Raw genomic sequence first — 237,584 nt, forward strand, 5'->3', positions numbered from 1 at the left:
TCAAATCAAGCAGACCAAATTCAATTTGTCAAAGCCATCAAATGGCAGGCTAATGTGTGCTTGTGAAATCAGTCATTTAAAACTTTTTTCTCCTCTTTTCTGCACACTACCCGAATGACAACTTGCATGCTATTTTGAAAAACAAATATCCCGATGCTTCCGGTTATAGTCTGATCAGCTTTGCAGATCCGCTGCAGAAGGACGCATTTACTCGTCCTGAGGATGATAAACACTGGAGCGTGTGACAGATTAGATCGGATCAAATCCGATGATGTAACCCGTCATTTCCAGAAAGTTATACAGTCGGGGATTAAAATAAGTACTTTAATCTGGAAGTTACTGGTCGCGTCTTTAAAAAGCACCATTGCCTTATGCATTAAGGAGAAACTTGGCTACTTTTGATCCTTCCAAGTCCACTTTTATTTTCCCACTTCCACATAAAGTGAATTTTCTAAAGGTGAGCTTGCAGGCCTGAGGCATCAACCTGGCAGCTCAGCAGCAGTAACACTGGTTTCTCAGAGTGACAGGACAATCCACACTTTCCTATGAAGAAGCCCAAATTTAGAAAAACTGGCCTTTATTTAGTCTTTTTACATATGGCTTAAGCTTTTCTTTTGTTACAAACAGGTTTTACAAAAGGTTCTGAAGACTTCGGAATCACTCACTGGTGGAAAATCATGAGGAGGTTGATGACACTGCCATGACACGTGTACGATCAGAGTCTCCCACGCGGCTGCGCTCCTAAGAGCAGTCACAGACAGTAAACATGGCAAGGAAACAGTTGTCTCGACACACTGCAGTACAACAACAGACAGGGGACAGACCAGATGGAGAGTGTGTCCATGAAGTGTTCAAAATCACATGGAAAAAAAATTAAGTAAAATAAAAATACAGTGCGGCTCATGAGTCCCTTTTCCATGGTCTCACAATGCTCACAGCTCATTTCATGTCACAAATGTTTACGTGCCGTCGAGCCCAAACCGCTGACACAAACATTTGATCTTCCTGCTCTTTTCACCGGTGCCATACCAACACAGCTTACAAACATCAGAGCAATTTAAGAAAAGAGAAAAAAAAAGAAAAAGGACAGCAAAGCGAAGGCCTAGTGTCGTGTAACCTGATGCAACCGTTTGCATTCTCTACACAGTAATTCTGCGTTCGATAGCCACCACGATAACACACTTCTAAACATGATCAGTATTTTCTACACGTCTAATTACTACAATACAGCTCCTTCAGTTATTGGATTCAGTGGAATTAGAAGACACAATCAGTATCAAATGCATACTTAAAAATCATCAACACCGCATTACATTAGATTGCACTGCATCTAGTTTCAGTTTTCAACGATGCGCCTGCTGACACGTGGATGTGTATAAAAGTTGTTTCGGTTTCCACACGTTTTCAAGGTAGAGTCCATCGAGAAGATCTTTGTTCAGAGTTCCTGCCACCAAAGGTGTTGCATAAACAGAGTATCAAGTCTCTTGCATACAGAGGCCTGCAGAGTGGACTCTGTCTCATGTCTCTCTCCTCGCCTTCTTCTTCTTTGCTGGTTTGGGCGCTTGGCTCTCCTCAGGTTTTTCTGTGGAAACACACAAAGGTAGGAACACCTTTAAACATCTCTTTCAATGAGGATAACCCCACATCTGTTTGATTCACTGGTGAGAAAAAGAGTTTGACTTCCACTGACAAAATTTTAACCCATCATTCCCAGAAAAAGATGGCGTGGGTAATAGAAATGAGCTGAGCACAGATTTAAAGAGCTTGATCAATGCATACAGTATCAAGAGCAAATGATCAAAATTGTTGCAGATTAATTTTCCTAAGATTATTAACAAGCTTAACCTTGAAACACACACTTCAGCATTGTCACATGAACTTGAGTAACAAGTTTATAGAAAATGTGATTGTACTCATTTTTCAATGTTATAATTACTGGAGACACTGGACACCAATAGTTGTCCCAACTTCAGCAACTGATCTACTTGTTTTTGTTTTTATTAAAAAAAAAAACAAAAAAAAAAAAAAAGGTTTAGACAAAAGTACAGGAGAAAAGCTTTAAGACCCACATCTGGATTTGGATACAGATTTGTTAGTGAAGGAGATTCAGTTTGCTTTACATTAATAGCACGCTGCCAAACTGCTCAGAACCTGAAACTGTAAATGCTTCAAAATATGCAGCTTATGTGCATCTGATACTCCAATACAAGTAAATCAGAGTTAACAACTAGACAACTGGGAAAGTCATATTTAGCTGCACCAAATGCCTCAGTACCAGCATGCACAAGGTTCTGGTGTCACATCTGACAGTGTTTAGCGCTTACTTTGTTGTGTCGGAGCAGGAAGGTTGTTCTGCTTGGCAGTTGGTTCTCCTTCATTTGGCTTCAGTGGCACTTGTGTGACAGGGGATTTCTGGGATATGTTGTCTTTCACTGGACGCTCTGTTCTCACCTGTTAGGAAAGGGAAAACAGCAAGTTAAGAGTGAAAAAGAAACAGCTGCAAGGCTACGGGTCAGAGAGCAGAATAGCTGCGTTTTTCAAGATCATCTTTGATTCCCTCTTGCCCGTCAGCCCACTGACCTCGACAGCTGCTTTGACAGGCTGGACGGCAGCAGCGTTCTCCTGAACAGGTGTCTGCTTCTTCACTGAGGCTGCAGGTGCCGTTTCCTTCTCCGGCTCCTGAGCCAACAAACAAACAAGTGGAATTGAGACAAAAAATATCCAGGAGAATGAACATCTCACCACTCTTTGTTTTACACCTTTTAAGGTTACTACACTCAGCGCTGCATTTGCTCACAAGCTGTTACCTGACCAGCTGTTCCTCCCTCCTCAGCAGCCTTCTTCTTTTTCTTTTTCTTCTTTTTAGTTTTAGCCGCTCCATCAGCAGTGGTCACTCCCTTATCCTTCTCATCGTCACCATCCTCCTGTGAACCCATGAGGATAAAACATGACTTAAAAACGCAGGAACAGACACTATATTAGAAATTCTAGAGCAAATGGGAATGCTTTGGTAATTCCTTACTTTTCCACTGTCTGTGGACAGTAGCACATGACAACATGTCATCGCATCAACATTTAAGTAAACTGCTATTCAACGCAACATTTATTACACCTGTGTTTGTCATACTGTAGAAAAATGTCCGCTATGAGAAAAGCCTTTGAAGTCTATATGATCTGTACACATCCACATACTGGTTTCAAACAGCCGCCATAATATGATAAACTATGTTGTCTATTCAGTCTACTGTGTTGAGCCACTGAGCTGCAGGGTCACAGTCAAAAGAAAGAACGAGGACAGCTCATTGAGTCTAAGCCCTGATGACTCATTAGTTAATGGGTTGTTATTTTTAAAACTTCTATAATGCTTATTTTTGTCCAGAGCTTGGCCACACTTACTGCCACTCCGATCAACAGATTAACCTTGGCTGGCTCAGGGAGGGGCTGCTCCTGTGCTGGAGGAGGCTCGAGGGTGGGCTCTTCATAGTTGCCCCATGCTTCAGAGGGGGCGTTCCAGTCAGAACTGGTGTCCACAGAACCACCGTCTGAGAGACAAAAAGGGCGTCACGAGACATAAACACGAAGGAATACTACAACAGAGATGACATCAAGCAACATCAAAATTAAACAGTGCGGTGAAAGAAAACCAGTAAATGGCACTTACTGAGTCCAGACCACTCATCATCTAGTCTGGGCTGACTGATCCACGGCAGGTCGTTCACAGGCTTGGGCTCTACAGAGACAACAATTACCATGTTAATACAACCAAATCTGCGCAAGACAAACAGTGCCATCTAGTGGCAGGACTCAGTTTTGCTGCAGTGTATACTTACCAGCAGTACCAATTCCCAGACTCGGTAAAGACATCAGATTTACCTGGGTTGTTGGCATTCCCCTTTTATTCACAGTCCACGCCTCTGAAAGACACATTTCACAGAAGTTGTGTCATCACTGTTCAAAACATTGACCTTGGGGATTCTAAATCAGCGGTTCTTAACCTTGTTGGCGGTACCAAACCCCACCAGTTTCATATGCGCATTCACTGAACCCCTCTTTAGTGAAAAATAAAATGTGATTTTTTTCAAGGTCAAGACATAGATATGTTTTTTATTGGTGCACAAAATGAGCCGTGCATGTCACGGTGGAGGCTCTGCCGAACCCCTGAGACCGATTCACCGAACCCCTAGGGTTCGATCGAACCCAGGTTAAGAACCACTGTTCTAAATTGTTTGAATGGGGCCTTTTTTTTTTTATTAGCTGTATATTTAAAGTAATAAAAAAAATAATTCAAGAGAGTTTTACTGTCAAACTTTTGACAAAAACCTATCAAAAACAGATGTAACGCTGTCTGTGCGTAAATTTTTAAAAACATGTATAGCACTATCTTCTGTTAGTACAGAACGTGATGTCATGTTGTTGGCTGGTTGTTGCCAATAGACCTACATTAGCTTATGTTGGCTAACTAGTGACAAAATGGATAACTCAGGGGAAAATAAGGACTGGGTTCAATTTTGTGCTTTCCCTGGCAGCAACTAGGGATGGGTACCGGTATCCGGATCTGACATAAACGGTAGTAACCAGACCGAAAAGCAGCGCACATTTCGGTGCTTTTTTTTCCCTGAGATGTGATACACTTTGAATTCTAGCCAATCATTTTACGTTTCCGAGGATAGTAGGTGGGTCCAGGTACGTACGTTCTTTTAGAGCAGAGCTACAGATTAAAAATGCCCAAGGCGAAGCGGTCAAAAGTCTGGCTGTACTTCACAGCAAAATATGCAAACTCAGCAGCCTGCAACAAGTGCTTTAAGCTGATACTGTGATACTGTCAAAGGAGGTAACACCTCAAATCCGATGAAACACCTGGCGACGCATAGCGTTTTTTATTTAAAGCTGAAAAATGATAGCTTGCTGCGAGACCTCACACCGAGCGCATCTACTGCGGGTGTGGTGCCTGTTATCGGACCCGGAGTTAGCAACATCCATCAAAAACCCGAAGAGGACAGTCCTGGCCCCTAGCCCTGCCAGTGTAGCAGAAATGATGACGGATGATGATGGCAGCAGCAGCCGTTCTTCTCTGCGTGAGTAGCTTAATGTTGTTCGTGTATAATTTACGTTGAGTAGGCTAACCACGTTATTACATTAATGCACATAAGGTGAACTAGCAAACATCATCATAGCTACAGGCGGCTGTCTTCTTGTTTGATGGCAGATACTCCCTTCACCCTGGCCAAAAAGGCTAAAATGACCAAAGAAAAAGTGGAAAACAGTAAAACATGAGGTTTTTGGACAAAGTTTGTGTTTTTTCCATTGTTTAAGCACTGCTTCCAGCCAAGAGTGATACCATATATGCCCTATAGCTGCAGAAAAGGCTAACATTGTTATCTTTTTACAAAAAAAAAAAAACAACAGCTGAACATGAGAGATTTTTGGACCAATTTTGTGTTCTCCATTCTTTAAGCACCGGTTTGAGCACCGTTTAAGCACCGGCACCGTTTCAAAAGTACCGGTTTGGCACCGGTATCGGATAAAACCTAAACGATACCCATCCCTAGCAGCAACAATGAGTTTTATGTTATGAAACCAAGGATATATTGTCCACTTTCACTCTGTCTCTTTAGCAGTAAGTGGCTCTGTGTTGTTTGACCAGCTACACTCAAATGGGAAAAATCCACCTGGTAGCTGTAATGTTCTGATTTGTAAAGCACTTTATGAATGAGGACTAATGTGCCCTAACAGACTAGTTGGTACCGTTGGTACTGATGGTGAGTGATTCAGTAAGCCATTTTTAATATGAAGCTCTATTACACTTATAGGTTTTTTTTCTCCCAAACAACAAATCTAAAGATGTGTTCAGGACAATAATGAAGAATTAATTGTTTTTTGGAAAACCCAATATAGCAGGAGCCAAAAGGGGAAAGAGTAGACTGGAATCAGGTTCAAACACCATCTTCAGAACTTACAAGAAGTTTTACAAATTCCCAGCCTTTTCTCTAAGCCCTACACTTTCATTATTCTGTCTCAAACTCAACGATTTATAGATCGTTTGCTAAAGATGAAATGTTTTCACACTTGTCTTTGCATCTGCTTTGTATGCACCTGCACCATGTGAAAACTTTGCTTTGTTTTTGATCTGAATACACCATGAGGGACATTTTGTAGATGTGTGATTTTTTAAACGAGCCAGTTAATTGTAATAATTATTTTAAAGCACTATGCTTAACAGAAGTCAAGATCAACAATGAAGAGTTTAGAAGTACCATCAATCCCCGTCTTCCACAGTGGTGGTTCCCTGCTGGTGGTACAGGAGGCAGTCTTGGGAGCAACAGTTTGAGCAGGAATCTTTACCGGCACATCAGGTACAGCAGAGGACACCTCCACCGCATTGTTGCTGTTAACTAATACCAAGAGAGAAACATTTGATTCCACCTGACAGGCTAGCGGCACATCAACCCAGACTTTGCTGTAATTTACTTCTAATACGTACTAATATCAATGTGTGTTGTCTTTCTCAATTTCATACTGATAATTACCTTTAGAGACAACAGCCTCCACCTTCTCAGGCTTCACTTTTGTGGATTCTCCTGAGAATAAAGAGCAAGGTCAAGAAAAAACACTGCAAAAACAATTCTGAGAAAGCTCACTCGAGACTCAAATTCCCATAATGCCTGTATTCATAGACTGTTTTGGCCACGAGAGACCAACGAAAGGCAACAACAATGTATACAGAAACAACATTTGTGCAACTGTCTACAGGATCTTGGGTGAAGTTCTTTAAAAAGAACTCTTCAAATGCAGAAAGGACACTTAAAAAACCACCTTTTTTCTTCTTCTGGTTGGTAGGTGCAGGGGCTGTGGAGGCCTTGGGCTGCTCTGTGGGAACACTCACAGGTGTTCCCCCTCCACCGGGGCTGGCTGAGCCATCGCTGGAACTCTTATCCTTCTTGCGCTGCTCCCGTTTCTCCTTGTTGCTGACCTTGGTTTCCCATGTGCCTGAAAAGTAGCACTAAGTTCAGTGTAGAATTTGTCACAAAATACTGCAGGAGTTCATTACAGGATTAGTGAGGGGGAAAAAAATGGTACAGATTAAGCAGGGCGAAGGACTGGATGTAGACTTGAGGCTAAGTGAATTTTACTAAGGCACCAATTGCATGTAACTAAACCCACGCTGTTAATTATTCCCTTTGTGGTTCAATTGGTCAGGTCACTGGGTATGTCTTCCTTATGAGGTAAGCTAAACAAACTAAAAACAGCCACAGTTAAATACCACAGATAACAGCTAAATGATGACAGGACTCAGAACATTTTACCTTCTTCTGGTTCTTTGCCATCTGTAATCACTGTCTTGGTCTCCTTCACAGCCTGTTTGGCCTTTTTCTTTGACTTCTTCGCCTGGAAAACAAAGAGCGGACATAAAGTTGCAAACAAAAGCCAGTATATTTGACAAAGACAAACACACAAGGTTATATGACAGTTTACAGAATCAGAAAGGTGTAGATAGTATGCAGAACATATGATTTATTAAGGAGGGGGAACACGACCACATGCTGAATGAACCATGCTGCACAGCAGGCTCAGGCCTCATCTATTTATAAGTGAAACTACATCCACTGTACCTAAATCTTCTACATGTACTTTTCGTGAGCACTATATCTCCTGCGTGATTCCACGTCTGACTGCAGAACCTTCCGGGTCACCAATACTCTTATATTGTGGTCTTTAGAAGATGACACTATGTGCTGTGATAAGCGGACATCTCTGCATTTGTGCTGCATATGACAGCTGAAGACTGTAACCCAACACCAGTGGCCGGTTGCGTCATTGAAGAGTGAAAGGGCGAAAATGTTCTTTTTTTTTTTCCTTCCTTGACTACATTCAGTGAAGACGTCAAAGTAGTAACGTGAATGATAGGAAATACTACAAAAGACAAGCATTATCGTAGATAGATTAAAATAGAAAAATTAATTGGTTTCAGTCCTAACAAAGTGTGATTCTGGCACGATTTTAAATTACCTCAGCAACCTTCTCCGGCTTGACTTCTGGTGGGGGCGGTTGGTGATGTGGCACTATCTCTTCCGACGCTACGGCTTCTTCCTGTGGCTCAGCGATAGCTCTCCCGTTTGGCTGAGATTTCTGGAAAGGTCATTCAAAATTGATGAGTGTCATTACAAGTTATACCGTTGTTACTTATGCATAAAACGCCAACCATTAACGGCATAGCCGGACAGAACACTAGCCTGAAGCTTGTTTTAGCCATGACATGAGATTTAGTTGTCACCGTGGCGTTAGCCTGACAGCTAGCCCTGCTAGCGGTATAGGGAAAAGCTGGAAATAAAACAGACTTCATTTTACGTGCCTTTTCCGCCTTCTTCTTCTTTTTCTTCGGTTCCTCAGATTTGACGGGTTTACCGACAGTTCGCTTCAGTTCAATTCCGTCGTCCGCATGGCTCATAACAGGGCGCTTCTTGAAAAGACCCCGACAGACTGAGGCCCACAGAGCGACCATCAGCAGCAGCCCAGTACCTGCCAGCAAAAGGATCATCCATGGCGGAATGAGCTCCGGCTTCAGCCCCAAATCCACGCCGAGTTCGGAGCGCAGTACCTCCAGACCTCTGGACAACAGTTCATTCACACGATCAGTAAGCAGGCTGACCTGCCGAGAGGCCGCGTCCTGCCACTGCTCCATTCCTCCGGTTTCTAATAGACCGATTAGTCACGCTTTGCTTACCACTATTAGCTGCGCTAGCATGCAGTGCTAGCTAAAAATAACGGAACGATTTCGACATTATGAAAAACAACGAATTCATCCGCCAGCAACATCAGCCAAGCCGATCAGCCAAGCAAGCTAGCGAACTGTTGTAAGCGCTGCGGTGGCTAAACAAATTCAGCTAACTGATATCATCATAAGATAATTTGCTACCGTTAGCTGACCACCACAATGAGTCCAGTGTGAGCGCGAGTAAAGCAGGTTCACCTCATATGGCTCCGTTCTGACTGGAAGAGAGACACGCTGCCTTCACGACAGTCGTAAACCTGAGTTTCCGGGTTGTGAATTACAGCTACGTGTTATAAATGTCTTAGATTATTTATCAAAAAATACATTTTGAACTTGAATTGTTTTGATAGTTTTTTTTTTATTATTTCAAGTACAGATTTGCACACACGTACTGTGCGCATGGTGTATTATTTCCATACACTTTTGTATCATATTTTCGTTGCCTTGGTCCTACAAATGACAGATCCTGATGTTGATACCTAAAAGTCTCTGGTCAAATTAACAGCTCACGAGTTTGTTTGTTTGTTTTTTTTTCCGCACATAAAATCATTGGAAGAAATAAAAAGCCGGGTTATTGCTGGTCAGTTGAAATAGGCAGGGCTACAACTTTCTCCATGCTGATTGGTCAAAATTCTTGATTCAAAAATGTTTCCAGTACGCCTTTAACACAGACCTGCCCCACCCCCCTGCACAAAGGTTATCAAAAGGACAAACATTTTAATGAAAAAACAACAACAACAAAGTAATAGAGAAAAAATGTTAAACCAAAAAAGTTAACGTTTGTTTAAAATCTTTATCTTTGAACAGAGGGGGGTGCCTTAGGTAGCACATCAACTGCCTGCCACCTACAATGCAGTTTTGAGGTCCGTTCCCAGGCGCCTCAACCCCCACTCACATCTTGCATCAGGTGATCTCAATAAGTCACATGATAAGGCGACGCAAGGTCGCCTTGTCATGATAATGACCCGCACATTTTTTTCACATGAGCCAAGTGACTCCACTATTTGGTTTCAGAACTGAAGCTTTTCGGATGACAGGTGAGATGTCTTCAAGAAAATTAAAGAAGTCCAGCCCCTTAGACTACCATGACCTGGATAACTGAGAACCTATATAAACATATTGCATCAAATGTAAAACTTGCTGGAATGATGATGAATTATATGTATATATAACTGGTATGTATTACAGGTATTAACGCACCATTCTGCAGCTCTGTGCAGCTGGACAAATACATAGTGGTTGAGATTGAGAGCTCCACTGCTGGCTCCAACAAATGAGTTCACAGAGGCCAAGAGCAGATTCATCCACCTGATGGTAAAGAGGCCAAGTAAAACCAGTGACTGAGGAAGTGTTTTTGGTTTTTGTCCCACAGGAGCTGACTGGAGGGTAAGTAGTTGGATTAGCTGCACCTGAACCTGAAGTCGCTCACATTCAGACTTACTGCCTGGTTGAACTGGAGTATGTTATTGAGTTGTAGATAATAATGACATTTTTGCAAGTGAATATATCCTTTATCCCTCCTGTTGTCATACATGTCTTACAAGCTTGTCTTCCAAGCACTTTCTGGATGGATGCAAACTGCATTTCGTTGCCTTGAACTTGTGACATGTGCAATGAAAATAAAGTTGAATTCTATTCTATTCATTCCTGCCTTCACAGTCTTTGAGCTGGACAGGAACGTATTCTAAGAAAAAGGAAGAACACTACAAGGATTTTGTAAGATTTTTCTGTATATATTTTTGAATCCACGGGTGGGGAATTCCAGGCCTCAAGGGCAGGTGTCCTGCAGGTTTTAGATATCACCCTGGGTCAACACATCCGAATCAAACGATTAGTTCATTACCAGGCCTCTGGAGAACTTTGAGACATGTTGAGGAGGTAATTTAGCCCGTTATACAGCTGTGTTGGATCCAGGACACGTCTATAACCTACAGGACAGCAGCCTTTGAGGCCTGCAGTTGGACACTTCTGGAATATGCACTTTTTTAAACTTTGACACTTTGTGTTTGCTCTTCTCAGGTCAAAGCCCTGAGAAGAGCATGCTAAGTTCAATAATTCAACATTATAACGCATGCGGTAAATTTTCTTGTGTTTTTACAACACTGCATTATACATTCTTTTTTGGGAGAGGTTTACTGGCATGTGGATTAGTATGGAAGTATCATTACTGGAACATTAGATTTTTTTTGCTGGTGTTATTTACTCTTTATATTCCTATACTTATTGTGTACGCCCCTTGGTTTGTAAGATTATCAATCTATTAACTACTACTAATAAAATGTATTACCTGGTAGTCTATTGAAATAAGTAGTAGCATAACTAGAGACCACACACAAACAATGACAATGTATTTGCATCCAAGTTTATTTTGAAATTCCCTACTCCCCCTGTACAAGAAAAAATGACTTTCCACAAAGGCAGCAGTGAACTGTCAGTGATAGTACGTTTCTAGGGAAGGAAAAGAACAAAACAAAACAAAAAAACTTATAGTCACAGTGTGTCTTAAATATTTCTACTGCTGTCATCTTTGGCTGGGTTTTCGGCAGACAGCTTTTCTGTCAAGCCAAATTCCTGGGAAGCAAAGGTTTAAGCCAATAGAGCAGAGCTGTGGGCTTTACATTTTACAGTGCCAATGCAGGAATGTTCTGGACCGTATACCTCTTCTTCATTAACAGAAAAGAAAAATAAACAATAAAAACTGAAATAAAAATAACAAGCTGTTTGTGTTCACAACACAAACATATTACCGCCCGGGGAGATGGCGACAGTATGTCGAATTTCATAAAATTGTTTAGACAAAAAATAAATCTACAAAAATGGAGCTAGGTAAATATTACACAACAGTAAACATGTTTTTCTTCTTTTCCTTTTTTAAACTCTTCTTTGTTGAACTTCTACACAAAACCAAAATTCTTGGTCTTAATGGCTAGCAGGAGTTTCTGTTTGAGTATCTGTTTTGAAGAGTAGAGTGGCACGTAGAGACGGGAGATGCAGGTGTTGGCTGTGGGGAGGTGCTGGTCGTCTGGAGGCCGGATCGTGATGGAAGGCATCGGCTGGAAGCCCTCCTCGCTGGCTGGCAAAGATGGGCTGGAGGTCCAGAAGTACACCTGAGGAGTACGCAAACGACTTTTTTAATCCCGTGTCTGATATACAGGAAACCAAGTACTTGTACACCGAGGCTTTTTAATTTAATAAGACTGGTGTCTGATCAGTACCCTGTATCAGCAGATACCCACAGCCAAGGTATGGAAAAAGAAAGTTAGTTATGATGGGAGCAGACTTACCAGATCTTGTCTCTCAGTCATGCTCATCTTCTCCACTATGGACCAAAACCAGCGTTTAAACTGGAGAAGTTTGTCTGCGTTTTCCCCTGTTGAATGAAGAAGTCTTGAGTCAGTATATGACAGTCAAATGTACAATAGTAAATCCTTTACTGATTAAGATGGACATAAAGCGATGTAGACAGATCAACATACCAGACTCATCGTTGAAGGAGGTGAAGCTAATAAGCATCTGGACATTGACCTCTCCACAGCCGTTGACTAGCAGCCTGAAGTCTTCAGCTGTCAAGTCCTCTAAGGCGTTCTTGGGCAGTACATCGAGCAAGCCCTTCCTCATTGCCTATGAAAGACAGCCGGTGTGAATACACATTTTGATAAATGACAAAGCATTGATCTGCATTCACACAATTTAAGGTTCAGTAAAATTGCCGTTTATACTTACATGAAGCGGCTGCTCAGCAACCACCAGCATTCTGTGCTCTGCGTACCTCCTCACATATTCGTAAACATTGAGGGGAGTTACTGGCATGTTGACCCCTCCAGACAGGAGCTCAACCTGAACAAGGCAGAATGAGATATAAGCTTCACTTAAGTCACCACCTGTACATTAGTTAATTTAACCTGAAGAGAATTTTCAGATGTGTTGCCGCATTTTTCACCTTGCATCACATACACATTTGCCAGCGCTATTTTTCCATCTTAACAGGACAAGTGACATCTGATACTGCTCAAGTTTGACACTTAGACAGCCAAGTCCATTACCTGTCCAGCTCCTTCCTCTTTGCAGAGATCAATGGCGAAAGCCAAATCCATGGCAGCAAACACTGCTTCGGCTTCACCAGCCTGTGAATGGCGGATTAGCTGCCGCAGGCTCTCATACATAACCGGGTCAAAGAACGCAAAGTCATGCCAGTTCACCTGCAGTAAAAGAATGATTAGCAATTGAATTGTTTAAGAACCAAGCATTATGCAGCAGGTGCATTTTTTTTTTTTAAAGGCATATTTTCTACTTACCTTCCTACCAAGCAGCACCTTGATGACATGTCTGTTCAGTGTGATTGGACAGAGTTCATTCTGCAGCAGACATAAGCCCAGTATTCTGCAGAGAAACACATTGTTTCATACTCTGCTAAGGACACAGCTGATTTCACAAAACATTTTCCTTCTTGAATTTAATTTTTATCCAACCAAACATCATGTAAATCTTTGATTTTTTATTATTACCTTCCAATATTACGGAAGCAGTTGAGTCTGGCCTCTGTATTTTTGCCGGGTCTAGGGGAGTAGAAGCCTCGTTTGCCAGGCTGGTAGAAGAGAGGAGCGTTGTCGTCACCGTCATCTGGGTCGTCCAGCTCCATGTCAACCACACTGCGTGTTGAACCGTGACGTTTGCGGTTCTCCTGCTGCTAAAAATGATTGAACAGAGGAGGGGGGCAGTGTTTATAACAACTTCGTATTAGGATGATCTGTGTTGTGCAAGTGTTTCTGTTAAGTGTCAAAGTCATTTTAGTGTGTCGTGGTTTAGCACACTTTGCTAAAATATGGCTAAAACATTTTTAGAAAACAAGAAACTAGTTAGCAAATAATGGAAACAGGTTATATATTTTGTTCACTTGTGATTTCTCTGGAGCCTCTGGGAGACCGAGGTCCAGAATACTGTCAGCTCCATTTTCCCTGGGAAAGATAAACAGAATATAGTTAGTTTGCTAAATGGCACTGAGTATGAATATGAAAAAAATACTGTTCTTAATAGATGTATATTCATTAACAGGTACTTTTTTTGTCAGCTAAATGAGCACTTTATTGCCAGAGGCACCCGTGGTGTTGGTGATTTGTCTTACCTTCCATGTGCAATGAGTAGCTCCATGGCCTCTTCTACTCTGGCTCTCAAAGAATCCTCGCTAGCTAGCAGCAGCAACAGCTGGGCAGGAGACAGCTCCAGCAACATGCCGGTGATTTTACTGGCGAAAGCCTAAAGACACAAACACAACTCCCCTCAGTATGATCAAGGAAAAATTATAAATGCAGACAAGGAAGCAAAACATTATGGATCACTCAAGTTCAACACAACAACTATTGTACCTAAAAAGAATTTAAACACTAAACACTGAAGTGATGGAGGAAGTGTGGTTGTCTAAAATGTGTGGGATTCCATCTCTTGGTGTGTAAACTTGTAAACAGAACCTCAAAACTGATCATTAGTTATCAGAAATGTTACCCTGTCTTAATGAAAGAAAACAAACAGATATGCTGATGGTTTATTACCGGCTGCATTGCATGGACTCGTGGATAGAGCCTTTCGCCCAGGGCTTGTCTGTGTGCAGGCAGAGGGTCAGGCTCATCACTGGGGTTTCCTTCTGATGACGGCCTGAAAGGCCTGGTGTCTATGGACAGCTGCCTCCTAGAGTCTCTGTTAACATACAAACAGGTTAGCAGACATTTTCGCTAAATATAAAGAAAGGTCATATAGGCTACCAAATAGAGTTTACCTGTCTCGGTCTCTCCGAGATCCTGCTCGAAGCCCACCACTTCTCCTCTCCCTCTCCCGGTCTCTGTTCCTGAGACGCTGCATTAGATCTGCACAAACAAATCGACCAGGGCAAGTTCATTTGTCAAGTATCTTACGTTGTTGCTACTTTAATGATTTCTTCCATCATCACAAAAACAAAAAGCAAACATTTATTGTAATAATGAACACAAATGTCATAATATGCAGTATGCAGTAGTTTCTATGTATTGTCATACTTGAATTGTAATCGTGATGACACGTACTGCTGGCCTGCATGCCCTTGCTGACGCTCTGAACACAGTCCAGGTTGGGCAGCTTTTCATTGGAAAGGAGGGCCAGAGCGATGGCCGTGTAGAAGCTGCGGGCCACGCCACTGCCCTCTCCAGGCTCATCTTTGAAAGTCACTTTCACCCGGTGTACCGCCATGGGTGTGGTTGTACAACGCCTGCCAAAGTGTGTGTTTAGCTGACGCATAGTCTGTTGTATTAGCTGGTCTCGATCACGGTCCACTTCCAGCGCCAGGTCACGGGACTGCAGGTTCCTCAACTTCTCCATCTCTCGACGGAACTTGGATTCCTTCACCTCAAAGCCGCCAAGCTCTGTGAGGATCTGGTTCAAAACAACGAGGGAACGGCAACACGGTCAGTTAAAGCTACATTAAGTTTCACATGCTATAGTAGCAGAGGAGTGTTTTAATTTCAACATCTGTATGATTCATTCTGGCTACTCATGGCTCATTGCCTCAAACAAGCTGATTTTACTCTGAGCAGCATTTCATTTAAGAAGCCATCAAGTACAAAAACGTACAGGGAAGCGCTCCATTTAAGTATATGTTGAAGGCATGTTGAAAAAATAAAATATTTTTTTACCGATCCAGGCTCAGCTCCAACATCCTCCATGAAGACACGACCAAAAAGCTCCAGTGAGAGGCGCCAGCGGCCCAGCAGCATGTCGTGGGAGATCATCATCCCCATAAAACTGCAGTGAGGTCTGGACAGAGGACACAATAAACACTATTTTAAACTTTTATCCTCATCTTCATAAACTCTTTATCTATAATTACATTTTCTGTGTTTGAGAGCAACAGACAGTTTTCACAGCAACCATTCTGACTGGGAAACAGGAAGGTGTTACATGTGCTAATAATGAAGGTCCTAATTAATGCAAGTACAGAGGCTTAATTAATGGGACGACAAACATCTATAGGTGACACCATTTCATGTCAAGCTGCTGAGATCAAGGTCAGTTCTCTCTGCAAAAATCAGCCCCACTAAATGCAATGGCTGGTTACCTGAACGATGGGAGAGGAGGGCCATCACTCTCAGTGAGGCCAATCTCAGCAAGCAGGCTGCTCTTTAGCTGGGCAGCAAGGTCGTGGGGTGATGGGCCAGGTTTGGAAGCCTCCAGCTCCTGCTCTGCCAGCGACTGGTTCTCGGTGCTCCGCTGGCCTGTCTCCATGCTCATCACATTCTTCAGGTTAGCTGAGTAAGACATCTTAGTGGGCAGGATCTGTTTGAGCAGGAGTCAGAAGTGTCGTTTAGTAATGTGAACAAGTGAACTTCTAAAGATGATGGCAGTGTGGCCACAACAGAATGGAAATGGGACACAGAATACAAACTGTGCTCCAATATCCACACTCGTATGAACACAAGAACACGACCCAACCTACCTGTCCTTTCATAAATCAAATAGCACGAAGAGATAATGAATCCTTAATAGTCAAGTTATTTTAACTGGGAAAATGCTGCAGTACTTTATTATTTCAGGGAGATTTGTTATGCATGGATATTAGAACACAACTACCAGCGTGATAGCACGGTGTAGAGGAGTGGTATACCTGAGAGGGGGAGGGTAGAGAGGAGCCCATGTTTACCTCCAGGCAGTTCCTGTCCATGGTTGCCTCAGCCAGGCCTTTGGTTGCCATGTAAGAGGAAGAGTACAGGCCCTGAGATGGACGACCAAACAGATCTTCCTTTCTGGCATTGGGCTGTTGAAGAAGAAGCAAAATGTAGTTAAAATCACAAAGGCTGAGTTTCCATTCTATAATGTAAACAGTTCAAGTGTTTTACATTCTCTAAATAGTGCTGTCATTTTCTTTGCTGCCAAATATCTCTGGCATGTGGTGATACATGAAGGAGTTCGCACAGAAAACAAGATAAATAAAAATGCAATGCCACAAAGCTGAGATGACTCATAAAAAATACTTAGAATGACACGTAAGGAGGTTGGGGAATGTTGAACATCAGCAGCAAATCTGACCTGCAGGAGGTGGGGCTGGTCTGCCAGAGGGATGGCCTCAGCCAGAGGAACATCGAAGGGATTTGGTGGGATGCACCCGAGGAAAGTCATTGAGTCAGAGCGACGGAAGAAGGGGTGGTTCTGACCCGTCTCAGCTGGAACTGGGTCCTCATCCTTGTCCTGCAGTGTTGAACCTGAAGTGAAAAAGAAACACAGCAGATCTTAAAACAACTATGTAGTTCTTGATATTTATTATGGACTGACTATAGTTTAGTTGTCATTTAGTCGTTTTATTTTTTTGCCTTACTCTGATTGGTGTCCTCATCATTCTCATGCTCAGAATCTTCATTGTCCAACCCAAGCTCCAAAATCTCTCGATTCCTACAAGTGAAAGTTACGGAGGATAAACATCGTGTTAGACTCACATTTATTCTGAAGGCCCATAAAACAAATCTAATTACCACCCTGTTGTTTGAATGAACTGTATTTTTTGCTCCTAAGAGCAGTTGCTTTAGATAAGCTTTCACATAAGGATGTGGCACGCATGCGCTGTGCTCTAGAAAACTTTGATTTCTATTGCTTGCGTGCAATGGTTTCTTGCTGCGCTGAGCAATCGTGCGACCAGTAGAAACAAAGCCTACAGCTGCACTAAGTTCAACCGCACGATGAGCGAAAACATTCCATGCGTGTCCAAGTTCGGTGAACTTTTTGACACAAGCTTACATGCAGATACAGGGACCTCCAGAGCCCTTAAGCCATTCAACGGTTCTGTGGACCTCAGGAGGAACGCAATGTTGTGGAAACAACACAATCTTCACTAATCGGGATAATTAAAAGCTTTCTTCTTTATGAATGTGCGATACATTTTTTTTATTAAACATTTTAACATTATACAACACAAACTCTCAGAGGGGATACAAAGTCCCGTGCATGTTTTTAAATGACAGGGAGCAGGTGCATCTAATACACGTAGAGTGGGTGCAAAAAAATTACGTATAAACAGAGCGGAGCAGCCAGTGTAACACAAAATGTGGGCCCTTCGCTCTAGTTAGTGGTCAGTGCAGCACATGCTGTGTCCATAACCTAGCTAGCTTAGGTTTATTTCAGCTGATTTTGCTACAAGTTACTGAAAGTCAGTCACACTGCAGCTAGTCTCTTTTAGTGTGGATCCTGTGAACTGTTTAATTAAATATTAAAACATTTACTGTCTTATGATTTAATAAACAAAACTGACAAGTATGCAGCCTCTGTGTAAATCCTGAATTGGCATTTTCTACTATTTTTCATCATTTACCTCTTTCTATCCATCTGTGGCGTGTCCAGGGTGGTCTGCTGATTCATGGCTTTAATCCAGTAGATGAGAGCCTGGAAAACGTAAGCCACATGCTTCAGCGAGCACACGTCCAGCACTGGAAGCACATCAGAGTGCTCATCATTGTGGGAGCGCATCAGTGACAGGGCGTAGTTCAGGAAGTCACCACGTGCAGACATCATGCCTTGACGAGCCGTTAGCAGTGTGGCTGCCCTCCTAAAACAAATACTAAATTAAGTGTGGGACGCAATCATTTGTTTGCATCATGTAATAGTAAGTTAAATTAATTCATTGACCACTTTAAGTAAAAATGTTTACCTGCGTCCTTCCAGAGTGCGGAGGCTGGCCTCCTCTCGAGCAGTCATGCGCTCCCTACGAGCTGAGTGCTGGGAGGCATGGAGCGGGTGACTGGGGTGACCGGGATCTCCAGCAGATGACAGGGCTGAGCCGTATCGCAGCTGAGCCTCAGTGGAATCCATGATGGACACCATCCAGTTCCAGGTGGGAATTAACTTTTCTTCTACATAGTTCTGGTTCACACAACAAACATTTCACTCTTTGCTCACATAATCGGCTTGATTCCAAATTTTGTTTTGCATTTCTTTTAAAAAGCACTAAATAGCATTTGTGGTAGGGTTGAATATTCTATAGTTCTGCGTTATGTAAACTATTGCTCTTAGCATTGCACTGTTAATAGTGGAGACTAATCAACATGAACTCCTTCTGCTGAAAACACATAATGCAGATCTTAAAAGACTCCAAGACATTATACCTGCAGGTTGACAGCATCCTGGTAGGTGAGCTTGACAGCAGCAGGATACTGGGAGTAGACAAGATGATTATATTTGGGAATCAGACTCATGAGGTCTGAGATCTGCCTGATGACAATGCTGTAGGCGCGGGCGAGACTGCTGGCAGACGTCAGGTAGCTGCTGGAGTTGCTGGCCTCCAAAGCTGCCGCCGCTGCAGCGGCACTAGAGCTGATTGCACTTGAGCGCCGCAGGTTAGTGGGGTCAATATATATCAGGCCTGTGGAGCTTGCTGTGGAGGAGGGGGGAGGGGGATGTTAGTTCTGAGACATTTTAAATTTTCAATTAAAACTGCAGAAGCAGGTGGACATTTGCTGACCGGCTGGTGTTGAGGTGCTGGAGGGAGCGCTTCCCGGTGCCCTTTGGCTGGGGGTGTTTCTCACAGCCCACTGCATGGAGCGAGGAGCCTGAGCTGCACTGTTAGCATGTGATGCATTAGTTGTCCTTTCCAGAGGCTCATCCAGCAGAAACGTCTCCTGGTCAACATCGTCACTTTGGCTGCTGCTGCTGTCTGAGTCACTGGAGTCATTGGACTGAGAGTCATCCTCTGAAAAGAAGGCGGGGACACTGCTGGCACCTTTAAAGTAGGGATGAAGAAAAATATAAAGAAGACCAGTTTAATGTTCTCGTATTCAATTTGACCTACCAGTCTTTCGCTTTCACATCAGACTTATCCAAGCAGGAGTGCGGGTTAGTGAATCACACCACTACAAGGCAAAACACCACCAATACGAAACTGGACATACTGAAACACCGAGTGAGAACAAAACTGGACACTCTGGTGTTCAGCTTGTGCTAAATCATATATGGTTTCATTTTCTAAATATTTTCAAGTTTTAAAAAAAACTATTCAAAGAGAAAGAACATCAATCTCTAACTTGACAAAATAATCTACAAGAAAGTTTAACATCATCGTTAGTAGCAAATACACTCTTTAGATGACCAAGCAGGAAAAAACCCACACCATTTGGAAAAGCTACAAGTTGATTAGTGTGTTATTTGGATAAAAGACCAACAAAGCTACACTTGTGATGAGGCATTAGTTAAAAATGGCAGACAACAACAGAGAAATGTGAGAAGGGGACGGACTGAAGGAACTCTCAGCAGGAAACTGTGTATGCACTTTGCAAATTCACTCTTGCCCTGATATCTGTATATGCATTAAAGTAAAGAGGAGCTCATACCAAAAATAGGAAATGCCAAGGACACCCTACTGCCTGCAAATGAAATACATTTGGTATTCAGCCAGGGACCACTTTTCCTTCTCTGCTGTATCATTATCTCTCCAAATATAAAATCCCCACAATCCACAATGCTGACTGTCGAGCATTGTGACTCTGACTGATTTACAAACAAAATTTATTTTTGCAAGCGATTAGACCAAATTAGACCGATTCAACACAAAAATGGTTACGATTTCAGTCAAAGGGAGTGACAGTTTAAAAAAAAAAGGGGGGGGGGGGGTGTCATAAAACATTGAGATTTTCAGGGTTTTTCTGAACGCAATAAAGGTATTAGGTAAAAGGTGATGGTTTACATAAAAGCAGTTGACTAACCTGCTTCAGAACCAGCAGTAGCTGCTGTAACAACGCTCCTGCGACCGCTGGCGTTGTCCTGATTGCTGTGGTTGCTTTCGCTGTCGCTCTCCGTTTCAGCTGCTGCCAACAGGTCCAACTCCATGTCACTTCCTAAAAAACAGACATGACCCCATCCTAAACTCATCTGACTTTGATTCATAAAGATGAACAACTCCAACTATATCTTACCATCCTCGTCGTGCTCATCGTGCTGGCCTTCTGCTTCAGCATTTTCCTCTCCCTGCTCTTCCTGGTCGTCGTGATGGTCTTCCTCCCCAGCTACACCCTCTACAACTTCAACCTGTTAGACACACAACAGATTGTCCAATAAAAAAAACTTTGTGGCGAGACATACCTGAAATTCTACAGTAACAGGAGGACAGAAAAAAAAATACAAATATGAATAGGGTAAGATTGTGGGCTTTAGCCTCAGAAACAGTAACCAACATGCAGTGCACACATGCACATCCAGAATTCATTATGGCTCTAATGATTTAATAATGAGGCTCCCCACCTCTTCCACATCTGCTGATACAATGTCATCCTGCTCCTCATCTCTTCCTCTGACAGGCTGAGACTGGCTGCTGCGCCGGGGCTGAGGGTTCCTGATGATATAAGAGGCAGCTGTCTGGCTGGAGCTGGAAATGTTAAACACAAGCTCATTAAATTAAATAAATAAGAAAAAAAAAGGAGAGTGGATTCTAATTATCCATAATTTAAGTACATTTTACAAACTACTTTATCACTCCACTTGCAATGAGACAAAGTCAAGAAAACCAACTAACCTGCTGGACTGGTCAGGTGAGGGTCGTGGTGGCAGCGGTTCAACAGAGAAAAGCTCCTCGCTGCCCTGAACAGCATCAATGCTGGTGCTGGCCAAAGTGAAAGGAGCGGTCGGTCTTGCAATACCCATTCGCACTGGGACAATTAGTGACTCTGCTACATTACACAGCTCCTCCACAGCATAGGGCAGCAGAGCCTGGAAAACACGCCGACATTTCCCAATGGGCTGAGGGATGAAATTGCTGTGTGAGGAGAAATAGAGAAGAATTGAGAAATGGTTGTATTACATAAGAAAATCTTGTCTAACTGGTATCAAGTATGTCAGCAAATTATAAACAAGCTTTAGCCTTGAGCTGTTCTTTTCATTTGTTCTGGTATAACCTTAAGTGGGATTTATGCTTCTGTGTTAAGTCTTCGCTGTAGTTAAGTCTCACGTGGAAACTATTTAGAAACCCTACACCATAATTTGTGCTGAAACCTGATGTGCACCTCTCTAGAAATGTAACTAGAGGTTGCATCGACGCAGCCCGCAACATCTGTGATTGGCTTGTTCGGTCATCTCAAAGGGAGAAAGTCCACTTACAAGAGATGTGTTGGCCATGACAATGCAGAGCAATTGGCACAACTATAAATGCTGGCAATATCATTGGCTACTTGTATAGGCCATTGGTGGCTCTACATAAATTTAACACAGACATTCACATTAGTCTAAAAACAGTTCTCAAAACCCTTAAAGTCGATTATCCAGTTCTTGACCACTAGGTCAATGATGACACTAAAACTAAAGCAGGGATTTTTTTAAATGCAACTTCATCCCCAGCTTTTTACAGTAGATTACTTCAATGTTAAATCCACGACAGAAAACCGTTCTGAAACCCTAAAGCGTAACCCAAAGTGCTGCTACCTGCAAAATCAAACCGCATAGGTATAAATGCTGGTAACAGCTGCTTGATGGTCATGGATTCAAAGCAGAATTGTAAATTAAACAGACTAATGTAGACAACAGAATTCTTTAAAAAGAAAAAAAAAGAAAAGCGTTCTTCAAATTGTGTTCTTACTTTTTCTTTTTTGATGACGCCATCTCCACACTGAGGATGACAAAAACTCGGGCCACAGAGCGCAAGAACCTTCTGGTGACATTGATAGCCTCCTCTCTTCGACCGGGTGTGTACTTGTTCTGCAGCTCCTTTACCAGAGTACCCAGTAAAGTATCTATGAACTAATACAGCAGGGAGATAAAACACCCGATGAGGATTGTCATGCATGAATACAAGTCAGTAAGTTACAGAGTGACCAATCCCAAATAAAATATGTTACCAGGGTTACTTATTTACACTGAATGTGAATTTTACACTGTGTGCACTGGAAACGGAAGACTAACTGCACTTACAGTGATGTCAGGAGCACACTTGACAATGAGGCAGTGAGTAAAACAGTCAAGGCGAATGGTGCCACTCTGCTGATTCAAGTAGACCTGCTCTTCAGGTAGGAGGTGAGCAATTCTGCTGCTGGCACTAAGTCTGGGAAACACAAAATACAGGATTGAGATACAAGCTACACAAATTACTACATCACAGCTATAGTTGATTGAATATTTGATTTGGATTATAACACACCATTTAAAATCGGGTCTCAATAGTGCAATTAGTGGATCAGGATAAACTGGTGGATCAGACTTGTTCAGGGAAAAATAATGCATTCTCAAACTCCAATGCTTCTGATACTTACGGGTCTTTATTCTCCTGAGAACCAAACATGATCATTGACTTTAGGGCATTCCAATCCTGCAGGACTCTCTCCAGAGCCAGCTGAGCAAAGCGGGGAGGTTCTAGATCGTGGTCTGGCATGTCAGAGTCTGAAACAAGAACAACAGCTTTCTCTCAGGATCTGTGTTCTGCTTTCAAATGAACTCTTGTGAAATCTTTAATTAGCATGGACCTAAAGTTAAAAAGGAGGGTAAATGACACAAAGTTCTTGAACCAACCTTCTGCATTAGCAGCCTTGCGGTTCCTATCTTCTCTGATGCGCGGTGGTCTGTACTGACAGTGCTCAACACTCTGCCTGGCAACAGTCTGCACCAGGAACAGTAATATATGCTCTCCCCTGCAGATAGAAACAAGTCAGACAGACCTACCACCTCTGCTCACTTACATAACACAATGGATCTTTAGCAGAGTAGCAAGTTAAATTCTCAATTCATTTGCTAACTATAAAGAACAAGAAGCACTTCTATATGAACCAGACAAATTAAAGCCTGGGGCAGAGTTCACAGAAGCCTCACCTGCTGTTTGGTGTTGTAACCAGGTTTGTGGTGGTGAGTAGCCTGTACAACAGATCCAGGCGAGCTGCTTTCTGACCAGCTATGAGCGTTTTACACTTGCATTTCTCCCAACAGTCACAGTACGCTGTAGGTGAAGTCCTTTTCAACCTGGGAAAGAGGATATACAAAGTCTAGTGCCTTAGTTCCAAGAGCTGGTAACAATGGTAAGAGAGACGAGCATTAGCAAGGAGTGAAAAAGGCCACACTGAAAACTAGGACTTACTTGCAGTCATGTCCTTTGTGACACACCCTTGCACATTCAGTGCAACAGCAGAGGGACTCCAGCAAGCCACATGTTCGACACTCAAAGATATCCTAAATACAACGCAAGTGTCATGAAAAATGTCAACATCTATAGAAATATATTCGCAAAAGAGTTTGGCCATTCTAAAAAACGCTTACTTTCCAGACACACAACACTTCTTCTAGCAAGTACATTTTAGTGTAATGGGATTGTCACAGGCTGACCTGGTTAATGTGCTCAGCTCCAGTCCATGTAAAACTGCAGGTGTCATTGCAGCAGAGAACATACAGGGGAGAATCATCTGGGTTTGTACCCGAGGGGCAAATCATTTCCATGAACACCGAATCAGCATCCTCCTTCTCTGTGATACCCAGGTCACCAACTGTGTTCAAGACATTTGGGGAACAATGAAAAAGCATGGAAACACGGGAATGGCACTTATAACACTTCAGTTAGCTGCTGGAAGCAGGGCACCAAAATAGGTCAGGATTCACATAACTCATGGATAACCTCCAATGTTCCAGCTATTACCTAATCACTTAAAATGATATCAGATGTACTAAAAAGTCTGCTGCTTTCCCAGAAACTGTTCAGAGATGGCAGCTGGTTGGTAACATAATATTAGTGCAAATGTCTCCATGCCTGCTCCGTTCGCTTTGTGTGAAGATGTTAATGCAATACATGTTCTTGAATTTAGACACTTTAACACAAAGGTTTCCAGCGAACCTGTTCTCAGCCAGCTTGTTAACTCACCCTTGGCCATTTTCTGTGCAGCCTCAAGCACGGTGATAGCTGCTGGGTAAGCTCTTCCACTGACAGCTAGCATGAACGGGGTCATTCCTCGGGCATCCCTGTCAAACAAAGGCAACAATATGCATGAGCAGTTCCAGGAGAGCACCTGAGCAAACGATAGCAGGGGAGAAATAAGCAGATTTTCAGTCAATTTTAATGCAGTAATAAAGACTCTTACTTTGCAGAGAGCAGCTCCCGTAAGTGTGGCCTCAGAACAACGCTGTCACACATCAGCTTAAGGATAAGGTGGGCATTGGCCTTCCTGTCTTTAGACTCAACCACAGAAGGCTCAGTGGACGGCCCTGCTCATATGGAAAACACATACAGTTAGTCAGTAGGCGTTACAAGATTTAAGCATAGAGCTGGCAATTCATTTATATGATTTATTTATACTTATAGTTCTCATTGATACAATCGTTCTACTGGTTTGAATTAGGCGGATGCTACTCTTGTGCCGTCCTTTTTTATTAGGTGGTCACAATGTGACTTTATCTACGTTCCTCCAAACACCCTGACACAGCATGTTATAGGTTTCTACGTTTCTAAGTTACCAAAGTGTTGGCTCCACTGCTACACCAGAATTTCCGGCAAAGACTTGGTTGTCCAAGTGTCAAAAGGTTTTCTTTTTAAATTTACCAAATTGCTTTAATGGAAAAGAGGCACGTGATAAAGAAGGTATGCACCTGGTATTGTGGAGGTGCTCGGTCCCTGGCTGCTACCAGTGGAAGCAGTGGTGAGTGAACCCACAGCTGGTGCTAAAATGAAGTCGATGTCTCCATCTTTTCATGAAAAACAAACACAGTTTGTATTTTTAATAAAATCAGGATTATGAAAATCAAAAGACAGTTGTTATTGTAATTCTATAAAAGGAAGGGAGGGCACTTAAATTTTAAGGCTCCACTTTCCAGTAAGGTGGTGCAAAACTACCTCACTGATTAACAACTATGGTAAAACAAAAAAAGACACTGCACTGGTCTGGGTGGATTTCTACAAGTACAAGTGAAAAGACAATCAAGAACTCAATAGTTGCTAAAATAATAAAAAACGCCCACACAATGAGTCAGAAATCTATTTATTTGGAAATCTCAAAAGTGATGACTGTAAATTAAACAGCAAAATAACTTCTGCAATATTCTACAAATGGCTGCCACTGTGTGTTTTACATTACATTAAAAAAAAAAAAAATCAAATTCGATGTGTTGTTGGAGAATGGTTGTGTCAGAAATAAAGATGCATTTAATTTCTTTTTCTTTGTTCACTTTAAACAGCACATAAAAATAACTCTACCATTTTTTTCAGATGCACTCACCAGGGTCCATGGGTGGAGGGTCAGGAACCCAACTTGGTGGAGCAATGGGCGGGGACACAGGATCCTGATGGTCACTGGATGACGGGCCAGATTCATGTCGACCAAGACCTGCTGCTCTTAAAGACCTCCGCATCATCTCCCTAAGACGAAGGCTAGTGACAATCCCCCGAAAGACAAATGAGTCAATAACTTAGATCCTGTTTCAGTAGTACTGCCAAAATGGACAGCCAAAACATTTCTTTGCTGTAGGGCATTTTTTTGTTATACATTCTGTGGAGCTCATTTACCCTCTGCTGCTGGAGGAGCCGGTCCTATTTCCAGAGCTATTGCTTGAGACCACAGAGATGGCATTGGCAATCGCCTCCACAGCAGACAGACGCTCTGCAAAGGTGTTCCTCTCTGACCTTTCAGCTTCTGAAATGAAATAACATGGTCACTGAGCGTGGAAAGGAATTAGCTGAAAGCAGCAATTAAGGTGAGACGATTGTGAGCTGAGCTAAAATGGTGTGGAAACAAACTACCATCAAAATCGCACCATTTTTAAATATATAAACATGTGACCGACAAAGGCAACTCAGAGGAAAGCTTCAACTAGAACTTGCAAATTATGACAAGGAAGCAACATTTTGCCATTACTGGAATACTACGGCAGTGTTCAAACGCCAAATACAAATCTGATTTTCACAGATTGCATCATCATTAGCAGCATTAACGTATCCTCCTAGATGACTGGTTCAGTCTTGATGACACTTTGAACATTCATAACATCTATATGTTGATGGATTAAAATACTTGCTTCATTAAAGAATTACTGTTCCTTACTCTGTGTATTTGTATATAGAAACTGAATGATTGATGATCGTTCATGAACGTACAGCATGTTTTTTAATGCATGGAAACTGCATGCAGTTGCATGTTGGATTACATGTTACATATCGTTTTAAGAGTCACCACAGGGGTTCAAGTCTTTACATCTGGCAAGTTTTTAATTTCCTATCAGCCTCACTTTTCCCATTCTACTACATTAACTGAGGTTGAAAGATGGGCACAGCAGATGGCAGAGGAATCTTTCTGGACATTTGCAGGCTACTTCCAAAGAACATAAAAGGCTCCAAAGTAAATCACTGCAAATGGCAGGTGTGGCCATTCATTCTTTTGAGGTAAAGTATTGCCATGACTTTTTGGGCATTTCCAACTCCATTTCTATTTTTACTATTTAATAGTTCCTATTATTGATATTAATATGAGCGTTCAAGTGAAAAGTCACCTTGCTATTGTATTTCTAACAGTTCCAAATTGGCAGGGGAGAATCTGATCGATCCTAAAAGACTTTTTTGTCCACACAGTCCACAACCACACACACCCGCTTACCTTCCTCTTCTTTGGTCTCTTTGTTACTAACGGGGAAGCAGACTGAGACGGCAGCATGGAGGATGTTGCGGTTTCCATCACATCGATGACCCAAAAGTGCTCCGAGGGCTTGGCTGCCCTGATCTAACAGGAAGGCCTGCTCAAGGTTGACCAGGTACTGCCGACACGCCTCATAGTCGCAGCGCAGCACATGCTGCATTAGCGTCTGCTTCTGAAAGTGAAATACCTTGTGTGAGTACTCGTTATAATCTACATAGCATTCTGGTCTTCTATAAAGGAGGAGAGCATGGGCACAGAGCAACACTGATCACATTGACTTGTTCTACTTGGTCAAGTACATGTTAATGTAAAGTTTATTCAGGCTTTTTGAGGGGTTTAACATACTCAAAAACTCATGACATTTTGCACACAAGTCAGGTTTGGTGAAAATCTGAGTATTTTAAAACAAAATTTGGTAAACACGTGTAAAATGCCAAAATGGAGAAAAAAAAGGTAAATGGGACCCCATGACCCAAACCCAACAGGAAGTCCACCATTTTGAATTTAAAATGGCAATTTTGCAATTTTCAAGGCGTTGTAATTTTGCAAACTCCTCCCAGGGATTTTATCAGATCAACTTTATATTGTGTCCATCTAAACTACAGAACTGGGCCATATTAAATCGCAGCACTTTTGAGCTTTGGTTGCAAGTGGCGTCTGTGATTCGACCATTCGTCATGAAAATTTGATTTCCTCTCATTCACACATAATGAATGACATACATCAGAGTGACAATTGGAAACGTTCAGCAAAGCTTGACCGCAGCATGCTCTGACGTACGCCAGGGTCCGATGGGCATCTCATCGTTGCTTGAAGCTTTAATTTTTTTGTTTTCTATGAATGAATTAATAAAGGTTGCGTTTACCTCGATAGCCATAATAATAATAGCAGCTTTCTTTTTAATGGTGGAGTTTGAAGGGAGATTGGCCAGAGAGTGCACCCCCATTCCCAGGCTGTTTATAGGTGGCAGGTCCAACCAATCAGGATCTCGAATTCCACCCATGCAGTCTTTGGCCATAGGGTAGATTGTGCCATTTCCATCTCGGAGGATGATGGGAGACTCCTTAATAAAAATTAAATATTAAACATTTAAAGTGGAGCATTGAGTAAATATTTGTACAACGTGTAGTGAAAACCTGAGAAAACATGCTGGTCCTCAATAGCCTGTCTCACCTGTCCTGCAGTAAAGATAGCCACATTGCGCTCATTCTGCCCGAGGAAGGCCAGGTTACTAGTAGGGAAGTTATTCTCCTGCTCAGCTTTGCCTGTGGCCAGGTCAAAGATACAGTACCTTACCCAGTTACCAGTTTTCAGCACTGCGTGGACTCCTAGAAGATGACGAGATGATTAAGGTCAGGAGATATTGCAGATAAAGAACTCTATAGAAGGCTGACCTTCAGAAAAAACTCACCTTTGGAGTCAACATTTACAGCCAGAATCTCAGCCTTTTCTGGGATACAGAGCTTTTTAGGTGTTCGCTGAAAACAGTCTGGAACTTTTGGAGTGCCACCAGTTTTAACCACCTGTCAAGCAGATGGAGATGACAAAGTCAGTGAACCAAAATATCTGTAGATCATCAGTCAGATACATAACTCCGTGACTGAAATTAAGTTTCATTTACTGGAAGGAAAACAAGCTGTGTTGAATCAGTTAATACCTGTAGCTCATCTATTCTGAGGAGCCTACAGTCCTGCAACAGCGATGACGGGTCTGAATCAGGAGGAGCGGCAGTGCTCTGGTTGCTCATGCTGCTTGATGTCCCAGGAAACTTGACAGCAACATACGCGCCATCAACTTTAAGCACCTACGGCATAAATAAAAGTAATAAATTGTTAAACTGAGATGCAGTTAAGAAAAAGCAAAGTCAAAAAAAAAAATCAAAGTTTGACCTTCTCTGTATTCAAATATTTGCTTCAGATGCACTTACCTTTCCCACAGGAACATTTTTAACATCTTCCACAAAGACTACCTCTCTAAGAGGCCACTGCTCCTCATTGACCTTTTCTTCCTCTTTGGGAGCTGGTGTAGAGCGTCTTCGCTCTACAAGCAGGACAGCACATTTAATTTTAGTCGTTTTATCATTGTATATCATTTACATTAAGGTACTATAAACAGCTCAGAAAAATACTTCAAAATAGGACTGCACATTACAAAAGAAAAGAAAAACAAACAAACAAAAAGGTGAAGCTTTAGTGTGTACTTGTGAAAAGTAATTAAAACTGACAGTTTGCCACATGGTTCATGTGATAAGCGGTTGTAAGAAGGCAACCAGATATGCCACAGTATATAGTGCGAGTTGGCCACATTTCCTTCACAGGAAAACAGGCGGGGGGAAAAAAAAGTTGCTGATAAAACTGTGTGCACCATCTGTTTCAAAGTCAAAGGGACTAATGAGTGCACAGAGAGAGGAAGAAATTGGTTCTGTGCCTGGGAGATAGGAAAGTCAAGCCTTGGATGTTGTTGATACAGCAAATAGTTAAAGAGAGAGATGGTATGAGACAAGATTACATACTGTAGGGCAGAGAGGCACTGCTAGCAATGGAAGAGGTATCACTGCAAGTAGATGCTGGGGAGGGAGGAGGACCCATTTCAGTCTTCACCAGCTCTGGCTTGCTTTCAGTCCTATGAGAGGAGACCAAGACAAATGGATTCATTTTCCTGCTGTTTTTCTGAGCATACTACTCTCTGCAACAACATGTGTATTTCACTTATTTCTATTGACACAGAATGAAAATCTTACGATCAAGATAGAATCCATCTTGCCAGGCTTCAAGCTACACACCTGTGGCTGGCAGTTAATTCAGGTATATTACTATCCTGACAAACTACTGGCTAACAAAGCTGCACCAAGAGCATACTTTCAGGTGCAACAGTACATAAGATATAATTCATCCAATCACCTACCAAGTCCTTTTCCCCCAATTTGACTTCATTTTAATAGCAAATTTTGCTTAGAAAGATGCCAAAAATTGTCTAATGATGAGCTTCCTGCACAGCTACCGTGACTACCTGCTTGGTAACTTTCAAAACTAGCATATGGTAGACCCATCATTGCTTACTGAACTAAGCATGAGTCCTTTTCCAGGCAGTTACCAACGACGTCTTCACAGATACATAACAAACCATCTGCTGAAACACTATTCAGATCCAAACATGTAAAAGCTTTCTGCTAAATAAAAATGAAACTGACTTGATTTCCTGGGTCTTAGTGGTCTTCTCCATGTTCTTCAGGCTCTCTGGTGAGCGCAGCTGGAACCTGCAGCTGTCGTTCATGTTCCAGACAGACTCCAAGAGGACACCCACTTTGGGAATTCCAGCACTGACAGAAAAGGCCACTGCACCGGCATGGTAAAGGGGATTGTTTCTCAAACACACCTAAGAAAAAAGAAACTCGTGAATTGATCGGTGCCCAGTGTTTATTACATACTTTAATTCGACAAGCTACCCAAGTATATTTCGTTACTCATTTTAGCATTTTTTAAATATTCTTATTTGGTAAGGTAATTCCAGAGCTAAAGCTAGAGTAAACTTTGAGATGGCAAATTAACTGAGGATGAACTTGGTCCCCATTTTCCAAAAAAGTAATAATAATAATATTAATAAAGAAATAAAATCTCCTCAAAACAAAAAAGCTAAAAAAAAACAACAACCAAAAAAAAAAATCCCAACAACATACAAACAAAAAATAAAACAAGTTTCTTCCTACCTGTGTTCCCACAGTGATGTTGGGTATTGAGGAGATGCCAGCACTGGATTTTGGCTTTTTGTTCTTGGCTCTGGCCTTTTCAAGCATCTTCTTCCTTTGACTGAAAGGCACAACACCCCTGCAGAGAGATGGAAGCAGTAAACTTAAAACAAAAAACAAACAAAAACAAAAAGCAAAACACTTCACTGACATCTACACTTTTCCTATGATACAATATACAATGCTCTCATGCCGACTGTAACATCACTTGGTAATCTTTGCATTGTACCAAAGATTACCAAGATTACCAAACTGTATGACTTCTTTAGAAGGAGTCACATAGTTTGTCTCCATTGTGTGTTTTGCCATAAGACAGAGGTTACTGCAGTTGATTTACAAATTTTCAGGATCTTTTGACATTTTAAAAATATCTCTTTAGCTTTTTCTTTTTTTGTGGGGTGGGGGGTTAGCACAGAAAAATTCATTTCAATCAAACTTTATGAACAGGGAACACAAGGTGTACAATTTTACAATTCAGACACAAAAGCTGGAAAAAATAATAGTACATGCATCACTGGTAGCACTTAGTAATGTTATGGGACGTAGACAGTAAGTGCTACAACTAACTCGGGCAATTCTTAACTTAACCTATTGTTCTGCTCGTAATGAACAGTCCTGGCTCGTAAGACAAACTGAGTGGTACGACAATGTTATGGGGACACTTTCAAGCCAATGTTGCCATTTCCCGTAAACAACTAGAAATCAATATAACTTCACAGAAAAACAACATTTTCTTCTCACCACCAGTAGAGGCTATTCTCCAGCTGTGCACATGTGTAGAGTGCACAGCAATGCAGCGACACCATGCGTTCCCCCTGCAGCTCAGGGAAAGCCTGTGCACTGTGCTCCAGCTTTGAGGCTACGGTGCTCAGTGTTTCGTCCACCCAGGTTGCCACCTGCATGACATCCATACAAACATCAGCTAATAAACAGATGATTAAATAAATGTCAATTGTTAGACTAGTTCGTGAACCATTAAAAAAAAAAAAAAAAAAACCCCAGCAATAATCGTCTCAAGGCTGCACAAACAACCTTGTTCTAATGTAAAGAAGAGCAATTAAAAACCTACCTTGTTGGTCTCTGTAGCTACAGTGGCCCTGATGCTATTGGCAGACAGTAAGGTAATCTTCTCATTAGCCAGCCCCAGGAAGGATATACGTGGGTGATGAATAGCAGGATTCTGATGTGACAAATACCAGGAAGTTAGTGATATAAGCTGTTGCTACAAAAAAAGATACATATACATCTTATTTCACTAGATTTTAGTTTTTCTTTCAGTAACACGGGTTGAATTCATCACCTGTGGATTCCTGTAGGGTTCGGATTCACTCCACTTCCACTGATACAGCTCTCCTTTGGAGCTCACAGCTACCAGCTCTGAGAACATTGCTCCAATGCTCACAAACTTCACACCATCCTAGAAAGGAAATTGAAGATCTCAGCAAATGTAGGATCAAGAAAAACTTCAATCCAACTCAACTCCAATCATGATGCACAGACACCAGACGAACAAAGGAAACAGGTGAACTCTCCACTTGCCTTGCAATAATGACGCAACTTCCTTTTTGTTTGTTTGTTTTAAAAAGACAATCTCTGAACCGTCTTCTGTACTTTTCTTACCTTGTCAGGCCACCACTGGAGCTCCTCTCCCAGGGAAACGGGGCTCTGCACAGGGATACTCTTCTTGTCAAGGCTTGGTTCACCCTCACGGCTGGTGGAACCGCGCTCCGTGTCAAAAGAGGCCCCGTCGAGCCACCGACGCTCACGTAACCTCAATACAGACTCACGTTCACGCAACAGCTCTGAGTCACGCTCTAAGGGAAGAAGGAGAACTGGTATGCAATAAGGTCACACCAGTGGGATAGAAGTAAGCCACTCTCTGGGAAAGACCCGTCAACATCGTTTTAAGAATAGAGAGAGAAAGATAGATTCTTTAGAATCACTATAATGAAAAATCAATCAATTTAAATACTTGAGATTGAGTGGGAATCTAAATTATACTGTGGTGAGTCACATTGCACGCTCATTAAAATGCGAGACAGAAGAGGAAGTGGATAGACAGAAAGAAAGCATGCATATGGGCTAAAAGTGGGCTAGGGAGGGTTTTAAATAGACCCTTGAAGGGTCCTTGTTAGGACAGGTGGGCCTAGCGGGCCTTTCTCAGAGAGCTCACAGTATGTACTACAGCCATGCAGCATAAAACACCAAACATTCATAATATAAACTCAGCTAAACAAACTAAAGGGAAATGTACACAGTAGACCACGAGAACCATTTCAATTTCAGAAACACCTGAGCAGTGGTTAACTGTAAGTGCAGTATTTGGCATTACACCCACAGTCGCCTTGATTTCCAGCTTTTCAGTAGTATTCCCTTATAAAGCCATCCCCAGATGAACAAAAGCCATCACCAGTGCTGCCACCAAAGCCTTTAGAACACCCTGCCTTCCCATCACTAGTCAGAAGAGAGTTGTTGAGTTACCTCTGGAGGATCCCAGGCGAGACAGTGACGAGCGTCTAAAAGAGGGATAGCCAAAGTAGCTAATGTCCTCAGAGAACATGGCATCAGCATCAATGATGACGCTGGGATGGGCTGAATGGATATCTGCATCCAACAGGGACATCAGATCCTCTGTACAAGGGAAGCACACATAAAATTTCAAATTTTAAGACAGAATCATAAAACCCCTCAAATCTTTTTTTATGATTATGGTAAAACAATTTCAATTTACAATGATCAGAATTTAAAACAGCAAACATCATTATATATGAGCCATTTGCTATTTGTGTGACAAACCTCCAGGGAGGTAAGACTCGCTGGCAGTGTCATCGCCATCATCTCCATCTTCATCATCCCGGCTCAGCAGGTTATTTACGGCGAGGTTGACATCTAGGTTGGTTCTCTGGAGCTCCCTAATGATCACACTCCTGGATTTCCCTTGAAGAACTACCTGGGCCTGGGGAATGTACAAGGACACAAAAGTAAAAAACATTTCTCATGATTATCACTGTTAATTACTGTAAAGACAGGATTAAAAGAGGCTACAAAAACATTCTTAAGAGGAAGGGTCTGTGTAAAGGCTGAGCGTGCTGTACCTGAGTAATGAGTTCTTCGGGGATGACAGAAGCAGGTATGACAGGCTGAGGCTGGCTACTCAGAAGTCCTGAGCCTCTGTCTCTTCCTGTACGGATGACCCTGGTCTGTCGACGGGAGTCGCGAGCTGCTGTTGACGACCTACCCGATGTGCCTCCGCCTCCTCCGCCTCCTCCTCCACTGCTTCCACCTCCTGCTCCACCTCCTCCTGCTCCTCCTCCACTTCCACCTCCACCACTGCCTCCATTTACACCAGAGCTCCAGCGACTCCTGTTACATACAGTTTAAAGCCACAATCAGACACAACTGCCAAAAACACACCACCTGACTATAAACACGTACGCATCTGATTACAAAGGAATTTGGTCTTTGTGACAGCAGAGACGGGCTAGTCCACACTGAGATGGAATCAGCAAGACTTAAACCCCCCCCACACACAAAATTCTGATTAAACTGGTGCCTCTTTTCCTCATTTAATCAGGCAAAGTGAAAGAAAAAAATTTCATTGTAGAATAATAGCATATACACAGATTAATTTACTCCAAGAGGAAGTAATAGATTTGTTTATTTGGGATGTTCGAACCATTTTTCCTAGGCATTGAATTGTATTAAGGTCTTACAACAACAATATTTTGTAGTAGCAAGTGGTTCTCCAGTGGTCACCAATATGAAAAGCAGTAAGAAAACCACAAGGATAAAAAAGCTGATGCTTTTTGATGCGTCCGCTGGGGATACATTTATTTAAATTTTACAACACCCTAAAAAGTTCTCACCAGAATGTGTGGCAGTGAAAAAAAAAAGCAAGGAAAACACCACTAACTCACTGCTGAGCCACTGTTAAGCTCTATACACTGAGCTTTCACAGGACCATTCGACTCTGTCAGCCCTGCCAGAACTTACCCAAGGGTGTTGCCTGCCAGTCTGCCCAGTGTGTCAGAACCAGACAGGAACCAGGGTGGATCACTGGTCCTGCCTGGCCTGGAGCTCCTTCCTGTCCCTGAACCACTGCTCAACTTTGAACTGGAAACAAAAGATGGGAGATCAGTTACAAACCTACAGATGTCCCAAAAGGACTAAAAAACAAACAAACCAAAAAAAATCCTCTCGCTTTTTTAAATTTATTTATTTTTTAACCTTTATAACCTGGGTTAACAAAGTAAATTTACCCCAGGTATTAGTTAATTTACACCCCTTGGTTCAGGATTCATTTTATTATTAAACTATGAAACAGGAGGGGGTATTTTGGAGACTAGCATGGCAACACCCTTGGGAATCAGAATTGGCTGCAACTCATTCCTCCATCAAGACTTTCCATTTTTAAAAGTTCTTGGGTTTTGGGGCTGCGAGTGCTTTCTCCTAATAATTGAATAATGTAATGTTGTATGAGTCTAAACAAAAGTAGTTTGCTGCAATATTCCTAAGTGATGTGTTGTACATTTGTATAATTTTTCTTTTGAATGAAAAAAAAAACTTTTAACAAAATAACATAATCAGGTATTACTATACTGTTACAGAAGGAAATGCAATACAGAAAAGGAAAGTCAAATGATTCAGATATAATAAAAGCAAACAACAAATTCAATCCACCAGTCAACAAACTGACACAATCCATTACAATTCAAAACCACACAAATGTGTTTGTTGAGTATGCTGACAAACTTCCCAAAGACAACTTGTCAAGGCTCTTTTCGTCAGGCTTCCCAACAACCCACAATAGTGCCAAATGAATAGCTAAGCCATGTCCTGTTGTTCTGCGAGTCTGTGGCAGGGAACGAAACATATGCTCTACAGCAAAATCTGGAGCAGAGGGCTCCTTAGTCTCTTACAGCCCAACTCACATGCATATTGAACAGCTAGTATATGAAATCACTGTTGGATGTTGTTCTGCTGGCAGGACATCAACAACTATCAATGAGACACTCACCAAAACACATGTTCATAGCCAACGAGAAACAAAGCAGCTAGTGAAAAGGTATTTTTATAGAAACATACAAACAAAAAAAGAGTTGTGGCAAATGGCACACACTTGCTCAGCCAAAAAGGGAACTGGCTTTCAGAACCTTACAAAACAATTTTAGGGCTGCTATGTTTTTGGTCTACTGGTGTCAAGTTTTATACTGGTTTTATATTCGAGGTACAAAAAAAAATTCCTAAGACAGAGCTATAGTGAGAAGATTTGATTTGAATTGAATTAAACTAAAACAAGAGCATATGATATTCAAACAGCAGTTTATGTAAGATAATATATAGAAATACATGTTTACAGCTATAGATTTAAGACTTTGGAGCTAATCTTTGTTGAAACAGACAATACCACAGTAATATGCTAGAAATGAAACCATGTCCAAATGTGTTATACTTGCCAAAAAGGGCATAAGTATTGACTAGAATTCACATTACAGCAACCAAGATCCATGAGCCTGAGCATATTCGCTGCATCTTGAATGAGACGTCTCCACAAGCAATCTGTTTTCCAATTCAGTGCCAAAGCTAAAAGCTAAAAAGGTTTCCTGGGACAGATCCCATCATAAACAAGACTCTCACCCATCGCTGCCATCCGGCTTGTTGAGCTCCAGGCGATCCGGCTGGACAGCAAAGCTGATTCTGCATACACGTCCATCCTGAAAGAGTCGCAACAGTGACTTTTAATGTATTACATTAATCAAAAAGGGAAAACAAATACATTTACATTAATTTATTACATTAGGAAATGAAAACAAAACTGAGTAAAATACAGTCTTTTCTTTAAACTATTTTTCTAAGATAGTTAATTAGCATGTTAACTACACCATACCAACTGATTTATCACCATGGTGCTGTACAGTGCAATCTATAATTCAACATCATCATAATGTGGCATCAGCTTGACATGAATAAACACACTCAACACTTCAGCTGAGCATCTTTCACCCACTTGCAATATACAAACTGAGGTCAACTAACTAATGACTCTTCACTGCACTGTTCAAACTGAGCTGCACCAACTGCAGAATTATGATGAATATTAACAACATATTTTTAAAAAAAAAAAAAACTAGTCCATATCTACATCTATTGAAGCATATTATCTCATGTTGTACAGCAAAGTCAGAGGGCATCTGATAACTGTGACCTGGCAGCAGATCAGCAGCTGTTTGATTTGATGACTTATAGCATTACCTCAAGGAGAAATCCGGCATGGTTTGGACCGACAACACACTGTTTTAGGGTGGCCTGCTCCAGCAGACTAAGGTGTGGATGACTGCATTAAAGGAAAAAGAAAAAAGTGACCCAACACAGGACAGAAAAAATAATGTTTGCAATAAGTGATCACACTGAATAAAACCATCTAAAAATACAACGCAGATACACACTCACCTGTTATAACTATACTTGTTGAGCTTCTCTGAGACTTCACGGAGTCTGAGAAAAGAACAAAACAAAAACAAACTACATTAACATATCACCCAGACCAATTTAAGACCTCAATACAGGTTCCTGTGTGAGAGTCAAAAAAGCATACTGAGGGAAATGCTGTAACATGAGTTACTGTTTATGTACAAGCCCTTTTAACTTGCATACAAATTACTGTAAAACATTTTTAAAAGCGCAAAGAATATAGGTGTATTTCAGAAGGCTTTAACATATATGCATCTTTTCAGTTTATCTGAATGATCATAATGATCTCACGACAACTTGTTAATTCAATTCAATTCAATTAGGAACTAGGAAAACAAAACCTCTTTTCTACCTTATCGCAAGACAAGAAAGAAGCCAAAGATAAAAGATGACAATGTTAAACACTTGATAATGTTTTGCTTTTAAAAACAACGACATACAATAGGTTGCTAGTAACACACACAAAAAACAAATGTTCTTGATCAGCACTGACGAAACATCTGTGGGAACTTGTATGTGATGATGTTTGTGCAGCAAGCATTATGAGCCTGTTGGAGTGTGTAGAGTCAATGCAATGACTCAGTGTTACCTTTTAAATTTCTCACTATTTGAGAATAAAATGTATATTATACTTAAATTAATGAATGGTTACAAACTGGTAAAAAACTCTCTCTTATAGTTCTGTTGATTTTTGTTTAACTGTAGCTAAATGGCTCTTTGTTAGGCTCCAAAGTTTCCTCTAAGAAGGACGATCCATAGGAAGATATCAGTCAGAGGCACAAGCCAGGGTTGTAGTATGCATTTGAAATACCTTTCAGCAAGTTCCCAGACATGGTTTAAATCTAGTCCCAGGCTAAAAGAAAATTCAATAACCTTCATTAAAAAATACGTTTATGGTCTGGGACTAAGCTTAATCCACGCCTGGAAAACTGAGCCTCAGTCAGTTTTTAATGTACTATATAGTTCAAAGGTTATGAGTCCGCAACCCACCATTACTGGCAATGTGGAAAAAATTACACTTCATTGATTTTCACTGCTTCATGCCTTTTATCAAATAGACACAAAGCAGTTTAAAGAAAATATAAAATAAATTATAACAGCTCTTTCAAGCTTTGCTATGAGTTGCCCCCAAGTGTAAAGTAAACTATTTTTGGTCCCTTTTCCACTTGACAATCCTGACAAATGTGCTGTAAGATTGCCTATATTGACATTTAAGATGAGTCATGACCACCATCCAGCTGTCTGCAGGCAACTGAATCTTCTATCTGCAACTCTAGTAAGAACAACGTGAGGATGGTATGAAAGTATCACGTGCTTAGCCCTACATGGTGTCAACGAGAAACTGAAATGGTCCAAATAGAAAACAGATACTGATTTTTTTTTCCCCAGAACCACCTGACAATAAAAAATAAAATAAAAATCTTCCACTGACACAATGAAAAGCAGTTGTCTGTCTTGCCAGTCCAAAATAATCATTTTAATTGGTAAAAAAAAATTCAAGGATTGCTGTAAACTTTTAATACTCTGTTTTATAACTTTCTGAAATAGGCGGCCTAACTGTGATTTTGCAGTCCACTAAAAATCAGCACAGAAAAAGAAAGAAAGAAATTAGACATCAACTTCCATTCTTAATTTAGACTATCAGTCTCTTTCATGAAGAAGTGTCCCATGTCATGAAACCCATTTGCACCTCACACACGCAAGGAAATGCAGTTATCCAATCATGCTTCAGCACACACGAGGTCTGGATTGCACAGTTTCCTGAACTCTTAAGTGCAAAAGATCACTGGTGATGTGATAAGTGACCTAACTCAAGATGCAAACTCCAAGATGTGAGAAAAACAAAAAGCATCACAATGTACATGTTACTGTCAAGGCCAAACATACAAAATCACATAAATCTCACTACTTAGACATACAAAAAAAGAATTGTATACTAAAATAGATGCACAGCCTATGCAGAATGTCAGAAAATGCCAGTAAATATGCAATCTAATTCCCCCTTTTAGAAAGCAATCAAATGCAAGGTAGAATGTAAACAGGAAATATTTTTAAATTACATTCAATGCCTCTAAACCACTGGGACATAACAACAGAACAGGCAGAATTCTCGTCACACACAGAACATATTAAAAGCTCATGCCTCACTCCTAACACTGCAAAAAAGTAAGAGAAAATGACTCACAAAGCATCCAGGTCAGCCATTCACTACCCTTCCCATCAAACAAATGGTAGTACCCTAGCACAGACAAGTCTATTCCCTTCAATGAGCCATTTAAAACTGTTTCACCGCAGCAGAAAAAAAAACACATAAAATATCCATCTCACTACAGGGGAATGCCATTTGCCATTTCACTGTCCTAAATGAATGTGTGCAAGCAAACCTCAGGTCAAACAAAGAAATCTGACCAGATATTCATGCTAGGCGAGCTGGACTAAGCCTTTTTATGTCAGATAGAAGCACTTATCTGCTTTGACAACTGCAAGTTCATGGAGAAGAGAGAGAGAGAGAGAGAGTGAGTGAGCAAGGGGGGGGTGGGGGGGGTGGGGGGGCATAGCACCACATGGTGACAGCAGCATGCAATGGCATGCATGCCTGGGGATCGAAAAAGCCTGACCTCTTTTAAGGAAGGAATAGTCCATACAATCAAGATGTTTCAGCGGTGCCTCTGACCATCAAGAGCAAACTGCGCTTTCCTGTCAATCAGACCAAAGCTGATCCCCGCAGATTTGGACCGTACATCAACCAACAGAGGGTGTTTAAATCCTCCCGTGCCCATAACCAGTATTTAATCTCAAGGTCATTCTAAAAACACTTTGACTTCTTGACCTCTTTGTCTTTAAGTAGAGCAGCTCATTAATCGGTTAAGTCTCAATGGGTGTTATAAATAGTTTTATCATAAATCGCATGTTCTGCCAAAAAAGGGTCGTAAACAATCTCCTGGACACCCTCGCTAAACCCACCGATAAGCGACCGCTTCAGTCTAGAACTAAAAATCCATAAAGTCAGAGTGATGCATAACAGCACTTTGTTCCAAGCAACAATGTAGTATGTGGCCAAATACACTGTGCAGTGCCACATTGTATTAAGGCAACAGTGAAAAGACTTAAAATGTCGCGTGTGAGCACTCAGGACAATTTAGAATCCAGCACAGACCGTGAACTTTAAAAGCCTTGGTTTGCCACCTTATTAAAGTCAATAACAGGATTAATTTGAATGCGATGGTGCTAACAGTACTTCGCTGCATATTTTAGATATTTATCTCAGTGCGCAATGCTAAAAGCAGACAAGCGGTGACAAAATTTCAAATGATGTTAGTAATTAAATGCTTAATGAAGTGTCAAGAAAAAGAAGAGCCTTCCACAAACGCCCTGAAATGCAAATATTTGGCTTTCTTAAGAGCGTGGTAGCGAATTAACTAGCTTGCTAGCATTAGCAGCTAGCTATCGGTAAGCTGACGTTAGCCGCTGCATAGATCACGGTAAATCAACAAGACGCTTGCAAAGCAAACAATGACACTTGTCAAAGAGCGTATATGGTAACTGTACACGAAAAAGATTAAAATTTTTTACTAAGCTGTGTTTTACAACCTTTAATACCCTCTCTTTACCCCATCCCCCAACCGCGCAACTTTGACTAAGAGCCAATCCATCCAGAGAACCAAGGAAACCGACAGCTAGCGTTAGCTATTCGACTGAAAGCCAGTTAACAGGTTAGCATGTTAGCAAATGACTCTGTTTAGGTAGCAGCAAGCTAACAAGGATCCCTCAAAATGCCGGGCCTCGTTTTACCCCCCGGGTGGGGGGGTCATTTAAATAATTTAAACCCGAACATATTCACATGACAATGTCAACATCGAGCACAAATACTACCTCGAATACTAAGCAATGCTACCCGCACATAAATATTGATTTCAAGTCTTCTTTTTCCACGGGCCGCAACAAAATACCTGTCATTGAGCTGATCCTCGGTCCCGGGCAACGGGTGAACCACGAAGTGTATAGATGTCATTGGGCTAATCCAAAATCACACCGAGACGTGTGGAAATGGGTACTCTTTCGATTACTGTATATATGAGGATTCATAGGAATCTTTTAAGGGCGAAAAAGCTCGAGTTAGATCCCAGCCTCCTCACCCACATGCCGCCATCTTAACTCTAACCAGCTTCTTCTGTGTGTGTTGATTAGTGCACATGCACTCGCTCCGCTGGTTGGACCTCTAGCACAAACAGGAAATAAAAAAATTGGATGGGGCTGGCCTCGAGAAGAAAGACATCTGTAACAAAAAGCCAAGCGTTGTACTCCCACACTCCGAAGGCTTTGTTCTAATCCAGTTCACCTATTGCATCTTAGTATGTTTTGTCTGTTAGGCGGTCGAGGTGTTCATATGTTCACTAAAGCACTATGAAGGTCAAAGAAAGGGTTAAATTTTGCGAGGTTACCTCTTTAAAAGCTGGAACAATAGAATAGAAAAAGATGAGACAATTGGTTTTAAAATAGAGTATCAATGAAAAACAAGCAGCACAAATTTGTGCCTTTTGTGCAGTTACAAGCGGTATAGTTTTTTCTATTAAAAATTGCGTCATTATAATCTAGCTTTATTGTCTGCTTCCAAGTCAAAATGTTTAATCATAGATAAAATATTCTTTCTAAAGCCATTCAGTTAAAAAAGGTATGTGTAATGCATAACACGGTAACTAATCAGTGGTAAGAAATGTATTAATGTCAGCCTAAAATGCTAACACGATGGACTGGACTGCTGTTGTTATAATAATGTTTCACAGCTAGCACTATTAGCTTTAGCGTTTAAGCTACCCAACTTGAATTCTTTGCTACCGTTCACTCTACTGTGGCTATTTTCTCCCTGTAAACACGTGTGGTTATGCAGGCCTCTGTGCGTGTCTGTAACTAGTAACTGCATTGAATTCTTTGCTTGTATGTTGTTTGCGATTTACTTTGATCGCCTCTTTGTAAAACAATATTTATGAATAATAAAATATTAATAAAGAAATGAATGACAAGTATACTTTGCCCCTACTTGCAAAATTTCATCCTTGTGTTAAATCAAATGAAAATATGATGAAAAAACAACAAAATAATAATAATAATATCAGATGTCATTCTGCTAGACAGATAAACTGTATTATATAGAGTGATACCATGAGGTATTTCCTGTTTCTGTAATAGGTGTGTATCTGAATCAGCTCCTTGAAGCCCCTCTGCTTCCTGTCTAGTTAAGTGCTGCAGTCGAGGATTACCTAAGACTGATAATAGTTTATTCAGTGATCTCCTCACCACCACAGTTTCAAAAGAGCCAGCCTCTCTAATCATTTTATTCAGTCTGCATTTTATTCAGTGATGATGCTACCATCAGAGGTAGTATCACCACCTCTGATGCTACTCCTTCAGCCGACCACACTAAAGTACACTGCACTTGTCAGTACAGACTAATATCTTGAACAATTTGCTGTGGACACTGAAAGAAAACAGAGCCTCAACATCCCCTTTTGTATATGGCCTCTTTATTGGTCTTCCAATTCAGTCTGTTGTTTATGTGGATCCCCAGATATTTGCACCCTGGCACCACATCAACGTCTTGTCCCAGGATTGGGTTGTGTGGCTGTCCTCTTCCTTCTAAACTCGATCACCATCTCTCGGAAGCAGACGATTCCTCCCAGACCACTCCACAAAACCGTCCACTACTGCTCTGTACTCCCAATACATCCAACCACCTTACAGTTGTCAGAGTAATTTTGCAGACTGCTGATGTTTCTGAAAAATGTTTAAAATTGTGATTTGTCCAGTTAATTTAGCGTCAGCTGGTAAACCAAATATTATTTGTTGCAGATAAAGCAAGAGCAACATCAAAATCTGAAAATAAAATTATAATTTTTTATATAAGTAATTATTTATTACTCAAAAGTACTTGCAATATGGCCACATGGGGATTCTTGTTGGGTTATTTGGGGCCTCTTAAAAAGATTACGCATTTTGATTTATAGTAGCAAAGTATAAATCTGTTATGACTAAAGTAAAATTATGACTAAATTAAAAATAAGAATAATTATTGAGATGCAAAACTACATTTTAAGACCTTCATAAATTCTGCTCAGGGATAAAAACAAAATCCGATTATACTCTCAATCCATTTGGAAATAGGTATATTTAATCCTGTGTTTGGTTTTTCAGTTTTTTTGCTATATAACACCTAAATATCCAAAACAACAACAACAAAAAAACAACAAACAATTACTATTAATCCATTATTTTGGCATATAATGAACATTATTTGTAATAAAAGATCAGATGTACTTTATTCATCCCTAATTCTGGGCAAGATCATAAAACAAGACAGCTCCTAAATTAAAAAAAGAAAGAACTCAATTAAAAATAAACATGAAGAGCTCATTAACTGACAAATGTAAGTAAATAAGTTAATATGTATTTATTTAAGTAGTATCTAAGTAAAATTAATAAGAATACCCATCTCACTACAGGGGAATGTCTGTTATATATTAAAGTAAAAGTAAATATACATTAAAAATGTATCCATTAATAGCAATAATGTTGATTAAAATGCAACTGAAATATATAAAATCAAATGTTTATTTAAAAAAAAAATCTAATAATTAAGAAAAATACGCTCGGTATAAACTGAATGTACACCAATCAAGTAAATGTCATTGTACTATTATCATTTGTACATTGCTCTTATGTAACAAAATTTCTTGTAAGATTTACATTATATCAAATTAAAGTCAGCATTTTGGGCATATTTTATTTTTGAGTGTATAAAGCAGGAACTCCACTTTTCTTCTCCTCATGCCACAATACTCGTATCTGTCCTTGTGGCAGCAGAGATGAAACAGATGTTAAAAAAAAGTGAAACAAAAAATCATGACCCTCAGATCATTGCTGCTATTCTTACACTGGTTTATATTTCAAACTGAACCGCCTAAAACCTGAGCTCTATAAATGGAAGACCACTGGGAGTCTGTGCACAGCTGATCTCCCTCACATAGAAAACTGTGTTAGTGCGGTATTCCCAGTCTATTTAAGCTCTGTTGAGTTAAGGAAATAATTTTCTGTTGTTTGAAAGAAAGAAAAAGTAGAAGACTCTAATTTAAGCACAAGGTTACCATTATGTAACATTGTCAAAAGGAAACTCTAGTTTAAGCAGAGCTTAATTCTTGACCCATGCATGTCCTGGATGTGAGCAAAGGAGCTATAGTCAAGAGATGGCCATTTGGGAGAGGAGGGGTGAATGAACCTCTGCTCAGTGCATGGTGCAAATGATAAGATTAGAATTTTCCAATTTCCTGAAATATAGATTTTGTGTTTCCTGTCCCCTCCCAAAAATTGCATTGTTAAAAGACAAATAAATAAATGAAAACAGCCTATGCAAAACAATGATTTCCAACTCATATTTTGGTTATTTTGGTACAATCCCCCAAAAGCTGCAGTTTATCTCACCAGTAGGTGGCATGGTTTACCTTTGATAATAATGTGAGACAGTTGTAGTAATGACAGCTGTCCTTCCTGCGCTGCTCTTCTGATTATTTGCCAACACAAAAATGCTGCAGAGTTTTTTCAGGATATTTATGCATTCTGATAAGCTCATGGAGAGTCGCCCTTCAAAGCTGGAACTGAAAATAAGAGTTTGCACTTCTGCCCCAAGTCAGGTTCCTCTTTTATCTGCAAAGTACAGCACAAGTTTCCACTCAGCTCTAGCAAAGAGAAATGCAACCATTTGACTCAAAATGACCCACATGGATGTTGTCCTGCCCTGGCCTGCAGTCCACCTCATCTGCAGCTCGATCGAGCAAATGTTTCATAAAATGTCAGTTGTAACATAAAGAAAAAGACGCGAGTCACACAAGTCTTACACTGGCCTATGTGTTAGACGAGCGTCTGTGAAGAATGACTGTTGATTTTGCAAACATTTAAACCATGTTATTAAAATAAGGGGAAATAGTGCATATGTAAGTGAGCAAATTTTCACTAGATTATTCAATCATACGTTCTTCTTCAAGTTTGTATGCACCACATCAACCAACCAGATGAGAGAAGAGCGTAACTTTTATCTGTGTTTACTGAATTCAACACAGAGGTTATAGAAACCAAGGCCATTGCTCCAAAAAAACACCCTGTACCTTTTTTTAAGGGTGTAGACAAACAAACCAGAGCTATTTTTAGGTAGGAGGGTACTGGGTTATTAAATGACCCCTGGAGTTCTTAAAATGGGTACAAAGAGTCAGGGCCAGAAAACTGCATTATCATCAGAGAAAGGTTAGCAGGTTTGAGGATTTAGAAAGTGTGCACATTTTAGGCTGCAAATTTAACTCAATGAATAAAGTTTTATTGCACACAGAGACACCAGAGACAAGATATCCTACTCGGTATAATCAGAGGTTTTCCAGTTGTTACACCTTAAAACTAGACTGTTTTCATCAGTGAACCCAACAAGCTGCTGTCAGTCAGCCCACAATCACTTCAGCCCATGTTTTACTGACTGGGGTAACATGACCAATAGCTGAAGAGTATGAGTTTAAAATAACTTCTCTTAGTGCTGGCAGAAGCATATCTTTGCAGGACTAGGGAAGGACAGAATGTAGCTCTACCTCTTAACAGGCACTCGCCCGCACAAACCAAAAAAAATTATATAAAAAGAGAGAAAGAGCATTCAGCCAATCCTGAAATGTAATCTATGAGGAAAATTCCACACCAGCAGAGATAAGATGGTGCTTTATTTGGGGCGCAGTCTTCAAACTATTTTAAGCGGTTTTCACCTGATTTGACCGGCGACTATTAAAGTACTTTATAATGGTTCAGAATAACTGCCCATTGAAGATTTCAAGAAGGGTGCTGAGCGGTGAAGGACTTTGCACAAACTGTGTGCACAACCTACATCAAATCATAGATTTCTGCACAGCTTACAAGGATATGTATTGTATATGGCTGGTGAATAAAGAGATGTAGTGAGTAGTCTCTTTCTGGACATAGCAACACATCCATTTCTGAAACAGCTAAAGAGAACCCCAAGTCCTTGGTAATCTAGTCGAAGTGGAAATCACCCCTGCTAACAAGCTCCAGTTATCCATTTGTTACTTGCCATCTAGGGGTCAGGTCATAACATGAATGAAGCACTGGTCGTAACACATTGCACAACTGTATACACATGTATACACAAGAGCTATTCTATGATTGGTCAAATGCCACAGGATCCTCTTTTATGCCATAACCTCTCACTTAAGCTGAGCTGTTTTGCAAACCAAGGATGAGGTGGAATTAAACTGCATGCTCATGCAGCAGCTGCTTGTCAATCACAAAGTACACCCACCTAAGAGAGTACCACATTTATCATACATTTCTAATATAATGAAGACCCCTGTGTACAACAGGAGTCTTCATTATTTTTCCTCCTATCTTTCATCTTTAAATTGTTTGCAATAAACTCAACATGCAAACATGATTCATGTAGGTTTATGAGCTGTGGACTGGCCAGTTGCAATGCACTATAAGTTGGATTACTGATCAGAAAATACTTAATTCATATTTTTTATTAGTTCTGAGACACTGAATGCAAGTTTCAGGGAGCTTGATAAAGTTACAAATGAAATCTTTATGCATTGCATGGTCACACTTTTATTCTGTTCCAGCAAATATGCTTTTGAGGAACATCCCAACAATGCCAGACACAGTCAAATGGGCTGTGTGTCTGTGTGTGTATTTCCCCATTGTGTGTCTACAACCAGCCTTTTGTCCCGGTTCTCTGTGCTGTGCAGGAAGGTCTAGACAGCTGACACTTACCTAATCCAGAGGGGTGGCTGAACCCATCTCCTGTTGGCTGACCTCTTTCCACAAAAGACAAGGGTCTACTAATTTAAACACCAGTCACATTAATATATATCTATATTGGGGGAGAGTTTGAGAAGAAATAAAAAACAAAAAATTACTCAAGAGATGCAGCCTATTCACATCATTCACTGGTAGTATTTAGTATCTTTAAATATGTGAAATGTATTGTTGTTGCTTTAAGCACCAAATTATCTGAACCTTCTTCCTGTCAGGTGAAATGATTAAAACACAGCTGCCTTGCAACAAAGTGGGGGACGAGATTTACAAACAAAACATTGGCACTAACAAAATGTAGTCTGGTTGCAACTCTGAATGAGATTAATGGTAATGAATAATAGTAGAAATTATTTGGTGTTATTTCACTTTTGAAAAGTAAAGGAGGATTAGTTAATTGCAGTGAAGGGGGGGGGGGGGGGGGGGTATTATACAAAAAGGGGGTGGGGGGGTCTGAAGCACTTGTCCACATAATTTCCACTAATGGATGTATTAAGAAGATATAATATTAGGAAATATTTCCACCACAGGTTCCCCCTTTATCTATGGCCCTGCCTCTCTACTTTAATTAAACAGTAGCTTCATTTAGATAGATTTATCTGAAGATTGTTAAATAGTAACAAGTGCTATATTAATTACCTACCTGTTGCTCTCTCATAATGAGCATCTTTTCTCACTGTCTTCACTCCAAGTGTCATAGTGATGATTAGTCAAGACAGATGGTGAGCGTCTGCTCGTCAGGGCAAAGTTACTCATTAAAAACGCCAGTTATTTGCAAGGTGGGTGTGTGGGTTGGGGGATGGGGGGTTTTCTCACACTCCCTTGCTGTTGTGTACCACGCAGTCTCCACGGTGCCTTCAGCCCCTGATCACGCACGGTGCCCCCGCACCATTGGTCTACCCTAAAACACACCTTTGCGTCCCATTGGGCGCGGCCTCGGGCCACGCCCATCTGTTCCCCCACCGCATTTGAAACGATGAACGGAAACGAGGCTGTGGAGGAAATTAGGAAACATATTTGCCTGGTCTTAAGTTGTTCGCACGAGACTTGTGGACGCGCACCTAGGGATTAAACCTGTTTCCTGAACACTTCACGCACTCATACATATATGTAAGTAAATGTTAGCTTTGTCATATTTACGGTTTAGCATAGTGTTTTATTTTCTTCTTACGTGTTTAATGTTCGTGTAGAAACACGCTGATAAAATGGTTGTCAGCAGCTAATCGGTCAGACAGTCTGGTGGGCTTCATCAATAGTTATTGAGGAGTATGATTGTGGGTGCAGCTTGTGTGTGGTGATCCGGGCCTGGGCAGGGAGGAGTTCTTACAGTAGGTGTTGTGTTTCTGTTTTGTAGCCACCACACATGCTGCTTTTGTCCCCCAGCAAAGTAGGTGAAAGGGCAACCGCGCTGATGAGCAGCAGCTGATCATGCTTATCTCTCATGCTGTTTCACGTATTCTGTAAATGGCGACATATGGCAAAATCTTTAAGGCCCTGAGATAATGGTCATAGTGTAAATTTGATCGTAGGTGATGTATTCATTTATTTTTAGTGAAGGCTATCATTGTTGGATTACGTTGCGTGAAATGTTATGAATTTAAATGACAGTTAATTTGGTCTTTGCCAGAGTTGCACTATGAAGTCTGAGGAGCATCACTGTAACATCTCAGACGTCCAGGGTGAATCCCAGCCAACTGACATGGGTGCAGGTGATATGGAAGCTGTGCGGGCTCTGATGTCCATGACTAAGCACTGGAAGTCACGAAACTTCAGGGTGAGGCACTACAGACCTCTGTCTCCCTCCTCAGACTCCTCAGAGGACGACCAGGTCACCACCAGTTCTGCTGTGCTGCAGGACTCTCTGTTTGTAAGGGATCATTGTTTAGGATGAAATGGTTTCTATGTAACTGCGTGATTCTAGTAAATGTAGATGTATTAGGACAGAAGAGAAACTTTATTACGGACTTTGATAATGTGACTTTTCTTCTCAGTGCATGACACCACCATGCAGCCCGCCCCACTTTGTGACGGCCTGTCCAGGTCCAGCTCTGAAGCCTCACCGACCTACAGAAGCGACGTCTCTGCACAAACACGCTGCTCAGCAGAGCTTCCAGTGCACCAGTGTGATCCGTCACACTACAGATGGCCTCCACTGCTCCTCCAACCTTAATCGTTCCTCAAAGGAGGAAGAGGTTGTTCGGGTTCACATGCTGGACTCTAAAACTGATGTGAACTGTAAAGATGAGCCGAATAGCAGAGACTCTGAGGAGACTGTTACAACACAAGCTTACACTGAGACGTCCCCAAATGTTGTTCAGTCCAAAGAGAACCCAGGAAGCCTTTTAGGCTTAGATGAAAATAAAAATACACCTCAGTCTGTCCCAGCTGGAGATGCTCTGGTCTCGCCTGTGCCTGTCTACTGCCACATTGTTCCTGTCTCTTCTTTGGCCACCGTTGTGCAGAACGCTGTCACAAACTCGCACAGTCAGCAGCAACACCTACTGCCAGCAATCACCATGGTGCACACGTCACTGCAGCTGCAGCACAAACAAGAAGGACAAACGGCTTCTTCTGCTCAGGTCTTCCTTGTAGGGGGTCAGGTGGCAAGGGGTCCCGTCATGGTCCTTGTCCCTCAGCCGCCTGTTCCTCCTGTCTACATTCAACCAGCGCCGGTGACCAATGGTGGACCAAAGTTCGCTGCCATTGCCCCGGCGCCTCATCGCACCTTATCAGAGCAAAGACGTGTCCCACAGCAGCCAGAGGTGACCCGCGCACGCAATCATGTTTGCCCCCGTGAGAACTGCAACAAGACTTACTTCAAGAGCTCTCATCTCAAGGCCCACATGAGGACACACACAGGTAAGAGATAAATGAATTAAATGTTAATATAACGCATATGTATTTGAATGCTATGGCACAAGTGTGATCTTCTAGTCATGATAGCAAATGTTTTACCCGTTGGAGTATGTTTAGAAAAGTCCTTATTCTTGCCTCCACTATCCAACAGGTGAGAAACCTTATAAATGCAAGTGGGAGGGCTGCGAGAGGCGTTTTGCTCGCTCCGATGAGCTGTCCCGGCATCGCCGAACCCACACGGGAGAAAAAAAGTTTGCCTGCCCAATGTGCCTCAGCCGCTTCATGCGTAGCGACCACCTTGCCAAGCACGCCCGAAGGCATCTAGCAGCGATGAGGGGACGCTGCTGAACTCCCTGCATGCAGTATCTTCTTCAGCAACAATAACAAACAAACCCCACTGTGAAACCAAATGACATGCGTTACGCTGTTGAGACTGACTCGCACAACACTGTAGATGTTTTTTTTACGTCACCTTATGAAAGGGCTATTGTGCAACACTGTTAAACTTTGCTATACTGCTGTTCTGTAATCATTCTAATTGAATATAAACGAGGTAATGTAAGTGTTTACATTTAACTACTGCATTAGCATAAGCTGAGTAGTTACGTATTTAAATGTTACTAAGTTTACTTTTTTGTCAGTGATATTTGACCAAAAAATGTTAAATGTTGTTCTTTTGTGCCATGACAATCAGTTTAAAATATTTTTGCACTTTTTCTTGCACAAAACACAGAATTCCTTAATAAACCTAAACATATTTGTCTAGATTATTATTTTTTTTAAGAGTTGTAATATAAAATCTTTTCTGTGGTTCCCACATGCTTCTGATACCTGAAAATGTATCCCCCTTCAGCTCATCACATGATAACTGTATAAAATTATCAGGGTGTGAAACTAACAGAGGGGTACCAATTCTATCTATGCATACAGCCGGAGGAAGTTACAATTTACAACATTTGTGCATTTCTGATAAGACACACACTGGGATTTACAGTCCAGTCAGTGGGGTGTTTATTACTCTTCATTTAGACAAGCACAGCTACACGTTAAAAGCAGGCAAATGCCTGATAATTTATCATGCCTTAAAACAGATTTATGACAGTTTCACAGATATGATACACACAATGCAAGTATACTTGGTGTCAGGAAATACTGCAATATTCTATCAACACAGATGTTGGAAGAATATTTCAAACTATATGAGTAGAAATAGAACTTGCAGTAGTCTTTTAAATCATTTTTTGTAAAGAAACAATGTTATTTTCAGTGTAAGTCGATTCATTATCCACCAGCACTTCCTGTGTTCCATCTGCAGCACATGCTGTCTAATAAAACCTGCTTGGCTGTCAGGTAGCAGAGCACTCACCTGCCAGTCTTGGAAGCAAGACGCTCGGCACTTTGGAAAAGCACGCAAACACCACCTTATTTAAGGACACTGACCTTTTAGCTTTCAAATAATTTTCAGAAACTGACGCCACGGTGACGCCAAACATTTTGTATGTACAGCAAAGATATGCTGCAAGCTCTCAATTTAATATGAAGATGACACTTTTTAAATGTAATAATGGATTCTAGCCTTTGTGCACACACAAAAAAACTACACAACAAATTAAAATCAGAAATACAAATCTTTTGGCAAAACTTTCTATATAATCTCAGAAGTGTTTCTTTTTATAAATACACTGCTTCAATCAGGGATACACATAATATACAAGACTGACAACAGCAAAGGAGATATGAATAATAATATCTGTCAAATATAATCATTTAAAAGTATTATATGTCTACTGTAGGGGTGTAAACTGTAGTTCAAGAGGAGTCCCCAAACTGTCTTTTCTGGACTCATCCATTTTGTTGCATACTAATTAACACCTACTTAGGGTTTCCAGGGCTGACCACATAGAAGTGCTGTGCACTGGGGTCTGTGAGATGAATATGGTCTGGTCCAGGCAATTTCAAGCACTACTGGGAGAGTTGACCCCAGGGGAATGTGAACCAAAGGAAGCTAGCAGCAGAAACAAGTGAGAAAAGTGAAAAGACTTCTGGTCCCAGTCAGATGTTTCCTAAGCTGGGACCGACAGTGCAGCCTCTGTTTGGCAGGAATTGAGGAAGTACGGGACCAGGGAGAAGTTCTTAAGCGTAGCCTCGTTAGTAACACCAGTGTCCTGCATCTCAAACCTGGTTAATGAAAATAAACAGGAATCAAGGACCATAACCTCCACATTCTTGCACAGGAAAGATTTTCTCCATCACTGCCAAACTTACCAGTCTCTAGAGGAGATGACGTAGTACACAGGGGGTGGTGGTGAGTCAGTGGAGGAGCACAGTGGTTGACCCAGACTGTAGGAGCCAGCATGTGTGAACATGAGCCAATCTCCAATGTTGAGCTCAGGTAAAAGACAGTGCTCCAGTACCTGGTCCAGATCATCTCCAGAGGGACCCCACAAGCTGCTGCTGAACACCGGTACATCCAGGGAAGTGTTCTGCTAATAAGGCAATAAAGGTGATTATTTTAGTCATTTTACAGTGTGTATATGTGTGGGCAGTAGCTGATTAAGTTGTTGTTCCTAATTTAATAATAAAGTGCGTATAAACATTGAGAAGTATGGAGAACGTATTCTGTGTTGTGGTTACACATTCAACTGGCCCTTTGTTAGGTAAAGGTCCTTTGTTGGCTGGATGGATGCGTCCGTCTCGCTATCCATCCATCCAACAGAGGACCTTTGTGGTGGAACAAATTTGCATTATGAATTTGCAGCCAACAGATCTACAGAAACTGCTTGCTGCGATCTTGTCAGTATGGCCCAAAAAGTCAAGCACCTTGTTAAATCTATGCAACAGTTTTGTAGATAAAAGTAGTCCAACCTGGTACTGCCAAAGTGTACCTATTAAAGTGTCCAGTAAGTGTATACTGACTCATTGAGAATCTTTGAGACTCACCTTGTGAACAGATGGGGCAGATATCAGTCTTTCAGAGAGTTTGCTGGCAAACGATCCATACACTCCTTCGTTCATAGTGTAATGGAACGCTGGCTCTTCATTGGGAGACAGATCTGTTCAGAAGAGGGCAGAAAAGTTTCTGAATTTCATTTTACTGTTTGATTCATAGCTGCACTGCTAATTCCCAGTATAATAATACATTTCATGCTGTACAACACTGGTTTCTGCATGAAAATGCATTGTGTACTGCTCGAGTTACTGCTGGAATGCAGTTTTTACAGAGTATGTCCTTAACAATCATTAGCGTTCCTAAGTGAGTATCTTGCCACTAACCATGATCCTGGTCCTGGGGATCACGTGCCACCACCTCCTTGGAGATGACATTGACAGCCAGTGTGAAAGCAGAGGACACAAAGAAGTTACCAGGCTCAGCAATGATGGAAACTCCTGAAGATGGAGGGAAGTATAGGTCCACCATAGACATGACTGCACTATTAATCTGCAAAAGAGATGACAGAAGCCGTTAAAATTAACATTAAGATATTCCTTCCTTTTCCCCCACATGCCTCTGAAAAGTAGTTTAAATCCAGCTTTACAGTGAGCAGCTAAAGCATGAATCTATATTAGAATATTCTCAACATTTAAGACAGACACTTTTATCTTACTGTTCAGCTAGTGCTTACTACAGCTACAATGTACAAAGCTTGTCTTTAACAGTATCAGATAGAAATGCACTGACCAGTTCCAGTTGGGCCTCAGAGCCGCTGAATCCGCCTCCAATGTCCAAGATTTTCATGCTGAAGCCAATTTCCTCCTGAAGCAGACAGAAAATTGTTAATAACTTGGGTCTATACAAAGTACCTTGTGTTTATGGAGCATCCAAAACATAAAATTGTATTCAACAGAAATGCAAATAACAGTCATAGAGCTGACTGCAAATAAAATGCATCATTTAACACCACATACCCCCATATCAAAGACACAACGGGCATCGGAGATGGCATGAACATACACTTGGTCATCGTCACAGGAGCTGGAAATGTGAGACCTGAGGAGTAAAAGAGGTAGTCGGTGATCAAACTGGTAACTTAACGTTTAAATTTCATTTGCAGACAAACTGACTAAATAATTTGTTCAGGAGAACTGTGCCATCCTTGCAGTGGTCTAAGTACAAAACCTGGATTTGCATTTCTCTTTATTTCCTTCCTGTAGTCCTTACCTGACCCCAGCTACCTGCACACCCAGCTCCTTAGCACTCTCCAGCAGATGTCTGCAGTCCTTGAGTGAGCAGCCAAATGTCATGCTCATGTCATCGTCCGGGTTTGACGCTTCCGTTGACACCTGTAGCAGCAGCCTAAATTATCACAGAGGAAATAGATAACTTGGTTACTGTTTTGGGGAAACAATCGATCCAGATTAATCTATAATATAAAACCAGAGCAGTAAACTACACAGAACCAAACAGTTTTGCAGGTTGATTTCTTATCAGAATGACGGTAGATAGTGTAACCAACAGATAATTACTATGGACTGATAACATGGTCAGTTGTTTAACATATTCACTGGCACTTGGACTGATGCTTATCAAAAACTTACTTGGCATTGGGGTGGCAGCGAGAAATCTTGCGCAGCTCTGCTTCATTATCACACACCAGGAGGTCAATGCCATTTTTAGCAGCATATTTAATCTGGGAAACTTGTTTGCAAACACCACTGTAGATGATATCTTCGGAGGGAATACCATGGCTCTGCACCAATTCCAGTTCAGACTGAATTACAAAGATACACAGACAAAGCAATATTCCATTAAAGGGAACCTATTATGCTTTTTTGTCATCTTTTGCTTATATTACACTTAGTTTGAAACGTTCAGTGTATGTACAAAGAACTGTGAGCTAGAAGGTCAGTCTCTAAGCAGTTGTTTTCTACTCTTCATAGGATATCCTTTAAATTATCATCTCAGGATCAATGCTCTGTAAGCATAGAAATCTAATCCACCTGCTGTCCCAACCTTCCATTTGTAAAGGGTAGGGAGCCAATCCTTTGTCAATCCATTGCCAGACGGCGGCTTAACAGAGGGGCCGCACCAAAGCCAAATATAAGATAAATAAGGATTATTTTCAACTTTGAATCAGCCAAAGCTGCTCTAGGAGAAAGAAAATAGAATTTGAAATAAGTGTAACAGATCTCCTGTATCTATCTTGCCATGCCCATCAGGCAGATGCATTAGAGACAAATATTTATTAAATAATGTTTACAAGGTGGGCATTGACATGTGGTGACCACTTGGTGGTGCTTTTAAAAATATTTAAAGATCTTGGAAAGACACACAGTAAATAGCCTTGGGGTGAATTCGTACCAGGGCCTCAGGGCCTTATGAAACACGGGTCAGCTTGATGATCAACACTAGTGCTAAATGTGCTTTTATATTTAGCAGGGAAAAGCCCTAATGACAAAAACACACACTGTATACTCAAAGAGTACCTTGTTGGTGCATATGAACCCAGTGCCAAGGGCAGCAAGGACTTCAATCACAGCTGGGCTGCTATTGCACCTGACAGCATAGTATGGTCTGATCTGGGACATGTGGGTCCGCCAGCGAACATGCTGCCTCATTATGACTCCCAGATCTGCTACAAAGAATGCATTTTTCTCAGACTGGAGAAGAGGGAAACAAACAGGCGTGGAAGAGTCAGAAAACACATTAAGATTGTATATCCATTAATCTACAATACAAGCATAAACAAAAGTGTGCCTGTATGTCAATTAACAACCTTTAGTTAATAATGCATTATAATACAATTGTTGGTTTTGAGACAATATTAAAACATTAAGAAATAGTACATGTTATTAAAGATGAAGCCCATACCAGTGTTTGCTCATAAATGTGATTGTCAATAACATCACAGAGGGCCATGCCTCCTTCCAGCAGGCCAACAGAATACTGCGGTTCATCAGCGATTCCTTTCATCCTCTCAACCGTTTTCTTCAAATCCAACAGGCATAAAGAATGTGGCTAGTGCGAAGTGGTCTTGCTCGCTCCCTCTCGAGCCCCTGGGGTCCTAGACTTATGCAACAAACTGTACAAGGAAAAGAGAAAACCCATCATAAAGCACCAAGTTCAGCACCAAAAATCACTTTTGGATAATGCATATTCCATGATGTTGTCTGCTGCTGAAACCTAAACGCCTCTTTTGAAATCCTGAACTGAAGTCATTTTCAACTCAACGGGCATCCAATCAGAGCAGAGAACAGGTTCTGCGTTATGGGATAGCTTTGTGGAAGAGGCCTATTCTTCCTAAAACCCGCTGTGAAAACACATAGTCTGGGGCACAGGGTTCATTTACTTTATCATCAATTACCCCTTACAATCGCCATTAATCCCTGAGCCGGTGACCCGAAAATGTTCCGTTTGATGGCATTAACAAAGGTACAATACTGGCGGCATCTGTGCCACAACTTTACTTTCAGTACTGTTGCACAGTACTTCAGCCAGTCATGGTAGTTTGGACCAGACCAGATGTAGAAAGGTTACATGGGGAGACTAGCAATATGCCAACAATGACTGATGTGGTGTACAATAAAAAATAAATACATTTAAAAAATTTAAATAGAATCACTGCTCAAACACTGGTTAAAAACACAATGGAACAAGGCTAAACACTAATATCTCTTTGAAAATAAACCAAGACCTTATGTAACTTAGAAAATGCTTAACTGGGTCACTTGTTCTATCTTCACAAAACATACAATATACAATGCAACCCAGCTTTAATCTCAAGGAAAATACATGCATATTAGTTGGGTTATAGCTCAGATTATTTCTCTCTGTTCCTGAAAACAAATCTAACAGCAAAGCCACTGCAGATAAAAGCAGTCCTGAACAGTGTCCTGTTATTTTAATACAAGTGCTGAAAATAGATCTGAAACAGTAGATCTAAAATAACTGAGTGATCTGGGACATGCTGAATGTTTACTCCTTTTGTCAGGACATGACAGTTACCGTAGAACTGCAATAATTCTTCACCATGCAAACACAAATACTCTACCACACATTCAACGTTTTTGCTATGAGATTTTTCTCAGCCCTCCAATTAAAGTGGATACATAAATTCCGCAGCTAGTTTACTCACATGGATGAGTCCTGGGATGAACTCCTCCACTATCAGCTAGGATCCCAAGGTGGCTCGGCGTTGAAGTCAAATGGCTCTCGGTATAGAGCTGCCCCTAGATCCTCTGGGTAGTTGTTGTACACCTGCAAAGGGGCAGATGAGGACGTGAGGCACAGTAGATTCAGTCAATGATCAGTCAATTGTTTCCCCTGCTAACACATGTTCCAGTGGTACTCCAAAGTACAATCAAATCTGTAAATCTGTAGAGGAAACTGGGGTTTTTCCTGGCTCCAAATGGATCTTTGGGTTATGACTACACACATTAGCACGATAATCCAGAATAGAAAGTCAATCCCTGATATCCATATTTTTCGCCATTTGACAAAGACGAATTGTAAACTCGAGTTAACGAATACCCGCATAAAGCACCGATACAGAAAACAAAAAACACATATGAAGTACTGCATGTAAATACTAAGGTGGTTTTTAATGTGTGAATTGTTAGTCTGAGTTACTCTGAACCAACCACCGGAACTGATGCAATGATGGCCAGATTAGCAGGTTTGAATAAATTGATTAGCAATGGCTACAACAACACTCTTGCCCCGTGTTATTTATCATGCTACCCCTTATAACCACGTTTAACTACAACTTAACATTCATTACCAATTACTTCAGAGTCAAATTCCTTGTTACTGTAACAGCTTGCTTTAAATTCATGGAACACATTAGCATTAGTGTCCCCGGTAGTTACACAGTAATATACGATGTATTCCTTATACAGTAATATACGATGTAGTCCTAGTACCAACATGTTTTATAAAAACATTTTTTTAAGAATGCTACTGACAACAGCGTTATAGCTAGTGTGTTTTATTTAGTATTTAGCTAGACAATGCCACGTTACTCAGAGCATTTGGCTAATAACATGCTAACACTCATAGGAAGCTAACAGCGCGGTTAGCTAACGTTACTTACGTCCGCTGAAAACCCAAAAGAGGGGACAGAACGCTTTTTCTTTTTAGGCGGAATTTTTAAAGAGTGGTGGGGAGACTAGAAGAGAAAACGATATTTGCCATGGAGTAGTTCAAGTTATTGTCGTTCGACGTTTTCTCGATGGCACCTATAGCGGACCATTTGTTACAACCGAGCAGACGACAGCAGCGGAGGGCGAACGGCAAGACCGACCCACAGACATGAGCGTCATATTAATGATGGCACATCCGGTTTAAAATGTCAAAATAAAACCTACATTAACCGACATATTCGTTTTAATTAAGCAAGAATTACAGCTTTTATTAACATTTTCCGGTTTGGCTCAACTGAAGTATGGTGAACTTGACAAACACTTGCTCGGAGCTGTCAAACCCTCACGCAACGCAATATTAGAGCTCGCATAGGAAGATGTGGAGCATTTATTAACATAATTTAAAAAATCATTACTGACCTGCAACAGCCACAATAATAACAGTTAAAAAAAGATTATTTTTTTTTCTATGCTGCAATATTTTGTGCACACAATTTGAAGACATTCTAACCAACTGGAAAAACAAAAACAAAACAATGAACCCCACAACTTTGTTGATCTTAGACTATATTTATAACAGAATAGCTATAAAACCTATGCTCCGTGGTAAATAGGTAATTTCCCAAAAATTACCTGTGTTATGTCTTCACTGGATCCCCCATGGTTCAGTGATAAGGACAAAATATTGTCCAACAAAGGTGGCACAGTCCTCCTTATTTTCTCTAGTCTCAGTCACCACTCGCAGACAGAAGCCCTAGACGCAATGGCTAGATGGAAACATGCATTTTGTCCTAAAGTTCAAGCTCAGACTATACTTTCCCTTCCTTTTGCCTTTGTTGTTGTGACTTTGTGAAGTTGTGCCTGACTCTGAAAACGCTTGTTATGAGGCAGTTTTTACCCCCTCCAGGAGATAAATTTGCATGTCTCCCTCCTCAGAGCTGAAGGGGGAGGGTGCAAAGAAAAGCTCGGCAACTGTTAGCTGAAGGGGAAATCTTTTTTCTGGGGCTGTTTGGACTCTGTCCTTACATTAAGCATAGGAGAAAATACCCCTTTATCATTAAAATATAAAGTGTTTTACTGCACAGTATCAGCATTTTAAGGCTTTGGGATTATGTTTGCCATTTCTAAAATAATACAAATAGGTTATAAAAATACAATTTATTTTAACTATGTTCAGAAAAAATAAAAACAAGTATAGGAAAATAATTTTCAAGTGCATTCCACTAATGTCTGTCTTCTACAGTAAAAGCCCATTTTCTGCAGCATCTCTTCAGTCTGTGACCCTCATAGTTTAATTTTCACTTCATTTTTACAGAGTGACATACAGACACAAGTTCTCCATACCTGCTGTGAAGTTTAGGATCCAGGAATTTGTGACCTAGGACTACTGTTCTTGTATAAAAACCCTGTTTACCAATTACAAAGCATTATCCCTTAAATCCCCAGCACTCTGACTGACCCACATCATATTTTTCTTATTTCCCAGCAGCTCATGATGTCTTGTTGTTGTTGGGATTTTTTTCTTCCACATATCTATAAAATTCCTCAGCGTGTTAGATGAGAGTTGAGTGCTCCTCGGGGAAAAAATAAACAATAGCAGTGCCTGTTTCACTAATAAACCTATTTCGTGGAGTCCATTGTAAAGGCTGCGGAGGCGATGTACTGCGACACAAAAAAGTTGTTCCGTGTTTTGTGCCTGTTCTCTCTAACACTACACGAGTTATGTATATATAAGGCTAATCACACATAGCATCTAAAGTGGCTTCCAGTAACACACAATGTTTGATTTCCATTGTTTGGATCATAATAGCCATCGCTGCCGTTGGGTATGCGACAGGGAGACATGTGTACCACCCACTGTGAGGGCAAATACTCCAGTGGCTGCATTGTGCAGCAGGAATTCTTATTTGCAAACATTGCAAACAGATTACATCAATGGACCGATATAGAAAGACCCTGAATCACCCCTGAGTGACCAAGGCAGGCAAAAAAAGGAATAAACAACATGTTCCAAGAATCAAAAGGTCAGACAATTACATACAGCCAACAATATTGATTCCCTTCATTTTTCAAACAGAAGAAGTTGTTATGGGTATTTGTTTAATGAATATTCACAAACAATTTGAATTTGTTAAGAGAATATACACATTATCTATTAATTTTCCATAACAGGCCATGTGCATTTTACAATATGTAAAATGACTAATGTAAAATACACTTTTCTAGTGCTCAGCTCCACACAATTACAACCCACATATATACATATATGTATATACACATAGCATATAAATAACTCATCTTCAGTGAGGCTGTGCAATATTAACTCCCAGTCTTATATAGCTGACAGCTTTTAAATACCTGTCAGTAAATGAGTTTAAATATTGCATTTATATTATGTCAGTACATTTATGGTATTTAAGCCTTTTCTTCTTCTTCTTTTGCACCATGTGAGTGAGTGTTGTCTGTTATGCTTGCATAATGACAATGAAAAGTCATAAATTTACCATTTTGGTGGACATGAATAGTTGTTTAAAAACACCATACTTTAGTCGTATGCAACAGGCACTTGTTAAGTCTCTCCCGAGTGGTTTCCCCTCTTTTTTTGCCAAAGAATGTTGCTAAGTAAAAAGAGAACTCCAAACAAACTTCTCCTCACACTGACCTGAATGTTAAGCAGGGAAATATAAAGCAGCTGACTGCAGGAATATAGCAAATATTCAACAGGTACATCTTTAGAAGACTTAAAGCAGCAATATCAGATTAATAAATACCCTGATACTCCTTTTTTCATAAACACCACAGCCTTAGGTCTCACATAGCACCAAGAGGACCCACGGTAGTCTTATAAAGACTAATAGATACTTGAGAAATGTTAATGCACCCAAAAATAAACTGGAAAAATGGCTCCGTATTTCTGTGATATGCCATGAAATGGGAATAGTCTTTATCACTGGGCTTTCCCAGGACATGTCATGTATAACAATAGTATCAAAGAGGTGGAGAGATACAGCGCGATACCATAACGGCTAAACAATAACAACGCCTAAAAAATGATGCACATTTCACCCTCATTTCCCTTCTTGCAAAGATAGATTGCACAAAAATTATTTAGCATTGTTACAGAACTCTAAAATGACTGGAATACTTTTGAAGTGCATTGTTTCTGGGGAAACCAAATCATCAGGTAGTTCCCATGAATGACACTAGAAAAGCTGCTTATGTAAATGCTCTGAGTTTGGTGTGTGCATGTTAAAAGGCTACATGGGTACAAGCACACCTGTAAGCATTAGTTACTTTGGACCAAGCCGAAACAGGTGATGTGGAATGTACAGTACACAAAGCATTTAGAGAGATACCTTCATCCTTCACGTGTGTAGTTCTACGACACACTTGTGTGGCCTTTCATTGTGTACTGTTAACATGGTTTTTATTATTAGCATTTTCTAAAGAAGCTGAACAAGGGCAAGGGGAGAGCAACACACTTGTTACAGTAGGAGTTTTATGCTTCTATACTTTATCACTTGTCTCTGTTTCTGAACCTCCAGAGATCATGCAGCTGAAACTAAGCAGTAGCTGGCCTTCTGCAGACTGGCTGATTGTGGTGTGTGTGTCCCCTGATAACATCCAGGGAGACTGGCCTCTAGCCAGCTATGGGCAAACTCAACCCTGTCGTTTGATGTTGAGGGTTGGCTCCAGGCAGACCAAGCATTGTGTCCCAAAACAATGAACCCCAGACCCACTGAACTATAAACATGTCCCTTTGGGGGGCGTTTTCCTCGGTATTCTGTACAGGAGACACCCAAAGTCAGGAAACCTGACCCAGCTTTCCTAAATTTAGTTACTCTAAAGGCTCAAATGCTGCTGACTTGGCATCCGATATTGTCTGCCTTCTTGTCTAATAGGGTAATAATGAGTTTGGAATGTTGACCCAGGATCAAGTCTGAGATTTGGGGCTTATAATTAAGAAAATTTGTTGAAAATCCATTAAAACAAGAATATATTTTCTCATCAAAATAAACTTACGTTGATTTTATTTGCTGTTACATAAGTGTCAAACAATATTGGTGTTTTGTTTCAGAATGTGGCCTAGCTAAACACACTCTCTTTTATCCGGATTATAGTCTAAACTATCCACATAACTCAAGCGTTTTTGAGCCCGAGTACCACCACCAGTCAGGGTTTTTGTGGGTTCAAGCTGAGCCAGGCTGCAGTACTCGGTCATCGCCAGCTGGGGTCGTTGGTGGGTCTCCGCAGCGTGTGTGAGAGGCCTTCCGGTTCCTCTTGCAGATCAGCTGACTGGTACTGCTGTCAGGAGCTCACGAACTGTACTGAATGGCAACTATGAACGCTGTCAAGCTATAGAAACACTATAAACACCTTTATTTTCACTAACAACTGTAACGTTTTAATACCCCGGTGAGTGAACGGCTAAAACGATACCAAAAAGTACCTGAGTTGTTACCGTTAATAGCAAAGCTAGCGAAATGGCTAACGATAGCTAATCCCAGCTGGATGCTGCTTGACCTTAACCATGTTTTTGTTTTGTCAGCTACGGTTTATGTAACATATTGCTTATTTTTTTTATTTACGGTATTGTAACGTTAGTTAGTAGTCAGGGAGTGAAGATATGGACTGTTGGTGAAAGAGAAACGTCAGCATGTAATTGTCTTGAATGAATTGAATGAATTGTTGCTAGTGTAGCATCACTTGCTTAGTGGGGAACGGTGTCCCTGTAAGCAAACAGTCTTTTACTTGTAATCAGACAGACAGTGTTGTTTAACTAAATGCAGAGGCTAATAATATTAGAGAAAGCACTAGTCTAAGTCTGGCTTTCCTTTCCAGCTTTCTCGAGCTGCACCAGTGCTGGAAACATGACAGAGTTTTGGTTGATCTCTGCACCGGGAGATAAGACCTGCCAGCAAACATGGGACAAAATGATGGCAGCCACCACGCGTACCAACAACCTCTCCACCAACCACAAGTTCAACATCCCAGACCTTAAGGTTAGTATGGGTTTATACACTTTTCAGGACAGTGTATAAACCCTGTGCTTGCCACACTGTCCTGCTGTTCCCTCTTGTGCTGCAGTGCAGAGCTGTTACACTGTAGTAATTCATAATGATTTACCCCATTCATTTCAAAAAGTCATTTACAATCGTTTAACAATCAAAATCACTCACCTTCTGCATCCACTGTCAAGAATAAACCGATTCTGTGTATCGGAAGCAGTCTGTACACAGATCTGTTGCCTTCATGTTGAAGCAGCGGGTAGGGGAGTGTTTCATCCACAGAGCAGCTCTGCTTTTCTGAATGGGTCACTCTCCGTGCTGAAGGTGAAGTAACCCCACTGACCTACGTGCTACGCGGGGTTCTAATGTCCCACTGCTGCTGTTAGCAATGCACGAACGCCTCTGGACAAAGAGGCGCCATCCAAAGCGCACAGGGGCCCCCTGGATGTCACTGTAGGCAGACTGAACCCCAGACGTCCCTGTTTAAACACAACCCTGCTGACACTGCTGAAAAAGACCCAAATCTCAGCACTGATAACTCAAAACATGTGTAATTTTTGTTTTTGTGTCCAAAAACAGGTTGGGACACTGGATGTCTTGGTCGGGCTGTCGGATGAACTGGCCAAATTAGATTCCTTTGTTGAAGGGTATGCAACCTGTTAATTTCTGATTTGAACCGAACATTATTCTTCTCATTAAAAGGTTATTTTCTGTTTATAATGGCTCTTACTATTGACCTATTAATGAGAGTTGAACACAAAACTTGCATTCCCAGTCCTCTGCCACTCTGTAATCTTTCCTCTACTTTGTAACAGTGAGGAATTTCACAGGGACCTGAGGCTAGTGGGCTCTGCAGTCTAAACTTGGCAATTTACAGTTGGGTGATACACCCACAGCTCCTTCTGTAGTCATATTTATAGCAGATGACTTCACTCTCATGAGTATGTTTGACTGTAATCTCTAGTCTTTTGGAAGCATTGACATCCAAAGCTCACACACAGCTCTGATATGCTTCCTCTGCTGACTGTGGGAAAGGCCAACCTTGCAACACGGTTTCACTTGTTTGCCTACAGCCTCTCTTTAATCCAGTTCCTTTTTGAAGTTTCTGCACGCCATATCTGAAAAAGAAACTGCTAAATTCTTAACTTCTTTCAGTTAAAACGTTAAATTGATTTTTGACACTTGATATTATAATAACATTGCAAAATAGATGGGTAAAAGTTGAACATTAGTGGCTGATGTACTTTCTTAGGAACTTTTAGCCATCAAATGTGACTTGGCTCTTGGTGTTTCCGTGGCTTCATGGCTGCTCTGATGAGCCATGGAACAGCGTGGTTAAAAATCTTGAGGACTGAAAGTCTGCTGTTTTATAAATGACCTTGTCAGGAGATTATCTTTACACGAATATGTGAAACCCTTTGATGTGTGCGTCAGTTTGTGTTAAATCTGGTTGGGGGGAATCAGTTCCTGGGGGTCATGTGATGCTTAGTGCATGCAGTTTGTGTTGAGATGGCATTTTTGCTCTCTCCTGGGTGTTTACAGTGTGGTGAAGAAGGTGGCTCAGTACATGGCTGATGTGTTGGAGGACAGCCGGGACAAAGTGCAGGAGAACCTACTGGCTAATGGAGGTACGCTGATGGTTACAACACTCTCTGTTCGGATTATGTAAAAAAAAAAAAAAGGAAAATATAACTGTATTTTTAATTGGGGTAATGCAAAGAATTGTTAGCTGCAGAATAATGATATTAACTTTAGGCTGCCGTGAGATAATAAGCAGGTAATAGTGTTGCTTTTACAGCTTTTGTTTTCTTTCCCTTTAGTTGATCTTGTCACCTACATTACAAGATTTCAATGGGATATGGCAAAATATCCTATAAAACAGTCCCTTAAAAACATCTCTGAAATCATCTCAAAGGTAGGTCTGTCATTTAGGTTAGAAACATAAAAAATAATATCCCTGAACATTTCTTGATGCATGCATTCATGCAGTCATCCAGGTAAGTAAATCTCCAAAAGTTGATTCTGTTCATCTGGACGTAGCGTTTTGTGGGAGAAACGTTTCGTCACTCATCCAAGTAACTTCTACAGTCTCAGCTGACTGCAGGTTTCCCCAACCTTATAAACAGTACATTTGCATAATGACTGAAACTAGCCCACCGAAGGAACAGTGGGCTGGGAGGACCTCCCAGCCCATTGTTCCTTCAGTGACTTCTTCAGTCAGCTGAGACCGAAGAAGTCAGTTGGATGAGTGATGAAACATTTCTCCCACTGAAAACGCTACGTCCAGATGAACAGAATCAACTTTTGGAGATTCCTGAACTTTCACTACCAGTCAAAAGTTTGAACACACCTTGTTTAATGTTTTCTCTTTATTTTCATGACTATTTATATTGTAGATTCTCACCGAAGGCATCAAATGTATAAATAATAACATATGGAATTATGTAGTAAACAAAAAAGTGTGAAATAACTCAAAATATGTTTTATATTTTAGATTCTTCAAAATAGCCACCCTTTGCTTTGATTATTGCTTTGGGCACTCTTGGCGTTCTCTCGATGAGCTTCATGAGGTAGTCACCTGAAATCGTTTTCCAACAGTCTTGAAGGAGTTCACAGAGATGCTGAGCGCTTGTTGGCCCCTTTGCCTTCACTCTGCGGTCCATCTCATCCCAAACCATCTTGATTGGGTTTAGGTCAGCTGACTCTGGAGGCCAGGCCATCTGGCGCAGCACTCCATCACTCTCCTTTTTGGTCAAACAGCCCTTGCACCGCCTGAAGATGTGTTTAGGGTCACATATCCCCCAACAGTGTCACCAGCAGAGCACCCCCTGACTATCACACTGTTGGTGGGAACCATGCATGTAGAGACCTTTTCTGCATCGTACAAAAATCACGGCAGGTGGAACCAAAGATCTGAAATTTGGACTCATCAGGCCAAAGCACATATATCCTCTGGTCTAATGTCCATTCCTTGTGTTTCTTGGCTCAAACAAATCCCTTCTGCTTATTGGTTTTCCTTAGTAGTCGTTTCTATTTGGCCATAAAGGCCTGATTCGTCTTCTCTGTACAGTTGATGTAGAGATGTGTCTGCTACTGGACCTCTGTGTGGCATTTATCTGGGCTCTAATATGAGGTGCTGTTAACTTGCGGTTTCTGAGGCTGGTGACTCGGATTAATTTATCCTTAGCAGCAGAGGTGACTCTTGGTCTTCCTTTGGTCTTCATATGAGCCAGTTATATCGTGCTTCTTGATGGTTTTGGCAACTGCACTTGGGGACACATTCAAAGTTTTTGCAATTTTCCAGACTGACTGACTTTCAGTTCTTAAAGTAATGATGGACTGTCATTTCTCTTTACTTAGCTGATTGGTTCTTGGCATAATATGAATTCCAGCAGTTGCCAAATAGGGCTGTCAGCTGTGTACCAACCTGACCTCTGCACAACACAAGTGTGTTACCCAATCCCATTAAGAAGACAAGAAATTCCACATATTAACCCTGACAAGGCACAACTGTGACGTGAAAACTATTTCAGGTGACTACATCATGAAGCTCACTGAGAGAAGGCCAAGGGTTTGCAGCGGCAAAGTGGCTGCTTTGAGGAATCTAAAATATAAAACTTATTTAGAGTTATTTATCAATTTTTCTTTGCTACATAATTCCACATATCTTGCTTGCATATATTTGATGTCTTCAGTGAGTATCTAAAATGTAAAAAGTAGTAAAAAATAAAGAAAAAAATAGTAAATGAGCAGGTATGTCCAAACTTCTGACTGGTAGTGTATATATTGTTTTATTTTTTTAAAATTTTATATACTCATGAGTAGCAGCAACGTTTAATAATATCTTCTTACTTATTTAATCCAGGTCCCTCACTGCAGTTATTCTATTCTGTGGTCTTTTGTTGTATTTTACTTTGTCTGTCATTAATATTTTTTGGCCATGTTTTTTTTACAGCAAGTAACTCAGATTGACAATGACTTGAAGACCAGAGCATCAGCGTATAATAACCTGAAGGGAAACTTGCAGAACTTAGAAAGGAAGAATGCGTAAGTTACTCACATGGACAAAAGTGCACCTGTAACATTACATGAAGGCTGCAGTGCCGACCTGGAACGTCCTTTAGGATGACCGTTCGCTTCCTTTATTTTCCTCCACCTCACTGTGTTTTACCTAGACCTTGTCTGTATACTCTGACTCCGAAAAGCTTTTATCAACAGCAGGACCCTCATATGAGTCTGTGTTGTTGTAATGCTATTGTGTGCCAACAGGGGGAGCCTGTTGACCAGGAGCCTGGCTGACATTGTCAAGAAGGATGATTTTGTACTTGATTCAGAGTACCTCATCACTTTGCTGGTTGTCGTACCAAAGTGAGTCAGCCCCAAGTAAACACAGCTATGTCCTGATTGATTTTGTATTGAATGAGAAGGAATATGAGCATTAATGAGTTCTGCGCTGTTTTGTTTGTTCAGGACGGGATACTCTGACTGGCAGAAAGCATATGAAACGCTTGCTGAGATGGTGGTCCCACGGTCTTCACAGTAAGTCATGTCATCCATGAAACAGATATTTTGTTAATGCCCTTATCAAGCATCTATTGTTTAGTTTGCTCTTTGTGACAATTTAATTTATTTTTGTTCTTATTTCTGACCACAAGTATTTAGAGACTTAGTATGCGATTAATTTACATTATGAACTTCCTATTATTATATCACTAAAATAGTACCTGACCTTTCTTCTAGTCTGCTATTTGAAGACAGTGACAGTGGGCTGTTCAGTGTCACTCTGTTCAGGAAAGCTATTGATGACTTCAAACACAAAGCTAGAGAGAACAAGTAAGTGATGGCATTGTGTTATTATAACCACCATTCTTCCCAGTGAATATAAACAGCTCTGTGTATATAAATTATATATGTGTCACATATCTAAGTGATTTTCTTACATATGTAGATGTGTCTTGCATTATGTTCTCACAACTGATCTTCAGACATTTAAATATGTGAAGGATATAAGCTGGTGTCTCTACACATAAAAATCACTTCCTGGTTAAATGAAACTGTTTTTTGTGTCCTCTTCATGATGTTCATAGGTTCACAGTAAGAGACTTTCAGTACAATGAAGAGGAGATGAAGGCAGATAAAGAAGAGATGACACGGCTCTCCACAGATAAGAAGAAGCAGTTTGTAAGTTCTATAGTTTTTTTCCCTCTAATGTCATGTATTTGTTCTATTTCGGGTTTGCTGTGCAAGTAATAGAAAAGTCAAAAGACCCTATTGGTTTGGGATGTTCTAGCCCATGATGTGCTGTTCACATATATGTAGTACTTATATGTTGAATTATTAGCCTACTGTGCTATTTTGTTTAATTTACTATCGTCCATGTGGTTAAGAAAAAGGTTTGGATGCTCTGTGTGTGTTAGACTGATAAGATTCTACCAAATATCACACTAATTTGTATTTGTATTGTTTATACTTGTTTTAGCTGGATTGATAAATATTATTTTATGCATATACAATTTTTTCTTTTTGTTAAGCCTGATAACTGTGTGGATTTCCCCCCACTGTGTTCTGTTGAAGAAAACTTGAGTGTGTGGTTGCATCACAAACAACCAATTAAAAGGCTGTCGTGGAAAATTTAACAATAACCTGCAACACACCCAGTGAGCTTGATTTGAAGTGGGTTTAATAAACACATTGCAATGTGGAGAGAGCATCCCAGTGAAACACCAGGACCGTCTCTGAATTGTGGCCACTGCCCTTACATCTTATATACAGACACACAGACAAAGAACATTCCACAAACTCTTACATGTTGGCCCCTCTCACGGGGGGCTATACCTTCTCCCTCACAGAGAGAATTATGACCTTGTTTTCTACTTGGCCGTCACCTAAAGATTTACATCCCTGATAAGCAGAAGGAGTCCCACTATCTGTTTAACGTCTCCCATTACAATGGCCTCACTGTGTTAACTTTCCACATGCATGTAAACTAGTGACAGGAGTGCTCTTACTATAGTAAAGTGAGAAAGTGATATTACTATAACTAATGTAATATGATTAAATATGTGATTAATATATGAGAAAAGAAATCTGCCACCACAAGGCTGAAGCAGAAATTCAGTTATTGTGCAGCCAGCAGGGGTCAGAAAGTGCTGAGTGCACACACACCCAAAGAAAGTTTGTCAGTGGCTATAGAACATACAGCTGTTTAGGACAGAAAGAGGATCTGTCAGCAGGACTTTTATAAAGCACTTTCATTAAAAAAAAACAGATATTTTGAAGCACTTACTGTGAATGAATTTAAGATTCATGACTCTGACACACAAATCTGATGGTTACTGTTGTTCATCTCTGTAGGGTCCACTTGTCCGGTGGCTGAAAGTGAACTTTAGTGAAGCCTTCATTGCATGGATTCACATTAAAGCACTACGAGTCTTTGTGGAATCTGTTTTAAGGTAGGGCTCTAGAATAAACATCGCAGTGCCAACAAAACCAACTATTACAAAGAGAAAAATAAAAGCTAAAACCTGACACTGCTTGTTTTTCCACTGATGACAGTACTTGTAGTTTAAACATTTTAAGTCTGAAAGTGGAGTTGAACATGTTCTGGTTTGCAGATATGGGTTGCCTGTGAATTTTCAAGCCATGCTCCTGCAGCCAACCAAGAAGACCATGAAGAAGCTGAGGGAGGTGCTCAATGACCTTTACAAACATCTGGACAGCAGTGCAGCAGCTATCATTGATGTGAGTGCTTCAATAATCCTCAACACTGAGTAGGTAGGGGAAGTAGATGCTGCAATCTCTGCATCCATCCTTGTGTCAGGTTATAACAGCTGCTCCCTCTCATGGCAGGAGCTGGTTACTGCAGATGGGATATAGGTTAAGTTGTGCAGCATGGTTTCTGTTTGTGTAATGCATTTATAATGTTGACAGTTGAAAAGAAGAGAAAAAATAAAAAAATTCTTCTTAAATATTTCAAATCTAAAGTTTCATTTGGTCAAACCTCAGAACAGGTAAGTAGCACATTTGGTCTAGCTGTGTCGGTTCCATCCAAACAAGGGTGTATTTTTTTCCAAGGATTTGGATTGTGAGGGCAAATTGGATTTGGTGTAAAGTTTCATTATATGACACACACACACAGATATTGCATTGGCTGCTCACACCCACTAATATCCTGCTTCTTGTGTTTTCTCTCCAGTCTGCAATGGACATCCCAGGCCTGAACCTGAGCCAGCAGGAATATTATCCTTACGTCTACTACAAAATCGACTGCAACCTGCTGGATTTCAAAGTTTAACACTTTAACTGATCGTTTGTCTTTCTGAGTGTCTATTAAGTTATGTTTTTTCTTCATCGGTCAAACCTCCGCCTCCTCCCACTCTCTCTCTCTCTCCCCTCCCTCGTCAGCTGCTTGAATGACAGAGCTGCATGTTCATTCCTTGTGGTGAAAAGGCTTCAACCACTTTTACAACCAAGTCAAAAAAACAACAACTTTTGAAATGTTTTTGTTTACAGTTTTTCTTTTAAAGGCACGCTGATTATTAGCTTTTTCTCAACGTGAAATCAATTAAGAAAAATGTACTGGAGAGCTAAACGTATTTACTGTGTCATTCCATGTGTGCTGGTGTGAAGTGATCGCCATCTTCTGTAGCTGTGTTCAGAGATTTGTGTTTACATTTGGGTAATTTCATCATTGTAGCCATGGCCACCACATCTGGTATGTGTTTCTGAGATTCTGCACACGTTGTGAAACACAGATGTATGTTGTCGTCTCATGTTGTGTATTTACTGTAAAACAAAAGAAATCTATATCTGAGTATTGTGTAAGCCATTGATTGAATAAATGTGATGGAGACCACAGCATTTCAAGTGATAGAGACAGAAATTACAGGGATGGTCCAGGGATGGACAGACACACCAGATGACACTGGGATTGCGGTAAGGATTTATACCATGTTTTTGGAATCTCTCTCATTGACTTTATGATTGAGGTTTGAAGAATTCCAAGGAAAGTATCCCCTTCCAATTTCATACATTGGTGGGAATATGGAAGTTGGAATCTGAATTTCATTCTTACTCTACCAGAAAATCTTGTAGTGGGACAAGGTCACAATCCTCAGCCAATCACTGATTGTTACAACCCGTCTAGGAGCCAGGTCCTAGCATGAATGAGGCACTTGCTGCCCCCCAAGACCCAAACAGCCACAGAAAACATCGCTTGTCATTACACGCCGTTTATTTACAAAGTAGTGAGGAAAGCAACAAGACATGAGGGGTGAAAGGAAAAGTTGTCTACAAAACTGTATACGGTTGCACTCTGTGCCCATTCATCCTTAATACCATATTGTGTGAAAAGCACTGACTGTACGTACAGATGGATGGCACAACTCGACTTCATCACACTGTACAAAATATCAAGCGCAGCCACCATTTGCTTGTAACTGAATCCAGAGTCTGCACAGCAGTCGTCACGTAATGGAGCAAATCGTACTACTACATACTGGAGTATGATTACAATGAACCCAATAGAATTCTATTTGAACACTTCATCCCATTGTCTTGTCTTGTCTCATCTCCTAAACTGAAATTTAAGGCTCTAACATACAAAAACACTGGTAAACATGCTCCTTTATTCACAATATTGTCGCAATTACCAGCAGATTAGACACGTGGCACTTTTCCCTCCAATAACGGCTCAATATAAGCTTTACATTATGTCAACAGATGTTAGTCTTTAGTGTTTTTCCCCGTAATAAACAATTTGATTATATTCTCACATTGTATGAGTTTATTCACCAAGTTTCAATATTGACATCTAACAGCAGCTAAAACAGTGCTTTCAAAAAGTACATGGGGCAATCCAGATGTTTTAGTTTTGTTGTAGTCATTTAATCCATGTTAGTTACAAGTATAACATACCTGATACTGAGGAATAAACAGTCTTTCCACGTCTCTGAAAGACCACTGTCCACATCCTGCACTTCCTCTGCAAAGCAGTGACATAACAAAAAGCAAACTTCATAGTACAAGACATTTACTCTGAAACAAAGAAAACTGAGATCAATCTGGATTTGATCCAAGCTCATTCCATTGAAGTCTGACAAGCGGGCAGCCTTCTTCTAGAGCAATCAGCCCTTTTGCTGACTTTAGCCAAGTCAATAAAGCTGGTTCCTTTAGGGAACCTATAATACTGTCTGTGGACCCAGATATCATGGCCTAAAAAATTTGCAAGAATGTCCATCACATTATCTTTCAGGGTTAGGACTGTAGACAGTGTGGATACATGCCTTCTCAACTTGGTTGAGGACAGTGTCTCTCGATGCTTGGCTCCACATTCCCTTGTAATCTGTCTGGTGGCACCCGATCCTCTTAAGTGGGTCTCCCCTTCAGGTCTGGAGAAGAAAAAGGGATTTTCATTAGGCACACCACAGGCCTGCCAACGTGCAATCAAGGCTTCCATTGAGGAAAGCGTCCCAGGCATTAAAAGGATAGGACCTTTTCTATTCCTTTTTCCTCTTATATGAATGTGCTCAAAATGTTTTTGCTCAAACTGAAAATCTGTGCACAGAAAAAGGTGTCCAACTCCCCGCCAGCTGGTCTCCTCAGACCACTACCTGTTCCCTGGAAGCCCTGGTCACACATCGCACTGGATTTAATAACTGGACTGCCCCCATCTGTCACTCTCACCACTGTTGATCGCTTCTCAAATGCTGCCCATTTCATTGCTCTGCCCAAGCTGCCCACTACCTTGGAGACTGCGAAGCTGTTGACCAACCGCGTGTTCCGCCTACATGGCATCCCAAAGACATTGTGTGTGACAGGGGCCCACAGTTCTCGTTGCGGGTGTGGGAGGAGTTCTGCTCGGTATTGGGAGCCCAAGTGAGTCCTCCGGATTTCATCCTCATACAAACGGACAGACTGAAAGGACCAATCAGGAGCTGGAGGCGATGCTTTGTGTGTTGTCCTCAAATCAGTCCCAGTGGGTCTCTCAACTGGCGTGGGTGGAGTACGCACACAACTCAATGACATCCTCAGCCACGGGCCTATCATCCTCCTCTTCTTTCCATCTCTCACGAGGTTCCTTTCACCCAGCACCATGTCCGTCGCTGCTGGTGCATGTGGAGAGCCACCTGAGCAGCCATCCTCCAGACCAGGGAGCAAAACAAAACAATGGCCGACCGTTACAGGATTGCTGCTCCACCCTTCGCTCCAGCTCAGAAAGCCTGGTTATCCACTGCTAACACGGAGTCAAAGAAGCTGGCTCCTCGCTTCATTGGGCCGTTCTGCATTGACACTGTGATTAATTCTGTGACGGTTCGGTTGAAATTGCCTGCTAACATGAAGATTCCTAACGTGTTCCATATCTCCCAGCTGAAACCTGTCTGGTCGAGTCCTGCCGTGCCTGGGGCATAATCACACGCATCTGCAGCTGATCAGCCTCATCTTTGGGAGCTACTTATCAGAGTAACTGAGCTCCCATCGACGCCGCACCAAGCACTGCCACTTGTTTAATCAGCTCTTTTTAACCTCTACAGTTTTTTCTTTTTACTTTAGTAAACTCTTAAAATTCAACAGACAGCTGGTGCTTAGAATTTCTGGACAGGCTGGAGTCTTCATGATAAACCTGGGTGGTTCAGGCGCTGCTCCTCTTGGTGGAAATGCGCATTTCTCGTTCCCCCTTGTATAAAAAAGACTTTTTATGTTAGTTTTAATTAAAAATTCACAGTTAAAAAAAATCAATACAGCAGGGTTTGCTGATTCAGGAAACAATGAACATTCAACGGACAGAAATATAAACAATTTTAAACAACAAAATTGTCTATCAGCTAGGACTGAAATATACAACAAATCCAAAAAGTAAAAAGCTAAAACTCTAGGAACAAACTAAAGGACAAGGCCACTTTTATATATTAATACTGTCCCAAAACTTTGTGGAGCAGGCATGACTGGACGGAAATCTAAAAAAAAAAACCCACAGCTTTATCGCTTGATAGAAAAAATATAAAACTAAACAAGGAGAAACTCAACATTACACACACAGAGGAAACCACAGCCAAAAGGGTGATCAGGACAACAGGCGCTCTTGTTCTGGATGTTAGACGCTCCCAATATGTGTTGGTGGTGGGAGTCAAAGAGGAGGTACTGGTCCTTGTGTGTGGGCTTCCGGTAACTTCAATGTTGAGGTTTCGATTCCCTTCAACAGTCCAGCAATGGCAAACAGTTATCCTTTATGTCTTCCCTGGTGAACTTTATGTTTTTATCCACAGTGTTGATATAAGCAGTGAAGGATTCTACTTTATATTTTGCATGGTTGGATCTTAACAAGGTTACAAGTAGAGCTTCAACATTCAACAAGAAGAAATGGGAGTTAACAAAACATTATTTTGAGCACGGGGCTGCAGCCTGTTTCATTTCAAGCACTGTTTTCAATAAACTGCATGCTCAAAATAATGTTCTGTCTCACTCCCATTTCTTCTTGTTGCATGCTGAAGCTCAACCTGTAACCTTGTGAAAGTCCAACCATGCAAAATATGATCTTTTTGCCCTTTTTCAGGTGGTCTTAAACTTTTGATAGGGACTGTGCTTTCATTAACAACAGAAGCTATCTGCTCTGCATACAATTTTAAAACAATTAAAATAAAAAGATTTAAAGTTTTCAAAAAATGAAAAGATAAAAACATCAAAACAGAAAAAAAGTGATAGATGATGCATCTGTCGATGAACTGTGATTTATTATATACTTTTGTTTTTGGTAGCAATCAGTCAGACCTAGTAAAACTTTTCTTTTCTTTGTTTGATTTTATTTTATTTTATTGATTTGAGAAAACATCTAGTTTTCCACTCAGTGAAATAGAGTTACCCGTCCACTGCACAATCAATAGTAAAATTCATCTTCTCACCCAGCATCAGACAGCCACCATTACCGTGTATGGCACTGGCCACAAATAATTTCATATTGTAATCCTTATTTCGTTATTGAAGTGAAAACCTACTTTTATGGTTCCGTCAATAGAATGAAACAAAACTGACAACGGTACAGGTGCTTCTCCAAAGGTTACAATATTGTAGTCTATACTTCCTCTGCCATACTGTTCAGGTAAAAAAAAATATGTTTGACAGTAGTAAAAAATACTCTGTCATTTTTTTAGGATGAAATTTGGTTACTTTTCTCAACGTGACTCAAACACAGTGACTTAGGAGAGTATCTACACACTATGTCCCCCCCAGTCCCCAAAAATCCAGGCACCTGGCCATCTTTCAGAGATCATGGGAGAATCTGATACATGATGGATGATGATACATGGTGCACATGAAGAAGACAGTCAGAGGATGGTTTTAGAGTTGGTGCCTTAACACAAGCACTATCACTGTCACGGTGCTGAGTCTTTGACACAGTGTTTTGAGTTTTGTGTGGATTTATTATTATTCTTTCCTTTGAGTTAAGAAGATTATTTAACTGTACAAGGCTTGTCCAGTTTAGTTCTTTTGGTCTCTCTGACTTTCAAATAAAACTTAATACTTACCACACATATGAAACAACAAAATAGTTGACCTCAGAGTTTCACAACTTTGCAAAATTCTGACAGAGTCATACTGTTGCAATACAAACTATATACATATCCAAATTTAGTCATCTTCAGCCTGCAGAGAAATTCAACAGTCTCTTTTGTAATGATTTTGTAATGATACAGTGACAACAACAGTCAACCCCCCACCCCTCGCACAGAGTTATATTAACCTGTCAAATCTTTATTAGGTATTTTTCTACAATCAGTCCATCCAAAACCAACAAGGCAACTTTACTTAAGGTACGTAACCTTTGTTATTTTGCTGCAGGATCTGTTAGGCAAAAATGTTAACCACTAAACTCTGCAGATACAGATATATTTTGATTTAAATAATAAATGACGCTAATTAATTAACATTAAGTAACTTGACTTCGTGAAACTTCTTGCTTGTAATACAGTAAAATACTGTAAAATGTTGGAATTAGGTCTTTCTTTAAAGCACTTTGGAATGGAGGAAATATTTTTATTGAACAATACCGAAGAGTTGAAAACATTTAAAAAAGCATTTTACGTGATCCGAGCACATATTTATCATGGTCCAGTCAGTGCAAAGGAGCAAAATGACCAAGGGGCAAGTGTTTCATTTAAATATTAAACATCTAGTTGTAATTTATTAATATAAAAATGAAATATAAGTATAAAATGTATAAAAAATTAAAAATGACTTTTAATTACATTTATGTCGTAGGTCTCAAGACAATAATGGAGTCGACCACAAACTCCCTCAATCAAATCAATACAACTGCTGTACCTGATGGAAATGGCCATACATTTAAGTATCCCGGGTTGAAGCTGTCTCTCAACACCATGTCTATCATTGTTTATTCCCTGATCTTTCTCCTTGGTGTGGTCGGGAATGGAGTGGTTATCTGGGTCACCGGGTTCAAAATGAAGAAAACTGTTAACACAGTTTGGTACCTCCACCTTGCTGTGGCTGACTTTATCTTTGCAGCATATCTGCCTTTGAATGTGACATACAAGATTTTGGGGATGCACTGGCCGTTTGGTAAGATCATGTGCAGGCTGAACACCATGGTGCTCTTTCTGCACATGTTTGCCAGCGTCTACATTCTGGTGGTGATCAGTGTGGATAGATGCGTCTCTGTAGTCTGGCCCGTGTGGGCTCAGAATCATCGAAATATGCGTAAAGCGTCCTGTGTGAGTCTGTGTGTTTGGATACTGGCTTTTATTCTCAGCGCTCCATGCTTTTTCTTCAGGAACACTGAGAAAGTGTTTGAGAAAGGCAAAATCCTCTGCTTCAACAGCTATGCTATTTCTGATAACTATGAATTACCATCTGTTATTCAGATGCAAAAGTTTCGTCATCAGGCCATGATCATCACCCGTTTCTTCCTGCTTTTTGTTGTTCCCTTCACTGTCATTGTGTCCTGTTACGCTGTCATCATCAAGCATCTCAAACGAAACCGTGTCCTGGCCAACAAGTCAAGTCGCCCCCTCAAGATCATTGCTGCCATTGTCATCACTTTTTTTCTGTGCTGGGCTCCCTTTCACATCATGAGTCTCATTGAGCTGGTGAAATTCAGAGCTGCTGCTCCAAATGAAACGTTAGTCTATGTCATTGCTGTTGGGAATCCTCTTACTAGAAGTTTGGCATTTTTTACCAGCTGCCTGAATCCACTGCTGTATGTGTTCATGGGACAAGATTTCAAGAAAGAAATCCGCAAATCCATCCTGAATTGGCTCGAGACTGCCTTCCAGGATGTGGAGGCACACTTTCACACTTACTCAAAGACAGAGGACACCAGTCAGAGCAAAGATAATCAGATTTGAATATTGACATGTGAAGCTGTCACCATTGTGAATGAGTGGTTTTGGACTTAAAAAAAAAAACATTCACACATCAAACCTTTTGCATAATCTTACAGTTTAATTTTAATATTAATATATTTAATAATGTTCTTTTCACTTAAAATAAATTACCGTAGAATAACAGCAATTGATTTATCTAAAACCATAATGTTGAAAATTTACTGGGTAATTTGCATTATGATATGAGATTTGAAAACAAAAAAGATTGTACTTGGACTTAAAATTTGATGCTAAATAATAAAGAGTGCAAAAGATACTGACAGGAGTAACATCATAAGCTTGACTTTAAAACTGTGTATTATAATGTCTCCTTCAAGTAGAGAGAAATGAGTTATTGATGACTGCAGCAGCTATTGTGACTGCCTTAGAAACAGCAGCAAAACCGAAGGTTTGAATAACATAACATCTTGCACATTAACCTCACAAACTTGAGGGGTTATGTTTTTTGTTAGCAATAGCTAAATGTTCTGTATTCAAAAGAGTGACTAGGGTATACTCCCTTTGCATTTTAAAGGAGTGGCACTCCAGTTAAAAAATGTCATTTTAAGGATTATCTCTAGCTATTCAGACCTATTTAGATAAGAATTTGTTGGTTAAATTTCATAAAATCTTTTATCATCATCATCATTGTTGTTTATTCTAAGTGATATTTGATCATGTTAAATCTGTACTTACACAAATAAAACCTTAAATATTGTAAAACCTGTGTTTTTTTTAGGAAAAGCTCAAAGTTCATTCTCAAAAGGTTGATTCTGTTCATCTGGAAGTCGCGTTTTTTAGTGGAAGAAGCATTTCGTCACTCATCCAAGTGACTTCTCAACTTACTGCAGGCTTTTCCAACCTCATAAAGAGTAAATTGACACAATAACTGAAACTAGCCCACTGAATGAACAGTGGGCTGTGAAGTCAGCTGCTTGATTAAAAATATGCACATAGCAGCACTGACAAATCCAAAGATCTATAAAACAAAATGCACATTTCTTTGTTTCCATTAATACACATTTGGGAATTTTCCAATTATGGCCTTCAGAATCAGTTCGCTTCCACACTCACCGGTGATCTTGAGACAGCGCGAGAAGGCCTGCAGTAGGATATTTTCTCAAAATGCTACAATGACAAATTTTCAAACAAAAATAAAACAACATTAAGAAGTAAAAAAATATGTTTACAGCATTTTATAGATGAGAATTTAAATTTACTTCCATACAGATTGACAAATGTGCATTTGTTAAAAGAAAACAATAATGTTTCCATTAAAATATTAAAATGTAAAATAATCATCAATCTTGCACAAAATTCCAAATATCTATTTATGCAATTCCAGTTGCCTTTTTCACTTCTACACACAAACTTCAGAGGGCGCTGCTGTTCACTAAGCGGAGACAGCATCAACAAATACAGTCCCGATCAGAAGTTTCAATTCAAGCGCTGTTTTGTCTCACTCCCATTTCTTCTCTTTGGATGTTGAAGCTCTACTCAGAACCTTTTTAAGATATAATCGTGCAAAATATGATTTTTTTGCCATTTTTCATCGATTTCAATTATCGATGGGATCTTAACAGTTGTGGATTTTGCTTAGAAAAACTACAAATGACAGTATATGTATTGAATGTAGTTTGAGCCACTCTTTTAGACAGTTTTCTAGTCGAGGTTTGAGTTGTGACTTCTACAAAATGAATACTTTCATAGATGCTGTTATGTCAAAATCTTCATGTGTGTACATGCACAGACCACACGTGCATAATGTTGTGCACATAAACTCACCGATGTATATGACAACTTAAGTTTGTGGCATTAAATTTGTATTGTAATTTTAAAAAATGTAATACAAACATTTAATAAAGTTTTAATAGACACCTTTCAAAACACTCAAGTACTCCTTATAAGCAAATTAAATAATAAATTCAAAGTCTGGATATTAACAGCTGGAAGACACAAAAACTCAGAGGACGAAAAAGGCAAGAAGTAAGAAAGAGGAAAATATCCACAGGCAAATCCAGTGAACTGCACCTCAACAGTGTTTGTGGTCTTATAAGCTCTTCTGGTATTTTTAGTTTGCATACTTGGAGGATTCAAATGAATGATTCATATATTATGCAAAATATATACATATCTTTCTATTAAAGTCCCCCTCTACAGCCTGTTGTTTCTTAGATTCAACAATGAAACTGAGGCTACGTACATGGGTATTTTTGAAAACGGAGATTTTCCATTTTCGTAACAAAGAGAAAAAAAAAATCCCGTCCACACGTGCAGTTTTGAAAAAATATCTCCATCCACATGTCAACGCTAAAAATGAAATGTTGGCCAATCAGAAGCAGCCTGGGAGGGAAAGGCTAAACGAGGTTTTGTACACTCACAAAACCTTAAGTACTTCTAAAAAGTTTTTGTTTTCCTGGAATGGCAGATAATTTTGTGTTACTTTTCAAGTGCCTTCAACATTTCAAAAGTTAATAACTAAAGACAGTATTTTGGGTGGTGTAGACACACAACTTGGGAATAAACTAAATGCATACAGCATACATGAATTTATTTTTTAAAGAAAAGTAAATTTATTCAAAACTGATGGCGGGATTTCAGTTGTGACAGCAGCAGTGTTGAGTGTAGAAGCCACGTCCGAAGTTCACTCTGACGCCTCTGTCTTTGTAAATGGAGGGACAGTAACTGTGTGTGTATATGCAAGTGTGTAAAAACTGCAGATAGTCAGATTAACAGCAACAGTATTTTGTCTCTATCCATCATTGTGGAAATAATCTCATGTAAACAATAACGTGGCGCACAGCGTCACGTCAAATTAGGCGCACACCTTTGATGTTGCATGACTAAATCTCAGTTTTCCTTGTCCAAACTTAAACGCATAAACGAGGGAGGGCACCAAGATGGTGGCTTGAACAGTCGTGTTTTTTCAGGAGCTCCGAAAGACAGTAAAATTTGCTAAGTAACTTTGTTCTCCCTCCACTTGAATTACAACCATGGATGCCCAAAAGATTATTAAGCATGCAAAGCTGCAATTTGTGCCGTCAAACTCCAATGCTAAGACGTTTTCTAGTGATGGGCGATATATCGAGTTTTTAAAAAATATATTTTTATACAAGACATAAGATGTGACAATACCGTTTATATCGATATAGTCTATGTTGTGTTATAATTACACTTGTGGAACCGCTATTTTGGCTCTCTCGTCTGGGTTTGTCTGCCCCGCCTCTCTCCGTCACTGAACACAACAACCCCCCCTCCCATCGCTACACCTCCAGTTGGCGAAAAGAAGACACGGGAGCTAGCGAAGAGGAGCTCGTCGGAAAAAAGAAAACCAATGGCTCAATTATTTGGAGATGGTTCGGGTTCAAAGTGTCAGATGAGCAGCAGAATAATGTGGTAACGTTTGTCCTGTAAAGCATCCACGAGACACAGGTGTGGGGACAGCAATACTTTTATTAATACTGTGGTTTTAGGTTCACTGGGACACAGTCACTCCTGCTTTCTGCTGTCACGTCCGCTCTTCTGCCTCCGACTGTCACTGCGAACATATAAAGAGTGACAATCACCTTCACTTCTCAGCACACCTGTTCACCCCGCCCCTGCGCCGCCCCGGGAGCTCACTGCGTCACCCCTCCTCTGCAGCCGGCCAGAGACCACACCCACGCCACACAAATGTATTCTGTAGAGAATGTCGAAAAAGCGTTGCAACGAAAGGTTCGAGCACTATTAATCTTTTCCACCATTTACAACACCGCCATAAAGTGCAGTATGAAGAGTGTGGGAAACTGCGTGCTGTAGTCTTCCGAGTTTCCTGCTGTGAAACAGACCACCTTACAGCACTCATATACTTGTGCTGTGCCATATGATACAAAACGTGAGAAGTTGGGGGAAATTACTAAAGCAGTGGCCTATCGTTTCCAGAACCACTACAAACTGCTGTAATTAGCAGGACATGCGAGCCATATATGAGTGTGACTATGCATTTCATGGAAGACTGGGAACTGAAAACTGCCTGTCTCCAGACCAGCTACTTTCCTCAAGACCACACCGGAGAGCATATAGCTGAAGCCCTGCAGGATGTCCTCAAAACCTGGAAGCTCAACCCGGCGGGACTGGTTGCTATAACAACTGACAACGGGGCTAATATTGTCAAGGCAGTTCAACTGAACAAGTTGCCAAGGATCCAGTGTTTTGGTCACAGGCTTCATCTGGCTCTGTCAACAAGAAAACCAGACCTCTAGTCCCTACTTGGCAGGACATAGAGGTCCTGGAAGCAGTTCAGAAAGCTCTCAAACCCTGTCGTGACTTCACTGATGCACTTTCAGGAGAGAAGTATCTGACCCTGTCATATGTCAGACCTGTGCTACACCTGTTTAACACTAGTCTCCTGGCAACTGAAGAGGAGGATAGTGAGCTGTGTAAATCCATCAAGACCCGCATTGTGGATTACCTCAACAATAAATATGCAGATCCATCTACCAGTGACCTGTTGGACATTGCTTCTTTTGTGGATCCATGGTTCAGGGCGAAATACATCCCAAGTGAGAAGATTAATGCATTAAAATATAAACTCATCTTGGAGGCAGAGTCTCTGCTCAGCTATCAGGGTACGTGTTTGTCTGAGCTGCCTGATCCAGCCGCGCCTGAGTCTGCAGACCGAGAAGAACCAGCAGTAGGACACAAAAGAGATCAAAAGAGATCACTGGCAAGCTTCTTCCAGCACAGCACAGCCACCAACACTGGTTTCACAAAAAGGGAGGCAATCGAAAATGAATTTTCTAGCTACCTGTCGTCAGTTTGTGTAGAGAGTGATGCTGACCCTCTCAAATGGTGGAAGGAACATGAAGTTGCCTGTCCAGCACTGAGCCTCCCGGCCAAGAAATACCTTTGTGCGCCAGCTACCAGCTCCCCTTCTGAAAGGATTTTTAGTTGCAGTGGAAACATTGTAACCTGCCACAGGGCATCCTTGAAGCCTGATAATGTTGACAGATTCGTTTTCCTGGCACAAAATCTGTAAGCTGTACAGTTGTTGGCCTTGCCAATTGTTTGTGTTCTTTCTATATTGTTATTGTCATTGGAGATTTGCACAAAGACCCACCGACCAAAGAATGGAATTTTGTTAATTTCATTCAATCTGTTTACATGTTTTGTTTTTTGCACAAAGTACCAGATGATTGTTCAGGAAGACACACAAACAAGCACTTTAGAAAACTTTACTTCAGTGTAAGCACTTTTTAAAGAGCAAGTTGCCTTTGTTATTTTAGATCTGCATCTTTTTAGTTTACAATTTTTAGCTTTTTGTTATGTATGAAAAGAAGAAATGGAGCATTATTACTTAATAAATGCTGACAATTTATTTTTGACTATTTTTTCATGTACATCTACAGTTGTATCTTAATAAAAGTTCCATGTGTGACATCTGGGACAAGTACCTTTGACCAAGAACTCTCTTTTTGTTCTTACTTTATGGGATTAAAAAAATATTGAGATATATATCTTATATCGCCATCTAGCTAAAAAAATATCGAGATATGAATTTTGGTCCATATTGCCCAGCTCTAACGTCTTCGCATGCTAAAGTCAGTGAACATGGCTATGCTAGCATCGAAGCTGCTAATGTGGGCCTAGACAAATGAGAACACGGAGCAGACTCAGCACCGCCAATTCTATCACAACAACCACCAGAGAAAAAAAAAAGAACAAAATCTTCAGAGAAGGAAGATGATATCTCCAACAAAACTATTTTTGAAGCTATTCTGGGACTCGAGAAGAAATTTATAACAAAACTGGAAGATATCAAGGAACAAAACAGACAAAGTGCAGGTATGGTTCCCAGTAGGGCTGCCACAAACAATTATTTTGGTAGTCGACTAGTCACCGATTATTTTTGGGATTAGTCGACTAATCAGATCATGCGCCCATTGGACGTAAAACGTACAGCTTATTGCACCAGCATGCGTCTGCTCTTATATAACTATTATTAGCTTACAGCTTGATATGTTTAAGGTATGTGCTAACTAAAAATAAAGAACAGATGACAGTTTATTGAACTTTCAATGAAATTTGCAGATTGTCTCGGTGGAGTTTAAACTTGGTCGTCTGTTCTTTCTGTGTAAAATATAACAGGACACTGGAGTAAATTCTCTACCATTTCACACTTCTGTTTAATCAGTTCTCTGTTTGACATTTATTCAGCTATGTAAAAACTATGTAAAAAAAAAAAAAAAAAGCAGTGCTGCATGTCCAGCACTGTTTACATTTTTCTACAAGAGACTCATGCATCGGATAGCGATGCATGCTCATAGCCATGGCTCAATGAGGTCGGTGTGGGGGGGGGTGTAGCAATCTTATCTAATAATTTTCCTGGGAATCTTGTAGTGCAACAGACTGACTTGAATGGTCATTGGTTGATTGCTGTAATGAGAGTTTAAAGTTTGTTTTTCATTTTAGCCAACGTTTATGGATATAATAATGAAAGTCAGTATGAAAAAAAAAACAAAAAAACGCTTGGACTCTGCTAGCATAATTTACAGGCTTTTGACGGGGCTCCCACACCACCGCAAAGCAGGAGATTAAGCATCGCCAAATATGTTTCCAAACCAATTTCTTTCCGAGCCAAAGACTAGAAAATATGGTGAAGCATATGTTGCCTTTGGCTTCACCTGCACAAGTGCCAAAGTAGGCCTACCCTGCAGAATTGGGTTTCCCTGCGTCGGGAGCACGCGCTGGGGTCTCCAAATCACGGACAAACAGTATCCCACCTTCTTGATTTTTACTTCACAAACACTTCTTGTAATGACTAACTACTCCTGACATTTTGGAGATGTTAGCTCTTTATACAGTAAAGTTACAGTGGGATACAAATAATATCATGGTGATCCTGCCACAATTTGTTCCCCCGGTTCAAATCACAGACAAACAGCATCCCACAATTGTTTATGTTTTTGAACCCATTTTGCACAGAGAGGCATCTTTTGAAAAATAGCAATGTTGAATATTATTACACAGGAAAAAAAACACTCCATGTAAAATAATTACATCGTGATGCCTCCGCCTTTCTAAATGGAGAGACAGTAACTGCGTGTGTATATGTAAGCGTGTAAAACCTGAAGATAGTCAGATTAACAGTAACATTATTTTGTCTCTATCTGCCATTCTGCAGTTCATCTCATGTAAACAATAATGTGGCACACAGCGTGACGTGACGTGAAAAAAGGCACATACCTTTGACATTGCGTGACGAACTCTGTATTCCTCATCCACACCACACGTAAACGCTAAAAAGGAGTTTTTAAAAAATCTGTTTTCGGTGATTCCAAATGTCGTTTACGTGTGGACGAAAGGCCCAAACGCATAGAAACAGCTGCGTTTTCAAAAATATTAGTGTAGGTGTGGAGGTAGAGTAAAAGAGTTAGTAGTGTATTTTATTACTACCTGTAATTTATGGTATTCTACTTGTATTTGCTTAATTGTTTACTAAATATTTGAGGTGTGAAATAAACCGCAATGGAGTTTGAAAACAAAATATGGGTGTGTGTGGTTGGAGGATGTGTTTGTGGGGGTGGGGCGAACATTTTTCTTGTAAAACAAAGGGGGACCTAGCAAAAAATTTTTGGGAACCACTGGGCTAGGAAGTGACAACATTCTTAACCACACTGTAAAAGCTGTGATGTCTAATGCACCTCTTTCTGATCACTGCTTAATTGAACTATGCTTAGAATCCAAAATTAGACAATCAAATAAAAGAACTTATTGGAAGTTCAATGCCAAACTTTTACAAAATGAAGATTACTGCAATATGATTAAAAAAATTGTAAAAGATGTTATAGCTATCATTTAATTTGTATTTTCTGAATGTATTTATGTATGGTGCATTTTGTTTGTATGTTGATTTTGCTAAAAACAAAAAACAAACGTAAACGCATAAACAGAGTTTTTGAAAATCTCCACCCTGGCAGGAGTTTATAAAGCTACGTCCACACGTACACGGGTGTGTTTGAAAACTGAGATTTTCTGTTTTCGTTTTAAAAAAAAAATCCCATCCACACGTAAAAGCTAAAAATGAAGGAAAATGCTGCCAGGAACATGCCAAAGCAACAGGTGGCGATACAAATGCAAAAAAAAATCGTTTTTCAAAATCTCCACCCTGGCAGGAGTTTTTAAAAATCTCAGTTTTCACTGACCAAAAATGCCGTTTATGTATGGACGAAATGTGCAAACACATAGAAAAAAAATACCCGTGTACGTGATGACATTTTGTCGCCTAGGCAACCAACAAGATCTCACTGCCTGCAAACATTCAGTAACTCTCATTGGACAGTGTTAATAAATGTCTTTCACTAAACATGAAAGTTTTCTACATGTCCTAGTTTACATTATGAAAGAATGTCAAATACGTTTCTACTAAACAGTCGTCTTCTACTTTGGTTAGGATTTTTTTAACAGTATTTGTTTTAAACGTACATTTTGCTTTTGTTTGATTTTTTACTGCAATTCCTGTAGAGCAGTTTTAATAGTGTTAATTCAGCATATGCCACAAAATAAAAGCCTGCATTTGCACTAGGGTTTATTTTGAAATGTATCCAATCACCACACTTAAAAAGGCACAAAGCCTGTGACAGCATAGTGATGTCATGACATTTTGTCTTAGGGATCCATAAATAGGGGAGAAATTCAGCCAACTGCAGTGAATCTTCAATGGCAGAAACACAAAGCAACCTGGTTGTTAAAACAAAGATAAGGCAGACGCAGAGAAACGCAGACGCAAACGCTGAAGCATCTACAATGCCAGAAGCACAAAAGGAAATGTTCGTCACACCAAAAATAAGAATTTTGCAAAGACCAAAAAATGAGCGTGAAAATGCCGGAAGACCTAAAAAATCTCCTCTGCAGCGTGCACAATTGCACACTGCTGGCGCAGTCTCTGCGCACAGAAAATCTGCATTGCACACACAAAAAAAATCTAACCTGAACTGAAATGAAAATAAATACGTTAACAATTCATTCTGTTTTGTAGTGTCAGTCAGTAAGTGACCGGTGACTGGTATATGCGCAGCCAATCAACGTTGTTGACAGGCTATGACAGCGTCCTTATGTGCCGACACCTGTGTTTTAGCTAGCAAAGCCCCGTGGCTGATGTGGAGTGAAGCCACGTTAATGACAACGTGTACAACCATTGGAGATGTGAGGACAGACGGAACAATTGACGGAACAATTGACGGAAAATGTGTGGACTTTATACCAGTTTTTAAATTGTGTTGATAGGCCACGTAAAACCAGGGTTATGATAAAAAATATATGCAACATTTGTTTTTTTCCTGAATACTATCGTTGTTTATATTTACTGTGGGAAGAAATGGTAAAAAATGTGTTTTATAAGGAAAGCGCTCAAAAGCACTCTCCGTCTGTGAGCATAAACAAAACCAAAAAACTCCACCCTTTCCTATTGGTGGAAAAATGTACCATGTTGACCAATCAAAAAAAACTTATATGGCAACGCAGCATTTAATTGTTTAGGAAGGGGGGAAGTTTTAGGAGTGACGGCGGTGTTTTGAGATGTGAGAGATTTGTGACGTTTAGCATGTTTGGAGTCTAAAGTTAGTGTGTTGTCTTGTGTAGATAGTGTGTAGTGTAGTCAATAGTTTTGTTGTGTGCGTCAGAACAATGAGGCGACTGCTGAATGTTACGGGTGTTACAGGAGTGATACATCTCCTGTTGTCAGGCCTGCAGGTATCAGGCTGTTGTTCTCCTTCATCTCATAGTGGACAGAAATTATTTTTTGGAGTGGCACAAATAATTTGTGTGGCATCAAATTTGATGCAGAACACCTGATTGTTCTGTAAATAGTTTTAGATGTTTATTTAAAAAAATGCCATGGCTGCATTTTAGGTAAATTGCTCCAAAAAACTTTGTTTGCATAACTCAGTTACTTTTTTGAAGAAATAACTATAGAATTAACTGCCCAATATTGGTCATTATATACTGTATTTTGCAGGCAGAGTTACAGGACTCCCAGACCGCAGACTCATACTCATTGTGTTTTTAAAATTGGTGTTCAAGTTGTTTTTACTTCCAATAGTGTTAACATACTACACAGGTCATGAATTATATTTTATTTCATGTTATGTGGGCTAAAGCACTTAATTAAAAGTAGTCTAACATAAATGTAAATGCTATAATTTGATTATTTTAATAAAGCATGTAACTTGGATGGATTCGATGCTGGTGTGACCACAGAGCACATCTAATGTTGCTCACAGTGGTCCAAGGGACCGCTCAGGGAGTTTGTGTGTTTACTCAGATACATGAAAAATTAGAGGGAACATTGCACAGGAGCCAAAAGAACAGAATTCTACCACAGCAAATGAAATGCAAAAATCAGAGCCTATGGAAGCAAAAGACACTGGAGGACGGGAGAAGATAGAAAAAGAGGACTCGCAGCCATCAACTGCAATCTCTGTGCAGGAGCCTCTGAAAGGAAAAGACACTGAAGGACAGGAAAAGACAGAAAAAGAGGACTTGCCTGCATTGTCTGTACAGATTCCTGTGCTCTAATGATGGATGAAATGTACATCCACAAGATGACTGAGTTTGCAGGGGACCAGTTCCATGGCTATGTAGATATAGACACTGGTGAAATTGACAACACACTTGCCACCCAGGCCTTGGTCCTCATGGTTGTGGCTGTCAATGAGTCATGGAAATGACTACCGATGCCCCATGCAGGTATCTTCTGACCTACAAACTGAGTCAGGACCACTTAGAGCTCTTCTTCTCTGCCATAAGAGCAAGAGGTGGGCACAATGACAATCCTAATGCCAGACAGTTCAGGGGAGCCTACAAACATTTACTTGTTAGGCACCAAGTTAAAACGGGTACAGGCAATTGTTTACTTCGAGACAACACATACATTCTTGATTCAACATCTGCAGCTGTAAATGTTGCTCGCAGAATGGAAGTGCACTTTGTGGAAGTAAATGACCCTGAAGATCACTCGATTCCTGACCTCCCAGATGTATGCAACCTGTCTGAATACAAAGAGGCAGTGATCAGCTACATCGCAGGATTTGTAGTAAAGAAGATCAAAGAGAAAATCACCTGCTTGCCTTGTTCACAGGCCTTGACAACCAAAGCTTTTATTAAGCAGAAAGACAGAGGTGGTCTCCAAAAACCTTCACCAGACATGGTTACTGTGTGTATCACAACAGAAAAATGCATTCAGAGGGAAATCAAAACCAATGGAGGTCAGCTACCCAGTGGACGTGGAGTCACAGCAACCATTGTCACCCAGGTTCTGGAAGAATGTGTTGAAAAAAAACCTTTTTCCTCATCTTCAAAGCCATATGCTTGACACGTGTTGAAGTGAACCACATTCATGTACTTGTGAAAATGGCCTCCACATGGTACTGCAAAGTCAGATTTAGTCACTTAGCAAGAAGAGAAAATGAAATGGCAAAAACGGGCAAGTTGGTTCGCAGACAGATGACCAAACTGATCCATTTTTATGGAGAGTAATGGGCGATACCTGATGCCTTTTAGGGCTGAATAATTTATTGACATTATTTCAGATTGCTCGAACATATATTGTATTTTAGATTAGAATTGAAATATATATAATATATAACTAAACATATGGTCAAAGAATATAACTAAATTTTGATTTAAATTACAATAAATCACTAGTTGTTCAGTCCTAGCTGTCATTATCAGTTACTGCCAGTTATTCCTCTGCTGCCCATGGTTTACAGTCCGCATAACCAGGACTGAATCATCAGCAGAAGAAACAGAAAAAATGTCTCTTGCCACTGTTTGCTACTTTTGTAATTGCTGATATGAATTTGTGACAGGTCGGAGGTACGACACATGACCACGACTCACCATTCAGTGGTGTCAGGGGTTGCTGAGTGGATGAGAAGGACGACCCAAACGCTGGACTCACAGGTAGGTAGGTGAAGGTTGGTGTTTATTGCGATGGAGTGAACAAACAGAACAGAGGTAGGAAATGGCTGGCTGGATGACTGAATGAATGAAGGACTGACTGACTGACTGAATGGCTGGCTGACTGAATGAATGGCTGGCTGGCTGACTGAATGAATGGCTGGCTGACTGAACAAACGACAACGTAACAACAAGATGTAGGTAACACCAGACTGCAGATGAGCTGCATACAGGGCTGGACTGGGACAAAAAATCGGCCCGGGCATTTTGACTAGAGACTGGCCCACCATTATAGGAAAAATCATAAAGCCTTTGAATGAAAACAAACGCTGTTGTGACAGTGATGTACACTGTTTTGATGGTATATATGCATCAATCTATCAATCCTTTGTTGTAAGATTCAGATAATTATTTTTTAAAAGCTAGACATTTTAAATGAGAATAAGAAAGAAAAGTATTTCTTTGTGCCCACCTCTCCCTGTTAATGCCCTACCTGGCCCCCCTGGCAAAACTTTGCTAGATCCGCACCTGCACAGTTACCAGCTGTCAGCTACCTAAAAAAGGATCCTGTGGTTATCTGTCTCTCAGAAACAGTTAATAACTTCCCTTCAACTCATTCATGTCACCTAAAAGGTAAACCTGTTTCTCCATCACAGCTCTGATGATTCAGTAAGGACATCTCCTGGTTTCATCTTCATGTTTCCCTCTCACCAGATAACCAAACCGACATCATGACCAGCAGCTTTTTTGCAGCTGTGGCTCCAGCAAACATCAGCTGATACTAGAAATTAATATTAAATAAATTCTAACAACAGCTGATCAAGCTTAAACGTGCTGCTGTTGTTTAACGCGACATTGGCTGGTTTCCTGTTTCTGGCGCAAAGTGTGCGATAAACAAACAAGAGAGAAAAGCCGATCAGCTGATCATTGATCAGTTTTCATGATTGAAGTAGAAACGGGAGAGGGAGGGGGGAGAATGAAAGAAGAAGAGGCAGCTGTGCAGCAAAGAAGTTCAGTTCACACTTGGACCGGCGGCCGCCTCGGGTCTCTTTTCCTTCTGCGTCCCCTTTCCCTCACCCACCTGCTGGCCTCCACCACTTGCTAATGTTACTGAATCTGTGGAAGCTCCGCGATAGCCACCACACGAAGTAACGAGTAACGACCCTATCTAAATCCCAGTAACGACTAACGCGTTCCTGATTTTGGCATAATAACTAGTTACCGTGCTCGTTACCACAATAATAACGTAGTTACTGTAACGCGTTACTTAATAACGCGTTAGTCCCAACACTGTTTATTATTAACAATAATATAAAATTATGCACAAAAGGAATTACTAATGTAAAAAAAAAAGTGGTTTTATTTATATATGTTTATTTATAAATATATGCGGTGGCCCCTAGAGACAAAACACGTACAAACTCCAAAAAGCACATACAAACTCCAAAACACATTTCTAGCATGAACTGAACTTCCAAAACAGAGCTACCTAGATCACTTAAATTACACAATTGAAAGCATGAAAGCATATGTGTATTGTTTGTGTATTTATACATAAGCATTCATATTCATATATAGTCAAATAATTTTAAAAAAAATGTTAATTTACCTGTTACTACCACACACCAAATCTGGTCGTTGGTACTTCCTGGCTTGTGTAGCCACTAGGTAACAAAAGCTCAACACTGCCCCTAGCATCCTGGAGCACTTCTATTGTGTTTTGTACGTGTTTTGAGTTTTTATGTGCTTCGGAGTTTGTAGGTGTTTTTATGTGTTTTGGAGTTTTTACGTGTTTTGGAGTTTTTACGTGTTTTGGAGTTTGTACGTGTTTTGGAGTTTTTACGTGTTTTGGAGTTTGTACGTGTTTTGGAGTTTGTACGTGCTTCAGGGTTTGTACGTGCTTCAGGGTTCATACGTGATTTGAAGTTTGTATGTGCTTTGTCTCTAGGGGCCTGTAATAAATAAATCATATAATACAAAAATCAACTATTCACATTTCAACTTTTAACTATTTAAATTTTCAGCTTTTTCCTTTTACAAATTTAAAGTGAAACAACAGAAAACACTGCAAACCACAACACAATTAAATATAAATTATAATATGAAAACAAAAAGAACATGAATATTCTCTGTCATATGGACCTGCATGAATAAACTTTCTGAATCCTTTATCATCTGCAACTGAAAATAGTTGTGGATGATTACTATACCTTTCTAATGTGACGTTGTTGTCCCTGGCACCTCCCCCCTCTTCCCAGCATAAAGCACAAGGCTCGCATGCGGAGTGAAGCGGAAAAAAAGTGCGAGAGAGAGAGAGGGTGAGAGAAAGAGAAAAAAAAACACGGCTGGCGATAAGGATCTGGCTCGCGTCGTTCACGTCAAAGACCCGGCTCTAAGAGCCATTTCGTTCGCGACCGACCCATCACTAGTATGAAGTATATGTATATCTGTATCTTGTCCTGTCTTAGTTTGTCTTGTTTGCCAAGTATGTCTTGTCCTGTGTTCCCACTCATGGCCCGCACCTTGTTGTGGTGAGTGGGCTTTCAACTAAGATGGGCTGTCATTCTGTTGTCATATGTTGAAAAGAAAGCAAAATGCTCCTTTTTACTACTCAGATTAAATGTATTTATGTTTAAATACTGTGGATAATGTAATATAAAGAAGTAGTCAGGGAGTGGTCCTTCTCAAATTTCCTTCATCCAAGTTTTTGCGCTTGTCTGTCTGCCTCTGTTCTAGGTTCACTGGACATGCAGATGAGATGCTTCTCGGACGAGACATGAAACGTCTTCAAGACACTTAAAGAAGTCCACATGCTTTTCTTTCCAAGATCCTTAGACTACGATGACCTGGTGGACTGAGAAACTTCACAGACACACTAATTAATCCTTACCAATTATCAGCTTAGTAGAATTGTGTAACAAAATGTGCTAAATGTCATACAATTAACAGGAAAGCAGAGAAAATAAGGACTTATGGTTTGAAGAATAAACTTCATAGCAAACTGATTTTAATTATTCTCTCCTCTGTCTGTGATTTTTTTAGGAGCCGTCTTCAGATTGAGACCTCAGTGGCAGTTAATGACACGACGAACATGCCATCTATTTGAAATACTGACTTTTTAAAAAATATATATATATATTTGGCATGCAGACTGGGGGGAGCCAGGATCAAACCACCAACCTTCCAATCAGAAGATGACCAGCTGTACTTCCTGAGCTACAGCCACCCCAAATTAACAATATAAGTCTTTCTTTAGTAATTAATAGAATAACAATGAATTTCAAAAATACAAAGGCTAAAACACCACATTATGTTTCTTAAGAGAAACATGCAACTGCATGGAACAGTAATATGTTGAGGACAACAGTCACTGTCTCAATATACATATAATTGGCTTCTCTTAAAATTGTTATCCTGCTAATGATAGAACTTACATGCAGCTTTTACTGTTATTTCACTTTCCTAGCATAAAGTGCCATGTATTTAAGTTCTAACTTGTTAATCGTAGACTGCAGCTTCTCTTTTATTTTATGAAAGGTGTAGATGGAATTTTCTTGCATGTTGTCTTTAACAGCATTCAATAAAACAGTGTAATGAAAAGCAATGGTGTTTCTAAACAGTCTGAAAATTTGCTGAATGTAAAATCCAATATTAAATCGAAATCATGCATGTCAGAGATTATTTAAAAAATATTTATTACAAGAACATTCAGCAGTAACAAATTTAGAAGAGAATGACAGCAAAAGAAAGAACAGGGGGAATAATTGTGAAATCACTGAAAAGTGTGATGGCTCCTCTGGCATTTAAAGAAAAATTAACAAACAAGTTTAAAGGAAAAAAAAAACAGCATAAAGAATATAATTCCCGATTCAGATTTTGCTGCCAAAATGTTAGTGGAAAGTCCAAAGCCAGCATCACCCTACTGGATTTGGTCTTTCAGACACAAGGCAATATTATTTAAAAATACATCATTTCCCAAAGGGGTGAAATGAACTCCATCATGCAAAAACTGGTCAGGATTTCTATGCTTTATCTGTGGATGATGTACAATACAACCACAAACAGACAGAATAAAAGTAGTCATCACATTGTTTACAAAGCGTCGAGCCTTGTCCACCTTCTTTGGATTAACACACCTCCACTGGCATCGCTGGGTGATGGCAGAGAAAATAATTTTCATCTGCGGGAACTGCTGGTGGAGATCACGCAAGTCCTGCTTGATTGCTGCCACAAGCCTGACACTTTTGACATTGCCAAGGTCATTTCCACCACATTGGATCAACAGGACATCAGGTATCACTCTTCCTCGAAGGCATTGGAAGAGAAAAGGGATCAGGTTTTGCCAAACCATCCCACCACTGCCAAACCACTGGACCTGCGCATCCAGACCTAGGTTGGTCCCGATGGTCTCCCTCGCTCGTGCTTCCCCACGGTGGATGTAGCTGTCCCCAATGATGGAGATCATAGGTTCTGTTGATTGTGAAATTAATAAACAATTTTGTATAAAATTAGTTCCTGATTTTTTTTTACATTTCTTTTTGGTAAAAGTAATATTCACTGTTTTTGTAATTAACAAAGCTGTAGTGTCACTTTATAATAGATTTTTTTAATTTAAACATTTAAACACACTTAGATCTTTAAGAAGTTGAAATAACAAGCCATAATATTGCACTTACTCTTTGCTTGGGCAGAAGATGCTGACATTGAGGACTCCATTTTTGATTCCTGGTCTAACAGCAGAATAAAATAATTCAATATACATTTGCAAAAGCAGCGGTGTATTAATTGCCAATTGCTACCATGTTGAGACATGATGGTCCCACCCATAAAATATACTGATAATGTAGCTATGCACCATGTTTTAACAGGTATGTTGTTACTGATTTTTAAAACTTAAAACCTAAGCTGCACTGTCGAGCGCAGATCCACTGAGCGTAGGGCAAGCTAGCAAGACAGAAGCTAAGCTCGTGGCAACATGGCAAATTGAACCTCCCCCACCCTCATTCAGATCTGGTCTTTGGAACTATTTTGGTCTTCATGTGAATTATGACCCTGAAGGTAAGCGTGTCATGGACACAAGTAAAACAGTATGTCAGCTGTACCACGCAATGCTAAATTACATGGGTGGGAACTACTGTGTTAGCCCCACACACGGGGGAGATCCGCGGTAGCTTGTTAACAGAGATTTGCCGTGTTGTGGCGTTAACGTCATTTCAGATTAACGCTGACAGCACTAGTGGGAACAAAATGAATATGACTGCACATTTACACCGACATCATCCTAGTGCAAAGACAAGTGGAAGCAGACAAAAACAACAAGCACGCATGCTACAAACTTTACCCGAGTCATTTAGACAGCCGATAGCACATGATTCTCCTTATGGGGACCTGATATGTTTAATATGCTGCTGAGAATATAGCCCAGAAGAAGCGTATAGTATAGCTTTTATTTTGGAAAGAGCCATTTCTCTGTAATAAACTCTCTTTTCCAAAGATGAGTGATTTCTACATCAGATAGATTTATTTATTTTTTATCCCTTTGTTGTTTCAGCAACATTAAATTTAGTTAATTTAGTTAAAATATATATTTATAATTTTAATAAATGACAAATTAAAAAAGCATGAACATTTTTTTGTATCGAAAAAATATTGAACCGTGACACCAAAGTATCGAACCGAACCGTGAATTTTGTGTATCGTTGCACCCCTAGTAGTTACTACTGCGCATAATCTGGCTCCAAATTTGCAAGATGGCAGCCTCCACAAGCGGGATATTTTGGCTTCATTTTTGCACAATGGTAGGAGGCGGTGTCGCGTCGTCCATCTTTTCTACAGTCAATGGTCCTGACCCGCCACAATATGAAACAGGAAAATACCGCCGCATAATCAATTTATTTCAACTAAGTAACTGTATTCTAAATACCACCTTTTTAAACGGTAACTGTAACGGAATACAGTCACTCATATTTTGTATTTTAAATATGTAACGGCGGTACATGTATTCCGTTACTCCCCAACACTGTATATGTATATATACATTTTACTAAATCATTTAACCTATGTATTTTCTCAGACAACTGTACAAACAATAGCGATGTTATGTCATATCCATATCATAACAGACATCATATGCTCAAGTGATGAGTTTTCTTAGTTATATTTTGTAGGGTTTTAAACCTACACTGTGAAGTGCCTTGGCATTAATTTTGTTGGCACCATACAAATAAACTGAATTGAAATGAATAGAACATCAAGCCCCACACTTCTGCCTCTATATACACGTTGTCCAGACAAAGCAGGGTCCACAAGGACATGGATGAGCATGTGTGGTGTGAAGAAACTTGACTGACCTGCACTGAACTCTGACCTTGCTTTGTGGACTGAGTTCATTGAATTGTAGGGCGAGCCAATACATGTAACAATAAAAGTGTGAAATAACTTTTAACAAATGGGTAAAAGAAGGAAAAAAAGATGAAAACTCAAAAAATCCTATTGGACAGAGACAGCTTCTTGCAAGATGGTGAGAGAGCTTGTCTTCATTGTTGTTCACCTTGTGTAAATGTCCAGAAAGCATGGGCCATGGATCGTCTGTGGAGACACACAACAAAACATTGTTCACTTAAATTATAGAAGAAATTCACTATAAATGGCAACAACAGTTACCTAATTTGAAGTTTTCCACTCAAATTCAGTAAGCCGCTGGAGGAAAGTTGTGACATGAGGGTTAATGTGAACAACCTTTCACTTCACAGTGGTCCCAGTCCTTTTGCTTGTCCCAACCTTGGAGGTACATTTTGTTCCCTCTTCAGGGTTTATCCTTACAAAAAAAACTTAAAGCATGCCTCAATAAATAGTAACATACAGTAACATTGAGTTGTGATGTGAAAAAATGACCTACTTAGGGATAATTTCTTCATCATCTATCACAATTACCTAACTGTTCAAACATACCTCTGAATTAGTTCCAATGCTGCACACGCTGACTCCTGGTATTCCAGGTTCAATACATAGAATGAACCAAAGAAGACTGACATTGCATCAGCAAAGGTGTTCTCTTTGTCCAGTTCAACAATTACACGCCCTCTGCACTCACCATCCAGCAAGTGGCGGTCATTAAACTTTGTCCTTAAATGTATAGGGGCAACATTGTCATTATGCAACATAAAATAATTTCAATGCTTCACTTCTTCACACTGTCTAGATAAACAAAAAGCAAATAGCTATCTACAGTTAATTATTAATGGCCTTATGTAGTCCGTGTTAACATATCATAATTGTTCATAATTGGGAATTATTCTGCACATTAAACACACCTAACAAAGAGTCAGCCCAATTAAATTACCGGAGTTCCATCAACTGTATGGTTATTTTGTAGTTTGTAGTTTGTGCTGCTATAAATCAGTATTGACCAGTATTTCTGCTGTAAGTGTAGCTGGACTACCATGTTGATCAGTAATATGTAATGTGAAGTTTGATATTGTTACTTTGCTGGATTCACTGAGACACATGTCCAACAACCTTGGTTTATAAAGGAAATTACAGAAATGTGAGCTAAATAAACAGAGACTGGATACCTGTCTCCACGAAAAGCTCCTGTGCCAAACAGAAATTGTAAAATGGTCTAATCAGCTCTATTTCATAAATAACTTCTTACCAAGCATAATCAGCCTTGGGGTGATTGGCAGGTTGCTTTCTGCTTCAAAGGACATTCTGGTAGATGTTTCCTGCCAGATAAAGGACCAAGACATTTTATGTAGTGGAAAAAACAACAACAACAACAACAACAACAACAAAAAACAGAACAGCAAGCAACAGCATTAAACCTAGAGCTGTATGAAAAAAGCTTACATCTGCTAAGACAAAGAGGGAGTCTTCGCTTTCTTTGTAATACTTCATCATGAGAAGCATAGCTGCTGTGCCAACCTTGTTGTTGGTCAAAACTTCCTCACTTTCTATCTGCTGGAGAAGTGTACTTATACCAAGTTTCCATTTGAGCTTCTGGCTGGAGAAATAGTTAACAATCCTTCTGCCTTTGGTTTTGAGAGTCTGACTTAAGTGCTCACTGATATCAATACCTGTGAGTTTGTAAACAAGAATGGCCACTGGTCCTGAAAGTGAGGGACAACTGTTGATAAGCTGCCACTGAGAAATATATGTGAGGCACATGAAGTCATCCACATCAGGTCTCTCCACAGCTCCAGGTCCTTGTGAATTAAAAATTGTTAACAGGATGTCTTTTGTTTCCTCTAAAGCAGCGGTCTCCAACCTTTTTTGCGCCATGGACCGGTTTATGGTTTTTATCTGAGCAACCTCTTCACAAGATGCATGTTTAGGGTTTCTGCAGTGAAATTGCATGGCCTCCACAACAATTCTAACCATACTTCTCCTGTCCTCTGGATGAGCTCCGTCTCCTCTTGCGACAGTCGGAGTGGAAATCTTTCCCAAGGAATCTGTAAGAGCTGGAGTAATGGTTGTACATAGTGGTGGACGTGGAGGAGGAGGGGTAAGGTGGATGCCTCGATGTTTCAGCTGATGCAGCAGGGCAAAGCTCCGGAGTAATTGTGTCATTCAGGTGCTCTGGTCTGTTGCCATCTAAAAAAAAGAGAGAGAGATCATTGGAAAAGCTACTTTATATGGCTATTTCAACAAATATGTCCTCACTAAAAGATGAACCCTGTAATTAGGATAGAGTAGTAACAGAAAGGCAGTTTTTGTGGACCTTGTCTGAAGATCAAAATAATCAATTCCAGGACTGCAAAAGAACAACAAACTCAAGGTCTTGCATTGAAATGTTGAAAAATACATTGAAACATAAATTTGGCCCGCAGCCTAATTACATTTGGCCCGCGAAGCCATACCAAATTACTATTAGAGATGGCCTACTGGTATTATACAGCTAATATATATATTGTTTAGTATTAAGCTTTGCTTGTTCCATATTCAGTTTTTCAGCAAAACTTGTTTGAGTCCATAAGAAGAGATTCATTCTTAAAGCTGGAGGAAGATTTGTTTTTCAATAAATATTCATGTTAGCCCGCGACCTTGTTCCAGTTTTGAATTTTGACCCACTGTGTATTTGAGTTTGACACCCCTGTTTTAGAATAAGTTTAGAAATTAAAAATACTAATAACACACCAGAAAAAAGCCAACAGCACGAGTCCTGAAAGGCTTAAAGAAAAAATAAACGCACAAAGAATGAAACAAAAAGGCACAAAACCTCAAAACAAGAGTGAATTAAATCTGACCGACACACAAAGATGCTAAAAGCCCCAAACATGAACCTGTGAGGTCATTAATGTCTCTGTGTGTGTGTGTGTGTGTGTGTGTGTGTGTACATGTTTACATGTCTTTGTGGGGACCAAAATGCCCGTCCCCACAAGTTTGAAGACATTTTTGGGACTCAGTATGTGGTTTTAGTGTCAGGGACAGTCAGGTCAGGGTTAGGCATTCAGTCTTAATGGTTAGAGTAAAAGGCTGAGGAGAGCATGATGTCAAATAGATGTCCCCACAAGGATATGAAAACACAACCGTGTGTGTGTTACAGTGAATTTGTGAGAAAAGTGAAGATTTCAGAATCAGTGAGAAATGTTTCACTTCCTGTTGGTGAAGAAGAGCAGACTCCTCTACAGCCACAGAAATGATGAAGCTTTTATTTTGTCAGCCTGACAAACACGAGCTCAGCCACGAGCAGCGGCAACCCTGCAGAGGTGAAGGTCACAGTCAGAATCAGCGCTGGTGCCAGAGAACTGCACAAGGACGGCCTCATTGGTCACGGCTGAGTTCATTATGTGATGGTAACAAGCTGATTATTACAGAACAGGAAACACACGTCTGCTCATCAAACACCAGCTGCTGCTGCTTTTATCAGTCTGCCAACAAAACCTCACAAAAAAGAAGTTTTTGTGAGTTTGCAGCGTTCCTCTAAACTGAAAACTAAAACAGACTGAAAATGGGAGCATGCACCCACACTCGAGAGTCAGGCAGCTTAAATGTGTTTGTCTTCATCTGTAGTTACGTTTCATTGGCTGGAAATGTGCTAACTGGAATCATTCATGAGTCCAGATGAACAAAAACAAGTGTTTACTGCTCCACGCTGCACGAATCTGAGTCAAAATCACTCAGACGCGCCCACGTAGACATTCCACTGAAACCATGTGACCACCTCCACCTTTAAACCTGTCATGAATATAATTTTAGACTTTTCACTTTATTTTGAAAGAACACATTTGCAGGAAGTGCGGCTGCTGCAGAAACTCTTTACTTTTCACTGGCTTTAATCTTGAAGGTTTCTCCAGATGTGGAACATTCATGCTAAACATTCAACATCTGACGACCGTCTCCGTGTAAAACACTGACAAACTCAAACTTTATATGGTAACTGACAGATTTATTCCTCCATTTTCAGGCATTTTCACAATGAACTAGTTTGATGATTTTATTCACGTTGGGTGAATAAAACCAGCCAAGAGGCTGATTCCTGCAGAGGAGGAGGCAGAGTGGAGGAATCTGCAGGTTCTGTCTCTAACACACAACCAGAGCTTCAATCATAACGAGCACATAATAAAACCATGATCCCCCCGATCGACTCTTTTAGCCTGTTTCCTCTGGATCGAACAGGATCTAACAAACCCCAGCTTCTGCTGGGACACTGGTCATCATGGGAGGAAAAAGATGGCTGCCGTGTTGCTGTTTCCTGTCTTACACCAGGGTTATACTTCTTGTATCTGTTTTTAATCAGAGGATGAACCTAAAGCTTTCAGTCTGCTCTACAACCCACCACCTATCCACACGTCTTCTAAGTGACTGGAAAGCAGTAAAACTTCTGCCAGACTTTAGTAAATATTGCATTAAGATGAGCAGACAGATTTTAATCTCAGCATCGCAGATTTTTCAGGACACTGGAAGAGTTCCTGCCGTGGATTTAGATGTTAGTGTTGTGTGGATGATCCCATTCTGTGATCTTTGTGTTACTAACACTGATGCTTTTACACTTTAGGACCCTCGAGACCTCTGCTGCTCAGCCATCCTGTGAGCTGCCTCCATTTTAACCGGTGCCAGAGGCTGTAACCTCTGATCCTTTCACCTGAACCGACAGTAAAACTCTTCTCCAGAACCAAACGTGCCATAAACCCATCACAGCTTCATCATCAGCTCAGTCTCAGCAACATGCAGACGACCGAGCAGCAGAAACTCTGCAGGGAACGTCTGAAGTCTGTTCTTCAGTTTTCCCAGCTCACTGTTTATTGAACATGAGACAGAAAAATAACTTCACCTTTAATGTGAAACTTTTATCGCCTGTGACATGTTTGCAGGAAGTCTTCGTGCTGTGATTTAGTGTCACAGCTATAAATATCACACAAGGTAAAAACTACAAGTCCCAGCATCCTCTGTGTTTAGGGAGGAGCACTGAAAGTGAAAGTGTTGATCCTCCGTTCAGAGCAGCAGGAGGAGGAAGGTGGAGCTGAGGCAGGTGAGTGTTAACATGAATATGTTTCTTCTTATGACATAAAACAATTCCACGCTGTTAGTGTCTGTGGGTGAAACGTGAGGCCGGTCGGCTCCTCTGAGCGATGGTTTCCTGTAAATAGGGAGGAAGTGAGTTTAGCTGAGAGAGCAGGAGGAGAGTGAGAGCTGTGCTGAGGCAGGTAAGTGTTAACACCGCTCTGACATTACTGTGTCTCTGTGGCGGGAACAACAGGCTCCGTCAGTGGAGGCAAAAATAATCAGACTTTGTTTTTTCAAAGGAAACATCTTTATGTCGGGAGAAGCCGCGCGCTCATTGGATAACGACTTGTCAATCTCAAGTTATTAGCCAATGAACGCGCAGGTTCACAGTAAGACCCGCCTTTATCACGACATTTTTAAAAACTAAAATGGCGACAGAAACTCTGGGTGGAGTTCAGGCTGATTTTATGAAAGTGCGACGTTTGAGCCACTTCCTGTTCTCAGTCCCGGCGTCCTGATCACCGAGGTTTCTGTTGCTCTGATATGTGATATTGATTATATCGGTAAACAGGCTGTAGGCAGAAACAGCAGGTCTAATATGAAAATCCCTTCAGAAACAAACTTATGTCCGTGTGATGCCGCACGCTGATTGGATAATCACCTGTCAGTCTCAGGGTATTAGCCAATGAGCGTGCAGATTCACAGTAGGACCTTATCAAGTCATTCTTTTAAACTAACACATAGACAGTAAAACTGTAACGTGTCCTGTGATCTATAAACACTCTGTGATGAATAATCGGAAGGTTTTTTTTGAGCCTGACAGTAGTTTCCTGTCACAAAGCAGAAGCTGCAGGCAGTTTTTGGCACCTTTATATTTGATTTATTCCAAAATAAATCAATAAAGGTAGAAAAGAACTCTCAGTGACATTAAAAATCTATTTTTAAAGACAGATGTGACCAAGTGCAACAAATATAAGATGAGATGTTTATAGATATTTGAAGTATTGATCATATGTAGAACACAGAGCAGGTCCAATAACACAGAGTCATCCTGCTCGCAAACAGCACTTTGGTTTCATGAGCTCACTTCCTGCAGTGATCCTCAGCTTCTCTCCAAAGGAGCCGTAACATGTGGGCTCCTCACCACGATGATGATCCCAAACACACTGAGTTCCTTCATCCACCTGATCATGTACTTATTAAATAATGTGATGGTTTTGGTGTTTTTTAAAGACTTTGAGCCTCTAAAATAACTGGTTTGGACTTTAGGGCCAAAGCTCCAACATTAGAAACCCATCAGTGTGATGCTTCCAGTACAACAGCACCTTTGAGTGTGTGTGTTTACCTCTCAGACTAACTCCACCCTGACATCAAGAAGATGGAGGAAGAGGATGGAGCAGCATCTGCAGCATCCAGCTGTGTGTCTGTGAGGAGTGACGGGGTTACACAAACACCTCCACCTTACAGTCATGGACCTGCAGCAATAATGTAAGAACACTCCTAACTTTATTAGTCATTTCAACATAACCATGACAGAATCATTGATCTGTGATTGGTTCAAACTGTTTGATCTGAGTTTGATTTTTATTGACTTGTTTTCTTGCTAAGATCTGAACTCTGTAAATTTAAGTGAAGTCAGTGCAGCAGAATCAGAGAGAAGAGCTGAGAACAAACTGAGTTCATTCAGAGACAGAAAAACTGGCTGATGATTGGCTGACCTGTCAGCGTTATGAAGCAGACACAATATCACAGAGTGATCAGCTGATCATATGGCTGTCAGAGAGAACTGATCAGTTATTGATGTTTGTGTTTGCAGAGGTCAGAGGTCACAGTCTCCAGTATCCAGCTGTGTATCTGTGAGGAGTGACTGGTCCAGAGACATACCTCCAGACTTCAGTCATGAACCTGCAGCAACAAAGTTCTTCAATCATGGAGCTCAGCTGACCATGTAAGAGATCTGCTGACTCAGAGTTCAAAGGTTGTTTATATAAATGTGTTCTGCCAGTGACATCATAACTTAACCTAACACTGGTCTGTGTATGAAGTATAATTTAGTGGCAGTTGTTAAAGTTGTATAATGATGATGCTAGTTTGGGGTGTATTTTCCTGCTGATGCAAATGCATCTACTTTGCCCTTCATCTGTCGCTTTGGACAAAGACGTCCAATGGAACTATTAATACAAACTGTGTTGTATTAATAGTGACTTTGTTTCTTTGGACCAAATTATTTTGTTTTTCAGTTCATTTGCAACATTGACTAACACTAATGCAGGGGTCGGCAACCTGCGGCTCCGGAGCTGCATGCGGCTCTTTAGTCCTTATAGTGCGGCTCCGCGTGGTTTGAGAAAATAAATTAGAAGTATTGATGACAGCTTACAGTCCTGCGTAAAGATGAAAGGGACTTCGTACAGCCCCGATCTGCAGACGCTGTGCGCAGAGGTTCAGGAGCAGAAGTCCCATTGTGAACATATCACGGCAGACTCGACGATGTTTCCATGAACATGCTTTTCAGCATCTCTTTATTGACCACTTTTCACACACGGTTGCTGTACGCACACAGCCGGATGTAGCTTTGCAGCTCACAGCCCGACACACACCAACACAACAGCACAGATAGCACAGACGTTAAGGCGGTGAGGCGTGATTGCAGGTGCTGCTCAGGTGTGTCTGCCTCCCCTGCAGCGGCGCTGCAGACCACGCCCCGCCACACACAATAACCAGGTAAAATACATATTTAGGCAGAATTTTGCAAATATCTGTTTTTCATCTTTTAACAGCATAGTGCTTTCTTTCCAATTATTTTTTAAAAGTCAGGTCGAGGCTCCAAAAGCCCAAAGGTGATATGAGGGTGGCGACTCACAACAGTTTTTGTTTGCTGGATCATTTTAGTTCAGCTGGGTGTCTTTCCTTTTGTTATATTTTTTTAAGAGTTCAAAATGTGTTAATTACATAAATAAAATGTAATTTTCTCTGTAGCACTTCAAGGATTTCATAAGCAACACACCTTAGTTGTTCACACAAAGCATAAAGGTAAAAAACAATATATACAGTGTTATCTTCATTTTAGATTTCAAAAAGTATTTGCGGCTCCCAGTGTTTTCTTTTGCGTGGAAACCGGCTCCAAATGGCTCTTTGGGTGTTAAAGGTTGCTGACCCCTGACCTAATGGTATATTTTTTTTAGCTGGATCGTTCTATAAAAACATGAATCAAATCTGAGAAAAGTTTCCACCTGACCTATTGAATGTTATTGAAGCCAGAAGTTTGCCTTCATACTGTGTTTCTTGCATGCCTTTTGGGGTATACTAATTGATGTGAAATGAATGCAATGTGGTTGTATTTGCAGAGGTCAGAGGTCACAGTCTCCAGTATCCAGCTGTGTGTCTGTGAGGAGTGACGTGTCCAAAGACAGACCTCCATATTTCAGTGATGAACCTGCACCAACAGTGAACTTCATTCATGGAGCTCAGCTGACCATGTAAGAGATCTGCTAAGTCAGAGTTCAAAGGATGTTTCTATAAATGTGTTCTACCAGTGACATCATAAATGATTCCTAATGGTGGTCCGGGTACGATAATGCTAGTATTAATCCTAGTAGTAATGCAATCCAAGGTAATGATTTCTTCTCTGTTGCTGTGAACGTCTCTGCAGCCATCTGTACTCTAATCTGAGACAACTATTACTGACAGAAACCATCACATTATCCAGTTTGTGTGTTTGCAGCTGCTTAAAAGATTTTAAACAGAGATTAATCAGTAATTCATGTCATATGAATGTGATGTGTTTGTGTTTGCAGAGGTCAGAGGTCAAAGTCTCCAGTATCCAGCTGTGTATCTGTGAGGAGTGACTGGTCCAAAGACATACCTCCAGACTTCAGTCATGAACCTGCAGCAACAAAGTTCTTCAGTCATGGAGCTCAGCTGACCATGTAAGAGATCTGCTGACTCATTTACGGGTGTTTGAAATTCTGTGACCACTTTGTAATTGTATATGTCTACATAAAAGTGATCTTAAACTTAAAGGAGACAAAGATGACCCAGAACACAAATGAGAGAGGAATATTGGACTCAGGATAATAATCTGAACTGAGTCATCAGAAACAGAAAGATGGTCTCAACAGGCCACTGAGCTGATCTCCAAAGAAAGAAGAAGATTGAAGAGTCCGAGGCTGTTTATTTGTCACAGGCATCGTCAAACACGTACAACACAGTGAAATGTGCTGAGCTGCTCCTGTGACTGGACAAAACATTAGAAACAATCATTAAATGAAATAATGAAACATTGTGCAGATGTAATGATAAAGTGCTTTGTGCCACATTAGCACAGCATGTACTGACAGAGCAGTGCAAGCAGAACAAAGCAAATGAGCAAAGTGATGTAAACAGAGTAACTGAACAGAGTGAGCAGAGTAATATCAGCAGTAATGAAGCAGCAGGATCAGTGTAGCAGCGTGTGACGTCATAATGAATCAGATATGATCTGAAATATGACAGTGAGACAAGAACATGATGTAAGGTCCTGTTTAAACCCTGATGGTGATGCTATGAGGGGAGCATGTTCTGCTTTAGGACTTGGATGGTCTGAGGATAGAAGCTCCTCTCTGTTTGTGTCCTGATGGTGCAGAAGCTTCTGCCTGATTGTAGAAGGAGCTGAAGCCAGCATCATCCCAGAGGTGAAGCTCCTCTGTGTGCAGACCTGAGGTCAGATTCCTCCTGATGTTCAGGATCTACAGAAACGTGTAGTTGTAGTTATTGCTGCACTGTGTGCTGACAGCAGATACTCAGAACAAAGCGCTGCACACGTGTTCTTTACAAACATCTGTACATAGAAAATATGGATTATGGCAGTGAATGAACACGTTTTTGTCATTTGTTTCATTGGCTTCTTTTTTCTGCCTGTGTTCATGTGATTAATGTCTAACACATAAACAGGTTTGTAATCAAACATCACATCATCAGGGAGGCATCATGAAACAAAGTTACTGCTGGAGGCTGAACTCAATTTGGTGGCAATGTTCAAAAATATCACTCAGATCATTTCAAAGCTTTTACTTCTTCTTCTTCACTTCTGTAAAATAAGAGAAAGAAAATCAGAACCCAGAAGTTCACTTCCTGCTGACTGAACTCTTTCAAAATAAAGCTGAAAGCTCTTAATGTGACACCGCTGCTCCACCACAGTTTTTAGAGGAGGTCAAAGGTCAGTTTAAAGTGATGGATCCCAAACTTCCAGTACATCCAGTGAAGGACATAGTCAGCTCTGTGATGAAGGCTTTTACTGTGGAGTTTGTAGGCTGATCACTCTGTGTTTAATAAGACAGGAACAGCAAAGGAAACTTGGATTCTGAACTCAAACACAAGTTTCTCCACTTTGACTTTTCTCTGTGACCATCAGAGCTTCTGCACAGTGTCATCAAATCTGGGTGTTTGTCACTGACAGTCAATGATTTTTGTGTTCACAGAGGGAGGAAGAGGAGTGGTGTCTGTGAGGAGGAGCAGCTGTCCTGCTGTGCTTTGTGTCAGGACGTCCTGAAGGATCCAGTCTCTACCAGCTGTGGACACTGGTTCTGCAGACAGTGCATCTCCTCATACTGGGACCAGTCTGCTTCATCAGGAGACTCGTCCTGTCCCCAGTGTGGAGAAAGATCCAGAACCAGAGCTGGACTGCAGACAGCCAGTCAGAGCAGCTGTGTACAAAGTAAGACTGAACATCTGTCTGCTGATGGACTCATTTCTGAAAACTGGACTTCTTGTTGTTGTTCAGACATTGAAGAGTTTTCTTTCTGTTTTTCTTTCTTTCAGCAGGTGTTGGTCTGCAGGAGGTTTTAGATGAACATAAGATCAGTCTGAGGAGGAGATGTGAGTGTGTGACTGAAGGAAGTGATGAAACAGGAAGTAGAACCCTCCTCAACAGGATCTACACTGAGCTCTACATCACAGAGGGACAGAGTGAAGAGGTTCATACCCAACATGAGGTGAGGCAGCTGGAGACAGCTTCCAAGATGGACACCCTCCATGACACTCCAATCAGGTGCCAGGACATCTTTAAAGCCTTACCTGACCAACAGAGACCCATCAGAGTGGTTCTGACCAACGGCGTGGCTGGTGTTGGAAAAACCTTTGCAGTGCAGAAGTTCACTCTGGACTGGGCAGAGGGCTTGGAGAACCAACATGTCAGTGTGTTGCTTCTGCTTTCATTCAGGGAGCTGAACCTGATCAGAGATGAGCAGTACAGTCTTCTGGAGCTGCTCCATGTTTTCCATCCAACACTACAGAAGGTCACAGCAGAGAAGCTCGCTGTCTCTCAGCTTTTGTTCATCTTTGACGGCTTGGATGAAAGCAGACTTTCATTGGATTTCACCAACAGGAAGCTGCTGTCTGATGTCACACAGAAGTCATCAGTCAGCCAGCTGCTGACAAACCTCATCCAAGGGAATCTGCTTCCCTCGGCTCTCGTCTGGATAACTTCCCGACCTGCAGCAGCCAATCAGATCCCTCCTACATGTGTTGACAGGCTAACAGAAGTACGAGGCTTCACTGACGCCCAGAAGGAGGAGTACTTCAGGAGGAGATTCAGTGATGAAGAGCTGTCCAGCAGAATCATCTCCCACATTAAGACATCCAGGAGCCTCCACATCATGTGTAGTATCCCAGTCTTCTGCTGGATCACTGCTACAGTTCTGGAGCACATGTTGACTACAGAGCAGAGAGGAGAGCTGCCCAAGACCCTGACTGACATGTACTCACATTTCCTGCTGGTTCAGACAAAGAGGAAGAAGAACAAGTACCATGAGGGACATGAGATGAGTCCACAGGAGCTCACGGAGGCTGACAGGGAAGTTCTTCTGAAGCTGGGGAGACTGGCGTTTGAACATCTGGAGAAAGGAAACATCATGTTCTACCAAGAAGACCTGGAGCAGTGTGGTCTGGATGTGACAGAGGCCTCGGTGTACTCAGGAGTTTGTACAGAGATCTTCAAAAGAGAGTGTGTGATCTTCCAGAAACCAGTCTACTGCTTTGTTCATCTGAGCATCCAGGAGTTTCTGGCTGCAGTCTACATGTTCCACTGTCACACCAACAGGAAGACAGAGGTGCTGAAGGACTTCCTGGAAAATAATCCAGATGATCCTTACTATTACATTTCATTTTCGGATGATTTGCTGATGAGAGTCATGTCTAAATCCCTCCAGAGTAAAAACGGTCATCTGGACCTGTTTGTTCGCTTCCTTCATGGCCTCTGTCTGGAGTCCAACCAGAGACTCTTAGGAGGTCTGCTGGGTCAGACGGAGAATATTCCAGAAACCATCCAGAGAGTCATCAAGAGCCTGAAGGAGATGAACAGTGATAAAATCTCTCCTGACAGAAGCATCAACATCTTCCCCCGTCTGAAGGAGATGAACAGTGATAAAATCTCTCCTGACAGAAGCATCAACATCTTCCACCGTCTGAAGGAGATGAACAGTGATAAAATCTCTCCTGACAGAAGCATCAACATCTTCCCCCGTCTAAAGGAGATGAACAGTGATAAAATCTCTCCTGACAGAAGCATCAACATCTTCCCCCGTCTGAAGGAGATGAACAGTGATAAAATCTCTCCTGACAGAAGCATCAACATCTTCCCCCGTCTGAAGGAGATGAACAGTGATAAAATCTCTCCTGACAGAAGCATCAACATCTTCCCCCGTCTGAAGGAGATGAACAGTGATAAAATCTCTCCTGACAGAAGCATCAACATCTTCCACTGTCTGATGGAGATGAACGACCTCTCAGTACATCAGGAGATCCAAGAGTTCCTGAAGCCAGAGAACAGATCAGAGAAGAAACTCTCTGAGATCCACTGCTTAGCTCTGGCCTTCATGCTGCAGATGTCAGAGGAGGTTCTGGATGAGTTGGACCTGCAGAAGTACAACACATCATGGCAGGGACTACTGAGACTGATTCCAGCTGTGAGGAACTGCAGAAAGGCTCGGTGAGTCCAGATGTGATCATTAACACCTTTAATTAGTGTAGATCAGTAGGGCTGTGCGATATGACCAAAATCTCATATCCTGATATAAGACATCTATCGTCCCAACAACGATATAAATCACAAAAAGTTTACATTTTCTGTAAATTCTGTGAATCTCGGGCAGCTCGACTTGTGTGAAGTGTTTCCAGCTGGGCGTCGTGTACCTGGAGTCGAGTGTTTTAACCTTGTTTTAGACATAAGTTGTAACAGCCAATATTTCTTTGTGAGTATTTATTACACAGCGTGCTGCGGGGAAAAGCCTTCTAACGTTTGAGTCTAAGGCTTATTTTCTAGCACCTGACGGCTCTTTTTGCTTGTCATCCGTAAACACTCTGCATACTCTTTCACATGATTCCGTTTATTTTGAAAGGTCTCAACAGGATCTTGAGCTTTATTGTGAAAGTTTTATGTGGAAAATAAACAAGCGGACACGCGATGGTTTTACCGTCGTTGTTGCTAACAACAAAGAATAAAAACAGGCACTTTTCCGTGCGTAGTGTGGTTATATTAAATATAAGAGAAAGAGAGAACTTAATTAACTAAATTAATATAACAAGTACAGTGACCATCAAAACCATGAAAAATTATTGCTGTAAACAGTTGATTTTGCGAACTGCGAAACAAACGATAGCGTAAAATGAAATGATAGACGTTTTTATATCGTCATCCGATATATATGATTATATCAAACTGCCCAATAGATCAGTACATTTTTTTCCTGACTTGTTAAAAAAGTTTATTGAAAATCTTCATTTTTAATCATTTATAGAGAAATATGCCACTACATAGGTGTGTTCAGCACCTTGGAGACCAAAATCTGCTTCTTGTAGTTGTGTCCCGTCACCAGGGGGCAGTGTTGCAGCGTGAAACATCTGTGTTGTTTTTGTTAATTTAACTGAGCTCATGCTGTGTACCTACTGCTGGCGCACAGAGCTCGGACTGATCCTCCAGGAATGGTGGCATCTTACTGGCCAAGAGGTAGTGATGTTGCTCTCTAATCTGGATCTTAAACTGCTCTGGCATAAGTTCACAGCATATGTTACCATGGCAATTTACCCCGGTAAAAACTAGAGATGGAGAGATCCGATATTACGTATCGGTATCGGTCCGATAGTGACCTAAATTACTGGATCGGATATCGGAGACAAATTTAAAAAATTTAATCCGATCCGAAGTATCACAAAATCACCTCACAAAACTTGCTACATGGCATAACCCAGCTCATGACCTTAGCACAGTAGATCAGTATTCGTCACGTGATAGAGTGGCTGTTGTGTGCGAGACCTGTCGGCGGTCTGGTTGAGCATTTGGAGCCTTTCTACGTGCTTCCAAACTGCAGCATTTCATCTCGGAGAAAACTAGAAGTAAAGCAAGTGTGTAAGTTCAACTCTGAATGTTTGTATAGCTTTTCCACATTAAGCTTAACAACTGATTTATGGAGCCACAGCTGGACTGGCCATCGGAGTTTTATATTTAGGTGAAAAGGAATCGATTTGTCCCGGACTTCAGTGAGAGTGAAACAAAGACACAAAGCTGGAGTTATTCTGTGTCTTTGCTGCACAGCTGCCTCTTCTCCTGTCATTCTCTCCCCTATGGGCTCAAAATGTGGTCATAAATATTTTGTACTTGTAAATCGGTTTTGTACTTGTAAATCAGGATTTGTATGTGTAAAAAAAATTTGTGTGTGCGTAAAAAAGATTTGTATGTGTAAAAAAAAATTGTGTGTGCGTAAAAAAGATTTGTATGTGTAAAAAAGATTTGTGCGTGTGTAAAAAAGATTTGTGCGTGTGTAAAAACGATTTGTGTGTGGAAACCCTGCAAGTTACAAGTACGAATTTTGACCCTATTTTTCTTCCTTTCATCTGATTGGTCAATGTCATGTCAATCACAAATGTAACAATCCAATCAGAGAACAGATGGGTTTGGCTGTCGGAGGGGCGCTTTTTTGAACTGCAGGTCCTTGAAGGGTAATACAGGTTGAAGCTGGAGGATCTCTATATAAATATCCGATAGCAGCTAGGTCCCCTAACTTTCAGTTGCTGTTGAAAGGATAAAGTTGTGGTATATCAGTGGTTAGAAATACCATTATTACTTTAGGATTAGTTTAACACAAAGTCAGGGCTGACCCGGGACCATTGCTGTGAGTCACAGTGCGCAGCATAAAAGTCCTTTCACATCTGACGCAGGATGTGCTGCTAATGCTAACTGCTAACTAAAAGCAAAGGATCCAGAATTTGTTGCTGGCTGCTGAGCTCTGTGGGTTTTTGCAGCAGCTCTACCTGTACTAGATGCACCTGCTCCTTGTCTTTTCTATCTCTGACTTTATGTCCTCTACAAGAGTTTGTTTTTTTTGCTAGTTCTTCAAATGTTCAATAAAAACATCTATGCTAATTCATAACGAAGAAAGCTTTGTAATGAAGATTGTCATTTCCAAAACACTGCCCGCCCCCACCCCGCGGTCCGCAGCGCTGTTGAAAAGGCTGTAGAAGTCCCTATATTAAACACGTTGACCTGTGACACAAAAATCACCAAACTCGGACGACCACAGACTGTTTTCCTTCGTGGTGATGAAGGAAAACGCTGGGTTGGCATGTAAAAGGGCATTTATTCCCTTCAAAGACCTGCAGTTCAAAAAAAGCGCCCCTCCGACAGCCAAACCCATCTGCTCTCTGATTGGATTGTTACATTTGTGATTGACATGACATTGACCAATCAGATGAAAGGAAGAAAAATAGGGTCAAAATTCGTACTTGTAACTTGCAGCGTTTTTTTTGGCTAAGTCCACACACAAGTCTTTTTTACTCACGCACAAATCTTTTTTACACATACAAATCCTGATTTACAAGTACAAAACCGATTTACAAGTACAAAATATTTATGACCACATTTTGAGCCCATACTCCCCCTCCCTCTCCTATTGCTACTTCAATCATGAAACTGATCAATGATCAGCTGATCGGCTTTTCTCTCTTGTTTGTTTATCACCCACTTTGCGCCAGAAAGAGGAAACCGCCAGATGTCGCGTTAATCAACAGCCACACGTTTAAGCTTGATCAGCAGGTATAACAGAATAGCTTTAATGTTTTGTTTTTTAAAACTTGAGTATGAACTTGTACAAAATGTAGAAAAATATTTATAAAAACAGTTTTATTGATTATGAAATACACTATCGGATTCATATCGGTATTGGCAGATTTCCAAATTTATAATATCGGTATCGGACATAAAAAAGTGGCATCGTGCCATCTCTAGTAAAAACTGAACCAACTTCGTGGTACAGAAAATTCAGGTTTAACTGTGAAGTTACATGGATAAGTCAAAACTCTACTTAATGGTTCAGTTCGGTTCTGTTACCATGGTAACTGAATCAGACTTTAAGTTTACTCTCTTTATAAAACAGTAAACCCAATTTCCATCAGTTCAGGGTGAAGAAACTCGGAGCCTCTTAGCTTCCTGTAACAGGGTCCTGGGATTGTACCAGGCGTGATATTTTATTTTTTAATCATCGTTATTTTAAATGTCATCACACCCCTAATTCCAGGAAATAAAATATATTTCTCCAACACATCCTTGTTAAATACAGAATTGAGTTTAGAATTCCTTTAACATGTAAAGTCCAGGATAATCAGTCCATCATATAGACCAGTAAGAGGAGCTGAAGTACAGATGTGAAGAGCAGATGTTCAAGAGATTATGACGTCACTCTGTTTTGTGTGTTGGTTTTTTTTTGGGGGTTTTTTTTGGCCTATCCCATTTGGTTCTTTAGCCGTCAGAATTGTTGTCTGAAGGCCAACAAGAATACCCAATGGATTTACTTAACCAAGTGGATCATCGCGGCCTTGCCGTATTGGTCCATTTGATCGACCTTTGTTGTTATTATTATTATTATTTTATTTTATTTTCAGTTGTTACGGATGGGACAGACATGACTAGGGGATAGGAAAGGGAGAAAGAAAGATGAAGGAAAAGAAAAACAGAAGGGAGGAGAGAAAAAGAAGAGAAAACAAGCAAAAAAACAGAGCAACATACTAAACACAACACCATCGCGTTAATCTAGATAAGTGTAAACAGCAGCAAATACTAAATATTGAATGTTGTTATGCAGCACACAGGACCGACAGCGCACAATGTGCTTTGAGGTAGCAGCCAAGAAAGGTGTAGTTTATGTCTCTGAACACCCGTGTGCACCCCTGTGTGGATCAGCGTGCCTGCATTCAAAAGTTTCTCCATGTAATGGTCTGCTATAGGGTGTAGAGAGCCATAGCCCCGTCCCCCAGGGCATGAAGCAGGCATGGAGGAGATCTAGGGCCCAGACATCCAGAGACCCCAGAGTGCGAGAGCCCAAGGAGGACCACCGGAAGGGCATCCGTGCCACCCTCCTGGCAAGAGCTGAGGAGAGCCCCAGACGAGGGGTCACCCAGTAGCCACGGAGCAGGAGCCAGAGGGGGCTGCACTGGTGTGCCCGCCGGCTCTGCCGGCAGCCAGCTGTGCCAGAGTGAACCGAGCCGCAGGCCCAGAGGCCGGAGGCCCAAGGGCCCCCTACGGCGCCGGAAGAGGCCTGACCGAGCAACAGGTGCCAGGCCCCGCAAAGTAGCCACCGGGAGTGAGGTGGTACATACCTGAGCGCCCAGCCCCGGACACCAAGAACCACCAACGCACCGACCCCTGAGGGCATCAGTTACCGGCAGGGAGTGTGGTGAGGGGAGATAGGCATCCATACTTTGGAGGGTCTGGGAGTTCCCAGAGAGGTGGAGTCTAGGACCTGACATATAGACACAGACAAACAGGCACACACAGACACAAACATGCATTCCCACTCTCATGCACACATATACAAATACTCACCCAACGTAGGGATAGACATAAATGGACATGTACACACAATCACACTCCCCCAACATACTCTATACCTCGGGTCCAGGTACCCTCGCCCCCAGAGGGGGAAACAGCACCTAGACCCAGGAGATGTTACCCTTTCCCCCGGGGTGGAGGCAAGCAGACCGCCCCAGGCTCTGCAGCAGCAGGGAGGCCCCGCATCCCAGATCCCAATCAGACGGCCAACACCACCTTTTTCTCCGTCCCTTGCTCACAGACACATCACGGGTATGACAGTTCATTCTCCCTGCAGCACGGACTACACTGCCCATGAGGCTACATTCTTTAGGGCGATGCCTGTAACACTCTGCCTATTGCCTTCATATTAAATAGTTTTTTGAATTATAATTTTTCATTTTGCAGACTGCAAGTAGAGGTGACATGGGCCGCAAGATTGAGACACAGGCATTAGAGCCTCTTAATGCGTGTTTTGTTTGGGTTTCCCCCGGCGTGGAATTCCCAATAATAGAGAGGGGACAGCCTAATATATGAAACAGAAAAAGACTGCTGTGTAATCCATTTATTTCAACAAAGTAACGGTGTTCTGAATACCACATTTTAAACTGTTACTCATATTTTGTATTCCGTTATTCCCCAACACTGCAGACTGACTCAGTGTGGACTCTCAGAGACTCACTGTGAAGTTGTGGCCTCAGCTCTGAAGTCCAACCCCTCCCATCTGACAGAGCTGGACATGAGTGAGAACAAGCTGCAGGATTCAGCAGTGAAGCTTCTGTGTGCTGGACTGGAGAGTCCAAACTGTCGACTGGAGACTCTGAGGTGAGTTCACTGACTGCAGCTGTTGTTGTTTTTCTATATTTCAGATCTTTGATTGATGTTTGAAACTTTCTTTAGTACCTAATTGTTCAGGATGTGTCTGAAGACAAATGTGAAGAAGTTTGAGTGCTTTCAGAAATGTTGTGTCTTTCCAAATGACTGAGCAACAGTTTTTCCTTTTGGCTGTAAATAGAAGTGACAGACTTGACAAGGGTTCATTTAAAGGCTGACAGAAGTGGAGTGGTGACGGGGAGATGTTTGACAGGACAGCTTTTCAGCCTCCACATGTTCATGTTGTGCTCCATCAGTCAGTGAAGAGGAAGTCAGTACTGATGAGGCTGTAGAGAATAGAATTCAACTTTATTGTCATTGCACATGTCACAAGTACAAGGCAACAAGATGCAGTTTGCATCAATCCAGAAGTCCTTTAGCCATAATATAGATACAGTGGGGCAAAAAAGTATTTAGTCAGCCACCGATTGTGCAAGTTCCCCCACTTAAAATGATGACAGAGGTCAGTAATTTGCACCAGAGGTACACTTCAACTGTGAGAGACAGAATGTGAAAAAAAAATCCATGAATTCACATGGTAGGATTTGTAAAGAATTTATTCGTAAATCAGGGTGGAAAATAAGTATTTGGTCAATAACAAAAATACAACTCAATGCTTTGTAACATAACCTTTGTTGGCAATAACAGAGGTCAAACGTTTACTATAGGTCTTTACCAGGTTTGCACACACAGTAGCTGGTATTTTGGCCCATTCCTCCATGCAGATCTTCTCAAGAGCAGTGATGTTTTGGACTTTCAACTCCCGCCACAGATTTTCTATGGGGTTGAGGTCTGGAGACTGGCTAGGCCACTCCAGGACTTTCAAATGCTTCTTACGGAGCCACTCCTTTGTTGCCCGGGCGGTGTGTTTTGGATCATTGTCATGTTGGAAGACCCAGCCTCGTTTCATCTTCAAAGTTCTCACTGATGGAAGGAGGTTTTGGCTCAAAATCTCACGATACTTGGCCCCATTCATTCTGTCCTTAACACGGATCAGTCGTCCTGTCCCCTTGGCAGAAAAACAGCCCCATAGCATGATGTTTCCACCCCCATGCTTCACAGTAGGTATGGCGTTCTTGGGATGCAACTCAGTATTCTTCTTCCTCCAAACACGACGAGTTGAGTTTATACCAAAAAGTTCTACTTTGGTTTCATCTGACCACATGACATTCTCCCAATCCTCTGCTGTATCATCCATGTGCTCTCTGGCAAACTTCAGACGGGCCTGGACATGCACTGGCTTCAGCAGCGGAACACGTCTGGCACTGCGGGATTTAATTCCCTGCCGTTGTAGTGTGTTACTGATGGTGACCTTTGTTACTTTGGTCCCAGCTCTCTGCAGGTCATTCACCAGGTCCCCCCGTGTGGTTCTGGGATCTTTGCTCACCGTTCTCATGATCATTTTGACCCCACGGGATGAGATCTTGGGTGGAGCCCCAGATCGAGGGAGATTATCAGTGGTCTTGTATGTCTTCCATTTTCTGATGATTGCTCCCACAGTTGATTTTTTCACACCAAGCTGCTTGCCTATTGTAGATTCACTCTTCCCAGTCTGGTGCAGGTCTACAATTCTTTTCCTGGTGTCCTTCGAAAGCTCTTTGGTCTTGGCCATGGCGGAGTTTGGAGTCTGAGTGGTTGAGGCTGTGGACAGGTGTCTTTTATACAGATGATGAGGTCAAACAGGTGCCATTCATACAGGTAACGAGTGGGGGACAGAAAAGCTTCTTACAGAAGACGTTACAGGTCTGTGAGAGCCAGGGATTTTCCTTGTTTGAGGTGACCAAATACTTATTTTCCACCCTGATTTACGAATAAATTCTTTACTAATCCTACCATGTGAATTCATGGATTTTTTTTTCACACTCTGTCTCTCACAGTTGAAGTGTACCTCTGGTGCAAATTACTGACCTCTGTCATCATTTTAAGTGGGGGAACTTGCACAATCGGTGGCTGACTAAATACTTTTTTGCCCCACTGTATATTACAAAATATATATTAGCAATAATATAGATATATAAATATATTACAGAAATGGGTCTGTTATAGGTATGAGGGTACAAAATATGGGTCTATTATGGGTATGTTATAATGTACACAGTATGAAGGTATGTTATGAATATGCTATAAGTATGTACAGGCTATAAACAGGATATAAATATGAAAACTATACAGAAATATGAACTGTGCAAGTTATAAACAGTGTAGAATTAAAATTATTGTATTGTACACAATGATTGTTTATACAGAATTTACAGTAGTGCAGTTAAGATAAGTGAAGTATGTGGCTAATTTCTAAAGTGGTTATATAAAGTGCTGGTGGTTGTGAGTGGTTGTTCAGTCCATGTTATTATTATGTGTATGAGGGTACAGTTGTCCATTTGTTTATTTTTATCCATTGTGTGTGTGTAGGTGGTTGTGGGTGTCTGTATGTTCAGTCCATGTGTTTAACGTGGGTCAGATATCAGGAGGCAGAGTTCAGGAGTCTGACAGCTGTGGGGAAGAAGCTGTTCCGGTACCTGGTGGTCTTAATCCGGAGGCTCCTGTAGCACCTCCCAGAGGGCAGGAGGGTGAAGAGTCCATGTGCTGGGTGACTGGGGTCTTTGATAATTTCCCCAGCCCTTTTCAGACACCGCTTCCTGTAGATGTCATTTATGGCAGGAAGTGGTGCTCCAGTGATGCGCTGGGCAGTTTTCATGACCCTCTGCAACGCCTTCCTGTCCGAGGCAGAGCAGCTCCCATACCAGACTGTTATACAGTTGCTCAGGATGCTCTCGATGGTGCCGCGGTAGAAGTTCACCAGGATGTCTGAGGACATGTGGTTCTTCCTCAGTCCTCAGGAAGAAGAGGCGCTGGTGAGCCTTCTTGACCAGTTTGGAGCAGTTGTTCGTCCAGATGAGATCCTCAGAGATGTGGACACCCAGGATCTTGAAGCTGCCCACACGCTCCACAGCCGTCCCTTTAATGTAGATGGGTGGATGTGGGTCAGCATTCCTCCTGTAGTCCACGATGAGCTCCTTGGTCTTCCCGGTGTTGAGCAGCAGGTTGTTTGTGTCACACCATTCGGCCAGACGATCCACCTCCTCCCTATAGGCGACCTCATTGCTGTCTTTGATGAGGCCAATCACCGTGGTGTCATCTGCAAACTTAATGATGGTGTTGGAACCATCAGCAGGTCTGCAGTCGTGGGTGAAGAGGGAGTAGAGGAAGGGGCTCATCACACAGCCTTGTGGTACACCGGTGTTCATTGTGATTGTAGATGAGCAGTGGTTATCCAGACGGACATGTTGGGGGCGGTTGGTCAGGAAGTCCAGTAACCATTTGCACATGAGGGAACTGATGCCCAGGTCTGTCAGTTTCCTGATGAGTTGTGAGGGGAGGATTGTATTGAACGCTGAACTGAAGTCTATAAACAGCATTCTGGCGTAGGTGTTGTTATTGTCCAGGTGTGAGAGGACAGAGTGCAGTGCGATGGAGACTGCATCCTCTCTGCTCCTGTTCTGACGGTATGCGAATTGGTGGGGCTCCAGGGTGGGGGGGGAGACAGGATTTGAAGTGTTCTAGGACCAGCTGCTCTAAGCACTTTGTGATGATGGGGGTGAGGGCTACTGGGCGGTAGTCGTTGAGGCTTGATGGGTTGGAGTTTTTGGGTATCGGGACGATGGAGGTGGATTTGAAGCAGGCCGGTACCACAGCGTGGGCCAAGGACAGGTTGCGTATGTCTGTCAGCACTCCTGCAAGCTCCCCAGAACATGCTCTGAGAACACACCCGGGGATGCCATCAGGACCTGCAGCCTTGTGGACATCCTGCTCAACACCGCTCCTACATCGGTGGGGGAGAGAGTCTGTGGTTGGTGGTCCGGTGTCATGTCTGCTTTGGTTGTAGTTGTTGGGTTCCCTCGCTCAAAACAAGCATAAAAGTTGTTGAGCTCGTTGAGGAAGGAGACATTAGAGGATGCAGGGGAGGGTTTGGTGGTCCTGTAGTCTGTAATGGTCTGGAGTCCTTGCCACATACGTCAGGGGTTGGAGTTGGAGAAATGTTCTTCTACCTTCTTTTTGTAATGGTGTTTGGCTTTTTTGATGCTCCTCTTTAGCTTAGCCCAGGCAGTACTGTAGGCGTGTGCATCTCCTGACCTGAAGGCGGTGTTGCGGGCCTTCGGGAGGAGACGAACATCCCGGTTCATCCAAGGCTTCTGGTTGGGGTACATGGAGATCCGTTTCTGGGTGGTGATACTGTCTGTAGTTTTGGAGATGTAATCTGTTGGGTCTAAACTTAGACCCTGCTGTATCCAGGACTTATTCCCGTGAAAGAAAAACAAGGCAACAGCGATCGATCCATTTACTTGCAAGGGAGGTGTCGTGGGTATCTCAGCTCATCACAAAATGACCCCCGACGACAGCCTTCTCTCGCTGCCTTTTATTGACAACGTTCACACAATAAACAATAGTTTACAACACGTAACTTCCCCACGTAACCCCCCTTGGTTACAAAGAGAAGGCACTGTATGCGTGTGTGTGTGTGTGTGTGTGTGTGTGTGTTCTCCTGCTGATCAAAGGGTCATATAACATAAAAGCAGGAGGAACATCCTTGGTCATAAAGAGGGTAGTCTCCCCCACACCCAATTTATGGTTCACCCTAGATAACACAGTGAAGCCATACAAAGGGGAGGAAGTTTACCAACATCAAACAGACCTTCACAAGGATGGAATTCCCATCCTTGTGAAGGACAGAAAGAATTCCTTTCACAGAGTTAAAACAATGTACAAATGGTGAACATAAAAATGAGAAACATTTAACAATTCACTTTAACATAATGCAGTACAGATAAGGCGTACTGGTCCAAGTCTGTGTGGGTAAACGTATTCCAGTCTGTGTTTTTTAATCTGTCCTGGAGCACTGCGTCTGTCCCCTCTGGCCACACTTTAATTGTCCTCACAGCAGGTTTCACACGTTGGATGAGTGGTGAATAGAGACTGACAGACCACGTGACTTTCGCGCATTGCTTTGTGGGTACTCGTGGCAACAAAATCAAAACACTGCATCAAGCGCTCGTATTTCCAGCACCGGTAATCATTAATTCTCCGGTTTTAATCCCTACGTGCATTTTATTTGCCCCAAAAACAGTCATGTACAAAACGACAGAGAACACGGCAGGTTCGTACAAAGACAGACTTGACAAAAAGGCAAAAAAAAGTACGAGGAAAAAATCAAAGGAGTGAAAGGCTTAGACGTATACGAGCATACAGAGTGGAGTAAGGACGTTAGCGTGCTGCCCAACTTTCATCACACACATATTTATTATTATATGGTCCTAAGTGTGAGTACATACACTCACAAAATGTTTAGTAACTTCAGATCCCAGCAACAAGACCAGGTCCAGTTTACTGGTGATTTGGACTATTCCATTTCACAGCTGTTGTTAATTTTTTCCTTTATCTCCTGTACAGGCCAACGCGTCTATTTGTTGTTTCAGGTTGTAGTATTACACAACATTTTCAGATCTAATAGAAATAAAATAAGTGTTTCGTAATTCATTCAATTTATTGTCTTTATTTATAACTGGCATTATTGTTTCATTCTATTATAGAATCTTACAAGAAAGAGGAAAAATTGTATTCCATTATGCTTTATTAGCTGCTTCGGTGAAAAACAAATCAACAATGCAAAAAAAACAAAAAAAACATTGCAAAACAACATACTGGAAAACAGTTATTCATCACTTGATTGCTTCAATACAACACTTGCGCACACATATGTGGGACTTTTCGTGGCTGTTTTGATCTTGCTCTTTCTCTTAACCAATCAAATCTCGCTGTGGTAGCAGCTTTAAACTCGGTCTGACCCAGGTTGATAGAGAGTGCCCTGTCTGGATCGCATTCCAGCATTTTGTAGGCTGGTTTTCCTACAAAACACAACAAACATTAGCCCGCAAAGCCACAGTGAACAAAGCAGCATAGCACAACAAATTCAATTCAAATCAATATAAGACTTATTTGTAACCTACATCAACAATTATGTTATGATAAATTACGTAACAACTACAACAGGATGTGAATTAGGCAGAGCAGAGCAGCCTAACACAGGCCCAAACATGACAACAAAGCAGGATTCAGGCTCTGTGAGAGGATTTCAAACAGAAGCTGGAGAAGAGAAAGGACTCTGTTGGAATGACTACAGAAAGCAGGCAGCTGAGACCAGTCCAAGTGTTTCCATGGAGCCCAGTCTAACATTCATTTATACACTAACGTACAGAAGTGAATGAATCCATAGTTTCAAATGTAGAAATAGTTCTCAGTTCATTTACAGAGTTTAATACAGTTTATGAGGAAATGTTCAAAACAGCAGCTGAGAAGAAATCTGCTTCACAAAGTTGGATCCAATTCCAATAGTTTGTGATGCACTTGAATGCAGCATGAGCAGTTCACTGCCTAACTCTAATGAAAATGTTTATTGACGTGTGAATTCATTCTTCAACGCTCGATTCTGCCTGAACAACGTGAAAACTTTTCTTATTTTTGTGTAACACAATTCAATGCACTGAAGCATCGACTTGTTCCATTATCCAACAATGAAAACAGGAAACAGAGACAGCTGGCCTTCAAAGTAAAAGCTGCTCCTTTTGAAACGTGTTGGTGGTAAAATGTAAGAAGAGCTGAAGCACATGGTGCTGGTGAAACAGCAAGCAGGACTACTCGACTTAATTGAAGAAGTAAGACAACTGAAGATTGTGATTAAGGAAAAAGACAAGAAGATTGAAGAGCTGGAAAAAAGAGTTGAAGATTTGGAGCAGTATACAAGAATGGAAGATGTGATTATTTCTGGACTGAAGACAAATCACTACACCTATGCACGGAGTACAGCAGGTGACAAGGAGGGGGAAGATGCACCAAGAGCTGAAAAGGATTTGCTTGAGCAGCAAGTTATTCAGTTTTTCAAAGACAAAGACATTCTTTTGGATAGCAAAAACATAGCTGCATGTCATACTATTCCACAAAAACATACCAAGATGCCAACTATCATACTACAATTTGTGAACAGGAAATATAAAGTTGAACTGTTAAAGATGGGAAAGAAGTTAAAGGGAACCGGCGTATATGTGAATGAGCATCTCACCAAGAGAAATGCTGAAATTGCACGACAGGCAAGACTATTGAAGAAGGAAAGGCACATCCAAGATACCTGGACCAGGAACTGTAAGGTATTCATAAGACTTAATGGGACACCAGAACAAGCTAAAGTAATTGTTGTCAGAGACATTGCAGATCTTGAGAGATTTAAACAAAAGAAATAGAGTTCAGTGTAGAAAAGAATTGTGTTGCTGACTGTGATATGAACAATATCTGATAAGTGTGAGAAAAATAACTATGCATGTGAATGTGTGAACAAAAAAAAAGGCAAAAAATTGAATATTTTGGATCTCATGATTATAAATTTTATAAGTTGGACAATAGTATTGATCCAGATATCCACCTCTATCAGAATGTTGATATGACATGTGAATATTATAATGGGGAAGAGTTGGATCCCAAGATAAAAGGTTTTTCATGAATCCACTTTAACAGTCAGAGTCTTTACAGTAATTTTTCTAAAATCAAAGCGTATCTTGATCAATTCCAAAATAAGTTTGCAGTGGTAGCAATTTCAGAAACATGGTTGAATGACGACAAAGAATTGCAAGATGGAGAGGGCTATGAAATGTTTTGGCAAAATAGGAAGAATAGAAGAGGAGGAGGTGTTGCTATGTTTGTTTTTTCATATCTAAAATGTAAAATTGTTAACAATATGACTGCTGTGATTGATAACTTGATGGAATGTTTAACCATTGAAATTTAGGTTGAAAGATCAAAAAACATATTAGTTAGCTGCATTTATCGTACACCTGCATCCTGTATAGATCAGTTTACTAAAGAAATTTCTGTAATATTAGAAAAACACAAGGAGAAGGTGACTTTTTTTTGTGGTGATTTTAACATTGATCTATTGAAGGCAAACGACCATAATAAGACTTCAGAATTTATTCATACAATGTTTAGTTTTGGATTCCATCCGTTGATTCTAAAGCCGAGCAGAATAATGATGGATAGTGCCACTTTGATTGACAATATTTTAGTCAATAAGATAGACGGCAAGATACATAGTGGACTGTTAGTCACAGATGTAAGTGATCACTTGCCTGTCTTTTCAGTGTTTGAAATGAACAATCAATTTCATTTTCAAGAGGAAAAGCAAATTGATTACAGTGGTAGAATAAAAACACCAGAACAAATTGCGGCTTTTAAAACAGACTTAGAAAATTATGACTGGCAAAAAGTTTATGTGGAAGACACTAATGATGCATACAATGCGTTTTTGGATATATTTTTGTCAATCTATGACAGCCATTGTCCAATTAAAAAGTTTTCTGAAAATTATAAAAAGAAAAAAACCATGGTTTACACAAGGTCTGGAAAGAGCCTGTAAAAAGAAAAATAGGTTATACAGGTTTTTTTTGACACATAGAACAAAGGAAAATGAAGACAAATATAAGAAATATTGAAATAAATTAACATCTATTATGCGATATGAAAAGAAAATATATTATGAACAGCTGCTTCAAAAACATAAAAGTAATATTAAGGCTACCTGGAGTGTATTAAATAGGATAATAAAAAATCAACATAATATATGTTCTCCAACACGTATTGTAACAAGAGGTAATGTAGTGATTCAGAATACTGAGAGCATAGTTAATGAATTTAATGATTACTTTGTTAATGTAGGTCCCAACTTGGCAAAAGAGATTTCTGTACCAGGAGGAAATGATGAAGTAGATTCTACTTCTTGTAAATGTAGCTCAATGTTTCTTGGTGGAGTCTGTGAGAGTGACATTGTAGAAGTGGTGAGTAAATTCAAGAGTAAAAAATCCATGGATTGTGACGACCTTGACATGTTGCTAATTAAAGAAGTTCTTCATAGTGTCCTTCAACCGTTAACATATATTTGTAACAAATTATTTCAAACTGGAATTTTTCCAGATAAAATGAAAATTGCCAAAGTGATCCCACTATATAAAACTGGTGATAAACAGATTGTGTCAAACTATAGACCGGTATCTTTACTGCCTCAGTTTTCAAAGATTCTTGAAAAACTATTTGCAAACAAACTAGATTCTTTTATTGATAAATATGATTTATTGAATGATCATCAGTATGGGTTCAGAAGAAATCGCTCAACATCTAGCTGTGATGGAATTTATTGAAAATATTGCAACGGCTGTGGATGAAAAACAGTTTGGAATAGGTGTGTTTATTGATTTACGTAAAGCCTTTGATACGATAGATCATTCTTTACTTTTACAGAAGTGTGAAAGGTATGGTTTAAGAGGTGTTGTACAATTTTGGTTAAATTGTTACTTGAATAATAGGTTCCAATATGTGAGTATTAATAACATGAAATCTAAACTAAGAAAAGTAACTTGTGGAGTTCCGCAAGGATCTGTTTTGGGACCTAAGTTATTTTTACTTTATATAAATGATATTTGTACAGCCAGTGATACTTTAAAATATGTGATGTTTGCTGATGATACAAACTTATTTTGCTCTGGAAAAGACATAAAGAAATTACTGAAAACAGTGGAAACAGAACTCATGAAGTTAAATAGATGGTTTGTATTTAATAAACTATCATTGAATGAAAGTAAAAAAAAATGTATGTTATTTGGAGGTAGTAAAAGTAATATTAAAGTAAAATTGAATTTAAGTAATGTTGAAATTGAAAGAGTATATGAGACAAATTTTTTAGGAGTAATTATTGATGATAAACTTTGTGAAACGTGTGAAACGGAAATTAGCCAAGTCTATTTCTATTCTTTATAAAACAAGCGATTTTTTGAATAAGAACTGCCTTTATTTATTGTATACTTCCCTTTGTTTGCCTTATATGACCTACTGTGCAGAAATTTGGGGGAACACATACAAAACATATTTGGATTCAATATTTAAATTGCAAAAAAGAGCTATTAGAATAATAAATAAAGTTGGATATAGGGAGTCCACCAACCAGTTTTTTGTAGGATCATCTATGTTAAAATTCATGGACATTATATATTCTAAAACTTTAGAAATGATATATCGTGTGATGAAAAAGAATGTTCCAATTTGTATTTTAAGTATGTTTCAACTAAGAGTTGGAAAATATGATTTGAGGGGGTCTTATAAGTTTGAAATGCCTAAAGTGAGAACCAATGTTAAGTATAGATGTGTGTCAGTTTTGGGAGTGAAATTATGGAATGGACTTAATGATGAACTGAAGATGTGTTTTTCTTTGTCATTCATCAGGAAGATTTTAAAAATTAGTATTATACAAGGTTATAGAAATTTGGTTCGTTAAATTTTTTTTGTGTTGATTTAATTTCTTGATTTATCATTGATTTCTGTTCAAACTCTTATACAACTTATTTATCAATGCTATTTATTTTCTTGGTTAAGGATTTGATTATTTCTATGGGGGTAAGGGATAGGATAAGTATAAGTCATAAGGCTTCAGCCTATTCCTTTTTCGGTTACTGTTTGAGTACTTTTATGTAAAATTATAATCTGTTGTTGTTGTTGTTGTTGACTGAAATAAATTTCAAATCAATTTCAATAATGTACATATAGCACAGTTTCCTGTTCCTGATCAGAGTCGGGCCAATCTGCTCTGAGCACGCTCAGTCTGAGTTATGGAACCGCATACTACAAATCACCATGGCAACGAGTAATTATAGAGCAGAGGCTCCGTGTGAATCCAGAGGAGCAGGAATATGAATAATGACAGTAGATGTTTGTGTGAAAGTGCTGGAAGCAAATGAGTGTGTGATGTTCTTTCAGTGTTGCACTTTGTAGACGCTCCCTGAGCACTGGTCTCACAGCCAGCTGCACATAGAGACCAGTGTTGTTAGTCCAGGTCAGAAGATGACTTGTTGGAATGAAAATGAGCTTGTAGTTTGTCTGCTTTAATAATGTGACTGGAAAAAGGTGTTGGACTTCAAATATGTCTATTTCTTTCACACTTCACCTTTAAAGGTGAAGCCATGTGGTTCCTGGAAGGAAAAACATGACTTTTTCAAGTCTTTGTCCTGTTTTTATGAGAAATGTACGACTTTAATGTGAAACATTCAGAGTTTTTTCTCTTGTTGTGTTTGTTTAAAGTTGCTTCCTGTTGGCTTCAGCTGTTTGGAGTTTCCATTTTCTAAACTTCTACATTCTGAACCTTCTTCAGCTCTGAATAGATGATGAAACACTGAATGATTTCAAGCTCACACTTTGTCTAATAAACTTACATCTTTCATTCTTTATACAGATTGAAGGGCTGTGGTTTGTCAGAGATCAGCTATGATTATCTGGCAGCAGCACTGAAGTCCAACCCCTCCCATCTGAGAGAGCTGGACCTGAGTAACAACTACAACCTGCAGGGTTCAGGAGTGAAGCATCTGTGTGGTTTCCTGAAGAGTCCAGGATGTAAACTTGAAGCTCTGAGGTCAGTCAGCATGTTTTAGTTGTGCTGAGATGAATATGATGTGAAAGTTGTGCTGACACTAAACTGCAGACATCAGGCTGATATTATACTGATCCACACTGAGGATCTTCATGGTAAAGTCTGTTTTCTTCTTCTCTGGTTTAGTCCATTGACTGTAGCAGAACAATGTTCACATTTCAAACAGTGATACTCAACGTATGGCCCGCGGCCCACACGCGGCCTGCCCACCTTTCCTGATTCAGAGAGAGGGACCCTGATTAACTGTGTAGCTTCTTCCTCACAGTTCTAAGTATCAGACACAACAATGAATAATCCACAGCTGACTGTCTTTAGCAGGTCAAAGGTCACGGCACACAGCAGACAGTCCGAAATATTCTAACTCTGATCATTTATCAGTTGTGACACTGTGAGACTTGATCAGAGGTGTAATCATCACAGCAGAGGCCTTTGTGTCAAAGTCACTGAGGATCAAACAGAAACACATGAAGCAGATTTTCCTCTTCTGGCTTTTTATAGCAGATAACCTTCAAAATATTCTGCAGTTGATCAAAAACTGAAGCAAACCATGAATCAACATGTAAACATGACCTGATGCTGCTGAAGTGAAGCAAAGTTACAAAGGTTTGATTACAGACACAGCTGAGAGTTTGTAATCTGTCATCATTTTAAAAAGTTTCCATGGAACAGCAGAAATTAGGCTTTCCTGTCGGAGGTCGACAGCACTGAACAAAACAGCAGACTGGTGGCTAATAAACAGTGAATGATGCAGAAACAGATGTTTGAAGCTGTTCTGTGAGTACACTGAGAGAGAGAGAGAGCTGTGCAGGCAGGAACAGCCAAAGCCAAAGTCAGAGAGAATTCATGAGCATATTTATCAAACGTGAAGCAGAGTTTGGATCTTCTTTTGCTGCTGGTTCACTTAGTTTTGGTTGGAGACAGATGAAACCTGCAGCTTCAGGATCTGTGAGCTGTCCACTTTCAGCCCCGACGGCATGTCCGTGTACGTGCCGTCGAGTGAACGATCCACACTCTGTGTTTCCATCTTTGTGTGTTTAGCTGCTCTCATTTACTGTTTTAGCTGTTTGCTGCTTCTTGAAATAGTTTGGGAGCTTTAACCTGAGATTCTGGCAAAATACATTTATATTAAACATCGATTCAGGATTAAACGAATCAACATCGTTTTATTCAAATTAAAACCATTTAAATGGGAAAATCTATTTTTTGTACACCCGCCTCTACTGCTGGGTAACGTCAGCTGGTCCATGTGCAGCTGGCTGTGAGGCGCAGGGAGCGTCTACAAAGTGCAACACTGAAAGAACATCATCCATAAATATTGAGTAATAACTGGACTCTCATACAGCGAGACTCAAATGCCTTTAAACATCAGCTTATCCTGCTGATCCAAGTCCAACACTGAGTTTGTAAAAACATGTTTGTCAATCATTTTGTTTGGTTTCTGAGGAAAATGATTCAATAACTTGAAACTAATACACAACATTTCATCATATTTTCTCATAACCCTCTTTTGTCTGACCATTTGATCCCATTTGAATTTGCAATAAAGGATCCACAGAGTTTGGTGACAATAATGACAGTAGATATTTGTGTGAAAGTGCTGGAAGCAAATGAGTGTGTGATGTTCTTTCAGTGTTGCACTTTGTAGACGCTCCCTGAGCACTGGTCTCACAGCCAGCTGCACATAGAGACCAGTGTTGTTAGTCCAGGTCAGAAGATGACTTGTTGGAATGAAAATGAGCTTGTAGTTTGTCTGCTTTAATAATGTGACTGGAAAAAGGTGTTGGACTTCAAATATGTCTATTTCTTTCACACTTCACCTTTAAAAGTGAAGCCATGTGGTTCCTGGAAGGAAAAACATGACTTTTTCAAGTCTTTGTCCTGTTTTTATGAGAAATGTACGACTTTAATGTGAAACATTCAGAGTTTTTTCTCTTGTTGTGTTTGTTTGAAGCTGCTTCCTGTTGGCTTCAGCTGTTTGGAGTTTCCATTTTCTAAACTTCTACATTCTGAACCTTCTTCAGCTCTGAACAGATGATGAAACACTGAATGATTTCAAGCTCACACTTTGTCTAATAAACTTACATCTTTCATTCTTTATACAGATTGAAGGGCTTTGGTTTGTCAGAGATCAGCTATGATTATCTGACAGCAGCACTGAAGTCCAACCCCTCCCATCTGAGAGAGCTGGACCTGAGTAACAACAAGCTGCAGGGTTCAGGAGTGAAGCATCTGTATGGTTTCCTGAAGAGTCCAGGATGTAAACTTGAAACTCTGAGGTCAGTCAGCATGTTTTAGTTGTGCTGAGATGAATATGATGTGAAAGTTGTGCTGACACTAAACTGTAGACATCAGGCTGATATTGTACTGATCCACACTGAGGCTCTTCATGGTAAAGTCTGTTTTCTTCTTCTCTGGTTTAGTCCATTGACTGTAGCAGAACAATGTTCACATTTCAAACAGTGATACTCAACGTATGGCCCGCGGCCCACACGCGGCCTGCCCACCTTTCCTGATTCAGAGAGAGGGACCCTGATTAACTGTGTAGCTTCTTCCTCACAGTTCAAACACAATGACTATTCCACAGCTGACTGTCTTTAGCAGGTCAAAGGTCATGGCACACACCAATCTGTGAAACAGTTTGAAGCAGGAATTCTTGCACATTTACAAACTGACACTGCTGCATGGCATGCTGGGCAATGCTAGCTGCTCAGGTATGGGCGTGCTAATGGCTGTGAGTCTCTGTGGCTGCACAACACTTAAGAAGAGAAAAGAGAGGTGGAGGATGAAGAAAAGAGGCGGAGATGAAGCAGAAGTTTAGCTCTAGAGAGGAGCTGTGTCTTTGTGGGCGGGGCTCAGGCAGCTCCGCCCACACAGTGACAGTGAAGCAGGTGAAGAGTAATAAATGAAGACAGCAGACAGAATTTGATAAGCTGATGTACAAACATGTAGAATGATGGTGGCAGCTACAGAAACAGGTCCATACAGACTGAAGCGTGTCTCCTTTGCATTGTCCATATTTGATACTGAGAGTTTCCAGAAGAGCAAACATCAAACACGCCTCCAAACATGTGACGAGTCAGACTGACATCATTTCTACAGAGAACAGTGTGAGCTCATTAAACACTAACATAGATGAATACTCAGATTTAAACCTTTATTGTTTCACAAAGGGTTAAAAAGGGAACGTCCACAGTTTAGACTGCAGCAGATTTTATTAAAGCAGTTTGACAAGAGCAAAGCAAAAATATGAAAACTTCTATCGTTTCATATCACGCTCTTTGTTTCCTGGTTATGTGTTTGTGTGTTTTCCAGATAAACCTTTCAAAATAAATCTGAAGATCCTGTTGAGAGTTTTCAAAATAAACACAATACATTACTGCGGTCACTCGTTTATCGAGTTACGTTCTAAAAATAAGTCTCAGAATGAAGTAGCAGCTTTATGTTTTACAATTATTATAGAAGTTTTAAGGCAGTTAAACCCTCACTGCACACTTTATACACTTTTCTCAGACAGGCATGAACATTTTCACACTTTTCTCTCTTGTTTAAACAAAGTTCAACCCTTCATAGAAAAATAAGTTCATTATTAAAGAATGAAAGCAAAGTGTTTCTGAAATGTGTCAAATCAGCCTTTGCTGGCATTAAATAAGCTTGGTTCTGTGTGAGGAGCACTCGTCCATGGCCTGGGCTCCTCGCTGTCAGGTAAAGTTTCATAAAGCTTTTTAGTTTTTATGCAGATAATGTTGGTGTCCAGCACGATGTTCTTTTTCCTGCGGTCACTGATCCACAAAGCCAAAGCTGACTCCATCCTTACGATGTTCTTGTTGTGGACAGTTACAACCTTTTTGCCTCCTTGTTGAAACTATGATGGTCAGCATCTTCCTCTGCCTTTGGCTGCTACCACAGCTGCAAAACATCTCGTCATCATTGTTGTTTGTTGGGGACAAAGCGTACAAACATACAGTGCAGCACTGCAGAGTCACACTGCTGTAAATTTGAACACATTCTGTACTGTACAGGAGACACGGCACGAGATTGGCTGACAGTGGTCTACAGCCAATCAGGACGCAGAACACAACGCGTTGTAAAAAACAAAAGCATGCAAAATTGCACAAAAAAGATTGGCGAAACAGCGAGGACGCCAAAGGTGAACTGTGTTACAGCGAGGGACCAGCGTATATATGGTTGTTGGGACAATAAATGTCTTTGGGCTTGTTTCAGAAGATGAGCTGCAGCTTTCTGGACCAGCTGCAGTCTTGCCAGGCAGGTCCCACTAACTCCAACATATAAGGAGTTACAATAATCCAGCTGGGATGTCATGAAAACGTGGATCGCCCGTTCAAGGTTTTTAAAAGATATAAATGATCTCACCTTAGACAAAAGCCTCAGTTTGAAGAAAGACTGCTGTACAACTGAGCTCAGCTGTTTTTCAAAGGTCACATTGCCGTTAAATATAAGCCCCAAATGTAATAATGCGATTTAATAAAAGGCCTGAACCAGTCTAATAGAGCGCCCTTGATGCCGCCATGCTCCAATGGTGACATCAAGATGCTGTGGTCAACAGTGTCAAAGGCAGCGGTCAGATTCAAAAGTACAGCTGAGTCTCCTGATCAGTGGCTGATAAAAGATCATTAAGAACTTTTCAAAGTGCAGTTTCAGTGCTGTGAAGAGCTTTAAAACCAGACTGAAACCTTTACAACAAATTGCAGCTGAACAAATATAATCTTTTACAAAATCTTCGACAGGAAGGGAAGCTGTGAAATAGACCTGAAGTTTGAGCGGACAGAGGATCCAGATCAGGTTTTTTAAAACAGGCTGTACAACACCTGAACTAAGACTGCTGTTAAAAATTGCTAAGATGTCGGAACCAACAATCTGTCATGGCTGTGTGCAGGCAGGCAGGGAGGAAGGACCCAAAATGCAAGACTCGGAGGCAGACGTAAACTCAAAGCACAAAGCTGAACGCACAGACATAAGGCACAGACCTACAAAATAAAACAGGAAGTACACGACAGACAGAGAGATCTAGACCAGACACAGAACTAAACATATGCAGACTCATGAGCAGACAAAATAACACCATGGACAGACAGAAGGAACACAGAGAACAGGGAGCATGGAATAAACACTGGGAGACCAAATAACAAAACCTAAAAACAAGAACTCAGGAAGTACTGCCAGACTAGAAAGCTGAAATACTAGGACAGGAACCAAAACAGACAGTCATACTTCATAATAAAATCAAAAGAAAAGGTACAAAACCAAAAGCACTGGGTCACCGACCCAGGACCGTGACACAACCTTTAAAATCTTTTTTAAACGTGTTGGAACAACATCATTTGGACAAGATGATGTCTTTATACCATCACATCATTCCTCCACCTGATCAAACCACACAGTCTCAAACTGATCAAAAACAGCTGAGCAGGTGAATATTTTAGAAAGGTCATGTGAAGGCAGGCCGATCATAGATCAAAGCTGTTTTATCTTATTGATAAAAACTGCAGGAACCTTTCACAAGTTTCTGAGGAACTATTAATATGAGAAGCTGGAGAAATAATTGAACAAAGAAGCTGAGTAAGTAAGTAAACTATTTATTAAGCGCTTTTCACAGACAGACAATCACAAAGCGCTGTACACAAATATTAAAATAAACAATAAAATCAATAGACATTATACACAATGTAAAAGATCAAATGTAAATAATGTAAAAAATATAAAATATGTAGATCAACAAAAGGCCTGTTTGAACAGAAGAGTTTTTAACTGTTTTTTAAAAGAATCCACACAGTCAAGCAAACGTAATTGTAGTGGTAAACTGTTCCACAGCCTTGGTGCAACAGACTGAAAGGCTCTGTCCCCTTTTGTCTTCAGTCGTGTACGGGGAACAACTAAGAGACTCTGAGTCTGTGAACGGAGATGACGAGCAGCAGTGTATTTTATAAGAAGCTTGGATAAGTAATCGGGAGCCTGGCCATTTAGTGCTCTGTATGTTAAAACAAGAATTTTAAAGCGAATTCTAAACTCTATTGGGAGCCAATGTAAAGAATATAAGATGGGAGTAAAGTAACACGCTTGGTAGAGCGAGTTAGTAGTCTGGCTGCTGCGTTTTGTGTAGCTTGGAGGCGAGAAAGAGATGATTTATCCAAGCTGGTAAACAGGGAATTACAGTAATCTAAGCGTGATGACACAAATGCATGAATGAGTTTTTCCAGTTCAGCTGAAGAAACCATATGTTGCAGTTTAGATATGTTTCTTAAATGATAGAAACAGGAACGAGACAAAGATTTTACATGAGAGTCAAGGCCCAGAGAAGAGTCAAATATTACACCAAGATTTCAAATATTTGACTTGACAAATGGACAGAAAGAGGCAAGAACCTGACTGATTTTAGAATGTAGCTCAGGAGGAGCTATGATCATGGTCTCGGTCTTGTTAGTATTTAGAACAAGGTAGTTGCTTGAAAGCCAATCAGAAACCTGGGTTAAGCACTGGACTAGGGTGGACAGCCTATCCAGCTGATGAGGCTTGAAGGACATATGGAGCTGAATGTCATCAGCATAAAAATGATAAGACAGGTCGCTAAAAGATTGAATGATACCAGCTAAAGGAAGCATATAAAAAGAAAATAGTAATGGACCTAAAACTGAACCCTGTGGGACACCACAGGTCAGGGCAGCAGTGTTAGAGGAGAACCTATCAGTCCTAACAGAAAAGGTCCTGTCTGATAAGTAGGAAGAAAACCAGTCTAGGGCAGAGCCAGATACACCAGCCAAAACCTTGAGCCTGTTAAGTAGGATTTTGTGGTCGATGGTGTCAAAGGCTGCACTAAGATCAAGCAAAATGATCACAGAACAGTTGCCTGCGTCAGATGCCATTAATAGATCATTATAGACTCTTAAGAGAGCGGTCTCTGTAGAGTGCTGCTTTTGAAAGCCAGACTGAAAAGGGTCAAGAATGTGTAATTTACATAATAGAGACCTGAACTGATTTTCAACAATTTTTTCAGGTAATTTACTTACAAATGGCAATTTTGAAATAGGTCGGTAATTACTAGCAGAGCTAGGATCAAGATTCTGTTTTTTTAACAGAAGAGTTACCTCAGCATGTTTAAAATAAGATGGAACACAGCCTTGCCTCAGTGAACTGTTGATGATGGATAGTAATGTGGGACCAATGCTGGTGATAGACCCAGACAGGACAGAGGGAGGTAATATATCTACAGAGCATGATGAGGATTTCATTTTACCTAAAACTATAATTAAGTCATTTAGTGTGATTGGAGAAAAGGAGGTAAATGATCCAAGACAGCAAGGGGTATCTTCAGTAGTGGAGGCATTTGAGGAAATTTTGGATTTCAAGTCCATCACCTTATTTACAAAGTAATTAAGGAAAGTATTACAATCTTTATCAGAAAGCAACAGAGCATGCTGAGTTGGAAGAGAAACAATACTGTTGATGGTATCAAATAGAATTCTTGAATTATTTTTGTGACAATTTATAAGATTATTGAAGTCAGAGGATCTGGCCTCTTTGACTGATTCATTATATAGGTAAAGTAGTTCTTTAAAGTGCTCACGATGGACAGTCAGAACGGTGGACTTCCACAGACGCTCTGCTTTCCGATAGGAGCGTCGAAGACCACGAGTCTGATTATTTAACCATGGTGTCCGGGAACTAACAGAGCAATAACTGGTTTTGAGAGGAGCAACCTGATTTAGAATGGCAAGACAGTGTTCATTAAAAGAATTAGAAGCTCAACCTCGTTAGAGGAACTTTTAAAATTAAAAAGAGAGGAAAACTCAGAAATTATAGAGTCATCAATAAAGCGCCTGCGCCTAGTAGAACCTTGAGGATGGGACTCTGAATTAACAGATACAGTAAAAGAGACTGACTTATGGTCACTAAAAACAACTTCATTTAAATTCATGTGGTCAAGGGAAACACCATAGGTGAAGACCAAGTCCAGAGTGTGCCTAGCCGTATGAGTAGGCCCTGCTACATGCTGAACAAAGTTGAAAGAGTCCATAATGCTCAGGAACTCCTTAGTGGTACTGTTTGTTGAGTCATCCACATGAATGTTGAAATCTCCAACAATGATAACCTTGCCCATTTTAATAGTGGAAGTTAAAAAGTCTTGTAGGTCTGACAAAAAAGACGCAGCAGACCCAGGTGGACAATAAATTAAAATGCCGTATATGGGCTGTTCTCTTCCAATTTTTATCATAAGCATCTCAAAAGAGTTGTAGCAGCTTGAAGAAATCATCTGGCATAAAAAAGTCTTTTTAAAAATTACAGCTGTTCCACCTCCTCGTCCAGATATCCGAGGTGCACAGAGAAATGAGCAGTCAGCGGGACAAAGCTCTAAAAGATGTGAGACTTCATTCTCACGCTGCCACGTCTCAGAGATAAACATGAAGTCAAGCTTCTCAGAGCAGAACAAGTCATTTAAAATATAAGACTTATTGGCGATTGAGCGGGCATTAATTAACATCCATTTAAGGCTGCGACTCACCAGGAGTTTCCAACGACAGAGTCCGCGCTATGCGGTAAGCCGCGCAGCAAAACAGGGTTCCTGCCGCGATGAGGCTTGGCTTTCCATGCTTTCAGATGACAGCCTGGGTGGTAAACATAGTGGGTTGTGGGGATTAATCCAGTTCTGACAAGTTCCAGCCGAATCTCACCGGTAGCAACCCAGGAATAGAGCCCCCGAAGGTCCATCTCTTTCCGAAGACGACGGAGCAGGACGTGAAGGCCAGCTCGCTTCCCCCGCTTTCTCCGACGAGGCCTCTGAAGCAATAGTGAGCTGACCGGCAAGAGTGGAGGTAGACCTGGTGCTGCGTCGCGCTCTAACGGCGGTAGGAAAACAGCCTCGTTTCGTTGACTCTGAAAGCCATCCATTGCAGATTTGATCGCTAGCAACGCATGACGATCATAAATCCGAAGGAAGGTGACACCAGAAAAAATTGTAACAAAAACACATGCATAGCATATAAAATAAACAAACACACGAACGAAGGCAGCGGCACAGCCAAACACAGGCGCCATCTTGACCTTCGACCTTACCCAGTATTCAGTTACTCTAACCTTGATTGTTGGAGCATTTCTCAATAATATTAGAAACAGCTTTTGACTTCTCTGCGTTGACAGTGTCCTGATACCTGTACAGACGGTCTCTCAGCATCAGAAACACACCTGCATCTTTTTCCCACTTACGTTCAGCCTTCCTGCTCTCTCGTCTGGCTGAACGAGCGGCCTCGTTTATCCACGGGTCCGATTGTGGTTTCATAGTTTTAAAAGGAGCAACCTCATCAAGGACAGTTTGGCATTTATCATAAAAATTCGATGTCATCTGCTCGGTACCATCGCTGAGGGGAGATCTTAAACTTCTTAAAAGCCCTAGAAAATAGTTCTGTTGCAGATGGGTTAAATAGACGACAATGGGGTGTTGGAATAAGAGGAGTAAAATGGCAGTGAGATAAAAATATATCAAACACAACACTGAAAAAACAGCATCATATGTTTCCATGTTTAGGACCGGTAACCCTAAAGACAGCACAAGATCCAACGTATGAGCCTGTTTCTGGGTTGGGCCCAACACAAACTGAGCACGACTGAAGGAGTCAAACTTAAAAAATCTCTGGCCAGAGGATTGGAGGGGACAGCACGTGAATATTAAAATCTCTGACAATTAAAGTTTGATCACAGTTTGGCACGATAGCAGCTAAAAAGTCTTGAATAAAATCCTTGTGATGTTTTGGAGGTCTGTATACAGCTGCACCGAGTGTCGGCCGGGACGCCCCAAACAACAAACATCACAAGTTCAAAACTTGAATAAGAGTCAGTTAAGAGTTGTTTGCATGCGAGCTTCTTCCTAAAAACAGCCTCCACTCCACCACCACGTCCTGTCATCTCACAGTCAGAAGGTAAAAGTTCAGTAAAACAGCTGGACTCACCGGCTCTCTGCCAGGTTTCCAAGCATTAGATCCAGTTCCTGATTAGTGAAGAAGTCCTTAAGAAGAAAAGTTTTGTTTGCTAGCGATCAAGTATTAACAAGACTGATTCTTAGTGGTATCGGTGGCTCATCGGCCGATGTGGGTGCCCGACCTATCGGCCGTAGGTTCTGAGGGTTTACTGCACCTGAGCGTAGACGAGGAGAACGCTGGGTTATTGGGTTATTGTAGTACACCCAACAACAGGTGTCAGACAGGTGTAAGCCATATCCAGAGAGCGCCAGTAGTTGATGCGGTCAAATCCAGTCGGGTTAGGCTGAGGTGTTTTTCCAAGTCGTGTCCAGGCAGCCTTCATTCTCACCAATAAGCCACTGCATTTCCCACGGCGTCTACGGCGCCCTGTCAGTTGAGGTGGGGCACAACGGAGACAAGCTGGAACTCCTGACAGGAACGGTGCAGAGAAGCTTCCCTGATACCCACGATTGCAATAAACAGGTTTTAAATGAGAAGATCTTAAAGCCAGCAGCGTTTGGTGATCATATACAAGCAGAGAGTTTGCATTTTTGAAGACAAATAAAAACTAAAACACTAGAAAGTGCATTTTCTGAAGAAACTGCAGTGTGAATGCTGAAATCTGAATGTATGAGCTTAAATAAGAAATAATTGCTGAATCTTAAGTTAAAAATTTTGAATGAAATAAAAAACTTTTTTTTTTAACCTGAAATAAAAAGTGCTGAACTGCTAAAAGCTGATGTTCACACAGAAGAAGTTGGAAAATAGCTGAAAATGTTTTAAACCTAAATTAGAAAAAGATGAGTAATGACAAAATAAAATTTAGTCAGAAAACATCTGAATGAATATTAAAAGTTCATATTCTTTGAATCACTGAATGACTAAAAAGTGATTCCTCCACTTGGATCCACACAGTTTAAAAAGTTTACATCTCTGAGCTTTCTAAGACATGGTGTTGGAAAGAGAACAACGATGGCAACATTTTGAGGGTAAAATCATACCAGAGCAAGCACTGTGGACACAGCAGCAGTTTAACTAGCGCCAACATTTCGTCCCATACACACCCATTATAAACTCTGAAACTGCTGAAAAAAAGGATGAAACTGGAACTGAAGAAAAAGTATAATAGATATTGAAAATACAAATACAAGTTGAATAGTTCAATGTCTTGGCTTCGTTTTAAAATTTGAATGGTGGCACTACGTCAACGTGTGTGGAAGTAGTTAGAGTTGAAAGAGGAGTAAGTTGAATGAGAATTTGAAGGGTCTCCCATTGAAATACATTATAAATTTTTGTTAAATAAAGTTGAATAATTTTAAAAGTATAAATGTTAAAAATGAGAAAAGTAGAAGCAGTCATGTCCAAAAGAAGAGGAATCTAATGGTGTTTGAATGGTTTTTCTAAGCTTTTCAAGCATTCACAGTAACTAGTACAAACGGAGTCGGACAGCAGGCCGAACACACTGCTGCCATCTTGACTCTCTGTTAAGAAAAGACTGTCATGTGACTGTCATAAAAGTCTGTGTCCCAGAGCAGGTGTTGGACTTCCTGCAATGGAGTAACACGTGTCTCTGAAGGCTCCTGCTGAGTTTCAAAAATGTTTTTTTCTCAACCTACAAAGTCTTCATTTGTGCTACAGCTGAAGTTAACAGCGTCCACGTTATGATAAAGAGTTTGGAGACACTTGTTGCTAAGACACTGAAAATTATTTGATAAGCATATTTTGGTTCATTTTGTTTTATGGTAATATAAACGTCTCTGGAAAGGGTCTATATTTTGTTAGGACGTGCATCTATCTGTAGGATATGTTATTTCACGTGGCCGGCGGGAGCCTGAGGGTTTGACTTCTAATAAACTAAACAAGGACAGGCCGCATGTGTGGATCTGTCTACGGGGGGGTTACAGGGACCAGGTCCTTTCTGATATGGCTTCTATTTTGTTTGGGGGTTGGGTCTCAGTCAGATTTTTAAAAAAATAATGTATTCATTTTTTTATTTATTGTTTTGAGAAAATTACAGGATTTTAAGTGTGACTTATAGTGCAGAAAATATAGTTTATGGTTTTCCTTTGATCTTAGCAAATATCTATGCCTCTAATTGGGACGATCACAGATTTTTCACTCAAGTCTTTACACGGCTCCCCAATATGTCATCACACAATATCATCTTTGAGGGAGGCCTAAACTGCTCATTATCTGCTATGGACCACAGTTCACACAAAAGTACACTTAGTCCAAAGTCACCATGTGTCATTCAGAGCTTTCTTGATAATTATGGGCTAGCTGATGTATGGAGATTTCATAATCCTGCTTCACGTCAATACTCTTTTTTTTTTTCCTAATGTCCATAAAACATATATTTGTATAGAAAAACGTCTCCCTTTAGTTACAGAATGTGATTATAAGACTGGTGATTTCTCCTCTTGTTTTTTCAGTGTGTATTCCTGATGCCTGCTCCAACTATCAGCCATGGAGATTCAACTTAGTGTTGTTAGCAGATGAAGAGTTTGTCAGTTACAAAAGGTCTGAGAGGCCAAATAATTTCATTTTGTGCAAAATAGAATAAAATACTGACCGAGCGCCTCTCTCAGTTAGCTGATGAAATTACTAAACTATATGCTGTGTACAGCCACTCTCCTGAGCCTGTATTATATACACAGCGGTTACAATGACAAACTGAATACAATCTCATATCTACAAAACAGGCTGAGTCAAAGTTGCAGCTACGCTTATGAACATGGAGAAAAAAACAGGCAAGTTATCAGCTCACCAGCTACGACTAAGAACAGCTAACCAACTATCCTTGAGATCTACAATGATTTCAATAAGTTTTTTGATATTACCTCCTTGGGAGAAGATGCGATCGCTAGTCTGGAGGAACCTGTCTCTAATGTTGAAATTGAAACGGCCATACGGAGCATGCAGTCTGGAAAATCTGCTGCCCCGACGGGTATCCATCTGATTTCTTCATAAAGTTTTCTGACCAACTGAATGCACTGTTAAAATCAACTTTTGAAGAATCCTTCCTCTCACAGTCGTTGCCTCCAACAATGCATCAAGCAGTGATGTGTTTAATTGTAAAACAGGAAAAAGACCATTTAGATTGTCGTTCATGTCGTTTAATATCTTTGTTCAACACAGACACCAAGATCCTGGCTCAAGTGTTGGCCCGTCGCTTACACAAGTATTTGTCCTCCATTATTTCACAGGACCAGACGGGCTTTATTACGCACTCTTTTTTTAACATTAGAGCTCTATTAAATATAATTTATACCCATGTTTAAGGTGATACATTGGAAACCGTAGTTTGGCTTGACATAGAAAAGGCGTTGGATCGGGTGAGATGGGATTTTTTTTTATACGCTTAAAAAATGTGGCTTTAATTTTGTATCTTGGATAAAAGTATTGTATTGCTCCCCTCTAGCAGCCGTCCGGACTAACAATAATCTGTCCCCCAGGACAGGGATGCCCTCTGTCTCCTTTTTGCCGTTGAACCGCTAGCTGTTGCTCTGAGACAATGTGTTGGTGTTGAGGGAAAACATCGAGGGGGTATCGAACATGAAGTCTCTCTTTATGCCAACGACATGCTTTGTATTTATTTCCAACCCATTGAATAGCCTCCACAAACCTTTGGATAGACTTACAATAATAATAATAATAATACATTTTATTTATAGGCGCCTTTAAGAGCCTCAAGATCACCTTAATGCATACTTAAGGAATTTGGGACAATTTCTGGATATAAAGTCAATTTTGGGAAAAGCGAGGCAAAGTCTATCTGTACGACAACGGGGGAGTTTTGTGTATTTTAGCCCCTTTTAAACCCAGCTATAACAAGTTTAAGTACTCGGGCATCTGGGTGACACAAAACCACAAAGACTTGTATAAAACGATCTTCCTTTATTGTCGAAGCTTAAAGAGGATTTTGGAAAATGTGAGTTTTGGCTCTTTTGCTGGGTGGTAGAATAAATATCATCAAGATGAGTATATTTCCTAAATTTTAGTATTTTTTTTCAATGTCTTCCAATGTTTTTAACAAAGTCTTTTTTAACAATCTGAACGGTCACATTTCTTCCTTTATTTGAAACAAAAAGCCACCCAGGCTGAAACAGAGTTTATTACACAGACCGGGGAGCGCAGGAGGCAAATCTTTGTTGTATTACTGGGCATCAAATATAAGGGCTTTATTATACTGGGTAAAAGATCATGATCATTTATTTTCATGGGTAACACTGGAACAGCTGTCAGTGAATCGATGCTCCCTGTTTTGGTTACTGGCTGGGCTGTGGTTGCATTGGTTTGGATGGGTTGGGGGGCCTGTTTACTGATCCTGCTGTAATTGTTGTCAAATATAATTTTTTGTTCGACAAAAAAAAGAAAAACCCCTCATATGATCTTATAGGTGATGTGTCTTTTTTTTTTTTTTGCCTGTCCCGTTTGGCTCTTTTGCCATCAGAATTATTATCTAAAGGCGAAGAAAGATGCCCAACGGATTTTCTTGCCGTAATGGTCTATTTGATTCACCTTTTATTGTTTATTGTATTGTATTTTATTTTATTTACGGGACAGACTGGGGAAAAGAAAGGGGAGAAAGAAAGAGGGAAAGAAAAACAGCAGGGAAGAGGGACGGGGATAAAGGGCAAAAAACAAAAGCCAACAAATCAAACAGACAAAAAATACATATATCAATCACCTGGATCACCTGTTGAGAAAGAAAAAAAGAGAAAACAAGCATAAGAAAAAAAAGAGCAATATAATAAACAACATCACGATGATCTATGGGAATATAACAGTAAATACTAAATATTAAACATTATTGTGCAGCACGTAATATCGACAGCGCACAGTGTGCTTTGAGGTAGGAGCCAAAAAGGGTGTAGTTTGTGTGTGTGATCACCCATGTGTGACCTGTGAGCATGGACGCGCTTGTATTTAAAAGGTTCCTTCATGTAATGATCTGCTAGAGGGTGTGGGGGGGCCACAGCCCCGTCCACCAGGGCATGAAGCAGGTATGGAGGACATCAAGACTCCAGACATCCAGAGGCCCTCAGAACACAAGAGACCAAGGAAGACCAACAGAGGGGCAGCCGTGCCACTGTCCCAGAAAGAGCTGAGGAGAGTCCCAGTTGAGGGGTCACTCAGCAGCCGCGGAGCAGAAGCCAGGGGGGGTTGCAGTGACGTGCCCGTGAGCTCCGCCGGCAGCCAGCTGTGCCAGAGTGACCGAGCCCTAGGCCCAGAGGCTGAGGGCACCCCACCCCCGAAGGGGCCCGAGCGAGCCCCAGGCTCCAGGCCCGACAAGCAGCCACCAAGGAATGAGCCGGTGGGTACCTGGACGCCCATCCCCGGACACAAAGAACCACCAACACACTGATGTCTGCGGGCGTCTGCCACTGGCAGGGGGAGTGGTGGGGGGAGATAGGCCTCCATAACATGGAGGGCCACATACGTGATGTGTCTAACAGTTTGATAGGATCCAGAGGTGACTGCCATTGAAAGAGTGAAAGAGAAAGAGTTATTTTTTTTAAACACAGGCTTGAAAAAAGTCTTCAAATATGTTGTTTTCAATTATTTAAAAGTTGTTAAAAGTAAATTGAAATTGTTATAATTGCTATAAATTCAACAAAAAGTGATGTGTTACCCCAGAATGGTTCAGACAGCAACATTGTTTCCTTGGCCTTATAATCACACTGACAGTTGTTTTTATTACTACAATTCAGGATTACTAGTAACAAAAAGTTTATCGTTATCTTTATCTACGTGTAAATTAAAAAATAAAAGTCTGTCCTGGTGGTGTCCAGTCAAACACGTCTCTGTGAAAGCTTCAATCCAACAGGCTCCAAAATCCTTCTGCTCATTTCCTCGCCGGGTTCTTGATGCTCCTGTACCATCTCTCTGTCATACTCCTCGCTCCCTCTTTGCACTCACAGTCTTTGTGCATCATTAACACTCACATGTGGAAAACCAAAGTTGTACTGAGCAGAAGATGATCATCAGTGACGCTGTCTTGTTAGAAATGTACGACTTTAATGTGAAACATTCAGAGTTTTTTCTCTTGTTGTGTTTGTTTGAAGCTGCTTCCTGTTGGCTTCAGCTGTTTGGAGTTTCCATTTTCTAAACTTCTACATTCTGAACCTTCTTCAGCTCTGAACAGATGATGAAACACTGAATGATTTCAAGCACTTTGTCTAATAAACTTACATCTTTCATTCTTTATACAGATTGGTGAGCTGTGGTTTGTCAGAGATCAGCTGTGATTATCTGGCAGCAGCACTGAAGTCCAACCCCTCCCATCTGAGAGAGCTGGACCTGAGTACTGACTACTGGTCTTTGACCAACAACAAGCTGCAGGATTCAGGAGTGAAGCATCTGTGTGGTTTCCTGGAGAGTCCAGGATGTAAACTTGAAACTCTGAGGTCAGTCAGCATGTTTTAGTTGTGCTGAGATGAATATGATGTGAAAGTTGTGCTGACACTAAACTGCAGACATCAGGCTGATATTATACTGATCCACACTGAGGATCTTCATGGTAAAGTCTGTTTTCTTCTTCTCTGGTTTAGTCCATTGACTGTAGCAGAACAATGTTTACATTTCAAACAGTGATACTCAACGTATGGCCCGCGGCCTGCCCACCTTTCCTAATTCAGAGAGAGGGGACCCTGATTAACTGTGTAGCTTCTTCCTCACAGTTCAGACACAACAATGAATAATCCACAGCTGACTGTTTTTAGCAGGTCAAAGGTCACGGCACACAGCAGACAGAAATATTCTAACTCTGATCATTTATCAGTTGTGACACTGTGAGACTTGATCAGAGGTGTAATCATCACAGCAGAGGCCTTTGTGTCAAAGTCACTGAGGATCAAACAGAAACACATGAAGCAGATTTTCCTCTTCTGGCTTTTTATAGCAGATAACCTTCAAAATATTCTGCAGTCGATCAAAAACTGAAGCAAACCATGAATCAACATGTAAACATGACCTGATGCTGCTGAAGTGAAGCAAAGTTACAGAGGTTTGATTACAGACACAGCTGAGAGTTTCTGATCTGTCATCATTTTAAAAAATTTCCATGGAACAGCAGAAATTAGGCTTTACTGTCAGAGGCCGACAGCACTGAACAAAACAGCAGACTGGTGGCTAATAAACAGTGAATGATGCAGAAACAGATGTTTGAAACTGTTCTTGGAGTACACTGAGAGAGAGAGAGCTGTGCAGGCAGGAACAGCCAAAGTCAGAGAGAATTCATGAGCATATTTATCAAACGTGAAGCAGAGTTTGGATCTTCTTTTGCTGCTGGTTCACTTAGTTTTGGTTGGAGACAGATGAAACCTGCAGCTTCAGGATCTGTGAGCTGTCCACTTTCAGCCCCGACGGCGTGTCCGTGTACGTGCTGTCGAGTGAACGATCCACACTCTGTGTTTCCATCTTTGTGTGTTTAGCTGCTCTCATTTACTGTTTTAGCTGTTTGCTGCTTGTTGAAATAGTTTGTGAGCTTTAACCTGAGATTCTTGCAAAATACATTTATATTAAACATCGATTCAGGATGGAATGAATCAACATAGTTTTATTCAAATTAAAACCATTTAAATGGGAAAATCTATTTTTTTTACACCCGCCTCTAATGCTGGGTAATGTCAGCTGGTCCATGTGCAGCTGGCTGTGAGGCTCAGGGAGCGTCTACAAAGTGCAACACTGAAAGAACATCATCCATAAATATTGAGTAATAACTGGACTATACAGCGAGACTCAAATGCCTTTAAACATCAGCTTATCTTGCTGATCCAAGTCCAACACTGAGTTTGTAAAAACATGTTTGTCAATCATTTTGTTTGGTTTCTGAGGAAAATGATTCAATAACTTGCTGCTAATACACAACATTTCATCATATTTCCTCATAACCCTCTTTTGTCTGACCATTTGAATCCCATTTGAATTTGCAATAAAGGATCCACAGAGTTTGGTGACAATAATGACAGTAGATGTTTGTGTGAAAGTGCTGGAAGCAAATGAGTGTGTGATGTTCTTTCAGGGTTGCACTTTGTAGACGGTCCCTGAGCACTGGTCTCACAGCCAGCTGCACATCGAGACCAGTGTTGTTAGTCAAGGTCAGAAGATGACTTGTTGGAATGAAAATGAGCTTGTAGTTTGTCTGCTTTAATAATGTGACTGGAAAAAGGTGTTGGACTTCAAATATGTCAATTTCTTTCATACTTCACCTTTAAAAGTGAAGCCATGTGGTTCCTGGAAGGAAAAACACGATTTTTTCAAATCTTTTTCCTGTTTGTATGAGAAATGTACGACTTTAATGTGAAACATTCAGAGTTTTTTCTCTTGTTGTGTTTGTTTGAAGCTGCTTCCTGTTGGCTTCAGCTGTTTGGAGTTTCCATTTTCTAAACTTCTACATTCTGAACCTTCTTCAGCTCTGAACAGATGATGAAACACTGAATGATTTCAAGCACTTTGTCTAATAAACTTACATCTTTCATTCTTTATACAGACTGAAGGGCTGTGGTTTGTCAGAGATCAGCTGTGATTATCTGGCAGCAGCACTGAAGTCCAACCCCTCCCATCTGAGAGAGCTGGACCTGAGTACTGACTACTGGTCTTTGACCAACAACAAGCTGCAGGATTCAGGAGTGAAGCATCTGTGTGGTTTCCTGGAGAGTCCAGGATGTAAACTTGAAACTCTGAGGTCAGTCAGCATGTTTTAGTTGTGCTGAGATGAATATGATGTGAAAGTTGTGCTGACACTAAACTGCAGACATCAGGCTGATATTATACTGATCCACACTGAGGATCTTCATGGTAAAGTCTGTTTTCTTCTTCTCTGGTTTAGTCCATTGACTGTAGCAGAACAATGTTCACATTTCAAACCTTCAAAGAAGAAGAAAAATCCTCCACTGGATAATTCACTGTGAAACTCTCAAACTCTTCATTCCACCTTAAAGTCTGTCTGACACTGAAATCCAAAGCAAAATGTGCGTTTGCTTTACAGACAGCAGTCAATTCAATTCAATTCAATTCAATTTTATTTATATAGCGCCAAATCACAACAAATGTCGCCTCAAGGCGCTTCATAGATACAGAGAAAAGCCCAACAATCATATGACCCCCTATGAGCAAGCACTTTGGCGACAGTGGGAAGGAAAAACTCCCTTTTAACAGGAAGAAACCTCCGGCAGAACCAGGCTCAGGGAGGGGCGGCCATCTGCTGCGACCGGTTGGGGTGAGAGAAGGAAGACAGGATAAAAGACATGCTGTGGAAGAGAGACAGAGGTTAATAACAGATATGATTAAATACAGAGAGGGCTATTAACACATAGTGAGTGAGAAAGGTGACTGGAAAGGAAAAACTCAATGCATCATGGGAATCCCCCGGCAGCCTACATCTATTGCAGCATAACTAAGGGAGGATTCAGGGTCACCTGGTCCAGCCCTAACTATATGCTTTAGCAAAAAGGAAAGTTTTAAGCCTAATCTTAAAAGTAGAGATAGTGTCTGTCTCCCGAATCCAAACTGGAAGCTGGTTCCACAGAAGAGGGGCCTGAAAACTGAAGGCTCTGCCTCCCATTCTACTTTTAAATACTCTAGGAACAACAAGTAGGCCTGCAGAGCGAGAGCGAAGTGCTCTAATAGGGTGATATGGTACTACAAGGTCATTAAGATAAGATGGGGCCTGATTATTTAAGACCTTGTATGTGAGGAGCATGATTTTGAATTCAATTCTGGATTTAACAGGAAGCCAGTGAAGGGAAGCCAAAACAGGAGAAATATGCTCTCTCTTTCTAGTCCCTGTCAGTACTCTTGCTGCAGCATTTTGGATTAGCTGAAGGCTTTTCAGTGAGTTTTTTGGACATCCTGATAATAATGAATTGCAGTAGTCCAGCCTGGAAGTAATAAATGCATGAACTAGTTTTTCAGCGTCACTCTGAGACAGGATATTTCTAATTTTAGAGATGTTGCGCAAATGGAAGAACGCAGTCTTACATATTTGTTTAATATGTGCGTTGAAGGACATATCCTGGTCAAAAATGACTCCAAGGTTCCTCACAGTGTTACTGGAGGCCAAGGTAATGCCATCCAGAGTAAGAATCTGGTTAGATACCATATTTCTAAGCTTTTCAGCGCCGAGTACAATGACCTCAGTTTTATCTGAGTTAAGAAGCAGAAAGTTAGTGGCCATCCAAGTCTTTATGTCTTTAAGACATTCCTGCAATTTAACTAATTGGTGTGTGTTATCTGGCTTCATGGACAGATAGAGCTGGGTGTCATCTGCATAGCAGTGAAAATGTATGCTATGTCTTCTAATGATGCTGCCTAGGGGAAGCATGTATAATGTAAACAGAATTGGTCCTAGCACTGAACCCTGTGGAACTCCATAATTAACCTCAGTGTGTGAAGAGGACTCTCCATTTACATGCACAAATTGGAGTCTATTAGATAGATATGATACAAACCACTGCAGTGCAATACCTGTAATACCTACAGCATGTTCTAATCGCTCTAATAGGATATTATGGTCAACAGTATCGAATGCTGCACTAAGGTCAAGAAAGACAAGCACAGAGATGAGTCCACTGTCAGAGGCCATAAGAAGATCCAACACAAACATACACACATCATCCAAAACACAGTCCAACATCCAAATCTCCTCCACTGCCAGCATGAATGATGGGAAAGAGAAGGAGGAACACTCTGACATTCAGGGTTAGAATGAGTTTCATAAAGCAGACTGTGAAGATCAAAGCTGCATTAGAAAGCTTACATGAATGAATGAGTGGACAGAAGTGGACAGAGATCATCTGAAGCACTTCAAAGGCTTTAAATCAACACATTTCTCTTTATTCTTTATCAGCTCTGTTAGTTTCTCTCAGTTTTCTGTGGAATGAAGCTAACAGCAGGCAAATAAGATGCTGATCAATAGGTTTCTATTAAAGGTTGTAATTTGTATATGAAAAAGTGCTTTGGCTCAGCAGGGATCAGCTTACAGGTAGAATACAGCTGCTGGATGGGACTAGCATGTCATAGCTATCTACCAAACTGCTAACTGGGGAATTTCAGGCCATCTATGGATCATTTTTGCTAACTGTTTACTCAGCTTAGGCTCACAGGGCTGGAGCCTGTGCCCTTGCTGTCATAGGGCAAGAGGTGTGGTCCACCTGCACAGGTGAGCAGTCCATCAGAGGGCCAACAGAGAGAGACAGAGAAGCACTCTCTCACATCCACATCTACAGCCAATTTAGAAGCACCAATGAACCTAAGCAGCATTTCATTGGACTGTGGGAGAACATCCAACCTCCACAGAAAGGCCCAGCTGACCAACAAGCTTCAACCTACAACCTTCTTGCTTTAAGGCACTAGTGCTAACCACTTTTCCCCATTTCAGCCCAAATCCTGCATTTTCCTGTTTCTGATTACAGGCCAGCTACACTAACACTTTCTCATCAGACACTGCCAACTAGTGGAGGAAGTCTTAGTTCCATTTGAAGCTTCAGATTACAGTTAGTTCCTTTACAAAGAGGTGGAGGTGGTGGGGCCACAGCACCATCATCACTGAGTGCCATAGGACACTTAACCTTTGTTTTCATATGCTGGGAACTTCCTGTTGTTCCAAGGAGGACTGGAAAATGTGTGAAAATCTCCCAGTCAGTTCCTCACATCACACTTCAATCATTTCCCTCCCACAGCATCAGGACCAGGGCTTTTTCTCTCTTTGGTCCCACTAAGAGATTTCCACACAAACACCTCATCAGTGGGACTCTCAGAGCTACCAGCCCTTTGCTACAATCCCAAAGCTCTTCATTGAAATCAATGATATCAAAGCTGGAATCCAATGAGTCCAAGTCTTCTGCTGATTCAGCATCACATTCATCTTTGCTCCTTGTTCTGCATCCCCACCATAGACTTCATTCCTTTCCAAGCCAGCCTTGAGTGTCCTTTAGTGTATCTTTCATTCTTTATACAGATTGGAGTGCTGTGATTTGTCAGAGATCAGCTGTGATTATCTGGCAGCAGCACTGAAGTCCAACCCCTCCCATCTGAGAGAGCTGGACCTGTGGGGAAACAACCTGAAGGATCCAGATGTGAAGCAGCTGTCTGATCTTTTGCAGAGTCCAGACTACAGACTGGAGAAACTGAGGTCAGTAGAGTGATGGAGTGAGTGGGTGGTGCTGTCAGCAGTATTGTACTAAACACAGTCAGTATGAAACAAAGATCCAGTGTTTCTTGTAAAGCTGCAGCTTCTCAGTGAAGCTGTGAGAGGAGAATGGTGACAGGCTTCAGGATTGGACACAAACTCTTCCTGTTTCTCACCTTTATGGTCACCATAGTAACGGCTGACACGCTCTGATCAAACACTGTCAACAGCCAATCAGCTCTCTGAACAAAGCAGCACGCAGACCAATGACTGCATTCATTTCCAAGTTTAAAGCAGTGAAGAACACAGTCTGTAGGTGAGGAAGAATTTAGTGAGAGCAGATGTTTGGATGGAATTCCTCCAGTTAACAGCTGGAACCATCCATTATTTTCAGCAACTTCTATAAAAATCCAAAGATTAGAGAAAGTGAAGCAACAATGAGTCCTAGTACAGTCCCAGCACTGAAGTCCCTGCTGCTCTTTATACTGGATGTGCTGCATCACTGACTGACAGCTGATGAAGAGTTTCTGGAAACACTCGTTTATCTCCTCTGCGCTTCCTCCTTCTCTCTGCAGGTGGAGGTGATGATGGTAAACAGGATGGTGTGTGTGCTGAGAGAGGAGCAGCTGTGTCCTGATGATCCAGAGAAGTTGAAGCAGCAGAAGCTTGTGTGTAGAGACGCTCTGACTGGGCCATGTTACTGGGAGGTGGAGAGCTGGAGAAGAGTGGAGAGGAATGAAGTGCAGATGACTGTCAGTGCTGCAGAGTGAACTGCTCTGAGAACAGCTCCACTGTCAGACACAATGTAGAGTCCAGCATCATCCCTGTGTGTCCCTCTGGATCTGACAGAGGATCATCAGTGTATCTGGACTGCTCTGCTGCTGCTCTGTCCTTGTCTCTGTCTCACTCTGGAAAGATTTTACAACTTGTGTAATTACAGAACGTTAATATTATATTCAAACATGTGATCTTCTCTTTATTTCTGAATCTTTACCAAATAAAGAAAAACCAAACTAACAAACAGAACCTGTCGTGCCCTTTTTCACCACATCTGTGAATCTTTTCTGTTTTTCCTCTTTTCCTCCTTCCTGCAGCTCCATCTTCATCATTCTGTGTCCAGTATATGTGAACATGTCCAAAGCATCTGAGCCTCATGTTACCCGTTTGTGTGAGTTACGCCTGTCGTTGTGTTGTGTTGTATAAATCAGGGGCAGGAGACAGCGCTGGATCTCTGAGTTCTTTACTGTCAATTTCTGCAACATCTGCAATATCTAGAAATGCAAACCTGTGAGCTGTGTGTGTTGTGCATCTGCTCGGCCACCTCTCCTCCGGCCATGCTGGAAGCAGCTGTGCGTTTGACAGTTTTATCCACTCTACAATAATCTAACAAATTAAATGTTCAAAAATATCAACTTAAGCACTTCAAAGTCAACAAAAAGCTTAAAACAATTAAATAATATTTCACTGAAAAAACAACAGCTCATAAGAACGATACGCAAAATAATACAGAAACAAACAAATACAACTTATTAACCAGGATCCAATGTTTTTGTCACAAACACTGAATCAGCTGATTCACTCTTTATGTTTCTGAGTTTGTTTTGTGATTGTAGTTCTGGTTTCTGTTTCTGTGTCTTCACTGTGTCCCACGTCTCGTTACTTTGGACTGTGTGTCATATTTCCTGTTTTACACAGCTGGATTCCAGAATTTCAGAGCATCCAGCTGTGGTGAGTGATGGAGACACTTTCTCTGCTCCCTCAGTAATCAGGACAGTTTATTGAAAATCAGAGAACATAAAGGACTGTTTTTCACCTGCCCGTTCTGAACCTGGACATTAAAGACTGCTGGCTTCAAGGACATTAATCCCAGTGTCAGCCAGCCAATAACAGCCTGTGTTTTTCAGCTCTTTAGGAGTCAGAAATGAGAAAGACACAGACTGCTAACCTCTCCCTGCAGGGAATAAGCTCCGCCCCTTCCTTTCCTGTATATGAGTGATTTGATTCTGACATGAGACACAATGAGTTTTCTGTTTATTGTGACTTAAAGCGAGCAGGCAAAGACACTAAACTGTGTGTTTCCAGCTCTCTGAAGCTGCTTTTTGTGTTGCTCCCACAATACTGTCTAAAACAGTCAGTGAGGAAAACTCAGTTTATGCTTCCAAGCTCATTGTGAGAGGGCACATTGTGTTCCTGCAAGTGCTGATTTTGTCTGCATCCCTGAGTTTAGTGAGCTGCCTCCAAGGACGTGTGAAACCCAGTGTGTTAAGGCTGCATCTCCCAGATGTTTCCACCTTTCCAGCACAGATGATAAATGTTCCTACAAAGGCTCAGCCAAAGACTGTTTGATTTTCTGAGTGCCTCAAGAGATTGCTCAGTGAGCACCTGAGTGTTTCTGGGACATCGGACACTAACTCGAACTTCAAGTCTGGTTCTGAAGCTGCACATGCAAAGACTGTTTCTGGTTGTAGAGACCTGGCTGTTCCAGGGATTGTAACCTCCCCAGGGCCTCCCCAGAGGCTGAGCTGCTGACCTCAGCTGACTCTGGAGCCTTGAAGGTAGCTAAGTTTGCACGGCTCGGGTGAGCCATCTCAGCTGCAACAGCCTCCACAGAGAGCTCACGCAAGCTTACCCAGCCTGCTGAGGATTTTATGCTGCTGCAGCCCAAAAGGCATCCTGAGCTGGCTGACAGCCACCCACAGCTTCAGCTGCCTCAGCCAGGGATCTCCACACCTGCTGGCCCTGCATCTGCTCCGACTGGGGGCTCCGGAGAGCCACGCCAGCCATCCATCTCTGGTGGGGCTCCTGTTTGAGAATGTAGGAGTGTAAACTTTGTCTTTGTTTGTCAAGATATCACATATTTGCAAAGGTGTTCCAACGTTTTTGGAGACGTCTGTTACCCACCAGCTCGATAGCTAACTGGGAGGTCGAGGGTCACTAGAGCTGGCGAGAACAGTGAACTCCCAGCACATCGTTTTTGGACCCCTGCGGTCTTTGGCTACTCAGGTTAAACATGATATATAAGTCAGTTAGATAACTTAAAAATGTTATCGTTTGGCTTTTTTCAGTGTTTTTTGTTTGGTTTGGCTGAAGTTACAGTTTTCACACAGCTGAATAAACATCAAACTGATTAAACAGAAGTGTGAGACGGTCGAGAGTTTACTCCAGTGTCCTGTTATATTTTAGACAGCAAGGAGCAGACGGCTGAGTTTATTAAACTCCACCGAGACAGCGGTGACACAAATCTGAAGGCCAGACCATCACAGCCACTCACTTCCCGCCTACCCGACCTTTGGAGAACCCGGCCCACGTAGACCTTGAAGGCCGGGTCCTCAGGAGGATGCAGCCTGTGAATTTGGACACACCATGACACATGATGTTCTACACCTGATGTGTTTAAATGAGCTCTACAGGTGAACAGACTTATTAACGTTAGCAGCATAATAAACTGTCCTGTCAGTGAAGGCCCAACAAGGACGTGGTGCTGAATGCATCCAGACCCTTGCTGACTGTCTTTTCAGCTTCGGTCAAAGGTACAGTGTCCACTGTGACCCTGAGAGCAGGATACAGCCAGAGGTGAGTCAGCAGTTACAAACTAAATGTTGCTGACATGAATCAAACTGCTGGATAACCCACTGGTCATGAAAATGGCACCTTTCTGTTGGTTTTTAGCAAACACAATTTCACTTAAAGTTTGGCCCAAATTACCATCCAACATTTCAGGTTTTCCTGACTACAAATCCAGAGATTGTGACTCTGATGGTCAAAGACCAAGAGGGGACAGAAACCTGGAAATCATCTGTGTACCTGCAGGTAAGGTTGCTGCCAGAAGCCAGAGCAGAAATGACCCTGCAAACATCTGGTTATTTCATAAAAGTTCAACTGAAATCATACTTAAGTCTCTTTTCATCTGCAGGTCAGCGTCCTGTTACATGTCTGTTATTTATCTTTGTTCCTTCAGCACCAAGAACAGAAACCTTAATGAGGAGTGTCCCAGCTGAGGCCCGAGTCCCAGCAGCTGAGAGGCTGCTCACAGTTCGCTCACAGTTTATTGAAAGAGTGTCTGAACCCGTTTTAAACAAACGTCTGGATAAACTCCTGCAGCAGCGTGTTATCAATGATCAGGAGATGGAATCAGTCAGATCACAGCAGAGCAAATAAAGCACGAGACGTGATGGACACGAGGAAGTGAAGCCAGCTCACTGCTGATCGCTGCTCTCTGTGAGGAGGATCGATGCCTTTCCACAGAGCTGAACCTGAATGAAGACAGACTTGGAAAGAGTCTGTGGAGCTGTGACCATGAATCTCAAAGACCACTGACAGTGTCATTGTGATCTTCATGTGACATGTTTTTAAACTGCACTTTAGTTCTGAAAGTGCCTCTCGTTAAAACCTGGACTCTGATTAGATGCTCAGCAGGACATTGGATGGACTGAAGCAGAGTCTGGGACCTCAGTAATTATTAGTGCACAAACCAGCAAATATGTGAAGCTCCATTAATGCTGAACCACATCTACAGGTTGAAGAGCAACACCTCAGGTTATCTGGGACCAGCGTCAGTCTCCAACAATATAACTGAAGCTGTTTTTACCTGTAATGCTGGAATAACCTATTGAATCACATGATCAGTGTTTACAATCTGTTTACTGAGGTTTAAACTCTCCTCTTCTGCCTGTTTAAATAAAGTTTTGCTGCTTGCTTTCTTATGCTGGAGTTTCAATTCAGAGATCAAGAACTATAAATGAATTAACACCCACAGAGGAGGCAGCTTTGTTGTGTGTTTGGTTACAGAGTCACTAAGAAACACACACAATCCCCCGGCCTGGGTTACCATGGAGACAGTCAAACTTTCATTCACTTCCTGTTTCCACTGTTAGTCTGACTTCACTGGTTGGTCCCAGAGTATCAGACTCGTCCTCAGACAGATGCACACAGGTGAGTCAGCACAGGTATTATAACCCTGCTGGTTTCTGATCTGATGAAACATCATCTCATTATTATTACTGAGTCTTGTTTTTATTTGGGAGCTTTATTAACACCAGATTTATCTTCATTTTATCTGTGGTCTTATGATAGATGATGGCAGCACAGTTTCACAGAAAGATGATACCAGGGGGCGATTGTGGCTCAAGAGTTGGGAGTTCGCCTTGTAATTGGAAGGTTGCCGGTTCGAGCAGTCTCGGTCTTTGTGTCCTTGGGCAAGACACTTCACCCGTTGTCTACTGGTGGTGGTCAGAGGGCCCGGTGGCGCCAGTGTCCGGCAGCCTCGCCTCTGTCAGTGCGCCCCAGGGTGGCTGTTGCTACAATGTAGCTTGCCATCACCAGTGTGTGAATGGGTGGATGACTGGATATGTAAAGCGCTTTGGGGTCCTTAGGGACTAGAAAAGTGCTATACAAATACAGGCCATTTACCATCAGTCAAATGTAAGAAAAAAGGAAATTATTGAAATGAAATGTTTATATTAAACATTAAAAAAGAGAAAAAGCTTTTTGTAAAATCTCTTCTTATTTAAAAACTAACAGCTTTCATTGGTAGCAGGTGAGAAACACGTGGCTGTGTGAATAAAGGAGTTCAGCACATGTGCATCAGAGCACACAGCAGGGGTAACCTGGACATCTGTGAAGGTTATCAATGCACAACTATAGCTGCAGGTTTAAGAGCAGCGCATGCTGCAGTCAGAACTGTTACCCAATGAAAAGATCTGCAGCTTCATGAAGCAGCTTAAAGATCAAACAGTCCAACATTTACAAAATGCTGTTAGAGGTCCAGCTGAAGCAGTACAGATGTGCTCCTGTCCCACATTCAGTCAAAATGAATGAGCTGCATATTTTAAAAATGAGATTACTGAGAATATTTGAATTGTGACTCAGATGGCAGATCCAGGCTCTCAGCCTCCAGCTGAAACTTCCAGTCCTCCCCCAGCCAGAAGCTCTGATGCTGGGCTGAGAGACTTTGATCCTTCCCTGGATCCAGAAGTCCAGTTCCTGATCTGGAGAGGCCTGAGGGAAAGAAAGATGGAGCAGACAGAGCTTTGAACAAATCCAAACCTCCTGAGCTTCACCTCCACAAAGGTGCAGACACTGATGCACAGATTCACATGTGACACCTGGCAGCGTCCAGCTTGTGCCGCTGACATTATCTCCACTCTGATACAAGCCTCATTCACTCGCTCACACACGTTCATACAATCACCTTTTCCTCACAGTCACACACATGAATGTAACGAGGGGAACTCGGGGTTCACTGTCATTCCTCAGGATCGTTTGATATGCAGACTGGAGGCTCTGTGGATGAAACACAGACTGTCTGAACCACTCTGAAGTTCAGAGACGTGATCCTTCCTCAGAGTTGAACCTTTGAGTCATTAATGTCTGATTCTTCCAGTTCAGTCTGATCCATGAATTCTTTGCTGCAAACGGATCCAAGAAGCTGATTTTCTTCTATCAGGATGTCAAACAGGTAACGTTGATCACATTTAAATGACGGACACATGAAGGTCTAACCGCTCTTCATAATCTGCTGTTTGTTGCACCGTACTTTGTATTCATATCTTTTAACATCTGCCTTTCTCCCAGAGTCTGTCCTCCTGTCAGTCTTCCTTTGTGGACACATCAAACTCAGCTGTGGCTCAGAGGAAACTCTTCCTCACAACGGGGAACTCTGAGGTTGGCTTCAGCTTTTTATGCTTAGTTAATGTGAGAATCACAGAAAAATGCTGATATGAGTGGAAGGTTCTGCTGGGAAATTGGCAAAGAGCAGATTATTGAACAGCAAGGCAGACAGTTCATTTCAGTAATGCCAGTTTATTAGAAACGAGGACTGTGGCGCAGCTGGAAGTCAGGACCGCTGTTCTCTGGATAAACCTGACAGCTGAGGTGGAGAGCAGGATTTATCCACAGACGGCTTCTTCCAAGCAAATGTCCTGAACACACCTGAGCTGAGTGTTACACAGAAACGTGTCTTAAAGCACGAGCCTGGATCAGACTCGAGGACTCAGAGCTCAGGTGTGTGACGTCACACACCACCTCTCGGGGTTTTTGTGTTCTGATGTATCTGATTTCTCTTTAAGCTCCAAACAATCCCGAGCCTACGATTCATCATTGTCCTGTTCAGAGATGATGAGCCTGAGCGTGTTTGTGTTTCTATGGATCAAACTGTGCCTCTTTGTTTGGTTAACGAGGTGATTAAAGTCTTTGAGCAAACACTGGATGACTGACAGCTGCAGGCTGAACATCAGGAGGTTGAGAGGCCGAAGTCTGAGCAGCTCAAAGCTCCACAAACACTTATTCACAGAAAAAAGGACTACAAACATGGAGGAGCAGCAATCCGAACATGAACTAAAGGCTACATGCTAATAACATTTCCCCTGGATGTGGTTTTAACAGGATCATGAATGATGAAGTATTTAAAGTCAGTTCCAGCCTGAGTCGGTGCCGTGTTGGCAGCTCTGATATGCAGAAACTTTCAAACATGGGACAGGAATAAAAACACTCCTGTGACGTCAGAGTTTATGAATGATGACAAACTGTTTCTTGTTTTTAGAAACTTTGTTGATGCTTAAAATGATGAGGAAATATAAGCTGAATAGATCCACTTCAAACAGGAGAAGCTTTCCAGTTTGCATCAGCTGGGAAACTCGCTCATATCCAGTGTTGGGCAAGTTACTTTTAAATAGTCATTAAAAATTCATTAAGTCATTAATTATAGCTACTAATTACTTCTTCAAAAAAGTAACTTAGTAACTGAGTGACAAGGTTGTAGATGTAATTAATTACTAGGAAAAGTAACTATTGTGTTACTTTAAAAGTACCCTCTGGGCTCCAGGGTATAATCGGCCATTGTGAACTCCTTTTGTCAGGGTCCTGGGTCGCAGCGTTTTGTGTTTCCTTTTGGTTTCATCTTGTGTTTGGTGTTTATTCTGATTTTGTATTTGTTCTTAGGGTTTGGTTCTTATGTTTAGTGCTTCTGTGTTTTCTCAGCCCTGCCTGTGTCTGTCCTCTGTGCTCTGTTCGTGTCCTTGTGTTGTAAAACAGTCTGTGTGTTTCCTGTTTTACTTTGAAGGTTTGTGTCTCCTCTTGTGGTTCAGCTGTGCTCCCCTCCTGTGTGTCATCCCCTCATTACCTCGTGTGTATTTATAGTGTGTGTCTGCCTGTGTTCCTTGTGGCGTCGTCTGCATTACTCTGTGTGTCTCCGTGTCCATCTGTGTTTCTCCACGTCTCTCTGCCTTCTTCGTGTCATCTTTGTGTTTCCCTGCTGCCCTCATTTTTTCTGCTTTGTCTGTTAGTTTGTCCCAGTTTAGGTTGATGTTTGCTTCTTCCCTCACCTTTGTTATTGTCACTGTAAATAAATCTCCACTCGCATCTCCACCGCCGTCTGCATCTTGGGTCCTCATTCATTCCACCACACGACTGCTGCCCCAGCCGTGACAACTTTTGATGTTTCCTCCACATTTACCTTTAAAAACTATTTACTTTGCCTTGTTTGGTCTCATTGTTTTCAGCACAACCTCACGTGTCTGAATCTACACTTATGTTTTCATTTTGATAAACTGTATTAACACAATTGATCTAAAATCAGACAGAAAACATAAAAAGTTATATTTTTTACTGTAACAACCACGAACATGTTTAACGAATCATTTTCATAACTTTAAATGTAAATATAAATGTGAAATTTATACACACAAGTTTTGCAAACAACAAAGTTATTTGCAGCCATTTACTTTTTACCCTTTTTTTAAATAACCATTAAACTATTTCCAGAACAATCAGTTGTTCTGCATTCAATAAGATGCCACACAAATTATTTGTGCGACTCCAAAATAATAATTTGTGTCCAGTATAAATGAGAAGATCACAGCCTGATACCTGCAGGTCTGACAGCGGCTCATAAGCAGAGAGGTCTCGCTGCTGTCCTTAGACAGTAAACATGAAACTATTGAGGAACAAACACGCGTATATATTGTTTATCATGACTCTGGTTTTACTGGCCTATCAACACAGTTTATAAACTGGTATCACCTTGTTGCTTTGTCTTTAAGTGGTCATGTGATTGGCTTACCACGACTCCTTTATTCTTCTTCAGTCAAACAGCAGCACTCATGCAATTGTTTTGCCCCCTGAGCTCCATCCAAAAAGTGATCGTCTGTCTGCGGGAGCGCACAGCTGCTTAAAGCTGCAGCGCCCAGATTACTTACAGCTACTTCCTGCAGCTGATATAAGATGCTGTAAGCTGAACACAGCTTCAATCGTCTGTTTGTTGAAACATAGTAACGGACCACATCTTGTTAGTAACTGTAACAGCGTTGTAACAATAAGAATAGTAATTAGATTACTCGTTATTGAAAAAAGTAGCGCCGTTACTCCCATCACTGGTAATGAGCAGCCTGCAGAGCTCTCCAACCACCCCGTCTTTAAAGCCCATGAAAGGTTTTCCTTTGCATGGTGAACTTTGGTGACAGAGTGCAGAAGAAGTGCTCTGTCTGTGTCACGTTAAAGGAACCTGAACTCCATCACGTTCTGTATTTTCAGCGTTTACTGGGGAAATGTCTGTTCTTCCTGAGAACCACAGAGAAGGCCATAACCACCGCTAACGTGCAGCAGGTCAGTAACTGGTCTGGGTTACCTCCTCACCTGCAAATTTAACAAACTGCACAGACCTTTGGTTGACTGTGACATGGATGCAGCCAATCATTCTGATCTTCTCGTGCAACCTGATGTTTCCAGGAAGTGAACTTTGGCTTGTTGGACTGCAGCGGCGGCGTCCTGAACAGTCTGGAAACTCTGCTGACTCACATCATGTTACCTGCTCTCAGGTCGCAGCAGGTAAAACACCTCCATCCATTCAGGCTTTCACTGAGCACAAAAAGGGAGATGTTTTAAGCTTCCAGTGATCACATGACGCCATATATGAAGACTTTGTTGATGGTGGGAAGGAAGAACTTTCTTTAAACAGGAAGAGACTGAAAGCAAAGAAAGGGGCAGGGAGGGGCAAGTATGAGGGGTAAATCCTGTGAAGAGAAGCCAGTGTAGGAGAAATCTGCTGTTTCTAGTCCCTGTCAGGACTCTTGCTGCAGCATTTTGGATTAGCTGAAAGCTTTTCAGGGAGTTTTTAGGACTTCCTGATAATAATGAATTACAGTCGTCCAGCCTGGAAGTAATAAATGCATGAACTAGTTTTTCAGCATCACTCTGAGACAGGATATTTCTAACTTTAGAGATGTTGCACAAATGGAAGAAAGCAGTCCTACATATTTGTTTAATATGTGCATTGAAGGACATGTCCTGGTCAAAAATGACTCCAAGGTTCCTCACAGTGTTACTGGAGGCCACACCTTGGGCTTATCTGTACCTGCTGGTTTCTCTTTGTGGGGTTTGACTGTAGAGCAGCTGTTACATAATGATCCATGAAAAGTCTGATTTGTGTGCAGTGTGTGTCCTCCTGATGCTTTTGGCCTGAATAAGGTAAAAAAGTGAAACAGGAAACACACTAACCTTTGTTGTTATTGCTGACCTTTGACCCTGTGCCCAGTCATGGGGCTCTGTGCAGGACGGCGCCTTGTGTCCACACGTCCGGTCCTTCCTGTCCTCGGTGGATCAGTTTGTCAGTAATTTGAGCTCAGCCCGACTGAACATGGAGAGAAAGTTCCAGCTGCAGCACGTGGAGCTTCCTGACGCCATCAGCCAGCTGAGCAGCCCTGCAGACTACAGAGCAGCAGGTATGAAGCTCAAGCTGTTCACATCTCACACAAACAATAAGACTGTTGGAAATACAGGAAACATCGTTTAAAGGTTTAAAAATCAACTCTCAGGTAAATCAAACCAGTTTATCTGTGGAAGCTGAAGGAAGCACCTGACCTGAGACGATGGCTTCTTTGAAATAATGAGTCCGTGTTCACGTGTGTTTAGAGGAACTCGTGTGTTTCGCTCTCAGCCAATAACAGTGAGCTGGTGGAGCGTCTGGAGGAGGTGTTGACCCTGTGGACCAATCAAATCAAGCAGGTGCTGACGGAGAGCGAGCAGATGAGGAAAGAGGCCGATGACGTCGGGCCGTCGGCCGACCTGGAGCACTGGAAGAGCCGTACGGTGACCTTCAACAGGTAGACGCGTCCTCTCAGCTGGATCTCCTGTAGCGTCAGCATTTACAGGTTTCACTTTAAACTCAGTTTATCAAACATGATCTGACGTCTGTGGACAGAAGCTCCTCAGACCTGGAACAGTTTAGTCTCCACTCTGAGACTTCAGGACGAAACCACTTTTACACAATATAACTTTCTGTTATTTCTCTTTCTGCGCTTTAAAGTTGAAATGTTCTGTGTTTTTAACCCTTTCATGCATGAATTACGACGACATCAATCAGGATTCTTTCTTTAGTATTTTTATTCATCTTTAGGGATGAAAAAAGATTTTTGAACTTCATTTTTTTAAACATGTATTTTTCCATCTTGGTTTGAAGAAATGTTTTGTGCACTTACACTGGCTGACCAGTAGGTGGCAGGTATGGAGCAACACATCAGAGTCCAATATAGAGTTTATGTGCAAGTACAACATCAACACTGACACGAATACAAGCAAACAGCCTTTGAACAGCTGTAACTGTGTGTGTGTGTGTGTGTGTGTGTGTGTGTGTGTGTGTGTGTGCGTGTGTGCGTGCGTGCGTGTGCTTCTGTGTGTGCGTGTCAGTCTGCTGGAGGAAGTGAAGGGCTCTCAGGTGAAGAGGACTCTGGGGGTCCTGCAGGTGGCTCAGTCTCGGTGCCTGCGTGCCTGGAGAGATCTGGTCAGCAGTTTATTTCCTGTTCAGTTCACAGCTGTTGTCTCGACGATGCTGACGTCATCACTGATCGATTTATTGATTTATCAGGACAGAGACATCACTGTGGTGGCCAACGAGGCAAAGGACAACGTCAAGTATCTTTACACCCTCAACAAGTTCTTTGGATCTGTGGAAAAATCCACTCCTGTGAGAAAAACACTCTTCATGTCTTTCTGTATAAAACCGTCTGCAGCTGTTTGAGTCCTTCATGATTGTGAGGAACAGAAAACAGTGAAGACATCGTCACACATCATTCACAGAGAGGGTGTAGTCACAAATCACAGCTGAGACAAAGGCCTGTCTGTAACTTAAGAAGAAGAAGAAAGAATTAAAGTGACTGTTTAAAAACTAAAGACTTCTTTTCTTTTCTCAGTTTCAAACTTTTAAAAATGTTTAAAAAGATCAAAGAGACAAACAGGTTTCATCAGGACAGAGATCACAGCTCAGTCTGAGATGTTCCAGCTCTGATTTATCAGAAATATTTCTCTGATTGCTCTTTTTTATTAGTTTGTATTTTCTGTGATGGTGAATTTGTCAGTTTGTGCTGATGAGTCGGGTGTTTCACCTCCACCAGCTTCTTTTTTAATGGTTTTTATTATTTCTTCTTTTGCATCGTGTCTGATGACAAACCGTTTTCTTGTTACTGGATCAGATATGGGGGACACAGGATTCTCCAGCTCAGCCTGAATGTGCATTTATTTGATCTCTACATGTCAGTAATGAGGCTGCTGTCTGTTCCTGCTGTGTCAGCAGCTTTGTTTCTCACACTGAAGCTCCTATCAGTCACCGGACAAACCGTCTCTCATCCTCCGTCTTCCTTTTCTCCCGGCCCCACAGACCAGGATGCTGGAGCACATTCCCAGTCTGATGAACGGCATCAAGATGATCCACGTGGTGTCCCAGTACTACAACACCTCAGAGAGGATGACCTCACTGCTGCTCAAGGTCACCAACCAGATGATCAGCACCTGCAGGAGCTACCTGCTGCCGTTACAACTTCTGTCTAAAAATGTATAGTTTCAATTAAAACACTCGACTCCAGCTACACGACGCCCAGCTGGAAACACTTCATGCAAGTCGAGCTGCCCGAGATTCACAGAATTTACAGAAAATGTTACATTTTTGCAGGGACGATTCTAGGATCAGAGCTTTGGGGGTGCTGAGCACCCAGAGAGCTGCCCAGCCAGCCAAGATACACTTTACTCGTCACAATGAGACTTCTTCCCCGTCTCTGTCAGTCCCTGCATCCTCCCTGTCCTCATCGTCTGTTGTCTTCGTCTCCTTTATCAGTCATCATAATTTTACCATCTCTGTGCAAGTCTGCAAATTTCTTTATTAAATCATAAGATTCTTAAATTCATCAAGTCTCTCTGTGCCTGGGTCCTCATCACAAAACATGACATCACTGTTTTGTACATTTTAACAATTCAATCCCCACATTTGTGAAAGAAAAGCAAAACACTTTTTTGAAAAGTCTGTAACAAAAATCAAAGCGCAGCCCGGACAAGAGGCCACCTTTGGCTGTCCGTGTCCCAGAGCTGCAACCATCACCCTGCTGCAGTGGAGCAGACGTGGCCTAGATCCTCTGTTCTATCGTAACTTGTTTTAAAGACACCAGCCTGAGTCGTTTGGAGACCGAGTGGAGTTGAAGGATGGAGACCTCACTTTGATTCTGAAGAACATCATCATGATCAGCAATAACGGCACAAACAAGTGTGGGATTGTGTTCAGGAACAAAAACAGCACAAAGAGATCGTTCAGTGCTTCATCAAGCTCACAGTGACGGCCTCGGGTGAGTTTGGATCGTCCTGCTACTGCTGTTACTGCAAAATATACAGAAAATGCAAAAAATCCTCTTGATTTTCTCATGTTAAATATTCCAGTTCTTTGATCTTTGGACTGAAGGAAGAACAGCACTCGATGTATAAATGCTTAATCAACAATCTCTTTATTCCATACAAACACTTTGACCATAACCCATCCGGATGGGGAGATGAGCGCGGGAGGGTGTCTGCCTGATCTCCAAGTGTCTGAATGTTTCTCACATTCTTATAGCTTCAGCCCCTCCAAGCTAAACATCCACATTCTTTCTCTCTCTCAGTGAGCCTGAGTTATGACCTCGGCTTCCTGTGCAGTTTGTTCTGTTCTTTTCTAACCAGACAAATAAGGTGATAATTCTCTGAAAACAGTATTTCTTATAACTCAGCAGTATCATGCATCATAAAACAATATCATTCATTCACCATAAATCAGCAGTCTGATGTAATACAAATCAGTTTGATAAATCTAATAGTTATCACCTTCTTCTAAGTCTGGAGAATAATGCAAACTAAAACTACATAATAATTTCACAATCTTTAATTAGGGGTACAACGTGGCATAAGATAATATAATAATCTCACACTCATAGTTATGTAATTATAGAAATTTATATTCTTGAGTAATAAACTGCAGCAATATTGATCTGACTCAAAGTTCTCATCACTAAATCTGTTGGGAAACTCTTCTGATCATTTCATCTGAGCACACATTTGAGTGAAGTTTCACTTTAGACCACACAGATGTCAAAGTGAGGTCTGAACAAGACGTCACTCTTCAGTGTCGGGGACCCACAGATGCAGATATCACAGCATTAGAGTGGAGCAGACCCGAGCTCGAGTCAGAGGGCTCTGTGTTCTTCCGAAAGCCATCACTCAGATGAGAACTATCAGCACGAGTCCTTCAAATGCCGAGTGGAGCTGAGACGCTCATCCATGAAGGAGCGAGACGTTTCTGTGATTGTGAGGAACATCAGCGATACAGGAAGATATGAATGTAAGATTACAACCAACCACAGCATCTGTGGTGAGAGAGTCATCGAGGAGTTCAGGCACTCCATCAAGCTCACAGTCACAGACTCGGGTGAGATTATAGAGGTGCAGGGCTTCCTCCAGAGAAGCTGTTAGAAACACAGCTGCATCTTCTTTCTCTCACACACAGAAAAGAGTGAGACAGAGTGAGGCATCAGGGAGTTTAATTACCAGCTTTAAGACAAATGAAAGAGTGCTGAATGATAGCACTCATGAGTGGTGCAGCATGCTTTAATTACTACCCACTAGTGAATGTGTCAGCAGCTGAAACTGTATTAATGGTGATTTAAAGAAATGAGTCCCAGTGTGAAGACCAGGCGAGCCGCTTCACTTGTAACACACTGGCAGAAACCCCAAGTCAGTTAGGATGACTACCTGAACATTTGAATGTTTCCACTGGTCACTGAGGTGGTACATTACAGGGATCCAGTCTGTTCATTTACAGGACTACTAGAGCTGCTTTGCATGACTCACAGTTGAAATAATCCTTCTTTGTCTGATGCAGGGCCTTGGTTCACCCCATCAGTCGTGCAGGGGGTCGTCTGCTCTGCAAAAGTGCACTTTAATGTAAACTGTGCAGCAGTGCTGCAAACTAACCCAGACGAAATAAAAGCACAATGTCAGGAGCTACCGCAGTTCAGCATCAAACGCAGGCCAAATCAATCATGATTTTCATGATCATCTTGTTTGTCTCAATGTTCTTATGATTCAAAGAAACATCCAGCAGCTGTGAGATCGGCTGCACTGATTTCAAATGAAGTGTGTACAGCCCCAAAGCCTCTGAATGAGCTGCAGATGTGTTTCAAACTCCTGTAACAAAAGAAAACATGTCTGCATACCGGCTAACTTTGTCCACACACTGTCTCTGCTCTGCAAGTTTCACAGATGAAGATGCAAATAGTGGAGGAGACGGGGACGGAGGAGATTGGGTTGGACTTTCATTTAATAGTTTGTCTGTTAGTTTGGGCTGTTTGTTGTTCCTGCTGCTTCTGCTGTCGTCATAATTACCTGCAAGGAACTAAAGCCATTATAGCAGCATCCTCCTGAAAACAACATCTGCTCTGCTTTTCCACAAGAATGAAGATGCAGAGGTCTGGACTTAGGCTTTAGGATCTGAGCTCAGATAACATCAGGAGTTTAAAGCATCATTTGAATCTTCTTCTGCACAAAATGGCTCAGTCGACTGCTGCCAACTCCAAGAGGTTTTCGGAGGATCGGGTGATGGAGATCTATAAAGTAGGAGTATAGCTACTATGTCAAAATTCTATAGTATGGTATATGATATGGCACAGCCCTGCTGTAAAGATCAAATGTGTGACAGTGAAAGGTGCTGCAAAGAAGTCGGGAGAGAAATGCTGCAGAAAAGTCTCTTTAGTTTTTGAGCAAACATAAAGCCCGTCCATTTCACATTTAAGGCAGGTAGTATGTTGGTTTTTCTAATGTTGATAAACTGACCCTCCATCCATCCACTTCTGCTGATCCTTTTCAGGGTCGCGGGGGCGCTGGAGCCTAACCCAGCTGTCTTAGAGCGAGACAGACTGGGACCTGTCCAGTACGCTGTCCCCACTAAGTGCATGTCCTTGAAACAGTGGAATAAAAACTAAAGCAATGAAAAATAAAGATCTTCATCACCAACATTACTACTGAAATGTGAACTAGCAGGTACAGCCGAGCTCATAGAAACAACATCTTTGTCATCTGTAACAGTTTTGGATTTTTGGACATGTTAAACAACTTTTAAAGAGTTTTTCACAAGGATGCTGAACATTAAATGCAGGATGCCACAGACATCCATTTTAGCCAACAATCTGCCATCTTCACCTCTCAGATATATATAGTCCTCTATAAAAAAAGTTCTTGATTTTGATTTTGTCACAGCTGCGAAGATCCTGAAATTCCTCTATGATGCTCTGTATAGGGCTGGTTGGCAAGAGCATTTCAGCCTGCATTTTTAAATGACACAAAGCCAACCCTTTAAATAACCCTAACCCCACGACAGGGCTCCGATAACGCATGTGGGAGGGAGAATGGGAGACTTACGGGTGTGATCCTCTGAGGTGGTGAATTGGCAGGAAAGGGCATCGGGTTTCACGTTCCGAGAACCGGGCCTGTAGGTGATGGTGAAGCAGAATCTGGTAAAGAACAGAGCCCACCTGGCTTGTCGGGCGTTTAGTCGTTTAGCTGACCGGATGTATTCGAGGTTCTTGTGGTCAGTCAACACCACAAAGGGTTCTGTTGCGCCTTCTAGCCAGTGGCGCCACTCCTCCAGGGCGAGTTTGATTGCCAGCAGCTCCCGGTCCCCGATGTCGTAGTTCTGCTCTGCAGGAGAGAGACGACGGGAGAAGTAAGCACAAGGGTGGAGCTTACCCTCTAGTTGCTGGGAGAGAACGGCTCTGACCCCTACATCCGAGGCATCCACCTCTACAATAAACTGCCGCTTGAGATCTGGTTGCCGGAGGATGGAAGCCGAAGCAAAGCGTTTCTTTAGCCGGGAGAAGGCCTCCTGAGCTTGATCATCCCAGCAGAAAGGTACCTTAGGGGAAGTTAAACGGGTTAGCGGCAAAGCAATCTTGCTGTAGTCATGAATGAATCTCCGATAAAAGTTGGCAAAACCGAGGAACCGTTGAAGCTGCTTACGGTTAGGTGGAGTGGGCCAGTCCAAGACTGGTTGTACCTTAGCTGGATCGGCTTTTAAATCGCCCTGTTCGATAATGTAGCCCAAGAATGACACAGTACTCACATGAAATTTGCACTTTTCCTCTTTAACAAACAGGCGATTCTCCAGGAGACGTTGCAGGACTTGTCTGACATGGCGTACATGATCAGAGAGAGAGTGGGAGAAGATGAGCATATCATCAAGGTACACAAACACAAAACGATTGATGAAATTGCAGAGCACATCATTGACAAGACCCTGAAAAACAGCAGGAGCATTAGTTAGTCCAAACGGCATGACCAAGTATTCAAAACAGCCCAGGTGCGTGTTGAAGGCTGTTTTCCACTCGTCTCCCCCTCTTATTCTGACTAAGTGGTAAGCATTTCGCAGATCGAGATTAGTGAAAACAGTCGCCCCCTGCAGGAGTTCAAAAGTGGATGATAAGAGTGGCAGAGGGTATTTATTCTTAATGGTAATGTTATTGAGACCCCGGAAATCAATACATGGCTGAAGGCTTTTATCCTTCTTGGTTACAAAAAAGAACCCGGCAGCCACGGAGGATGAAGAGGGGCGAATCAGTCCATTAGTCAAGGATTCATTAATGTACTTCTCCATGCATGCACGTTCAGGTTATCTGTATAAGCGACTAGTGGGAAGAGGTGCACCTGGGAGCAAATCAATACTGCAATCGTACGGGCGGTGAGGAGGAAGAGAGCGGGCTCGGTCCTTACAAAAAACTTGCTTGAGATCATGATACTCAGACGGAACGGCTGAAAGGTCAGGGGGCTCGTGTGGTTGTGGGTTAGACTGTTTTACGGGAGTAGCTGCTTTTAAACAGGTCATGTGGCACTCCTCACCCGACCCCAGAACCCTCTCCTCCTTCCAGTCGAGTACGGGGTTATGCTGGCGCAACCAAGGAAACCCTAGCACTAGGGGTGTGAGAGGAGCTTGAAAGACATAAAACTGTAACATTTCGATGTGATTGCCAGACAGGGTTAGGGACACGGGTTCTGTAACATGAGTTATATTGGGGAGACGCTGACCATTTAAAGCGGTGACCTGCAATGAGTGGGGCAAAGCTTGTGTGTCAATTTTGAGTTTGAGAGCCAGGGAAGCATCCATGAAGCTCTGCTCCGCCCCGGAGTCAATCAGCGCTTGAAGGGAGTGGGAGGCAGAGAGGACAGTTACTTTAGCATCTAGCATGAAACGTGGAGGAGAATGTGAAAAGGAGACCTCGCCCACCCGTATCCTCCTTTCTACCGGCGGGCGTGATCTTTTGGCCATACTGGACAGACAATGGCGATATGGCTCTTGCGGCCGCAGTAAAAGCACTCACCGGTCCTCTATCTGCGTGCTCTCTCCTCCGGGGAGATTTGGGAGCGTCCGATCTGCATAGGTTGCTCATGCTTGTCGCCACGATCCGCATCCCAATCACCCCACGGGCCTCTGGGAACTGTAGTTGGTGGTGCGGCGACGCGCCCTCAAATGTTCATCTACATTCACACACAAGGTTATCACTTCTGACAAAGTTTTAGGGAGCTCCCTCATAAGTAGTTCATCACAAACATTGTTTAATAAAGTACTTATCAGCGCAGGCTGCCCCCATCCAGTCTCCTCAGCCAGTGTCCAAAACTCCGCAGAGAAGTCCGCCATACACCGTCTTCCTTGTTTTAAGTTCAGCAAACAGTGGCCCGCTGCCTCTGCTCAGGTGCCCCTTTCAAAAACACTTTTAAACTTTGACAGAAAATCAGCATAGGCAATCTCCGGGTCGGTTCGCAAAACTGCTTGAGCCCAGTTTAAGGCTTGGCCCCGGAGTAACTGAACAAAAAAGGCAATCTTTGCTCCATCACTCTCATATGTCCGCCGCAGCTGCCTAAACTGTAACGTAATCTGTGTGAGGAAACCAGCACACTTGTGGCACTCACCAGCAAATGGCTCCGGTGATGGTAGGGCTCGTTCCGGAGGCTCCGCAGAAGCGGGGGTTGGTGGTGTGGAATGTTCCGGGGCTGGCGGCTGTGAGGGAGCAGACGGAGGAGGAATAGCGGGACCTGGCAGAGGTATGTGCTGAGCGAGAGCCTGAGTGAGTGCGAGCAACTGATGGTTAATGTGTTGTAGCATCTGCTCGTGTCGCTCCAACAAGGCTTCTGGAGAGGGGGCGGGTTGCTGAGCTGAGTCTGCTGGATCCATAGTATGGCTGAATTGTTACTGTCACGGGTTGCTTAGAGGATCCACTCGCAGGACTCCTGAGTAGCGTTTCAACAGAGACTGTTTATTTACAGATCTTCACCAAGTGTATGTACAGACAGTGCGGGGTTAGTTCTATATACAAGACGCGAGGGGCAGGGGTCCAGGGCTCCAGGGAAAATGGGAAAATCACACACTCGCTCAGTTCAATCTCTCTCTTCTCCGCTAGCGACCAGTCACTCCTTCCACACTCCACACGGGGAAACACGGGGACGAGTCCGGGGAATCTAGGAACAAAGAAACACTCGTTAAGTCTCTGAGATGGAGGCACAGGAAACTTGAGCTAGATGTGTACTGACTAGAGCCTTCACAACAATCCAGCATTGAACAGCTGATCTCCTCCTTCTAATATACCAGCTGGTCTGATGAGGCCCAGGTGTTCACAATCCAGGAAGGCGTGGACCGAGGGCGTGAACCCGCCATGAGTTCTTCCCTGGCAAAACAGGGGAGAGAAGGAGAGAGGGGGAGAGAGAGGGGAAAAAGAGAAGGAGGGCTAGGAGTGGAGAGATTCTGATCAGCACCTGGCTGATCCTGCAGGTCGTGACACCATCTCATGAGAGCCAAACTTATTTCTATAATTGTTCCCATCTCAGAGAGCTTGGATTCAAGGCTCTCATCACTTGAACTAAAGGAGCTGGGTAAAGTCCCCCTCATGCACAGGCAGCTCAGCCTACCTTCATATCGCTTCAGAAATGAGAAAGCATGAGAAACCATGCATCTGAGGTTTTTTTTAATGTTTGTTATTTTTCTGGTAACATTAACAGAATCAGGGTTTTCTGGGACTAGAACCCAACCCGAGTTTACTTTATTTGAGATCTCCTCCTCAACCATCTGTGTCAGCTCCACAGCACTCTCACATTCCTCATGGGTGACATCAAGAGTGGCAGCAAAGCTGGTTGAGAGAGAGTCTCCCAATACGGGGCTTGTTTTTGTCATGGCTATATCCAGATTCTTGTCTTGGAAATTTCCTCTGTCAGTCGGTCCTGACCTGCTGGAAGCAACGTTTTTATGATCCTTACACTAACTGACTTTATGATATCAGTAATCATATCGGCCAGTGCTACTTGGACATCGGAGTCCCAGATCCCATTTTCTATCAAGCCCCACTGTAATCCAGAAAGTCTATCAAAGCACCTGCTCATAGCAGGTAAAATATCCTCTGAATTAATGGGGGTAGGGGTTCTAACACTGGGTACAGACATTGTAAAGGATTTAGTTTCACTACGATTACTTTGAAAATCCGTTTTCTCTGAGCTTTCAGAATGTGAAGATCGCGGTCTGTACATGTCACATACCCAACCAGAGTTGACTTTATTTGAGATCTCCTTCTCAACCATTCGTGTCAGCACCACAGATTGCTCACATTCTTTGTGGGCGACATTAGCGGCAGCAATGCTGGTTGAGAGAGAGTCTCCCAATACGGGGCTTATTTTTCTCATGGCTATGCTAAAGCTTGTCTGGGACGATGCATCTGTCAGTCGGTCCTGAACTGCTACAAGTGAAGCTTGAATGATGCTTGCACTAAGTGACTTTATGACATCAGTAATCATATCAGCTACTGTAGCTGGGACATCTGAGTCCCAGACCGCATTTTGTATCATGCCCCACTGCAATCCAGAGAGCCTATGTGAAGATCGCGGTCTGTACATCTCACGTACCTGACCAGAGTTTACTTTATTTGAGATCTCCTCCTCAACTATTTGTGTCATTTCCACAGTGCTGTCACATTCCTCGTGGGCGACATTAAAACCAGCAGCAATGCTGGTTGAGAGAGCGTCTCCCAATAAGGGGCTTATTTTTCTAATGGCTATACTAATGTCTGTCTGGGACAATATATCTGTGAATCGGTCCTGAACTGCTGGAAGTGACGTTTTTATGATCCTTGCACTAACTGACTGTATGAACTCAGTAATCATATCAACCAGTGCAGCTGGGACATTAGAATCCCAGACCCCATTTTCCATCATCCCTGACTGTAATCCAGATCGTGGCCTGTCCATCTCACGTACCTGACCAGAGTTGACTTTATTTGACGTGGAGAAGATTGCGGCTGCTGTGAGTGCTGAGACTCTGACAACATCTGACAACATCTTGGAGAGGCTCACAGCTACGGTGGCCCCTAGAGACAAAGCACGTACAAATTCCAAAACACTTGCAAACTCCGAAACACATGCAAACTCCAAAACACTTGCAAACTCCAAAACACATGAAAACTCCAAAACACTTGCAAACTCCAAAACACATGCAAACTCCAAAACACTTGCAAACTCCAAAACACATGCAAACTCCAAAACACTTGCAAACTCCAAAACACTTGCAAAATCCAAAACACATGCAAACTCCAAAACACATGCAAACCCCAAAACACATGCAAATTCCAAAACACAACGGAAGTGCTCCAGGACGCTAGGGGCAGTGTTGAGCTTTTGTTACCTAGTAACTACACAAGCCAGGAAGTACCAATGACCGGATTTGGGGTCTGCAGCCTTAAAGGCCGCATTTTAAGGCCGATTACGTCACAGCGACACGACGAAGGCTGTCCCAATTCAAAGGCTGCTCGAAATGCGGCCCTCAAATGCGTCCTTAATTTCCCTGAATTTTAAGGATGGGTCGGTGTAGCCTTCATGGCCCAACATATCCCAGACTTCATAGCGCGGCGGTGGTGTGGATAATTTTGCCGAAAAAAAACGGCGGAAGCGGAGCGGATGAAGAGTAAATTTTCAGAAGTAAGTACTGAATATTATGTCACTTATTTATGCGCAAATGTTTTTATAATGAAGAACATTAAAACATTACTGTTGGCCACATGTCGGGAAAGTTATGTGACATTAGCGATGTTTGTACTAACTTGGTTTTAAAGCCTTTACTTCAAAATATACGCCATTCGATAGTTGACTTTAATCTTACAGACTAATTAAAGTCAGTCATATATCCACAAACACAACAAGCTGAAAGTCAGTGATGCTGCTCGGTTTGCAGTCCTGAATATCACGGCACAAGCAGGATTCACTGCACTGTTAATGTTAGCTATGTTATATTGCTGCCTCTGTTCGGTGGTGTCGAGCCAAACGGACTTTAACGTGTGTTTGAACGAGCTGACGGTTCACTCGTTAAGCTGAAAGAAAGATGCTTTAATCAAAGCAGTCACACATGTGTCCACTGTACCATCTGGGAACTCTTCTTGTTTCGTAATAACACAATCCTCCTTCTCTTGTGCTGGTTTGTAGCAGTGTATACACCTGAGACTTTCACTTGTCTGTCTGTCCTGCACTCTCTCTCTTTTTCTTTCTCTCTGATTGTGTAATAAACGTATGAACATTCATTTATAAGTCACACTTGTGTTTGAATCCTGCAGCTTATCACACATTTGATTTCCATGTGTGACAACTGCAAGTGTCCAGAGTGAGGACAGACTGAGGGACCCACTGCTGCACATCATCTGTGAGGCTTTGCACCCCTGATGATCCACCAGGACAAACTCAGCAGTGTGTGAGGAAGAGGAGGAGGAAGAGCCAGCAGCAGCTGACAGATGGAGAGAATAGACAGACTGTTTCCTGTTTGTGAAGGACTGCTAGGAAAGTTTAAATAACTAATTGTCTGTCCTGAATCAGTCTTATTAGGCAATGTTCAAATAATTGTATCATTCCAGTGTTTTCAGTGTGGGAGAAAGTACTCAGGGCCTTCAAGTTACACACTATGAAAGGCAGAAACAAGTTTAATATTCAGAAACCTAAAGTAGGTATCAGCAGCAGAATGGAGCTAAAAATAAATGTTTGTTTCAGTTCTATGAAGCTTTGAGTATTTTGGATTAGTAGTACTGCTGTGTTTGTTGCATCATATTGCTGTAATTGTTTATATGCTTTATATATTCTGAGGTAAGTTGATCTATAGTGTTACATCATATTCTATAAGGATGTTATGTGTTTGTTTACTTTCTGCCTAGTTTGACCCATTTAGCAGAAGTCAGCCTGTTTAGGGCTCTGATATCTATTCTGTATGACTTAAAGCAGTTATGACATGGTCTGATTTTCTCACCCAATAAAGGAATATTCAATATATCAGTCTACTCTTCATTTGATCAGAAACAGTTATCACAGCTTGTACATTTTCGTTTTATAAAAATATGTAAGCAATGAGCCAAATTTAGTAATGCCAACATACTGAAGGAACAACATTTGTCTCTTATATATGATACACCTATATATGCACTGTCAAAGATACTTGTCTTTGAGTGAAGATTTAAGGTGATAAGACATATAAATAACTGCAACTTGAATCTGTACTGAGGCTCAGTATTTAACACAGAGTTCATGTTCACTGCTGTAATAGCTAATAATGATTAATGTAATAACTATAATATTGGCCATATTATATTTACATTACCAAAGTGATATGACTTTAGTCTCATGAACAACATCAGCTAATTGTTATTTACTAACTAATCTTAAATGACTGTTCAGTACAGAAATGAAGCCCAAAAATCATGTTTTACTGTCCTGTGGTCTCAGCCTCAGATACTTATCAAATCACACAAAGCTCTTGTAGAAACAAACAAACTGAACAAAATCTGTTCTCCTTCATTTCTGTCAAACCAAGTTGTATGACACGTTTTCAGCGGTTAGTATTATGGTTGCTACGCAACCTGGGAAGTGCGACAGAGACTAGACCGTCCCATACAGACAAACTTGCCGTTTATTTTGCAAATCGAGCTCAACACTGCTCCTTGCGTCCTGGAGCACTTCCGTTGTGTTTTGGAATTTGCATGTGTTTTGGATTTTGCAAGTGTTTTGGAGTTTGCAAGTGTTTTGGAGTTTGCAAGTGTTTTGGAGTTTGTACGTGCTTTGTCTCTAGGGGCCACCATACACAGCTGTCGTAAACACTCATGCTCTATGAGCAAACTGGATAACATCTCGGTGTAGCTGGATAACATCGTGGAGAGGCTCACGGCTCTCCAACGGGAATGGTGAGGAACCAGTGATGGACATTAGATCGACTGTAAAATTGACAAGCAGTGGTTTGGACTAAAGCAAGAACACCACTATTATTTCATGCGGCTACCATATCGGCGCCATATCTCAAGGCTGGAGCTGAACATAACAAACAATTTCTCCCCTGATAACAAACTGTGTTTAGACTCTTTGTTCCAAACGCCCTCATACGCTTATCTCCAAGGCCGAGTCAGACCGCGGGTCTGGGCCCAGCGCTGGATGAATAGCTGCAGGGCAGGATGGCTGTGTCTGGCTTACTTCTCACCCCTTACCCACCCCTGTTGCTTGTCACGTGCTTCATGATGTTGTGATGTGGACATTTATGTGCTCTTTGTGCAGAGGAGGTATTTTTTGTTTTCTGTTCTCATGCTGTCCCCCCATAGGAGCCCAGCATGAGTAGAGGTCTCTTTTTTTCGCTTCCTCGACTTGCCCATTGTATTGTACATTTCAGTGTTTTTCCATAATACTACCGGTCTCCAACCTGTCTCCCCATGTGATGTCTGTGTTGTGTATGCAAGGTCGGGGGCATGTCACATGCAAGGGCAACTTGCATGTGACAAATAAAATGGTAAATGGCCTGCATTTGTATAGCACTTTACTCAGTCCCTAAGGACCCCAAAGCGCTTTACACTACATTCAGTCATCCACCCATTCACACACTGGTGATGGCAAGCTACATTGTAGCCACAGCTGCCCTGGGGCGCACTGACAGAGGCGAGGCTGCCGGACACTGGTGCAAGCCCGTTCTCACTCCCGAGGCGTAACATGCCGACGTTTTGTCACGTCCCGCGGCGTTCCTGAGGAACGCAAAAGGAGGCCTTCGGCGTTCTTATGGTACGCGGCAGGTTATGGCCGAAATCCAGTGCAATGACGCTCCCGCGGTAATAGACGTTCCAGCCCTGTATTCCAGCCCTAAACCTAACCTTATCCCTAGCCCTAACCATAACCTTTTTCCTGACCTTATCCATGACTGTAATGATGTTAAATAGCGTGTTTCTAAGCGATTTGAAGAAAAAGAGCGAACATGTGTAGATAGAGTCCATACGGTTCTCATTTTTCCTCATTTTTCCGAGGTCGTCATTTAGGAACGTGGTGGGTAGCCGAAAACGTAATATGTTGACGATTTGTCACCTAGTGTAAAATGTTACGCTTTGGGCGTGAGAACGTGTTGCTGGTGCCAACGGGCCCTCTGACCACCACCAGTAGGAAAACACGGGGTTAGTATCTTGCCCAAGGATATTTGGCATGCAGCCAGGAGCTACAGCCACTTTTTAGTCAAGAAATAAAGGCTTTCTTGACTAAAAAGAGGACTTGCTGCCATCAATTGCAATCTCTGTGCAGGAGCCTCTGAAAGAAAATGAAACCAGAGAACAAGAAAAGGAAGATAAAGAGGACTCACCTGCATTGTCTTACAGGAATCTGTACAGACAATGCCTCCGATTAAGAAGAAGAAGAAGAAGAAGAAGCGGAACTGGCTGTTTCACCTTTTCACTTAAATGGTCTCAACATTATGTCCTGGAAATCATAGTTATATACAACTAAATTGTCAGTGAACATTTGAACCCCAGTCGGTCGAGACAGATGGCAACCCCTTCTTGGGCCTGGTTCTGTTGGAGGTTTCTACCTATTAAAAGGTAGTTTTTCCTCCCCATTGTCGCCAAGTGCTTGCTCATAGGGGATTTTGGGGCTTCTTTCAAACCAACCGCTGAAAAGTTCACTGGCATCAAATTTAGGACTCTGCAAATAAGTAAATGGACGATTCGTCATCAAGTGAGGAATCATCCAATTAAAACATATTTGCCAGTCATATTTAGTTGTATATAAATATGATTTCTGGAACATTAAGGCCAATCATAGACTAATTTGGACAATTGGGAACAAATAAATGAAAAAGTAGGAAAAAAAATAGATGTGTCATTGTTTCATATGGATTGCAAATACTGTTTGACGTCACCTTTTTTTTGTTACACTTGCAGTGCTTGTGGTCTTACATTCTTACGATTCTGTTCTTTTTATGAGAATGAAGCTAAAGATAAAGCCAAGAAACAAACAAATTTTCATAAGAAATCTTTTTTCTGCAATAAGGGAAATTAACACAGCAGTGTGTGTGTGTGTGTGTGTGTGTGTGTGTGTGTGTGTGTGTGTGTTTGTGTGTGTGTGTGTGTATTTCTGGTCCTTACACACAGTCAAAGCCAAACAAATCCCCCTCAATTGATGGTTAACAGACACAGGTCCAGTGGAACCCACTTCCACAAAGGGTCCACCTAATATGGCGGAACAGGAAGCATCAACCACATAGTAGTTATTTCAATAATTAAGCCATGAGCTATAAGTGTTCCCAAAATGTCCTTACCCTTGATTACAGACTGTGCTGATGTCCTGAAACAAATGGCAGTTACATTAGATAACTACAGAGCACTTTATAAGCTGCTACTTTAATGAGCATTGGGGTTATTTGCATTCAGTGTTTCAGTGTTTCTGACGCAGGGGAAACAAATTCTGTTGGCGATACCTATCTTGGCACCTTCGTTGTGCAGGTGAAGCCACAGGCAAGATATGCTTCATCATATTTTCTAGTCTTTGGCTTGGAAGGAAGTTGGTTTGGAAGTCTAAGGAGCTTGGAAAGAAAAGCGTCTGGACTTCTTTGAGTTGCTTGAAGACGTTTCGCCTCTCATCCGAGAAGCTTCTTCAGTTCTAAGGGTCAATGGTGGAGAGTCCCAGAGGTTTGGAAGCAAATTTGGCGATGTCTTATCTTTTGCTTTGCGTTTGTGTGGGAGTCTAAGCATTCTTTTTTTCATTCATACCATGCCCCCCTGCAATGGCTCTGCCACCTCATCCCTCAGGAGGGATATTAAATATGTTGGACAAAGATTGTTAAGCTTGGAAAAAGAGGACAGCCCCAGAGAAAGATTCATGGATGTAAGGAAGGAGGTCATGGAGAGGCTTGGTGTGAATGAAGAGGATGCTAGCAATATGGTGAGATGGAGATAGATGACGGAGTAGGCAGAAGAAGAAGTTTGATCTGGATTTACTAATATGGGAATGACTGGACAGCATCTCTTCTTCTTCTTCTTCTTCTTCTTCTTCTTCTTACAATTTTAACAGCAGCTTGCATCCAAAGATGTTGCACTACTGCCATCTCCTGGGTTTTACTGTTACCTCACTTCCAAATCCTTAGATCCTCTGAACAGCGTCCCCCTTGAGAAGCAGCTTATTACAAAAAATAAACAAATAAAATAAAACCGAAATGCTTGCTCTTTCGTCCAGACTCCAGATCAGCAGGTGGCGCTAATGCTCCGGTAAGCTGACTTCCAGCGCAGTAATGGGAAGAAGTAATCGCAGGAGGAGACACCTCGGCCTGCAGCACTTAGTAACCCGACAGTGGTCTGAAGCAGAACCATGCAGGCGTGAATTGTTGCATTCTGTGATTTAATGGTAAGTCATGTCAAAGTTCACTGCTCGAGTGACAGTTTGAACACTAAGATTCCTTTATGGATATATATATCGAACTACAGTGCGTTTATACCACTACTATGAAGCGGCTAGCAGCAGTACCTCCTAGCGTTAGCTGCGTGGCTACAATGGTAATCCTCAGCTTTAGATGAAGGTAAAACATGTGTGTGGCTTTCCTCCACGCTTGTTTTTAACGTTGTTTTTTTTCGCTCAGCCTTTGTCAGCGCATAATGTATTTTATTTTAGTATGGCTTTCACAAAGTATGCTAACGAGACGACAATCGGCGGCATACAGCTTCTTTGTAAACCGGTACTCTTAAGCTAAACCGTAAACAAATCTCTTTGTGTTTAATGGCGATGGATGATATTTTCCGAAGCTTGTTACAAAATAGCATTTGCACGGTGTATTTCTTTCATAATCTGCAAAATTTATGTTTTGTTGTTGTTGTTGTTTTGCAGTGTTAATTATATTGCTTCTAGGGCTGTATGGCCAAAATGATAATCACGACTGTTTTGATTAATATTTAGCACGATTGTTCCTTTTTTAAGTGGATATAAATATTTTTGATTGTCAGGTAGATAACAGTGCTTTCACATCCACGTTGTGCGATATTGGCCGTACTGTGCAAGTTTTCACGTGAAAATGAAACTGATTCTCGGCTTTCACCTAAATGCTACTATTACACTGTGCTCCATTCCTTTTTCTCAAAATATCATTGCAGACTATCAGGCACTAATTCATCTGACCTGAATGCATCTTTCAGAAGCAAAATAGGAAAGCTAAAAATGAATAAGTAAATATGCTATCATGGAATGAAATCATCTGAGAAGAATTCAAGGCAGACTATGCATAAACTTTAGTGTTTTAAAGGAAAAAATAATTGCTTGAGGAGATAATGCCTTTTTTCCTAAAGCCTTTGTTAATCACCGTATTTATTAGACATGTAGCTTTAGCTGAAAGGATTACGACTGCATTGCTGATTTCAGTGGAAATGATTTCTAAGCATATCTGAGTTGTTGTTTTCAGTAGCAACCATTGTTTTGTTTTTCCTGGCGTTCTTGCATTCATATATCTGCATCCTGAGTGTTTTCAGCCTGTTAAATAGGTTAGTTCTCTTACTTTGCAGCACAAACACAACTTAGCAGCAGTGTTTACATATTATGATTTGGGTTTTTTTGTTAGTGTCACTGGCACTCAGCCTGAAGTATCTCAAAACAAGGGATGATAATATTCCTTGAGGGACAAGCTCTTTGCCACCATTGTGAATTTAATTTTTGTGTGTTTGTATTTATATCTGTAGGAACATGTTTCACAATCCACTGTTCATCTTATAGCTATGTTAGCTAATTATAGTAGGTTAAATCACTTACTGCTCTCTGTCTTTCCATGCCTCAACCGCATGTGTCTGAAGTGAAAGCAATTTAATGTCTATATATATGCTGCTCAGTCATTGCTATATAACACAAAGTCAGTTTCACTTCAGAACTATCAGTCAGTTCAGTTAGGAAGCATAAACTATTGTGAATCCCTTTTATCTGCTTTGGTGTAAATGAAAGTGAAAATGGATGCACTGGACAGGCAGCAACAAGATAATCTGCTATAACAATGGTTTTGCAGTTGAGCAGTGTGTACATGTAACAGACTTGAAAGAACAGAGTCTGAAGTCACTTTCATATGCATCAAAGCAGGTGAAATTGATTCACAATGGTTGATGCTTCCTACCTGGACAGATGTAACGGTGTAAAATTTACATTAAATATAGAAAGAATTGCATTCGTTGGACTGTTGTTGTCTAGGTACATGTTATCCAACTGATAGCTGATAAAAACAAGGTAAAACACTCCCTAAACTGGGTAGCACTACATTACTTTGAACCAGTGGAAAATACACATTAAACTTTGACAAAGACCTTGATGCCAAGATTGTGGTGTACTGCTTTGGATATATAATAGAGGCTGCACTGTCATCTGAGGTTACTTGTCTAACCAGCTCACTCAGGCTGCTTTGTTTTTGTCAGCATTGTCCTTTGTTGAAGATGTTTATTGATTATAATTTTACTGGTGGTGACAATCAAGTGTGCTTGTAAGGGAAGTAGGTTTTCATGAAAGCTGTTTGATTGTTTCTGATTCTAGACATAGTGGAGCAATTGAGTAAATAAAATACCTTTTTTGTGCTTTAGGTGTGCAAAAGATAAGCAAATGCCAAATGAAAGCCAACAATATAGAGAGATTTCCCTGCCATTTAAAACCTGGGCACAAGGGGTGGGTGATCTGATCCGTGGTCCAGTCTTCCTACTGTGTGATTGCCAATAATGAATGCCATTCCCAGCAAAGTAGAGAATGGGATTAATGCTCACCAATTAAAGTAGTATTATTTACCCTCAGTCCACAGCACGTGGTGTAATTGAGCTTGTTTGAGTGAGGTTTCGTTTTTATACACAAATGAATGATTTAGGTTTCATAATTAATATCCATTAGTGGGTAGCTATTAAATGAACAGCTGAGACTGTATTACAGCTTAACATTATCTTGATTCTACTAATGTATATTTTTTAAAACAATTTTTTAAATAAAGTGGCTCACCTGTCTCTTTACCCTTTCACTTTGCTCTCCCACACAGTCTTACACCAACAAATACACTTGATGAGAGGAGATTCTTACAATTACAAAATTAATTTCTAATCAAACTAACAGACAGAAAATGCCCAGCTTTTATTTATATATTTTTTCCCATTTAATAATGATGAACCAATTAAGCTGATCCACAATCGCCCATTTATTTCAAAGAAAGCAGGGATGCAGACTCTTCTATGTCTTGTAGTGTCAGTTGTATGCAAAGATTAGACAGGAAAATACACCAAGTAAATAAAATTGCAATGAAGAACATAATGCTAATATTAATATAATGCCTTAATTGGGAATCAAGTAAAAAAAAAATCACCTTAATTGGCAATTGTTCCCTGAGATCATTATCTAATGGCACAAACGTATTGAGCACAGTGGTTATATATTTTCATGAAGTGTGCATGTCCATTTTTGTGTTCATAATGTAATCCATAAGCATCTATTGAAGATGCCAATACTTTGGGAAAAGGGTGAGCATACCTGTTTGCTGCTAAAGAATGTAATTGTTAATTATATACAGGGTGAACATGCATAAAAAGGTGCTCTTTACTTGATTTCTGGAATATCGTCGTGTTCATTTTTCCATTGCCTCTTGTTACCAGCTGAGCCTTCCCACTTAGACTGTTTCCAAGTTCTCCTCCCTGAGTGTGACCTAGATTCAGTGGGGCTTTTATTGTTGGTGGTGAGCTACAGTCTTTCTCTGGTGCAAGTGTGTGTGTGTGTGTGAAATGTTGACACAGACACTGTAAAGTGCACGCACGTGGGGTGACTGTCACTGTAATGTAGTCTTGGATGGTTCCAGACTGTGTTAAGTACAGTGTTTGCTTGTCCAGAAAGGGAACTGTTCTGATTGAGCAACAGTATGACAAGATCTCTTTGCTTCTCCTTAAAACTGCAGTGTTTCCACAAGGTAAGTGTTAGTTACCAGTAACCGGCTCGAGTAAAATGATGAGCCAAAAACCAGAGGTTTTCTTTCCATGCTGAGAGCATGGATCTTTTAAAGTTAAAAAAAAAAGTTGTTTTTTTACCTGTGAAACTAAAAATTGAACAGTAGGAAGTAGCTATAGTTAGGGTTGAATTTAGTTATAAATATAAAGAAGTTCATTTTTATGTGTGAAACTTCGTGCTAGCCGTTGTGATGCTTGGGCAAAGTTACTCAAGTGGTCACTTTGAGAAAACGGAAACTAAATAAATAAAAGTGAACATCATAAGGGACTGGGCAGTTGTGTTTTTAGATGCTGTTTTTTAATTGGAGCATATGCAATGACCGTCAGGACATTATGAAACTCCAATAATGTGAGCTACTTCTAGGAACATTTTCTCTTTATTCAGATACTTAACAGTATCAGCCACTTGGTGTACTTGTCCTTAGTAATTCCCATTTTGTTGTTGGGTAACATGAATCCAGGTGTTACACTAAATATTGAATTAGTAGCTTCTGTTAATTTTAATTTGGTAATGACAAAGGGATTTAATTTAAAGTGCCTCTGCTGCATCAAGGGCAATGGCCAGTCTGCCGAGTAAGGTCTGCACTGGTGTCAAGATGGGTCTAGATTAATGAAATGATGTCTACTTGATCATCATGTAAGATACTGTTATTCAACAAGATGAGGGCTGGAACTTGGAATTCTAAAAGGGCAGATGGAGAAACTCAGACTGTCGCTTATAGCCTGTCACTAAGGCTATAGGAGCCAGTTGAGGTGGTTTGGGCATCTGACAAGGGTGTCTCCTGAGCAAGGTGTTCTGGGCATGTCCCACCGGGACGAGGCCCCGGGGCAGACCCAGGACAAGCTGGAGAGATTATATCTCTCAGGTGGCCTGGGAACACCTTGGTATTCCCCCGGACAAGCTGGAGGAGGTGGCTGGGGAGAGGGAGGTCTGGGCTTCTCTGCTTAGGCTGCTGCCCCCGCGACCCTGGCCCGGATAAGCGAAAGAAGATGGATGGTCCTTACCAGACTTTCTTTCTTGTGCATACTGCAGCACCACCCATAGCAGACCTTTCCTCTGCTGACCCCCTCCAGTCGCTGGGAGTGTGGGATGAATATTCCCTGCTGGTTGGTGCTAGGTTTAATCAGTTGAAAAGAGGGGGCTGTACCTAAAAGTCACGGGTGCCCATAGTTTGCATGGAAGAAACTGACTTGTCTCACCATTAATTCTCCAAAATGTAGTAAAACTTAAAAAAGTGAAATGTGAACCAAAAAAACGAAAATGTTTGCCTTAAAAACTAAAAGTTCCCCCTTTTTGAAATGCAGTTGCAGCAAAAGGGCATAACTTCTATGAAGACAAGCCGAGGCGGCCACACTCAGTATCCCTGCTTGTGGAAGCACTTTGAATTAGTTTGCAGAGGAGTTTGTTACTTATATGCAGACAAAAATGATCACATAAGGTTTTCAGCACTGTACCCCTTTTTGTGACCAATTCCACACCTGCAATCACCAGCAACCACTAACAACTTGTTGGAGAATACACATTGTTCTGTCAGGATAGGTGGTTGCTAGATGGTCACAGACCAGCCACTAGGCCTGTGTCACTGGGTACTTATTCAGACAGCTGATAGACTGATTGACTATAGCCGAGCTCTGAAACATTTTCACAGTTAATGCACAGTTAATTGGTAATTGTGCTCTGAACTGCAGATGCCCCAGATGATTGGTCATTTCTGTTACATGTCTTTGAAGTCTACCTGAAAGACGCATGCATAGTTGGTGCATTATAATGCAAGTCTCAGTGGTAGAGTTCACGTGTTTGACCAAAAAAAACTGTCACACACATGGATGCTTACTGTCTGACACAACTTACGTCATTTGGACCTTACCGGATCTATGGATACAGAAATTATAATAGGTTTTAGGCGTGTTAAACCTCTATTGATCATAATTTTTGCCTAGTGTAGATCATGGGAAATGAATGCTCACTTGCACTACTTGTCATACAGTTTGAATTTTAAACAAACTTCGGAGTCAGTTGTTTCGTAATACTTTTCTTTCATCCCTCCAGGTCCTAATCCAGCATGGAAAAGCAGAGGAGTCAACATGCATCTTGTGAAACACATCTTTTTTGAATACCAGGGTTTTGAGCAAACCCATTGATGGCCACATGGAGACCAATTTTCTTGGTGCCTGGATAGTTTTACTTGTACATACCGGTTAAAAAATGATGCCATCTGTACATGGACAAAATCATTTCGTAATGGAAAAGCAGAAGTCTGGGAACAGTGCGTCTTCAGGCAATTCAGCCGCAGAAATTAACTTCATCTGCACTGAGTGCGGTGATGGATTCAGTCAGTACGCTAATGTATTGGCACATATGGCAGTTCATGGACCTTTGGAGTCATTTTCCTTTGATGGCTCATCCAATGGATTTGAAGTCCCCCGAGAATATGTGCTACAAGAAAATGGTACACTGACAGTTGTGAATGGTTTGACACAGTCACATTCTCCTTTGAAGCCAGTATCTCCTGGAGTTTTGCCATCACATTCACATTTCCCATCCTCTGTAAGGTCAGTATCTCCAAACGTAAAATCGCAGCCTGCTCCTCACAAAGAGGTATTCAGGCCAAGGCCGTCTGATGTGAACTTGGACAAGTCTCGCCAGGGACATTACCGCTGTGAAATATGTAATCGATCATTTAATAGCTTGCAGAGTTTACATCGTCACCAGCAATATCGAAACACAGAACGAGGATACAAATGTACTTTGTGTTGCAAAATCTTTGAAGATAGGCAGGATCTCAAGAGACACCTCCATGACCACTTAAATGAGAGGTTTCACTGCTGTCGTCTTTGTGGTAAGCGATTCCTGAAAGCAGATGCCCTGAATGCTCACCAGAAAGAAAATCACCCTATTTCCAAAGGTACAGCTCTGGGTAAATCTGAGAATAAGCAGGAAAAAAAGCTTGAGAAAACATATCCTTGTAAGAAGTGCAAACTGAATTTTTTCTGGATGTCAGATTTCCAGACACATTCCCTCTACCATTGCAAGGGGAAAGAGCCTGATGCTTTATTTGCATCTGAAATCGAAATTGACATAAATTCTAAGGACCTACACAATGCGCAACTTGAAAACTGCCATAGTAATGGCACAGCGATTGAGATGCAGAATGGGGAAACTAAAATCTTTAGGCATTGTAGCGACGACTATGACTACTCTTTCAGAAAATATAGATGTGGTTTATGTGGGGATCATTTCCAGAAGTTAGCAGCTTTAAAGGAACATCATCTCACACATCAAACTCAGGAGGAAATTGATCAGATGAATCAAGAGTCCCAAAAACCTTTAAAGCAAAAGGTCCAACCTAAAGCCAGACGTAGAAGAGGGGGTAATCCAAATGGAAAGCTCCATCCGTGCAAGCACTGTCATCGTGTCTTTAATCATTCTAGTAGTTTGTCCCGGCACATGAGATATCATAAAGGTACAATGCACACATGTGTATTTTGTGGTAGGCATTTTCCTCAGCGCTGTGATTTGAGGAGACATGTAGTCATGTATCACAAAGCTGAATTGGATAAGAAGCCAGGTTTAAAACACTTGTACACAACTCCACCAAAAGGTCCTCCATACACTTCTCTTAGTAATAGTGAGAAAAACATGAGCCCTGCTAATGAAAACACCAAGAGCTCTTCTGACTATGAAGCTGTAGCTTCACCAGAGCAGAATCAAAATGATAAACAATCAGGAAAAGCAGGTAGAGTTAACTACAAGTGCCAGGAATGTGGAAAGAGATTTGGGCTGTTATGTGTGTACCAACGGCACTTGCGTTACCACAAAAAGGAACCCAACAAATGTCCCCAGTGTCCAGCTCAATTTAGGAATTCCTCATCCCTTGAGCTTCATCTTCAGAATCACCCAAGCACTGAGGAAGTGGACGATGCTGGACAAACATCTCATGGCACTGGTACTAATGTGGATGTTGTCTTGGAAAAGGGTAATGCAGAGGACATAGAGGATGACTATATGGCCCATACTCAAAATGATAAAGGAAGTTCTTCAGAGGCTGTCTATGAGTGCACAGAGTGTACTGAGACATTCTCATGCTTGGAGACGTTCCTTCAGCATCAGACTTCTCATGGTTCAGAAAACAATGGGTAACTATCCTGTCAGACGCATTTTTCATTATTCCTGCCAACAATTAAGCTGTAGAGAGTTGAGTCTTTTTGACTTTAGAATGCATCTAATTGGATAACTCTAAATATGGACTGTAAAGTTTGTTTGTGGTGGTCATTTTATATAAGTACTTTTATACATTTTTTGTTGGCATGCCATGAAAAGTATGTTTGGTGAATTTCAGCGATTAAACTTGGAAATGAAGCACAAGTGGTACCAAATCCGTTCTTTATTAAAATCATTGTGAAAATGGGTTACAAATGCAGTGTTTGCGTGTGTATGGCTAGAATGCATATTTATTTCAATTTTTCTGTCTCAAACTATTGTTGCAGTTGAAAGTAAATATGTTGTTTATTCCATTGTATTTTTAATGGTTACCTATGCTGTCAGTGTAAGTCAAATTGCTGCATTCATCTTTTACTTGCAAAAATGTAACATTTTTAAATATTTTAAATCTTATGCATACTTCTTTATTTTGAAAGGATTGCATTGTCATTTAGTAGGGTAATTGTGCCAATAAAGTTGTACCAAGAAACAACTTAAGATCCTGTTTTGCTCTTCAAAAATCTGTAGTTATGTTTTTCTTTTTTTTTGCATTAACGTAAGATAAGAAACCACTTCTGTTGAGGAAATATCGACACTTGTCTTTCTTTGGTTGCATTCTTTGATAGTCAAAAAAGTTATTAGTTGACAGCAGGTCACAGTGCAGCGTTAAAACTGGGGATGTTCCTGGCTACTTTAAGTAGAAGAACATGAAAAATCAGGCAAACTAATCTTAAAGTTTTAACCAAGAAAAGATGTCATCCCCAACAAAACACTCAAACTGCCAAAACTGAGCATAATTAAAGTTAACCATTGGGCTGACAGTTGGTATGGTTTAAGAGCCATTTAAAGCTGTTAATCACATTGTTCACAACATTGCATAAATATTTTAACCAAGTACTCTGTCACAGATTTCTGTATAATATATTTAGCTCCATCTCCAGTAAGTATGTTGTCCCATGGTTGGAGGTACTCCAGTCCGGTAGTCCTTTTTTGGCTTTGCCCCAAGTGCTAGTTGAGGTGACCCTCCAGAGCATTGTTCCACCAGCTATTATCGTTGAGCTGAGTCAGTGTGACCATTAGAAGAAACACCTTTGGAAGAGGCAGCTGAATGATATGAAGGACCTCAACAGCAGTAGTCTGGTCGGTCTGTAGGTAGACAAGTGCAAGACTTAAAAATGAAGGGGCAAGGACTAGCTAAAAAAGCACAATAGACACAATAGTGAGTGCAGTGTTGAAGACTTAAAAGGCCCATTATGGTTATTGCACTGGTCATGTTGCACGCAAATGTTGATGCCACTATTTAGTCCACTGCTGAGAGCGCAGGTACTCAGTATTCTGAACCATAGGTATGGCCACTCAGACAAAACCTCTACATCAGTGCCAGTATAGGAGTAGAAGTTGTTGAAATCAGAAACAACAAAACTGCAGATTTTTCTTTGTAAAGTCTCATCTTTTTAATCTCATGTAAGACCTGGGAAACTCTGAGCTTCTGCACTGATGGCGATAAAAACTGACGCAATCATACACCCATGGTTTTTGTCAATCAATATACAGTCACTTGAGCCACGCCTCGTTATTCAACAACAGCAACACTAGGGTATAATGGGGCCCTAAGGTGATGTATCAAGCCTAGAGCAGGTGCTTGCTTGTGTTTTTAGGTGGGAAGGCAAGGTGTACTCTGCGTTTGTACCCCATGATCAATCAGCACAAACTTATATTCTAATGTCCAGGCCCATTGATGGCGGAACATTTGGCGAAAATCACCTGAACGGTGGTGCATACCACGGACAAGCCGATGGCACACTAAAATTTCAATCTGAGAATTCAATCTTCGCACACTACTTGCATGTCAAATTAAGAGATGTTTTTTTTCCACTTCCCCAAAATGCAATTCAAGTTGAAGGGCCACTGGTCTGACACAGGTCCTGTATGAATCACAGATGCACCAGTGGGAAACTAGTAATTGTTGATTCTTGCAGGAGCACTGTAGGTTGCAGTACTGTAGCTGGGTTTATAGCTGGTATAACTTCAAGTTATACAAATCTTTTAACTGTGTGAGAGGTGACGCACTCTTTGTTATTGCTATGGCAAGCCATCCATTGCCAATCTATCCACAATTCACTAGAATCTCTACTCTTACAGTATTGATCAGAAATAAGTGAAACTTGCACATATAGGGAAATGGGGGTTTTATGGATCAGCAGCGGGAGCGCGTTGGCAGTCAGACTGTCTACATGCCTACCCATGGTACAGCCGATCTTTTGGCTACTCTTGCTTGTACTGTTGTTGGTCCATCAGCCTACCACAGAGAAAAGGGGAGTTATATAAACAACTGTAGAGCTTCTCCATATAGGCAAATGTGTCAGAAAAAGACGGGTACAGTAGCAGCCTTGGTCACAAAGGTCTAGAGATTGGACAGAGACCCCATGGAAATCTCTGGTCACAAGGGAAAGATGTCATCCCCAACCAGTTGGCAATTGGTTGTTGGAGGTTAGTGGCTGGCAACAGGTGAAAATGGTCACAAAATGGGTGTTGTACCAAAAAAAACACTTGTGAATGCTTTGTTCACAAGCAGATTGCCTGCAATTTCCAGTGATTTGTCAACACTCACTATTTACACTCCAAGTGGTAGTGACAATTGAAGAATTTAACTTTGCATCAAAGTTACAGTTTCACTGCCACCTGGCCAATTTCATGCTACGGACTGCCAGTAACTTCTAGCAAACACTTTGATCATAAAATGAATGAGCTACTATGTCATTGATATTCTGATTCTAAATGTATTCCTCTTCCATAGACAGTAACAGTAATGAAGAGCACTTATCCTTAGTGGTTAGTTTCAGTTTGTGTTTGCTTTTTATTGCATTTACCACGTTTAACTTCTCAGGCAATAGTTTGCCTCCAAGACGCACCCTAAAGAGGTTTGAGCCTTCTTGTTCTTAAGTGCTAGGCCTCACTGGCTTACACAGCAATATAAATATTGCCAATCTCAAATAGTCCAATGCTTGTTGTGAATATTCATCTGTTTTCAAAGCCCTTGAAAAGTAGAAGCTACACATAGAAGGAAAAATAAGTATGATCCCCACTCTCTTTTGAAAAGCCATGGACATTAGTGTTAATAACTTCAGGGGTTAGACTGACAGTCACTCAGATACTTATTATCTTAACAACACAGAGGAACATGCTCACCAATCTTTACATAGCTTAATTCTCGGGAACAATTTGCAACCTTGATTCACATACTGGTAATGGATGCCCAGAGACGGAAAGTCCTCTGTGTGCTGTGATTGACTCTGGGTTGCTTTTAGAGTAATCATGTTGACTTTCTCATCGGGCCTTGGACAGAATGATCAAAATGGCTAATTTTGACAACAAACTTTTACGCTGGGCACTTTGTCACCTACCCATATTTAGGTGAATTCTTCATCTAGTTAAAACTAAATTGTGAACACATCTTTTTCAAGAGCATGACAGCACATCCGCAATTTACTACAAAATTAGACCAATACTCAACTACAAATAAAGGACATTCTGAATTTGAGCTCTGGACATGAAGCCTTGGAATAGAGTTGTGATCCTGTCACAAAGAATGTATTAATGGAAGACATACCATTGTAGAGATGGATTATAAATGGTGATTAAGTTTACCAAAATTCCTTGTACATAAGACAAGACCAGTATGAGATCTCTAAAGAAAATTGTAAGTCATACAATGTCTTTTTGTCTGACTGTTTAGACTAGGAGGTGTACAAGCAAATCCAAATTCCACTTATCCTTTGATTAATTGAATGTTGGGCGATCAAATATGTTCTGTACTTCAGCTGTTATTATCAAGCATCTGTCTGTGTTGACCCATAGAATCCTTTCTGTGTCTGCACGTTATTGTAAGTAGGTCAACTCATTCTTACAGCCCCAAGGAACTAGGAAAGGCTCAGAACTACAGATGACTTGTAATTTAGTTTTAGATATGTTGTCTGTAAATTATGAAAGACTTTTATCTTAGTAGTGAAGTTTTTAATGGGCACAATTAAAACTGTCACTTTGTTTATAGTAATTAGATTATGAAACCTGAACATATCCATTAGGTCCATTCAAGAAAGCATTGTGCTGGTCAGTGTCAAGAAATGTACCATTTAGGCTTTGGCTTTTGCACCATCTGCACAGGCTGTGTAGATGGCGTCACTGCTGTCTGACGTCCCTATCCAACCCATACAGTCTTGTCATCAAGTATGTATGGTCAGTCACTTTTTAAACACATGCTGCGTTCACAGCAGCAATGGTCCTTCACTGTACATATTGGCCCGACTAGGGTGTAAAACATATCTATCTCCTATACCGTTCTCAAACTTTAATACAATAGGAAGTTTTTAATCCTGCAAATGTTATGCAGTCTCTCACTCGCCTTCCACCCACACAGGACTAGGAAGAAAGAAATTCAGTCCTGGACATATCCCTCAGGACCAGTCTGGAGGGAGGGTGAAATGTGTGGTCATTCAAGGCTAATAACACTATCCAGCAAGGGTAGGGTCAGCACCCTCAACACCAACCAACAATGGACAAACAGAGAAGAACATTAAAGACTGCAGTTTTTCACAGTCTTATCAGATCAACAGTGTGGTAGCCCAATTGGATTTGTTCAGGTATGCCCATTGGCTAGTACACCACTGTACCCACAACTAAGCCCATATAGACGACTGAACACATTGTCTCTTATGTGCTTGCTGTAACTGATAAGACTTCATCTAAGAAGGAGTTGGTTAAATTTCTATTACATTGCTATGTTTCTGGCAAATATTTCCTTTAAATTCAATAACCACTGTCAAGAGACATGGAAAAGACTGACATATATAGCTGACTACATAGTACTTCTCTAGAATTACCATCCATGCATTTTCTTAACGACTTGTGTGTTGAAGCCAATCGTGTGTCACGGGGCTGGAAGTAGGGCCTGGACAGTCAGGGCTGAAATAGAAAGACAGACAACATCCACTCTCACATTCAAATCTATGGCCAATTTAGAATCACCAGTAAACCTAAAATTCATGTCTTTGGACTATGGGAGGAATCCGGAGAAGAGAATACACACAAACAGACACCCCATCTGGGCAGTGAATTCAAGCCCATACCTTCTTGCTTTGAGGCAACATTTCAAAGAGCTGCTTGTTTTTCTGGTCTTTCTGACCAAAGTTCTCTACACTAGCAACCACATTTGGGTATATACTCTAAAGCACTTTATTCTGTTCACTTAATCTCTTGTACAACCAACTTTAAATTACTAATTAGCTGAATATGCATGTCTTTGGACTGCAAGAGGAAGTTGGAGCAACTACACAGGCACAGGGACAAGTGGCAAACTTAATACATCACGGTTCCAATCGAGCAGGAGATTTGACCCAAAACCTTGCTTCCGTGGAGACGATACTAACTACTCCACCACTGTCAAAGCTGTTTAAAAAATAATCAAGGGAAATACATGGACCGAGCTGACGTCTATTAGCTAAAGTTCTTGACAGTCCCTGTCCTTAATGCACACCATGTATTTTAAACTGGTGCCTCACACCAGAGCTTTAAGTATTAGTAAGTAATTGTTAAGCTGAAAGGCCAACATGTGTCCAATCTTACAGAGTGTGCACACAGGAAACATAGTCAGTGGCGTTGTATGACTTTAAGGAATTGCGAGATAATTAATCATTGTCATACAGTCTAGGCCTGTATGACTGGGTCCTTATTTATTTAATCCTAGACTGCATCATTACTGTCAAAATAGTGGACAAGCCATGTGGTTAGTGATCACATGTCTGCAAAACCTCAATAGGTGTTTTGCACTTTTTAGGATTTTCCGCCAAAGTGTACATAAATGACTTGGGGTTTGAGAGTTGGCATTTATGCGACTGATGTCACCAGCACAAAATTTCAGTACCCATATTGCTTCACTTCTTGGGGGTTGTCCCTTTTCTTCATATACACTCTAGGGATTTGACCAGACATGATTTTCACCCATTGACAGATGAAATAGACTCCCACTGGTAAAGAAAATGGATCGATGGGTGGAAGTTACTAATAAAACTGTATCACAAGGATATAATACCACAAAAAGTATCTATGATGTATTTATCATTTAAGGGCTGGACTTTTTTGTTGTTGTTGTTGTAGGAAAGTGGGGAAAAAATCATCTGGGCAAGTGCATGCCAGTTATATTGCAATACCAATTGCTACCACCGTGCTAATATGGCTCCATGTTCCAGAGCTTTGTCTGGCTTGTTCCAAATTGCACTTATTCTTATGGCAGCCAGTCACTGACCCTCATCTGATCACTTCTGCAACAAACTTATCAGTCACAATCACATCTTTAGAAAATGCTTGTTAGTTTATTTTTAAATTCTCAACTTAAGGAACCAATCTGCTTGACAGATTATCAGTAAACATTAGATCCCCCCATCACCCCACCCAGCATTGCAGACAAATGACACAACTTGGAAAGGTGTGCCTTTCCAAGTTGTGTCATTTTCCAAAACTGACAATGCAATAACTTAGGACTGCTAATTTATGGGAAAAACCATAATCTCAACTATTTTGGTCACTGTCCTGATCTTGTATTATTAACATAATTATTCATTGACTTTGCAAACATTGTTTACTAGGTTAAACTTTTTAAAAAAAAACGTGACTTTTATAGGGTATATCCAGAGACGTTTAATGCAATTCAAATGAAAAACATTAAAGTGGTGAAAAAATACTTTTAGGAAGTGGGTGACACAAGGTTATCCAGTAGGAAGTTTAGCCCAAACTAGTTGGTGTTTCTGTAAAGTCACAACAAACATTGGCCTCTGCCCTCCTGGAGCTTCTACCACACAATGTGTGTGCTGTCAGATGGGGATAAAGAAAGGCCTAGACAATAACTGACTCATGTTGCTTGGAAGAACTGCACAGTAGCCTTGGGGAGAGCAAAGGAGAGCCAAAGCAAACAGCAAATGTACACCTCAGTTGGGCACTGTTGAAAGGGACCAGCTGAGAGACCCTTAGGGACAAGCATTATGGTCCTTTTACAGGTTCACTTTGAGAAATCTTAAGCTGAACTGAACAGAGATTGATTTGGGGGTTTTAGAGTGGGGTGAAAGAACAGAACTCTTAATGGGTGTGCTTGATTTACTTTTTTTTTTTTTTAATAACATTTTATCACCATTTTCTTGTTTACATAATTACTGAAAGCCAAAATCATATTTGAAAATTAAAATCCATGCCCATTAGACAGCATTTGCTCAGATATGTAGAAATATGAGACGGCAGATATAACTGAGGTATCTCTCCTCATTTCCCATGGTATTCCCACCACTTTCCATGCACATGAACAAGCACAGCATCACAAAACCCCTCCAGGCCAGAGAAACGGAGGTGGGTGGTGGGGTTTCTTTATCCAGATTGGCTTTTTATGGACAGTCTTGGGATTTGAGCCCATGACCCAAGAGCCACAGGTATACTGACTGGGAAGACTTTTATTAAGTATGGTTTTTCTACCATTTCAGACAGGATCAGTTTAGTTTTCCAGAATAGTAGGAAATTACATAACATAATCCCCAGAAAGTCATGCAGGAGAAGATAAATATTTATGGGGCAAACCTTGACATTAGGGAAAAAGACTAAAATGGTCAGATCTCCACTTTCTGATCTTTCTAGATTGAATCCCACATGACAAACAATGATCTAACAAATTCCATATCAGTGGAGCCTTTTCTTGCTGCTTGGGGTTGTAAAATCTGAGAGGCTAATGTTGGTCAGAAACAGTTGAACATTAATTTGCATAACTTTTGTAGTACACATTTAATTACATCGAATGACTTATGGTTAATTATCCAATTAACTGCCTATTCCTTAAAAGGTTCATATGTTAGGAGCATGAGGGCACCAGTAAAATAGCCCAGTGTCTGGTCACACTGTTATTAGACTGATCCACAAGCTCCTGTTCAGCCTTTTGAACATTTTTTTTCCCTCCTATGGGAACTGGTTCTCATGTGCCTTCTCAGCCAAAGGGTTTTTTTTTTTCTTTTTTGTCTGGCTCACCAGCAGAAGAAGAGGTGGCGCCATTTTGTGTGCAAGTCTTGCACACAAAATGGTTGTATGCGACTTGTTAACCCTTTAAATACCAACCACATCCTGCACAGCAGACAAGTAGGCACATAGGTCTGAGTGCCCAGATAAGTTTGGTGATGCTCGTGCAACATCAGCAGAGTACTGAAACTGCACAGGGGAGCAGGAAAGCCCCACTGAGGACTTCATTAATGGGCGCAGTCACTGTCAGCGCAAGAGGTACAGGGTGTTTGTTACAGCACGTAGGGAGCGCAGGAGCAGCAGCTGCAGCAGCACGCAGAGAACCGCAGCGCGGTCGCCCGGAAGAGATCCTCCTACCGCCCAGCCAGACTCTGAGAGCCATAGAACATGAAGGGGCGGGCTCAATTGGATTCCCCGCACATTGTCATTGGTTGTTAGCAGATATTGTGTAACATGCGCAGAATTTCGGGCACGCTGTCTGTAATTGCGCAAATACAGATAATGGTGGCGGATCTGGCACTGCTATCATCGACAAAGCGAGCTGTGTTGCACCGGACTTAAAATAAAATCCAAAACGCTTTAGTGTCTTTGACCGAACAACCTCCATTAGCTCACTGAAAGGAAAATAGAAAGATTATCCTGACGGTATTCCACAGGAAGACGGAAGACATCGACAAGGAGGACTGCCGCTTTCTCTTTACACTGGCAAACAAAGCCGATGCTTCAATGGGAGCCTGTTGAGTGGTTATTACAAGACGGGACATGTAGCTGATAAACCACAGGGGAAGAGTGGCTGTGATGCACGCAAGACCAGCGCGGAGCTTTGATCTGGTAAGGGGGTCGTGCTAAAGACCAGCCGCAGCGTAGCCATTAGCTGTTGGGTGCCAATGCTAGCTAGCACGGTGCTAGGCACTAAGGTAGCTACTGTCAGAACATCGGCTAACGTCAATGTAAAATTAACAGACACGTGGCTGGAGTCGAGAGCAGCACCGCTGCCCTATTCGTGGTTTTGTTGACCCGAATGCATCACACCGCTTTGTTTTGGTCTGCACTCTTGCGTCCAGGCTCGCTAAAAAAATCAGTGTCTAACATCAGGACAAGAGGAGCACAGCGCTTTCAGATGGTCACACAATAAATGATGTAAAGCGCTAATCTGTCTAACCCAATTTAACAGAAAATAGCCTGTACACTGGAGCTGTTTTTGTACTCTTAAGTGCGGGCTCCTTAGTCTAAAGGGTCATTAGTAATATGCATAATAAACCCATGTGGTAAAACACATCTATACATTGCTTTACCTGCCAGTGGTTCATTAGAGCTCAGGCTGCTGTTGGAACTGTAAGACAGGTGTGTGGTTTAACCCACTGTTATGAGGTATAGTGGGCAGACCTGCTATTTATTTACACTATTGAACACAATAGTTCTGCCCCATATTAACTCAGCTTTCTGTTTGTTATTAATGTGGTCACAGTGTTGATGTTCTCTGTGACCCTCCAACAGCAAATGCACAATAAAATTGATATTGCTGGTAATTTCATTTAAAAAAAAAGAAGTTACTTTGTGGTTTGTATCAGATTTTACAATAATAATCAAATAAGTGCACTTTTAAAGTTTTCTTCTTTAAAAAAACAACTCTCACTCAAAAATTAAATTTTGCTTAAAAAAAAAAGAGTTGAATGTGATAGTTAAGCTTTCTAGGATGATTAAAAAACGTTAAGGTTTAGACTAATAGCAAAAATAGTGAAAGGGAAACACCTGGAAATACCTGGATTTCATATAATATCAGTTTATCATACTTGTTCCGTATACATGTTTTCTTGTAAACTGCTCTAATTTTATTCATATACATATTGCCTTTCTCATGGCTAGTTTCGTTGCCATCAAAAATAGTGTATTATTTGCTCAAAAGGTGACAGAACTGTTTAATGAGTAAGGTATTTTAGCATTTGCTTAGGCTGCTGCCCCCGCGACCCGGCCCCAGATAAAGCGGATGAAGATGGATGGATGGATGGATGGTATTTTAGCATTTGTTTAAAGATCACATTTTGGTTTTTATGACACTGAGCTACACAAATAATGGGCTATTTGACTAAAAAGCTTTTGTTTTTGTTGTTGTTGTTTTTTGTGGATAACAGGTCAACGCCATTGTTAGTTAATAAATACCAGATTCATAATCTCTTGCTAATTGATGTGCATTCATTGTACCTCTTGAAACGGTATCCATAATGAAACACTTGAAATCAGAATCAGAAATCAGAAAGGGTTTTATTGCCAAATAATGAGCAGGTTTACAACATTAGGAAATTGCTGCGGTACTTAGTGCAAACATACTGTCATATAACGCTTAAATAGACACAAAAATAAAAATCAGAATTAAAAGTGCTAAGTAGATAGATATATACATGAGTGCAGGTGGTGATCAGTGCCAAACATGGAATGATGCAGTGAACACAGCGTAGGGTCATGTGTTAGTGGTGGGAACAGTCATACAGTTATTGTTCATGAGTCCAACAGCAGAGGGGAAGAAACTGTTCTTATGGCGAGAGGTTCTGGTGCGAATGGACCGGAGCCTCCTTCCTGAGGGGAGCTGGTCAAACAGACTGTGTCCAGGGTGAGAAGGGTCAGCTGAGATCCGAGCTGCATGCCCCAGTGTCCTGGAGGTGTACAGGTCCTGCAGAGATGGGAGTCTGCAGCCAATCACCTTCTCAGCCAAGCTATTTGGCCTGAAGCAACTTTAAAGATTTGGGAAGGAGAATCTGCTTAGGTGCTAGCATTTACTACTATTAATATTATTATTATTAGTTGAAGTATTGTTATTTGTATTTTAGGTTGTTGTAGAAAGTGACATGATACCATATGAAGTTCTATTAGCTATTTTGTAGCATCTTGTGAAATCAAGAGTCCTATATCACTTAACCATTTGTCACCAAGGCAGTTTGAAGGCCAGTTGGGACTTATTTTGCCTCAAGTCAAACCAGATCATTTGCCCCAAAGGAACTGGTGGGGACTGCCTAGTGTAGAGATCCTTCTCCATAAAATATTTACATACAGGCTCAATGTAACTGTAAAATTGCAAAAATACACTCATCCTTAGATTTACTCTTCTGGAGTGTACTTTAATAATTTAACCTCAGACATGTTCTACATCTTTTACACCGTCATGGCAGGTGGAACATTCTCAATTTATCAGCAGAAGGTCTTTGTTTTTAACCGGTGTTTTGTTAAGTTCAGTTTTAGTTTTGTTTTGTAACAGTTCATGAGTGCAAAGAGCACTAATTGGTCATGCTGGTTTTGGTTTTGTTTCATACTTGTGCTTGAAGGTTTCATTTTTACTGTGACACAGCAGCCTAGACATGGCTAGGGTGCTATATAGTGCTAAGTTTTTGCTTAAGACAAGAGCCCTCTAACACCCCCCAACACTCCTCAGTTTGTTATCTGCCACTTGTGTTTGCTTGAGCCTTAATCCTTGTCCTTGGTGAGTTTTGTTGAAATAAAACAAAGCTCTGCAAGCATGTGAAGTTTTATATAAGTTGGGTCTAATTTATTGACAGCTATCATTGGTCAGAGTTTTTTGTAACTCACCACAGTCTGATGTTTTGACACATTTAAAATGTGCTGATCATTCGATCTTGTTTGTTACTGCTGCACTAAATTAGAACAAAATTTACTTTAACCTTTGTTAAAAATCAAATCAGCATTTGAATCAGTTCAGCTAGTAGTTAGTAAGCACACCAGTGTAGAATTGTTTTGGGCAGTCCAGTTGCAGGAGTTGGAGAATGAAGGTGGTAGATGTGGATATGGAATTCATATGTGCCTCTGTCCTATTTTGTGTGTTGGTTTGCAATTGCACTGAGGGAGTGTGCACAGTACCCGAGTGGTGGAAGACTGAAAAAGGCACCTTGTTAAGATGGGCTTCACAACAGTTCTTCTGTGGGTTTAGATGTAAGTAATATTTATTCGTTGGTGGCACCGTCCTGTTTTCCTTTTGTTGTTTCATTGACATTTCCAGAATCCCGCATTTGTTTTGTCTTGATCACAGATTCGGACTATAATGGCCTTTTTCCACTAGTAGCTACTTGACTCGACTCTGTTTCGGTTACAATTGAGTTCTATCTAATATGCGAGGGGTACATATAGCAGTGCAGCCAAAAAGTCCTGTGATGTCATTTGTATGCGGAGGATGCTGAGGCAATGGTATACCTGCTTCTCGATATATGGCTTTTTGTTTCTGTCATGACTAGTGGTGCAACGGATCAAAAATTTAACGGTTCAGATCGGATCACGGTTTTAAGTCACGGATCGGATACATTTTCGGATCAGCAAAAATAGAAAAAAAGACAAAAATTCGACTCCCCATTTACTTAAGTATTTTTTGCCTATTAAAAAACATTCAACTGAAGACTCATTCCACGCACTTATATAAAAACAAATTAAAGTGCAATAGGTTTGAAAAGGCTGGTTTCAGTCATAATGCAAATGTAGTTTATAAGATTGGGGAAACCTGCAGTCAGCTGAGACTGAAGAAGTTACTTGGATGAGTGACGAAACGTTTCTCCCACAAAACACCACATCCAGATGAACAGAATCAACTTTTGGAGATAAAGTGTAATATGGACATTATGGACCATGCTGGGCATCCTCTGCATCCTCTGCACATGGCCATAAACAACCAGAGGAGTCTGTTCAGTGACAGGTTGCTTCTCCCAAAGTCAAGGACCAGCAGACTTAAAAAGTCCTTTGTCCCACACGCCATAAAACTGTTAACTCCTCGCTGGAGGGGGGAGAAAGGGGAAATGGGGACAAAGGAGGGGGGAACAAGTAAGCTGTAGTGCCTTTTCACTGTGTGATAGTTTTTGTTAATATCCAGCGGTGTAATAGACTCACAATACTTGAAATGTGCCGTTCCCTTGTATTCTTATTCCTATTTATTCTATTTATCCCTTTTGTATTCTCGGTATTTATATATGTGTATATATGGTATATTTCTGCTCACATTCTGCAACTTCTGTCGGTGCTGTGCTACTGAAAACTGAATTTCCCAGAGGATCCCATCCGAGGGATAAATAAAGTTTCATCTAATCTAATGTAATCTATAGGGCAGTACAGGGCTTTGTATCTACCACTCCGCTGTGATATAACGAGCGGTCACGGTCACGTGGCTTTCCGTTGCCCTGGAGATCCACCCATTTGTAGTTTTTAGCAACAGAAGATGCCTGGGACAGTTCAGCCATAACTTTAAACTTTTCCTGCTCATACATGCTTGGAACGATCTTGTCACACTGACGTGGACGCGCAACGAGATATCATAGTGTGGCTCAAGCACGTTCATCACAGTTTAAACCCCTTGTTTTGCACAACAGACGACGGCCTCCCGTCTGTAGCTAAACTCCCCAATAGCTTTTGTAATAGCTTTAGCCTGGTCGGATTGGGCAGCAAAAGCCTGCTTAAATGCCGCAAACTCCTCTGCTCCGCCACTTGGACCGCTAGCGCTGGCCATAACTACCGCTTGACAGACTGACCACGCGCACCATACACATACTTTTTTTTTCTTTTTCGAATCTTTGGATCACGTGCGTACAGAACCGTGGAGTGGGATCGGTTCGGATTTTGGATCAACCGTGATCCGTTGCACCACTAGTCATGACTGATTGATTGATTGGGTGATGCCACTGACTAACCTACAGTCTGTTGACAGCATATTGTGGGATCACCTCAGATTGCTTGGAACCCTGGCCGAGAAGATACTAAAACAGTAACTTGTACCTGTTAAGACCACGTAATGGATAACCCTAAAAACTGAGTCAAGCCAGAGCTGACCAAAGTAGATACTAGTGGGAAAAACCTATAAAGTCATTTTTCCATTAATACCTACTCGGGTCGACTCGCTACAGATAGACTCAACTCAACTTGGATCGACTGGTTTTCCATTACAACCCAGTAGTACCTTGATTGCGTGCTTGTCGTCACAATGACGTGTCTGCGGGTCCTGCAATGCTATTAATATGCGGCACGAACGCTACAACAACGGTGGACATCGAAACGGAGATATACCCGCTGCTCGGTCTGTAGCTTTTCGTCACACCCGGGGGAACATAGCGTTGGTTCTTTGTTGCCATTTCCTACGTTGCCGAGTTTCAAAAATGGCGGTTTTGATTTTCGGGAACGAGACACTCTCATGACTCATCCAGTGACGCTACTGGCCAGCCAATCGGTGGCATGCAGTCTGACAACATCATATTTTAGTACCTATTTGGATCGCTTGGAATCCCGGCCAATCAAGTACTAAAAAAAGTAGCAGGTACTATGCTGAGTTGATCCGAGTAGGTACTAATGGAAAAGGGCTTAAGTGTGGCTTTGCACGATGAAAGTTGTCTCTTGGGCAGTCAAAGACGATGTCATCAACAAGCAATAGCATGACAGAGAAAGTTTTCCAGTTGAATGCCAAAGGCTTTTATATTCTTCCCTGCACTTTGTGCACCAACTGTCATAACATTGGGACAAATAGCTGCCATGTTGGGTTGAAATATGTACGAGTCTTAGGCTTTACCATCATTACAATGATATGTCATTATAGGGTTCTCAGAAAATCAAAGATTATGCAAAAGCTGAGACTTACTGCAAAATGTTTTCCAGTTGCTTTGCTTTCTATTTTGTTTCCTTCTGCTCCTGTACCAGAGTTAACTTTAAGACAGGTCTTGTTGACTAAAGGCATACTGTTTTTTTTGGCTCAAGCTGAAGTGAATTTGGAGTAAGTTATTAGAGAGGAGTGAAAGTGCATGGTGCTAGAGGAGAGGACTGGATTTGTTAAAATGCAAAAACAAACTTTTCAAAAACAGGAAGTTTAAGATTCACTGCAAGTCAAAATCATGCTTGAAAGCTCCCTCCTCAGTTCCCTTGGTACTTCCTGTACTTCTCGTGTGTATTAACTGCCACAGCTCCACTAAAACCCTCTTGGATAAAGAAACTGAAATGAGGGGTGGGGTTTCTTTGTCCAAATTGGCATTTTACATCCAGTTTTGGGACTAAGGCCCATGACCTTGGAGCCACAAGTACACTGACAGGCAAGAGCTGCAGTGAGTGTGATGTTTTCAGACAAGATCAGTTTAGTGCTTTTTCCACAATCAGAGACATTATTAAAGACTTCCCAGAAAGTCTGCAGGAGGGTAAACTGTTTATAGTGAAAATCCTGAAATTGGGGAATAAAATGGTCAGGTGTCAAGCTTTAGCGTTTTTCTAACAAGAATACATGGATTGAATCTCACTTGAGAAACATTTATCTAACCAGTTCCTTTTCAGTGGAGTGTTTCATTGCTGCTCCCCTCGATGGCAGGTCTACTTTACTCAGTCATGTAGTAAAGCAGCTCAGTCTGTCTAGTCACAAAGTGTCAGACTGATGCAGGAGCTCCTGTTCAGCCATTTGAACATTTTATCTGCTCTGTAGTAGTTTTTTTTTGTTGTTGTTGTTGCTTGTTTTTGTCCCCATGGGCACTCGTTCTTGTGTGCCCTTGCAGCCTAAGGGAGTTTGTGTAATAGGCCAGGAGAAGAGAAGAGGGTGCCATTTTGTTGCAAGTCTTGCACACAAAATGGTTGCTTCTTGTTAACCCATTAAATGCCTATCACATCTTGCATAGCAGACAAGAAGGTGTATTGGCTTTGCAGCATTTGCACTGACTTAGTAAGCACAATACCTCAGCAATGGTATACTGGAAAAGAAGGGCTAAATTATGATCAGCACAAAAGATGATCTTTACAGAGCCAACTTTACTGGTTGTTCACAACTATTTCTAATTATTGCTACAGAAAGAAATCTTCACAGTGGCTCATCTGTGGGATTAGTAGCAAGTAGGATTCATTTGTTGATAATGCTAACCATCCGTTGTTCTTTTGCTGATATTTGTTTTACCTCAATCAGACTAAGACAACTTTTTTTGTGCCATGGACCGGCCTTTAAGGTGTCGCGGATAAATACAAAAAAATAAAACCAGTACCGGTACAAAAAAAAACAAGATTTATTCATAACACGTGCGAAAATACCCAGGGAAACTGAGTTAACGATAAAAACGATTTAAAAAATAACGCTAAAAACCTGAAACCATTAATTTCACACCCGAGCCTCATCTCTCGCGGCCCGGTACCAAACGACCGGTCCGTGGCCCGGGGGTTGGGGACGGTTTAGACAGTGCGGTAGAAACAATGGTATCCTTATGAAGGATGACTAAAAGTAATGTCATTGGCACTGAACATGTGTCTTCTCCAAGGCTGATACAACAACATTAGTTGGTCTGTGATAGAATATGTAACGCTCTTCCACTGCACATTTTCCACTTTGGTGAAGAAGAGTGGTAGTTGTTATGCAGTCTTTGACAAAAATGACAAATGGCACTGAGCATATAGCTTCTCAAAAAGAAAAAGGCAGTAATCTATGAAACAGTGGAAACAAACACGAATTTCTTCCACTAAAGGTCTCAGGGCAACACGCATGAATGTTGATTCTGTTGCAGGCATTTTGCTTGTTTTTGACAAAAAACACATAAAGCAACTAATGAATCTTGGGATATAATTTTATTTTTTAATTTTTTTAAAGGTGATGGGATTACATACTAGGATTATTAGACCACCACAGTTGCCAGCTTGGTAAACACTGTCTTGCATGGTCTATAGGGGCTCGGTTTACCGGAATATGCTGCTCCTGTAAAGCTTGCATAGTACTTTCTCCTTGCACTTTCTTATTGTAGTCAGATGCTAAAGTGGTGTAAAGAAAATTAAGTTAGCTTAAATTGTGGGGGTCATTGGGGTGAATCATACATTTTATTGAAGGCTAGAACTGTCACCCAGTTAAGAAATTGCTCACTTTATCTGTGGCCTCGCTTGAGTAAGCAAGGGTAACAAATGACCCCTGCCAGGGTGCAGGCACTACCACAAGATGTTTGTTCTTGCAGATGGGATCAAAATGAGGTCTAGGTAGTAAGTGACTTAGAAAACTGCTAGGGAGTAGCCACAGGGAGATCAATGGAGATTCAAAGGGGCTCATTATACCCATGGCAAGTGATGTCACGGTACTGACGCAAGGCGTGCTTTGTTGTTGTTTTTGGCCATTTATTCATCTCTCAGGTTTTGTAACATCGTACCGGTGCTGAGGCTGGGAAAGCAGAATTGAAGACAATTGCGTTGTTTGTTTGTTTACCGCCATTTTAATGATATCGCTGAGGAACTTCAGAGCTTCACAGATTATCCAGAGGGAGATGTTCCAATTCTAAAAAGATTGTTTTCTGGAAAATCTTTTACGCCATATGCCCTTCCAGTTGTGGAGAATTTGTAAGCAAGCAATTCAATCTTTGCTGCCTAGATATCATTAGAGCAGCTAAGAGATTCTCAGCTGTTATGATGCAGCAACAGCTTGAAATGATGTGTTTCTGGGGAAAAAAACTTTTAAGAAACTTCTGCAGCTGATTCAGACAGGGGTTTTGTGAGGAGATTTAGTCTAGCCTCAAGCTTTAATGGTGACAGGAAGGACTGTGGTGAACTCTCAACTAGCACATTCAGCAACCAGTGTGGCGAAAGTAATAGCCCTTTTCAATTCGTACCTACTTGGATTGGCTCGACACAACTTGACGCAGTTTGACTCGGCTTGACTCTTTTTCCAATACAGTGGAGTACCACCTAATGTGCGTGGGGGCATTGGTAGCAACATGGTCAAAAGTCCTGGGACATCATTTGAATGCAACACGAACGCCGCAACAAAGTAGGACGTTGAGGCGTGGTATACCTGCTGCTTCGGGGTATAACTTTTTGTCACACTCTGCGATTGCAGTGTTGTTTTTTTGTGCAGTTTGTTGATGTCACAATTCCGGACTCGGAATGCTTGGAACCCCAACCAAGTAGGTTCTAAAAATGGATTCTGGAACCATGTACTACCATCTAAGGGAAAACCGTGACTAACCGTACTGAGCCGACCCGGGTAGGTGGTAGTAGTAGAATAGGTCTATTAAGCCCTTTTTCATTAGTACCTATTTGGAACAACTCAGCATGATTCATCACGGTTTTCAGGGTTTTCCATTAGGTCATAGTACCTGGTACCAGGTATTCTTTTTAGTACCTTCTCAGCCAGGGTCCCAAGTGATCCGAGTGACGTCGTCAGACTACATGCCACCGATTGCCTGGTCAGTGGCGTTATGAGAGTCTCCCATTTACTAAAATCAAAACCACCCATTTTTTTTTTTTTAAAATTCAAAATATTTTTACTGAGTAATTGTGGATACAGTTTACAAAAAAAAGAAGAGGGAAGAGATCAGCAAGCCACTGAACATGGGAGGGCGGGGCAGCAGTCTTCCACCTCATCAAAATGGCACGCCTAGCCAGGAGGGAACCAAAAGACAGCACCCTACGCGTTGCTCTGGAAATATACTTATCATCCTCTCCTGTTGTACCAAAGAGAGCAAGTTAGGGGGTTGAGAGCTAGTTTCAAGCCTTGTTCAAAGTGCAGAAAATCTCCTCCCAAAAATTTTCCAGGGCAGGGCAGGTCCAAAACATGTGGGTTAGATTAGCATTATCAGACCGGCATCTGTTACAGCGAGGGTTAGGGCTGTTCGATATAACGATATATATCGGATGACGATATAAAAACATCTATCGTTTCATTTTACGCTATCGTTTGTTTTATGGTGTCGCAAAATAAACTGTTTACGGCAATATTTTTTCATCGTTTTGATGGTCACTGTAGTGGCTATATTAATTTCTTAAAGTTCTCTCTTTCTCTTATATTTAATATAACCGCACTACGGACGGACAAGCGCCTGCTTTTAAACATTGTCATTAGCAACAATGACGGTAACACCATTGCGTGTCACTTGTTTATCTTCCACATAAACCTTTCACAATAAAGCTCAAGATCCTGTTGAGACTTTTCAAAAATAAATGGAATCACGTAAAAGAGTATGCAGAGTATTTATGGATAAGAAGCAAAAAAATAAACCGTAGACTCGAATGTTAGAGGCTTTTCCCCGCAGCACGCCGTGTAATAAATACTCACAAAGAAAATGCAGCCATTACAACTTATGTCTCATGCATCGGTTAAAACACTCGACTCCAGTTACACAACGCCCAGCTGGAAACACTTCACGCAAGTCGAGCTGCCCGAGATTCACAAAATTGACAGAAAATGTTAAATTTTTGTGATTTATATTGTTATCAGGACGATAGATGTCTTATATTGGTATATGAGATTTTGGTCATATTGCACAGCCCTAGCGAGGCTCTCAACTGGTATAAAGCTTGGCTAATTTGGATTTAGATAAGTGGGCCCTGTGGACTACTTTGAATTGTAACAGAGAATGACCCAGCTCCTTCTCTCATGTGGACTTGAGGCCTACAACGGGAGCTGGAGTTACGCCGCACAGTTTATTATAGATGCGAGACATTACACCTTTGCCTGTTAGTGGCAAATTAAGGAGCTCATCCAGTAAGTTAGCAGCTGGAGCTTCTGGAAAGTTGGAGAGGTGGGATTGCAAAAAAATGTCTGAGTTGTAAATATCTAAAAAAGCGAGTTTTGGGAAGACTGGATTTTTCTGACAGCTGATTAAATGATGTTAGTTTATTTTGTATAAAGAGATGTTCCCTAAATAATACCTGCTCTAAACCAGACCTGGAACAAGTTGTCTAAAGTTGGGGGGGGGGGGGGAATAGTTGGTTTGAAAGGATGGGGCTTTGAAGTGAAAAATTATTAAGATTGAAATGTTTCCTGAACTGCGCCCACACCCTGAGGGAGTGCCGAATTATCGGATTAGATGTAAAGTTGTCAATGGATAATTGAAGAGAAGAACCCAGAAAGGAAGCAAGAGAAATACCCTGAGTTGAGTCTAATTCCATTGCCAGCCAGCTGGTGGGACCCACCCCCTCCCCAGTCTTTAACCAGTAGGTCAGGGACCAAATATTGGCAGCCCAATAGCGGAATAAAAGCGGAAGTTGGGGAGTGCCAGATCCCCTTCAATCTTAGGTTTCTGTAGTTGCACCTTAGCTACTCGAGGTCGTTTACCCTTCCAAATATAAGAGGAGATTATAGAATCTAGAGTTGTAAAGAAAGACTTGGGATGACGACTGGTAAAGATTGGGGGGGTGAGCAGCAGGTGTATTCTTGCCTCAGCGTCCACCTTTGTTGTAGTTGTTGAACAATCAGAGTAGGTACTAATGGGGCAAAAGGGGCTTTAGTTTAAGTAAGATGACACCTTAGTCTGGCACAGGTGATAGATTCCTGACAGATTAGAGCAGCAGCAAGCAAGCATTAAACAGCCTTTCAAAAGGTCACTGAACAACATATTGATTTTTATTTTTTCTAGACAGAACTTGTTGACTAAAGTTGAAACACGTAGTGAGTCTGTTTGGACTTTTATAGAGGCCTGAAAGTACATAGCTGTAAAGGAGGTGTGCTTGATGAATGTAAAACAGTGATTGCTTTACCCCAGTGTTCTTGTTTCCTTATTACTGAGAATCAAAATCATATTTGAAGCTAAAATCTAATTAAGTGCTGAGCCTCACAACAACAATACCAATTTTACACAGCATTTGGTCAGATGTGTAGCAATTAGATAGCAAATAGGGCTAAGACTTTCCTCCCAAGGTCCCGTGGTACTTCCCACTTCCACAGCACCACAAACGAACACTAAAACAGTCTGAATGTCTCCTTTTTAGAGGTAAAGTATGGAAAGAGAGGTTTTTTTGGATATTACAGACAATTCCTACGGACCACTTATTTTCAGACATACACCGGTATCAAACATTTGACCTTACAGAGACTAGTGCAGCCAGCAGAGAAGTCATTTAGCTGTTATCCAAGGAAGCGTTTTACAATGAATCTCAGGATTTAAGCCTATGACCTTGGAGATACAAGTGTACTGACAGGCAAGAGCTGCAGTGTGAGTGTGGCATTTCTACAGAGTCCGGTGGGATCAGTTTACAGTTTAGCAGAGGACCTTTGGAGTAGCATGGAGCAAAATCTGACATTAAGAGTACAGATTGAAACAGTTGGATGTCTGGGATTTTATGTGCAGTTGAGTAAAGCAAGCTCATCTCAGTGTCAGACTGATCCATGGGCTTCTTTTCAGCCTTTTAACGATTTTGTCTGCTCCTATACCAGAATTTCTTTTTCCTTTGTCCCCTTTGGAACTGCTCCCTGTGTGCCTTCACAAGCAAAAGGTGTTTGTGTAATAGACAAGCAGAAGGAAAGAGGGTGCCATTTTGTAGCAAGTCTTGGACACAAAATGGTTGCTACTTGTTAACCCTTTAAATGCCAACCGCATCTTGTACAGCAGACAAGAAGGTGTATTGGTTTTGGAGTTTTAAACTGACCCAGTAAGCACTATACCTTAGCAGTGGTAGACTGGAAAAGAAGTGCTAAATTATGATCAGCACAAAAGATGATCTTTACAAAGCCAAGTGATTTATGTTTGAAATGAGTAAGAAGGGTAGCATGATCCTTTTTTCTTCAGGTGTTTCGTTAATGGGAACCTACATTTATTTTTGGCTTGTGTTACACACATGTTAAAATTGTGTGTGGTTGCGGTAGCTTGAAGCAATGAAGCAAAGCAGCAAACTTCATGAAGGCCAACTGAACGTGGTCTCCTGGACATGGAAACAATGTATCTTTACCAATACAATATTTTTGGAGTTTCATTTTGCAATCCAGATCTGTGCCACTTGAAAAGATTCTTTTGCTGCCCATGACTCACATCTCCGAGGCCTCAAGGTTTTACCATGATCTTTCTGACACATAGCTCTTCCAGAATAATAAGCCAATAGTATAAACTAGTAAAATAAAACACCCCTTTTAAAAATTGCTTCTAAGGAAAAGCACAAAAATTAACAGGTGAAATAATATGTATTATTGACTTGACATTAAAATACTGCTTCCTTAAGTAGAAGTAAAGGGTAAAATCCTTGTAGCTGTTGGGTAAACTGGAACTGCACAAACCAGCACTATTGCCAGCTTGACAAGCATTGACTTGCATGGACTGTCACAGCTGGCTTGGTTTGCAAGAACATGCTGCTCTGTTAAAGCTTACAGTGCTTTGGCCTTGCAAAGTAGATAGAAGATACAGTGATGTAAATAAATCTAATTCTGTTATTATTTCAGCTTTTGAGGGGGTTGGGAGGGTATTGAACCATAATTCCTATATTTAAAAAACAAAACAGAAGCATGGCATGGGTCTAAAGCTGCTCATCTGATTTTGATCAGTGAATACTGTCCTGATAAGGTGATGGTTTCAATGGTTAGTGTCACATCTTACTAAATATGATGTTCTTATACTGAAAAATACAGTTCCGATTTGAGTGAAAACTATGAAAAAGTAAGCGGTTCATTGGGATGGGCCTACATTGTAATTGAAAAGTCTTTGCATTGTGGGGTGGGCAGAGCAGGTCAGCCACTATTCAGAAGGTTGGTGGTTCGATCCCAGGCTACCTCCTAGCTGCATGCCAAATATCCTTGGGCAAGATACTAACCCCATGTTTGCCTACTGGTGGTGGTCAGAGGGCCCAGTGGCACCAGTGTCCGGCAGCCTCGCCTCTGTCAGTGCACCCCAGGGCAGTTGTGGCTACAATGTAGCTTGCCATCACCAGTGTGTGAATGTGTGTATGAATGGGTGAATGACTGAATATAGTGTAAAGCGCTTTGGGGTCCTTGCGGACTAAGTAAAGCGCTATACAAATGCAGGCCATATTTACCATTTTACAGTGTTTCTTGATTTTTTTCAGTCAGTTTCACCCTACACTGATCACATCTGGTTTCATAACGTTTTATTACAAAATCCAAAAAGCTCAGTTGAAGGCTTAAAGAATGGAGGTCGTCTTAGTGGCTCTGTTGATGTTTTGTATATCGTCTTTGAATGAACATGAGCAGGTAAGGGTGCAGATTTTTGTGTTTAAATAAAGCCGTTGCTTTTTAAAGATCCTGATTCTTATAACCACAGCATAATTTGTCAACTGCCACACTCATAAGATAAGACAGAAAGCAGCCATGTCCCCAGTGAGGAGCACTGAACCCTGGCAGTCACTGCTGTGACTGAGTGAGAGGGAAGTACTCACGCTGAGAGCAATGGCTAGATCCCAGCTACTTATCCAACAAAAACTAAACTAAAAATGTAGAAACAATGTGTGGGGGGAAAAACTAAGTACACTCAAGTTTTCTATACCACTTCATCAGTCTCTTAAATTGTTGTGAAGGAATTTTGGTCTGTTCTTCTTTGTTTCTTCAGTTCACTGAGGTTTGCAGGCATTTTTTTGTTCACTGCTGTCTTAAGGTCTGGTCAAGGTCTGGACTTTAACTAGGCCAATGCAACACATGGATTGTTTTCTTTTTCAAACGTTTTGTTGTAGATTTGCTACTGTGTTTGGGATCATTCTTCTGTTGCATGATCTAATTTGCACACAGTGCCAAAGCTACCAGTACCTGGTTTAAAGACCATGGTATCCCTGTTGTTAATTGGCCAGCAAAATCGCCTGACCTTAACCCCATTAAAAATCTATGGATATTGTGAAGCGCAAGATGCGAAATGCCAGACCCAACAATGCAGAAGAGTTGAAGGCCACTATCAGAGCAACCTGAGCTGTCATAACACCCGAGCAGTGCTGATCGAGTCCATGCCGCATCGCATTGCTGCACTAATTCAGGCAAAAGGAGCCCCCAACTAAGAGTGCTGTACATGCTCATACTTTTCATGTTCATACATTTCAGTTTCTAAAAATTCTTTCTTTGTATTGGTCTTAAGTAATATTCTAATTTTTTTGAGATACTGAATTTGGATTTTTTTTATTAGTTGTCAGTTCTAATCATCAAAATTATAAGAAATAAATACTTGAAATATATCAGTCTGTGTGGAATCAATGTATACATTATACAACTTTTTGACTGGAATGGGTGAAATAAATCAACTTTTTGATGATATTCTAATTATATGACCAGCACCTGTATTTCACTATAATGTACAACATCATACTTGGTGAAACGCTCCAGTTTGGTCTGTCCAAAAGACATTGTTCCAGAAATGGTAGTTTATTCAGATGCAAACCTAAACCATGCTGTCATGTTTTTAGAGAGAAGAGGATTTACCTGGCAACCCTTCCAAGGAAGCCATATTTGCGCTGTCTTTTAATTGTGCTGCCAACTTTAGTATTTAACATACTGAGGTCTGTAGAGTCTGAGATGGAGCTCCTGGGGTTTGTTTTTGCATTTTTACAGAGCATTACACAGTATGACCTTGGGATGAAACGGTTAGTACTCAAAGTAATGATGATGATAATAATAATGATGTTAACATATTTTATTTATTTTTGTTTTACAGAAAACTGAAAAAACATCTTGAAAATTTGGATGGCAGCAGACATTTTACCACCAGGTAAAGAAGAATTTTAGTGTTAAGCTTTTGAGTGTGTTCTTTCTTTTTGTTTTAAAATGGCACATCTATGTCTTGAGTTCATGACTGGTTTATAGGTAGGTAAACAAAACCGAAGTACATCAGGTAACCTAAATTAGCTTAAGTGGAATACGTTCCACAAACTAGCCCAATAAAAAAAATCAAAAACCGTATGTAATTTTTTATGAATTTTAAGTATTTGCTTACAAGATAATCGTGTGCACCTCTGGATCTCTTCCAGCACAGATCCCCTATTGTTTGCTCAGTTGAAGGTCCATTCTGGCCACTTGCCAGTTATTAACAAAGATCCAACATTTTCACAAAAGAAAAGAACTTCTGTTTTAAACTGACCTGAGTTTTGGATGTATCATCAAGACAGATGACAATAGATGGGTACTGGCTGTGACCCACCAGTTTACAATTGAAGACTCATCATATTCCAAGCTAATAAGCAGCACATGAGTTGAGGAGTACAGCCAGTCATAGTTTTTTTTCAACATTCAGTGGGATGTGCGCTGGGAAGTTGTCCACCATTCACACAGGGATAGGGACAGAACAAGATTTCCATAGAGCAATCTACAAATAGCAGTAGCACTGAAAAGGGTCTGGATGTGTTTATCTGGAACAATAGTAGTCAAACTATTATTTAAAAAATGGATATTCACAAAGTCCCGTCGTTTGCCCTTGGCAATGTATGTTCGTCTTTCCAGGCCTACAGATTCTGCAGTTTCCTTCTTCTAGAGTCCCATGGAGTGCGCATCCATACTCCTCCAACATGGGCTGAAGTAGTCCCTAGTCCAGTAATTTAGTCAGCTTTTTTGGTTGTTTGAATTCTGTTGGGTTTATTCCAAGTACCCAGAGTTTAACTATTAAGGGGATTTTTACATTAAACATTTCAGACAAACACTTGGCAACATCTTTCTACAATTCATGAACTTTAGAACATTCCCATAGACCAGGGGTCGGCAACCTGCGGCTCTTTAGTCCTTATAGTGCGGCTCCGCGTGGTTTGGGAAAATAAATTTGAAGTATTTAGCTGAAGTGTATTTTATTTATGTTAGTTTTTTTTTATCTTGTACTTCTAAATTGGAAGATTATTGTGACATTGAAATATAAAAATAAGATTATATTTTATTATTTTTTCATCGCTCAAAATAAGCGTCACACTCGCAGAAGCCGGTGTACCAGCTGAAACGCCGTGCATTTATAGAGTCTTTCAACCCCAGGTAGGCCAGTTATGGATCTTCAGATCCACATTATGTCAGCAGCTGTTCTCCACCGTGAACTATGTTAAAAACAAACACCGCTCACGCCTCACAGATGACAGCTTACAGTCCTGCGTAAAGATGAAAGTGACTTCGTACAGCCCCGATTTGCAGACGTTGTGCACAGAGGTTCAGGAGCAGCTTTATTGACCACTTTTCACACATGGTTGCTGTACGCACACAGCCGGCTGTAGCTTTTCAGCTCACAGCCCGACACATACCAACAACAGCGCAGATAGCACAGACGTTAAGGTGGTGAGGCGTGATTGCGGGTGCCTCCGGTGCGTCCACCTCCCCTGCAGCGGCCCCGCAGACCACGCCCCGCCACACACATTAACCTGGTAAAATACATATTTAGGCAGAATTTTGCAAATATCTATTTTTTATTTTTTAGCAGCATAGTGCTTTTTTTCCTATTATTATTTTTTTAAAGTCAGGTCAAGGCTCCAAAAGCCCAAAGGAGATATAAGGGTGGCGACTCACAACAGTTTTTGTTTGCTACTTGGATCATTTTAGTTCAGCTGGGTGTCTTTCCTTTTGTTATATTTCTTTAAGAGTTCAAAATGTGTTAATTACATAAATAAAATGTAATTTTTCTCTGTAGCACTTCATGGATTTCATAAGCAACACACTTTAGTTGTTCACACAAAGCATAAAGGTAAAAAACAATATATACAGTGTTATCTTCATTTTAGATTTCAAAAAGTATTTGCGGCTCCCAGTATTTTCTTTTGCGTGGAAACTGGGTCCAAATGGCTCTTTGGGTCTTAAAGGTTGCAGACCCCTGCCATAGACAATGGTGAAGAGATAAGATATACCTTTATTAGTCCCACGAGTGGGAAATTTCATGTTAAGGCTGCTTTGTTAATTGCACGCAATGGCGGCGTCATCTTACCCTCCGGCCATACATACATTACACAAAAACATCACATGAGGAAGACAGGTCAGAGAGGTATAACAATGGAAAATGCACCACATGAGGAAAGATAAGGAGAAAAAATAACTCCCCCCAGACTGAGCACCAATAGGGAGATAAGTTTGAGAACAGAAAAAAAAACCACCTCTGAAAAAACTCTTAATACACCAAAGAAACACATGACAAGCAACAGGGGTGGGTAAAGGGTGAGAGACAGCCAATGTAGACAGTACATCCAGGCTTGCAGCCTATGCGCTGGTCTTTGATCCACCGTCAGCATCGGAAGGGAATAAGCGTCAAAGGCATATAGAAGGGGGAGGGGGGATGAGTGTACATCTGCATGTGTATAAATGTCTGTGTGCGTGTGTGTGTATGTGTCCAGAGTTCAGGTGAGACAGTGTCCTTCGCCCTGCCAGGCTAAGTAAACAGTCTTCCAGCCAACCCAGGTGGCCTTGCATAGAATGGGAAGAACAGTCCAGTCTAAACACAGTCGTTATCAGGGTGTTTTTGTTCAGCTCCAGCCTTGAGACCGCAGCTGGCGCCGAAAGGGTAACCGCATGAAGTGATGGTGGTTTTTACTTTAGTGCGAACAACTCATATGAATTTCAAAGCTGTTCTAACAGTCTGACACTGGTCTCTCAATCTCCCGTTGGAGAGCCGTGAGCTTCTCCAAGATCTTATCCGTGCTGCACTCAATGAGCCCATTTTGAGAAACTCACGCGTCGTCCCATCGTTTCAATCCCAGCGGGCAGCCTTGTGGGGGTTTGAACAGCTGGTTCCGCTTTCTTAATTCTTTGATAAGTCAGGGCCAAGCCAGCTCTGATCAGCAAGAACCCTGTTATCATGGTTCCGAATAGGTCGATATCTTCAGCACTCAGGCTCACCCGAGCCCAGACTGCTCGTTAAGAAAAGGGTGTCAATTGCATTAAGGGACCAGTTGATCAAATCCATAATTCCTCTTTTAGGTTTTAATAACAGACTGTGAAAGAGTGTTCCAGGGAAAAGTAATACAAAAAACACGAGACTAGACAAGGACATGAGGCTAAGCAGGGAGGATAAGGGAGGAGAGGAGAGGAGAAAAGTGCGACCGCCTTCGTCAAAAAGAGTTCCTTCTTCAACTAAACGTTTGGTACAAATGTCTGGAATATAATTGGACATATGATAGAGCCTGACGGGTGTTATATACTGTACGTCTCACTGAGCGCTTTAAATTGCAAATTTAAGTTTAAAGCATGTTTTTATTGTTTGTTTTTGTGTTTTTAAACAAGCCTGGAACCAGGCTTGTTTAAAAACATTTGTTTTCTTGGATATCCCTTCTCCATGCATTTAACTTATCCGCTGCTGAGTCTTTAGACGAAAGCGTCAATGAGTTATAATGCATAGAGAGAAACCCTTTCCCTTTTATATTCCCAACGCATACCACCTCTATTTTTGTTAACGGTGGAAGCTGATGTTAGTTGGGCAGTCATGTAATAACATTTGAGACTGGGGAGTTGGAGTCCTTCTATTTCATAGGTCAAGTAAAGTAGCTTTAGACAGAGCCTTGCCCTCCTATTACTTCAAATAAATTGGTTAAATAGTTTGTTTAAACTGTCAGAGAATAGAGTTGGCAGTGGAGGTGTTTGGGAATAATATAAAAAACTTTGTCATTTTTTAGGATATCCATTAGACCTATCATAGATATAGGCAGATTTGACCATCAATTTAGTGCTTCTGTGATTTATTTTACAAGGTGGTCATAATTTATTGAGGTCAGTACCTGGGGATCCCACAGGCAAATGAAACCACGAAGAGGCCGCTAGCAAAGCTGCAACCACAAAATACCTGCAGAGGATCAGACAAGTCCTGGGGAGTAAGCTGAATGGTAAGAACAGATCCGGGCTAACGCCTACACCCTGCCTGTGATCAGGTACATTGCTGGAATAACAAGATGGCCAAAGGAGGAAATAGAAGCCACTGACATCAAGCTGAGGAAGCTCCTTACCATGCATGGAGGGTTTCACACCAAGTCCAGCACCCTGAGGCTGTATGCTAAGCGGAAGGAAGGAGGCCGGGGACTGGTGAGTGTCAGTACCACAGTCCAGTGTTAGACGACAAACACCCACGAATACATCAGGAAGATGCCCCCAACCCACCGCATGCTCAGTGAATACCTCAGGGAGCAGAAACCCAAGAAAGAAGACTAAGAGGAGGAACCTTCGTGGAAGGATAGGCCCCTGCACGGTATGTGCTACCAGTAGATAGAGGACGTGGTTGACATCCAGAAGTCCTACCAGTGGGTGGACAAAGCTGGACTGAAAGATTATGTGAATTACCCTCAGAAGATCTACTAGATGATGTGAATGCAGCACTATGGACAGTACCTATGGTACCGAAGTACGGTATCATTACCGAGACTAACCAGCTAACACTACGGCAGCAGTGATCAGTGAGATGCTTGGCTACAAGTTGGAAAACCACACGAGCAGTACCCTAGGAGACTAGAGGCCAAAATCAAGGTAGCACGAAAGGAGGTTAGCTAACTATCGGGGCTGCAGAAAGGTGCAATGAAGAATGTGGTCCATCAGAGAGATAGAAGGCAGGAGAATAAACCAGCTGTTCCCCAGAACCAGACAAGATGAATTGGAGGAGACTTTTGTGAAATTGAATAGAAAGAAGTATATAAAACTGTGAGAAGTGGTGAAATTGTGGACAGTGGAACACAAACCTGAAACAGAAACTGTAAAAGTTGGACCTTTTGCTTGCAGTAAAGCATCAGTTATAATTTGAAGGCAGATGTTCTCTGTTCCTGGTTTGCATCCCAATTCTTCAGTTTTGGCTACTGCTCAGCAAGTCATTGGCACCGCAGGCCATGCCACATACCCCGATTGGCCGACTAAGGCCAGGGAGCCACCCGGCCAAACCTAAGCCCACCCGACGTGACTGGGAGAGGGAATCGGCCTGGACCGTCGGCACCCCCAGCCACAGGTGCAGCAACAGGGCAATGACAGCTCGGGCAGCCGCCCACTTCTCCAGCAGCTACGGCGAAGCTGGAATTAAATTAGCAGGTCGATGATCTGTGCCTGCTACTGTGCCAAACATATTGTTTGGAGTTCTGTGCAAAGAGTGGAGTTTTGTTTCTTATTAAACCAAAGACTTTTTTCTTTAAAATGCTGTATGGGTCTCATAGTTGCTCAGATCTAGCTGCTCTACCATAAAAGGCTGTAAGGCAGGGGTGGGCAACTCCAGGCCTCGAGGGCCGGTGTCCTGCAGGTTTTAGATGATCCAACACAGCTGATTCAAATGGCTAAATTACCTTCTCAACATGTCCTGAAGTTCTCCCAGGGTGGTATCTAAAACCTGCAGGACACCGGCCCTCAAGGCCTGGAGTTGGCCACCTCTGTTGTAAGTGCTGCCTATTTGGTCATCTAATATGACACCTGAAGCTCCATTGCAATACTGGGATTTGGGCACCCCCCTGACCAAGAATCTACTTACTTAGATATTACGTATGGCCAGAAAGCCTACTGAAGAGGTTCTCAACTTGGTGGCTTCCATGGTGTCAGTTTCATTAGCCTTGTAAATGCAGACTCATCAAGTTGTAGACACAGGCCTTTCTCAGATATTATTTGGAGTGCCATAGCAGATGTGAATACTTCCAAAATAAGAGATTGTAGTTGCAGAGAAAACGATTATAAAATATTTTTTCATATAATTTTTGACTGTAGAGTGGTGGCAATACCAATTTGATCATTAAAAGTTTAATTTACACTAACAACAGCAGAGTGAAAGAGGTGTGATGTGTTTTTTCTGATGTTTTCTGTAGCTTGTAAAATGTTCAGAGCAATAAAAATATTCATTTTAATTTTTACACAGGTTTCCAATCAGATGTAATTCACATTTCTCTGGACAGTCCGTAGATGTTTAAAATAAGGTGAGATATATATATTTTTGAATTTTTCTGTGGATGGTTTTGGTTTTAATTTGTTATTCATTCTTTGTTTATCTGTGTTTTCAGGCTACAGTAAGCCTTAGTTACTACTCCATATTGAGGATGGCGCATGGGTGGGATTCATATTTCCATAATCCCCCACCTCTACCATCAGATCCAGGGACTTTGAGAAGGACATCTGAGTCAGATGGGTGCCTTCCCCATCATATTGAGGACTTCACTGGACATCATGGCTTTGCCAGCGCTGGTGCTTCACATGAAGCCCCTGTCTTTAACTCGGACTTTAACACAAACTATTGCTCAGATCCTAGTGTTGTGAATTCCAGGTCAGATTATGTTTATCAAAGGTACTGTGGTGAAACACAGTGGCAAGCTGATGGAGAACAAATGGGAAAGGATTACTTGCAACGATGTGAAAATGGTAATATCCCGGATTTTGCTGCAGACGGATTGCAAACATCTGACTCTTTTCCATCATCTTTTGGAACAGACTTTCAAGGACTTAAGGAAGATTATGAAATGCCAAGTACATCATTTCTTGAGAACTACTCAGATGTCAGTAGCTGCTCTGATGCAGATGCTGGTGAAACAAGACCACCTTGTAAATTCATGGCAAGTAAGTCCTATTCAAATCCTAAAACTGATGGTTCCGAAAAACAAGGCTCATCATCATGGTTTTTTACTCATACGGATAATATGACTTTTGCGACTGAGAGTTTGTGTTCAGATATGTCAGAGACTGATGTACTTTTATCGTCAAATTTGAAGGCACGACAAAACATAGTTCAGTCTCCAGAGGACAGTTTGGAAAATTTAGAAAAAACAGTTACATCATACACAGGACATCATCGGTCCTCTACTACCTCCTACACGAAGACAACTACCAAGAGCAAAACTGAGCTTGAAATAAGTGAATACGGTGGTTTCCAAGATGAAAAACAAAGGAAAGATGTGGAGGGAGATCTTGCACAAACTCATTCAGACCTCTTGATAAGTGGTCATGAAAACTTTGCTCATGGAATAGATGAGTATCCAGATGACAGTGAGGAAAAGCAAATTAATTCAGCTTCTCCAAATATCATAAGTACGTTAAAATATGATCAAGTTCCCATAAATGAAAATGGCGCTCAAAAGGACACGAAAGAACTGTTGAACCAAGAAAAGGCAGGACCTAATCATCCAACCTCAGTAGATTGTCAAAATGGAAATATGGATCAAGATGTGCAAAACAATGGTGAGGTCTTTGAAGGGGAAACGAGAGAATCAGATTTACTTGAAAACAAGATTTCAGATGAACATAAATCCCAAATTCCCAAATCCAACAGAGGTCAACTTGAAAATAAGGATTCTGACTGCCAGAAGAAAGAAATTCAGACAGATGCCATTAAATCCTCCAAGGCATCCAGTTCTAATGCTTCTACACAGCAACTGTGGAAATGCACAAGGACCAGTCATGATGTTAAATCTAACTTATTATCTACACAAAAGTCTGATGAAAGTGTGGCTGGTGAAGTTTTTAGAAGCCTTGATGAGCGCAGTGAAGATCTTTTGAGTGATGTCAGTATTTCAGGGCTTTCAGAACCAGGTTTGATGCTTAAAAGCTGCAGCAGCAACATACATCTCAATGTAGATGAAGTACAAGCAATTGCAGGAGAAAAGTCAAATGTTGAGATTTCTCCTGATCCAGAATGTAGTGGCCGAACTGACACTAAAGACTATTTATGTATGGACACTAGAGATGAGAACAAGCAAGGTGCAGGCGTTCATGTAGGATCCTGTTTAAAGTTGAACAGCTTGAGTCAAGGTGCAAATGCCCATGTAGACACAGAACTGGCAAGTGCAGCAGAGAAGACAAATATGACTTTTTCTTCAGATTCAAATTGCAGTCATCTCTTTGCCAGTAATGAAGGTCTTTCTACAAATACTAATGACTTGAACAAAGAGAGTGTTGCCACTCATCCAGATTCCTCCTTGCAACTGCAGAAGCCTGGTACGGATACACATCCCTCTCTAGAAATGGAAGACACAAGTCAATCGGAAAAGAAAAACCCAACCTCTCTTCCAGATCAAGATCATCGCGATCTCAATATCACCAGAGACAGTCTTTCTATTGACATCACTGACAAGGACAGGCAAGGTGTTGATCATCATTCAGAATCCTGTTTGGAGCCAGAGAGCTTAAACACAGATACACATTCTTGTCAAGAAAGGACATTTAAAACTTCGCTAGAAACAACCTCGGTCTCCTCTCCAGATCAAGACTGTAGTGGATCCAGTGTCACTGTTGATACTAGCAACAAGAATCTCAGCCATTCAGAATCTCCCTTTAAACAAAAGAGCTTAAACACAGATGTGCAAACCTCTGTAGAAATGGAATTCAAAAGTCAATCTGAGAAGAAAAACCCTACCTCCCCTCTAGATCAAGACTGTAGCAGCCCTAGTGCAACCTGTAAAAGTCCCTTTGTTGATGCTGTTGACAAGAACAAGGGAAGCGTTGCTGCTAATCCAGAATCCTCCCTTCAGTTAGAGTACTTAAACACAGACACACATCCTTCTCTAGAAGGAAGCAAGGAAAGTCCAACTTCCCCTCCAGATGTAGATTGTAATTGTCCCAACATCACTAGTGACAGTCTTTCTGTTAATAATACTGACAATAACAAGCAAAGTGTTCCTAGTATTTCACAATCCTGTTTAAGCACAGACACATGTCCCTCTAAAAAAATGGAAATCAAAACCTCTTCTCCAGATCAAAATTGTGGCAACACCACTGTAACCGGTGACGGTATTTCCATTGACACTAGTGACGAGAACAAGCAAAGTGTTGCTGCTAATCCAGACTCTTCCCCACTGAAAGAAAGCTCCAACACAGACACACATGGCTGTGTAGAAAATGAATGTATAAGTCCCGCTGATAAGGCAAGAGCAACCTCTTCCACAGATGATGAATCTAATAGCCATGTGGTGACAAGTGACTGCAACAAGCAAAGTCCTAATAGTTTAGAATCCTGTTTGCAATCAAAACCCTCAAGCTCCAACACAAATTTTTCAGACTGGGCAAGTTCAGAAGTGAACGCAAAGACAACCTGTTCTCTTGATCAGCAGCAATCACTACGTGAAAGTCCAGTGGGCCAAGAACCTCTGGGTCTTGGGGAGGATTGGTCTGAAAATGCTAGAGACTCATTTGAAGACATGGACATCTCTACAGAGGAACAGCCAGACATGCTGTATGGTGAACCTCTGTCCAGAGATGACTCCTCATGTGACACTAATGAATCACAGTATAAAGAAGCATTTCTTACTGAAACTGATGGGAAGAACATGGACCATTCAGGAGGACAAGCTCCGCAACTAAAATCCGCAGCTGAAATGAGGAAAATGCTGCAACCTGTTGTAATATTCAAGAGTTTGGAGTCAGAAAATGGAACAAGTGACTCGTATTACTGTGCAGATTGCAAACACACAACTTATAGCACAGATCAATCAATTGAACACTACCATTGTTGCCATTCAGTGAACAATTTTGACTTTTGCAAAAGTTGCAGTCTCTATTTGGTGAAAAATGAACAAGCTGGAAAACATTTGTGTGGTGACGTTAGAGACGGGTCTCGGCGTCCTTCAGATCCTAGCCCACAGAAAAAGGGAAATCGCCAAGGCAACCATAGGTGCAATAGGTGCAGACTGACATTTTCAAAAGTAATGCATTATATCAAGCACATGCGGACTCACACTGGGAAAACACCATTTAGGTGTAATGACTGTGGCTCCTATTTTGCACAAGGCGGGAGCCTGCAAAGACACAAGCGTATACCTGGTAGATGCAAGCAGTCCAACCTCCCAACTAAAAATCCTGATGTGGCTGTCAGACAAACTGACAGACCAAAACAAAAGGATGGGGTGCAAAGTAACATAGATATGCCAAAATGTTTTGTTAAGCTTTTCGACATCTCCAAGACAAATCTGTGTGGATTATGTGGTAAAACCTTCCCTACTGCAGAAAAGGTTAAAAAGCATCTCTATAAAGTACACCATGGAAAGGGTACAGTAGTGTCGTTAAACCAGAGTACCACAGCAGTCAGTGAGAGTGATGAAAAGCAGGAGAAAACTCAAGAAGTGGAGAATGACATAATAGGAAAATATAAATGTCCTCTATGCCCACGGCTTTTTAAGTACTCTTACAATCGAGCGCGACATTTGCGTGACTGTGTTCGTGATGCGATATATGGTGGCAAGGAAAAAGTTGCTGGTAAATATCGATGTCCTTTGTGCCACACTATGTTCACTATGACATCCAATCGATATAGGCATATTAAAACAAGCTGCCTCAGAGAATTTCTTAATCAACTAGCAAAAGAGAAAGCAAAAGAAAGGACAAAGGTTGAGAAAGAAACAGTGGAAAGAGAGCAAAAAACACAAACGGTTGAAAAAGAGCAGAAAATGCAAACAAGGGAAAAGGAGAAGAAAAAACAACCACCATCAGCTTTGACAACCTCCAGGTCTGTGCCACGATACAAATGTAACCTCTGTCCTGCAGTTTTTTGTTACGCTTCTGGAAAGTACAGACATATGAAGAAACACGAGTTGTTTAAACTCACTGGGAAAATTATCAGGTACCGGAATTCCATTTTCTCCACCAAGAGTAATCCTGAAACTTTAAATGGTACACAAAATGAAGATGGAAAGGAAAACTTGAACTCAGCTGAAGCAAAGAGCAATCTCAGTTGTCGCTTCTGTGGTAAATATTTCAGCTCTTCACAGTCACTGAAGAAGCATGAACGCAATCACCGTGGTGAGAGACCATACCGCTGTCTGGAATGTGGAAAGGGATTCAAGAAGCGGTCCCATCTGATTGCTCACAAAATTATTCACCAGAGGAGGATACAGTGCACTGTCTGCAAAAAGATTCTACCGACTATTGGAGAACTGATCCAGCACAGAAGTTCACATCTAAGGAGGGGAACGCTTCAATGTCCAGACTGTATTATGCAGTTTCAGCATCCCGCACATCTCCTCAGACATCTAAAAACCCACAAAAATAGAGAAAACAGGGCACTTAGACTTGAAGAGGGAACAGAATCAAATCATCAGCAAACCTTGGAATCTGTGGAAGAAGAGGATGAACCAAAGCAGATGCAGTGTTCCTTATGTAAAGAAGTATTTGATGATGCCCAAGTTCTAAGAAAACATTGTCTCACCCATATATCAGGGTCTTCTTCAAACCAGTGTCCATTTTGCAAAGGAAATTTCAGCAATCGCCGCTATTTATTGCGCCATATGATCAAACACACTGGGGACAAACCCTTCTCTTGCGGCAATTGTGGAAAACAGTTTTACCGTAACATATGCCTTAAAATTCACAGTCAGAAGTGTTCCCCTCCTGAAACCCGAACTCTCGAGTCTGAAACAAAGACAAAAACACTATATCCGTGTCCCTATTGTCCACGGAAATTTTCTAAGAAAGACCGTTGGAAAAATCATCAGCATGCCCACAAGATAAATTCTGTGCATCCATGCTCAAGATGTGGGCAGTACTATGGACCTAATAAAATGAAACAACATCAGAGGAACTGTGAAGAGACAACAGAGCTGAGCACTGGCTTATCTCATGACACCAACTGTAATAAAAGCAGTCTACCAACAAACCAGGATACTCCTAAAATGTCTACACAGCCCAATGCAACCACTCTGCTTCAGTTTAAATGCCCCTACTGTACCCGGAGGTTCAGGTTCAGGTCATTATTCTTGAGACATCTGGTCTCACATACTGGTGTGCAACCATATGCATGTATGCACTGTGGTCAGAGATACAGATCAAAGACATTATGTTTGCAGCATGAAGCTTTCTGTGACGGTGTTAACAAAGATGCGCTAGTAAAACTCAAAAGCACTGCTGCAACGAAACCTCCCAACATTCCTTCTCCCATAGAGGCAGAACCAAAGCCCAATGCACATGGTGAAACGGAGTACAAGTGCAAATTCTGCACCAAGACTTTCATGAAACCAAGGTACCTGAGACGTCACATTCTGACACACAATGAAGTAAAACCATATCGCTGTAAGGCCTGTGATAGCTGCTTTTCAAGGTACGATCATCTGAAAGTACATCAGACTCGCTGCAAAGGTAAAAAAACAAGGTTGGAGGTCCGTATTCCCAAAATCAGTTTAGAAGATGTTGGCAAAGGTTGGCAAAATAAGTTTGGCATTGAGAGTGCAAAAAAGCAGGAGATGTTTGAGTGTAAGGTCTGTTCTAGAAGCTACACAACTCAGTCTAAACTTTCCCGACATTTCACCATGTTCCATGCCACAAAGTTATTCAAGTGCACACGCTGTGGCTCCTCATTCGCTCATGAAAAATCTCTGAAAAAGCACAAAAAGATGAGAAGGTGCAGAAAGGTCTTGAGGGAAACAGCGGCTGCTTTACTGCAGGGAACCAGTCCTCCAGCAGAAAACATGCCAGGATCTCTTGATGGGATCAGAAGCCAAATGCTGAAGAGGATCCAGCCTTGCTTTAACAAGAAGTACAAGTATGTTTGTAGCTATTGCCCCCGTGTTTTTGGAAACAGTTGGCAGTTAGGTGTTCACACCCGCCTGCACACAGGAGAGAAGCCATATTCATGTGATTATTGTGGTGAGAGATTTATAAGGAAGGATTATGTCCAGCGTCATTTTCCAAAGTGCCCCAAGAAACACCAGACGAGTACAGTTCTCTGTGACCTATGTGGTGGCTTTTTCCCTGCAAGCAAGCTTGAAAATCACAAGAAAGGTTGTGGTTTAACAACAAGCTCATCACCAGTTTTCCAAAGCCAGCAGTCAGCCACTCATGACCCACCAAAAGGCTTTTCTTGTGCATACTGCAGCTCCCGATTTCTGCTTTTTTCACAGCTCCAAGAGCATTTTTTGAGCACGCACAAGCTGGAAACAATGACTCAACCAGTGTCAACTGCCCCCCTACAGCAGCTTCTGTCAGGCATCAAAGAAGAGCCTGTGGATGAGAGTTGTGATGAAAGACTTAGTGACAATTTAACACAAAGCCTTAATACCGCTATTAATATGGAGCCCTCCAAGCAGTTTTTTTGCCAACTATGTAATATGTTCTTTGCAAACAAAGCTGGACTAACCGGTCATCTCCGTACACATGCAGTGGGCCATCCTTTTAACTGCAAGTCCTGCAATAAGGGCTTCTGGAACAAAAGTCTCCTCCGAAATCACTACAGGAAGTGTAGAAATGGACGTATTCCAAACCAGCAGTTGGAGACACCTTTAAAAGCAAATTTTGATTTTGCTCTTAATCACTCTGCTCTTGCGTTCAGAGGCGGCTCTACAATGACTAGCACTGGGCTTTTCTGCAACGATGATTTAATGGACGAATCAACAAAAAATTCAGAAGGAAATGACGTGCAAAGCAGCTCAAGTAAAGAGAAGAAAGCTGTGCAGTATCAGTGTTCAGAATGTGAAATGAGCTTCACAGATGGCTTAGTGCTCATCAGTCACCTTGAAGACCATGGAAGACAAGAACAAGAGAAAAAGCGCAATACATGTCCTAAGTGTGGGCGGGTGTGCACTAGTCAAGGAAATCTGGAAAAACACATGAGGATGCACACAGGTGATCAGAAATTCCCTTGCTTCGACTGCTCCAAGCTGTTCTATACCAGGTCTGATCTTGAAGCCCACAGAACATGTCACGATCTAAGCAGGCCATATACTTGCAAACTGTGTAATCAGCGGTTTTGGACAAGACCATCTTTATGCAGCCATTACAGGGAGGATCATGAAGATGATGTATTTAGTTGTCGATTCTGCAGCAAATCGTATGCAGTAAAAAAATCACTAGCAAGACACTACAGAAACTGGCATCCAAAACAGTATAAGGATATCAAGGCTGCTGTGAGGGAAAAGAGCAGCAGCGAACAGCACTCAAGCAGCCAAGTGAGCACAGCTGGTGACAGCGAGGAGGATGAAAATATCGGCAGCGAAGACAGTGACTCAGACTCCGCACCATACTTCCCGTGCCACGTGTGCGGAAAGACCTTCCCAACGTCAGAAAGCCTTGAGGATCACCAGCTCTGTCACCTGGGTGAAAAGCCGCATGAATGTGAACAATGCGGTAAATGCTTTTTCCAGGCATCTCAGCTGCAGCAGCATCATCGAATGCACAAGTCTGAATTTCAGTGTCAAACATGTGGCAGAGGGTTCATGTCTCTCTTTGCTCTGCGTAACCACAAGCACAGTCATGGTAAAAGTCGCTCACATCGTTGTTCCAAGTGTCACCTATTTTTCAATGGACCTTTGCAGCTAGCAGAGCACATGTCGACACACCGTGAAGAGAATTTTCCATGTGATATTTGCAATCGTGTGTTTCTGTCCAAGAGTAGCAGAGCTGAACACTGGAAAACCCATTCCACATCAAGTGACCATCCTTCACCTTCAGTGTCAAGGGGAGAATGTGATCAACCTGCCTCACGCTCTGAAAGCTCATTTGTATTCACCTCAGAGCTTAAATACCGCTGTGGTGTTTGTAGCGAGCGCTTCAGAGATCCAGAGGAGCTCTCAGAGCATGGCTGCATGGAAGCTAAAGAGCGACCATACTCTTGCACCGAATGCAATAAACATTTTCTTCATGCATCTCACCTGAAAAAGCACAGGAATACCCATCAACAGTTAGAGTCCAATCGTAAATATTCTTGTAATCAATGCAACAGTAGCTTTGCTTCCTCTCAGCTCTTCTTGACCCATCTTAAGAGCCATATTGGCACTGTAGCAGAAATTAAACAAGAACTTGATGATGAAGATGGTGAACCATCACATGTTTTTAATTGTCCAGTTTGCAGCCAGTGTTTTCCATGTGCCATGGATCTGTTTCATCATTTCCCAACGCATCCTGATGGTACAATTGAAAAAATTAAATTTGCCTCTGGAAGCAAGCTTAAGGAACACGAGCAGTATAAGCTGACCTCAGCTGCTGAATATGAATGCACAGAGTGTAAGCAGGGCTTTTTGGGAGAAGCTGGTTTCCGCCAGCATAAGTGTTCCGGGCAACCGCAGGCAACAAAAACGGAATGCTCAAATCCATCCTCTAAAAAATCCAGCCCATCATATTTTCAAGCAGCAGAAGAGGACGAGGAGGAGGAAGAGGTCGATGTTACAGGAGACGACCTGTACAACTGCCTTGTCTGCTCAATGCGGTTCACCTCTAAAAATGTCCTTTTGGAGCATCAAAATAAAGAACATCCAAATGAGAAGCCATTCACATGTGAGCTTTGTGGAAAAACATTTGCCAGGAAGCGATACCTGAAAGAGCACGAGCGCAGGCATCGTCAGAAAGCCCAAAACGAAACTCAGGCGGCCGAGAATAAGTTCAAATGTTCCCAGTGCGAAAGCAAATTCACTACAGCCCAAGAGCTGTCTCTGCATATGAGAAAGCACGCTGAAAAAGACGTTGGAGAGTACCGATGTGACATGTGCTACAAGTCATTTAGCCAGTGGTCTCTTCTTAAACAGCACCAAGAAAGTCATGTTGGTGAGGTTGTGTATGAATGCACAGAATGTGACAAAGCCTTTGCTTTTCCTCACCTGTTGGAGGAACATCAACAAACTCATGCGGGGTCCACTGAGTAATGGTTCCTAAATACCACATACTTTAGTTACAGGTATTCAAGGGAAGTTAAGGTGTCTTCAAACCCTCTTCATGCCTTACATCTAACAGTAAACCTCCACTTGTAATTGATAATTAGAATTACTCCTTATTTGTTTCCTCTTGTGCGTACTTGGAAAGCACTTGGAGAGATATGAGACTAAGATTTTCTGTGATGGATCTTCTCCTGGGTTTTTATTCCCTTTGTATATACTTTTAGTTCTGATGTTGGGATTTGTATACAATAAATAAGCAACATAGTTTCTTGACAGTATTTGTAAAATTGTCAAAAGAAGTTTAATATTCTGTTTAAACAGAAAAGGCATGACAGAATAATGTCTTGGATTAAGACTTAGATTTCTGATCATATATTTTTGTTTGTTTGTTCGACATATATTTTGAAATAGTTTTAAACAGTTTTTTTTTTTGTCGGTATGTAAAGTAGACTTTACACTGGTCATTTTAATCCATTGATATTTTGTATGGTATGACCGTTCATGTAAAAAGTATATATATCTATATATATAATTTGTAATTTAGTTTCTTTTCCTTTGATTGTCAAAGGGTGCTTTTTGATAAAGATATTCTGATTGAATTTTCTTTCCACAAACTGATGTTACTTTTGAGAAATTTGAGTTCATGCATTTAGTAAAGTCAGTGAGGAAAGCTATCTGTGTCTTTGTGTATTTGTTTGCTCTGGGGAAAAACTAACAGAATAGAAGCTGTGAAATTTTTTAGCTTGTCAGGAAAATTATTAATTTAACAGGAACAGCTGATTGGAGGAATTCACCAGCCAAAATTAAAATGATAACGTTTTTCCAAAATTCGTACATGTTCTTACTTTTTTTTCTTTTTGATGAAGACCATTATCAATTTGAGAACTCAAGATGATGACTGTTTTCACACAGTCGACAAAGAAATACATGTGGGGGATCTGTTTTTTCAGATAAAATAAAATGGACTTGCCTTTTTCTGGTGTCAAATACATGTTCAACCATGCTGAAGTCAGCTTTAGAAGACTTAAATAGTTAAACTTTATTAAAGTAATTTGCTAACTGATTTTTTTGGTTGTAGTAGAAGTAGTAATACCTTTTATTCTTCAATCACATCACATCACGGTTACATTACTCAGTAGTTCCTTAGTTCTCGCATATGGACTCTGAAATTGTTCTTGTTTATGGTGGATCAGGATTTGGAGGAGGCCTGAGGTTAATCCTCCAGCTTCTGCACATATGTTGAAGTGTCTTTAGGTAAGATACACCCCAAATATCCCCTAATGTGAGTTTGCATGTGTGTGTACAAGAGTAAATTATGTCTCTATGGATGGTGCTTGCACTAGTAAAAAAGTGCTTTGAGTGCTGGATAAAAGCCAAAAAAAAGTGCTATATATTTCAATCCGTTTAGAGAGGGTAGAAGATTACCCTGTATAAAATTTTTCTTTTTACAGAAGATTAGACAGACACTGGTGATATTACTGCTGTGAAACTTGGGGTTCAGTGTTGGATACCTAGCCTTAACTAGTTAAAAAAGTCAAATTAGTTAGGATTGAGGCAATTTTGTCATTCCAGCACACGTATTTTCATGAAGTGAGATGAACTTTGCACTCAAGTGCTGGTTAAAGCCACCAAAAGTAATAGCAAAATATACAGAAATAAGGAATACCGAGATATTTACAGTTGAAGTGTATATTAGAAAACAGCTGTTTTTAAGTTTAAGAAAACAGTGTGTGGCGGATAGTGCAAAGATACAAGTGGATTCACATGACTGTTACCCTTCGGCTGTGAGCAGCAGAAATGAGATGCCAACAGAGTTCAACGGCCCTCAGGAAGAAGCTGTTCCTCAATTGACATTGTAGTTCACAAGTTGTGCTTTATCCTGAGAAAGTAGAGGTTATGGTGTACCAGAAAATGTTAAGGTCTTTAGTGGTGTACCACGATACATAAAGCTGCAGACCACTTCCACAGCTGCTCCCCTAATGTACATAGGTGGAGGGAAGGTTTTGCTGCTAATGAAATGATTATCTTCTTTGTTTTCTTGACATTGATGCAGAGATCCCTGCACCAAATCTCCAGCTGCTTTATCTCCTGTCTGTGATCACAATCATCATTTTTGGTGCTGCATTCCACAATTGCTGTATCATCTGCAAATTTCACAATATGACTGGTGTGATGTTTTATTTAGCAGTCATAAGGTGGCCACCTGCTTAATATTGTCTTGGCGTGGACTTCACTAGATCCCTGAAGGTGTGCTCTGGTATCTGGCAGCAAAATATTAGGAGCAGATCCTTTAAGAACCATAAATTGTGAGTTGGATTCTCCATAGATGAGACTTGTTTTCCAGCACATCTCACAGATGCTTAATTGGATTGAATTCTGGGAAATTTAGAGGCCAAGTCAACAGCATAGACTTTTTGTTCTCTCCATTCTTGAACCATTTTTGCTTTGTGGCAGGCCGCATTATCCTGGCAAAAGAAGCCACAGCCATAAGGGAATACGGTTTCCATAAAACAATGTACAGGGTCTGCAACAATGCTTAGGTAGGTGGTATGTGTCAAGGTAACATCCACATGGATAGAAGAAACCAAGATTCCCCACCAGTGTCAATGTATCCTGATCCCAGGTGTCCCACAGTAAGCAAAGCACACACCATGTGATGTAAAAAAAAAAAAACTTTTTTAAAGTGATTAATAAGACGAGGCTACCTTCTTCCATTCTTCATGGTGCTCATTGTTAGTGCTTTAGGCCAGCGGTCCCCAACCTTTTTTGCGTCACAGACCGGTTTATGTTCAACAATATTTTCACGGACCACCCTTTAAGGTGTTGTGGATAAATACAACAAAATAAAACCAGCACCGGTGTCCAATAAAAAAAAAAAAAGATTTATTCATAATACACAGGAAAACACCCAGGGAAACAGAGTAAACGATAAAAAAAATAATGATAAAAACCCTGAAAACCATAGATTTCACACCCAAGCTTCAGCTCTCGCGGCCCGGGGATTGGGGACCGCTCTTTTAGGCAATGGATAAGGGTTAGCATGGGCATCCTGAGCACAATCTTATATTCCTGTGTTGTTGTTCCTGGATCATTAAAATTAATGTTGGTCCAGGTTGACATTGCAAGTGACCAATAGCTTAGACTTATTTCTCATTGTTGTGATGTCATACTTTTGTGACATGGACTCATAACCATAACTATAGCCCCTAAACCCACTCACTCTCACCCCGATTCCTAATCCTGACCCTAATTGCCCCTTTGTTGGATTTTTCCTGAGTAGACAATGACAGGGTTTTTTTTTTTCCCATGCAGAAAAACTATGACATCATTACAATGTGATTAGTCACTTGCGATTTTGAACTTGGAACAACAGTATTTATGGTGATGCAGGCTGATATCTTTCAGTACCAGCCCTAACTCTTTTGGCAATCTGACCTACAGTAACTCCTATGTTGAGTCAGACCACACAGGCCAGGCTTCACTACCCACATGCATCAGTGAGCCAAGGCAGCCCATTAACTTGTTGCTGGTTCACCACTTTTCCTTCCTTGGACCACTTTTGATAGATTCTGACCACTGCAGACTGGGGAACATCCTACAAGAGCTCTAACCCAGTCATCTAGCCTTTACAATTTAGCCCTTTTCAGACTTGCTCAAATCCTTGCACTTGCCCATTTTTCCTGCTTCTCACACATAAACTTTGAGGACAAAATGCTCACTTGCTCCCACTCATTAACAGGTGTCACGATGAAGAGAGCATCAGTGTTATTCACTTCATCTTTCAGAGGTCATAATGTTATGCCTGATTAGTGTATGTCAATAGAATAAACAAGAAGGAACTTGGCACACATCCCTGAGGGAAACCAGTACTGAGGATGATGGAGTAGGAGATGTCATGGATTTTCACAGACATCAATGGGCTTACTGAGTGTATCAGTGACTATATAACCTTCTGCACTGACTCTGTTGTTCCAGCTTGAACTCTTCATTGTTACCCAAATAAAAACCATGGCTGACTAGGAACATCAAAGCCCTCCTCAATGGCGGAGCGGCAGGTGGCGCGGAAGCAGTCTGAAAATCCTGTGGTGGAGAAGGGTTGGAGGATGGCAGAGGTGAGCTTACCAGTGGGGTACGTTGAGCTAGGACTTGTGTGAGAGCCGTTAGTTCCTTATTGCTGTGGAGCAGCATCTCCTCGTGACGCCTGGCCCAACGTACTGAGTCGTCTGCTGAGTCCATCGTGGCTGGATTGTTCTGTCAAGTTGAATTAAGGCAGGACTGAAATGCAGGACTCGGAGCTGTGCAATCAAAGGGAGATTTTTTTTTTTTACAATATCAGGTGAATTATATACACATATACAGTGATCAGGGGATGACGGCTCCAGGGATTCCAAGGGAGAGGTCCAGGGCAGGGGTAACACGTTCACACTCCTCTTCGTACCAACCGTGACTCAAAACACACTGAGTCCAGTCCCACTCACTCTCACTCACGTAAACATGGTCCAAGGGAAACAGGCAGGGGTCCAGGAAGATCTGTACAAAGAGGCCAAAACGGCCTTTAGGAGAAAACCAGGAAACACGATGGAAGACGAGGAAATTCACAGGAGAGAGCTGGGCTACACTAACAAGTACAGTACAAAAATCCAGCGAAAAACAGCACTCCACCAAGGCCTTAAGTACTGGCTGGAACAATAAGAGGTGATGAGTCGCAAGTGAGTAATGTGTGGGTGTGGAAAACAAGATGGAGACTGGAGTGAAAACAGCACACCAGGGCAAACCGGAGGACCATGACAAAATCAGGGCGATAACCTATGGCTATCTCCCCATACAACTCCTCCATCTAATGCACAGTACACAGTGCAATAATTACACCCTTTTGCACATCCTCTATTGTGAAAATAACAAAGTTTTACAGTTTGGTGTAAAATGTTAGTCATATTTATGTAATCTCTGTAATATTCTGGATATTTATAATTGAGCTATTTGTTTATATTAGAGCTATTTCTTATATTTTGTAACTTTATAGTATATTGTATTATTTAATTTAGGTCAGTCTGTTACTGTCCTTTTTTGTCTTGGAGCAACATAAATAACCACATAATTTCCTTAAGGATCAATAAAGTACCCTGATTCTGATTCTGAGTCTGACAATGTCCTGTTGGTTAAGAAGTCTGAAACCCATTTGCAGAGGGAGAACCTCAAACCAAGCACTTTGAGTTTTTCCACTAGAGTCTGTGGAATCATTGTGTTGAAGCCAGAAGTAAAGTCTAGGAAGAGCAGATGTACATGTAAGTTCATATAACATATATGCATGTACATATAACTCCATAAATGCATGGCAAAACATAGGGTGGGCAGTTTTGACAGGACAAGACTCAGCTGTATAACTGCACCTAAAGGACAAACATCACTCTTTTGATGATGCCAATGTTCACATTTTGGACCAAAAAGACAGATGGTTTCAAAGTGGAGTAAAAGAGGCATTCTATATCCACAGTGAAAGATCGTCATTGACCAGAGGGGGTGGCTTACAACACCAACTGTCAGCCATCTACAGTGCAGGTGCCTCACAACCCTCTCACATTTTGCCTCAGGTGACCTCAGTAGGTCACATGATAGGGTGATGCAAGGTCTAACAGTGGTTTCACCCAAAACCTCTGGTGATAATGGGCCATGCTTTTTTCACACCTTGGATCATGTGATAAGTGATCACATGAGTAATAGTGAGTTAACAACCCTCTTAAGAGACAAACCCCACAAGGATTAAGTACCTGGGACTCTGCACAATTTAGTTTTGGAACTGAAGAAGCTTCTTGGATAGGAGGTGAAACATCTTCAAGAGAAGTTTTTAAAAATCAAGTTGCATTATTTCCAAGCTCCTTAGACTGCCATGACTTACATGACTGAGAACCTACACAGACATACATATAGGTTGTTACTCTCCAGGCATGTGAGGGCCACATAACCACTCATGAAGGGGTATCATCTATGAAGCGGCTTTTGACACTGACTTTCTGGGGATGGGGACGATAGCAACGGTAGCATGAGAAGGAGCGAGGCGCCAGATGGGGCCCCCATGGCCTAAGGGTGAGAGTCCCAGAGAGAACAGGCAGCCAACCTGCCGGCCACCCTGGCACCCAATGATCCCCCGCCACTAGCAGAGCAGTATAGTGTGCTGTTTCCCCATGTTTTCATGGTGACATGCCGTTAAAAATGTAGGCAGGATGTTCATCAGATTTACTTGATTAAAGCCCCCAGCTATGACATGAAATGCCCTGATGCGTATTTTGGAGCGATCAGGTTTTTTCTGTTCAGCTCCTTCAGTGCCATGTTAGCGTTAGCACCTAGTGTGATGTAAACAGTCATGACAAAAACCACTGTAAACTTGTGAGGCAGATAGAGCGACCAGCATTTAATGGTCAAAAGTGTAGTGACTGTTTACCAGAGCACAGTTTATGCACCAACCTTTGTTTATGTACACAAACAGATTTCCTCCTCTAGTTTTCCCTGACAGATGGTTTTAGTCCACATGGAAAAAGTAGCAGGCTGTTGATGTGGAATGGAAGTCTGGCATCCTGTTGTTCTAGCCAGGGTAGACATGCCCAAAGTACAGCACAGTTCATCATCTCCCAGCCTCAGGTGAATTAACTCGACCTTGTTGTAGAAGGAGCGCACGTTGGCCAAAAAAGGTTACCTTTTAGCTTGGCTAGCTAACCAGCTTTTTTACCTCCTTTTGTACACTGCTTCTTTTTGTCTGCACTACACTGTGCTGTGCTAGTCCTACTATGCCTTACGTGCTTTTTCACACAAGCAGAGATGTTATAAAACACGGGTATAAACCCCAGGAACCTGGAAAAGGTGCTATGTGCTTTGGACACTTGTGTTTATCATTCAATACGCATTTTCTTTATTACACACAGTTTTTGCTCTATTTACTACTTGTACAATAACACCCGGTCAGCTCTAATCCACTGCTGCAGTCTCTCTTTTGCCAGTTTTGGTCTCTTCTCTCCACGCTAACCTCAGTCACAGCCTCCTACACTGTGAAGGAGAGGCATGATTAGATGATGGCTAGCAGCTGTGCGAGCCAGCCTCCCCTGGCACTGCTCCTGAACTGACTGCATCAACCCTCCCCTGCAGCTGAGCCACAAACCACACCCCACCACAGTGCTTCATCGCTGTGCACTGTGCTCTAAAGCTTGAGTTTTACACATGTTAGCCAGTACAGCACAGTGGTGCATCAGCTGCTTTGCATCAAGAAGGTCCTAGGTTTACTCTGTATTTATAAAAATCAAAACATTAAATTAGAAAAAGGAATACTTTCTGTGAACTAAATCAGTACAATCAAACGTCTTTTACAACTAGACTACTGAAAATTACAAGTGAAGGTGCCTAAAGTTATGATCTATGATTGCCTTTATTTTGGGGGTTTTCATTGGAAACGGTAGTAGTAAAATCCATAAATGAATAAAAAATGTCAAGTAAAATACACAAAAAAAATGCTGAGTTGAAGGACTAGGTGCTTTAGTGGTTACAGTAACAGCTGCAGTTATCTTGGTTTCAATGAAACTGATCTTTTTTTCTGGGACAAATGGTTGCCTTCCTGAGCTTGAATTTACCAGATTTAATTGGATAGCTGGAGTGAAATCATTTACTTAATTAACATATAACATTAGAACTAGTAAAGACAGTCACGGAACACATTGTTAAGTAAACCTTGCAAGCACTTGTTTGGATACCCATTTGCCTTCAGACCTGCCTTAACTTTTGGCACAGATTCAACAAGGTGCTGGAAGCATTCCTCAGAGATTTTGGTCCATAGTGACATGATAGCATCACACAGTTGCTGCAGTGAACTGGCTGCCATGTTCAAGAAACAAATTTGAGATGGTTTGATCTTTCAGGGGACGGGGATCATTTGAGCTGAGCTTTTCTGGTGCATTATCCTGCTGGAAGCAACCTTCAGAAGATGGGTATACTGTGTACAAGTGTACATAGTTAATTAGCCGGTGAGTTAATTTTCTATGGCTCAGGAGAACATATAGATTGTAATTATTCCAATAATAAATGTATACATTTGATATTTTTATATTTATTTTACTGAGATCTTTTAAGTACTTGTTTTTCAAATCACAATTCCTAAAAAGTTGTCTTACATGGCAGAAAACCATCAGAGAGGAGAGAACAACAGATCTGCTGTATACAGACATACAGGATGCATACAGCTCGTTTCCCCTACACCTATTTGGTAGTTCAAATAAAAGTATGGTTAACCTCACCCCTGCCACACCCCTGTAGTCAAAAGTCAGGCTGTGACAGTCAGAGGACCCTCTTGAGGCTCTGCAGAAATGTTTTGAGGTGCCTGCTACAAAGCTCTCTGTGAGTCGCATGGAGAGGATTTTGATGGGATCACAGAATTAACCATGGACTGTATACACTGCACTGAATCCATAATTCCAACAGAGACTGTGTTATCCAAGCAAACAAAGGATAACCAAGAACATCAAAACACTCCTCAACAGGAAGATGAGAGCCTTCAGGGCTGGAAAAAGTAGGAGGTGAGAACATTTCAAGAAAGGCATCAATCAAGAATGCCAAAAACAAATATAGGGGGATGCTGGAGTGGAATCTCTGAGCAGATCAATATGAGGGCATCATGTGCTGTGAAGGCAGTTAGTATATCTACCTATTCGGAACCATGATAACAGGGTTCTTGCTGATCGGAGCTGGCTTGGCCCTGGCTTACCGGCTGTTCAAACCCCCCCCCCCCCCCCCCCCCCCCCAAGGCTTCCTGCTGGAATCGAAGCGATGGGACGAGGCGAGACCTCTCACAACGAACGCAGCATGGTTAACACCTTGGAGACGCTTACAGCTGCCGTGAAGACTCAAAATAACACCATTGAGCGTATATTGGGATACATCAGAGAGAGGCCTGCTTAAAATGAGACCCTTGAGCAAAAGTTGGATCACATCGCACACAGCTTTGAAATTATCCTGAGCTGCTCACATAAAAGAAAAATCAACAACATCAACATGCGGACACCACGGCGCCAGCTGCACGGGCCCAAGGCTGGAGCCGAACAAAAACTCCCTGATAACGACTGTGTGATGACTGTTCTTCCCATCCCATGCAAGGCCACCTGGGTTGGCTAGCAGACTGTTTACTTAGCCTGATAGGGTGAAGGACACTGTCTCAGCTGAACTATGGACACGCACACACACACACTTACACTGATAAGCATTCACACATCCCCCCTCCCCTTCCAACGCCTTCGAAGCTTGTTGCCTCCTGGGAACACGAGGCGGGTCTGGGCCCGTGCTGGAGAGTCGGCGCAGTGGCAGGATGGCTGCTGTGTTGCCTGGGATTATTCCTTATCCCCTACCCAACCCTGTTGCTGGTCACGTGCTCTATAATGTTGTACTGTGGACATTTATGTGCTTTCTGTGCAGAGGAGTTTTTTTGTTTCCTGTCCTCATGCTGTCCTCCTGTAGCCCAGCATGAGTAGAGGTCTCATTTTCCTCTTATACTTTTCCCATTGTAGTGTCCATTTCAGTGGTTTTTCTGTAATGCAACCGTTCTCTGACTTGTATCCCCATGTGATGTCTGTGTTGTGTGTGTAAGGTCGGGAGGCGGGTTCATTCCACTGCAGGGCAACCTGCCACTGCATGTGGCGAATAAAAATTTGAACTTGAACTTGAACTTGAACTAGTTTGAGATTACTTTTAAGGAGGGCCCAAGACAGACTACAATGACCTTAAACTGGTATTTTTACAGATAAACTTTGCACAAGGAATAATAGTTACAGGTGGTGGTCTGGGAAACAATTCACACAAAGGAGCTAGATGCACTAGGAAGGAGGAATTTGTTCCATCAGTTCTGCTAAAGGATAAAGAATGGAATTGGGTCGTATGATGCAAAGCTGCTCTGAGTAGGACCAGTGATTTATTCATTGGGAATATAGAGAGATATTGGCACGTGGACAGGCAGGTGAGGATATGAGGTAAGTAATCCAAATGTTATTCTTCCGACAAGTGGACTGACTTAACTGGATCAGGTAAGTGAATCTTGTGAATCTTGTAATCCAGTTTTGAGATCCCTTCCCAGACACCTTAACGCCCACTCACACTCTGGGTCATCTGACCTCAGGAAATCACATGATAGGATGGGGCCAAGTTTCACAATGAGCTCACCCGAAACGCTGGCTGATTGTGACCCACACCCATTTTCACACCCTGGCTCATGTGATTAGGTAGAGGATCATCAGGGGGTCCTTTTGTCCCTCTTTTGGGGGGATACTCCCACTGGGTTTAAATCTGGGACTCTCCACCATTTGATCCTTAGAACTGAAGAAGCTTCTCGGATGAGAGGTGAACGTCTTCAAGCAACTCAAAGAAGTCCAGATGCTTTTCTTTCTCCAAGCTCCTTAGACTTGTGAAGAGATTGCTCTTCAGCCACTGAGGGACTGGAAGGTTGTGTAGATTCTCAAAGAGAAGGAAGGTGCTACTTTCTTAAAATAAGATTTTGATGTGACCCTGTCTACTTATTACCCCTGCGACACAAGGGCGACCTGTCCAGGGTGTACCCTGCCTCTCACCCTAAGACAGCTGGGATAGGCTCCAGCGCCCCTGCAACCCTGAAAAGGGTAAGTGGAAGTGAATGGATGGACAGATATACATACTCTGGCTCATAAGGCAGAACAAAATGTTTTCCAAAACCTGTTAACAGGACTGTGATCAGAAAATCACATTTGGAACTCAACACCAGACTCAGACAACAGACAATACCAGGACTCTGACTTTTTGCGGACCAAACTCTAGCAACAGTTGTACGTGGGCTAAATGGCTCATGACAATGGGCCAACACCCCATAGTCCCAAAGCATCCCTTACAGGACACACTGAGGGACACAGTAAACACAAAACACATGTAAATAAGCAAGCTTCCATGCACACTTGTATATCCTTGAGAAGATGAAGAGCTTGTCCTGCATTTTATGACAAGGACAAAAAACGTAATTGTTCCTCCTGAATCTGAGGTTTGACTAACAAATAAACTCTCCTTTTTATCACCTTAGCATAGGTATTCCTTAGAAGCTTAGGAGTGTGATCCCTAGTTTGGACCCATAGTTGGAGCACTCCCTCTGGTCCCCCTTCTTAAAGATGAGAACCACCACCCCAGTCTGCCAATCCAGAGGCACCACCCCAGATTAGGGGGGTCACTGTCTTTTGGCCACCAGAAACACTGTTCACACTGAACATTGTTTATAAACCAGCGGGGTTTTAAAATTTTGAGTAACAAGTGCAAGTACTACCTTGGTTCAAATGCAGGCAATTTTTCAGAGTTATTCACGTTGGTGTTGATTCAACCATTTCACTGCTATCGTGCAGTTCTAAGTGGTAAGTGCAATTAAGTCAAATTTACTGGAATAGTCACAAGTTAGTCCCACAAACTGCAATATGTACAATGAAACATCTATCCATCTATCCATCCATCCTCTTCTGCTTGTCCGGGGCTGGGTCGCGGGGGTAGTAGTGATGGGATTTCCGGCTCTTTTTAGAGAACCGGCTCTTTCGGCTCAGCTCACTAAAAAGAGCCGGCTTTTTCAGCTCCCAACCGGCTCTTCTGGTTGTTTTGTTGGTTTAATTAACTTATTATTAACAACCATATAACATTATGCACAAAAGGAATTACTAATGTAAAAAAAAAACCTGTGGTTTTATTTATATATGTTTATATATAAATATATACGGTGGCCCCTAGAGACAAAGCACGTACAAACTCCAAAAAGCACATTTCTAGCGTTAACTGAACTTCCAAAACAGAGCTACCTAGATGACTTAAATTACACAATTGAAAGCATATGTGTATTACACAGGCACTCATATATATTCAAATAATTTAAAAAAAAAAGTTCATTTACCTGTTACTACCACACACCAAATCCGGTCGTTGGTACTTCCTGGCTTGTGTAGCCACTAGGTAACAAAAGCTCAACACTAGTGGTGTGCGATACTGCATATTTTGGTATCGATCTGATACCAAGTAAATACGGGCCAGTATCGCCGATACCAATACTTTTCAATAAATAAGGTGGATGCCTCATTGAATTGCTAAATCGCAATTAATTTTCATGACCTTAAGTGTTTTTTGGGATTTTTCCATTTGTATTATTAATTACTTAAAACCCAGGACGTAATTAGGAGAAATAATTTATTTATAATTAAATAAAAAATGCTTTATTATTGTGGCGGGCCGTGGTCTGCGATGCTGCTGTGGATGAGATGGACTCACCTTCACTGCATCTACAATCATGCCTCACTGTCACTGGCTTAAAACCTGTGCACTGCTTGTGCTGTTGTTGTTTTTGGTGGTGATGTGTACAGCTGGCAGCAGGAGGGCTGCAGCTGTTGAATGTAGGCTACTGTTACAGCAACTGGGTGATCACTGTAAGGGTGGACAGCGCGCGGCTCGGGGTGAGCGGGGTGAGCAGGGCGAGCGGGGGGCGCCAGCTGCACCTGCCAAGCTGAAGATGGAGGTCGAAGTACGCGAGGTACAAAAGTTACAATTGAAAATTCTCAACAACAAAAACAATTGGTAAAAATATAATTAATATGTAAACAACTTAATAACCCCCAAAGTGTCTAAGTCACAGGAGCGGCGAGTCCAGCGACCTGGCTGTTTCGTTTTTGCCGAAAGCATAGCATAGCAAACAAGCAGAACTCAAAGTAAAGAATCGATCTAACCAGGCTAGTATCCATCCAATACCGATCCAGACTTGGGATCGATACTATCGATATTTGGATCGATCCACCCACCACTACTCAACACTGCCCCTAGCATCCTGGAGCACTTCTGTTGTGTTTTGTACGTGTTTTGGAGTTTGTACGTTGTTGTGTCCACACATTATTGCATTTGTTCTGTAGATGCATTTACCAGAAGCGCTAGAGGGCGCTAGTGAGTATGTTGTTCTGGTTGTGGTATTTGGAAAAAGAAGAAGAACACAAAGAAAAATAAAGAAAGGAGTTATCTCCGGTGATCCTCTGTTCCTACATGCGTGTGTGTTTAATGCCTGCTGAACTAACACCATACAACAAGTGGCAACGAGAGTAGTGGTGATTAAGTTATGGCTCTGCTCTCTTTGCAACCCCCGGCTGTGTTCCTGGATTGTCCAGGCGAACCGAAAATTCCATTTGCT

At 41.4% G+C, this 237,584-nt stretch overlaps 10 protein-coding genes and 1 pseudogene across 24 annotated transcripts; 7 read left to right on the plus strand and 4 right to left on the minus strand.

The window, feature by feature from the left end:
* Positions 1-562: 562 nt before the first annotated feature.
* LOC102787976 (protein LYRIC-like) lies at positions 563-8,998 on the minus strand. The gene is made up of 13 exons (XM_006795965.3): positions 8,351-8,998; positions 8,008-8,127; positions 7,305-7,386; positions 6,814-6,987; positions 6,528-6,578; positions 6,255-6,392; positions 3,831-3,914; positions 3,662-3,730; positions 3,397-3,542; positions 2,808-2,924; positions 2,581-2,679; positions 2,325-2,451; positions 563-1,582 (listed from the first exon to the last, which is right to left on the minus strand). The coding sequence occupies exons 1-13, from the start codon at positions 8,678-8,680 to the stop codon at positions 1,518-1,520; spliced, it is 1,602 nt and encodes a 533-aa protein (XP_006796028.2). The 5' UTR covers positions 8,681-8,998; the 3' UTR covers positions 563-1,517.
* Positions 8,999-11,116: 2,118 nt separating this feature from the next.
* ubr5 (ubiquitin protein ligase E3 component n-recognin 5) lies at positions 11,117-41,865 on the minus strand. 11 transcript variants are annotated; one of them, XM_035910010.2, is made up of 59 exons: positions 41,521-41,865; positions 37,550-37,594; positions 37,352-37,433; positions 36,737-36,813; positions 35,093-35,212; positions 34,195-34,462; positions 33,896-34,055; positions 33,581-33,730; positions 32,720-32,931; positions 32,400-32,516; positions 32,169-32,279; positions 31,841-31,995; positions 31,061-31,178; positions 30,545-30,729; positions 29,867-29,976; positions 29,282-29,394; positions 29,012-29,158; positions 28,766-28,877; positions 28,528-28,682; positions 28,220-28,417; positions 27,316-27,526; positions 26,232-26,358; positions 25,945-26,096; positions 25,319-25,414; positions 24,814-24,937; positions 24,597-24,694; positions 24,068-24,225; positions 23,823-23,914; positions 23,561-23,707; positions 23,264-23,382; positions 23,008-23,134; positions 22,670-22,799; positions 22,338-22,498; positions 21,282-21,521; positions 21,011-21,134; positions 20,686-20,797; positions 20,476-20,607; positions 20,104-20,136; positions 19,239-19,496; positions 18,883-19,151; positions 18,429-18,640; positions 18,093-18,338; positions 17,106-17,179; positions 16,820-16,992; positions 16,434-16,547; positions 15,852-16,069; positions 15,430-15,550; positions 14,797-15,169; positions 14,541-14,628; positions 14,317-14,461; positions 13,893-14,023; positions 13,665-13,725; positions 13,276-13,457; positions 13,066-13,150; positions 12,814-12,969; positions 12,494-12,607; positions 12,247-12,391; positions 12,055-12,140; positions 11,117-11,877 (listed from the first exon to the last, which is right to left on the minus strand). In XM_035910010.2, the coding sequence occupies exons 1-59, from the start codon at positions 41,580-41,582 to the stop codon at positions 11,665-11,667; spliced, it is 8,544 nt and encodes a 2,847-aa protein (XP_035765903.1). In that variant the 5' UTR covers positions 41,583-41,865; the 3' UTR covers positions 11,117-11,664. The 11 variants fall into 11 exon arrangements, with proteins under 11 accessions (XP_035765903.1, XP_087704083.1, XP_087704082.1 ...); XM_087847957.1 differs by having other exon boundaries at positions 16,398-16,547; positions 32,720-32,913; positions 41,521-41,864; XM_087847956.1 differs by having other exon boundaries at positions 16,398-16,547; positions 18,093-18,326; positions 41,521-41,863.
* A 6,531-nt stretch (positions 41,866-48,396) lies between these two features.
* LOC102786369 (Krueppel-like factor 10) lies at positions 48,397-51,026 on the plus strand. Its single transcript, XM_006795958.3, has 4 exons — positions 48,397-48,532; positions 49,050-49,289; positions 49,414-50,281; positions 50,430-51,026. Exons 2-4 carry the CDS (start codon positions 49,059-49,061, stop codon positions 50,624-50,626), a joined length of 1,296 nt encoding a protein of 431 aa, XP_006796021.2. The 5' UTR covers positions 48,397-48,532; positions 49,050-49,058; the 3' UTR covers positions 50,627-51,026.
* A 246-nt stretch (positions 51,027-51,272) lies between these two features.
* Positions 51,273-59,217, minus strand: LOC102785712 (antizyme inhibitor 1-like). 4 transcript variants are annotated; one of them, XM_006795956.2, is made up of 12 exons: positions 58,991-59,217; positions 57,352-57,473; positions 56,088-56,298; positions 55,703-55,876; positions 54,815-54,987; positions 54,438-54,572; positions 54,185-54,266; positions 53,958-54,032; positions 53,552-53,717; positions 53,219-53,331; positions 52,544-52,764; positions 51,273-52,456 (listed from the first exon to the last, which is right to left on the minus strand). In XM_006795956.2, the coding sequence occupies exons 3-12, from the start codon at positions 56,187-56,189 to the stop codon at positions 52,342-52,344; spliced, it is 1,356 nt and encodes a 451-aa protein (XP_006796019.1). In that variant the 5' UTR covers positions 56,190-56,298; positions 57,352-57,473; positions 58,991-59,217; the 3' UTR covers positions 51,273-52,341. The 4 variants fall into 4 exon arrangements, with proteins under 4 accessions (XP_006796019.1, XP_035765893.1, XP_006796018.1 ...); XM_035910000.2 differs by lacking the exon at positions 58,991-59,217 and adding an exon at positions 58,309-58,541 and having other exon boundaries at positions 52,544-52,761; XM_006795955.3 differs by lacking the exon at positions 58,991-59,217 and adding an exon at positions 58,309-58,541.
* Positions 59,218-62,576: 3,359 nt separating this feature from the next.
* On the plus strand, positions 62,577-71,244 carry LOC102780523 (V-type proton ATPase subunit C 1-A-like). The gene is made up of 13 exons (XM_087847959.1): positions 62,577-62,773; positions 63,200-63,360; positions 63,946-64,013; positions 64,909-64,994; positions 65,187-65,281; positions 67,322-67,413; positions 67,636-67,734; positions 67,837-67,905; positions 68,107-68,199; positions 68,454-68,547; positions 69,721-69,818; positions 69,981-70,107; positions 70,562-71,244. Exons 2-13 carry the CDS (start codon positions 63,229-63,231, stop codon positions 70,658-70,660), a joined length of 1,152 nt encoding a protein of 383 aa, XP_087704085.1. The 5' UTR covers positions 62,577-62,773; positions 63,200-63,228; the 3' UTR covers positions 70,661-71,244.
* A 5,330-nt stretch (positions 71,245-76,574) lies between these two features.
* Positions 76,575-77,723, plus strand: LOC102780236 (chemerin-like receptor 1). Its single transcript, XM_035909980.2, has one exon. The coding sequence runs from the start codon at positions 76,575-76,577 to the stop codon at positions 77,721-77,723; it is 1,149 nt and encodes a 382-aa protein (XP_035765873.2).
* Positions 77,724-96,341: 18,618 nt separating this feature from the next.
* LOC118454578 (uncharacterized) lies at positions 96,342-99,463 on the minus strand (annotated as a pseudogene).
* A 1,629-nt stretch (positions 99,464-101,092) lies between these two features.
* Positions 101,093-149,502, plus strand: LOC148100432 (NACHT, LRR and PYD domains-containing protein 12-like). 2 transcript variants are annotated; one of them, XM_087847960.1, is made up of 14 exons: positions 101,093-101,148; positions 102,476-102,611; positions 102,940-103,071; positions 104,468-104,599; positions 104,918-105,049; positions 106,580-106,815; positions 106,920-109,086; positions 114,607-114,780; positions 126,146-126,322; positions 128,443-128,616; positions 142,521-142,715; positions 144,800-144,994; positions 148,268-148,441; positions 149,014-149,502. In XM_087847960.1, exons 2-14 carry the CDS (start codon positions 102,502-102,504, stop codon positions 149,021-149,023), a joined length of 4,008 nt encoding a protein of 1,335 aa, XP_087704086.1. In that variant the 5' UTR covers positions 101,093-101,148; positions 102,476-102,501; the 3' UTR covers positions 149,024-149,502. The 2 variants fall into 2 exon arrangements, with proteins under 2 accessions (XP_087704086.1, XP_087704087.1); XM_087847961.1 differs by having other exon boundaries at positions 106,923-109,086.
* An 8,374-nt stretch (positions 149,503-157,876) lies between these two features.
* LOC148100433 (dynein axonemal heavy chain 5-like) lies at positions 157,877-159,538 on the plus strand. Its single transcript, XM_087847681.1, has 4 exons — positions 157,877-158,038; positions 158,162-158,260; positions 158,967-159,153; positions 159,369-159,538. Exons 1-4 carry the CDS (start codon positions 157,877-157,879, stop codon positions 159,536-159,538), a joined length of 618 nt encoding a protein of 205 aa, XP_087703807.1.
* A 16,627-nt stretch (positions 159,539-176,165) lies between these two features.
* si:dkeyp-84f3.5 (uncharacterized) lies at positions 176,166-184,703 on the plus strand. The gene is made up of 2 exons (XM_006795953.3): positions 176,166-176,419; positions 182,060-184,703. Exon 2 carries the CDS (start codon positions 182,216-182,218, stop codon positions 184,148-184,150), a length of 1,935 nt encoding a protein of 644 aa, XP_006796016.1. The 5' UTR covers positions 176,166-176,419; positions 182,060-182,215; the 3' UTR covers positions 184,151-184,703.
* A 7,934-nt stretch (positions 184,704-192,637) lies between these two features.
* Positions 192,638-225,345, plus strand: znf1035 (zinc finger protein 1035). The gene is made up of 4 exons (XM_006795952.3): positions 192,638-193,087; positions 208,585-208,638; positions 214,693-214,750; positions 214,835-225,345. The coding sequence occupies exon 4, from the start codon at positions 214,871-214,873 to the stop codon at positions 224,378-224,380; it is 9,510 nt and encodes a 3,169-aa protein (XP_006796015.2). The 5' UTR covers positions 192,638-193,087; positions 208,585-208,638; positions 214,693-214,750; positions 214,835-214,870; the 3' UTR covers positions 224,381-225,345.
* Positions 225,346-237,584: the final 12,239 nt, after the last annotated feature.

The sequence above is a fragment of the Neolamprologus brichardi genome, chromosome 11, assembly GCF_056152115.1.
Source record: "Neolamprologus brichardi isolate AB-2024 chromosome 11, ASM5615211v1, whole genome shotgun sequence".
In the NCBI taxonomy this organism is placed as follows: Eukaryota; Metazoa; Chordata; class Actinopteri; order Cichliformes; family Cichlidae; genus Neolamprologus; species Neolamprologus brichardi.

Coding starts and splice junctions, on each gene's coding strand:
- LOC102787976 (XM_006795965.3), bottom strand. CDS start 8,680: ATGGAGCAGTGGCAGGACGCGGCCTCTCGGCAGGTCAGCCTGCTTACT. Junction 3,731..3,830: donor TCTGGGAATTGGTACTGCTG/GTAAGTATACAC, acceptor TTGTCTCTGTAG/AGCCCAAGCCTGTGAACGAC. Junction 2,925..3,396: donor ATCTGTTGATCGGAGTGGCA/GTAAGTGTGGCC, acceptor ATGGGTTCACAG/GAGGATGGTGACGATGAGAA.
- ubr5 (XM_035910007.2), bottom strand. CDS start 41,582: ATGACATCTATACACTTCGTGGTTCACCCGTTGCCCGGGACCGAGGAT. Junction 28,418..28,527: donor CTATCTTTACTGCAGGACAG/GTGAGACAGGCT, acceptor ATTTTTATTAAG/GAGTCTCCCATCATCCTCCG. Junction 24,938..25,318: donor GAGCACCTCCACAATACCAG/GTGCATACCTTC, acceptor CCATATGAGCAG/GGCCGTCCACTGAGCCTTCT.
- LOC102786369 (XM_006795958.3), top strand. CDS start 49,059: ATGAAGTCTGAGGAGCATCACTGTAACATCTCAGACGTCCAGGGTGAA. Junction 49,290..49,413: donor TGCTGCAGGACTCTCTGTTT/GTAAGGGATCAT, acceptor TTTTCTTCTCAG/TGCATGACACCACCATGCAG. Junction 50,282..50,429: donor CCACATGAGGACACACACAG/GTAAGAGATAAA, acceptor ACTATCCAACAG/GTGAGAAACCTTATAAATGC.
- LOC102785712 (XM_006795956.2), bottom strand. CDS start 56,189: ATGAAAGGAATCGCTGATGAACCGCAGTATTCTGTTGGCCTGCTGGAA. Junction 54,033..54,184: donor GTTGTGTCTTTGATATGGGG/GTATGTGGTGTT, acceptor TGTCTGCTTCAG/GAGGAAATTGGCTTCAGCAT. Junction 52,457..52,543: donor GTCATCTCCTCTAGAGACTG/GTAAGTTTGGCA, acceptor TTCATTAACCAG/GTTTGAGATGCAGGACACTG.
- LOC102780523 (XM_087847959.1), top strand. CDS start 63,229: ATGACAGAGTTTTGGTTGATCTCTGCACCGGGAGATAAGACCTGCCAG. Junction 67,414..67,635: donor AACTTAGAAAGGAAGAATGC/GTAAGTTACTCA, acceptor GTGTGCCAACAG/GGGGAGCCTGTTGACCAGGA. Junction 68,548..69,720: donor CAGATAAGAAGAAGCAGTTT/GTAAGTTCTATA, acceptor TCATCTCTGTAG/GGTCCACTTGTCCGGTGGCT.
- LOC102780236 (XM_035909980.2), top strand. CDS start 76,575: ATGTATAAAAAATTAAAAATGACTTTTAATTACATTTATGTCGTAGGT.
- LOC148100432 (XM_087847960.1), top strand. CDS start 102,502: ATGGAGGAAGAGGATGGAGCAGCATCTGCAGCATCCAGCTGTGTGTCT. Junction 103,072..104,467: donor CATGGAGCTCAGCTGACCAT/GTAAGAGATCTG, acceptor TTGTATTTGCAG/AGGTCAGAGGTCACAGTCTC. Junction 142,716..144,799: donor TGTAAACTTGAAACTCTGAG/GTCAGTCAGCAT, acceptor TTCTTTATACAG/ACTGAAGGGCTGTGGTTTGT.
- LOC148100433 (XM_087847681.1), top strand. CDS start 157,877: ATGGTGAACTTTGGTGACAGAGTGCAGAAGAAGTGCTCTGTCTGTGTC. Junction 158,039..158,161: donor CCACCGCTAACGTGCAGCAG/GTCAGTAACTGG, acceptor TGATGTTTCCAG/GAAGTGAACTTTGGCTTGTT. Junction 159,154..159,368: donor TGCAGACTACAGAGCAGCAG/GTATGAAGCTCA, acceptor TTTCGCTCTCAG/CCAATAACAGTGAGCTGGTG.
- si:dkeyp-84f3.5 (XM_006795953.3), top strand. CDS start 182,216: ATGATGCCATCTGTACATGGACAAAATCATTTCGTAATGGAAAAGCAG.
- znf1035 (XM_006795952.3), top strand. CDS start 214,871: ATGGCGCATGGGTGGGATTCATATTTCCATAATCCCCCACCTCTACCA.